Raw genomic sequence first — 241,504 nt, forward strand, 5'->3', positions numbered from 1 at the left:
TTAAGCACAAGATATTTCACATGTATTATAGTGAATATATTTTCTTATATGTTGTTTGGCTATAGTCCCCCCCCCCACTTGATTGAATGTCCTCCAAACACAGTGACTGTACCATTCACTCGTGGACCCCAAATTCCTATGGACAGCAGAGACACTCCATAAATATCCGTGGAATGAACTGAGTAAATGAGAAAGTGATACAATATCCAAGAAGTATCTGGAATATATTGGATTATGACATTATAATGATTTTTTTCCTTACAGCATATATGCACGTTGGTTTTTATATTCATTTTCTATGACTGTTATCACCAATTACCAGAAACATAGTGGCTTAAAACAACAGGAATTTTTTCTCTTGTAGTTCTAGAGACCAGAAGTCTAAAATCAAGTAGGGCTGAGTTCTTCCTGAGATAATGAGTGGAGAATCCATTCGCTTGCCTTTTTCTGCTTCTAGAGGCCTTGGCTCAGGGTCTTGCTTGCATCACTGCAACTCTTGCTTTTGTTGTTACATCTCTTTCTGCTCAGTTTGATCCTACTATCGCCTTATAAAGACCCTTGGGATTATATCGGGCCCACCTGGATAATCCAGGATACTCTCCCCATCTCAAACAGCTTTAATTTAATCACGCCTGCAAAATCCCTCTTACCATGTCAGGTAACATATTCACAAGTTCCAGGGATACAGACATTTTTGGAGGGCCATTATTTAGCCTACCAAAGCTTTATTCCCTCTGATTTTCAATTACGAATAGTTAAGGAGGAATTGCAAATTAGTTTGCTCTAAAAGGGGAACTATCTGGACACCTGGGTGGCTCAGTCAGTTAAGCATCCGCCTTTGGCTCAGGTCATGATCTCAGGGTCCTGGGGATCAAGCCTGCTCAGCAGGGAGTCTGCCTCCTCCCTCTCCCTCTGCTCCCCACACATGTGCTCTTTTGCTCTCGCTCCCTCAAATAAATAAATAAACTCTTTAAAAAAATAAAAAGGGAACTGTCCATAGAGTTCCGGAAGAACCTCTGTCTTGAATTCTAAAGCAGAAAACATGATCTTAGATACCAGCTTCACCACTCCCTAGCTATGTGACCTTGGGTGTGTCACTTGACAACTCTGTGCATCAATTTCTTCAACCATGAAATAAGGATCACAACAGTGGTGATAAAGAAATAAAGAAAGCAAACCAACCCAGGAAGGAATACTGGGGCCATAGCAGCACAGAGAAGGGGCACCTAATCCAGCCTCCATCAGGGAAGGCTTCCTGGAGGAGGTGAGCCTGGAGCCTGAGTGGGAGCATTCACATGTTAATAAACTGTGTCTCCAGCACACTCACAAAGCATTTTGCATGACACCTAGCAGACAGCAAATAACTCAGTAAAGTGTTGTTTTTAATAGTTGAAGGTAGCTTTCACTTCTCCTTTCCCCTCCCCACCCCTCTTAGGGCCAAGGCTGAGTCAGGCCCACAGGCCATTTGCACAAGAGGGTAGAGTGATCAGAATTTGAAATCAAGATTCAGTATCGAAGCAGGACAGGATCAATAACTGTCTTCCTGTGCTTTATTGGAGTCTGGAGGCAAAAGGAAAAATCAGTAAATACAGTACTGATGCTGTCTTTATTTAAAATGTTGATACTTTGTTCATCATGGATTTTGGCATTAAGTTTGACTCCCTAAAATATTGCATGAAAATATTTCTCAGGTTACTTACTGAGGTGGGGTCTTTTGGTTTGGCTTTTTTGTGGGTTTTGTTTTTGTTTTTGTTTTTTTTGTTTTGTGCTCCCTTAAATTTTGTGCCCTCACCCTGGTCCCAGCCCTGCCCCTGAGATTTTTCTTAGGGACCATGTGACAAGACAGAGATACTTATGACAATGCCCAAAGACACTCACTGTGTCTTCGGGATCAGAATGGGGATTATGGGATCCTGGAAAGGACCCTGAACCCAGACAGGGGGTTTTTTGGAGGAAGTATCCGGCAAGAGTTAGCTGTGGAAGGGAAGAGGGCCTCTCAGCTTGAGGAGGAAGTGAGAAAGGGTAGAGGTGGTCTCGGGGAAAGTGGGGGTGGGTTTAGTGCCTTCCAGGCCACAGGACAGGGTCTTGGTACAGATTTTTTGATAAGGGGTGGAAGAGAATAGAGAGAAGAGCAGAGAGATGACTTGGCATTTATGTAGACAGTGGTTAGATAGTGGTTCTCAAACTAGTCCCCAGACCAGGATCTTCAGCTTCCTCAGGGATTGTTAAAAATGCAAAATTTCCAGCCTTACATGAAAACAGTGCCTCAGAAACTCTAAAGGGTGGGGCCCAGAGGTCTGTGTTTTCTCCAGGGGATTTTCAAACACTTGAATTTGAGAAACGCTGGCCTAAGGTTCTCAACCCTAAAACCCCACATCGCTTTTACAAATAGTTTGTAATGATTACTAATTGGGAAGAAATTTGCAGATAATAAAGGCCACCTACACATGTGGTCTAAAACCCCCAAATCTGTTGGTGCCTGGGTGGATCAGTCGGTTAAGCATCTGCCTTCGGCTCAGGTCATGATCCCAGGGTCCTGGGATAGAGTCCGGCGTCAGGCTCCCTGCTCAGGAGGGAGTCTGCTTCTCCCTCTCCCTCTGCCCGGCTTGTGCTCTGTCCCTCTCACAAATAAATAAAATCTTTTAAAAAAATAAATAAATAAAATAAAAATTAAAAAATAAAAACCCCAAATCTATAATGCACCGACTGTAATGTAGACATAAAAGAAAAATAAATCATAGCAAAACACACATTTCAGTATATAAATACTTGGGCACAACTTCCCAGGAGGACACAGGAAAGTCTCAGAAGCTTGTGTCTGTTTTTAATGAATATGTTTGGATTTGAGAGTAAGATATTCATCAATCAACCGAATTTTGTCCCCAATTTTGTCTTATATTTGGTATTTTAAAATAAGCCCTGGGGCGCCTGGGTGGCTCAGTCGTTGAGCGTCTGCCTTCGGCTCAGGTTATGATCCCAGGGTCCTGGGATCGAGTCCCGCATCGGCTCCCTGCTCAGTGGGGAGCCTGCTTCTCCCTCTCCCACTCCCCCTGCTTGTGTTCCTGCTCTCGCTGTCTCTGTCAAATAAATAAATAAAATCTTAAAAAAAAAAAATCTTTTAAAATAAGCCCTGGGCGCCTGGGTGGCTCAGTTGGTTAAGCAACTGCCTTCGGCTCAGGTCATGATCCTGGAGTCGCGGGATCGAGTCCCGCATCGGGCTCCCTGCTCAGCAGGGGGTCTGCTTCTCCCTCTGACCCTCTTCCCTCTTGTGCTGTCTCTCATTCTCTCTCTCAAATAAATAAAATCTTTAAAAAAAAAAAAAAAAGAAAAGAAAAATAAAATAAGCCCTAAATAAGTGTGACTGTCGGTCAGCCAAGATCACAGCGACAAATGTAAATGTGCTGGGTCAATTACTCTAATATTAGGAGTGGTGCTGGCATCCATAAATTTTTCCCAAATGGTGAACAACTCTGGACAGAGCTCTCCAAGGATACTTTTCCCCTCTACTTAAACGTAGTTGCCTTTCTGAAAATTCAGTGAAAGAGACTTTGTGTTGATATCTAAAACAGAGTTAGGTTCTAGTTTCAGAGGATTATGCATGGGTTTCTCACCTACACAAGTGTCAACGGGAATGCAGCAATTCTTTGGGTGGACTCTCCAGTGCATTGCAGGACATTTGGTATTCCTGGCTCCTGCCCTCTAAATGTCAGTGGCCCTCCAGTCCCCATCAGCAAGACAACCAAAAATATTCCTACGATTAAAAAAAAAAAAAAAGCTTCATAGGGGCTGAAATGCCCCCACTGAGAACCACCTTTAATATGAATGGTGCTGAGAGCCAGATCCCAGGAAAAAGCAGGAAGTCCTCACCCCTGGATCTGTGGGAGGGATCCAGGAGGCTGCCTGGGTTTCTGGTTGGGCAATGAGCTGGCGGGTAGAGCCCTTTGCAAAAATGCAGCATTGGACCATGCCATCTGTGGGTGCTTGTGCAGTGTGCACGCAGAGGCAGAAGAGAAGGAGGGCTTTTTGGAAATCAGAGAGAAGCTTCCTACCACTGAATCGAGCCAGTACCACCTGATTGGTATGGTACTCCACCTCTCCATCCCCATACTGGTCACATCTTCCCAAAAGGGCAGCAGCAGCCCCTACCTCGGTCTCCCTTAAACCCTCTGCCACACAGTCCATTCTCTACCCAGCAGCCTTAGAGCTTTCCAGAGCGCACCTCGATGCGCCACTATTTTCTTGCTTCTTCCCACTAGGCCCCAGCCTCTGATGGACAAACAACCTCCTTCCAGTTTCCCGGCCTTTCTGCCGGCCGTGTTCCCCCTCAAGCCCCAGGACTGCCTGCCCCTCTTCACCCGTTAATCCTGCTCTTCGGGCAGGCCTCAGGGCAAATGTCCCTTTCCCAGAGAAGCCTTCCCCGACTTCCCAAGGAGTTGGCTGGGTTTATGGACACATAGGATTCATATAAAAAGAGTAGCAAAATAACTTTTAAAACGTGCCTAGCAATTTGATTCACTCCTGGAAAATCCCTGAGGATAGGCCCGCTCTATCTGGCGCACTATCGACTCTTCCGTGCCTGACACATAGTAGGTGCTCAATATTTCACAAATGAATGAATGAATGAATTTCGGCAGACTGCCGGTCCGGGTTTCCATTCCCTGGCCCCTGCGCCGCCCTGCCTGCGCGGTCTCCGGGCGCCGGTTTCCCCGCCTGCGCCTCGGGCAAGCCTCCCGGGGCCGCCGTGCCCGCGGTAGCGCGCGGCCCCGGTCCCCAGGCCCGAGGGGCCGGGCGCGCGGGCGGGGGCGTGCGTGCTGGGCGCGCGGGGGACGTGCCGGGCCGGCCGGGGCCTCCAGCCGCCGCTCCGGGCTCCCGCGCCGCGCACGCGCACGCGCACGCGCGCCGCCCCGCGCCCCGCCCCCCCAGGGCTCCGGGCCCGGCGCGCGCCGGCGCGGGAGGCGGGGGGCGGGGGCGGCGGACGCCGAGGGGGAGGGGCGGGCCCGGCCCGGCTCGGCCCGGCCGCCCGCGCGCGGCTGCTGGAGCGCCCCGGGCCCGGCCCGGGCGGCGGCGGCGGCGGCGGCAGCGGAGGCTCTAGCCTGAGGCCTCGACGGCGCCGTCGCGCCGCGCCGCAGCCATGGCCCTGGTGACCCTGCAGCGCTCGCCCACGCCCAGCGCCGCCTCCTCCTCGGCCAGCAACAGCGAGGTGAGCCCCGGGCCCGCGGCCCCGGCCCGGCCGAGCAGCCGCCGCTCCAGGCCTGGGCCGCGGGTGCGGGGCGGAGGGCGCCGGGCCTGCAGGGGAGGGGCCCCGCCGTGCCACCGTGCCTGGGGTTACCGTGCGGGAGACCGCGAGTGTCACCCCGCAGCTGTGACCTCTGTGTGGGAGTGACTTTCAGCGAGACTGTATTGCGGCCGTGACCTCCGGCTGGGGGTGGCTGTGCATGAACTGTGTTTGTGAATGATCCCCGTCCGGGGGTGACAGTGTGGGAGACTGGATGCACCGCGGGGACTCCTAATTGGTGACTGTAGGAGGTGCTGGTTCTGAGATCTGTGGCCCTCGGGCTGGTCCAGGCCCTTTCCCCGTGTGCCTGGCTGTGTATGTGAGTCTGTGCGTGACTGTGGGGCCTGTCTCCTGGGAATTGTGCCCGCCTGATGCTGTGACAGAGACACCCCCCCCCCCCCTCCGCTCGCGCTCGCGGTGCCCTTGTGAATGTTTGAGATTGTTTCCGGGACTGCATGCCCCTGGAGGTCTGCCCCTTGGTGTGAGTGGCTGTCCTGTGGGGTGCCGTTTCACTGTGTGACAGTGACTGAGTGAGCTCAGGGCGCTCTGTGACAGGGTGTCTTGTCTTTGTGTGAGTCTGGATGTTTTCTTTTTGTAATATCCTTCGGGACTGCATGTTTGTGTTTATCTGGCTGTGTGGCCGGGGCTGATTCTGGGGTTTCTGTGGTTGCATGGGTACATTCTGGGGGTTAAAGCACATCGCTGCACCCTGCGGGTTTCTGTGTGTGGCACCCTGCGGGTTTCTGTGTGTGTGCGTGCCATCAGGCCTGTGTTGGCCGGCTCCTTCTTGCTCTGGGGTAGACTGGGGAATGGGTCCTCTGAGTCTGCAGTTGGCCTGGGCTGCACTAGGCTGGGGCCTCAGGCAGCTGCAGGGCTGACCCTCTCGTCCCCCACTCTCCCACCTTCTCTTGGAGAACCGTTTATGGCCTCTGGTCTCCACTGCTCTCCATGGCCAGGCTGAGAGTTGGCCTGAAGACAGAGCGGCTGGAGGAGGAGATTGGGAACTGTTTAGAGAAGGGAGAGGAGGCTGGAGGAGGGGCCATGCAGGCCCAGGAAGTGGCCTCCGCAGCATCTAAGCGATTCTAGCCCCTTCTCTGTGGGGGAAGTCGACTGAAAGCGCTGAAAGGTTTGTGTGAGAGAAGAGGAACTGGTTTTGGTGTAGCAGCCCTGTTCGTCCTGCGGGCCCCTGGCCTGTTTCACAAGGAGCAGCTGAAACTTTCAGAGTGGCTGTCAGGGTGAACCCCCACAGCCCCCTCCTCTCCTGGAGAGGCCCTTAATGAGTTACCTTGTCTGAGGACAGGATTCTCCTCGTCCTTCCTCTGCAAGTCGAGTGCAGGGAAAAGAACCCTGGTGGCCAGTTGCCTGCAGCTGAGACTTGAGGCTGCAGTGGCTTCTTTCCTCCCCACCCAGACATCTGTTCTCCTCCATCATTGTGATTACCGCCGTCTTGCAGTCTACAGAGTGCTTCCTTGCACTGCATCTCATACTCCCTTCTCAAAAACCGTGAAGTGGGGGCGCCTGGGTGGCTCAGTCGTCAAGCGTCTGCCTTCGGCTCAGGTCATGACCCCAGGGTCCTGGGATCGAGCCCTGCATCGGTCTCCCTGCTCTGCGGGAAGCCTGCTTCTCCCTCTCCCACTCCCCCTGCTTGTGTTCCCTCTCTCGCTCGCTCGCTCACTGTCAAATAAATAAAATCTTTAAAAAAAAAAAACCAAAACTGTGAAGTGGGGGAAGGGTTTGACTTCGGTAAGGGCTTATACAGAGGGGCTCTCAGCCTCGGTGTCGGATTCTAAACCCCATGTTCCCTGCATAGCTTACATCTGATCTTTTCCTTCTGAGACACATTTTTAAAATTTTATGTTATCTTTTAGCTGAGATATAATCCACATATCATCCGCTCACCATTTCATAGTGTATGATTCAGCGACTTTTGGTATATTCACACGGTTGCGCAACCATCCCCACGATCTGGTGCCAGAAATCTTCATCACTCCGAAAAAGAAACTGCATGCCTCTTAGCCACCACCTGCAGCCCCCCTCTCCGCACCCCCACCCTGCTCTCACCAAACTCTAGGTTCCCACTGATCTGCTTGCTGTCCCCATGGATTTTCCCGTACTGGACATTTCATATGACCAGAATCCTACAATATGTGACTTTTTGTGTCTGGTTTCTGCCACTTAGCATGATGTCTACAGGGTTCATCCATGTCGTAGCACAGATCAGTACTTCATTCCTTTTTTTTTTTTTTTTAAGATTTTATTTATTTATTTGACAGAGAGAGACACAGCAAGAGAGGGAACACAAGCAGGGGGAGTGGGAGAGGGAGAAGCAGGCTTCCCACTGAGCAGAGAGCCTGATGCAGGACTCCATACAGGACCCTGGGATCATGACCTGAGCCGAAGGCAGACGCTTAACGACAGCCGCCCAGGTGCCCCATTACTTCATTCTTTTTTATTGCCAAATAATATTCTATTGTATGGGTGTATCACATGTTGTTGGACATTTGGGTCGTCTCTATGAGACACATTTCAAATTATTATATAGAGCATTACTTTTACCAAGTGCCAGTGACCCAGTAAACATGAGAAAAAAACTCAAGCCACCTTTTTTTCCCCAAAGATTTTATTTATTTGAAAGAGAGCACAAGCAGGGGGAGCAGGAGAAGCAGACTCCCCACTGAGCAGAGACCAACATGGGGCTCGATCCCAGGACCCCGGGATCATGACCCGAGCCGAAGGGAAACGCTTCACCAACTGAGCCACCCAGGCGCCCCTAAGCCCCCTTTTTTTTGGCCGTTAGTCGATCAGCAGCATTAATTGCCCAGTGAACTAGCCGAGGTTGGGACCTTCCTTGGAAGGCAGGGCTTCCTTCCAGGTGCGGTGAGGCAGGAAGAAGCAAGACCGTATGGAGAGAGCAGGCACGTGCATGTGAACTCAGGAGACGTGGGTCTGGGCGGCTGTGCCTCTGGTCTGACCTTCCTCGGGCCTCAGGTCATGCGAAGGGGCTGGCTTCCCTCCCACGTGTGTTCTTGGGCATGTATAGCTTTCTTCCCCGGAATAACTGACGGCACGTTGCCTCCATTTCATTCCTGGGAATCCCGGAGAATGACCAGGAATTAAATGTCTTTGAGGTCCGTATCCCTAAATCACTTCCTCACGCCTCGAAATGCACCTCTTCTGAGTCAGAGACTCAGCAGAGCTGTTTCCTGACTCAGCCCGTTCAGCGTGGGAACAGAGGGAGATGAGCCTGACCAGCAAAGCAGCTCTCCTCTCTTAATTTTTTTCCCCTGCCCTCACGCCCATCTTTAATTATCTCATTTATGTCACTTTACTGTTCATCTTATCTCATTCCTTTGTGACAACAAGCAGAAGGCCCCACAGCAGATAAATCAATAACTTTCAGGAATGGATTGGAACGTTGTTCTTTTTGACAAACATTCAAGGTGACTCATTTTTATGGGCAGATCTCCAGTCTCTCTGTTTGGGGTAGGGGGGCGTGGTGGGTTGGGGTTGGATCAGGGTTTCTCAGCCTTGTCACTGCCAGTATTGGGGTCAGAAAATTCGCAGCCGTGTGGGGTTGTCTTGTGCATTGTGGCGTATTTAGAGTCATCTGGTGGTCCTCCACCCACTAGATGCCAGTAGCATCCTCTCAAAAGAGGCTCCCCCTATTGAGAAAAATCATCCCCAGTTGAGGACCACCGTGTTAGACCGAGCATTCTCCTCGAAGTGTGTGTGGTTGTGTGAGTTGTTTATGCTTCGCTCTGGGACGGAAGCTCATGGTCCCGTGGTCAGCGCAGCCTCGCCTGATGTGTTCCGTGTCTCCTTTGCCCGTGGGGCAGAGAGCGTGAGAAAACTAAATGACCGGCCACCAGTGTCCGGCTCTGCACGATACTGTACAGAGAGTATCTTCATGCTGTTTAGGGGCCCCGGGGCTCTCTGGCGTACCCCTCCTTCCTAGTTGGAACTGCCCCCTTTTCCCATCACCGCTGGCTCCTGCCTGGTCTCTGTCCTCATTCAGCCTTGCATCTCTCCCAGGGATCACTGCTTTCCAGGTTTCTCTTTCCTCTTCAATGGGCTCCTCTGTGGAACATAAAAAACATGCCAGGTCCCAGTGGTGCAGAGTTGTTTGGGCCCCGGGGGGGTGGGAGGGGGATGTTTTCTTATTTCAGGTTTCTCACTGAAAGCAAAAGAAAAATTTTGCAGTCGGAATTTAAGTCCCAGTTACTTTTAGATTCTAATCCTCTTGGCCTTTAAACTTTTAGAAAATATTAAATGTCAGTTTCTTTCGCTTATATAAATAAACCAATAGCCTAGAAAGTTTTATATTAAACATTTAAGCCTTTTTGAGAACCACCAAGAGCTTTTGAGACCCACAGACAGACTGGCTGCTCCTGACCCCCTTCCATTGTGAAAGATTTGCCTGGAATGGTTTTTCTTTTTTCTTTTCCTTTTTCTTCTTCTTTTTTTTTTTTTGTTAAACCCATGTGCTGGGTCTGAAAATGGTGTTGATCACTCAGCTATCGCCTGGCTTGAAGGAGGAAATCGATTCCTCTTAGAACGTTGTGCCCCCCCCACTCCCCTTAAAAAACAGGGTGAGATCCAAAACAACCCTGGAAAGTTGAGAAGAGCACGTTGAGGAGCAGTGCCAGGAAGGAGTGTCCAGTCAACAGGAATCAATGCACGACACTGTGAAAGGAATGTGAATAAATGCTGGGAAATCTGAAAAGTCCCTCCATGGAAATTTCTCGGAGGGACAGCGGAGCAGGGTTGCCGAGGAAAGGGTGCGACCGTGTGGACGCAGCCAGGTTTCCTGGACATCTGTATCTTTTTCAGACATCAGAGCAGAAAACGTGAGACATGTGTCTGAGGCTCATTGCTGGTGGCGTCTGGTGTGACATTCTCTTTCTTTCTCTGTAGTTGGAGGCTGGCAGCGATGAAGAGCGGAAGGTAAACCTCAGGTAAGCAGACTCCGTTTTCATTCCCAAGTCTTTCTTCCAAGCGGGTTGCCATACTCTTGTTCCTTTCCAGAAGGGAGAACCCACGGAAGAGAATACACCAGTGTGTTCAGTTAGAGCTGTGAAAATTATGCTGCAAGCACATCCGGAGATGGTGCTTTCACATTTGTGACTGTGTTTAACCATAAAGAGCTTTCATAACGTTGTATAACATTTTGAAAAGGAGGAAGATCGTTGCCAGAATTCCACCACCCTCCTTGCTTTGCCACTCTGAAGATCGTTAGGTACTTCCTTCCAGATTTTACCTTTTGTAAAAAAAAAAAAAAAATGCTCTTTGTCGTATGCTCTCGCTTTTCCATCCTGCTTTTGGTAAGGTGTTCCTTCTGAGATGAGCACGTTGCTGATGTGAAACAGACATCCCACCCCCTGAGTTTAATTCAAGGTGGGTTTTTTGGTGCTTGTGAGAAATCTCTTGGGACGCTCTGTTAAAAAAAATTCCTCAGACTATAGTCCTCAGCTGTCGTATTCACTAGTAGACCCCAAAGGCATTTTTATTTTTCTTTGCCAAAAATAAAGGCCTTCTTTTGGGTATTTTGTTTGCAGATTTAGCACTCCCTTATATAATGTATTCTTATTACATAACGTATTGTACCCTAAGGCGCCAGTCTTAAACTCAGACTCTTAGAATCTAAAAAAGTAAATAGAGTTTCAAGGATATTGTTCTTTGGGGGAAAAAAAAATCTGTTTCATCTTGTGAGGAAGAGGAACACCAACTGGGAAAGAGAATGTGTGTTCAGAAACTGGGGCCCACCATTCATTACCCAGAGCAGGATGTTCTCTGGTTAAACTCACGTGTATTTGAAGGTTCTGTATCTTTGAGCGAAAGGAGGGAAGATACTCCCTTTTATTGTGGCATACATTATTTCTAAAGATTATACGTGTAGGGAAATAATAGCCTGCGGAAATCAGAGGTCTTATTTCAGTGGCTGGGTCCTCATTTTAACGTTACCTTTGGGAACGATGATGGATTTACCCTGTCACCTGGGGTGTTGGGTTGCCCGGGGTCTGGGTCAGGGCTCGAAGGCTGGTATCAGCCCGACTCCCAAGTGGGGGCAGTCATGGGCCGTGTTGTAGAGCAGACTCTTCCGTGCTTGGCTCTCTGGGTGGAGGCAAGAAGGGGACGAAGTGGAAGTCTGCTCTTTGGAGGAAATGCTGACAGAACGGTTTGCTGACCGCAGTGGAGGCCCTGAGAGGAGGCTTCCCTTAGGGACGGGGCCTTAATTCTCTGCCTGTGTCTGCAGGTGCATCTCCTCCCTGGAGTGGGAGTTTCTTCCATCCCTGAGCTCTCCCCTCGCAGGGCTCGTGCCCAGGAGATAGTATTTAGCTCTCTCACTGAGGTTGTCTTTGGGGCAAAGAACTATTTTTTTTTTTTCAAATTGCCCTTAATTAACTGACAGCATAGTGTTTGGAATTATTTCAATTAATAACTCACAAATAGCAGTGATGTGAAAATGTGAGTGCCCTGGCGGCCAATAAAAGGCCCCTTTCCCTGCACAATTGGGAGCTGGAGAGGACCTCACAAAGGGAAGGGAAGTCAGTTCTGTGTATTGCCATATTTACTCCTCTCAACCGCGCTAGGAGGGGGTCTCTCCCAGTTCACAGAGGGGGAACCTGAGGCCCAAGGTTGCACGTGGCAGGTACTAAATTTGAAGCGAGGCCTCTGTTGCCTCCAGCACCTGAGTTTGTCATGGGACCCCCACCATTCTGGAGACCGGTGCCAGGAGCAGGACCGAGAAGCCCCGCTGACTTGGGGTGGTGCCCCCTGGATGTGTGTTGACCACGGGAATCCCTCGTCACTGCGCCCAGCAGGGGCCCCCCCCTCCCCCATGCCCTCGTGAGCACTGGGAGACCCTGCCTGCAGCCAGGGACCTGGGCTCTGAGCTTGTCCTCTTGGGTTCCCTTCTCAGTCCCTCTTCCCCCCACCTTGACATTGACCCCCCATTTTTAGGCAGATGACACCGTCTGCTTTCCAACCCTCGTAGCCACACAGGAGAAATTCTGGTGTTCTGGTTTAAGCTTTGACTGCAGCTCATTCGTGTCCATGTGTTGATTTGCATTTTCAAGCCTTTGCTGTCCCGGCTTCCAGAAGAAGTAGTGATGGAATAGCCCAGTTGTGTTTGTTTGCCTGGGGGAGAGGGGATTTCTCTGGGCTAGCAGGATATTGCTCTCGCCTCCTCTCTGTCTACCCTTCATCGAAAGCTTTCATCTTTCGGGAGTTCTCTTTGACTCAGCCATGGCCAGGAAATGGCTGAATCACATGGGCGGGTCTTCTGGGTCTCCACTGCTCCTCTTCCCCACTTTCCCCTGGTGGCACCATCGTTCATGTCCTTCTCCCTCCCCTGTCCTGTGTCAGGCTGTCGTCATCCCATCCACCCCTCGCCCCCCACTCAGATTTCCGTCCCCACCGTGAGATGGACACAGTCTCGAAGTGCCCCTGTGCCTCTTGCTCTGGTCCCGTCTTGCCTGCTCTCCACCTCCCCCCCCCCCGCCCACTCTTGCACGTGCTGTTTCAGTCCCACTCCCTGGCCAGGCTCTTTCTTGAAGCCAGTTCCATTTCCTGCTGGGCCAGCTCAGTGGTCCCGCCCTCAGACATCTGTGATTTCCCTCTCTTTGGCAGGTAGCTCCTAGCTCGTCTCTGTGGGCCAGGTACCACACCTGCCCTGCGTGGCAGGTGCACGTGCTTTTGTCTCATCCCTCACCGTTGGGGGTGCTTCCCTTAGGGACGGGGCCTCAGTTCTCTGCCTGTGCATGACATTTCAACGGTTGAAATATGTTCACTTCGTTCTGGCCCTGCGGTATATTGCTTACCCGTATGACAAAGAGCAAGGTGCAGAGGAGACAGTGTGGGGTTTGGAGCCCGGCAGACCTAGATTCAGAATCTGGCTCCTGCACTGGTGGCTGAGCTCCTTTGCCTCTGTGCCTTTCTGCGGGACTCTGTCGTTCCATCTGTAGAACAGGAACAGCTAGGACCTTTCAGGGTCGTGGAGTAGCTGGGGTGGGGCTCCTCACACGGAGCCAGGCTCATGACAGGCTGGAAGAACCATCGCGACGTTTGGTCCTGATAAGATGTTCGTATTAGTGTCAGTTCACAGCCCAGACTTAGAGAGCTGGACTTCCTGCGGGTGCGGTGTCCACTCTATCATGCTGGGCCCCTGGGAGGGCCACCACCATGGATGCTCTGTGACCTGGAGCAGCCCCGTCCTTTTCCCGGCTGCATCTCTGTGACATGCAAATAGGAAGGCACACACTGCCGAGTCAGGGTTGTGATTCAGACAGTTTCTCAGAAGCCCTTAGCATGATCACCTCATGCCCAGAACGAAGCTGACTGATGCAGAGCCATGGAGATCTCGTTCTCTGTGTCCCGTCCCCTGCCCTTCGTGTGTGCAGACTGCCGCCAGGCTCCAGCAGTCCCCTTCTGGAAGCTGTGCTGCTCAGACTGTGGGAATTGGTGAGCAGATGGCTTTGCTGGCGGTGGCTCCTGGCTCCCTCGCCATCCTGGGAGCTGCCCCAGTCTGGCATGAGACATTAGCGCGTGTGTGCCAGGCAGGGCCCCGGGGAGAGAATCTGGTTGTGTTGTTTCCAGAGGGTGGATCGGGAGTGAATGTTTTTTGTTGTTGTTGTTTCCATCCAGAGTTTCCAAGTCAAGCGTATGAAAATGTTCATTAGAGTTCTTTTAATTTTTTTTCGTGCCTACCCAAGCAAACATTGGGGCCAAGGCAGCAGGACTTTGTCTTCTGTTTTATGTGGTGTCCCTGGTAAACGATGACCTCCCTTGCACCTCTGCCTTTCCCTCCATGCTCCCTCCCCCTTTGGATCTTGACCTAGAATTCCCCATAGGCCCCCACTCTCCTGATAACCATCTGGAGTGTGGTTGTGCCTTCCCTCCCTCCCTCACAGCAGCAGGTTGGACTGGGGGGCGGGCATGTCCTTGCTCCCCATGTCCTCGCTTCCCTGTCTCCAGCACCCTGTCTTTTATGCCTGTCCACCCTTGGGGTTCCTCTCTGCCTTTCTCAATGGTTTCTTAGCCTGGACTTTCTTGTCCTTGTGGATACTCCGTCCGGTGAAGTCCTGCCAAGGGGCATCAAGCATCCTGTGCATCCCAGTTCTGCAGCAGGTCACTGTATCCGTTAGCAGTCGCTGTGTAACAAGTTAGTCCAGACCTGGCAGTCCAAAACAGTTCCTGGTCATCACCTCACAGTTGGGAATCTGGACATGGTCTAGTTGGGTCCTCTGCTTGGGTTCTCACGTGGGTGTAGTCAAGGTTTCGGCCAGGGCTGGGGTCGCATCTGAGCTTCAGGTTCTCATCCAAGCTTACGTGGTTCTTGGCAGAATTCCTTTTCTTGTAGCTGTGGAGGTCATGGTGGCTTGCTTCTTCAAGGCCAACGGGAGGATCTGCTGCTGTAGAATCTTGTAAGGGAATGCCATCACAGGAGTGACCATCCCATCACCTTTACCATACAGTGTCACCTAAAGGGGGCAACTGTCCCATCCCGTTAGCTGGTTCCACCACATTCAGGATAGAGGCTCACCCAGGGCACCTGTAACAGGGGCTGGGATCTTGGGCCTTCTCTGAATTCTGCCCACTGGTCTCAGCCTGTGGGTACATTATGTAAAGGTGATGCCGACTGAGAGGTGTTCTCAGGGTCCTCAAGGGAAGAGGTCAGGAGCACCAGTGAGCCCGCAGGCTTTGACCCTCATGCCAGTGAATGTCACATTCTTTCCGCTCAGCGCCCACACGCTTGTTCCCACTTTCAGGCTTGGCATCTCTTGGATTCACCCCCACTTTGAATATTTTGTCCTCTGAAATACCACCTGCATTGACCCTTGCATCTCCCTCCGTGAGCTTTGGCTTTAGGGAACAGGCCTGGGTTTGGCTCCCACCTCTGTCATCTGTCACCTCATTAGGCAGTGGGCCAGACCTTATACAGCTTGTGGGGTTGTTGTCAGAATTAAATACCATAACGCCACGAATCTTTTCACTGTAGTAAACACTGAACAAATGCCCTTTGCCTGTACCTCCTTCAGGGGCCAGCTTCTGTAGTGATTCATGGCTCTTCCTTTTCCTTCCCACGTGCACTTTTCTCTCCTTCGTATTTCCTTGGGACTCGCTTTGTTGTATATTTACTTACGTACGTAAACGTTCCCCTATTAGCAGAGCTGGCTGCCTAATTTGTGGAGCCCAGTACAGAATGGAAGTTGTGGAGGCCTTTTTAAAAAAAATGATTAAGAATTTCAAGGTGGCGATAGCAGAGCTAACCAAGCTTGAGGCCCTCCTGAGCCCGGGGCCTGAGCGACAGGACAGGGCCTTCCTGGCTTCAGCCGTCACAGCACCTGCCACGCACTGGAGGGGCCCCTCTGAGGTGTCATAAAGTGACTTGACTGTTCTTTTTCACGTGGAGGAACTCGAGGTGCTCTTGGATGACATACAGGATGCTAAGGACAGAGAATCTTCCTGCCATTTCCTCCTGCAGTTTGGCAACATGGGCGCTGTTAGAGCATTCGCGGCACCCCTCTGTCCTAACCTGTCTGCATATGAGCCATTCATTCAGCAGATACTTACTGGGCACCTACTCTGTGCCAACCACTGTTCTGTGAGCTGGGAATCTAACAGTGAACAAGACAAATCTCTGGCCTCATGGCCAACATTCTGTTGGGGGAGACGAGGCAGTAAGGAAGATAAACAAGAACGTTAATAGCGTGTTACTAAGTGCTAAGGAGAGAAAGTGAAGCAGGGACAGAGGATCGGGAAGGGAGCCTCCAAACATGCTCCACTCTGTGAGTTGCCAAATGTGAGTTATTTCATTTAACCTACGTAGACTTCCTATGAGGAAGGCGCCGTTTTGTTCTGTGGATTGGAAGAGTGAGTCTTGGAGACGTTAGCCGGCCTGACTTCATGCAGTATAAAGTGATAGAGGCAAGACCCTCAGGCTCCATGTCTCTCTGCCTTCAAAACCTGTCCTCACCCTACAAATTCAAGAGCCGTCTCTACTAGCCCTCCTGCCAGTGGTTCAGAGCTCTCACCAGGAGGCAGAGAGGAAGAAGTCCACCCGGAAGAACCGCCATCTTTGCAGCCATTCTTCCTGCTTGGAGCCTAGCAGTCCCCCCGTGAGCTGTGTGCTTTAGCAGGACCCCCCTTTAGCGGGACCCCCGGCGCCCCCAAGCCCTGCTGAGAGTGAGAATTGTCATGTGTCCCCCTTCCCGGGCAGTCACCGGGCAGAGCCCCGGGGGAATGACAGTACCAGCTCCTGTTTACTGCAAGTGCAGGCACTGGCTTTGGAACCTTGCTCACAGGACCTTGTGTCATCACCATGAGCCTCCAGGGTGACTGCTAGCCCCAGCGTAGGAAACTGCAGTTTGAAAAGGCCCAGAGGCCAGGGCCAGGTTTTGAGTGCAGGTCGCGGTGGCTCGGAAACCCGTGTCCCCTCCTCTCTGCTCCGTCCAGTCCCTCACAGGAGACATGCAATTTTGCGTTTAGCGCATCCTTTCCTGACCCCATCCCCCCAGCTTTAAAGGCAGTAGCTTCCCACTGGCCCTCAGTTTTCAACATTGGGGTACACAGACTTCTAAAATTCTGGGACCATTGTGCTGTCCTGCTGGTCCGTTCAGTGTAACTCAGGTGTTATTCCTGGTGTGTTGGGACATTTGATTTTCAAATCAGAATTTGCCTTCAGGGCAGGTTAAGTGCTTTGTTGTTGTTAGAAAAACTCCTAGAGGGCGCCTGGGTGGCTCAGTTGGTTAAGCAACTGCCTTCAGCTCAGGTCATGATCCTGGAGTCCTGGGATCGAGTCCCACGTCGGGCTCCCTGCTCAACGGGGGGTCTGCTTCTCCCTCTGACCCTCTTCTCTCTCATGCTCTCTGTCTCTCATTCTCTCTCTATCAAATAAATAAATAAAATCTTTATAAAAAAAAAAACTCCTAGAGTGGGGACAAATGAGGACAGAGGAAAAGAGTTAATTTGATTCTGTTGGAACTTAATTAAACTTCTTATTAATGTTAACTTGAAATGAGTTTTGCTCAGAGTCTAGTAGGTTTCATTAAGCTTTCGAAATACCAGTACTTAGACTTCAAAAGAATGCCACGGGGCCCTGGTCTGCTTCTTCCCAGGCACTGAGTGCACCAGGGGAGCTCGTCGGTACACAGGCGGTGCTCAGGCCAGGTCTTGCCTCATGGGTGACGCTCGTACCAGCAATCGCCCTTATGGTAAGTGGAACAAGCCTGTGAGAGGGAGTCAGTAAAGCTAGGTTCTGTCCTGAGAGGCGTTGTCTGCTGCGCAACCTTAGGCAGGTCACTAGACATATCTGGGCCTCCGCCTACTCCTTTGTAAAGAGACTAGATTAGATTATGGCCCCCAGATCCGAGATTGAGAGTCCTCAGACCCACCTGTCTTGTCCTGTGTTGCACTGAACTTGTCATCGTTCGCTGCAGATTTGTAACAGACGGCCCAGACTTTCTCCTTCGTTCCAGCACCGAGGTCAAGGTCATACATTTGTGGGGAGTCTAGCCAAGTCAGGGTTGTGGTCTGACCCTGACACGGAGAACACTAGCGTGGCCTCTGAGAGGAAGTGGACGCTTTGCTTGGACCCACCCTCTCCTCAGCAGAACTCTGGGCCAGCCACCCTTCGCTCTCAGGAGAGGGCTGGAAAGAAAGGAGTCCGGCCTTCAGAACTCGCCTTTGGCGCACCTTGTGCTGTGGTCAGAGCTCTGGATTTGGACCGCTTATTAGAAAATTCCTCAGACTAGGAGAACATCCAAAACAAGTTGTTCTGCTTCAAGGAAGGCTGCAGTAAGAAAACAGGATTAATCAAAATAGGATTAATCAGAGTCCGGAGGAGCCATTTTCAAGGCATGCGAGTGATTGGGCTGGGGTGGGGGTGTGATCCCGAGGCCCACTTTGGGGTGGGGTCAGTACTGTGACACGTGGGAGGTGGCGCGCCAATAGGGAAGCCAGCTGGCCGGCCCGCTGTGCCCCCCGGAAGCTGGGAGATGGCCGGCTGCCACGTAAATTACAGAGGTCCCGCAGGCAGGCCTGTGCCTGGCCTCCGGGTCAGGGTACGGGCCCTGCCACCCAGCTGACTGCCCTCCCTGAAACCGAGGAAAAGTTCTTCTCCCTCTCGGAGCCTTTGGGAGGCTTAGGGAGAGTTTCACTGCATGGGCCCAGAGTCCTTGCTGATACTACTAGGCACATGGTAGCTGTTTGGTTGGGGTTTTTTCAGCTGTTATTTTCATTGATGGTAGTGACTGCCAGCCCTCCAGCTGCCCATCCCGACCTTCTTCCCTCCATAGATTCCCAGTTTCACCACAAAAGACCAGAGGTCAACCCAGTGGAATCTGAGAGGAGAAACAGCCAACGCGTGACCTATTTCCCTCCCAAGTTCTGCTGAACCTTGTACCAGACCTTTATCCGGGAAGCATCATGTCTTGCGGGACTTTATTTTTACAGAATTTTTTTTTTAATTGCTACTTTTGAAGTTATTTTTAAGAAGACTTTGTTTGAAAGAAAGCGGTTGTTGTTCAGTGTTAGGAAACGTCTGATGCTCTCGCTGCTGGGGGCCACCCTGCAACGGTGGAAGTAACACCCGGTCAGGTCTTGGCACGTGGCTTGGCAAGAGTTCTCAAGGTGTGTTTCCCCAAATGTGGGCCCAGTTGAAATTCCCACAAGGGAGGGATGTGGTCTTGAGAGAGCCAGGCGGCTGCCACCTCTGGATATCACTTGTCATTTCCCACATGTCCGGGCCAGCCTGCTCTGTGTCTGGTCGGTAGCAGGCGGAGGTTTGGGAGTGGCTCCTTAGGTCTGGGGCTGAGGCCACTGAACCATGCAGCAAGAGGGCTCCCCAAGGGGCCTGTTCTCTGGGCCCTGGGCACCCCTGTGCTGACCCCACCATGTGGGGTGGGAGGCAGAAGTGTCTCTTGTGAGGCAGCCTGGTGATGGAGGCAGTTTTTGAGTTATTTGCTTTATTTATCAATTCAACCAATATATATTTAGTGCGTATATATTGGGCTCTATGCTGAATGCTGGGGGTTCTTTGTTAAATAAAAAAAAAGAGTCCTTACCCACCACAGGGAATGTGGGTATGCTCTGTCTACCATAGCTTTGTCCAGAGGGGATCTGAAACACCGTATAGAATTCAGAGAAAACAATATAGTTTAAAATTAATGAGAAAAGCGGGGCATAGGGAAAGTAGGGGAAAATAAGATGAAGCCAGGAGAAGATTTGTATGTGGAATGCACAGCATAACATTGGTACAGTTACCAGAGTGTGGCTACAGATCTGACTTTGAGCTTCCTAGTAGGCAAAGCAAAGAGAGAAACAAGATCAGTTGCTTGATTCATGATATTCCTTAAAATACCACCAGGTTCGGTTCATTCCTCTGAAGAACCCTTCCTGATGGACACCTGTGGGTGTTCCCAAGATGGCCCAGTGTGGTGGGCGGGTAAACAGGTTGTTTTAGGTTTAGCCCTGAGGCCCACAGAGGGAGCTGATGTTACGGCCAGTCCCACCAATTAACCTGGGTATTTGTGGTCTGGAGAGGTGAGGTCAGCGGCAGGACTTGGTGCCAAAGCAGCTGACCGCCCCAAACACTGAAAACAGGATGCTGAGTCACACATCCTGTGGGCCTGTAGCGTCCTGACTTCATGTGCCCTTCACAATGGGAGGCTCGCACAGGCAGGTTGGCCTCCCGCCGTTTCAGAAGTGTGGTCTCAAGCAGGAAAATGCTAAAATTAGGTTTTACGTGGGTCAGGGCTTTGTGTGCATGAGGGCCCCAAATTCTGGATGCACAAAGACCAGGAGGAACTGGGAGAGCAGAGTTTCCCATCATTCTCTGCTGCCTCACACGAAGCAAGACTGCCTCCATCCTGGAAAATGGGAAAAGGGTCCCGAGGCAGGTAGAGATCTCCATTGGTGAGGGTATAAAAGTCTTCAAAAGATGGAAGAGAAAGGCCGTGAAGTATGCCAGTGGCAATGACCAATAAAGTAGTCTTTTTTTTTTTTTTTTGCCTTTTTTTACCATTAAAGTAGTCTTAAAAGCTTTTATCACCTGTCAGTAAAGAAAAATTACAAGTAGTGTTTTCCCCACATCCAATTAAGTGGAAATTTTCCAAATAGTTTTTTAAATTTGGAAACAATATAAAACTTACAGGAAAGTTCTACACAAAGACCTTTTTTCTGAACCGTTTGAGATTAAAGTTGCCAGCCTGGTGCCCATCACCCTTTGCATATAGGCAACGGCCTCCTCCTACAAAGCAGACCTTGGATCCTCGACCCTGACACATTACCACCATCTCACCCTCAGAGCCCAATCAAGGTCTGCCCTTTGACTCATTAACCTCCTCTGTAACGGAAGGGTCCAGTTCAGGAGTCCATGTGGCTTGTAGGTGTCTTGCCTGAGTCTCCTTCATTCTAGCACATGGCCTCCGTCTTTCTTTAACTCTTGTGAATGGGACACTTTTGCAGGGAATAGGCCTGTCCTATGCAGGGGATAGACTTTCCCTGGGTTTAGGTTCATGTGGTGGTCCCTGGAGATTAGATTTAGGTGGGGGTCTCCCTGGCAGGCATAGCCCAGGAACCTTACTATGCACTTTGCCTCGCATCCCGCCAGGGGGCACGCGATTTCGGTTTGTCCCATTCCTGGTGCTGTTCACTTTGGGTACTCAGGTGAGTTTTGTGTGGCTCCTTTACTATATGGTTCTTCTTTTCCCCTTTATCATTAAAAAGTATTTCGTGGGGGCGATACTTGGAAATTATGTTAATCCCATCCCTTGTCAACTTGTCTGTTTATTTATATCTGTACAGACTCCTGTTTGTCTGTTTTATCCCATGGTTTATAACCCACTGGTTGTATTATTGACTTCAAAGTCCCCGACTTGGCCACTGGGGTCACGTTCAAGCTGGCTTCTGTGACCCTTGACCTGTCTCTGCCATCCTTCAGTACTGCCTTGCTTTCTGATGCCAGGTGTTCCAGGCCTCATCTTGTACTTTCTCTGCCCCATATCTGGAATCAGTCATTTGTCCAAGGTGCCCTGCTTCTGTTTAGTGGAGAATGGAATTTACAAGGTGTGTTTATTACTAAGAGGGTGTTTCCCTCCCTGGGCCCTCTCAGGGGGCAGAATTAGGGAATGTGTGTATTTATGTGCGCATGCACACACACACACACACACCCGCATCTCTAGTTATCTATTTAAATAGTTTTGGGAACCGTGAGTTCAGACTGATACCTTCCTCTCTGATCCAACATCTCACAGTTCATTCTCGTTTTCTCTCTCCGTATTTGTGACTCCCTCCCTGACCATCCGAAACCTGGCTCCAAATTGTCCCTAAAACATTTGCTCGTTTGATCGGTCTCCCTGGCTGTCACCAGCCTCCCATCTCTGCAGCCACCTCTCCTCTGCATAGGCGCCTTCCCAGCCCTGCTCACCGCACCCCTCCCCGACTCAGATGCCTGCCTGGCTCGATCCGCCAGATGGTCTTGGGCCTGAATGTTGGAGAAGTCAGCATTATCGGTGCTGTTTTCCTGAGGTGTCCATTCAGCAGAGATCCAGTGCATCAGAGTCCTCCTCCTGGTTGCCTGGTCTGGCTCTTCCACTTCTTGGCCCTGTGAACACAGGCAAGCAGCTCAGCCTCTCTGAGCCTCAGTTTCCCTCAAAGATAGACACTGAGGATTAGGTTAGTTAATATGTATAAATTGCTTAGCATGCCATTCAACAAGGATGTTCATTATTAGCATTACATTCATTGAGTGCACACCGCCTTTTGGGCCCTCGGGGATCCAGAGATGGAGAAGTCATAGGCCTGGCTGTCGAGACGCTCAAGGTGACGTGGAAAACTTAGTGGTTGTGTTGTTCGATGCCCTTGGCTGCCAAGAGGGCCTGCCCACCAGGTGACTGTTTGTCCACTTAGAGCCTTTATGTGCTGAGTCTTAGGTGTCCAGTGCGTCCTGTGGGTGGTGAGCACCCCATGTTCCAGGTGCTTAGAGATTCCCATGGTGAGTTAGTCATGCAGTGCTTTGAAACTGAAGAGGAGGCCAGCCCAGTGAGTTTGTCGGTGAGTATTAGAGTCTACTGAATGCCGGGTAAGGAAGGAAGGAGCTTTAGAAAATTACGTGTGTCCTGGCCGTCGAGTCCCACTGTGAAGTTCAGATACACTGGCGTGAGGATAACTTCACCATAAGTTTTAGTAAGTATGTCTGAGAACACAGCTTGGGAACCAGGGGCCTTAGGTTCCTATCACTTCCTAAGTATCTGACCTTGGACAAGTGACTTAACCTCTAAGTCTCAGCTTCCTTAACTTGCAAGAAGAGAGAAGGTGCTAAGAGATGTTGAAAGGGCGAGCCACGGCTGGCTGCTGGGGTGGCGAGGGAGGGCTTCCCGGAGAAGGCGTGAACACTGGCAGGTGGGCACGCGGTGGGGAGGCAGACAGGAGAGAGAGAAGGCAGCGAACCGAGGCCAGGGTAGAAGAGTCGATGAGGACGGCCGCACAGAGAATACAGAGACCTTGTGGAGAATGGGAGGAACCATGTACAAGGTCATACGAGGAAGGTTTTTATTATAAATCACTTTTTCTGATTGTTTTATGAGCTCCTTTAGGTCAGAGAGGGTCAGATGAGTGAAATTGAGGTCAGCAACATATAACGGCTAATTGTAGCTACCATAGAAAGCTAGCAGAAGCAGGTTGGATTCTACAGATAATGTGGCATCCTTGAAAGTTCTGGAGCCAAGAAAGGTGTAACAAGAGCTGTGGTTAGGATCTGTGCAGTGGATTGGAGGCAAGAGGTCCGTGCCCTGGTTCTCCATAGACAGAGAGCTCTTGAAGCTGAGCCGCCTTTCACCGTAGCTGCTAGCCACATGCGGCTCATTCAACTTGAATTTAATTAGAATTAATAAAATGACAAATTCAGTTGATCGGTCACATTTACCACACTGTCAGTGTTCGGGAGGTACCTGTGGCTAGTGGCTCCCCGTTTGGACAGTGCAGGTAGAGAGCATGTCCACTGTCTTGCAGGAACATTCTGAGTGCCCAGCATAGGGCCAGATGCGCAGCGGGGCCCAGGGGATGATGTGGCATGGCTCATCACGGGGACAAGGGGGCCAGAACTGGATGGTGACTGAGGAACTGGGGAGGAAAGGATCTCGGGAAAGGTTAGGACTCAGTGGCCAATGAATGTGGATGGGGCTGCATACCAAAAAGAAAGGGCGAAGGACCTGGGACGGTTGAGATCATCTGTCCTTGGAATTTTTGCGTTGTTTCAAAAACATTTCCTCCGTGCGCCTGTTATTTCTGGCTGGCGACGTTGTCTTTGCTGCCACTGCGTTTCCAGCACAGTGCAGCCTTTGTGTCATCTGCCCTCCTCAGGGGGCTTACAGATGTACGGAGGAAGATAGCACTAGCTCAAGCTTCCACAGGCAGGGGGCCTGAGGGCTCTTGCCGGGGTGGTGCATGAAGGAACCATCCGAAGGTTTGGAGAGCTAACTCCAGGCCCATCATTTGCAGTCTTTTCCTCTACAGGGTGGGGGGAAATCCTGCTGCTGTGAACTTGCTGGCATATTCCTGGTAGGAGCTGCTCGCTCCTACCCGTTGATATGAAGGAGAATGTCTCTTACTGTCTGAAATACTTTCGGACATTCCTTCTCTCTGAGAAAAGCCTACGCCTCCTAGCCAAACAATACATGCCCCAGCAGCAGAGACATTTGTACTGAGCCCTGCCAGCATTTCTTGCCTGTGACCCCGTTCCCGCAGTAGAACGCCTGCAGAGCTGGAATTTCCCTCTCCTCAGCATTCTGTGTGTAGGGGAGCACCGGGGGGAGCTCTCGCTGGGAGGTGTATCAGGTGAGTTACTTGTATTCTTAATGCTCTGAAGGATGGTGTTTGGGACGAGGCCCTGCCGAGCTGTGAAGCACAAAGCAAAAAAGAACAGGGCCTTGGCACAACTCTGGGGTCTTGGTGACTCTTGACCAGGAGTTCAAAGTGAGGGAAGGACGTGAGGGAGAGCCAATAGTTAAGTCTCCGATCTTTCCGCCTTCGCAAACTTCACTTTGCCAGGAATGGGGTCTGTATCCGTCCAGCTTTGCCCGCCACCCTGAAGCCACGGGGTAGGCCATCGTGCCCTCTGACCCAGGCGTCCTGCCGCAGGACGCCGAACGTGGAGCTTCTCAGTGCAGCTCTGTCGCTTCGTAGACACGTGGCCGCAAACAAGTCATCCCTCTTCTCTATGTCTTGACCCCTTCGTCAGAAGCATGAAATTGTAAGAATTAAGTGAAAAAACAGAGGGGCAAGCTCTCCAAAAACTCTAGGGCACCATTCAGGAGGAAGGTATCATTAACATGTATTTATTTAAAACAACACTCATTGAGTGCCATTGGTGGACTAAGCATTCAGGGGCTGAGACCTGACGTTGACAGGTTGATGGCTCAACTTGAGGCCCAAGGTTTGGTTCTTAACTTTGCGCATTCCGAAACTTCAGTTTATTAGCACACCAGGGGATGGTCAAGTTCTGAGAAACCAACTTATGCTAACCAAACTTACAAGGAACTGACTTGTAAACCAGAATAGACATTTATGAATTCACAGTGGAGCCTTTTACAGCAGAGACCAGGTCTTCCTCTGTTTGTCATGGGGTATTTGTCTAACGTGATCTTCCTACTCTCCTGCTCCCTACTCCCCTCCTCTGCTTTCACTGATCCTCTGAGGCCCAGCTTGGTGGCGTTTCTTCCAGGAAGACCTCCTTGGACCCCCAGGTTGTGCTGGGCGCCCCTCCCGTGTATATGCACATGTCCATATGTGCATGCATCTGCAGCAGCCTGTAGATCCCTCTAGTGCGGAACCTGCCCTGCGTCCATCCGACCCCCTGGAATGTAATCTCGCTCCAAGGCAGGAGGCATGTCTGGCTTATTTCTGCATTCCCAGGACTTAGCACTGACCAGGCACAACAAATACTTGTTCATCTAAATGAAATTAACGGAAACTCCTCTTGGGAGCCTTCACCGGCACCCACCTTTTCTGTGGTGACAACTTTACATTCATTCCTTTTTTTTTTTTTCCCTAGAATTGTCATCGCGCCTGCTAGACAAACCACAGTCCCCTCAGCCATCACTGTGCAGAGCCAAGGGACTCGAGGGTTGATCTCCATGTAGAAGTAGTTCAGTTCGTTTCGGCCAGTCCCCATCAGTTTGGGATTCTTTTCAGAGCCTATGCCTGGGGCTCCGATTCTCTGATTTTGGGTGAGATGTAGCATCAGAAATACTAAAACCATACCATTTAGTAACTTTCTGTTTTCTCTTTTTTTTTTTTTTAAAAGATTTTTATTTATTTGAGAGCGAGAGAGAGAGAATGAGAGAGAGAACACGAGAAGGGGTAGGGTCAGAGGGAGAAGCAGACTCCCTGCTGAGCAGGGAGCCCGATACGGGACTCGATCCCGGGACTCCAGGATCATGACCTGAGCCAAAGGCAGTCGCTTAACCAACTGAGCCACCCAGGCACCCCCAGTAACTTCCTGTTTTCTCATCTGTAAGATGGCTTGGCCTGCCGGGAAGTTTCATGAAGATCAAGTGCCTGACATTAGCCAGAATGCTCTGTCCACAGCAGAGCCCATCCCAGGGCCGATGTGTCCGTTTTGTTACTGTCATTTCATATCCTCATGCGGGGCTGCCTTTCAAAGGCCAGGACCCTGTGACCAAGAGTGTTTGGTAGAAGATGGGCAGGTGCATTTATAGGCTAACCTCTTTGGCTGCTTCCAAGAGTAGAGTAGAACATAAATTAGAACCCAGAAATATGGGTTCCCAGACCACTGCATTTTATTTGCTTAAAGCCCAGTGTGCCCCAGAACCCCCATGGGAGTTGGTTAAAAGACGGGGTGGTTCCTGGAGGCTGCAGGAGTTTGACTGGCTTTCTTCATGTGTCATTTGGACAAAACGCCGCCTGGCCTGCAGAGCTGTGGGAGCTGACGCCACGGTGTAGCCTCGCACCTGGCCATGGTCTCTGCCACGCGGCAGGCGCTCAGCAAATGACAGCAAATGACAGTGCTGTTGATGAGAAGCCTGCCCTGAAGGCAGCTTCTCCACCCGCCGGGCCCGTGCTGCCCACAGAACTCTGCCTCTGGAATCCACAGGGACTGGACGGCCATCTCCCACCTCACAACCGTGGTGGAGCCTGTGGGCGGGGTGATGGCGGTGGTCCCCCTGGGCCTCCTGCTTGCCCCCAGGGCTGGTAGGGGAGCTCTGACAGGGAGTCCTGTTTCCCTGACTCATGCCTGCTCTCCCTTCTCGCGATGCCTTCACCTGCTGGGAGGAAGGGCTGCCGAGCGACGGTATTCTGACTTCCCAGTGACATGTGCTTTAGCAAAGCCAAAGCGGCCGCCCTGCAGTTAGCCGCCAGGGCAGGCAGGGGCAGAGGTGACGTCAGGGTAACCTCGGGCTGGTAGGGACGTGGGGCACTCCCGGCCTTATGAAGATGGGCATGGGGCAGAGGGATTTGGGTCCCGTCCCAACTTGTAAAGATGTTATTATGTTCCTGGGCAAGCTGTAGTTCCCTCCACTGCAGAATCTTGGTAGTATGTGCCCCCACTTAATCCTCTTGTGAGGATTAATTTATCCTTCGGAAGCTGGGGGAAGCTTCCAAAAACCACCAGTTAGATGCTCCCCTCTCCCCTCTTCCGAACACCAGCAGGGCCCCTTTCTTTGGGTGCTTATCCCAGTCTACCCTGCAGGGTGGCTGGTCGTGTCCTTGATTGGTTTCACCGGCCCAAGGAAGTGCTGCAGGCAGCACCTGCTGGCTCCTGCTAGGCGGGGTTTCAGGGTCTCATGCCAGGCCCTTGGGGACCTGGGCCCGCTTTCCGGAAACTTTGCAGCCTGCCCTGCCCTTCGTGCCTGTTGCTCTCGAAGCTCCTCCTGTGTGTACACACGCGGGTCCCTCTACCTGGCTTCTCCCCCTCATGCCCCCCCCTTGCCTCCTCAGGCAGCTATTAGCATGACCAAAGAATGTTCAGAAAGCAAAATGCTTTGACAACATGGGCTAACTGCGGCAGCTGCCGACTGTCACTGGTGGGTGAATGGGTGGCAATTTGACGGAAATAGGAGTCCTTCAGGCTGTCGATTTCAACCAGAATGGGGTCCTCATTGCTCGGGATCTGTTCCTTGGTGGCCAGCTGTTTTCCCTCACAATGTCATGCTCACCCTGGTGCTTGTTCCCCAGGCCCACAGAAACCCGTAGGAGTGAAGTGATTAGAGGAACTTCAGCTGTTTTGGTCTCTCTGAATGGCCCTCTTTCATCTGGATACGCAGGGACAAGGGCCTTTTTAAACCCAAACATCAGGGGAAGACCAGAGTCCCACAAGAGCCACTCGTGCTCTGGGTGGGACCATCATCCGGACACGGGGACTCCGGCCCCTTCCTTCCCTTTCTCCGGAGGGAGTGCAGGGCAGGCGCTCAGGGGCAGTTAAAGATGCGAAGCCGGTTGTCATGAACGTGTTTTATTTCACGGACTTCTGCGTCTCCCTTCAGCCAGCTCACAGCTTCCGCTCTTCGGAGGTTTCCAGCCCAAATTAGTACGTATCACCACCCGACCTCTCTGTTCCTGCCACGAATCGGTTTCTGGAGGACCCTGGCCGTTTATGCTCTGAGCGCTGGGGTTTTTCGTCTGTCCTCAGTGCCTTGTAGAAAACTCTTAATGCTTGTGTCATCTCCTGAAACGGACGGTGACCAGTGTCTGAGAACATATTTGTACCGCAGAGATAAAAGCGTTGGGGTGGGGGTGATGGGGGGCGGGGGGAGGTGGCGCAGGGAGGGCTGGGCTGAACTCGTTTTTTACTCTCCCATCAAGGTTTTTCTTAAAGCGATGGAGGAAAACAGTTGTTTTATTGGTCTGGGTCTGACCTTTCTGGAACTTCAGTCACAGACTTTTTAGGACAGCATTTTGGGGGAGAAGGCTGGTTTTTCTGTAGCTGGGATGCGTGGTTTGTAGGTCTGTACTTCCTTGCTCCGAGAACCTAGTAAAGTGGGTGTGCCATCCCCAAAATGGATTCTTTTTTTTTTTAGGATTTTATTTATTTGGGAGAAAGAGAGAATGAGCAGGGCAGGGGAGGAGGGGCAGAGGGAGAGGGAGAAACAGACTTCCCGCTGAGCAGGGAGCCCACCGCAGGACTCTAGCCCAGGACCCTGGGATCATGACCTGAGTCGAAGGCAGACGCTTAACCCACTGAGCCACCCAGGCTTTCCGCCAAAATGGATTTCTCACAAATCGGGGTACCACGCTTCCCTGTATTAGGAGCCTGGCACAGAGAACCCCATGGAGCCCTGGCAGCGGGAAACGGTGTTCTCATCAGCCACCCAGAGGATGCGTGAGGCTCAGGGCCTGGAGTGAGCTCAGAGCAGAAGACAGGAAACGGGGTCACAAGGAATATCTGCATTTTGTTTCTGTAAATGCTGTGACCGCCCGTGCTCTACAGCCTCTTGGCCCCAAGAGTCATCGTATGTGGTCACGCTCGGGCTGCATCTGCTTACTGTCTCTCCAGATGCAGGGCGGTCTCACAGGCCTGGGACAGAGAATGTGCTTTGTGGGCTTCCCAGCAGCTTTAAATCTTGCTCTTTACAGTAAACACTGGTGCCTCATTGCCAGGAGGGCAGCCGCAGTGTTCCAGGGCCCCCATCCACGCGGCCCCTGACTTCATATGTAGATGGGGGCTCTGATTCTTTAGCAGTCACAGGAACACTGAGAAACAACTGGCCTTGTAAGCCATCACGGGATAAAACCAGCCTATTCTTTTGCATTGTTCCCCTTTTTTTTTTCCCAAAGGAAATGTAAGGGAAACCAAGGGGAATTTTTGCTCATGATTTCCAAGGCAAAGGTCACCGTTAATGGCTGACTGTTTCCAGAGTGTTCGGGCTTCTGGTCAGTATGGATTTTTTTTTCCTTTTTCCTTTTTCTTTTTTTGTGGGGGCGGGGAGAGAGGGAGAGAGAGAATCTTAAGCAGGCTCCATGTCCATTACGGAGCCAACACGGGGCTCGATCTCATGACCCTGAGATCATGACCTGAGCTGAAATCAAGAGTCAGACGTTTAACCGACTGAGCCACCCCAGGCGCCCCTCCGTATTTTTTTTTTTTTTAAGATTTTATTTTTAAGTAATCTCTATACCCAGCGTGGGGTTTGAACTCACAACCCTGAGATCAAGAGTCCCAGGCCCACAGTTGGGGATACTAAATGAGGAAAAGCTAAAAGCTGTATGGATGTTAAAGGATTGGTAAGTGAAATCTACAAAACCGTCAATAATTCAAAGGCCCAAGAGAGGCAGCCCTGAGCCTTATCATTGGGCATTTGAGCAGAGTCACTATTTTTGGCGTGAGAACTCAACCAGCAGAAGGCACAGATTTTATTGTAGACTTCATATGATACAAGATCACTGTTTTTCTGATTCCAGGAGCCGCTGAGTTCAATGTGGTGAGTTTTCTAGAATTGTGTATTAGACTTAGCTGAGGTTTTTATTCCAGGATTTAGAACATTTAACTACTAACGTTAGACTTCTGGGGAGAAGGTGATCTTGCTTTTTTTATATTTACAGAAAATGTCCCTGTATTTGTCAGGAATCGATTTGCTTCCTGTTAAAACAAATGCACACAAAAAGTGCTGCTTTTTCTTGGAGATTTTCCCTTCAAATCATGTGTATGTTAATTGGTTGCTCAAGACAGAATTAATGATTTTTACAGTTCCCTTTGTTGTGAACTATGATCTTTCACAAAATTGATAGAAATAAAATGCTTTTCCATTATAACATACAGTATATGTCTTCCCTTATTCTGAAAATCAAATAAAAAATAATCATTTTTAAAAAGTTAATATTTGCTCGGTATAGAAAATTTGGAAGATACACCAAGAAGCAGAAAGAAGATAATCGTAGGTGGTCCAATCCTCCCCCCGCCCCCCAAAAAAATCAGTGTTAATAATTTTAGTGCAATTTATGGGTAATTTGCAGCATTAACAGTGTTTTTGAGTAATTGGTAGTAACTAGTAGCTAATACAGTCAGTTTATAGTCTTAATTTCTGTGTAAGCTAAAGACTTTTTTTTGATAGCCAAATCATGAAATGTTTAAAATTTAAATCGTACGTTCTCAAGTTGTATGTCAAATGTCAATGTTATTACTGGTTTAAAATAACAAAAACCAAAGGTTCCTTTTGCTGAGAAATTCATTGTGGCAACTGGAGATTCTTTACCACAGCAGTGACACTGTAACCTTGACGAAGCTAAATCACGGGGTCAGTAACCACCGGCTTTTGTTAAGATGCAAATCAGTGAAAGTATAACTTCCTCTTCTTCGTATTCCAATCAAGGGAAGGCACCAAGATCAGTGAAGTTGTCATAGTCAGGGAGTCACAAAGATTCCACAGTGAGAGTGCGAAAAATTCACAAAATTCAGAGAGTTGCTCTCTGTATCTTTAGGAGACGTGATGCAGGGAGATCCTTTTAGAGTATCTTGCAGGAGGAAGGGCTGTCAGCCTTGCAAGAGCCCCAAGGACTCGGGTGTTCTAGCCGAAGCCTGAGTTCATCACACAGACTCCATCAGCAGGCTTGTAGCGAAGGTGAGGGAAGAGTGCAGCGCAAAACTATCAGAATAGCCCTTTCGTCCCGTGTGCATCGTATGTGACATTTGCCTGCACCAAAGCTTATCCTCTGCTGCGTGTCTTTGCCCATGTTCCTCTCTGAATTCCAGCCTGACTGTGCTCTGGTTTTATCCTTCCCAGCTTAAGTGAGAGCTTTTTCATGGTGAAAGGAGCAGCACTCTTCTTACAGCAGGGAAACAACCCTCAGAGCCAACGAAGCCTTCAGCATCCCCACAAGCATGCAGGTAAATTGAGGTTCTTCCCTGGAAATTTATTTTCTGTGCAATGGGGGAGGCTTCCATTGCTGGTGGTGAGCAAGTTGCTGGTTTTCAAGGCCAGAGGAATAGCGGAACACAGGCTCAGCACGTGTCCAGTGCAAAGCAGAAGCTCTTTTCTTGAGCAGGTAAGCCATGCGCCTTTTCCAGGGAGCACCGAGAGCTAGCGCCCCACAGACTGTGCATGTCCACGCAAGAAATAAGGCAGTCGGCAGCGTTCTGTTTGGATGTGAGGATTTCCCACCACAGTTTATCAGTTAACTGCAGATTTTAAGTTGCAGTATGATTTTTTTTTTTTTTAACTAATGCACCAGAACCTGTGATAGCCAGACGTTGTCCCCTTGAAAATAACCACCTTGGGATGCCCTATACCTCCTCTGAGGACTTTCGTCATTTCTCTGAGCATCTGGAAAGCTCTCATTTGGGGAATTTCTTTACGAGTCTTCAGCAGGCATTGGGGTGGGAAATCTTTATGATTTATCAGTGGATTTGGTTTCTGGAAGTAGACTGAAGTGATAAAGTGGGGATCAAACCCAATATTCATTTAGGTCCAATAGCACATGAGTAAGAAATGCCTATATGGTAACAGAGACTGGTTTTCTTAGGTGACTGGACTCTGATACCGAAGGCAGTTTGAAGAGAGGAACCAGAAAACATTGTGTACAAGGGAATCTTTGTAATAGGCCCGTAGCCTCTGCGGGCACTTCTGGGACGGGCTGCGCATTTCTTGGTGCGACCTACAAAGGCCTCTGACCCTCAGAACAACAAGCAGGTGAAAGCAGCCAGCAGTCGGGGCTAGTTTTCTTGTCCCTGTGATCGTTTTGTCTCTCACCTCAAGTCCTCTCGCCTCATTTTGGACCTGAGTGCCTAGGTTAGAATTTCGTGTCTTACACTTTACAGCAAACACCAGGGGTCAGTTGGGATTTTCGCATGCTGATACTTGGAATCAAGATTTAGCTCTGTTTGAAGCTCGGAGAACAGTTGTCCTGCACAAGGAGGCAGTGTGGTTTGGGGCAAGAATGTGTGTTTTAGAGCCAGACAGACCTGGCTTCTGATCACAGTCCTACAACTTACTGAGCAGTCACCTCTGAGCCTCAGTTGCCCGATCTTTACAATGGGCATCAAATACCGGTACCTCAGGCAGGATGGAATTTAAAATGTATGCATGTAGGGGCGCCTGGGTGGCTCAGTTGGTTCAGCATCCGACTCTTGATCTCGGCTCAGGTCTTGATATCAGGGTCATGAATTTAAGCCCCCTCAGCGTGGAACCTACTTAAAAAAAAACTGTATGCATGTAACCTGTTTACCATCTCATGGGCGCTCTGTGTATGGTAGTTCTGATTATTACTACAATGACTTCAAGTACCGTAATACTATAAACAGAACCTTCTCTCTTGAATCTGCTAATGGTTCTGCCCTGTCAGGAATTTAACCAGTGTTCGTTGGTTAAATACATACAGCAAAGCGAATGCTCCAGCTTTGTTCACCCGTAGTATACAGTGTCTCCATCCTCTGATTCTAACAGTGTTTTCATACTCTCTGGAGCTTGGGGAAGCAAGCACAAAGCCATGTAAAAACCATAAGTCAGGCTGGTTCGTGTATCTCTGGAACGTACAGGAAAGTAAGAAGAAAGCTTCAGACTTGGTGGCTTTTCTGCCCCTGAGGTCTAGAATGGCCAATGAGCTCAGCAAAGCAAGAGGGACCGTGACTGTCCCAGGACTCTCAGGAAATGTCCCTGGGGCAGGCACAGACTGGCCTTTCCATCAGTTCCTATTTTTCTGGAATCACTGTCGAGTGCCCTGGACGGCCCCCAGTCCCATCCACAATCACGCAGAGCTGAGAAAGAGTGAGGCTTCATTCTGCCCATGCAAGACTCAGGTCATTGCAGCCAGTCCCCGGTTCGAGACTCTGGCGAGGGCCTCTACCTCAGGCTTACAGTCTCTGATCTTTCTGCAAGTGCTGAATGAACACTTCAACATATAGAGGCGCTGTGTGGACGCCAGGCTGCAGCCGGGAGTTCTGTCGGTCAGCAATTCCACGTCTCCACAAGCATCCCGCTGAAAGGAGCCTAGCTGTGTGGAAAATGTCCCTTTCATTTGGGCACTCACCAGACAAAGGGGCTTGTTTTTGCTTTCCTCTGTGTGCTTCTGTGACTTGGAGCAGACGGTGGTGGCGTGCAGGCGAGCCCAGGACCAGCCGAGGCGGGTGTGTGCCCCTGGGGCCGTGGGGTCACCGCAGGCGAGGGTGCTGTTGGGTAGAGGAGGGGGGACAAGGAGCTCCGCATGCTCCTTAAATGTGAACCGTTGCCTGCCAGTCATTCCTTATGGAAAGCAGCACCAATGTGGAGTGTCTCACACCGTGCCGTCCTGTCACAGAACAGACGAGAGAGGCCGGCTTCCAGCAACCCGAGTCCTCTCTGAGGCAAGAAGTACAATTTGGACGTCCTCTGTCAGCCTGACCTGAAATTCAAAAGATGCCTTTGCAAAAGGAACGAATCCAGTGTACTGATCCTTCTGGGATTCTGGTTGTGATCTATAGGATAATGTTTTGTTTTGTTTTGTTTTGTAAAGATAATTCTGAGGGCGCCTGGGTGGCTTAGTCATTAAGCATCTGCTCAGGTCATGGTCCCAGCGTCCTGGGATCGAGCCCCGCATCGGGCTCCCTGCTTCACGGGAGGCCTGCTTCTCCCTCTGCCACTCGCCCTGCTTGTGTTCCCTCTCTCGCTGTGTCTCTCTCTGTCGAGTAAGTAAATAAAATCTTTAAAAAAAATAATAATAGGGGCGCCTGGGTGGCTCAGTTCGTTGGGTGTCTGCCTTCGCCTCAGGTCGTGATGCCAGGTCCTGCTCGGCAGGAGCCTCCTTCTCCCTCTCCTCCCTGCTTGTGATCTCTCCTGCTATCTCTGTCGCTATCTCTCTCAAATAAATAAAATAAATTAATAAAATCTTTTAAAAAATAATAATAGTAATAAAAGTAAAGATAATTCTGTTCCTTCTTGGCATGGCACAAACCAGCATTAATGTAGATCTTCTAGGAGTTACTCCTACTTTCTTGTAGACCAGCGTCTTTGCAGATGAACTTTCCTTCAGAAAGAAACCATGAAATGTGTAAGGTGGGGAAAAAGCCGTGTTAGAGTCCCACTTGCTATTCACTGATTATGAACCTTGGGTAGGGCCTCCCCAGCCTGGAACACACAGCCTATTTTCAGCTGTGTTGATCCTCCATGTCTGTGGAGACTCACTAGCTCTGAGAAGCTCTCCTCCCTACACCCCAGCTCGGAGGCACCTCCTGGGCTCTGGGATTGCTCAGAGAAGCTAGAAGCTCTGCATTACTGCCTTTATAAAGTAATCATGCTTTATAATGCTTTATTGAATTCAGTTCTAGACTGATGTGTATATAAACTGCCGTGAAAAGGGGTGCGAGCCTCAGGCCATGAGCAGCTGCTAGTAGCCTTCATAACATTTTATGACCTCTGAAATTGCTTGAATAATCATCAGTGAGCCAGTGGGTGAAAATAATGATGGCCATAATGATCGAAGGAGGCCCAAGACCAGAGCCCAGATGTGCAAGCACTTGGTGGTAGAGGTGTAGGCCCGGGCCCCAGTCACCGCACCTGCTACCCTCCAGTCCCTAGACTGTAGTAGTAGGCAAATGCTACAAAGCCCCGGCAGCACAAGGACCAGACGGGGTGGTCAGGCACGGAGGTCTCACCGTGGATGTTGATCATGGCGGTTGTCACGGGGGCCAAGCTCTGGGACGCACAAGCGGGGGATGGGGCAGAGGGAGAGGAAAGAATCTCAAGCAGACTCCGTGCTGAGCATGGAGCCCCACACGGGGCTTGATCCCACGACCCTGAGATCATGACCCGAGCCGAAATCAAGAGTCGGACTCTCAACCAGCTGAGCCACCCAGGCGCCCCAGATTTCAGAATATAAAAGCAATTTCTAAATACGTGGCCATCATCAGCTAGATCTCCCCATCCTCATCAGGCAACATTCAGGAGTGGAGTAAGAGAAATTGAGCCTCCTAGTCTTTGTGACACTTCTCTTGGGGTGGAGGTGGGGGGCATTTTGATTTCGCAGTCTTCATCCAGACCCTTAACATCAGCCTCTTGCAGGTTTCTGCCTAGAAGCTGGGTGGGTGACCTTTTAAAACTTTCTTCATTGGTCCAACAGGTGACTTGCCCCAGCATCTTCAAGTAATGATCAACCTTCTGCGTTGTGAAGATCGGATCAAGCTGGTAAGAAGAGACAAAGAGCGGCAAGTTTTAATTTTTAATTGTGCGATTTGGTAGGGAATTATTCACGAGCAGTGGGAGGTGGGGAGTTCCTGTGTTCCAGCAGATTCTCCCAAATTGTTCACAAAAGCCAGAGCCAGGTTTGCTCTCCACCACCCACAAGGTCCAGAGAAAGGATATGTTAGATGTCCGTGTCGATCTGAGGGTGGAGATCTTCATTCTCTGGATTGTACCTGTTCACCCATGTGACCAACTTTGGGGGAATCTCCCCAGAGCCAAGCACTGTCCGTCGTGCATGGATATAAACAGACGCGGCTCCTGCTCTTAAGAATCTCATCTTAATTCCTGAGCTCATGGGGGGGGAGGTAGACAACAAAAGCCCTCGGTGTTGATTTGGTCACGGAAGAGGCCACCACCTTGAAAGGCAGGCCAGTGAGACCGTCTTTGCCTGTCTAGGCCGTGCGCTTGGAGAGCGCCTGGGCGGAGCGGGTCCGGTACATGGTGGTGGTGGACAGCAGTGGGCGCCAGGACACGGAGGAGAGTATCTTGCTGGGAGTCGACTTTTCCAGTAAGGAAAGGTGAGTCTGGTGGGGCGGTGGGGACCTGGGTTGCCGTGGTCCCGTGTCCGTGGGAGATGATGACGAGATGTGTGGTGGTCAGCGGCACGGTGACCAGGCATGCAGAACAGTAGAACGCACCGTTGCAGCTCGTGCGTGCCTGGCGCTGTGCTAGATTCAGCCTCTGCTCTCAGCTCCGACTGAGAGGATAGAAGAGTCACACTGAGCTTCAAGGTTTACCACTGGGTTGCTATCGGGGGTGCCATGGAAGAGAGCACCTGAGCCGGGGGGGCTTCCTGAAAGAGGTGACGGCTGTGGTGAACACCCAGGAACAAGCAGGAGGGAGCCACGTGAAGCGGGGACGGGCCCGTATAGAAGTATGTGACTGATGGGCATCGTATCAAGCGCTTCCCCTATATTACCATCCCAAGTGGATTCCCAAGTATTTGTTGACAGGTCCTTGGTCAGAGGCTTAAAGGGAGGTTTGGAATTTTCCAATAACTGGAGGGCAAGTTAGTTGTATCATAGACCCTATTATGTGTGTGAAATGAGGGCGAATGGCTCTTCTTACATCTAGGATACGTGAATGTGCGTGAGATCATTGCAGACCCTGGCTTTGTGAAACCTGGATTAAGATAGGCTCCCTGTATTCGTGATCTTTAACCTACTCATCCGCCAAGGCAAGTGTGTACGTTCTCCTGTGTATGAGGCAATGGGCCAGGTACACAAAGAAGCAGCCGAAGCTGTGGTCCACCTCTGAGAGCCTATAAACTCAGGGAGGAAGGAGCCATGACCAGATGGCAGGGCAACGGGCTCGGTGATGGAGGGGTGCTCGGGGGGTTGTGGAAGCACGAGACGGGTGGGCTCAGAGGGGGCAAGCAAGAGGCCTTCTGCAGCGTGTGATGGCTCACTGAGTCTTAAAGGGCAAGTGGGCAGTAGGGACGGGGCAGTGGGGGCTGCATTCGAAGGCATCTTGGGCAGAATCGATGGCAGGACAGAAAAAGCCACAGACGCAGTGAATGGTGTGGCGGCTATGTGGTCTCGTCTTGTTCCCGCAAGAGAGCTGCTGTTAGGAGGGACCAAAACTTTGTTCCTGGCCAACAAGCTCACAGAAGAAAGAGGGAGGACATTTCTTTTATGACCTTCTTCTCGGTACAGGATAGCATCCTAAGAAAGTTTTGTGCGGCACACATAGGGAGAGACGTGTGAGCCGGCATCTGTAGCCTTGGGCTAGTTGGGAAGTCTGGATCTGGAAGACTGTGGAGCCTGGCAGGTCTTAGGAGGCAAGCTGTGAAGAGCGCCCCGGAAGGCAAGAGGGCCCAGCACCTCGTGTCAGGGCACCCCCAGGCCGGCGCTCTGGGACACGGGCGGAGCTCGGTGTTTTGTGCAGCACAGAGGTATTTAGTGCGAAACAGCGATGCAGTTACATTTGCTCTTGGATGATCAGCCAGCCTTTCGGAGTTCCTTCCGGGGCAGGGGCGTTCCTCGCCACATGTGGTCCGTCCTTGTAACACCCTCCGGCCCAGAGCAGGAACCTGCCTCTCCATGGGATGTGCCCACCGTGGCGGTCTGCCCCTCCTGCTAGCCATCTCTGTCACTTCTGTGGGAAGAACCCAGGGTGGTTGCCACAGCGTGTCCTCAGCATCTCATTGAACCCTTAAACCACCCCATGGAGCAGGTAGCTCTGATTTGTGTGTAACAGATGAGAAATGCAGCTCGAGAGGTCGGGGTGGGTACCCCCAAGGCCCTCCTACTAGCAGAGCTGGGCATCAGAAGCCGGGCTTTTGTGGCGGCCCTGCGGTGTAGACCCTGCACATCGGTACGCTGCACTCTCTTCTGCACCCCGTTGTTTGTGAATTCATTCCTCCGCGACCGTCTGTACCGTTAGCACTTCCTGCATGCCCGGCCTCTGCTCTCCGACCTCAGAGTCTGGAGGTCGTGACCGTAGCATTAGATGCGTACGCATGCCCTCCACGTTGTCCTTCACGGCTGGAGTGGACAGGCCCGCGTGCAGGCGTCAACCCCGAGGCTGTTGCCACGTCTTGTGGTTGGGGAGGTGGGGCAAGGGGCTGCCGAGGGTGAGTAGGTGGTCAGAGGGGAATAGGACCTAAGCGGCCTTCCTGTTGTCGAGCCTGAGTGGCAGCCCTGCAGGCCCAGGCATGTGGAGGTGGGGGCCGGGGGCCTGGGCCCTGGGCCCTCTCCTGCGGCCCCACACTGGGAAGCCCCAGGCACCAAAGCCCTGGTCCTTACAGAAGCTTTTGGCCTGCTGAAAGCATGATAATGCTTGTTTTTCTCAATTCCTGACATGAGATTTTGCTTCCTTATTCCAAAAAAAAAAAAAAAGGGAGCGAGGAGTGCTGCCCATAGCGGGTACGTACCCTGCGGGAGTTCCGGCAGGAGGATAGGCAGGGGCCGTTTCAGACGGAACGATGCAGGAGCAGAGACGGGCCCCACGGGCTCACGGGTTCTCTTTCAGAGCCGCCCATCTGCTCATGCGTCGCCCCAGAAGACAGGAGCGGCCACCCCCAGGTTCCATCTTGCATTTGGGAGGCGAGAGCACCGTGAGTGCCGTGAGCACACACAGCTGCCCTGTGCTTGCTGGCACCGTGCGGTCTGCGAAGGGCTTCCACGGCACCCCCCTGTGCCAGGCCTGGCTCCCGCGTGGCCCTCGAGTCCCCACGCCGGCCCCACTGGGCAATCTGCTCCTGCTGTTTCAGTTTCCTCTGAAGCTTTTCTTCTCCCCCAGCTGCCCCACCCATGTCATCCCTTGAGGTCATTCCTCCTGGAAGACCCCATTTCCCTGACCGGGTGCCCCTGCTCCCCCTGTACGCCAGCACGCAGGCCCTCCTTCCCTGTAGACATTTGGCTGTCCGTCACTGCAGGACTACTGGAAACTCACACAACAACAGATAAGGGGACGTTAGGGAATTTGCAGAGTTGTTTCAGTCGTGCCATGGTCCCCGCCTGTGCTCTTGACTGCAGGTAGAGACCCTGCGTGGGAGTCCTCCGTGGACTTAGCCCCATGCGCGCAGTGCTCTCTCCAGGCTCTTCCCCATCTCCGCAGGTAGGGGAGGCCAGTTTAGATGCTGCCCTTGTTTCATATGGACTGTTTCATCTCGGCCTGCCCTGGAAGGCCCCCTCCTGCCCTAGGCCTGGGCCTGGGCCTTACGCCCCCCCCTCCCCGCACCGAGTCCAGTTCAATGCTCCTTGTAGCTCTGTCTTCTCTCCTCATTACCAGTCCCTGGCGTGGGTCGTCAGTGCTGAAAGGGGGTGAGTCTTCCAGGCCTGGCAACGTGTTCCCAGGTGCCCTCTGCCCTGGGCTCTCAGCATGTCGGTTTGGGCTACGAGGAGGCCCCCTGCTCAGCCTCCCAAGCACTGACACAGCAAGCAGCTCTGGAGCTCTGCGGGTCTCAGCATACGTTTTATTTTGCAGCTCTACAAAGGAAGTAGAATTAGCCCATCAAGAGTAGGTAGGAATGCAGGGGTGGGGGGTCAGGTAATTTGCCTAACACAAAAGGCTTCGTCTGATTTGACCTGAAGGGCTTGCAGATTCCTTCCCCACAGACGGAAGCAGAGGGTAGAAGAGTCCCGCTTGGTCACCAGCACTCCAGGGGAAGAGGGGGGGTCTGTGAGCTCAGAGCTCCCTGTCATAGGCATCACGTTACTCCCTGGGCTGTGGCTAAGAGGGAGTAGAGGTGTATGTCCAAGATCCCTGGAGGCTCTCGGAGTTGGCCTTGGCCGTTACCGTGGTCTCTCATGAGCAGACTCTTTCTTTTAAATGCCTGAAGAATTTTCCTAACGATCCGAGTAACCCTCTGATAAAGTCCTTTCTGTCCCTCTGTGTTTCTCAGTGGCACCTGTCTCCAGAGTCACTAAGCATCATTTCACTGTTAGGGTGAGCAAACCAAAAGCAGATTAAGCTCGTTTTGAAACTGCAGCTGTGCAGAAGGTACAGAAACAGAGACCCAGAAATGAACTGCAGCCATGGTGTTGGCACTGTCCCCATCCCCGCCACCTAGGACAAGAGGCCCGGTTGGCTGCCACGGCTCGCCTGTGTCCCCTGGAGTGCGTGTGGCCTCGTGCCAGGAGTGCGCCAGCCATCAGCGGCTTCACCCCTGCTGCAGCGTGGGCGTGTGGTCAGCCGCTCGCTCCCTGCCCCCGAGAGCCACAGCCGGGGCCTGGCGTTTCCAGAGCTCCATCCGCACCTCGGTGGGGTCACAGTCCCCTGGGACTGTCTCCAAGTAGAGGTCACTGGGGACCCCCTCTGATGGGACCATCCCAGACTCACGTCTTCTAGAATTCAGTGGCAAGTGGTCCCTATGCAGACAGCCTGAGAGCTTCTCCCTGATACGCACCCAGCAGCCAGGCCCAGGTCGGGTGGTGGTTCCTTTCTGAGAGCTGGACAGGCTGGGCGAAGGCAGGGAAGAGGGTGCATGAGCGGGCGGACCCTGACTCTGGGCATCTTCTCTTTTCTCCTGAGCAGTAAAAGCTGCACCATCGGGATGGTTCTCCGGCTGTGGAGTGACACGAAAATCCACCTTGATGGAGACGGGTAAGGAGATCTCTTTAAAAGATTCTTCCAGGGGCGCCTGGGTGGCTCGGTCAGTGAAGCGTCTGCCTTCGGCTCAGGTCCTGAGCCCCAGAGGCCTGGGACCGAGCCCCGTGTCGGGCTCCCCCATCAGCGGGGGGCCTGCTTCTTCATCTATCTCCTGCTCCCCCTGCTTGTGCTTTCTCTCTCTCTGACAAATAAATTAATAAAATCTTTAAAAAAAAAAAAACACTAAGCGATTCTTCCACTTTGGGCATCCTGGATAATCATTAGGAGCAGACCCACCTGTGTGACGTGCTCACACAAGGACCGGGGATATTTGGGACATTATATAAGAGAGTTTGGGTCTCGAAGTATCAACAGAAGAGTGTTTACAGGGGATGTGCTGCTGTGTGAAGTTCCAGCGCATCAGGGAGCTGACATCCATCCCTTCCCCTTGATGCGTTAAGTGAATACTCGGTACGTGCCCCCCACACGGAGCCGGTCACTGTAGGTTCACGGTTGGAAAGGACGCGGCCAGAGCACACAGCCGTGGGGGTGCGGGGGGAGGCAAGCAGCTAGCGGGCACAGCAGCGTGTCAGGTGCGTCTCTGGGGGCTGCAGAGGAGGAAGCCTTCCGTGTGGCTGGGGCGAGGTAGACAAGAGAGCCATCCGGGTTCCACGTACATTTGCTTCCAGGGGAAATACGCGGGTTCTGCCAGGAGTGGGGGGGAAGGAGCTGAATACAAGTTGCCCCTTCACCAGGATTCCAACGGTAAAAGTTAAATTGCCTCATAGAACCGGGGAAGAAAAATTAAAATGTGATTTTTTTTTTTTTTTGAAGAGGCAAGATTACAATGGTTATATTTTTTTTCCTTTGTCAGATTTTGCCATCTGTGAATATATTTCGCATGCAATTACAAAAACAGTGGGTGGGATGTGTGGGGCAGGAAGTAGCAGGGGGCTGGGACAGTGGCAGGAACGTGAACGAGATGGTGTGTCAGATGGTGGTGTTACCTCTGCCAGGGTTTGTGTTTTTGATAGACCTCGCGTAGCCGGGTTAAAAGCAAGTCTTACAGATTTGAGAACACTTTTTTTTTTTTCCCCACTTTTTTCCCCGCTCTTGCCCTTGTTCCATGCAGGGGGCTTGTATTCCCTGCTCAGAAAGCGTGAGCCACCCTCGTCATCTGGTGTGGCCTCAGGGTCTAACTTCTCACCGTGCTTCCTTTCTTTTTTTGTTTTTCATCCTCAGGGGATTCAGCGTCAGCACTGCGGGACGGATGCACGTCTTTAAGCCCGTATCCGTCCAGGCCATGTGGTAAGTGCTTTTAGGGACTTTTATCACCTTAGGAATATTTTTTTTAGCTGCCAGCACGAATAGGAAAACCCCCTTCGACTTTAAAGCTCATTTTGGTGCGTTTATTTTTGTGTGTATGGCAAAATGCACGTAACGTGAAGTGTACCGCGTTTACCATTTTTTAAGTGTGCGGTTCAGTGTACATCCATGATGTGCAGACGTCACTATCCATTTCTCGAACTTTCTCATCATCCCATTAAACACTAAGTCCCTCTCCCCCGCCCAGGCCCCGGTTAACCTCTGTCCTACATTCTGTCTCTAGGAGTTTGCCTACTCCAGGTCCCTCCAATAGGGGGGAATCCTCCCCGATTTCTCCCTTTGCGTCTGGCTTCTGTTGCATATCTTGATGTTTTCGAGGTCTGTCCGTCTTGTCGCACGTGTCAGAATCCTTTCTAAGGCTGAATGTTACTCTAGGATGTGGTCATAGACTATTTTTTGTGTAGCCCTATCATCCGTCAGTGGACATTTGGGTTATTTCCACCTTCTGGCTGTTGTGCTTGGAGCTGCTATGAACACGGGTGGGCAAAGTCTCTGTTGCAGCCCCTGCTTTCAGTTCTTTTGAGGATGTACCTAGAAGTGGAATTTCTAGAGCACGCGGTTAACTCTGTGTTTCACCCTCTGGGGAACCAAAACCGTTTTCCGCAAACTGGACTCTTGGTCCCATTTCACATTCCCACCAGCCGTGCACGAGGGTTCTGGTTTCTCCACGTCCTCACCAGCTCCTGCGAGTTAGTTACTGAGTTTTCATCATCGCTCTCTTAATGGGTGTGAAGTGGTATCTCGCTATGGTGTTGATTTGTATTTCCCCACTTGATGAATACCGAGCATATCTCTTTATGTGCTTATTGGCCATTTGTACAGCTTTTTTGGAGAAAAGTCTATTCAGGTCCTTCAGCCAGTTTTTCATTGGGTGGTTTTTTTGTTGTCGAAGGTACTTTATTCTTACGTTATCTACAGTTCCTGCTGCCCAAATGCCATTCCAGCGCAAATTTGCATATTCTTTATACCTGGCGCATGCTCGGTTTGTGCCCTGAAGGGAATGGCACCCTGCCAGGCGCTGGGCATCTGGGAAGGCATACGACGGACATAATTCCTGTCCTCGTGGGGTTTAAAGTCATGGAGGGGAGGTGGCCATAACCCGCGCAGAGTCATGTGTTGGGAGCGTGTTCTCACAGGGTGCCCCGCTACAGGATGCGGGGTGCAGGGCCCGCGTCGGGGGGAGTGCCTCCCACACACTCTGCTTTGGGGATGAGGTAGCCGCGGGTGAAGGCTGCACTGGGTGAAACAGGTCAGGCCGGTGCTTCTTCAAACCCGCACACATACCTCCGAGCCTCCCTCATCCTTGGAGGGTCGCATAAACCACCCCTGCAACGAACTCAACACAACCGTCTCTCTTTCCAGCAGTCTGGAAAAGGCTCAGGAGAAAGCTGGTGGCATCTGATGAGAAGGGTTCTGCCCAGTGTTTCCCAGTCATTACTTTGTTTCCTGGGACGCTGAGAGTTAGGCCGAATTCTCCTATGGGCCACCAGTCAACATGGTGCTTCATTTTTACCTCGTCCATTACTCTACACTGCCCTCAATTCAGGCTCCTTCTGGGGAAAATCACGAAATCATAATCCCCTTGATATCCCAGATGTTTCTTGCGTCCCTGGATCACTTCTTACCTCTTTCTCTACAGGCAAGTAAAAAACAGGCCCACATGTTTTTCCAAAATTTCGGGAGCAAAACTAAATTTAGTAAATATGCGGCTCAAGCCTATTCCCTGAAGCAGCCTAGAGATAGGACAGACATGCCTGAGTGGGACGCGTGCAGCACATAGCGGGGGTGAGCCCTTCCCCGAGCACTCTCGCTCCCTTCGGGGCTTCCCCTCTCCCACCCTTCGTCGATGCCTGGTTCACCCCCTTCACTGAGAGAGTTTCAGCCTAGATTTTTGTTTAAAAAAAAAAAAGATGACTAAGCTGAGCATTACCATACACATTCTCCACGTAGTTCCTTCTGCCCCACTCTTCCTTCCCGAACCTCTTCTTCATTTCATCCCTGTATTAATGTGAGTTTCTAGTACTCCCTTCCCTAAGAGAGCTAAGCATCGAAGCTATTATAACAATGACGGGCAAAGGTTAAAAAGCAAGTTATTCAGAACGCAGTAAAATGTGTCTGCTGCATGTGAAAGACTTTCCTTCCACCTGCCAGGCTTTGTGGCGGTGTCCCTCCCACCCCCCGCCTCCGAAGTAAATCTGAGTTCTTGGGTGTTAACTGGCCGAGTGGGAGATGATCCGTGAGCCAGCCTGGGTGGGAGAGTTACGAAGTTTGCACTCTTTCCTTGCTGGGCACAGTGAAGGATGGCTCGTCTGCTCTTGGGTTCCGTTACCCGGCAGCCAGAAGGTTTCGGGCTGCCTTGCGTCCCGCACGTAACCTTGTGCATATGGCGATGCTCGGAGTGAGTCCTTGAGGGGTCGCCCTGCCCCGCCCCGTTCTCAACCCCCCCCCCCCCCCGTGTGGAGGGAAGAGCCCAGCACTCCCTGTGCCTCCCCAGGCCTGACCCTGTCCCCCCTCCTCACCCCAGGTCTGCCCTGCAGGTCCTTCACAAGGCCTGCGAAGTGGCACGAAGACACAACTACTTCCCTGGTGGCGTGGCGCTCATCTGGGCCACCTACTACGAGAGCTGCATCAGCTCGGACCAGAGCTGCATCAACGAGTGGAACGCCATGCAGGACCTGGAGTCCGCACGGCCCGACTCCCCGGCCCTGTTTGTGGACAAGTAAGTGCGGCGCTGCCTCGCCCACGCCGGGCCCGACCCTGAGTCCGCACAGGGTCACACCACCCTGGTAGTCCCGGGATTGGGAGCCCCCTCTCCCAGGACCAGCATTCCAAGCAGGGGTGCCTCACCTGCTGCCCATGGGTAGTCTGTGGCTAGGGAAGGCTCTGGGACCACCACCCCACTTCTGAAATTAGAGACGGATTTGGGTGTGAATGCGAACCGTAGCTCCCATCAGCCTACATGCGTCACCGGCTCTTGGGCCATGTTCTGTGGTCCGGCCTTTCCCTCTGTTCTGAGGAGTATTATATATCCATCGTCCCAGGATCCCAAAACACCACTGCACCACCACTGGCTGGGGCGGCCTGCCTTAGAGGCCACAGCAGTGAATCCGGGGCCTCTGTCACGTGGCCACCAGCAGAGCTCACGTGGCCTGAGGCTGCACTCAGGGGAAGTCTGGGTCCAGAGGAAGGAAATGGCTCCCCCCTCCTGTCTTGGTTGGGACCCTCCTCCCCCAGAGTCGTGTGTCCCTCTGGGACTGCATTATGAGGGCCACGGACACAGAGGTCAGCCTGAATGAGGAGAGGACCGGAAGCCATGTTCTTTGAGGCCCCAAGTGATGAGCGGGTTGGGGAGAATGACAGTTGCCTTTGAATATAAAAAAGGGCATTCTGTGGAAGAATTACCCTGGTCTGTGTAGAAGCAGGGCTGATGGGTAGAAGTTACAGGGAAGCACATAGATTCTCCATGTAAGAAGGAGATGAGGAGAGCCGGACCCAGTGATGTCCTCCCACCCAGACATGTTCAAGCGCAGACAGAAGGATGTGGTTGGTGGGCGGACGTTCCGCGGGTGCTTCCACATCTCGTCGTGAGAGCCTGATTCTCTGCAGACCTGAACGAGGACTATGCTTTCCAGCCATTGTTTGTGCTCCCCATCCGCTCACCACTCTGTGGACGCCCACAGGAGTTCTAGACACAGAGCCGGACTTCTCTGTCCCTTTCCTCTCCTCCCAAAAACATGCACACCAAAAAGGTAGCTGTCTGGGCGCCTGGATGGCTCAGATGGTTAAGTGTCTGCTTTCGGCTCAGGTTATGATCCCAGGGTCCTGGGATCGAGTCCTGCATCGGGCTCCCTGCTCCTTGGGAGCCTGCTTCTCCCTCTGCTGTCTCTCTCTCTCTGTCTCTCATGAATAAATAAATTAAAAAAAAATCTTTAAAAAAAACAGGTAGCTGTCTGCGTGCCGGCCATGTTCTTTTTAGCCCAAGAGTATCTGGCGTTCCTGTAAACGCTGACCTCAGGCTCCCTGTCATTCTCCATCTTACTGAATGTCCCTTCTTTCTAGGCCAACTGAAGGGGAAAGGACTGAGCGCCTCATCAAAGCGAAGCTCCGGAGCATCATGATGAGCCAGGATCTAGAAAACGTGACCTCGAAAGAAGTAAGAGAGCTCTTCCCTTACCAGGCCAGAGGTCACAAGCTGTCCATCTGTCCTGTTGCCCAAAGCACAGCAGAGGCAGGTCTGCCACTTGGCCTTTTTACCGATCAGCTCACCGACTCTCAGAGGCTTTTTCCCCGCAGGACTTAGCAGAGAGAGCGCAGGCCTTAGATTCCCACTCTAGTTTGGATCCAGCCGTGCTGCACAGCAGCTCTGGGGCCTTGCAAATTTCCTGAGCTCTCTGAACCTGTAAGACCTTTGGTGTTAATTCCACGAGACCCACGCATTATCCCGAGATACATCTGCCTATTAGCGCCCTCTTCTCTGCCTTGTGTTTTATTGAGATACAGCAAACTCTTATTTCTTATTTCAGGATTATCACTTACTAGCAAGTTACTAACCCTGGACTGCCTTCTGTGTGCCTTCGAATTTTTTTCTGGATCACTTTTTTCTTGTCTCAGTTGCTTTTTGTTCTAAAGAATGCAATGAATTATAATAAGCGCTTAAACTAGGTAGATATAAGGGCTTAAAAGGGCCATTTGAAAAAGCCATATATCACCCTTTGTATTAATTAATATACATAAAAAGTCATATTGTGGGGCAACCAACCCTCTTGGGTTCCCTCCCTCTTTGGGAGCTTTGTACTGTCGCTCAATAAACTTTGCTGCCCACCAAAAAAACAACAAAAAACTATCCTGTTGTGATGCCTTCCAAAGAAAGATGAAGCTGATTTTATGTGTTCACTGTGAGATATTTGATATTTAATTGTAAAAATAGAAGTGCCTTAAACTCCGTAGAAGAGATGCCCTACGAATCAGCTTCTTGGTATAAAATGATGAACTTTGCCCAGTCCGACTTCCCGTGAGGCTGTGTAGCCTCATTCCCACCACCTACGTACGGGCTGTGTGCGTCTCGGTGCGTTGTGCGCTTTCTTTGGGGTAAAAAAAACAAAAAAACCGCCAAAACAACAAGACACCTTTTTGGAAAACAACCACAGTATAAGTTGTGACTTGACTTCTTTGGAGGTGGATGGCTCTTGTTCTGTTTTGTAACGAATAGCTTTTTGTACTCTTCTCCGCTCCACAGATCCGTAATGAATTAGAGACGCAGATGAACTGTAACCTGAAAGAATTCAAGGAATTCATAGACAACGAGATGCTCCTTATCTTGGGACAGATGGACAAGCCCTCCCTTATCTTCGACCACCTCTATCTCGTAAGAAGCGCCGCACAGGGCAGGGTCTGGTTCGGGGAACATCCGTCTACAGACCTTGATTGTTTGGAGCTTGCAGCAGAGTCAGAGAGGGGGAGAGAACTGGAGTCGCTGGGACCTCGATCCTGGCTGTTCTGGGAACTCCTGTCTTCGACCCCCTTCCTCTGGCCTACGCTGGTTTGCCCTGGGGCCAGATGTATGAGATGGGGCTCCCAGCTGAGCTGGGCAGAGTTGTTTGAAGGCTCTCTGGCACAGTCCACTGGCAGCAATTTTCAGAACCTCTCCATCCTTGGTCTTCAGTTGCTAACACAGAGGCCGCATCCAGTTACCTCCCCACGGTTTGCGGGCTCAGAACCCCCAGGTACGAAAGGGCGCATGCTCGCCAAACCCCAGAATTACACCTGGGCATCACCGAGACGTGAGAAACAGTAGGCAAAACAAACCGAACCCCCGAAACCCAGCTTCTTCCCCTCTCTCTGTCCGGGCAGCTACCCTGTGCCCTGCTCCCAGGCCCGCCGAAGGGACAGGCCCTGGAAGCACCACCGGGGGGCCGGGTTGTGCAGGTTCTCCCCACCTCCATCTCTTGCTCAGATGCTCTTAATGCTGTAAATCTCCATAGAAGGCAACTGGCAAGTTCACAGAGTCCCTCAGAGAGACTATAGGGGAGAGAATGTTACTAAAATTAGAGAAGTGGTACAGTGTGATGGAAGTCAGACCTGCCAGGGCCAAGTTCCCACTCCCCAGCCGAAGCAGCTGTGTGAGGGGAGCGAGCCTCTTTGCCTTTTCTCCATTCTGTACCATGTGGGATGATTGTGAGGATTAAGTAAAAGACATTCTTAAAGCACCAAGTGTAGTTTCTGTAGGTACTAATAAGTGGCAATCATTGTTACAGCAAAAATGACTTTCTGGGAAAGTGGAGGAAGTGTATTTGCTGCTGAAGCCATGAACATCTTGTTTTCTGCCCACAAGAATTAATTAATGGTTCTCCAAACGCATGTGTCGTGATATATACTTTGTATATTAAATATATATATATCGCAAATATATATATTTAATGTATTTGTGTATATCAATTCGTATTTGTGAATATGTGTGTCTGTGTGTATATATATGCACATATATGTTTAACGTTTGTATTAAAACATATATGAATGTGTGGATTTGAAGCCTATATCTTGAAAGCCATCAGGCAGCACTGGGCTCTAATTTCCCCAGGAAGTTGGTGGTTTTTCCTAGTGGAAACAACAGAAGGCAGGCCGTCTCTCCACTAGGTGGTGATCACAACAAGAGGATGCTCACAGATGTAGTGAGCTTTCATTATTTTTTTCAGTGTGGTTTGGTGGTCTATGTCACTTTTTCCATGAGAGATACTAAAGGAATTTTTATATTTGAGCCTCTCCCTCCAGCATGAAAAATCCAGCTAACACCCGCACATTACCAGCCCCACTTGGCCCCCTGGGGCCCCTGCGTCCTGAGGGGTCTGCCCTCCTGGGAAGGGAAGTTTCTAGGGAGACTTGGTGGGGGGGGTCTCTTGTTCTTCACAACTCTGTGTCATTTGCATTGCCGAAGAGCGAAGTGATAGCTTTTTCTTTGTTTTTTCCCCTTCTGTGTTCCTGGGAAGCTTAGAAATGGAGGGTTCGTTTTATAATATGCTTTAAAAGGCATTAAATTAAAACACGTTATAGAAGGTTCAGAAACACCAGTAACTCCAAAGAAGAAAGTAAAAAGCATTCCCAATTTCGCAAATCTAGACATAGTCACCATTAACGTTTTAGTATATTTTTTTTCCCATCTTCTGGGTTTTTTCTTTTTATGTCTATATAGCTTCTTTAAAAAAAAAAGAAAGGAAAGGAAAGAATCATAATGTTTATATAGTTTTGTATCCTGTTTTTCTTTTTTTAAGTTGTTTTCATTATGCGGCATTTCCCTGTGTCGTTAAATAGCCACCCAAAGTACAATTTCATTTTTAATTGCCCCATCGTGTGGCTTCATCATCATCATCATTTATTTTACTAGTTTCTTCTTGTCGGACCTCTAAGTTGTTCTCATTGTTTGTCCTCGCAAATAACCATAAATATCCTCGTGCATAAATCTACGTGCGAATTCTGGATGTTTCCTCAGGGCAGCTGTTTGTATGTGGAACCACTGGGTCAGAGGGGGGGAACTTTTAAAAATACTTGCCCGAAAAGGTAGACAGATTCCTGCTTTAAATTAGTGGTGTGTGAAAGTGCCCTCTCCTGAGCGGGAAGCTGGAGGTCACTGCCTCTGGTGACAGGACCGTGCCGGAGCTTTAGGAAAGGACGTGGTGGGGGCGGGGGTGGTACAGGTTTTGCCGTTCCCTGAAGGCCAGGGGACAGCCAGGGCTTTCCACGCAGGCTGACAACGCCGGGAATGCCTCTGGAACCTGCTTGGCTAGCGGCCTTTTCTAGTTCTGTCTGCCCATCTAAGGCCAAGGGCCCATGAAATAGCCCTCCCCCACCTAGGGCTGGCCCACCCCATGCATCCCCTAAGCAGCTCTGAGGCGGACATGTGACACTCACGGGGGTTTGTGTGATCTGTCCCCCAGGGCTCTGAATGGAATGCATCCAATCTGGAGGAACTGCAGGGCTCAGGGTGAGTCTGCTCCCCTCGTCCCCCCTTGTCCTTCCAGGCAGCTTAGAAACCCCCAAGGTTGAGCCCTTGTAACGCCTGCACCCTGTCTCCCATCTCCAAGGGCTGGGCTGATTTCCAAAACGCCACCTCCTGAATAATTCATGCGTTTTAGATCTTAACGGGGTCCTGTGGGATGGTGTGTGTCACCAAGAACGATTCTCAGTCACACTCCAGTGGCAGAGGACAGCCTGGATGCTGGTAGGGCCACGAGGCCCCTCCTGGCCCCACTGCCCTCCCCCCCGGCCCCAGCACAGGGGCCGGCAGTCCTAGCGTGGACACACACACATCTGTGGGGCCAGTCGGCAGCTCTGGTCCCAGGACCACTCCTGGTTCTCCCTGAGGTTAGACTTTGGGGCCTGGTGGGAATCTGGCGGCTAAATACTCAGTGTTGGTCAGAAACATATGCCCATCTCAGTCTGAGAAATGCCCAGCAGCAGGAATTTTTTTAAAAAAAGGTTAAATCTAGACCTTCAAGAACAGATGTCTGGACATTTTTTTTTTAACAACACAGCCCCAAAATCACCATTCTGTGGGTCTGACATGATGGCATTCTTCAATTACTACATTTAAAAATCAAGACTAAACAAATCTTAAAATATATCTTTAGAACTACTGGTTAAGATGTGTTCTTTCAACAGAAAAGTTTTCTTAAAATGTAGAGTGATACCATCTATGCTTTCTCTGGCTGGGAATAAAGAAATGATTTTGAAAGGTATTTTGTAAAGCATTTATAAGTATTCTCTTACAAACCCTATTTGAGGTATTTTCTAACTCCTGAAATTATTTTGGTCTTCCGGGAGTATAAGTATCAAGTTTAGAGAACATGCGTTCGAAGACCCTCCCCGCTGTTTATGTATTTATTTGTAGTCTGCCTTGTTTCAAGAGCATTTAAGGCAATTCTCAAGGACATAAATAATGGATGGATATCTTCTACTCTCTTAGCTATTTAAAAGTAGAGACTTTGTTTTTCGTTTTTAAGCCTCTGTATATTAATAAATAACCATTACGAAGTTTGAAACTTTGAGTGTGTCTGAAAATGTTTTTAAGTAATACATATGTCTCGTTTCCAGAATTCACATTGCTCAGCAATGCTTTGAACTTTTTTTTGTAAGTTTTTTTTTTACAAAGAAATTTGTTGTTTATTATAAGTGTAATACATTCTCATCGTATAGAGGACATTTGGAAAATACAAAAAAAAAAAAAAAATTACTCCTTAAGGAAAAACCAAAGTCCCACCGTAAACATATACGCTTTATGAGTGTGTATTTAATTTTTTTCCTTGCTCAGTTTTCTGTTACTTTGTCTTTTTGTAGTTCCTCATTCTGATTCTCCAAAGTTGTTGTTCTTTTTTTTTTTTTCTCCTTACAGTGTGGACTACATTTTAAATGTCACCAGAGAAATAGATAATTTTTTTCCTGGCTTATTTGCATATCATAACATTCGCGTCTATGACGAAGAGACAACAGACCTTCTTGCCCACTGGAACGAAGCGTACCATTTCATAAACAAAGCAAAGTAAGTGGATGGAGAAGACAAAGAGGCTGGCCTGAGGAAGTAAGGGGCAGATGCCGGCTGGGCAGAAACTAATGGCAGTCCCAGACTCAGACATCTCTGGTTTGTGGAGCCTTTGATGTCTGGTGGACCTCTGGTTACCACAGGACCCCCTAGCACCAAAAGGCACAGTCACTGATCTTCTCAGGGTGGGGGCCCCAATGAGCCTGTTTCTCCTGTCATCGACTGTGACACTGGATCCCACTTTTGTCATCATCACTGCTTCCAGGCAAGGATCTGATATCTCGTGGACATTCTTTGGAGCTCTGTCTACAGGGAGTCGCTGAGCCAAAGGAGGGAGGAGGGTGGGCCAGGTCTTGCATGGACTGTGAACACCTTTGGGGCTGCTTCCCCAGAGAAAGCTGCTCAGGCAGAGGCCGCGAGAGCTGGCCCGCCTTCTGCACCTGAGTTACTGCAGTTTTCTTGTTCACGGAATGGGGCAGACCGTCAGAGGTCCTCGTCGCCCTGAGCCTGTTCCTGGCATCACCCTGTCTTCTGTCCTCCCCTTATTCTCCTGTGGGACAACTCTGCCTCACTGAAGTCCAGAATAGAGAGAAAGAACCTTTTGCAATGCTATCGAAAGAAACCCCGTCTTCTGCTTCATACCTCTTGAGGTCAAAGCTCTGTAACATGTCCTTACCGAATCTTAGTTTGTTTGCATTCCTGGGGGATAGATTCCAGGCCAGCAGTCAAACAAAAAAACAAAAACAGAACAAAATGCACTGACAAATGGGGATGAATTTGAAGCCTGGGGTCTAGGAAAGGAGCCCAGACCCACCTGACGGGCCAGCTGGTTCCAGTGTAAACAGGCAGGCTGGTGGGTCTGCCTCCTGTACAAATAAAGCTTCCCAGGTGCGGCCCCTTCCAGCAGCGTGTACCCTCCCATTCTCGAGCCTCCGAAGTCTCGAGAAACACGGCCTTGCCGTTCCTGTGACATCAGCCCCGCCCAGGCCACTACCGCCTCCTTACAAATGACCGATCCACCTGCCTTCTTCCCCTCGTCCAAGTCGAGGGTGCTGCCGTCCTTGTCCTAGCTCCTCGACCCTCCCTGTCTGGCGAGCATTTGCCCTCCCGAGGGCCTTGCAGCCTTCCATTTGCTGACCCCGTTTTCTCTGCAGTCACCCGTTGCCCATCTTCATCTGCTGGGGCAGCTGTGTAGCTTTTGCAGATTACCCTTTCGCTGCCCCCTTTGCTTCCTGCAAGAGTTTCTGGTCTCCTGGCCCATCCCAGCGGTCCCGCTTTGTCCCTGAGGGCGGCCTGATTTGGGAGCCCTCCCTGCACCACTCGGCAAGGCAAGGACAGATTTATCTCGATTTCCCATTGTGTGCTAATTGATTTTGCAGTGAAGGTATTTCCTTTCGAGGGTGTGTGGCCATCTGCTGCATAAATATCAGGACGTGGGGGGGGTGCGGTGGGGTCTGGGCACTGAGATAACTTCAGGGTTTAAAGAAAAACAAAATGCATTGGGTAAAACCTAAGAGAATGAAATTATGGAAGTTTCTGGACTCTGTCTCCCACCTCTGCAGGAGGAACCATTCCAAGTGCCTGGTACATTGCAAAATGGGTGTTAGCCGATCGGCTTCCACGGTCATAGCCTATGCAATGAAGGAATTTGGCTGGCCTCTGGAAAAAGCGTACAACTACGTGAAGCAGAAGCGCAGCATTACACGGCCCAACGCGGGCTTTATGAGGCAGCTGTCTGAGTATGAAGGCATCTTGGACGCGAGGTGGGTGAGCGTCTGCGGGGAAGGGTTGGCAGAACCAAGCGGGCTCCCGTCCGGCCTGGCAGCAGTCTCTGCAGCTAAAATCCCGCCTTTGGGGGGGTTGGTGGGGAGCCAGACTGAGAAAAACAGCTATTGTTTGGGGTTTGATTAGTGGTTTCCAGGAGGGATCTGTTTGATTTTGTTGGCACACATAGAAAGCTGTTTTGCTGCTGGAGGGAACGGTGCGCGGTTCCTCGTCCAAGGCATGACGTCATGGGTGGCGCAGGCACGTGGCCGTCCCCGTTTCCTGAGCATCTGCTTTGTGCCGAGCCGTGGGCCAGGCTTCGCCACAGGGCAGTTCCGATGCCTCAGGGCCGACTGGCTTCCGGCACCGACGAGCCGGGCCGTGTAGGGCAAGCTCGCCCATCTCCCCCGGCCCTGGTTTCCTCTTCTGAGTTTGCAGTCCAAGCCCACCTGGTAGGGCTGTTGTGAGATTTACCTGAGGACTGTGCAGGTTTACCTCTGCAGATGCCGGGCTAGACCTGGCTCGTGGTGAATAAAACGGAGCTTTTGAAATCTCTAACCCCCACCCAGAAAAGGTCTGCCCCGGACAGGGTATCCCCGGCGTATGGGGGGAATGAGCTGACGCTGGAGGTTAGGGTGTCCCACGTCATACAGCCAGTGGGCAGCACAGGGGAGAGAGCACACCCGGGTCTGCCCGCCCCCAAGGCTCCAGTGTGGGGAGGCCCCGTGGAGGCAGATCCCCACTGCACCTGGGACTCCCTTTCTCCCTGGATTATTTCTGACTCGTATTATGAGGAGGCCACAGGCTCAGTCCACAGGCTTCTTGGCCGAGTGTGAGCAAGCAGGAGTGCCCTGGCAGGGTGGAACGGGGTCTGAGAACAGCTCTGGACATCTCTGGAGTCCCTTTACTGTCACCCAGGGAGCAGCTGGACAGATCCCCAGGCAGGGCCCCGGGACGACGAGGAGGGGGCGGAGGCATGGGCATCCTGCCTCCTTTCCCTTAGCCCTTCAGACACTTGCTGCCATCAGGGGCTTGCAGCCTCCACAGCCTCACCAGGGGTCTTCAGGCTGAGGTCACAGCCACAAGGCAGTGACCTTGACTTGCAGCCCCGTCTGGGGGCCCTCTTGGCCTTGCCTGGAACGGGCACACAGAGCCGTCTCGAACGGTCGTGGTGCTCCCGTGCGTTGCAAACAACAGCAGGCCCTTAATTCACACTGCCCTGTCCCCATCTCCTCTCGTCGTAGCCCGCACCCCTGCAGGGTGTTGGTACGGGTGCCCCAAGGGTCATGGAGGTGCCTTACCTGATTTCACATTAAAATTTTCTCTTCTTTTCTTTTTTTTTTTTTTGACCTTTACATTAAAAATGGGTTATAACCATACTACCACGATATCATAAGACCTATTTTTAAAAGTGACCTGTCATCTTTCTGACAAAAAAAAAAAAATCTTGTGGTTTTCTCCAGTTGTCCCAACTTGACGTGCATTATGTTTACCCATAAATCTCCATGTGCTCTCTGCTTCGGTCCCCGCTGTCTCCCTGCAGGATAGGGAGGAGAGGATTATTAGTCTACTGACAGATGGAGGGCCTCAGAGGTGGGACGGGCGGTGGCGTGGCTAAGTTCACAGAACGAGGCGGCACGGCGAGACCCTGATGGTACCCAAGGTCGAGACCGCCGTCACGGGTCTGCCACCTGGTCACTGCATGGCACAGTCACTGAGGGCTGCTGCCGGGAGCCCCGGGGGCTGAGCGTCCTAGCGCGCCATCTGTCAGCCGTGGGCTGTGTCTTGCTGTCCCTCCCGGGACCCTCAGGGCACTGGCCCCCATGACCTTCCTCTGCCCTTCCTCCCCCGCAGCAAACAACGGCACAACAAGCTGTGGCGTCAACAGAGCAACACCTGCGTCCAGCAGCCTGCGGACGACCCTGCAGGGTCGGGGGACTTCTTGCCGGAGGCGCTGGATGGCACCCCGGAGGCCCGGCTGCCCTGCCTGGACGATGCTGCCCAGCCCGCGTTCCCAGACAGCGGGGCCCCGGGAGGCCCCACTCTCCCCTGCTGCTTCCGGCGGCTCTCAGACCCCCTCCTGCCTTCCCCCAACGACGAACCTGGCAGCTTGGTCCACCTGGAGGATCTGGAGAGGGACGCTCTGTTGGAGGAAGCGGCCGAGCCGACTGAGGCACACATGCCAGCCAGACATCCCCAGGAAGCTTCTGGACCCTGCGAGAAGGAAGTGAGGAAGAAGCTGGAGTCCGGGAGCCCCAAGGCCCAGAGGGGCTCCTCGCAGCAGGTGGAAGAGATGGAAGGGGAGGAGGCCCTAGGGGCAGGGCGGTGGGGGCGGCCCCCACCCCAGCCCAGTAAAGGCCTGCTCAACCGGGAGAACCTTAACAACAACAACAGCAAGAGGAGCTGTCCCGACGACTTCGAGGTGGGCAAGGGGGGCCGGCGCGGAGGGTGAGGGCAGCGGCCGCTCCCCGAGCGCAGCTGCAGGGCGCCTGGGAGTGCGGGCGTACCGTGGGTCGGGGGTGTGCAGGGCCTGGCACTCATCCCTGCAGGCCCCCCACAATGCGCCTCATTCACAGCTGGTCAGAGCTTCCAGCTCGGTCTCTTTCTTACGTAGAATGTAAAACAAAACTTACCACCCAGCTTCAACATTTATCAACACAAGGCTATTCCTATTTCATCCCCGCCCCACTCGGTTTCCCCACACTCTGAATCATCTAACCAAACCCCAGCTGGGTCGCTTCATTCACAGATGCTTCCGTCTGTAACATAACCACAATAACACCTTGAAGAAATGGGTAGCAATTGCTCAGTATCATCAACTATCTGGTCTTCCAGCTCCTACTGTAATGCTCGACTCCATTAATCCCACGTGGCTATCCTATTTAAATGGTGGGTTTCGGCAACATGGTCTTAGCAAGCTGGCCCTTGCTCAGAAAATTATTAAATCCGCCAGGCTGTCCCCTCCTCCGGGGGGCCCAGGAGCCGAGGCTGGTGTCATGAGCGGTGTGCTGTGTCGCCCGCTCCCGGGTCCCACCCTCGCTCTGTACCAGCTCTTGCCACGGCCCGGGCCAAGGAGCTTCGCTTCCCCAGGCCTCCCCGCCCATCTTCCGAGACAGCCGGGATTCACAGGTGAGAGCACTCGGCAATGCATTCCCACATCCAGAGGGTTTGTCTTTCCCATGTTCTCATACAAACGAAATGGGAAGTACCAGATGTTAGTTCCTGGTGAATTTCTCCCACCACTCACCCTTCCCTCAAAGAGCAAATACCTATAAAGACAGATGATACAAAACGCCTGTCCAGGACTGTCCATCAGTCTGAAACGGCACCGGGTGGGTCGTGGATGAACAGGGGCAGCATGGGTAAGGAGAGACATGAAGGACGGCTTGCCTTTCCTGGCCAGAATTGGATTGAATGGGTGAGGTTCTCTAGGGAATAGGACCAGGAGACAAGCACTCATTCACTTGTTCAACTCTCCTTTCCTGACTACGGTGCCAGGTTGGAGAGGGGTTGAGCTGCAAGGTGACTGTGCCTTCTCTGCTCCCCTCTGCCTGCTCAGCACCTGCTGGTCCCAAAGGTCTCAGCGGAGGTTCGGCACCTCAGGGAAGCCTTCCCTCTGCAGAAGACTTTGAGCTCACCTTTCTCCATCCTGTCACTTGTCACTCAGTTTTCTGGTCCACACTAGACCCTCTGAGGGCAGGGACCATGTCTTGTTTGCAGCCCCTGTGCCTGACGCCAGTCCTGACGTGTGACAGGCGCTCCCTAAATGTGAGTTGGATGCGTGAATTTGCTCCCAGCCTATTGCTCCTTGGGCTCCGAAAGGTAGTCCTAAATCTCCGACCGTGAGACATTCTAACCACATTTTAGAACATCAGGTCCTAAAGGTTTTAGGAGAAAACTTCAGTCAGAGCTTCAGAAAAATTTCTGGGTCAAGAGTTCGGGGGTGGTCAGGTCTCACTGGTTGACCCAGGAATCCTGACTAGGTTAGGAGATCCGGCCTCCCGCCTCCCCCACCACACGCTCTCTGTATGCTCCCCTGCAGCCTCTAGGAATCATGGCTGGGTTTCCTTACGATTCCTCCAGTATTGGACCACCCCATGACTTCTTCTCTTGGGGGACCTACATCTGTGACACAGGATAGGATTAGGCCCTGATGGTTAGGGCCGTGGGCAGGGGGCAGGGAGAAACATGGACCAGCAGCCCTTTGCCAGGGGGCCATTGTTTTAGGCCAGCTTGAGAATCTCGCAGCTAAACCACTGTCCACCTCAGCCCATAGGAGCAGCCCTGTTGTCTGTCGATGGGCGTGTGAGGGAGGTGAGCAGTTGCCCTGCCCGTCGGAAGGGCCCGATGTGGAGGCACATGGCACATTCGCCTAGAGGCAGGTGGCTTTCCTCAGAAAACAATGCAAACATGTTCCCCATTGGTCTATAAAACCCACCTCAGCCTGGTTCCCTCATGCGGGACTGTGAGCACCCGTGTTTGGGTCTGTACTGGAGTCTTTCCAAAGCCATTTTTGCCTTTGACCACCTCCACTGTGAAGACCACAGCCAATGGCTACATGGTGATTCTCTGGAGCTAGCTGTGTTCATGCTAGCAGGGAAGAGTCCCGTTTTCAGGCTGCGTACTCCCCAAGCACAGATTCTTTCTGAAAGGGAAAGAAAGGGAGAGGCGCCCGCGTGAGATGGTGAAGGCAGGGTTGAGCAGGCTATGCTCCTGACCGTGCTGGCCGTGTGGCCGGAGGTTTGCCCAGGATCGTAGTCATGTAGCTTCTGGACAGTTGGGTTCAGCATCTGCATCCACCACTCACTGTTCATGGCTGCGCGGGTTCCGAGAGACCTGTGTTCCTGCACTAGCTGGAGGGGGATGGGGGAGCACTGCCTTTCCAGTGCCTACCCAGGCCCACACACCCTGCTCGTGTGTTGCGGCCTCTGGCTCGCTGTTGTATACTCACGATGTTCTTGTCCCCTTTCAGCACGATGCTATATTCGGGATCCTTAACAAGGTGAAGCCTTCCTACAAATCCTGTGCCGACTGCGTGTACCCTGTAACCAGTGGGGCTCCTGAGGCCTTCAGGGAGCGGGGCGAGAACCCTGGAGCTCCCGCCATCTGTACCCAGCCAACCTTCCTGCCCCACCTCACTTCCTCCCCTGTGGCCCACACGTCCAGCAGATCCCGAGCTTTAGAGAAACTGGCGTCTGGCCCAAGCGAGAGTCCCCCATTGGTACCACCAGCAGGCTCGAGGAGGTCAGACGTCGGTGGCTCCGGGGCCGCGGCTGCCCCAGAACTACCAGCTAGCCTTTTGGAATCTTCCAGAGAAACCCAAAAAGTCCTGCCAAAGTCCCTCCTTTTGAAGAATTCTCACTGTGATAAGAATCCTCCAAGCATGGACGTAGCGAAGGATGAATCGCCGCCCAAGAAAGATCTGAAACCGGCCAAGGACCTGCGGCTTCTGTTCAGTAAAGAAGCCGAGAAGCCGACAACCAACAGCTACCTGATGCAGCACCAGGAATCCATCATTCAGCTGCAGAAGGCGGGCTTGGTCCGAAAGCACACCAAAGAACTGGAGAGGCTGAAGGGCACGCCCGCAGACCCAGCGTCTCCCTGCAGGGACGGCCCCGCCGGCAGGCTGGAGGCCAGCGTCCCCGAGGAGAATCCTGATCTGGCTCCTGTCCACCCGCCAGGGCCCCCGGCCCTGCCCAGTCTCGCTGGGAGCGATGACAAGTCAGAGGCCATCCCGCCTCCGTTCGAAGGCGCCTCACTCAAGAGCCCCACTCCCTTCCTCTGCCGCCTGGATCACACCAGTCACTTCTCAAAAGACTTCCTGAAGACCATCTGCTACACCCCCACGTCCTCCTCCATGAGCTCCAACCTGACGCGGAGCTCTAGCAGTGACAGCATCCACAGCGTCCGAGGCAAGCCAGGCCTGGTGAAGCAGCGGACGCAGGAGATCGAGACCCGGCTCCGGCTGGCGGGCCTCACCGTCTCGTCCCCACTGAAACGCTCACACTCTCTGGCCAAGCTTGGAAGTCTCAACTTCTCGACAGAGGACCTGTCCAGTGAGGCAGATGCGTCCGCCCTCACCGACTCCCGGGACGCCAAGTCGAGCGAGTCTTCCTTCTTGCGTGAGCCCCAGGCGACCCCAAGGAACCCAGCCACGACCTCTCAACCATCAGGGAAATCTGCTTCAGAACACTTGAGAAGCCCCTCGTGGATGAGCAAAAGCTGACCCGCCTCTTGCTGTATTCGGACATGTTTTCACGTGGTCCCTCCCTCTGTTTCACTGTGGGTTTTGGCCGTGATGTCTCTTAAATGATTGACATTCTAACTCTCCCCACTCTCGCCGCAGAGAGGAGGAGAGAAAACAAGAATAACCCAGCACAAGAAGAAAGGGGGGGTGATGCCAGTGGGGTGGCCCAGGAGAGCCAGAAGCCGTCGGCCAGTAGATACAAAACTCCGATCCCCAAGTCCTGTGTTTTCAGGAAGAATCCTGTTCTTAAAAAGAGCATATACAGATATGCACACACATCCCGAATACTCCATTTGCACCGTGCAAAAGGGTGGCAGTGGTGACATTTCTGTCGCCACGGCGCACGTTCCTAGCTCATTCAGGCCCTTGCGGGGAAACCCTTGGATGGCAATATAAGTCCTACCTCTGTTCTTGCTGTGCTTTTTATTTTTAAAATACAGTAGTGACCAAGGCTCCTTCCAGGGAATAATGCTGTGTCAGAAAAGGTTTTTCCAAAAGAGAATTTTTTTTTTAATTTTTATTTGGTGGGGACCCCCAAAAAGTGTTAAAAGACTTTTTAAGTCGACTGCACCCACCACCGCTAGGTAAAGTTAGACAAGGCCGTGGAATGCTGTTGTTGAACCAACTCTGTGGTGCGTGGAGATCATCTGTGCAGTTGGATTCCTTGTCCTGGTGTGTTGTCCCAGCGGAGCGGCGTGTGTCTGGCCGGCCCTGGGGTGAAGAGGGGGGATGTGTATATGGGACGTCCTCAGTCATTGCTAATGCTGACGTGTAAGTTGCCCCTGGTCTGGGGAGAAGGACCCAAAAAGCATCACCGCGCCTCATCTGCTGCTAAACCCGATGTGGTTGCGTTGAGGCTTTGAAAGCGCTTGAGCGTCTGGCAGGGGCGGTGGGTCCGAGACGTGGATCGGCCTGCCAGGAGCCCGGGCCCTTGGGCTCATGAGGTCACCGGAGCATGTTCGGGGAGGAAAGGGGGCTTTAAGCGGTCATGAGCAGCTCTGCCAGTCGCTCTCCAGGAACAGCCCTGCAGCTTCTCGGAGAAACAAGACCATTGAAAAGCTTCACAGATGTTTACAGTCGCCCCTTCCTTCCATGAGGCTACTGTTCCCTATCTCTCTTTGGCCCTTCCTAGCGGTGAGGACAGAGTAGAGGAGGGGTAGGGGTCTGTAGTCCTGGCCTGGGCTGGGGGGTGGGATGGGGGGGCCTTCAGAATCAGGTGAGCTGAGCCTGTGACACTCACTGGCCCGGGCCCCGGGCCTGGGCGGAGGGAGTCCGCTGGTGTCGGTCGGCAGGACGGGCTGTTTAAAGTATTTTGAAGAGAGAGAGAGCAGGGAAAAGGGCTTGGTAGTAAGGCAGAAGGGTTTCATCCAGGGAGTCCGCAGCGCTGTTATACAGACCCGTGAGCTAAGGATGGCTTTTATATTTGTAAGGGGTTATTAAAAACAACAACCTAATCTGCAACAGGGACCGTGTAGCCTGCACAGCCCAAGATCCTCACGATCGAGCCCTTTCTAGAAAAGGTTTGCTGACCCTTGGTTTCATTTGACAACACAGGGCTGCCCGGGGCCCTCCAGGAAGAAACTGGCAGATCTGAAGCCCTCCTCCCCTGCCTCTTGGACACCTCAGGCCCAACCCTTGCCTTCTCCTGACCCAGACCTTGCCCACCCACCCCTGCGTGCTCTCCTGCAGGGTGGGGGTAGCTGCGTAGGTATGGGGCGCTGCCGGCTGAAGCTTTCTTTTGCACTCAGCTGTCAGCCAGATGTATTCAGTGGAACTAGAAGCCTTCCGGCGCCAGCCAAGCTCAGAAAGTGGCCGAAGGAACTGCCATCTTGTATCTTAACAGTGGTCGGACCTGGGTCCCCGAGAGCAGCCAGAGAGCACCCCAGGCAGGGTCTTCAGGAACAAGGGTGGACAAGGGTGGTCCACATTTCAACTGGTGGGTGGAGTTTGTGCCGAAACACTCTCTCCAGGAACTTTTCCTCCCCAGTGTTGTTTTTTTTTTTTTGTTTTTAACATAATGTTATTTTATAGGAATTTGTTTTCCCACCCCTGTCAATTGAAATCACCTTAAAAGGTGATTATCTACTTCTTCCTGGAAACCCTATTGGGGTTCCCCTCCCCTGCCCCCCGCCAAAAGAAACATCATTCTCCAAAAACATAATTGAGTTCAATATGTTTTGCCAAATTAAATTTCGCGAGGTGGCTCCATTTTTGTGTCAGATGATCCTTTAGATTTGATGCTGATGGGCTTATGTTGCTCTTTTAACCACACGTCTGGTGTGTGAGAACAATATATTTTTGCAAACTTTAATTTTGAAAGCGTAGGAGGAGGATTACAAATTGGAGTGAGTCTTCGGCCTTTGGTGACCCTTTCGTTTTCACAAGCACGGCTTGTAGGTCAGCATCTACACAGACCAGGGCCCGGGTCCCCATTATCAAAGCAAAATGGTGGCGTTCTTGATTGGGTGGATAACACCGTGGCCTGGAGGAAAGTATACGAACTTTTTTCCATGACTCACTGGCCTCTGAAAAGAAAGTCTGTGCCATAAGATAGGCCGCATCTTGACCAATGCTCTGTCTGGAATCTTTGCTGATGGCAAACGTGCTGAACGTGGGGGGCACAAGTGGGAGGCGGGGGTTTCTGCTGGTGAAAGCCATTGATCCTGGTGACCACCATCTTCAGGGAATGTCCTTATTGAAATGGAGAGCGGGATTTTTCTAGATCAGCTGGATAATCTCCCTGAGTCTTGAACTGCCTTTCATGTCCCACCTCGCCTCTGTCTCTTCTACTGTAATTCAGGCGGCGTGCCGCAAGTTAGACTGACCTTCCCTCCATCTTCATCTTGCATTGATCCGGGGTGGGGTAGAGGGTCTTCTTGTCAAGCTTTGTTAAGTACGAGGGGGAAACCGGATCCGGAGAGAGGAGGAACCACGCTGCCCTCTGATCTTGATTCCATAATGCCAATTTCAGTTTCTCTGCCTTCATGCTACTTTAGGGTGTTGAAGCGATGGTCACCGCTGAAGAACCTCAGCACAAGGCTTCTTGCTCTTGGCATTCCCCGTTTCTTTGATCTCTTCGCGGGGACCCATGCCGACCTCTGGGTGCCCAACAGCACGCTCCTGGGTGGTGACACCGTTTGCATGCGTGAGATCACTCACCAGCTGCTCCCAGGTGGCCGCACTGTCCAGCCTTCCCTTCCGTTCCACCCCACCCCTCTAGCCAAAAACCATTCCAGCCCATTCTTAAAGCCTTTTCCCCCCTGGATAAGCCCAGAGGATGCCACAGGGTGGAGCCAAAGTTGCAAGAGCATTAGCATCTTCAGGACAGCCCTGTACTTCGGCACTCTTGTCTCTCCACCCTGGCCCGATCCCAGAAGGTTCATGACTCCCCCGGCCCCCCTGGGGCCTTTCCTCCCCAGTGAGAAGAATTGATGCGTCATTTAGGCACGGTCATATACGTGACCTAACCCAAAATCTCTGTTGACCAGAAAGGCTTTGTTCCAGAATACATTCCGCCCAACCCTCCTCTGGCTGGCCACCTAGCAGAGCTTCCCCCGGACCCGGTGAGGACAGCCACGTGACCTCCGGCAGGAGAGCTAGGCAGGCTAAGGAACTGGCGACACTTAGCACAGCGAAGGTGCCCCCACTCCGCTGCCATCCCACAGGTTCTTGCCAATGCTGCATGCCAAACAAAGGGAGTTGATTGAGCCCCCCATGCTCAGCTACTTGGTCTTTTTATTGTGTACTCTGCAACTGCATACTTATGTATATGAGCTCACTCTGCATACATACATATATATATATGCATATATATATATGCAACTTGAATCAAATCATCTTGTGGGTCACTTCTCTCCCATCCACATACATGCTGTGTCACCCTAGTACAAAGCGGATCACCTTGACCGATGTGGAATGGGGCCGTGTGCAGCGCTACTCCTTGGAGACCCGGACATTGACACCCCCCCTTTTTGTCTAGCGGTAGGTGCCACGGCCCGGCTTCGGTCAGTCTCTGCAACAGGAGTCTTTACAACCAGCCCCCCCTCAGCCCCTCTGCTGTCCTTTGTGTTGGCCATGCCACACAAGAAGGTGGCTGCTTCCTCCCCCTTTTCCGACACTGTAATTATTGTTTTACAATTGAGTGCCTTAATAATAGTTTACAAATACTGTGTATTTATGGGAAACTGGTAAGCTCTCACCTTCTGTGATTGGACCTTTGCCTTGTCAGTGGTGGTTAGCGTGAGGGCTGGAGCTCGCCCTACCCCGTGCTTGTGCTCATCTGCTGTGCGATCGTATGCGGGGGTGGGGGGGTGCCCCCCGCAACTGTCCAAGGAGCTTTGGTGGTTCCTGCAGGCGAGGCAGGCACTGGCTTACAATGTGTCCCACGGTAGCAAGGAAAGCACAGAACTTGGTTTGCTAGCCAGCCGGGGGTGCACTGCCCCCTCCCCCCATCACACAGTTGTACTCTTGTTTAATAGAGCTGTGTTACCACCCAGGCCTCCCTGTTTTCTCCTCCGTTGGTGTCCTGAGCTCGCTGCAACCAAATGCGGGGACAGACACCAGCCCCTGCAAAATCAGGAGCTCTCTAAGATAAGTTCTTTGGTTCTCAGAAGCTGCCAGTGGGTTCCAGCGTGTTGCGTTAAGAGATCAATGATTTTTTTTTATTCTATTGTTTTTCTTCGTGTTTTTTTATATTATATATTTAAAAGGCAGTATCTTTTGTACTGTGAATTTGCAGTAGAAGATGCATAATGCACTTTTTTTTTTTTACTTCTGTTGGTGTGTACTGTAATAGTCTGTGTGCTTGTGATGAAAATAAACTTTTTCTTTATAAACGTTTGACGACCTGTGAACTCATGCAAAAGGAAGCTGCTTCTTCAGTCCTTGCCAAGACAGTCAGCATATCTGCATCATCCTGACAGCCAGTCTTTACTGAGCACCTACTTTGTGCTAAGCCCCATGCTATAGAAACCCGGACACATTAGACGGAAGAAAGAACAAGGGAACAGATGTTAGCTCCTCTAGGAATTGTCTTGTTTCTCCTCCCGATTTTATTAGTAAGGAAGAGCGGGCCCGCATGTGGGTGGTCATTTGTACACCCAAAAAAACCTGTCCCTGCCAAGGTGGGACTTGGACTCTGGGAGGTGTCTCTTCTTGCTCGAGTGTGTTCAGCACCACCACCTAAGCTAGCCCAGCCGCACGTCATGGGAGAGGAGACTGTGGAGGCTGATTACTGCTGGTGGCCAAGGCAAGAGTCCCAGGGAACCTCAGTTGTGCATACAACAAAGGCTGATCTTCTGCCCAGGTCCCAATCCACTGCAGGTCAGGACCCTTTTGGTGGCTCTCCTCCCTTGGTGACTCACGAAGCTGAGCTGCTTGTGTTTTAAACCCTGCTATCTTGGTGTCCTTTGCTCTGGCTGCGCAGTCAGGGGAAAGAGCATGGGGACTCACATTCACTCCAAGAAACACTATGTTTCGTTCACCTCGCCTTGCTGTGTCTGTCGCCTGGGCTCATAGGAGACTGATGGGTAAAGCAGAATGCAAGCGGATTACTTGAGAGCAAGAATTAATAGCTGTCAAGCAGGTCCGAGTACTCTCACTTGTCAATGAGCACACGGAGTCCTCTAGACAAATCTACATTTGAAGCCAAATTAGGGTTAGGAATTGTTTATGGAGTAGGAAATCAAAGCAAAAGGTTAAGGTGGGGTGGGGTGGGGGGTGATTCCTGTGGTTAGTGCCAGCACGCTTCAGGGCAGTCCTTTCTGTAAGATGTTCGTGAAACCAAACCACTGAGGGTCCTGGTTCAGGACAGGCTTCGTCGTTGGCAAGGCTGGAGACACCTCCTAAATTCTCTTCAGGCTCCAAACATGAATCAGAGCCTGGGGAACGGGCCCAGCACTCTGTACGCTCCTGATGGATTCCCTGGGAATTCTAATGGCCAAGCACAGAAACCATCAAAGTAAGAGTGTGATGCAATGGGGCAGGTTTCCACTTCACTAGCCACGATCACATTCCACACAGCTTCCTAGAGACAACACCCACATCCCCCTAACAGAACCCGGATGATCCCCAAACTCGTCAGATATTCCATTTACCCAGGGCCCTAGGAGACCGTTCCTATCATCGGCTGATTTTTACCCTGATTTCATCCTCAGAGTAATGATCCTGAGGTTGGAGTGTGATCCCAGGTTACGCCACCAGCGGGGGTAGTTTGTAGAGGAGGACAACCCCCTCCAGCCCCCCATCCTCCCCCCTCCCACTTGCTGTTTGTGTTCACGCTTGGAGAAGCCCCTCTTGGCCAGATGCTTGGAGGAGGCTCCAGAAGGCGGGGCTTGGGGAATGACTGGTCTTTCAGAAGGATTCACCTCACGGTGGGGAAGCCCTTTCTAAAGATGTCCACCAACAGCGTCCAAAGTGAGCCCTGCTCAGAAAACCCAGCTATGCATCCTGTACCCTAGCAGGAGGGAGCAGATTCTACCCGCCCTTCTGTATACCTGGCACTTTACGTAAGGAATCCCGGAGTCCTCGAAACAGCCCTGTTGATGTGATCCGCAGCTCACACATGAAGAGACAGGCCTGCAGAGGGCAAGTGGTTTGCCCACGGTTACATCTGGGAAGTGGTGAAGCCAGTAGGTACTGCTTATTCCCCGCCTGAAACCTTACCCAGAGCTGTCCCCACCCCAGAAGTAGAAAAAGCAACCTGAAGATGCATCTTGGTCTCCCTATAGGTATCAGCAAGAAAACACAGGAGTCAGGAATGAAGCCTCCAGCCCCTGCAAAATCTGACCCACGTCGTGCTCCAAAGGCTATTTGGACGACAAAAAGGTGTGTGTGTCTCTTTCCCAAGTCCTGTCCACCATTTTTTGCCTTTAAAGGGAAACCGCTCTTGCATCCTGAAGTATAGTTGTAAAGGGTCCCATTCCAGCTCAAAAGTCCTCTTGTTGTAAACTGTTCCAGCAAATAAAATGTTGGTGTTGGCAGGAACAGCCTCCCAGCGTAGGAAAGGATGCATAAGACCCTGATGCGAAGAGACAGATTCTCCTGCAGGTGGTATGTTGGAGGTGGTGAGCTGTCTAGTTTGGAAGTCGGATATCAAAATGGGTTAAGGACAATGCTACCTACCTCGTGGAGCCAAGAATTTGAGAATTAGCTGATAATGTATGCAACCCCCTTTGGCCTGGCCCACCACCCATGTTGTATCATGGTGGCTGTTCTTGTTGGGACTGGTGGGAGGGAAGGGGGGACGGAAGCGGGAAGGAAGTAGCCTACACTGAGCATCTACTGCTTGCAAGTTTAACATATATCACTGGGTTGGTCCTCACAACAGATTTGACCCCCTTTTACAAACAAAAAAGTGGAAGCTCAGAGAGGTTAGGGAATGTGGGTCAGAGCCACACAGCCAGAAAGGGACGAAAGTCCAGGATGCTTGACTCCAGATTCATATACCTTCTACCCCACCATCCTCTCCCCAAAGAAAATAGTCCATAGTGTACTTAGTGCAATGCTGAGCACATAGTAGGTGCTTAATAAATATTTGATGATTGTGAATGAGCATTCATTTGATGATTGTGAATGAAATGTGCTCTGAAAGCGAGTCCTCATTTCATTCACCAAGGCCTGGAAAGTTTGGGGACACCCATGATTGCCTAAACCAAGTCCCTCTGGGGCAGGGTCGGTACCTGACACCTTCTGGACCCCAACAAGGGCTTGGCATATTGGACCAAACCTTAAGTCAGCACCAGGCATTAGCTATGAATCTAAGAATCCTGAGTTTTTTGGAGTCCAGAGCATCTGAAAGGTCATCCAAGCCAGGTCCCTTTATAACATCCATCCCTTCTGGCATTCTCCCTCCTCCCCCCGCCCAATTTGCGGCTCCCCTGCCATGTGCCAGGCGCTGGGGACAAAGAGGAGGCCATCTGTTTCATCCCTGGGGGTCCTGACAGAAAGCCCTTCTGTAAACGACAGGAAGAAAATACACCACCTGCTAACAGAAATGGAGTCAGACAGGTAGGAGTCAAGGTTTATGTTTTTTCCTCTTTTTCCCTATTTTCCCGCATCTCTGCAACAGGGTTCTGTTACTTTTATAATGAAAAAGAGAAACGTAAAGATTTAATAAAAGGATGCTTTTGTATTGAGCTAAAATTTGCACTGTAAACTCCCAGGCTCTTGGCTCTGGGGGACTCAGCACAGCATTTTGCGGGAGAAGGTCTTTGCTCCCCTCTGATGAGCTGGCACAGCCCTGGGAACAGACAGAGTGTTCCCAGATTGCAGTGGCTCAGTACCCTGCTCTGTGAGCTTCTCCAGGCTACTCAGGCCCACCCTCTGAGCGTCTGGGGGGTGGTGGTGTAGCATCCAGGGTAGGCTTCACGGGCAGCTGCACAGGACTCTGCACTTACCAGGGCACTGCGATTGGTCTGAGGCTCTGCTTGTCACTCTTGAAATCCTTAATAATTCTTTTTTTTAAGATTTTATTTATTTATTAGAGAGCATGCACACATGGGTGGGAGAGAGAGGGGGGAGGGGGAGAGGAAGAAGCAGGCTTCCCGCTGAGCAGGGAGCTGGACATGGGGCTCGATCCCAGGACCCTAGGATCATGACCCGAGCGGAAGGCAGATGCCTAACCGACAGCCACCCAGGCGCCCTGAAATCCCTAATAATTCCTTAACAAAGACCAGGCCTTTTCATTTTGCAACAGGGTCCTGCAAATTACGTAGCCGGCCCTGGCAGTGTCACCTGTCCAATCAAGGGCTTCGGAGGAAGACAGGCCTGGACCCCAATCCCAGCTCCCTGACTCACCTGCTCTGTGCCCTGGAGCAAGTGACTTAACCTCCCCGTGACTCAGTTTCCCAAGGTGAAGAACAAAAATAACCTCATAATGCTGTGCTAGAGATCGGCACTGGGTAGTTAGCACCAAGTACACCCGCCTGAATTTTAGTGTTATGTGTTACATGAAGTACTTAGTACAGGTCCTGGCCAAAGTAATCCTTCGGTGAGTCGTTGCTGGAACAGTGGGGAAGACTGGGTAGACACGCGCAGATCAGACCCTGCTGATGGGCAGCTCTCCTCCCCACCCGGCTTCCTTAGCAGGGCTCTGAAGGGCAGAGGGAGGCAAGGGGGAGGGGGACTCCGCTGGGGTGTGCACACACATCCTCCCCACCCCCGGCCACTGAACCCTCCGAGGACGCTGGCTCTGCGTCTCTCCGGATACAAACACCGCCCGTCCCCGACCTGGCCCCGCGTGGTTCTTTGCAATAAAGCCTTTGGGAGAGGGAACGGCGTGGGCGGCCTGGGAGCGTGGGCCTGTCCCTGCTGCGATCCAGCGGCACATCCTGTTCTGGCGTTGCCATGGCACAGCCAAACATCTGCCACAACAGACGGCCGTGGCCGGCGGCTGGCAGCGGGGCCGTGGCCAGCCACGGGAGGCCGGGGTGGAAAGGACGCAAGACGCAGCAAGACTGGAGCTGAACCCGGACCTGGGAAACCTCCTCGAAACCAATCCCACCCCCCTCCCACCCCACCCCACCCCACCCCACCCCAGCCTCCGCCGCAGATGCATGCACATGCACGCGCACAGGCACGCGCACCCGCACCTGCACCCGCACAGAGCCGAACGCAGGCGCGCACGTGCACACGGTGTCTGGAAGGCCTCCGGGACCCGCGCGTCTCCCCTAGGGAACAGTGCCTGATTCCCGAGGTTCTTCCTGGAGGTCCCGGGAGAAGATCCCAAGTGCCCAGCCCTAGCAGGACGGTCCCCCCACCCCCGCCACCCCGAATTCTCATCCTGGCCTAGCTCACAGCCAGGCTCCCAGAGCTGCCCTTAGGCGGCCCCATCCTGCTCCCAAAATGGAATTTGCTCTCCTGGTTGTTATTGTTTTTCCTGATTCGAAAGTAAAACACAGTCATTGTATCAAAATCACGTGATGTCTAGAGTGCCAGTAGCTGCCCCGGGAGGGTGTATGAGCGGGCGCTTGCTGCGCGGCACACTTGCATGCATAAAGCGCTTAGAATGGCACCGGGCCCAGGTAGGTGCTATACATGCCCTTGTCAAATAAAACAGTTGCTAATATCTGATTCCATACATCAAGCTGGCAACGCAGGTGTGAACACATTTCCTACAGGAAGAAACAGAGGCTCAGATAAGTGACATCACCTGCCTAAGGTCCCTAAGGAGTGTCTGACCCCGATTTGAATCCGGGTGACACCAACACTAGAGCTTTAAGCCCAGAATCTTCCACCACCAACAACCCCTTTTGCAGCTTCTCTTAGTCCTTGAACACCTCCTCTCTTTAGGCCACACGTCCCCAGCCCTGACCTCATTCCTGCTGGAAGCCTCAGGGGTCCAGCTGAGGTCACAGTTCTGGACTCTAGACTCACGGAGGCCACACCCTGTCTGGGGCCTTTGCGCTCTCCTCACCCATTAGCCTGAGTTCCTGACTTCCAAGGGTTTCCGCACTCTCTGCCTGTTGCCTCCCAGAGCCTAGACCTCAGTGACATCACGCCTCTTCCCTCCACCCACTTTCTCTGCCCGGCAGTGGAGGCTCGGTTGGGATCCTAATGTTAGTTGTAACAAGTGACACCCCTTGAGCTACCAGACAAGCTGGCTTTGTTTTCACCATTGTTCAGATGAAGAGACTCAGAAGTTAAATGGCTTACCCAGGTCGCCCAGCCAGAAAGTAGACAGAATTCCAGATCCACCTCTTCCAGAAAGCCATCGCTAAAAGCACACCCCCAAGTCTGCAAGAGAGGGCTATTTAGTCTGAGCACTCCATGTGCGCATACAAGACTGTGAGCCCCTTAGGTTGGGGGCTGGGTCAGCTTTATTGTGGCCCACCCTATGCCTGACATAATAGGCACTCAATAAATATTTGTTCAATAAATGGTTAAATAAATAAATTGATGAATGATGGAGCGGATCTCTTTTCCCCTTTGGGGCCATGAGAGGTTTGCGGGAGTCAGGCAGACCCGGTTGAATCTTTCCTCTGCCACTTCCTGGCTGCGTGACCTTGGCCCAGTTACCTAACCTCTCTGAGCCTCCACTTCCCTCTCTGTAAAATAGGGTTACAGTCTGTGGGGAGGGGTGAAGATGACTTACAATGGCTGTACATAGTAGGTGTTCAGTCAACAGCACCGTAGAGAGATAATTCAGGCCCGGAATCAGGCTGTGAGGGTTCCCAATCTGAGCTCCAACACCCACTAACTGTGTGGCCTCAGACAAATCACTTTCCTTCTCTGGACCTCATTTTTCAGATCTGTCACTTGGGGATCATGACAGCACTGATCACTCGAGGTGGTGAGGATTAAAGGAGAGTCCACCTAGTAAGTCCCCCATAAACATGGGCTTCTGTGATTTGGGGTGAGTCCTCCCACTTCTTCTACCCCAGGGCCTTGCTTCCTGCTAGGCACAGGATAGGTGCTCAGATTGCTGAAGGAACCGAATCTCCTTTCTGTGGCTGTTTGGCTATGGGCCCAGAGGACTGAAGCAGCTCCCAGAACACCCTCCCCACCGGGCCGGCCCTGGGGTGTTTTTCCATCAGACCTCCTGACTAGGTGGAGACGGAGCTTCGGCCCTGTCACTACCTTTGTGCTGAGTTCAGTGGAGCTGGGATGGCAGCTTCTCCTCCAGGAGAGCACCTCCCCACAGAGGCTGGAAGGAGGTGGGGAGGGTTGGAGCGGGAATGGAAGCCACCCCAAAGTTAGCCTCGCACCCCAAGGGGAGGAAGCTACTTGTACAGGAGGGCGGGACTCAAGCTGAGCACCACTACTCCTAGCTGTGTGCCTGGGGACATGTCCCCCCACCTCTCTGAGCCTCGCTGGCTGGACAATGGGCTGTCGATGACACGCGTGCCCCTAGAATTGTTGAGAAGCAGGTGAAGGGTGGAGCATACAGTAAGCGCTCCATAAATGTACCAGGCACTGCTGTCTCAGCTTTTACTGTACAGCTCCTGACTTCCACAGATGGGGAAACTGAGGCCCAGAGAGGGCCAGTGACTTGTCCAAGGTCACAGAGCCTGTATCTTGCTGGTTCCAGCCGTGGCCTTAGCCATTCTCCCTGCTCAGCCCCAAAACAACCAGCAGGGCTGGGCTTCTGGGCAGACCAGGCAGGGGTCTCCCTAGAGCAGAGGGGGTGGTGGAGAGCAATTGTAACAGCCCCCTTTACCCAGGGCCTTGTTTTCTCGTTAAATCCTAAAAACTCTATGAAAGTGCTATTGTCATCCCCATTTTAAAGATGAGGGAACAGAGGCTCAGAGAGGTGACTGTCCCTTGCCCAAGCATACAGTGGAAAAGGGAGGCTCTTGGCCCCAGCCCCAGATCTGTTTGTTGAATGAAGGAAGTGACAGTGGCCGGTCCAGGGACACACAGTGAGTTGTGTGGTTTCAGGAGCTCAGTCGGCGTCCCATACCCGGGAAAGGGAGGTGAGGGGGACACACAAGGTCTGCAGCCTCTGGGCTTGGCGTGTTATTAGAAGCTCCCAAAGGGCAGGTGAGAAGGGGCCCTATCACCCATACGCCGTCCTCCCCCTGTGGGTCCAGAAGCCTCTCGGGGGTGGCAAAAGGGTGTCGGGATGGCTTCTGCAGCCCCAGGGGGCAGGGAGGGGTTGCACTGGGCCAGATGGGTGGACTCTAAGCACTGCCTTCTACCTGCCGGTCCACAGGATGCTCCCCTGTCCCTGGCTCCACTCCTCACAGGACCGCTGGCCTCCTCGCAGGGACCCCAGGGACCATGCCCCTCCTCCTCCTGCCGGGCCCATGGTACACAGTCTGGAGGAGAGTGGGAATGGCCCGCACCTCCTGAGCCCTCCGGCCTCCAGTCCAAGGGTCCCAGCTGCAGGCCCTGCGTGCCCACCAGCCTCCAGGGGCACCATCTCCGGCAGGGTGGGGGGGGGGGCATGACTGAAGGCCAAGGCCAAGAGCAGGTGCACTTAATACAGTTAGGTCCAATAGGCAGGGTTTGAAACCTGCTCGACAGTCTACACCAGATCCACCAGCTGATCTCAGCGTCCCAGAGGCATGGGTATGTCTTGTGTAGCCCCACTTGAGAGATGAGAAATCTGAGGTCTTAGTGGTTCAGCTTCTCCTAATTTCACAAAGGCTCCGTCTAGGCCAGCAGGTATCGGCTCTTGCAGCCAGTCTTGTGAATCTGCAATAGTATGATCCTGACAACCATTTATTATGCTCTTATTGCATGCCCTATACTTTGCTAAGCGTTTAAATGTGAGCTCGTTAAACCTCACAGCAACCATGAGAGGTAGGCCCCATTAGTCTCTCCTTTTCTTTTTTCTTTTTTGTTTTTGTTTTTGTTTTAAGATTTATTTACATGGGTGCCTGGGTGGCTCAGTCTTAAGCGTCTGCCCTCGGCTCAGGTCATGATCCCGGGGTCCTGGGATCGAGCCCCACATCGGGCTCCCTGCTCTGCGGGAAGCCTGCTTCTCCCTCTCCCACTCCCCCTGCTTGTGTTCCTGCTCTTGCTATGTCTCTCTCTGTCAAAAAAATAAATAAAATCTTTAAAAAAAAAAAAAAGATTTATTTACTTATTTGAGAGAGAGAGCACAAGCGGGGGTGAGGAGCAGAGGGAGAGGGAGAAGCAGACTCCCCAAAGAGCAGGGAGCCCGATGTGGGACTCGATCCCAGGACCCCGGGATCATGACCTGAGCCGAAGGCAGACGCTTCATGGACTGAGCCATCCAGGCGCCCCTAGTCTCTCCTTTTAAAGGTGAAGAATCAGAGGCACAGAGAGGCAGAGTGACTTGCCGAAGGCCACACAGCATTCTTTGGCAGAGGTGGAAATCAAAACGGGGTCCACTCATTTGCCAAAGCCTGTGCTCATCGGCCAAGCAGCTCCAACTGCTAAAATGATAGCACAAAGCCTTGCTCTTTTTCTCTGTCACCTCTGGCTTGCCGACCGAGGTGGAGAAAGAGCTAGCCTCCTCCAGTTCTCACACCATCAGCCCCTTCCCCCTGAGGGATGACACCGCCCCAGGCCCTGGGAAAGGCCTCGGTTCCAGCGGCAGGGAGGCTGCAGCAAGCTGGCTGCAAGGAAACTGTATTTGCATCTTTTAAAAGCTGTTTGAGTCCTGGGAGTCCCGGGGAAATAGGGACAGACGGGGCCATAGATTTCTTCCAGAAATGGTCTCCTTTTCTTTGCACTCCCTGGATAATTAATGTGTTGAGGGTCAAGAAAAATGACTGGTCATTTCTCACTGAGCTGGTGGAGGGGTTCAGGGGAGGGGACAAACGTCTGTTTCTTTTTTTTTTTTTTTTAAAGATTTTATTTATTTATTTGAGACAGAGAGAATGAGAGAGAGAGCACATGAGAGGGGGGAGGGTCAGAGGGAGAAGCAGACTCCCTGCCGAGCAGGGAGCCCGATGTGGGACTCGATCCCAGGACTCCGGGATCATGACCTGAGCCAAAGGCAGTCGCTTAACCAACTGAGCCACCCAGGCGCCCCACAAACGTCTGTTTCTAATTAACAGGACAAGGTAATATCTCTGTGGCCCTTGGTTGCCCTGGGTGCTCCAGAAGCCTCCCAGTGCCCTAAGCCGTGTAGGGGACAGAGAGGATGGGGGAGGTGAATGAGGAGCAATCCCTGACACCTCGCTGGACCAGCTGCTACTTGGAATCACACCCTAGGGGTAGGTAGCTGCTAAAGCTCTGGTTTGAAGCTAGCCTGGTTAAAGGGGTGTTTCAGAGACCAAAATGCTCAGCTTCAATTTTCTGGGAGTGTTGAGGAGAGAGCAGCCCAGCAGGATGAAGTTATAAATGAAGAGCCAGCTTCCTTCCCTCAGCGGTCCCACATTTGGGCGCCCTGAGCCTCAGCTACCCACACCACTCAGGCACACGCCCGCCCACAGGAATAACCAGGGCCAAAGCGTGATGCTGTCTTGACGATGTCTTCCCAGCTCTTTGTCTGGGCAATAGGCACGCAGATAATCGTTATTCCATTGTGTGGCTTCTCATATAGGAGGATGCATGCAGGGCGCCTGGGTGGCTCAGTGGGCTAAGCGTCTGCCTTCGGCTCGGGTCATGATCCTGGGGTCCTGGGATCGAGTCCCACATCGGGTTCTCTGTTCTTTGGGGAGCCTGTTTCTCCCTCTCCCTCTGCCCCTCCCCCTGCTCGTGCTCGCTCTATCTCTTTCTCTCAAATAAATACAAAAAATCCTTAAAAAAAAAAAAAGGACACATACATAGGCTGTTTCCAATTTCTTACTATTGTAAACAACGCTGCAGTGAACGCCTTCATGCCTAACACCATCTGTAGCGCCTGTCACCCTCCCTTAGACCCGATTCTCAGAAATGGTAGCCTCCTTCCAACGGGGGCTCCACGCTACCTCATATTCACGCCTTTAGGAAGTCGCCTGCCATGTGGAATCAGGGCTGGCCTGCGTGGACAGAAATGACAGTGTGTGACTTTCAAAGCTAAGTCATAAACAGCATCGCAGTCTCTGTCTTGGGCTCTTGAATGTCACTGTCTGGGGAAGTCAGCTGCCATGTCATGAGGACACGCCAACAGCCAGAGGAGATACCCACCTGACGGGAAACTGAGGCGTCCCACCAGCAGCCACACCAGCTTGCTAGCCGTGTGGGGGAAGCACCTTAGAAGGGGAGTGGGGTCTCAGTCAAGCCTTCCACAGACTGCAGTCCCACTTTCACCAGACGGCAACCTTCTTTTTTTAAGATTTATTTATTTGAGAGGGAGAGTGGGCAGGGGCAGGGGCAGAGGAAGAGAATCTCAAGCAGACTCCCCATAGAGCACGGAGCCCAACATAGGGCTCGATCTCACAACCCTGACATCATGACCTGAGTCAAAACCCAGAGTTGGACGCTTAACCGACTGAGCCAACCAGGCGCCCCTGCCCCTGACCTTCTAAGAAGCCCTGACCCAGAACCACACAGCTAGGCAGCTCCCAAATTCTCAACCTGCAAGAGATGATAAATGAGTTTGTTTTAAGCCAATATGTTTTGGGTGATTTGTTTTTCAGCCAGGGGTAACTAATAGACATGGCCAAAGACCAGAGCATTTTTAAGATTCATGATAGAGAATGCCATTTCTTCTTTCCTCTTCATTCTGCCAGATTATCAGTTGACTCTAACATGGAACCGGTCTGATGATCTAGAGTGACCTCCCCATACGAGTTCCTATCAGCTCTGGGGATGCAGAGTATGTTTGGAAAGCCCCATATGTGACCAACAGCCGTCTCCACGCTGTCCCCCCATGAAGACTGATTTTTGATTTGTGGCTGTGGGCATTTCCAGGGAGAGATGTTCACAGCTTGTTTCTGTGCTCAGCTGATGCATCGAATAGCCCAAGCTGGGCAGCAGAGAAAGTCCAGCCTGTTGTCAGTTAAATGGCCCCTTTCTTTCTCTGGATTCTCAGAAACTTTTTAAGGAGTGTCAGCAAAATCGTCTGGCTCACCAAAGAATATTTCATCAGAGGCCATGCAACAAGAATGAGGGTTATGGTGAGGAATTCGGCTTTCATTTCTCTAGCTCACATGCTCAAAAGCTCTCCCACATGATGCACAGACCCAGGGAACCTGCATGGGTACTTGGAGAAACATTGAAGTTTCCATTCATTTAATCACTAGTATGTTTGGTAAATATTTATTTAGCATCCCAGACACTCAACAACACTATGTTGAGAACATTCAAAGGCATGTATGTCATGGTCTTTGTGCCTGATGTTGTTCACAGAGGCAGCGAATGGAGTAAATAGTCCATAGATGTTGTTGTTTCTACTAGGTTCAAGTCCCCGCTATAACCACCTACAAGCTGTGTGACCCTGGTCAGGTTTCTATACCTCTCTGAGCCTCCATTTCCTCTTCTAAAAGGAGAAGATAATAACTATCTATTTGCAATGTTTTGAGGATTAAAGGAGATATGCATGTGAAATGATTAGTATGGGCCCTAGAGCTTGGCATGGGTTTAACCACTGTGGAGTGTGTAATTGTTAAAAGTAAAAGGTCCCACAGCGCCATGGATAAGCCCACATCACAAATAAGACAGACCCCGGGGCACCTGGGTGGCTCAGTTGGTTAAGTGTCCGACTTTCGATTTCAGCTCAGGTTGTGATCTCAGGGTCCTGAGATCGAGCCCTGCGTTGGGCTCCATGATCAGCGGGGAGTCTGCTTGAGACTCTCTCTCTCCCTCTCCCTCTGCCCTTCCTTCCACATGCACTTGTACTCTCTCTCTCTCTCTCTAAGAAATACATAAATCTTAAAACAAAAACAAAAACAAAACAGACCCATATTTGAATCCCGAGTGTGTGCCATGGATCAAATGCCTTCACCACTCTGAGCCTTGGTTTCTTGATCTATAGAAAAGGTCTAATCAATGCACCTTGCTGGGCTGTTGTGCAGATTAAGGCAATGTGTGCATCTAGATGTTCAGCACACAGGAGACCCACAATATATGACAGCTATTTCTATTAGCAGGGAAGATGATCAGAAAAGCAAATCATTGCAATACAGTGTGATAAACGCTATAGAAAAGGTCTTTACATGGGTTCTTGAGGCGTGGGTGCGGATTTCTGAGGAACCAGCCAGCAATCCGTTTGGGTAATAGGACCTTAAAGAGCAAGCCTTCCTGGGCGCCTGGGTGGCTCAGATGGTTAAGCGTCTGCTTTTGGCTCAGGTCATGATCCCAGAGTCCTGGGATCAAGTCCCGCACCGGGCTCCCTGTTCCTTGGGAGCCTGCTTCTCCCTCTGCCTCTCTCTCTGTCTCTCTCTCTCTCTGTCTCTCATGAATAAATAAATAAGATCTTTAAAAAAAAAAAAAAGAGCAAGCCTTCCTTTGACTTTGGGGCAGGAACTCTAGCTGCAGGGGCAGGACCCTGTATGGTGAGCAGGTGATCCTGGAACCCCCAGGAAAAATGGGGTTGTTATTAAGAGTCTGTCAGATCGGGGCACCTGGGTGGCTCAGTCAGTTGGACGTCTGCCTTCAGCTCTGATCATGATCTCGGGGTCCCAGGATCGAGCCCCATGTCGGGCTCCCTGCTCAGGCGGGAGTCTGCTTCTCCCTCTTCTTCTGCCCCTCCCTGCTCCTGGCTCATTCTCTCTCTCTCTCTCTCTCACTCAAATAATAATAATAATAAAAGTCTGTCAGACCAGGGGAGCCTGGGTGGTACAGTCGATTAAGCATCCAACTCTTGGTTTCCACTCAGGTCATGATCTCAGGTGAGATCGAGCCCCACGTCAAGCCCTGCATAAGGCTCAGCACCTGCTGAGAGTCTTTCTCTCCCTCTGCCAGTCCCCCTGCTTGCACCCTCTCAAATAAATAATCTTAAAAAAAAAAAAAAGAGTCGGGCGCCTGGGTGGCTCAGTGGGTTAAGCGACTGCCTTCGGCTCAGGTCATGATCCTGGAGTCTCCGGATCGAGTCCCGCATTGGGCTCCCTGCTCGGCAGGGAGTCTGCTTCTCCCTCTGACCCTCCCCCCTCTCATATGCTCTCTCTCTCTCATTCTCTCTCTCATTCTCTCTCTCATAAATAAATAAAATCTTTAAAAAAAAAAAAAAGTCTGCCAGACCAAGGTCCAAAATTCAGCTCCACCATTGACTTAGCCAAGTGAAATTAATCAATGCAGTTAACCCATTTGTGCTTCAGTGTCTTCATCTGTACAATGCTGTCGATGATGGCTGTGGTATGAGCTGAGCGCCCCTGTGTCGGACCTGGTTTTAAGTACTTTACATTCATTAATGCACCGAGTCTTCATGACAGCACCATGAAGTAGGTGCTGTTATCATATCCCCATTTTACAGATGGGCAAGTTGTGGCACAGGGAAGTTAAGTCACTTACTAGTAAGTGGCTAAGACGGGTTTTAAACCAGGTAGTCAGGGTCTTTGGCCAGTGCTCTGAACTTTTTAACTCTGCAGCTTTATATCCACGTGATGTGGTTTGGGAGAGGATAAAATCAGATGACACCCATGTAAAGTGCTAAACCCAGAGTCTACAATATATGTGTGGTGTTCCCTCACCTGGAAAGTGAGGATTATTCCCTTGGAAAGGGAGCTCCTGGCATTTTTGGCCATTTTTTTCAAGTTGGTCTTGTCCAAGGAAGGTGTTTTCTCATTCCCACATATTTTAGAAAGGTCATACATACCCTCTTCCCTTACTGGCTATCAGGCATACAGAACAGGACGCAGAGAGGATGGGTGAACATTTGGGGCTCCCCCATCCAATAAGTCATGGGTTCTCAAAGAGCCTGTGTTCTCTAGCTTGGTGTGTGGGTCTTCCCGCCATGCTCCAGGGTGGACATATTTCCACAGAGCTTCCAAGCAGTCGATTATATGTCCACCAAGCTAATGAGGCTGAGGGCATGGCCAGGGTCCCCCAGCAAGCCACTGAACGGAGGCAGTGAATACAGTCCTTGCCTCATCTGCTGTCTTATTAACAATTGGTCCTGCTTTAGGGACTAGAGATGTCAGAGGGGGGCCTCACTGCATGGTGTAGGAGAAAGAGACTGAGCCTTGGCAAGCTTCTCCAAGTTTCCATTTCCTTGTCTGTAAAGTGGGAGGATAAGGGCTATGTATCAGTTACCTACTGCTATGTAAAAAACCACCCGAAAGTGTTAGCGGCTTAAAGCAACATATACTATTTAGCTTGGTTGTGGGTTTGCTCTTGCATCTGTGGTCAGCTGGAAGGTTGATCATGGCTGGATGGTCTAGGGTGTCCTCACTCAAATGTCTGATGATTGGTGGCTGCTGGGTGGGGGTGACAGGATGTGTCTGGGTCAAAGGACTGTCATCATCCAACAGGCTAGCTTTTCTTCCTGGGCTTTTTCACATGGTGGCTGGGGTCCAAGTACAGCAAGAGAAGGTAAGCTCCACACACAAACAGCTTGCAAGTCTTTGCATGTGTCATGTTTGCTCATGTCCCATTAGCCAAAGCAGTCCCATGGTAGAGGGCTGAGTCAGAGTGGAGAGCAACTGCACGGGGCGTGGCTAGATGGAAGAGAATAAATTGTAGCCATTTTTGCAATCTTACCTCAGTGTCCCTGCCAGGAATATTGGGAAGGACAAATGAAAAAGGACATGGTTCTCAGTAGTAACTAAGTTAAGAGAAATTACTTATTGGCATATAGTAGGGGCTCAAAACATGTTGAATGAATAATCCTCACTTTCCAGGTGAGGGAACTGTTGTTCACAAAAGTTGATCATTTAACCAGGGTCACACAGTTAATCCTTGAAACAACTGGACTCAGAACCCGGGGCTGTCTGATTCCAAAGCTCATGGTCATAGCCATCCCTGCGGCTGTTTTCCCCAGCACAGGTAATTCAGTTCGAACATTAATGGAGCTAAGAGAAGCCTCTATCTGGGTTACAAACCTGGTTTCTCCTGTCTGACCATGAAGGTCTGGCCTCATTTGAAAGAAGCCAGCTGACTCCTGCTTGCTGTCTCTAGTCCAAAACTAGAGTGCAGTTGAGCCTGGCGCAAAGCAGAAACCAAAGAACATTTGTTTGAATCAAAGATATTGCCACCCTGGTGTATGCATGCAGACACAGAGTGGGAGATGTTTTGGATCCCACTGGGCAAATAATGCCTTCCTGCCACTGACAGTTCTGGTGGCAGGAGTCTCTCTGTTTCAGAGGGCTGTTCCCCCTTTTCAGCTTTCCTTTGGGAGAAATCATTTTCTCACACCTCTCAGAAAAGGAGGTGGCACTTCCTTGGGGAGAAAACAGATGATCTTCTACCTCGCTCTTCTGCTGGGAAAGCCATCAGCTGATGGGGGCTATGATCAGAACCTGTAAAGGAAAAGGGAACATATTCCAAACCACCTGAGAGAGGAGCTCCTGTGTCCCCCACCCTACCTCCACCCCAAGGGCTCCAAGCCTGGTGTGATTTACCCTGATGTGTTCAGGGATGCTTGATTCTGCAGGAGAGCATCCCCATCCTGGAGGTCCCAAGTGTAGCTCTGAGGCTGGAGAGTAGGAACACGTGGGCTCGCTCAACTGGTTTCTTTGCTTTTGTTTCTATCTGGAAGTTTCCATAATTAAAAAAAAAAAAACCAGCAATTTTTTTGTGTTTGGAATTTGGAAGCAGAGACTGCGGAGGGGAGAAGACAGGCCCTGAAGTCAGAAACATGCAAGATAGAGGTGTATAGTCTCAAGTTCCTTCCCCTCCTAAAGCCTCAGTTTCCTCTTCTATAAAACAGGCACACTTACAGTCCCTATCTCCCAGCATTGCTGTGAGGATCACATGATTTTTCCTGTAAAACCCTGAGCCCAGTAAGACTTAGTAAATCTCCCCATGTCTGAGACAGGGTTTCTCAACCTCGCTACTGTTGGCATCTGGGGCCTAATACTTCTTCGTTGTGCGGTGGGATGGAGGCTGTCCTGTACATTGCATGATATTTAGCAGCATCCCTGGCCTCTACTCCCTAGATGCCAGTAACATTCTCATAGTTGTGACCACCAAAAATGTCTCCAGACATTGTCTGATGTACCTTGGGGACAGAGGTGGGAAGTGTAACTGCCCCCAGGTGAGAACCATTGGTCTAAGCCTTTATCATTGCTGTTGATTAACAGTAACCCCCTTATCACGTGAGGCAGAGGCATCTGATTGGTGAGGGGAGGAACACAGGACAAGTTAGACTTTGGAAGCTGTAGCTCACGCTTCCATAGATGATACAGGCAGTTGTAAGGTTTATTGCCTCGACAACAGGATTTACGTGGGTGAGTGTTTTTCTGTACCCAGATTTGTATTTGAATTTTGAAAAATCTTCAAGGAGCTTGGGGGTCTTGACAGAACACCTTGAATATACAGAATTCCTTCACCCTCTTCGGAAAGGTGACATTTTAAAATTTCAAGCCATTGAATGCCCTTTGCAGAAACATGAGAAAATAGAGAACAGGAAATAGAAAAAGGAAACTCACTCATAACTTGAATCCTGTCACTCAGAGATAATTTCTATTACTCTGTGTGTGTGTGTGTGTGTGTGTGTGTGTATAGAAATGGGACATAACTGATTTTGGACCTGCCTTTTTCACTTAACAGCACATCTGGGACAGCCTTACATATCATTAAGCAACCAATCGTCTTCCACAAAATTCTTTTCTATTTCCTGCTTAACAACCTGTGGCTCCCCGTGGACTTAGGAATAGTCAGGCTTCACAAGGGGAAAAGGTTGAGGCCATATTCCATGGTTTGCGACAAACCAGTCCTTTACAGATGTTACCTGGGCATGTGGGGGCTAGGGACCACGGACCTCCTGCAGGAGGAAGGCAGAGGTTGGATTCTGGGAAGTCCTATTTGCCTCTAGGATGAGGTACAAACATTTTTGGCTGCTGTTCATTCTTTCCAGTGCCTGATCTCAGCCCATCTTTCTGTTCATATCCCTCATTTATTGCATTCCGTCCAATTACTGTACTGGAATGTATTTACCTAACTGTTCTTGTTTCCAACCAGGGTTGTTTCCAGAGCAAACAGCAAGAAACGTCCTTACACATATATGGTCAATCCTCATTATCTGTGGACTCCATATTTGCAAATTCAGCTACCTATTTAAAATTTATTTGCAGCCCCAAAAGCCACACTTGAAGTGCTTTTGTAGTCATTCGTGGGCACGCGTGTGCACAGAGTGGAGAAAATGTTAATCATCCAGCATACACACTGCTGGCTGAGGTCGAACTAGGCAACGTGCTGCCTTCTCGTTTCAGCTCTTGTAATGTAAGCAAGTGTCCTTTCATGGTATACTTGGTATTTGTGTGCATTTTTAGCATTTGTGTGCATTTAGGGCACGATCTGCTATTTAAAATGGGCCCCAAGTGTAGGGCTCAAGTGCAGTCTGGGATTCCTAAGTGGCGAGGAGGCTGCGATGTGCCTTAGGGAGAAAATGCTTGTGTTAGATAAGCTTCGTTCAGACATGAGTTATAGGGTAAGTTTAATGTTAATGAATCAACTATATATATATATTTGTAATATATACAATGTATATATTATACATTATATACAATATACAATATATTATTATATATAATATACAATATATTTTTATATATAATAATATATAATATAATACATACAATAAATAATATATTATAATATATTTATAATATATATAATGTATATGTTAAATAAGGTGCCTTCAAACAGAAACACACATAAAATGAAGTTAAATATTGATTGGTTGATGAAAATGCTGTGACCAGTGGCCTGTAGGAATCTAGCCTGTATTTCCTCTAGGTGCAGGGACTCGGTATTCACTAATGAAGTGTTTGTGGTGACTTTATTATAGGTACAACAATAGTAAATAATGAAAATTGACTGTATCTTTGCATGCAACCATGATTATGGCCTTAGGATAAATTTCTGAGAATGGCATTACTGAGCTTAAGTAGAATAGCCCTCCTGAGGTCTTTTGAGTTTGTCTCAGTTAGCTCTTATTGTGCAACAACAAACTTCAGTTTCCCCTGTAAAATGGAGATTAAAAAAAAACCATATTAGTTTTCATCAGCTTAGGATGAATATTCCTTGAGCTAGTGCCTGGCCAGTTGGTAACACTGGGCCTGGTGAGCAGTAAGTAAGTGCTTAATAAGTACCAGTTCCATTATAGTATTTATTTGTATTAACGATCTGTGGCAGGTGCTCTCACAAACATAATCTCAGGTTAGCATCATTTTTTTATCCCAGTGAAGAGATAAGGAAACGGAGGGCCCAAGAGGTGATGTGATTCACCCAAGATCACAGGGCGAGGAGGACTGGTAGCAGGGCCAGTCATTACCCCAGGGCTTCAACCATCAGCTCAGTCCATCATAGCAATCGTGCATGGACCCAGCCCCTAGGATGGGCTGGGCCCTGAGCCAAGAGTGCACACCATTTTATCATGGATGCTCCCACATAATGAGGTGGTGTCAGAGGGGGCTGAGTAGGGAGTGGGGATATTCATCCCCACTGGGTGGTCATGAGGTTGTCACCCCATTGGTGTCAGTGGAGACTACAGGAGGAGTCTGGATTTCCACCCCCACCTGGTGAAATGATGTGCTTGTCTCTCTCCTCTAGGGTGACATCAGAGAAGGCATAATAAAGAGGCAGGACTTTTGCCACCATCTGATAGAGTCCTAATTGTATGTAGAGAAAATCTTTAAGATAATTATATTACAAACAAAGGGGGCATAAAGGGAAATAAGTTTGCTATGCTTTACTTGAACTGGTGAAATGACACCAGCAGACTGTGAACGTATCTATAGATACATAGATATAGATATATAGATATAGATACATAGATATTGATACGTAGATATAGATACATAGATGATATAGATACATAGATGATATAGATACATAGATATAGATACATAGATATAGATACATAGATATAGGCTCATCCTATGTATCATGTAATACTTAGAACAACCACTAAAAAATGCTATACACAGAGATACACTCAAAAATACTAGGGATAAATCAAAATGGAATTCTAAAAAAAAAGTTCAAGTAATCCACAAGAAAGCAGGAAAAAGAAAATAAGACAAATGAAAAGTAGAACAAGCACAAAGCACAAAACAAAATATCAGATTAAACTTTAACGTATCAATAATTGCCTTAAATGTAAATGGTCTAAATACACTAATTAAAAGACAGAGATTGGATTAAAAAAACATGAATCAACAATATGCACTCTATAAGAAACTCACTTCAAATATATAAGTATAGACAGGTTGAAAGTAAAAGGATGGAAAAAAGATATACTATGGAAACATTAATCAAAAGAATTCAGGAGTGGCCATGTTAATATTAGATAAAGTACATTTCAGAGCAAAGAAAACTACCAGGCAGAGAGGGACACTCTGTAATGATAAAAGGGCAATCCACCAAGAAGACCTAACAATCCTAAATGTGTATACACCAAACAACAGAACTGCAGCATATGTGAAGCAAGAACTGATAGAAGAAAGGAGAAAGGAGAAACAGACAAATCCATCCTTATAGTTTAAGATTTCAACACTCCTCTCTCAACAATTGAAAAAACAACTTGACAAAAAAAAATCGTCAAGGACACTACCAACTGACAGGATCTGATCATCATTTGTAGAACACTCTGTTGAATCACAACAGAACACAACATAGGCTATATTCTGGACCATAAAAAAGAAACTTCAGGAGATGCCAAGCGAAGTGTGTGCATTTTTGATAACTATGTACAGCTGGTGACTGTGCAGTTTGAAATACTATTTTTTTTTCAAGTTTTATAAAAATGCAAAAACAAAAACAAAACTTTGGGGCACCTGCCTGGCTCAGTCGGTAAAAGCATGTGACTCTTGATGTCAGGGTCATGAATTCAAGTCCCACGTTGGGCGTGACGTCTACTTAATTAAGATGAAAATTATAAAAAAAAAAAACTTCAACAAATTTAAAAGAATTAAATAAACCATACTGTGTGTTCTCTGATCATGATGAAATCAAATTAGAAATCAATACCAGAAAGATAAGAGGATAATCTCCAAACACCTCAAAGCTAAATAACAAATTTATAAATAACTCATGAGTCAAAGAGGAAGTCTTCAGGGAAATTTAAAAATACATTGAACTGAATGAAAATGACAATACAAATATCAAAATGTGTGGCACACGGCTAAAGCGGTACTGAGAAGGAATTCTTTGGTACTAAATGCATATATTACAAATGAAGGACTAAATACATAGATAAAGTCTCATATCAATAATCTAAGCTCATACTTCAAAAACCTAGAACAAAAAGAGCAAAATAAACCCAAAGCAAGCATAAGGAAGGAAATAATAAAGAGCACAAATCAATGAGATGGAAAATAGAAAAACAATAGAGAAAATCAATGAAATGAAGAGCAGTTCTTTGGAAGGATCAGCAAAATGGACAAATCTCTAAGACTAACCAAGAAAACAAGAAAAAAAGACACAATTTACAAATATCAGGAATGAAACAGGAACTATTACTACAGAACCTGCAAACATCAAAAGATAATAAGAACACTCTACAAACAACTCTACACACATAAATTTGACAACTTAAGTACAATGGGCCAATATGGAATAGATAATTTGATACCAATATAACTATTAAGGACATTGAATTTGTAATTTAACAGCTCCCCCCCGCCAAAAAAAAGCCTAGAGCCATATGGTTTCACTGGAAAAACCTACCAAACATTTAAAGAATTAACAGCAATCTACAAAATCTCTTCCAGAAAATAGAAGAGAAGAAAACACGTCCACCTCATTTTATTAAGGCAGTGTTACTCTGCCTTATCAAAACCAGGCGAGGAGTACAAAAAAGGGAAACTATAGACGAATATCCCTCATTAGTTTAAAAACAAACATGCCTAAAAACACATTAGCAAATAGAATTCAGCTACATGTAAAAAGAATTATACACCATGACCAAGTGGAATTTATTCCAGGGATACAAGGCCAGGTCAATATTCAAAAATCAATCAGTGTAACCCACCATAGTAATAGGCTAGAACAGAAAAACCATATGATCATTTCATTTGATGTAAAGAAAATATTTGACAATATTCAACACCTATTCATGATAAAAACTCTTTTAAAAATAAGAACAAAGGGGGAACTTTTACAACTTGGTAAAGAGTATCTACAAAGAAAATCTATAGCTAATGTCACAGTTAAAGATGAAAGACTGAATGCTTCCTCCCTGAAGTCAGGAATAAGGCAAGGATGTTTGCTCTCACTATTTAGTCAACATAGTACTGGAGGTTGTAGCCGGTGCAATAAGGCAAGAAAGGGGAATAAAGGCATACAGGTCAGAAAGGAAAAAATAAAACTATCCCTATTTATAGATGACATGATTGTCTACATAGAAAATCCCAAGGAATCTGCAAAACACTTCCTGGAACTAATAAGTGAGTTCAAAAAGGTTGCAGGATACAAGCTAAACATACAAAAAAATAAATTGCATTTCAATACCCTACCAAGGAACTCATAGACACTGAAATTTAAAAATACAATGCTATTTATAATCGTAAAAAAATAACTTAGGTGTAAATCTCACAAAACATGTACAGGACTTATATACTAAAACCACATAACACAATGAAAGAAATCAAAGAAGATCTAAGCAGACATACGATGTTATGGATTGGAAAATAGCATAGTAAAGCTTCTGTCACTTCTCCCCAAATTGATATACAGGTTTAACAATTCCTATAAAATCTCAGAGAGATTTTTTTGCAGATATAAACAACATTATTCTAAAATTTATATGGAAAGGCAGTGAAGTTAGAATAACTAAAACATTTCTTAAAAAGGGTAAGGTGGGCAGAAACAGTATACCCAATTTCAAGATTTATTATTTAACTACAGTAATCATGACTGTGTGTTAATGGCAGAGGATAGATAAATAGATCAATGCAACAAAGTAGAGAATCCATAAATAGACCCACATAAATATGCCCAATTGATTTTTGACAAAAGTACAAAATTTAAATTCCATGGAGGGAAGAAAGCATTTTCAACAAATGATACTGGAATGATTGTACGACTGCTGGAAAAAAAAAGTTAACCTCAACCCAAGTCTCAAACTTTATACGAAAATTAATTCAAGGGGCGCCTGGGTGGCTCAGCTGGTTCAGCGTCTGCCTGCAGCTTGGGTCATGATCCCAGCATCCTAGGATATAGCCCTGCGTCGGGCTCCCTGCTCAGCAGGAAGCCTGCTTCTCCCTCTCCCTCTGCTGCTCCCCTTGCTGTGCTCTCTCTCTCTCTGTCAAGTAAATAAATAAAATCTTAAAAAAAAAAAACCCACCAAAAATTAATTCAACAAAGGTACACTTGGCTGGCTCAGTCAGAAGAGCATGTGACTCTTGATCTCTGGGTGGTGAGTTTGAGCCCTGCATTGGGTATAAAGATCACTAAAAAACAACAACAACAACAACTTAAAAAAATGATAATTCGACATGGATCATGGACTTCTTAGATTTAATATCAAAAGTGTGATCCAAAAAAGGAAAATTGACAAATTGAATATCAAAATTAAAAATATTTTCTTCATGAAAGACTACATTAAGGGGATGAAAAAAATACTACATACTGGGAGAAAATTTTGGAAACCACATATTCAAAAGAGGACTAGTATGTAGAACATATAAAGAACTCTAAAACTCAACAGTCAAAATACAGAAGGTTCAATAAAAAAATGGGCAAAAGACATGAAGACACAAACAGATAGTAAATAAGCATATGAAAAGATTTCAGGAGTGCCTGGGTGGCTCAGTAAGCTAAGCATCCAACTCTTGATTTTGGCTCACTTCATGTTCTCAGGGTAGTGAGATTAAACCCCACATCTGGCTCCATGTTCGGCAGGGAGTATGCTTCTCTCCCTATTCTCCTCATCCCCCTCCCCTGCACTTGCTCTTTCTCTCTCTCTCAAAATAAATAAATAAAAAAAAAAATTTTTTTTTTAAGAAAAGATTTCAACATCGTTAGTCATGGGAGAAATGCAAATTAAAACCACAATGAGATACCACTACATACCTATCAGAATGGCTAAAATAAATAATAATGACAACCCCAAATGCTGGTGAAGATGAGAGAAACTGGATCACGTATGGATTTCTGTTTGATAGGGGTATAAAAGGGTATAGCCACTCTGGGGAATAGTTTGGCAGTTTCTTACAGTACTAAACATACAATTACCATATGACCCAGCCATTGTACTATGCGGCAATTTTTTTTCACAGAGAAATAAAAATTTATGTTTACACAAGAGCCTCAACATGAATGTTTATCATGTTTATAGCAGCTTTTTTGGTAATAATCTGCTCCGAACTGAAAACAACCCAGGTGTCTTTCAAGGGACGAATGGTTAGACTGTGATATATCCATACCATGGACTACCACTCAGCAGTAATAAAGAACAAACTACTCATACATGCAACAACCTAGGTACATCTCCAGAAATTTATACTGAGTGAAAAAAAACAATCCCCAAAGGCTGCATACTATATCATTTCATTTGTCATTCTTGAAATGACAGAATTAGAGAAATGGAGAACAGATGAGTGGTTGCCAGGAGTTAAGGAGGCGGCGGGCCAGAAGGAAGTGGGTGTGGCTATGAAACGGGGCCGAGATTTTGTGGTTTTGGTAATGTTCTGTATCTCGACTGTATCAAATGTCAACATCTGGGTTATATTGTACTATCATTTTATAAGATGTTACCACGGGGGGAAACTGGGTAAAGGGTACATAGGATCTCTTTGTATTATTTCTTACACTTACATGTGAATCTGCAATTATCTCAAAATAAAAAATTTAGGGGCGCCTGGGTGGCTCAGTTGGTTAAGCGACTGCCTTCGGCTCAGGTCATGATCCTGGAGTCCCGGGATCGAGTCCTGCATCGGGCTCCCTGCTCGGCGGGGGGTCTGCTTCTCCCTCTGACCCTCCTCCCTCTCATGTGCTTGCTCTCTCTCATTCTCTCTCTCTCAAATAAATAAATAAAATCTTTGAAAAAAATAAAATAAAAAAAATAAAAAATTTAGTTTAAAAAAGGCAATCCAGGGACGCCTGGGTGGTTCAGTCCACTGAGCGTCTGCCTTCAGCTCTGGTAGTGATCCCAGGGTTCTGGGATCGAGCCCCCGCCAGGCTCCTTGCTCAGCAGGGAGCCCGCTTCTCCCTCTCCCTCTGCTGCTACCCCTGCTTGTGCTCTCTCTCGCTCTGTGTCAAATAAATAAAATCTTTTTAAAAATTTTAAAAAATAAAATAAAATAAAAAAGGCAATCCATCTGTAGCCACTCATTTCCAGCTCCTAGTTTGCAGAAAGAGGGACTCAGAGCAGTGAGAACCGAGATTTATCGATGTAGCGTGAATTTTAATATTCTCTGAGCTTTGTCCTCTTCTGTCACTCAATTAGGGGTCTTGCCTGCTGAGATTACTCTAGGAGTTTCCAGTCTCTCATGTATTTAATATTATTATTTGTTAATGCTTCCACAGGGCTAATTCACTCAGCTTCCAGGTTGCCCGGGCAACCCAAGACTCATGTCCCCATTTGGTACAAAGAGAAACCAGAAACACGATGTGCTGAGGAGCTCCAACTGCAGGCTTCATAATCCTTTCTTCTGCATACATGAGCTGGTGCACCGTAGTGTGTAGTATTTGGAATCCCTCTTATTTTTCCTGATCATTCAGTTCCTCTTCATCTAGCACACGTCTTAGGTCGCTTCAGAAACCACTGGCAAAAGATTCTAAAATCCAGCATCTCACCTAGACCGGAGTCCTTTCATTTAAGAGCCAGCTTGGGCAGAACTTGGGTAACTTCATTACCTTCAGGCTCACAAAGGCATTGCTGTGGATTCAAGAACAGGGAGATGTGGGGTTTTCTCCCAGCAAAGGGTTACACAATCTTCCTGCTATTTCTGGGAGTAGCAGCTCTAAGCTGACCACATTCAGGGCAGGTGTGGGGTGGGGTGGTGAGGTGGCCTTGTTTCTTGTGCAAGAATCACCACTCCCAACCCAGGAATTGAAACAGGCACCTGGAAGGCAGAGGCCTTGGGAACTTTCTTTCTCAGTGTATTCCGTGGTTGCTCTCTGGTGGTGTCATCTGGGGGAAATTGGTGTCATGGAAAATTTTGCTTCTAATTTCATCATTGAAAAAACTGGGGTAAGTGAATCAACAAGTTTTTCTTTTCTTTTTTTTTTAAAGATTTTATTTATTCATTTGACAGAGAGGGACACAGCGAGAGAGGGAACACAAGCAGGGGGAGTGGGAGAGGGAGAAGCAGGCTTCCCGCTGAGCAGGGAGCCCAACGCGGGGCTCGATCCCAGGACCCTGGGATCCTGACCTGAGCTGAAGGCAGACACTTAACGACTGAGCCACCCAGGCGCCCTGTGAATCAACAAGTTTTAAACATCTGCTGTGTGACAGACACTGGGCCGGATGCTTTGCTGTGCCTTAATTCATTGAATCTTAGACCCTTGAATCTTTAAAATCTACCCCGAAGTAAGCATTTGGATGAACCCCACTGTATAGATAAAGAGAGTAAGCCCAGAGAGGAGAAAATGACTTGCCCAAGGTCACACGGTGGGAGCTTGAAGAGGAGCTTGAAGGTAAGGCCAAGGCCACCAGGATCCATAGAGGCCGTTTAATGGAATGACTAATTGGCAGAAGGTGCAGATTCTGCCATTAGAGGGATGTGGGTTCTACCTTTAGCTCTGCCTGGCTCAAGTTGTGTGACCTTGAGCAATTAAATTAACTTCTTATTTTCTTCACCTTTATAGATGGGGATTAAGAATCATTTTTGTAGGGGCGCCTGGGTGGCTTGGTCAGTTAAGAATCTGCCTTTGGCTCAGGTCATGATTTTGGGGTCCTGGGATCGAGCCCCGAGTCATCTGTCCACCTGCTCAGTGGGGAGTCTGCTTCTCCCTCTGCCCCTCCCCTCAGCTCCTGCTCTCTCTCGTAAGAAAAAAGAATTGTTTTTGTAGCCACAGGATTGTTGGAGGAATTTCAGGAGATTTTGTGTTCAAAGCACTCAGTGCCTGACATACATAAGCGATGTTAAATGTTAACAATAATCTGTTCCCAAAGAGTAAGCCGGTTTGGTTCCCGGTTCCTTTGCAAAGCACTTGCATCAAACTTCATTTCCCCCAAACCACTCAGAACTCTGCTGCTAACAATGCCCTTGCTTCACTAAAAATAGGAATCATGATAACAGCCAATGGTTTTTGTGCATGGCCAAATGCCTGCCACTGCATCAGGTGCTTCACCAACTTCATCTCTCATTTAAACGACGTTAATAGCCAAGTCTTTCTGTGGAAGGGGTGCTCCTGTTAGTGGCTGCTTGAAGGCAAAACGAAACTCACCTCTCCACTTTGTTGAGGCCCAGCAGTAGCAGGATCAGGTACCACAGGTTGAGGGCTCATCACAAGTTAGTCACCCTGCCAAGTGCATTACTAAGCTCACGGAATCCTTCCAGGAGTGGCTGTTACAGTCCCTATTTTACTGATAAAGAAACTGAGGCCTAGAGATGATAGGTAAGTTGCTGTTAGAGCTCTTTTGGTTCAGGTGGGCCATAATTTACATAACACAGATTTCTGAGGCTAAGGCTTAAAATGAAAAATCACCCCCCCACCCCACCCCGTGAACAGCAAAGATGCCTTGCTTTGGGAAGTAACCAGCCCTAGGCGGGCCTGCTTTGTTCATTCAAATCCTCAGGTCCAGTTTCCTCAAATCTTGGTATTTCAGAACTTGGTATTTTCGAAAGGGGCTCGGGCTGGTAACAGGACAACTTCACGCTAAAGATCAGGAACGTCGGGCCCGAAGAGGTGAAGGGAACTGACCCAGGACACACAGTCTGACAGCAGCAAAGCTGGGACTCCGCTGCTCTTTGGCCTGGGCTGCCCGGCTTTGGAGCAAACGGGTGAGGGACTTTGGCCAGCACAAGGAGGGGAAGAACCCTCTTCCTCACCTGCGAAACGGGGTCAAGACGGGACCTCCCTGTGGAGTGCGTGTCCCACCCAGGGGCAGCCACCCGGTGCTAGGAATGCGACAATGGAAAGTGGAGGGAGGGCTGGAGCGCTAGCTGTCCCCGGAGGTGGTGGTGGGAGGGTGTGATGGGGAGCAGGGGCGGAACTTCGGATGGCAAAGGCGGGAGTTCGAGAATTCGGGAGATTTAAGGATTTAGATAGGCAGTGGGCGGGGCTTGTGATGCCGAGAATCGGGTTGGGGTCCGCGGGTGGGGCTTCTAGCAGCGGGGCGGGGTTTCGTGGCGCCGTTGGGCCAGTTCGGAAGCAATGGGAGGGGAGGCGGGCTTAGGGGGCCAGGAGGCCGGCTAAGGGTTTGGATGGGGCAGTGGGCGGGCTCAGAGGAGCTGATGTGCCGGTTTTGAGGGGCTCTGGAAGAATCTTTGAGGAGCGGGGCGATGTGGCCCTGCAGAGCCAAGCGGGTCAGTGGGCGGAGCTCTAAGAATGCCGCTCCCGGTTCTGAGGAGCAGCGGGCGTGGCTCCGGAGCGCCCGTGGGCGTGGCTCTCCGGCTAGTTGACTAGTGGGCGGTGCGTGTGCTTGGGTACCGCCTTCCTCCGTAGCCAACCGGCATCCCTCGGCGCGACCAGAGGGGGCGCTAACGAGAGCGGGGCACGGAACCAGGGGTGGGAAGCGGGCTTCCCCTCCAGGAAGTGGGCGTGGCGGGCCGCAGCCCGAGGGGCCCTTTGGTTGGGCGCGGTGCGGCGCGGGGGCGGGGCCTGCGTGCGGCGGCGGCGGCGGCGGCGGCTGCCCGCGCCCCTCCCCCGCGCGGCGCTCAGTGCCAGGCGGGAGGCGGCAGCGGTTAGAGGCTTCGCCGGGCTTTGCAGCGGGGACTTCGGCGGCGGCGGCGGCGCCTCAAGCACCTCGGCCCTGGTGAGCAGCGCGCGCCTGGCGGGACCGCTCGTGAGCGAGCCGGCGGGCCGACCGATCCTCTCGGCATGTGCCGGCGCCGGCTGACAGGAGCCGGCGGGGTGTGGAGCAGGGCCCGGTGAAGGGGAGTGGGCTGTGGTGGGCGCGCGCGGCGCGGACCCTTGGTCCGGGGTCCCCCTCCCCCGGCCGGTGTGCCGCGGGTTGGAGCAGGGGCTGCTGTCGGAGGTTCGGGACGGAACCGCTTGGCCTGGGGAGGGTGAACCGTGGTCCCTGTGGGGAGGAGGCTGCCCAGGGGAGGCTTTCGGGGGTTCAGACGCCTCTCGGCGGGGTGAGGAACCGCGGGTCGGGTGGGGCGGAGCTGCCCGAGGAAGGGTTTTAGGGGTTGGGGACCCGCCTGGCTGGGTGGGGTCTGGGGTGGGGAGGGGCTGTTCGGGGCTAGGGCGCCGAGCCCCCGGGCGCTGGGCCTGGGGGCGGGGTTTGGGCCGCCCCAGGGAGCCAGTGGGTCGGGGGTGGGGGGTGGGCAGGGGCCGGGCTCACGTGGGGCCAGGGCGAGCTGGGGCCCTGCGTGGGAGGGGCGAGGGCGGCGGTCCAGCCTGAGGGTGGCTGGCGGTGGGTGCGAGGCCAGCTCCGGGCCCTGAAGATCTAGCTCGGGGGTCGGGAAGGGCGGGGCGCGGCTAGAACTGGAGTAATGTGGGCGGGGGCGGCTTGGGAAGAGGGATGAGCCGGGCGGTGGGAGCGGCGGGCTGGGAGGGCCGGGACTGGAAGGGGGTTGGGAGAGGAAGAACGGAGCCGGAGCGCTGCAGGGTCCGGGGCCTGGAGCATCGGAGTGAACCCGGTGATTCCGAGGTGTGCTCCCCTGATAGCGGAGCAGCTGGCGAGGGACGCAGTCAAAAGGAGCGAGGTGCAGGTGGGGCTCCGCTGCGCCTAAATGACTGGGGGTGAGGTCGGCTGTAGAGGGTGAAATGCAGGAACCCAGCTCTGCCGCCTGTCCACACAGGCGCGCACACACCAACCCTCGGTCTCTCAAATGATTTGAATGTGTTGGGGGAAGTGGCAGGCTGCAAGGGAGAGCCGAGAAGAAAGGGGCTTCCTCTTGGAGGGAGGCGCTGGCCCTGCCGTCCTTTTTTGGGAGTATTCAAAGGGTTTTGATCGCTGGAAAAGGAAACGTAGGCTTTACTGCATCGTGGTTTAGAATCACATCCTATATTTGGCCTTAATGTTGGCTGCCCTTGTTTTGTGGTGTCTGAAGTACTTGCTCTACATGTTGGAAACGTGGGATTCAGTGTGGGAAGCAAATTGCAAGTTGTTCATCTCCCCCAGGATAGGAAGATACAAAGGCCCTTCTTTCCTGTAAGACATTTAAATAGAATTGAATGTAGTGCGTGTTTTTAAATTGGTACTGGGTGGCCAATGCCTTTACTTTTGGTCATAGTTATCACAAAATATTAGGCCCTTTTACCGCAGCCGTCCTGCCTGGGATTGCATTCTAAAACAGTACTGGTAGGGCTCTTAGTCACTCTATATAATAATGCATTTCATTGTCCTTATCTGGCAGAACTCTCTCCTGACACCAGGGCCTGGTAGAATAGACAAAAACATGATTAAGTATAAGCAGTTGCTTTGTACCGTCTGTTCATTTGTGAAGGCAAATAGATATGTTTATATAACTTCACTTTCTGCATTCCTGGTGAAACTGAAGAAATGGGAAAAAAATCTGTTTTGGACTTGATTTTGTATATAAAACTAACTTGAAGGTAATTTTTATTTTTTTATTTTTATTTTTTTGAGTGGAGTACATTTGAGTACATTTCAGAGACACTGTTAGGATGTGAAGTTTAGTAGTAACCCTTGGGTCTGAGAGGTTGCATAACTACTTGGGGGGGGGGATTAAAAAAAAAAAAGGGAATTATGTTGAATGTTAGGCGTCCATGATGTGCAATGTTTTGTGGTAGGGATAGTCATGTGTACTCAGGATTGAACAAAGATTGGTATAAAAGTAGGGTACACACCTTTTTGACAAATGCAGAATGTGCCTTGTCCATATTTGTTTTTGATTATTTGTGGAAGGTACATTGAAGCCTGATGAATTTTAATGGACACATAGCAGTGAACTATCACACTGCACGCAGTATTGAATTTTTCATGTTCATTTGTTACTTTGCCTGCAGATTGTGCTAATCAGCATTTATGGCTATTACTTTATGTAGTTCAGGATTAGATTCAGGGTGGCACATGGTACTTTTTAAACACTGTTGGATTTTTTGATTTACATTTTATGTTTAATGCACCTGTCACTTTTGGGATCCACTCCAGCCATGAGGAAGAGAGTCACTCCAATGTCTGTGAAATGGAATGTTCAAAAGGATAGATTATCAGTTCTCAGTTATGTAACTGGGAATGGCAGATTATTTCTTAATTCTTTGATTTGTCACAAATTGGTGCTTTAGAAACAGATTTTTTTTTTTAAGATTGTATTTACTTATTTGTCAGAGAGAGAGCCCAAGAAGGGGAACAGCAGGCCGAGGGAGAAGCAGGCTCCCCACCGAGCAGGAAGCTGGACTCAGGGTTCGATCCCTGGACCCCGGGATCATGACCTGAGCCGAAGGCAGGCGCTCAACTGACTGAGCCACCCAGGTGCCCCTAGAAACAGATATTATTAACTGGGCTGTTTTACCTTTGACTTTTTCAGAGGTGGAACAGTAATAAATTTGGGTGCCTCTTTCATATGCAGGGTGCAAATCCATGTTTGTTTTCCATTTGGTGACTTCCCTGTGTTATCCTATTTCTGAGTTATAAAAACTCTTTTTTGACACTTCTCTGTCTTTTTCAACTTAAGATGTCTTTCCTGTATTAAAACATGGAAATCTTCATGAATATTTCAGTATGACCTAGTACCTAGAATCAAGTAATAGAATCTCTCTGGGTTTTCTTTGCCCTAGTTTGGATTCTTTAGAATGAGTGAATAAGGCCCTATAATCCTTTTTGAGAGCTTATTTGTATTTCAGTAATGCATAATGGAATTTTTGTTTGTTTTATAACTGCTTTTTGAGATATAATTCACATACTATACAATTCATCCATGTAAAGTGTACAATTCAGCGGTTTTTATTATATTCACAGAATTGTGCAGTCATCACCGCAGTTTTAGAGCATGTTCATCAGTCCAAAAAGAAACCCCATACCCATTAGTGGTCCTCCAACCCCCTTATTCTCCTCCCTCCCCTGCCCTAGGCAGCCACTAATCTATTTTCTGTCTCTGTGGATTTGCCTGTTTTGGACTTTTCGTATAAATGGGATCATTCAATATGTGGTCTTTTGTGTCTGTTATTAAGTATAAGGGTTTTCAAGGTTTATTTATGTTGTAGAGCGTATCAGCACTATATTCTTCTTTAATGGTCGAATAATACTCCATTGTATGGATATACTGTGTTTTGTTTATCCATTCATCAGTTGATGGACATTTGGGTGTTTTCCCCTTTTGGCTGTTATACATAATGCTGCTATGAACATTCCTGTAAAAGTTTCTATGTGAACTTGTTTTCATTTCTCTTGGGACTTGCTGGGTCATATTGGTCACTCTGTTTTTAACTGTTAGAGGAACTGTCAGACTGTTTTCCAAAACAGCTGCATCATTTTACAGTTCCACCGGCATTGTATAAAGGTTTCAATTTCTCCACATCCTTGTCAACAGTGTTATTCTCTTACTTTGTGACTCTAGCCATCCTAGTGGGTGTGAATCAGTATCTCATTGTGGTTTTGATTTGCATTTCCCTGATGGCAAATGATGTCCAGCATCTTCTGAAGTAATTAGCAGACAGTTGTATATTTTCTCTGGAGAAATCTATTCAGATGCTTTTCTTATTTTTAAATTGGATTATCCATTTATTGTTATGAGTTATTTATACATTTTAGATTATATAGTATCTTTTTTTTTTTTTAAGATTTTTTTTATTTATTTGCGAGAGAGAGAATGAGAGATAGAGAGCATGAGAGGGAGGAGGGTCAGAGGGAGAAGCAGACTCCCTGCCGAGCAGGGAGCCTGATGCGGGACTCGATCCCGGGACTCCAGGATCATGACCTGAGCCGAAGGCAGTCGCTTAACCAACTGAGCCACCCAGGTGCCCTAGATTATATAGTATCTTATTAGGTGTATGATTTGTGAAATTTTTCTCCAATTCTGTGAGTTGCCTTTTCACTTTCTTGATGATGTCCTTTGAAGCACAAAAGTTTTTAATTTTGGTGAAGTCCAATTTATGAATAATGGAGTCAGTTGATAATGGAGTTAGAAGTTATTTAGACCTTGGGCACCTGGGTGGCTCAGTTGGTTAAGCGTCTGCCTTTGGCTCAGGTCATGGTCTCAGGGTCCTAGGATTGAGCCCCTCATCAGGCTCCCTGCTTAGCAGGGAGCCTGCTTCTCCCCGCCCCTATCCCTCTCTCTGCTTGTGCTCTCTTGCTCTCTCTCTCTCAAATAAATATCTTTAAAAAAAAAAAAGTTACTTAGACCTTAAATCACATCCTCATCAATATTTTGGTTCTATAAATTAAAAGCCAACTGTGAAAGGGTTAGGAAAAGATTTAAAATAGTTCTAGATCACAAAGGATTCATCAGGAACATGTCATTCCCCTGTTTAAATCCTCTGGTGGCTTTTCACCTCTTGTCTGTGGTTAAACTTCAGGCTTCTTCATGTGGTTGTGGATCAAGGTGTCTCTGATTTCAGCCAGCCTCATCTCTCACTACTCTCCTTGCTATGTTTTCATCTCTGTTGCCACTTCCTGAAACTTCCAGCCTTCAGATCTTGTGATGAATTTACTAATACCCGCCCCCCCCCCCATCTGCTGAATCCCACTTGTCCTTTGGGATCCTTCATGAAACCTTCCTCATCCCTGCAGGCAGACATTGTCCTTGTCATCACACATCAGACATTCATCACTATTGTCTGCTACGGGGAAATGGACCTGAACTTGAGCTTACTGTCTGAAAGGCGCCTTCCAAATAGAAGGCAGAATGTGAGAGAGAAGTTCTTATGGAAGGCAGACCAAGATTCCCTTGCTCACAGCTTGGTCTCAAGTGTCTTTTGGGTTATTTGCTGAATGAAGGATTATTGAAGTTAATTGGAAAGATCTTGAGGTCAGTGGGTTTCTCTGATGATTATTTACCTCTTTGTTGCCTGTGTTAAAGTAACATGAAATACAGGGGTGATTCCCCATCTGTTTTTCTGGTACCCAAGTCCAGCTCATGCCAAAAAATTGCTCAGATGTAAAACTGAGCGTTTGAAACATTTTCCTAAGGGCAGAACCTTCTCTTCCAGGTTCTTTCCCCCTAATGAACAGTGATGACTGGTGCACAGCCTTCTAAGTAGAACAGATGGCCAGGGAACATTTTTAGTTTGGTATGATTTAGCCACACCAAAGGCAGCAGGCCAGTCCTGATGGTACTGAGTCGGTCAGTCCTGGAACCACCCCTGTGTACACCTGATGACGGGTGTAAACTGGGTTTTCAGGGCACACACCTTCTTGCCTTTCATTCTTTGGTTCATGCTCTCTTGTTTCTCTCAGAGCGTCTGACTCTAGTAGTCTTTAGTTATGTTTTGTGCTCCTATGTTCACTCTTAATAGTTTCATTGAAAATACTCCAGTTAGCATTTTTTTTTTTTTTTTAAGATTTATTTATTTTAGAGAGAGAGAGAGTGCCAGACTGGGAGGGAGAGAGAGAACTTCAAGCAGACTCCATGCTGAGCATGGATCCTGATGTGGGGCTTGATCTCACGACCCCAAGATCATGACCTGAGCTGAAATCAAGAATTGGACACTCAACTGACTGAGCCACCCAAGCTCCCCCGGTTAGTATCTTGAGAATTAGGAGAGACCAGTTGGCCATTTGGGAACATTTCTTTTTTTGTGTGTTCATTGAAGTGGTTGGATTCTGATAAGGTAGTAAAGAAAAGAAAAATAAATTTCAAATTTCTTCATCCCTTTAGGCTCAATGAGCCATCCTACTTTATGCAGGTTCTTGCTCTAAGAGAGTCTTATATTTAGAGAAACTGAGGCAATAAAAGGCGCAGGCCTTTAGAGCTAGACTGAGCTGGGTTTCACTCTTGGCTCCACTTCTTAATAGCTGTGACTGCCAGTTATCCCACCTCCCTGAGCCTGCCTTCTCTTCTATAGTGTAGGGGTGCTAATGGTGCCTTGCTGGGCTATCGAGTAGACCATGAATAAATTTGTGTTCCCTCTGTCATCACTCTTAATGTCTGTTAATGAATGGAACTGGGGAAAATCAAAGGGACTAAGTTTAATACATTTTATTTCTGAAATTAGGCTATTAATGTATGGATTCTTACTCCCACCTCAGCATTTTAGACTTCAAATCAAAGTTGAATTACTGAAGAGGGGAAAAATGTCTAATTTTAGGTTAGGAGGATAACATTAAAGATGAGGCAGGGTTTTGTTTTGTTTTTGCCTTCTATCTGAATTAGAAATGTCTATTTAGGGCGCCTGGGTGGCTCAGTTGGTTAAACAACTGCCTTCGGCTCAAGTCATGATCCTGGAGTCCCGGGATCTAGGCCCGCATCGGGCTGCCTGCTCAGCAGGGAGTCTGCTTCTCCCTCTCCGGCTCCCCCCTCTTGTGCTCTCTCACTCTCTCTCTCAAATAAATCTTTAAAAAAAGAAAAAAGAAATGTCTATTTAGACAAGCTTCTCTTATTCAGGCCTCCGTTGTATTCAATCTATTTTAAGGAAAAATGTTTAGTTCCTGGACAAGATTGATACCTTTTAGGGTTTGGAAAGAGATTGCACTGCAGTGCTTGAGACCCTCATCTGGTTATAATGTGAATGGCAGTGTTGTGATAAACTAACATTCCGTGTGGGAAAGAGCCTTAGTAGCTACATGGGATGTTAAATTGGGCCTATTATTTAAAGTTCACATTAATAACAAAAATGGTTCCTCCTCTTTGCCACAGTAAAGAGAAATTAAGTCAAATTAATGCAGAGGTCAGTGAGAGAAAGTGGAATACAGATGGGTATAGGGAGGCTTATATTTTGTATGACTGAAGGCAATAATTTCACAATACATATCCTCCTCCTCTGGTCATGAAATTGCCTACATTAATTTTTTAAAAAATTATGAAAATGGATCATATATAGCACCAGTATCTTACTACTTTTTTAAGAATATATCATTTTAGGGTGTTCGGGAGATTATTTCTCAATTCCAGAGGTCCTCATTCTTTTTTTTTTTTTTAAGATTTTATTTATTTATTTGTCAGAGAGCGAGAGAGCAGAAGCAGGGGAAGCATCAGACAGAGGGAGAGGGAGAAGCAGGCTTCCCGCTGAGCAGAGAGCCCGATTCGCGTGGCTCGATCCCAGGAACCCGGGATCGTGACCTGAACCAAAGGCCAATGCTTAACTGACTGAGCCACCCGGGCGCCCCCAGAGGTCCTCATTCTTGACTATCCATGAGGATCAGCTGTAGACCTTTATAAATACATCTGCCTGGGCTTGTGCTCCCTGGTGATTCTGAATCAAGCCAGAGCGGAAAGTACCTTGTTGGTCTATTCCTCCTCTTAACGGTTGAAGAGACTACTGTCATAGGAACATGAGAGACTTGCCCAAGATCAGGAACTTAACTGTTCCATCCCTCTTCCCCCAACTGCCTTCCACCTCCTTCCATGTGTCTTGCGAAATTCATTTTTAGAGTTGGTTATGTTGATTTATAGTGTCTTGTGAATTTTTTTTTTTTTAAACAGTGTGAACCTGATGTACTTTCTTTTTTTAATCCTTGACCGAATGCACCAGTTCCCTCTTAACCTTCCACCACAGTCTTTCACCAGATTACTCACAGAGTTTGCCTCTTCAGTTTATCGCCGCTATCAGTAATTTGTACCAATGTTTGTGTCTTTTCTCAACATCTTTAGATTGTGCATGTATTTTATTTACACTATGAAGGTTGGTCCAGATTTTCAGGTTTTTTTAGGTGCATTTTTGGGGAACTTAAAAATACACTGAATCTCTTGGATAAGCCTTTGGTAGATTTGATTTCTTAGTTTTAACATAAAAAATCCCTTTTTATTTCCTCAATCTTATAATCTGACCATTAGTAAACGTGGTTGTAGGTGTTTATCTCAAAAGTTTCAAAGACCAATTAATATTGCAAAGGTGCCTTTGCATTGTGTCTTGCCAGAATAATCGGCACCATCAGGCCATATGCATATGAAAACGCTAATTTTGACAGGAGCAGCATGCTGCGTACTGGAACTACACAGATTGTAACAGGCGTAGTGAAAACTCTTTAGGATTAGCAGAAGTTGTTCACAGCTTCACAGTATGGTCATTCTGGCTCCAGGGGACCAAGACAGACTGGGAATCTGGGCACAGGGCAGTTTGGTGCAAGAGCCTTCTTTGCCCCATTATGGAGTCAGATGCGTGTCCCCATATTCTGGGAACTGCTGAGGTATTCATCCTGAATGAACAGAGATGTAGTTTTTCAGTTTTGTGAAAGGCCATAAACACATGTGGGAAAGGAAGTGTTGGGAGAGTGCAGCCTTTGAGGGGGTATTTTCCACTCTTTATATTATAGGGCTTCTTGACAGAATTCACAAAGCACCTCCTCCTTAGGACAAATGTTTAATCACCATTGTTTGCTTACTTCATATGAAAGATACTTAAATTCCTTTCCATAATGGTCAAGCATTCTTTTCTAGTTAAAGATTCTAATTCCTTTCATTCTTAGGAACTTAAAGAATTGAGTCTGACTTACAAATATAAAAACTCAGATGCTGTGTGCGTGTGACCGAGAAACACATGTAAACTTGGGCTGTCCTCTCCCTTAAGCGGAAGGATTTATGGGGAGACCCGTCACTTTAGAAGCTAGGTGGTGAATTAATTTTGTGGTTAGCAGTGTCTTTAGCTTGACATTGTCATCCTAGTTTTTCTTGGCAAGCAAGAGAGGGGTCTCAGCCAACGAGTGCCGGCCGTAGCTCTTTCGGGTGGTATTTAATGCGATGCATGTTGTCTGTTTTAGAAATAGAGTAATCTTAGGCTTTCTCTCTTATCCGAGCCATTGCTGCTTCACAGTGCTGCTGTAGGAAAAGATAAGTTAGAAGTTTTTGGTTCTTTTAGTACTCTGAGAGTGTCATTTTGTTCTTACACTGCATAGAGATACCTGGCATGCAACTGGGCTGAAATTGTCAAGTGAAACAAATAATATGTGTCACCTGCAAGGGATGGTTGTGAAGCATGTGGTTTTCTAAGACTGAATGGTTGAGAGCCCAGATACGGTTTCTGTTTTGCAGGCACTGTGTACATTCAGTCCTCAACCCAGAGTTGTGTTCCAAAGGGGAACTCCGATGGCATTTATGGTCTAGATTCAGTATTATAGGTGGTGGGTAAGTTCCCAGCCGAGACTGAAGAAATCTGTTTAATTCGCAGCACAGGTTTTTCACCTTTTAATGGTGATAGTGGAGTCCTGTGAAACAGAGGAAAGGAACCATGTTCTACCCCCACCAGCCTATGCTGGCATCTGGTGGCCTCCTGCCCCGGCAGCCCTCCACAGGCTTCATCCTCCTTTCTTCATTTGAAGCCTCGACTCCCCCTGGTTAAGCTGATCTCCTTCAAAACAGTAAAGCAAATGGTTCAAATTCATTTCTACTAATGTGTTCCTGGATGGCCACAGTCACTACTAGGCTACCACTGTTAATCAATGTTAGGTTGACTATGGGCTTTAATTATATTATTTTCCTCACATCCCTTTACCCTTTCAGAGGTACAATATTAATATTTTTATTGTTATTGTTAATTTTTTTTTTTTTTTTAAAGAGAGTGTGGAGCGGGGAGAGAGAGAATCTTAAGCATGTTCCACACTGAGCGCAGAGCCAGACTCGGGGCTTGATCTCACGACCCTGAGATCATGACCTGAGCTGAAATGAAGAGTCAGACACTTAACCAACTGAACCACGCAGGCACCCCAATATTAATACTTTTAAAAAGGAATATTCCTATTAATAGATCATCTCTCTGAAATTTTGGCATTCAGTCAGTGCAACAAGGTTTCAAGGGGAAAGTTGGACTAAGGCATGTGGGATCAGGGAGAGCCCATATAGAGAGGCTAGCTCTGATACCTGGAATCAGGAAGAAGCTTTGCCTGCTTTTGAAAGGTTCTTCCTGTTACCTCTAAAACACTTAATCTGCTAAGTTTTTTTTTTTTTTTTCCTGAAATATTCATGATCCCTTTTTCTTTCTCTTTCCTTTTGGAAACCACTCTTGAAAGGGTATTAAGTTTTAGCAATGACTTGGTTTTTCTGACCTTTGAGAAGTGGATCAGGGCAGGGTAATGTCTGTAAATTGGGTCGGCTTGTACTGGCCAGAGCTAGGCACTGGTCTCTATATTTCTAGTCCCTTATAAACTCTTACCAAAAAGCCCCTTCAAACAGTGAGAAATAATTGACCTCTCTTTTTTGTTGTTGCCCCTTTGAAGGGTTTGGATTGTCCAGTTTCCAAGAACTCATTCAAACATTTTTATGTATTAAGTATTTTATTTGCTTTTAAAATGTGTAATAGTTTAAAAAATGTTACAAGCTTCCTGTAGCCCTCAAGTGTATAACTCCTTTTTTTTTTTTAAGTAGTATCTACGCCTAATGTGGGGCTCAAACTTATAACCCTGAGATCAAGAGTCGTGTCTCTGCCAACAGAGCCGTCCAGGTGCCCCTCACGTGTATAATTCTCGATACTGAATTCCATGTGGGGACTGAGCTCTGTGGGAGTTGAGAGGACAAGGTGTTGGAGAGTCAGTATTTATGGGACATGGGGTTGAGGCCCTAAGGGTGTATAAAATAGCACTAGGCTGATTTGGAACAGGTGTAATAGAGGAGGAGGAGTGTAAGATGGATAGAGGAAATGGCCAGATTGTGGGAAGTCATGGTAATAGAATATATATCCTATGTATGTAAAATATAAATATAGTTTAGATATGGAGTTACAAAGGTAAATGAAAATGTAATTTGTGGGTGTCACTAGTGCTAATGATTTCTCTGCTAATATGAATTATATTTTGGGTTAAATGAATAGAAATTTAAAAATAAATATCTGTATGGAATTATTTTTCAGTTTGTGAAAGTAAACACTAATACCACTATCTTTCACATTCCTTAAAGGCAGAGAATAGCCTACATTTTCTGTGCCTCCATTCCCAGCATGCTGCCTGGCACACAGTAGGTGTCCAGTAAATGTTAGTTGAATAATTGAATTTCAGTTTTACGTGATACACTTGTGATAGAGATGGTCAGTCTTCCCATTTTACTAGAAGATGAAAGTAATGAAGGGGATGTTTTCTGTGGTGTGGAAGGTTTACTAATTGTAAACATTTGCTTATTAAATTATTTAATGGTAATCCAACCCCATAATTTTCATTATAAATACTGTAAGCAAAGTGTGTGTGTTTATGTACATGTTTATTGAAACATGTTTTATTTGCAAAGCACGTTTTGGAGCTCTGGTTATTTAGAGCATGAATTCTGATGAAAAACGGTGACATTACATATTGGTACTTCATTGCAAATTTACTTAACTGACTTCTTGAATAAGTTGAAAATATTGGTAGCTTGGGGGTTTTAGGTCTTTGTTTTGTAATTTGGTTAGCAGCTTTGATGAAGCAATTGAAGTAACATCCCAGTGGAAGCATGCTTTCATCTTGTGAGTTTTTGATGAGATATGAGAAGAACCATAATTTGTATCAAGATGAGGATTTGAAGTTAAGGGAGACATGGAAAAAATTGAGCTTCCCTTTCCTGTCTTTCTCCTCTCAAGTTTCTTATCCTTTAAGGCACTGACTGCCTGTTAAGTGGATCCTGAGGGGCCTTCAGGCCAGCCCCAGGGGAATCACAGAACAGCTATCAGCCCTTTTCAGGGGCTCCTGGGCTCCAGGGTTTTAATGTGTTTGCCTTCATTTGACTTGAGAAATTGACAAGAACTGGGTAAATTAAGATAGGGCAAATCGTGTACTATTCCAACTGTTGAATCATTTGGGGGTTCATTTGTTCATTTTTTTGAAAAAGATTGTTATTTATTTGAACAGAGAGAGAGCACACAAGCAGGGGGAGCGGCAGAGGGAGAGGGAGAAGCAGGCTTCCCGCTGAGCAGGGAGCCCGACGCAGGACTCGATCCCAGGACCCTGGGATCATGACCCAGGCCAAAGGCAGACACGTAACTGAGGCACCCAGGTGCCCTCATTTGTGCATTATTAAAATTTGAAAAACCATAGGCTTTGGTTTATATTGTATTAGTGATGCGTGATCACAAAAAAATTTGTTTTGTAATTGTGATATGTGATCACAAAGAATTGTTTTGTAGTTGTGATAAGTGATCATATCGTAAGAACTGTTCTGTAGGGGCGCCTGGATGGCTCAGTTGGTAGAGCATATGACTCTCTCTCTTTTTTTTTTTTTTTTAATAGAGCGAGGGTGAGAGAGGGCGTGCCCACACAGGGAGGTGGGGAGGAAGGGGGGAGAGAGAATCTTAGGCAGCAACACACCCAGCAGGAAGCCTGCTGTGGCTCAGTCTCACAACTCTCAGATCATGACCTGAGCAGGAATCGAGTCAGACGCTTAACTGATTGAGCCACCTAGGCGTCCAGAGCAGTTGACTCTTGTTCTCATAGTCATGAGTTCAAACAGCACATTGAGCACTGAGCCTACCTTTAAAAAAAAAAGTTTTGTGATTGCATGTGTGTGTGTGTGTGTGTGTATTTCTGGCAGGTTTTAGAGATTACTACTAACTATAAATGTAGGTTTTTTTGCTTGTCTCTTATAAATGCAGTCTTTTAAAAGAGTATTAGGGATGGGAAGCCCCCTGATCTTTATGCTAGTTTTCTACCCAAAATGCTTTAAAGAGGATTCTTCTTACTTTCTTTTGAGGATTCCTCCTACTTTCTTTTGAGGCATATGGCATTTCTCTTCTAGTTCTATTATGCAGTCCAGTTAATTTAACATAAAGAATTGACTGTGATTTTCTTTTCAAATCTTCATACAGTTTGGAAGGAAAATAGATTTGGGGGTTGTGTTATAGTTTTGCCAGCTAAGGCTACTCAACGCTTCTTGTAATAGAATATTCACTCCCAAAATACTTAGCCCAACTGTTTCCTCCTCAAAGAGGGCTTTATTTGTTTGTCTCACTTCCCTGGAGGTATTTTCATTTTATTGGTGAAATGGGATGTATAATGTTTTTTCCTCAAGAACTGAGGTCTTTGGAAGGTAGTGGGTGGTGGGAAAGTATTTATTTGCTAGTAACTGCATTTTCCTCAGTGAAGTTACACCTTCCTGTTTCTTGTACTTTGTTGTAGATATTGATATTCTGTGGGGTTTTTGTCCCCTACTCCTTTTGAAGAGAGGTGTGCAGATAAGGAAATAGTTTGTATTTTTACCAAAAAGGATCAGACAAAATGATTTGCCCTAAGGTGGTAAGATTTTAAGAGTTATACTTTCCTATTTCTATAGAATGTCTGAAAATTCTGGAGACATAGATTTATATTTAAATAGTGTTAATTTCATTTTGAAATTGCATGCTCAATATGTTTACCTTCAAGCTCTGGGTATGTTTGTGGGCAGAGTACCTTAATTTTAAAGCCATGACTCCAGTTATTAATCTGAAAAGGGACAATAAGTAATTTGAATTTTTTCCCTATTTTTTTCTCTGTTCAAACACCCTACTTGTAGAGAGAAGGCTTTTTTTTTTTTTTTTTTTTTAAGGTTTTATTTATCTGTCAGAACAAGCAGGGGGAGAAACAGGCAGAGGGAGAAGCAGGCTCCCCGCTGAGCAAGGAGGCTGGTGCGGGACTCGATCCCAGGACCTTGGGATCATGACTTGAGCCGAAGGCAGATTCTTAACCAACTGAGCCACCTAGGCATCCCGAGAGAAGGCTCTTTGAAGCTACTACTAAGAGGTGGTTCTTTGCCCTGGCTCTTGACTCCTCTGTGTGCACTTCTGCATCCCAGCATTTGTCACAGCAGCACTTTAATGTTAGTGTGAATATTTGATTATGATGTGTGTCTTCCAGCAGATCGTAAGCTGCATGAGAGCTAGGGCTGGGTCTCCTTGCTCAGCATTGTGTCTGCCATGTCTAGCATGATGCCAAGCACATGATCAAAGCTCAATAAATATTTGAATAAATGAATGATGAATGACAAGGATTAAAGATCTACTCAGCATTCACAGTTGAGTGTATGTGTTGTATGTATAACCCTGTGAGTGCTAGTAACTGAGTTCTCAGTGAATTGTGTGTCTTTTATTAGAGGGTTGTGGACTGGATCCCAATGAAATAAGCATTTCGTATCGATTTGTAGGCTTCAGATTACAATAGGATCCCTAGAATAATAACATGGTAGTTGCCCATTTTGTAGATGAAGAAACCAACAGCCGTAAGACAAAAATGATTTAGTGGTTAAGTAACTGTCAGGATAAACTTGTGTCTTGCATCTAAGCCAGAGTTTTCCCACTCTATCTCACTGTTCCCTTGAAACATTGTTAGGAGTATATGTTTAGTCACTGCCCAGGGTACAGGGTATTAAAAAGGGAAGACAGATTCTTCAGTGAAAGGTGATTACTTTGTTTTTTGACATTGCTAGCTTTGCCTATGACTACCCTTATGAAGGTCTTCATAAAAATGTCTTTTAAAAACCCTCAAAAGATCCGGGAATCCAGTAATTTCATTTCCTGGTACAAGTTTAGTGGCAAAGAATTATTAAAATTTTATTACAGGAGTAACTCCGTTTGACTTAGTGGGAGAAACAGACTTAGCAAGTTTGAACAGTCATACAGTGTGCTTTTTACCAGTTGTTGATAAGAGAAGTAGGTCATAGGTATAGAGAGTATTTCAAAACACATACATCATTAATTTTTAAGTGAGCTTGCTGGGTCAGTCATGTCTGTAAAAGTTCTGTAGTTGCTTTGAGAACTCTTGGGGTTAATTGGGCTCTTTGATGAGAAGAGTTTCAGCTTCTGAGACTAGTCTCCTGTGGTACCCTTGAGGGAGATGGTGCAGCCTCTGAATCCGATCCACAGTGTTCTCCGGGCAGGTAGTGCCTGCCTCTCCGGCTCTGTGAGGGAGGTTTCTTACGCAATTCTTTTTCAAAGCTCCAGGGCTGGGGAGAGGTGATTGTGTTTATGAAGATGCTGGTGATAAGCAGCAAATTGGGAGAATATGAGGGATAGTAAACACATCATCCTTGCACATGATCATAGGAAAAAAATCTCTTATTTTGATAGTGCAGTAACAAAAATATATTTCTGTCATTGAAGAGCCAGAGAGGACCCCTAAAACCTTATGACTCATGTTTTAGCACCTGTAAAATTTCTGTAATGTCATTATTATTTATTATAAGTAAGTTACAGGCCCTGTTAGGGCATCTTTTAGTTGATAAAGGGTCTCTAATTCAAGTGTGAGAGTTAATTTGAAGATTTTTATTTTTTGCATTTAGGATCTTTTTTTTTTTTTTTTAAAGATTTTATTTATTTATTTGAGACAAAGAATGAGAGAGAGAGAGCACAGGAGAGGGGATAGGGTCAGAGGGAGAAGCAGACTCCCTGCCGAGCAGGGAGCCCTACGTGGGACTCGATCCCAGGACTCCAGGATCACGACCCGAGCCGAAAGCAGTCGCTTAACCAACTGAGCCACCCAGGCGCCCTGCATTTAGGATCTTTATATGTTGCTATTTTGCTGCTCATATGCTGATTTCATTTTTAAAATTTTGGCTTTATTGAGCTATAGTTGACATGAAATTGTGAGATGTTTGAAGTGTACCTTGTGATTTGATTTATGTTTTATAGCTCATTTCATTTCTCATCAGACTTCATTTTTAGCATTTTCATAGCTTCGCATTCTACTCCAAATCATCAGTGTTTATGTCACCATCAGGAATCTCTAGCTTCTCTCTGTAACAGGTTCGTAAAATGACTACAAAATTGCAAAAGGTAAAAAGTAAGAGTTCTTTTCTTAGAAAGCTTTAAAAAGTATAAACCTGTTAGAAATTGTCCTTGATATATGGATTTCTAGCTTTTTATTCATGTCCTTTTGTGCTGTTCTCTTAGACCAGAGAGTGCATAGCCGTCTGGCATTAAGCCTAAGGATTTTCGATCAGAAGTAAAGATTTGCTTCCTTTGGCATGTTTAATGCTGTTTGTCTCTCTGTTTTGAGTGTTTACAACCAGTTTCTATATTTTATAAAATGTGAGCAAAATGCAATTTCATATTTAAAAATTGCACAAACAGGCCAAGTGGAACTGTGAACTGTCGAGGCAGCACCCCCACAAAAGAGCTCTGAGTGGCATATTGGCTGACGTGGGAAAGCCAAATTGTATGTATGATGGGGAGTTTATCATTGAAAAAGTATGAAAGTTCAGGGGGTGGAAAGTTGAACTGCCCTGTACTTTGTGGTTCAAGGTCGTTGTCTCTCTTTAGAAGTCTTTTATCTTTGGGCAAGTCACATAATGTTTCTGTGCCGAAAATGAAGGGCCTGGAATTGATGAGCTTTGGAACCTTTTCCACTCCAGGCTTCTGTGAGGACTGAGCCTGGATGCTTCTTGGTGGATCTTACTTGTGTTTTCTTTTTTTTCATTCCTGGAAAGATTTAAAAACTAAAATGATAATGGGTCATTGAATCGAAACAAAGTACATTTATAATTGATGCCTCCTTCTTGGTATCTTGCCTGTTACTTGGATGAATAATGGTAATGGGATGAAACTACTTGGAAGGCAGGAATGAGGGTGAACTCCCTCCCCTCTTTGTTCTTACCATTCTCGATGTCATAATAAATTGAATCAGTATCAAGACTGTTCCATACTTGCAGTCAGTTGTCTTAAGTGGTCAGCTATTTTTCTAGGAAAAAAAAAAACCATTTTTTTCCCAGCACCTACATGTCATTAGTGGAGTCCACATCTCTTTCAGCCATAGCTGCTGTGTATGAGGTCTTTGGTGTATCTGACTTTCTGTTGTGCTTTATAAGAAATGTTGCATGTGGTCTTTTTTCTTCATTTTTAAAACAACTTCTATTAAAGTAGGTAAATTAGGCATATTTTTTCTTGGAATGTGTCACATATGAATCTGTTAATTAAGGAATTGGCTGCAGTTAAAATGATTTGTTAGATGAATTGGAGTGTCACTGGTAGATTTTATTTAAGAGAATTCAAAACAGCTCAGCCATCTCATATCCAGAAATGATGAATGTTGAATTTTTGTATTTAATCATAGCACCTCCCGTATTTGCTTTGGGTGTCGGCTCTCTTGTGAATGTGTATTCTTCATAGGCTTAACATATTCCATTTTCAGCTTCCTAAAAGCAATCTTAACTGTTCGTATTGCCATTTAAATAGCTGGTTTTAGGACATTTGTTTCCTCATCCACAATCTTACCTGTCATTTTCTTTCAAATAATGCATCCGATCTCTCCCACATTGAAAAGTGCCTGCCATTAAAGCAACAACTTAGAGGGAACATGTTCTTTCCCTGTTGGGACATTCTGGAGTCTTCCTGCAGTTGCTGCTGGCAAGGGAACACTCTGTGAGCACTGGAGTAATTGATGCTCTGGAATAGTCTCAGCAAATGTGCTGGGCAGGATTTTGCTACCAGTAGGGGTTTTCCTGTATGTGTTCCTAGCAGGATGTGTTTCCTTTCATATGAACTATAGAAATACATCTGCTGGAATCTTTAAACAGGTAACTTCTCAATAAACAGGAAAATGTCAAAATTGTGGTCATTTTTTATGAGATTGATGGAAGTAGACAGAGAAGAGAGAAAATGTAGTAACATTTACTCAGGTGTTTTGAGTGTATTTTATTTGGTACCATTACAGTATAAACACCCTGTCTTGTCTACGTTTTTTCGTCCTAACACATTTCTTGTATGACCTATGAAATAAATTTTCTAGGTATAACTTGGCAGTACCTTAAGACTTTACACTCTCCTAGAGGTTGAGGATTATTAACTGACTGTAATATGCGAGTTGTATTCTGAGTATGATTTTTTACAGACTTTCCTCTGACACTTGTAAGTTTGGGGCACCTGGCTGGCTCAGTCGGTAGAGGATGCAACTCTTGATCTCAGGGTTGTGAGTTCAAGTCCCATGTTGGGTATGGAGATTACTTTTAAAAATAAAATCTTTAAAAGAAAATAAGTCCCTAAACCATAGAGATAGACCTTATTTTTTTTTTAAGAATTTTTATTTATTTATCTTGACAGAGAGACAGGGGACACAAGCCGGGGGAGTGGGAGAGGGAGAAGCAGGCTTCCCGCCGAGCAGGGAGCCCGATGTGGGGCTCGATCCCAGGACCCTGGGATCATGACCTGAGCCAAAGGCAGACGCTTAATGACTGAGCCACCCAGGCGCGCCGAGATAGACTGACTGACTTTCTTTCTTTCTTTCTTTCTTTCTTTCTTTCTTTCTTTCTTTCTTTCTTTCTCTCTCTCTCTCTCTCTTTCCTTTCTTTCTTTCTTCCTTTCTTTCTTTCTTTCTTTCTTTCTTTCTTTCTTTCTTTCTTTCTTTCTTTCATTTTATTTTATTTATTTGGCAGAGAGAGAGAGACAGCTAGAGAGGGAACACAAGCAGGGGGAGTGAGAGAGGGAGAAGCAGGCTTCCCGCCGAGCAGGGAGCCCGATGTGGGGCTCGATCCCAGGACCCTGGGACCATGACCTGAGCCGAAGGCAGACGCTTAATGACTGAGCCACCCAGGCGCGCCGAGATAGACTGACTTTCTTTCTTTCTTTCTTTCTTTCTTTCTTTCTTTCTTTCTTTCTTTCTTTCTTTCTTTCTTTCTTTCTTTCTTTCTTTCTTTCTTTTCTTTCTTTCTTTTCTTTCTTTCTTTCATTTCATTTCATTTTATTTTATTTATTTGGCAGAGAGAGAGAGACAGCTAGAGAGGGAACACAAGCAGGGGGAGTGAGAGAGGGAGAAGCAGGCTTCCCGCCGAGCGGGGAGCCCGATGCGGGGCTCGATCCCAGGACCCTGGGATCATGACCTGAGCCGAAGGCAGACGCTTAACGACTGAGCCACCCAGGCGCCCCGAGATAGACTTTATTTTTAACAGCTTGTTCTTATATAGATGATCACTTAACATGTAAAGAAAATTTTTTTTTGTTTCCTTAGATGAGCTGTTAAGTATTGTGAATGTCAATAGTCAGCTTTTAGGTTTTATTTGAAGCAAAAACAGGAGTATATTATCAACTCATTAGAAATCTTTGTGGAAATGTACATTTGTGCAGCCATTATGGAGGGTCCTCAAAAGATTAAAATTACCTTATGATCCAGCAGTTCCACTTCTGGGTGTTTATCCAAAGGAAATGAAATCACTAACTTGAAAAGGCCTATGTACCCTCATGTTCATTATAGCATTATTTACAATAGCAAGAATTGGAAACAACCTGTGTCCTTCAACAGATGAATTGATAAAGATGTTGTGGTATGTGTATATGTATATATGTGTGTGTGTATGTGTGTGTATATATATATACACACATACCACATCTTTTCAATTCATCTGTTGAATATATATATGTATATAATGTATGTATGCATATAAATATGTATGTGTATGCATATATGATAGAATATTGTTCAGTCATAAAAAGAAATTCTGCCATCTGTGACAACACGGATGGATCTTGAGGGTATTATGCTAAGTGAAATGAGTCAGACAGAGAAATACTGTATGATATCACTTACATGTTTTTTTTTTTTTAAGATTTATTTATTTTAGAGAGTGTGTGCACACGGGGGGGCGGGGGGGGGAGAATCTTAAGCAGACTCCCCGCTGAGCACAGAGCCTAACATGGGGCTTGATCTCACGACCCTGAGATCTTGACCTAAGCTGAGATCAAGAAGCGGACGCCTAACTGAGATGGGAGCCACCCAGATGCCCCACTTTTAACAACAACAACAAAAACAAACGAACAAACAAAAAAAACCCAGAACAGAACTTAGAAACAGAACAGTGATTGCCAGAAGTTGGGGGACTGGGGTGGATGAAATGGGTGAAGGTGATCAAAAAGTACAGACTTGCAATTATAAGATAAGTAAGTCTTGGGGATATAAAGTGCAGCCTGGCAACCACAGGAAAGATTTAAAAAATTAAAAAAAAAATGTATTATGATAGTCACTGGACAGTCAAAACCTAACCCTAACTCTTTCCTGTCCTTCAGTATTACTTGGGGACTTGGGCAGTAGAGATGACTGCCCATGTTTCTAAAGTAGGGGTTTCAGGGGCACCTGAGTGGCTCAGTCACTTAAGCGTCTGCCTTCAGCCCAGGTCATGATCCTGGGGTGCTGGGATCGAGTCCTGTGTTGGGCTCCCTGCTCAGCAGGGAGTCTCCTTCTCCGTCTGCCCTTCCCCCCGTTCGTGATCTCTCTCTCACGCGCTCTCTCTCAAATAAATAAATAAATCTTTAAAAATAAAATAAAGTAGGTGTTTCAACTAAATCCCAGAGAGAGCATTTCATAGTTGAGCTTCTGCTCTCAATGTGTTCTCACATTGTCTTTCAAAGACATCACTTTTTATTACAATGAAAACCATTTTGGGAAGTCCCAGTCTTGTTAGATTTGTGGGTAGAATGATAACTTTCATATTATAAGGCCTTAAGTAAGGTTTGTAATTCCTACATTTTGTGGAAATTAAAAACCACGTTGCATTTTCTCACATCTAAAGTCAATTTATTTTGAAATTTGTAAACATTTCTTTCTTTGATTTGCTTAATGAATGACTTACTGCTACATCTTCTCCCTCTACTGATGCTGCTGATCCTACAATTGCAAAGAAAAGGCCATACGCATTTTTAAGAGTTTGTACTTGAAAGACCTAATGAGCAGGCAACTTCTCCAAGGTTGGACTCTGACAAGAAATTTAAAATTATACCTAGTATTTCCTTGGACTTTGTGTCTGTTGTATTAGTTTAAGATTTTTTCATTTATTCTTTTTAATTTAATTGAAAATTAGATTTCTTTATAAAGTGTTTTAGTTTTGGGGGATACTTTAGTTGTATAATTTAGGATAAGATTATTTAACAAAAGAATTCCTAAGGTTGGATGATATGACATCTTAATTTGGAAATTCATAGCTGAGCAGTTAAAAAAACAGTGAAACACTAATGCCATTTGATAATGCAGGGGAGTTGAGAAGTTGAGATAGATCTTATTTTTTTCCTTTGGGGGGAAATAGAAATGTAGTAAATACTGTGCTAAGGTAGGAGAACATAAAATTTTGTAAAGGGTCCATGATAACTGATGCTAGTTATCTTGCGTGAAGTTATACTCTTGGCCCATAATCAGTAGGGAATTGATTAGCTCTCTTCCCCTCAGGTAGAGAAACCTATTAGGGGACTCTTCAATAATAATGGCTAACATTTATTGGACAGTGCTTACTATGCTTCAGAGTCTATGCTAGGTACTTTGCAGATATTTTTAAAAACAGCTTTGTTGAGATACACAGTTGATCCTTGAACAACATGGAGGTTAGGGGCACTGACTCCTTGTGCAGTCAAAAATCTGTATATAACTTTTGACTCCCCAAAAACTTAGTATTAACAGCCTACTGTTGACTAGAAGCCTTACCGATAATATAAACAGTCAATTAACACATATTTTATATGTTAAATGTTATATTCTGTATTCTTACAGTAGATAAGCTAGAGAAAAGAAAGTGTTACTGAGAAAATTATAAGGAAGAGGAAGTACATTTACAGTCCTGTACTGTATTTATTGAAAAAAATCTGCAAGTGCACCCATGCAGTTGAAACCCATGTTGTTCAAGGGTCAGTTATAATTCACATACCGTACAGTTCACCCATTTAAAACATACAGTTCAGTGGTTTTTAGTATACGTAGTCACAGGTATGTACAGCTATTACCACAGTTGATTTCAGAACATTTTCATCACTTCAAAAAAGAAACCCTGCACTTACTTGTTAGCTGTAACTTTTTATTCCCCTGTTGTCATCTTCCTTCCCCACTCCCTGCCAAACAACCACTGATTTACTTTCTTTATCTGTCAGTTTGCCTATTCTGGACTTTATATGAATGGAATCATAATATGTAGACTTTTGTGGTTGGGGATTTTGTGATTTATTCAGCATAATATTTTCAAAGTTCCTCCAAGTTGTAGTGTGTATTACCACTTCATTCCTTTTTATTGCTAAATAATATTTCACTGTATGGGTATACCACATTTTGTTTTCCCATTCATCTAATGAGGCTCCAACCTATGGGTTGTTTCTTCCCTTTGGCTTACTGTGAATATGCTGCCAAGAACATTCACATATAAATATTTGTTTGAGTATCAATTCTTTGGGGTGTATTTCTAGGAGTGGATTTCTGGGTCATATGGTAACTGTTGAATCATTTCAAAAGCTGCGAGACTGCTTTCCAGAACAGCTCTACCATTTTATATTCCGCTAGTAGGGTATGAGGATTGTGATTTCTCTGTATCCTCATAACACCTGTTAACTCTCTGACTTTTTGATTCTAGCCATCTTAGGGGGCATGAAGTGGTATTTCTTTGTGGTTGTGATTTAAATTTCCTTAACGACTAATGATGTGCAGTATCTTTTCATGTGCTTATTGGACATTTGTATATCTGATTTGGAAAAATATCTATTCAAGTTCTTTGCTCCCCTTTAAATTGGATTATTTGTCTCTTATTGAATTGTAGGAATTCTTTTTCTTTTTTAGGATTTTATTTGTATATTTGACAGAGAGAGAGAGAGCACAAGTTTGGGGAGTGGCAGGCAGAGGGAGAGGGAGAAGCAGGCTCCCCGCAGAGCAGGGGAGCCCGACCAGGGACTCGATCCCAGGCCCCCGGGATCATGACCTGAGCTGAAGGCAGTCGCTCAACCAACTGAGCCACCCAGGCACCCAAATTGTAGGAATTCTTCTATATTCTAGATACAGGTGCCTTATCAGATATATGGTTTGCAAAAAATTTCTTCCATTCTGGTGGATTGTCTTTTCACTTTCTTGATGGTATCTTTTGAAGCACAAAGGTTTTTAACTTTGATAAAATCCAGTGTGTCTTTTTATTTTGTTGCTTGTGCTTTGGGTGGTGTCATATCGAAGAATCCTTTGTCAGATCCAAGGTCATGAAGATTTACTTCTGTGTTTTCTTCCAAGAGTTTCATAGTTTTAATTCTTTTACAGTTATGTCTTTGATCCATTTTGAATTATTTTGTATGGTGTAGGTTAGGGTCCAGCTTCTTTTGTAGTGGCTGTCCAGTGGTCCCAGCACCTTCTGTTGAAGACTTGTCTTTCCTCATTGAATGGTTTTCGCACCCTTGTTGAAAATCACTTGACCGAAGATGTATGAATTTATTTCTGGACTTTGAATTTCATTCCATTGGTCTATTTATCTGTCCTTCTTGTCCGTCACTGTCTTGATTTTCATTGCTTTGTAGTAAGTTTTGCAATCAGAAAGTATGGAGCTTCCTAATTTGTTCTTCTTCAAGGTTGTTTTGGCTATTTTGGGTTCCCTTGCAATTCCATATGAATTTTAGAATCTGTTAATTTCTATGAAGTCAGCTGAGATTCTGATAGGGTTTGCATTAAATCTGTAGATCAATTTGGGGAGTACTGCTTTTTTTTTTTTTTTTTTTTTTTTTTTTTTTTAAGTAGGCTCCATGCCCACCGTTGGGGGCTTGAGCTCACAACCCTGAGATCAGGTGTCCTATGCTCTACCAACTGAGCCAGCCAGGCTTCCTGGAGTATTGTTATGTTAATGTTAAGTCTTCTGATCCATCAGCACTAGATGTCTTTCCATTTAATTGTGGTCTTCAATTTCTTTCAACAGTGTTTTGTATTTTTCAGTGTACAAGTCTTTCACCTTCTTGGTTAGGTTTATTCCTAAGTATTTTATTCTTTCTGATACTGCTGTGAATGGAATTGTTTTCTTAATTTCATTTTCAGATTGTTAAGAGTGTATAGAAATACAATTGATTCTTGAGTATTGATCTCTTATCCTTCAACCTTGCTGAACTTCTTCTAATAGTTTTTTAGTAGATTCCTTAGGATTTCTATATGTAAGATCATGTTATCTATGTTCAGAGATAGTTTCACTTCTTCCTTTCCAATCTGAATGCCTTTTATTTCTTTTTCTTGTCTAATTACCCTGGCTAGAACCTTTAGCACATTGCTGAATAGAAATGGCAAGAGTAGACATCCTTGTCTGGTTCTTGATCTTGGAGAAAAAGCATCTTTCATCATTGAATATTGTGTTAGCTGTGGGGTTTTTGTTTTAATCAGTTTGAGGAAGTTTCCTTGTATTCCTGCTTTGTTGAGTGTTTTTATCATGAAAGTGTTGGATTTTATCAAATGCTTTATCTGTGTGAGATGATCATACGATGTTTGTTTTTATTTGATTGATATGTTACATTATTTGATGTTCAGATGTTGACCCTACCTTGCATTTCTAGGACAAGTCCCACTTGGTCATGGTGTATAATCCTTTTTATAGGTTGCTAGATTTGCTCTGCTAGTATTTTGTTGAGCATTTCTGCATCTGTATTCCTAAGACAAATTGGTGTAGTTTTCTTGTGATATCTTTCTTTGATTTTGGTATTAGAGTAATACTGGCCTCATAAAATTAGTTTGGAGGTATTCTCTCCTCTTCTGTTCTTTGGAAGAATTTGTGAAGAATTTGTATTCTTTAAATATTTGGTAGGCTTCGGTGGCAGTGGGGAAACCATCTGGACCTGGGCTTTGTCAGATGATTTTTTAAATTATTATAGGTATCAATCCCTTCATTTTATAGAAGAGGAAACTGAAGCTCAGAAAGGTTAAGTAATTCTCTAATAAGTGGCAAAACTGATCTTAATCTGAATGACTTTATGTCAGGTTCTAGGATGGTAACAATAGCTGACATTTACCACGTAGTTATGTATCTCTAACCATACAAGGTGCTCTGACATATTAATCTCCTGCTACAATCCCCACACCAAGTGCTCATTTAATAATAGCTTCAACTTCATATGTATCATACCCGTTTTCAGATAGACAGTCTGACACTGACTTGCCCTATTGAACCTTGGCCAGGAAGTAAATGATACAGCTGTACTTCTCACTCACAAGGCTGTCTGACTCTGGAGCCTGCCCTCTAAATTGCTTTTCTCTATTGTGTACAGCAAAAGCAGCTGTGCCACATGTGGACAGCTGAGCCCAGGTCAGGTTTGACCTTGATTGTAAATGGGCTCACACTGTCCTTCAAGCTGCACTTGGACATACCTGGCTTCAGTCAGCATATAGTGCTCTAGAAGTACTTTTTCTCACTTACTCTGCTATGTAGCTAACACTCTTCTCCATGGTTGTAGCAAAAGAACCTGTATATCATTCTGACTCCATGTGGTTAGGATGAAAGTAAGTTGTCACCATGCGCAATATAGAAATGACTTTTAAAGGTATTTTAGTATGGACGTCAGCCAGCAGATTTGCATAATGTCTTTCAGTGAGGACATTCAGAACACTTTACATGTTTATATGTATTTTCATGTTTTTGGTGAGGTTAGATGGTATCTAGCCTATTTGAGTAAAGAGGGAAAATTCTATTTTTTAAGTTAAAGGCCCTCCTCAAATGTCCATTCACATTTCAAAGGAGGCACAAAAAGCTGACCTGTTGCCTTGTGTGAGTGGAGGGGCTGGTTGAGTGGCGGAGCTCACAGAGGGAGGTTAGGTCTTCTGCACAGTGGGGTGGGTGGTATCTAGGCTAGGCAGCTGGTGTTCTGGGAGCCCCAGGAACAAGGGCTCGAGGCTCCACTGTACAGAACCAGGTTGTCAGTGGTACCTGCTCATATCTGTGCTCATCTGTGCTTGGTGTTGTCTTATCCCGGGCCTGCAGCCTGGCTTCTGCTGAGGCTGGCGTGGGGCAGTCCCCTCATTGTGCAGCCCTGGAGGGAGCGTATCTGAGTGTCTAGCTGCTCTTAATTCAGGCTTTCCGTCAGTTTTCTCTGCAGCCTGTTTTCCACATCCCTGTCTTTAGAGATAGACAGCTTTTCTTCTCAGTGCTCTGGGGTTTCACAGTGGGCCTTGGCAGGCATCCTTTTGTGAGCCTCTCCTCCTGAGGCACTCAGCTGAGTGGAGAACATTCACACCTCAGTCAGTTACATGTGCATGTTCGCTGTCTTCCCAGATTTTCTTGTCACGTTTACTCTTTTTTTAAAGATTTTTTTTTAAGTAATCTGTACACCCAATATGAGGCTTGAACTTTTACAACCCTGAGATTAAGAGTCGCACTCTCCACCCACTGAGCCAGCCAGGCACCCCCACACTTGCTCTTTTGTAGGCTTCTTTCCAGTGTTCGTTCTTTTGTCCTTTGGTGTTACCTACTTTTATTCCTTTATTGGCATTTTATTAGGATTTCAGGAAGGAGTGGAGATAAATGTCATTTGTATTTCTTGTAAATTACCTCTTCATGTCCTTTGTATAACTTTCTATTGGGATTTTTATGTTTTAAATCTGTAAAAACTTCATATATGAACAATAACTCTTTGACATATGGTGCAATCCTTCCTTTCCTCTCTGTTAACTTACTTTTGAAACACTTGCTGGAAGATACCGGTGGGGATTCCAGCTTTTGCTAACTTGTACAGATGGTTGTATATAGGGAAATGGATCCTGAGACCAGCTGGCTGTACATTAACTTTTTTTTTTTTAAAGGTTTATTTATTTATTTGAGAGAGAGAGAATGAGAGAGAGCACATGAGAGGGGGGAGGGTCAGAGGGAGAAGCACACTCCCTGCCGAGCAGGGAGCCCGATGTGGGACTCGATCCAGGGACTCCAGGATCATGACCTGAGCCGAAGGCAGTCGCTTAACCAACTGAGCCACCCAGGCGCCCTGTACATTAACTTTTATATGGATGTGATTTTCTTTTGGTTTTCACCACCTCATGCAAGCTGTCTTATCTATGCATACTTGAGAAATACTCATGCTGTTTTACAAATGACAGACTCTGGCCAAGTGGAAGCGAATCATTTGCCATCTCCTCTACCAGATACTCTAAATATATGGTCCTGGTAGTCAGCTGGAAAGGTCTGGCAACAGCTGGGCTGAGGAACACGGGTGCTCAGATGCCTGCCAAACGTTTGTTGCCTCAGCCCAGCCACATGCCCCAGGCTTGGAAAGAGGCCACTTTTGCACATGCCTTGGAAGGGTAGAAGGAGGCTCTGGCAAGTATAAATGATCTCCCTCTGCATTTAGCGGTGGGCCCAGAGCCATGAGGAAGAGAATCAGAGGGAAGGAATTAGCAACAGCCCCACCCTCTGTCCCATTTGGCATGAGTAGACAGGTATTAACCTTCCTCCATGCATGGTGATCAGGAGTACTGGTTTTCAGCTGAGTTGTCAGGTTTGACCATGTTCCATTTCCTCTTACGTTTTCTCCAGGCCCCTTCTATCCTAGCCAATATGAACAGGATGTACTGCATATTAGCAGACAGGAAAATTATATTGGTTGCAGTTTAGGAAACCTGGATCAGGTGAGGCCTGGTGATCCCAAAGCATGAAGCTTTCAGTGCACATGTCTCTGGGATACCTAGTGGAATTTGGAGTCTGAAGTGACCCATGAGGAAGCCCAGGAACACCCGGCTTGGTGTCACTTCCCCTTTCCTAAGTCCCCTGATTACTTGGGAAGTGGCTATGGTGAACGATCAGTTCTGACATGAAAACCAGCCCTCGTTTCGTTTCCCCTCCCTTTTTCCTTTCCTCTGTCTGACTGCTACTGCTATAATCATTCTGGAACTTTCTTAGGCTGGTTTATTGCCACAGTTCAGCCAGCACCTTGCTTATAGCTTCTTCCCATCTAATATGTCCAGTATGCTACTGTTAGACCTCTTGTCATCCTAAATAGCACTTCTATCACATTGCTTTCTATTTAAATCTTTGCTATTCTTTTCTAAGACCTGGCTTTTGACCTGTCTGCTGCCTTAGTCAGACTCCTGCTAACACTTAGCACCAGAAGTCTTGTTCTAAGTTGCTCTGATATTATTCCTATGTTGGAAGGCTTTTGAAGACAAGGATGGTTGCTTATGTCTCTTGAATTTGCCACTACACATAACCGATTTGATGGAAACACTCTTGTAAGCAGGCACAGTCCTCATCAAGGAGCCAATGTCTGGGGAAAATGCTTAAAAACTGAAAAATTACCTTGGCAGACTGAGGAAAAAGCCACAGTATCATAACTTTTGGGGGGATTTGCTTTAGCTTCAAATTTACCAGTTAACTTCTCTTTGGAGTTTCTTTATCTATGAAAGGAGAAGGTTGGAGTGAATTATCTTTCAATTCCCACCCAACCCTGAAAGGCTAATTTTCCTTCATTTTTTGCTTTGATCTTTCTCTTGAAATTAAAACTGATGAGCTGTTTCTGGATCTTGAATTTGGAGCTTTTAATTTCTTTGTAATTCTTCCCCTGACGCATTTTGTTTTCTCTGGGTATGTGCTGCTAAAGGAAATTTGGGTTTGCCATTTGGCTACTTTTTAGGAGAGCAGACAAAATGCAATATCTGATTTTTTTTTTTCCTGCTTGGATTTTAATGTACTTTTTGCTCTTCCACAGACACAATGAGGCGAGTGGTACGACAGAGCAAGTTTCGGCATGTATTTGGACAAGCGGTGAAAAATGACCAGTGTTATGATGACATCCGGGTTTCTCGAGTGACCTGGGATAGTTCCTTTTGCGCTGTCAATCCCAGATTTGTTGCCATTATCATAGAAGCGAGTGGGGGAGGAGCGTTCCTTGTGCTCCCTTTGCACAAGGTAAGTAATCTGACTTTTCTATTCTTAGATACCCTCTGGTAATCTTGATTTATTTCATAATAGATTGACTTTGAAGATTGATAGTTCACTAAGAGTTGTGATTGTGGAGACCATTAGACTCTGATGTAACTGAGGTTTATTCCACACACTTCACTAACCACATCAGTTTTTCTCTTAACAGAATCATTAAACAAAATGGTCAACTCTGTTCTGGGTGTGCCTTACCTGGATGAAGAGATTATTATAATGATGCTGTGAGTATGGGCAGGCACAGGCATTTTATGATTTGGTTAGTAATCATCCACTTTTCACAGACGTTTTTCAAAAAGTGCAGTTTTTAAAAGGAGCAGAAAATTTTTTTTAAAAGATTTTATTTGAGGGCGCCTGGGTGGCTCAGTTGGTTAAGCGACTGCCTTCGGCTCAGGTCATGATCCCAGGGTTCTGGGATCAAGTCCCACATCAGGCTCCCGGCTCAGTGGGGAGCCTGCTTCTCCCTCTGACCCTCTCCTCTCTCATGCTGTTTCTCTCTCGCTTGCTCTCCAATAAATAAATAAATAAAATCTTTAAAAAAAAAAAAAAGATTTTATTTAGAAAGAGCATGTGTGCAAGCAGGGGGAAGAGCAGAGGGAGGGGGGGGAGAGAGAATCTCAAGCAGACTCCATGCCCAGCGCAGAGCTCATCATAGGGCTCCATCTCACAACCCTGAGATCATAACCCTAGCCAAAGTCAAGAATCTGACGCTCAACTGACTGAGCCACCCAGGTGCCCCTGGGCAGAAATTTTTAAGTTCATCATCTTCTTCTTCTTCTTCTCCTCCTCCTTTCTTTTCCTTCTCCTCCTTCACCTGTGAAGTCATGAGGACTGAGACTTTTTGGTTTTTTGAATGGTAAATGGGATGAAACCTTAAGAAAATGTCCCCAAACAACACAGGTTTTAAATCTGGACAAGACTAAGTTTCAGCATAGAATCTAAGCAGTGCAAATAAGTGGTACAAATAAAGGATCTTTACTGAAAGTTGTTACGTGTGACCTTCAACCTTACTGGGCTTCCCAGTCTCCTGACTTTATCTTTCCAGGGAGCTGTCTCCAGTATGGGGGAGAAGATAGGAGATTTGTGAATTTCTGACTGTTCTTGAGTATTGTAGATGAAACTCAGCACTTGCTTTAACAGGAAATCCCAGGATTGCAGATAAGTGGGTGGTGTGAAGAGAGAGCAAGGCTGGAAAGAGTCCTTTTCTAGTTAGCTTCTAAGAGGAAAATAAGTTTGATGAGTCCTGAACTCTAATGATAAGGGCTTAGTGCCAGTGAGGATGCAGGTGTTGGGTCACATTACAGCTGTTTCCATTCTGCTAACATTGGGTCTCCGTGAGTCTGAGCCATGTATATTAGGGGTACATCTCATCATAACGGACTGTGTGTTTCTGAACATGGTTACAGTAAAGTGAATTTCTGTCAAAGTATTGTTTTCCATTATATTTTGATGTTTTTTTCCTTGGGAAAATTCTCACTGGGAAAACTTCCAATTCCCCTGTACTTTACTTTCTCTCAGATACTCATGACTGACTTATTTTAACGTCTGATTTTTACTTCAGTGGCCAGATTGATGTGATATTATGCAATAGGACCATCACACTACAGAAATAGTAGATGGATACCCTTAGGGAACAAATTTGATAAGTGTTGCCAAACGTAGTTTCTTACTTAAGGCAGAGTTGTTGATTATATTTTAAAGGAGACTCTTTTCCTTCTTACTCCTTCATTGAAATTTAATTTTCTACTCAGATACTTTTATTTATGTGGAGAAAATTGCTCTTTAGTGGCAAATAATACATTACAGTATTACAAGTGCTTACCTGATTCTAGAGTGGGAGTTTGAATTTAATGTCAGTTGCATGTGGTAGGTTTTACGGTGGCCTTCTGAGAGGAACACCGCAGCTTGTCAACCGACATCAGGCACCAGAGCACCATGATGTGTTTTGGAGTTTGAGTTTTTATTCTCCCTTCTGTAGACTGAGATACATTTAAGACTGACTTATTTATTTACTTTTTAGCTCCAAAGAAATGGAACAAGCCAATTAAGCCCCAAAATAAACTTTTGAATGGTTAATCTTCCTCTGAGTTCCTAGATAGTTCTCTTCAAGTTCCACATCCACAAAAGGCTCTGTGAATCCATCTTTGCTTTTACAAACCACAGGAAGCTTTGAGTTTCATTTATATCATGTAAGGGAGGCCTGTGTGCAGTTCCTAAGCCAACTGGATCTTATAATTTGGTTTTCGCTTGCGCTGGTATTTCGTTCTTTTACCAGTTGTATAGGAATTAAGGTAGAATAACTTGCTTTAAAAATTGCCATGTTTGGAAGAAGTGTTAGTTTTTGGAGGAGCCTCAAGGGTCATTTTCCCAGACTATAATATGGTCTATGTGGCTTTGCTCCTTAAATATTAATTTGTTTTGGAGGAGGTGACATTGGCATAAACTAAAAGCCCAGCTATTGGAAATAAGGCCAGTACTTGGTGTTTAATGACTTTTATAATTGATGGGTTCACATGTACTATGTGGGATTTTGTGTATTAAAGTGTCTGTATTTTAGCCCTTAGAGTCAGTGTGGCATAGAGAAAGAACACAGGTCTGGGAATTGGGGAGCTGGGGGTCGTTCAGTCCTGCCTCAGCCACAGACTTGTAGTAGGACATGGATATGTCTATCCTTCCTACAACTTCAGTCTCTTGACAGCTTTGAAATAGTTTTATAATGAGGTGCTGCTTTTGTTTAAAGCTAAGGAAAACCAAATTCTTAAATATAATAGGAAGTGATGCTTGAAATTAAGATTGCAAGAAATGATTAGCACACGTGTGTACTGGACTCCAGTGTGTGTTAGCAGTCTGGGATTCCTCTAAACATGAATTGTAGGAGATGGGCATGGTTTTTAATAGCCATCTCAGAGATTTCTATTAATGCCCCCTATCGCTTTTTTTTTCTGGTTATAAACAGGTGAGTTTTGGTGATGCTTTTGGGGCTCTCTGTACATATTAATACTGAATATGCATGTATTGATCTTTTTTTTTTTTTTTTTTAAAGATTTTATTTATTTATTTGACAGAGAGAGAGATAGCGAGAGCAGGAACACAAGCAGGGGGAGTGGGAGAAGGAGAAGCAGGCTTTCCGCCGAGCAGGGAGCCCGATGTGGGGCTCGATCCCAGGACCCTGGGATCATGACCTGAGCCGAAGGCAGACGCTTAACGACTGAACCACCCAGGCGCCCTGCATGTATTGATCTTAAGATGTATTGTGACTCTTCCACAAAGCTTCCTGTTTAAAAACATGGCCTTCCATGAATTTATCTTCAAAGCTAGTTAGTGTCAGCAGTAAATAGGGCTTATTATTGCTACTTCATGAGGTTTGTGGTTAGATTCTGGGAAAGTCATATCTCTGTGGACTTAAAAAAAATTGGAAAGAGTAGTAGGGACAAATACATTAAAATACATACATAGCAAGAGGCAAGCTTAGGAATGAATTGTATATTTATTTTAAGTGTGTGGTTTATGAGGTTTTCGTTAAGAAGGTTTTATTAGGGAAAGTGGGATTGTAGGAAGTCACTCTAGAGGACTACAGAAGGTACTCAGTCCTGACGTGGGGTGATTTAGATTAGCACACGTGGTTCAGGATCTCTTTTGTAATGCTCCCATCAAGCTGTGGCATGCCATGCTGTCATGACTTTCAAGGTGTGGCTTAATACATTTTCTTATTATTTGGTCTTTCAGAGGATGAATAACAGCAGTCTTGCAGAACAGAAGTTGGCCTTGTGGTTTTGGCTGTAGGGATTCCCCCCACACCAACAATTACACAGGCTGCCTTGTATCAAGAACATACAGGTTTTAGCTGTCAGTGCACTCACTATACCATGTGGGCAAGAACAAGCCTCTCCTGTGTGGAGTAGCCACACTGGTGATGGCGGATGAGGCATTCCCATCTCTGTCGTGAAGCATGGTGGCTTATACACACCAGTGTTTGTGGGAAGGTGCATGTATGTGCATGCACATACACACTAAAGCTTCAGATCACAGTGAATCTGTAAATCCTAACTTAAAACAAGGGTGGGGGGAGTTGGTTAGAATTCTCTGCTCTTGATCTCTTAACATTCACTTAGGTGGGGGCACCTGGGTAGCAACTGCCTTCGGCTCAGGTCATGATCCTGGAGTACCAGGATCAAGTCCCGCATCGGGGCTTCCTGCTTAGCAGGGAGTCTGCTTCTCCCTGTGACCTCTCCCCTCTCGTGTTCTCTTTCTCTCAAATAAATAAATAAAATCTTCTAAAAAAAATTAACTTAGGTGGAGGATGCAAATTGCTTTCTCCCTTCCTCCCTTGACTATTCTTACTTTGGGTTATTGGAGTGACGGCTGATTTCATCCTCCCAGTAATTGCCTCTGAGGCAGCTCTGCTCTGGGCCAGGGTGGGCTGGGTGTGGCCAGGCCTCTGTTACCCTTTTGGGTAACTATCCTCTCTCCTTCTAGCTTCTCTGGTATAGCTGTGTAGTACCTTCTTGCACACAGTTATGTTTCTCCCATTTGTTTTAGAAACTGTATGTAGACATACTTGTGACATGGCTTTATTTATGTCTGTGAACTATCTTTTCAACTCATCTGATGGTCTTTCTCAACTAGAGTTTTGTGAAAGAATTCAGTCCTACAGAAAATTATTTCAGTAAATATTTTCTTAGTTCTCTCAAGGATGGGACATGCTATGCCTTCCAGATGCATAGGAGAGAAATTAATTCATTACATGTATCTGCTGCCTTAGAGCATTAGGACTTATTTTTCTTATAGAACCTGGGTTGACAAGGGCTGCTTTAGAGTGTTATTCTGTCCTATTTATTGAGGAATAAATCTTGACTCATTTCACTCAGAATTCTAAGTACCTCTTCTTACTGTTCAGTATCCAACTCAGATGTTACCTCTGATTCACTGAGTCAGTGAAAATCATCTTTTGGGTTCCCTTAGCTGCTTGTCCATGCTGCTGGTACCACATCCGGCATCATCACATTGTACTATAATTCTTTTCGTAGTCACTTAACAGATTAGGGGAGGATGATTACAGTTATATTCTCTTGATCTCCTGACAACAAACAAGATGGCTGTTTGTGTGGTAGATTTCCAGGATGGCCTCCAGTGATTGTCACCTCCTTATATTCATGCTGTAGTGTGGTTTCCTCCCACATTAAATAGGGTTGAACTCTGTAAACACTGGGATATGGTGGACTTGATGGCATGTGACTTCTGACACTAGGTTCTGAAAGCATGTTGGCTTCCACTTTATCTCTTTGAGAAGCACCATGTTTTGAGGAGACTCAAGCAGTTCTGTGGAGAGGTCCACAGGATCTCCCGCTGATAGTCTGCATCACCTGACCAATCCTGTTAGTGAGCTGTCTTGAAAGTGGATCCTGCTGCCCCAGCTGACACATGACTCATAAGAACCGTGAGCTAGAACCACCCAGATAAGGTGCTTTTGAACTCCTGACCCTCAAACTATGAGACAATAAATGTTTACTGTCTTAAGCAGCTAAGTTTTAGGGTAACTTATTAAGCAGCAATTGATAACTGATTCATGTATTCTCAGAATACAGCGCTGGGCTCATCATGTTAGGTCACGCAATGCATAAATAAATGAGTTACTTACAGTGACCTAAAAGCCCTTCTGGGAGTTTTAGGCACTCTTTCCACATATCTCTTAAACTATCTATACAGATGTATAAATATATACAGATATATAACATTCTTAAATAAATCTTAAATGAATAATTGAGGGGTTCTGTACAGTAGCAAGAGAAAGTTATATGGCAAGATTTGGTTATCCTATGTTCCGTGTTATTATCATATAACCTAAAAAATGTGTTATGAGGTCATAGTCACTGTTGTATGTATAACTTCAAATTATGTTATTGGTTTGTGGGAAAAAGTCTGGAATGTTAACATTGATTAAAGGTTATTGATAAAGGTGATTTTTATTTTCTACTTTATAATTACCTGTACTTTTTTCAAAATGTTTTACAATGAATTTATTGCATGTAAAGGTTATTTTTAAAAAGTATTATCATCCATAATATTATCGGAGCATGTATAAAGAGCTAATTGTTCCTTTAAGCTTTAGTGAAGTCTAGAACAGTCCTTTAAAAAAATCATTTTCATTCATTCACATACTCATTCCTTAGACATTTGAGTGTTTGCTCTGTGTCAGGACCTGTGTTGGGTTCTTGCTCTTAAAAAGCTTTGGTAACAGTTGACCTTGATCCCTCTGATGGGGAGCTTTGTGTGTACCTAAAGTTCTCTGACACAGTGATGAGAGATGAGTTCCAACTGCGGCTCATAAGTCAAGGAAGACCTCACAGAAAAGGTTCTGTTGGAATTCAGGTTTCTCCTGTGTGTAGGAGCTAGAAATGAAACAGAAGAGGAGCCCAGCCAGTTCACTAAACTAATGAGTTTGAAGAGGTGCTCAGTTCCCAGCAGGACAGAGAATGAGGTGGGAACCACATTCCCCCCTCAGATTCCAGGATCTCTGGGTGTGGAGGTGGGCATTCGGTGAAACTGGTGAAATAGGATGTTCGATTGGAGGGATTAAGAGGAGGTGAAGGATAGCTTTTTGGTAGAAAAACCATTTTCTTTTGTCCTTTTTGTCCCATCACTTCCAGTGTAAATAGTGCAAAATTAGTGTTTTCCTTGATCGTTATATGGAGAAGAACCAGAAAATAAGCATCACTGTTCTATATTTTAGGATTATTGTCGTAACTGGATCCACATAGCATCTTTCCTATGTGTTCTTCAGGAAAAAGCAATGCCTTCATGTCATCTTCATAACAGTGCAACTCCAAAATGACCTCAGAATGTGCTTGGGAGTCCCCTTCATAGATGATCTTAGTTGTTGCCCGGGTAGGGTTGCTGTCCTACCTGTGTTCTGCAGGTGCGGGAATTGAAGCTCATACTGAGTGATGGGCCAGAGCTATGGGGTCTTTCATGGATTAGAACCTGGGCCTCTGAGTCTTTATTTGATTTGTACATGTATATTTTTGAATAACATTTTCCCCCCACTGAGTGTGAAAAGATTTTTTTGGTGGGAGGCGTATAGAAACTGTGGTCTAATTGATACTTAATCCTTTGCATTCTTTCTTTCTCTGGCATTAGAAGGCTTAATAACAAAAACACTAGCTTGCCAGGGCTTTGGTTCTGTCAGCTCAGAGAATTGTCTTAAGGTTTGGAAAGTACCCTGGTCTATACCCTGCCTCGAGGAGCCAGCCACAGCGTTGAAATCACAGCACTTCACATTATGGAGGGCTTCCTTTAATCGCCAGGCACCGTGCTGATAAGTGCCTTCTTTCATGGACTGGTTCAAAAGGAATGGCAGTCTCCCGATGGCGCTTTTCTCTTCTCTGTGCCCCCCCCACCCCCCCGCCCATCACTGCCGGCACCTGCTGGCTTTGCATTGGCTGCATGTCCCCCTTACTCTACTCTGCTGACAGGCAGTTTTCATTCCCACAAATAGCATTGCTCCAGTTTGGACAAGGGTAGCAATGCCAGTAGCCCTTTGTACAGTTGTGGGCGTTTGGCACATGGTCGCTTTGGTGTGACGAGCAGGGAGTTTTATTCAGTGCCAGTGTCCTGATGTGTCACGGGATGCCCATTCACTGCCTCCTGAAACAGATGCTGTCTGATGCGCTGAGCACCTTAAACCGTCAATTGTGTGGGCGGTGAAAGGCTGCGAGGCGGGGGTGGGGGCGGTGCGGGATGCAGGGGGACGGCACCAGGTGCAGCACAATGACTTCAAATTATGTCACGAGCTGCCAGCCGCACGAGCACTGCACGGCCTCATTACCACATGAAGTGCCACAGAAGGGCCCTTTCATTTTCTCCCAGTGACTGTTTTCCACAGTCCTGCTATGGGGGCTTTTTGGGGGGGATACCCTGCTCACCCCCAGTTAACAATGGAGCTTAGAGTCCTGGCAGAAGGAGCCTCACAACGTACCCTGGGGCTATTTTGGATTACAGTGAGTGGCTGTGACTCAGAGTGTGCCCTGGCAGAGGACGGCTTCCCCCCTCCCCTCCCCGTCCTCCACCCCTGGAGATGAGCAGGCAGCCTGTCCTTTGTACATTTCCTTGGCCGGCTTCTCCTGCCGCTGCAGTTCACTGATACGTCCACAGCAGCCGGCCTGTAGGCCTGACAGGGCTCTGACCGTGGTTTTTACCATATATGGCCATCAGAGCGCTGGGGCTGTCAGCTGGCCAGGATAATTTCCTTCCTTTGCTTTGATTGGCTGCTTGGTGGCTCAGAGAATGGTGGGATCTGGGAGTGTGTGGTGGAGGGAAGCCACTGAGTCAAGTGCAAAGAACGTTTAACTCTTTGCTGGTTTTCTGGAGCGTGGGTCTGTGCTGAGCACACTGGCAAGTGCTGCTAGCGGAAGAAGCCTCACTGTGTAAACATTATAACCTAAGTCTGGGAAAGCACCGAAGAAAAGGTTTCCGAACACACATTACTCTGAAATAGACCCAAGGTTTAATGGACAAATATCTAGTCCTGATTTGTCCAGAAGCCTCCTTTATAACCATATGTAACAAATTTTCTGCTGCCAAGTTGAGTATCTGTACTTGTTAGGGTCGGACCTGAGTTGAGTCCGGGGAGGCTGAGCTGGGAGGGTGAGTGATGGAGCACGTGTTGGCTTTCTTAGAGGAACAGTGACTTGGGTTTCTTTTCTGGCTGAGCTTTAAGTCATGAGTAAATGATACAGTCTACTGAACTGGGTCTATCCTCCCATCCTCCTGCTTGTTTATAACTGCTGCAAGATGGGAACTGCCTCTGCCACAGAGCCCAAGGCATTCACCTTTAAAAAAAGTTCCCGTGTTTTTCTGGTTTTCAGCTCTACTTCAGGGAGGGTGGATTTTTCTTCTGAAGCTTGTGTGTAACCCACTGCAGAGCTTGGACTGAAAGGGGTAGCCCTGGGAACCCCTGGACAGTGATTCACAGAGGGTCCTCGGGGAGAAATCCCGTGTCACTCGCTGAGTACAGGGGGTTAGGCAACTGATTACTCTCCTTTCTGATTTGAAATTGATTTGTTTTAATTTCCTATATTTGCACTTATGTCAGCAGTTATTTTGCTTTTCAGCTTTTGCTTTCGAGCTGAATTTTATTTTGACTAGGTTCTACCTCATCTTGGATTCCTAGTTTTTGTTTATTCTCAGACCAGAAATTATGGAGTTACTTGTCTGTAGTGATGAAGTTTTCACTTTATAAATTGTTAAGTTAGGAAATACAGTGTCTCCGTGCACTGTTGCGTATTCAGGCGTGGTTGAGCAAGGAACCGTTAACTTCCACTGCTTTGCTTTCTGATCGTGAAATCCATAGTTTTACAGTAACTTCCCTCATATTCTTAACGGACTTTTAAAATGGCCTATGTGGTATTAGACCCAGGTTTTATTAAATTTTTTTTTTTTTTAAGATTTTATTTATTTATTTGACAGAGAGAGAGATGGCGAGAGAGGGAACACAAGCAGGGGGAGTGGGAAAGAGAGAAGCAGGCTTCCCGACGAGCAGGGAGCCCGATGTGGGGCTCGATCCCAGGACCCTGAGATCATGACCTGAGCCGAAGGCAGTCGCTTAACCAACTGAGCCACCCAGGCGCCCCTAGACCCAGGTTTTAAAGACGACCCGTGATGCCAAGTAATTTGCTTGGCATTTTTTCTTGTGCCCTTAAAGCCTGTTGTTCTTTGCTCGCAGGCAGGTGAGCTCTCCACAGAGCCACACTGCCTCTCTCTGGCGGCTCTAGAATCTCACTTACTTGACAGCACTGGGTAACCCAACCTGTGTGCTTGATTCCAGGGCGCCTCCACTTACCCTCAAGGTTGGTGTTTTTGGTTCCCTTAAAGTAAAACCTCCTCAGAATGTATTAGTCCCAGGTCAGGAGCTGTCACTCTCGGTAGCCAGCTTGTCAACAAGACATCTATCGTGTGCCTCAGTCTCTCCAGTCTGCTCTAGAAGTCCCTGTCAACGTTCCCTGTGCCACTCTACCCTGTCCCACTATCACTGACTGTGTAGCTTCTTCGTGTGGAGCAATAGGGCCTGAAGAGATTTCAACAGAACATGTATCCACATAAATAATACTGATACAAGAAAAAGGAAGTTGAAAAAAAACTTCAATAGACATCCTTTTTGGACTCCTTTGAACTCTGCACAGTGTGAATGGAGCCCTTATGCCTGGGCTGAAAACTTTTCCTTTGCTTCCGAGCACATGTTTGACTTACCATTCTCCTTGCCGAGAGTTCAGGAATTCTCAGTGTACTACTCGGAGGCCAGTAAGGAGTCATTATCAGTGCCTTACAGAAGATCTTTTAAAGTATGGACAGAATGACAAAGTTATTGAACTTTGGGCATATAAAGTGATTTTGATCGGCATTTTTTCCCTAAAATATATAAATATAAAATAAGGATGGACAGTTTGGAAAATCTTTGTCTCCTGTTCCTTGAGTCAGGATAGGGAGGGGCTTTTTAGGCATTTATATCCAAGGGTGGTGAAGTCAGTCTGGATAATCACACAGATTATAAAGCAGCTGGATGAGATGACTGCAGGTCAGAAGTTGGAAAGGCGCTGGGAAGCTGCCATGCAAGACTAGATGAAGGGGACGGTGTGGATTGCTGTCAGAAGCCCACACGCACCCTGGAACAGCCGGGGTCTGCATGACTGAACTCCAGGATGTCAGCTAGAAAGACCTCGTACGTGGGATACGTGGAGCATCTTAAAGGGGAATACTTGATTTGACTGATAAAAATTAACACGTGTCACTTTTTAACACCGTGGAAGTTTATTAACTTTTTTGGAGACCTAGGTTATTGTGAGAAAGAGTGAGTCTGCTGGTTAAAGTGCTGTGTGACTTTAATTAACAAAATGGTATATTTTGAAGGACCCGCTAGATGTTCATGTAGCCCCAGTTTGGTAGTATCTTCAGCCTGATATTGAGCAAGCTAATGTGTGGATTGAAAACAGTTATCATGTTAGAGGTTGCGGTTACATTAAGAAACAGTCATTCTGGGGCGCCGGGGTGGCTCAGTCGTTGAGCGTCTGCCTTCGGCTCGGGTCATGATCCCAGGGTCCTGGGATCGAGCCCCGCATCGGGCTCCCTGCTCCGCGGGAGGCCTGCTTCTCCCTCTCCCACTCCCGCTGCTTGTGTTCCCTCTCTCGCTGTCAAATAAATAAAATCTTTAAAAAAAAGAAACAAGTCATTCTGAATGATCTTTTATATAATGCAGAGGTCATATGGGCAAGCTTCCCAATGTTGAATTTTGAGAGTTTGGGAGGGTGAAAATGTGTGCAGGTTCCTCTGTGATATACCATCAGCTCCTTTAAAACACATTGCAGGGTGGAGCTCCTTTATAGAAACAGATCTGTGAGAAGACTTCTGTACACTTTTGTTCATGCGTATTGCACGAACATTGCGTGGTACAGCCTTTGGTGTGTAGGATGAGCGCACATCCTAAGTATGGATTCCTTTTTGACGTGAGGTGTGAGAAATAAATAAATAAGATACACTGTGAGATGTAAGTGAGAGAAGTTACGGTTTCCTATCGAAATTGATGGGAAATGTCTTTAGCAACTAGAAATACCGTAAGAGTTACACTGAATTTTATATGCCTCAGGAGGAATGTGTTTGCAAGGTTATTTAAAATCACAAACATTCCTTCTTAGAACAGTCAGATAATGTATTTACTGGTGCTTAAATTTTGATTACTTTCCCCTCCCCAAAAATGCCTCTTGGAGGAAAGCGTTGCCTAACTCTGGTTTTAGTTGAAGCGTCAGTTTCCAGGAGCTCTGTTGAGTTTTGTGGCTGCTTTGAAATTTTTGAGAACTTTCCCCAAACCCAAAGTAAATGATAGTGCTAGTGTCTAGGTGGTTTTCTGCCACCATGAGGGTTGCTGGCTGGAACATGGCAAAGCCGTCAGCCTCCGCTCGGGCCAGCCACATGGGAACTGCTGTCGCCCCCTCCCCTGTGCCAGCCGTGCACACGCTTTGGAGGCTGAATTTTCCCTGGGGCTCATGGTGCTGGGCCCTGGGCAGACCGCTGGATCTTTTAGATAAGGACAGTCCCTAAGCCGGCGCCCTGACCTATTTCACTGATACGCCACAAGTTTCTGAACGAGGCGCGGGGCCGGTGCTGTTGGTAACTTTGGTCATTTTGCTACTTGAGTTGACTTGCTGGCCATCCCCAGCACTTGGAGTTTTAGCTAGAGAGGTACAATAAGAGCTTTCTTGTGACAAGGGGCAGGGACTAGTGAGTAATTGATAAGTCTTTAAACATTATTTAAAGCAGGGAGTCTAAGTGGTGGCAGACTGTTCTCAGCTAAACCTTCAGTTCCATGCTAGAAAAGGAGTGATATTCTAGATGATGAAGCTGAGGTGTGACACATCCTTAATGAGACAGTGACCTGATTAGTTAGTAAATGAAATTACTCTATGTGTAAGCCTTGGAAAACTGATTGGTAGTACTTAAAATAAGTCACCATTTAGTTTAAAAAAAAAAAAAAAGGCTGGCATTAAATTCTTGTAACTCTTTTTTCCAGCCTCAGCATTCACTTACATTTGCTGCTTAGAGGTGCAGGTGAGCTGTGGTGTCACCGTGACTCGCAGTGGATGTCTCTTCTGAGTGGTCCTTCACAAGCCAGCAATTAGACATGGATTCCTCGGCCTATTCACTGCATGATGAATGAGGATGTGTCATGGGTATGAACGAGAAATGCATTTTCATTAGATCCTCGTGCAAAATGTTTCTCAGAAACGATGCGTCCACATCTTTACCATATAAGGCCAGTATTGTATGGTTTCCTCCAGTTTCCATGTACTCGCACGCTCAGCAGTTTATAATTGCCCAGCTCTGCCCTTTTAATAACGTATACTCATTGGGTAAAATACGTTATGCTTCTCTTTTGATTGATTTTGTTATGGGTAAGAAGATATTCAGGGGTATAAGCCCTTGAAATCCAGATAGCTGACCCTGGATTGTGTGTGGTGAGCATCCTGTATGTAAAACAGTCAGTGCGCATTTAAAATGCCAGTTCTTCTTGCACTTCTCCCCTTTTTGTTCCTCTATCACTGTCAGACATTTAGTCGATTCCCTTTTTGTTCTGCTGCAACATGATGCTACTTTCCCTGTTTTATTTGTTGTAAGGATTTGTGATGATGTTACAACCAGAGGAAACAGCTGTTGGCAGGATACATTTTTTATTAACTCTGTTTCTGATGACCAGCTGCCAATAATTTTAACATTACTTTCATGCCTTTTTCACAACCCATGGCCTAGTGGGAATTTCCTTTCCCTATGGAAATCTAGTATGGCTGGATGGTCAGTGATGTTTTAGATCTCTGCTTTTTCACTCCATTTCTTTATTTAGAAGATGGGGATAATAAAGTTGCTATGTCATAAAGCAGCTTTGTGACATTGAAGATCTAAAAGGTCTTCATACAGTTCCTAGCATGAAATATAATTTTTGAAAGTGGTAGCTACTTTTTAAAAAAAATTAATTTATTTGCTTATTTATTTTAGAGAGAGAGCACACACGCAGCAGGGAGTGGGGAGGTTGGAGCCGAGGGAGAGGGACAAGCAGACTCCACACTGAGCACAGAGCCTGACTCAGGGCTTGATCTCACGACACTGAGATCATGACCTGAGCTGAAGCGAAGGGTCGGACGCTTACCCAACTGTGCCACCCAGGCACCCCAAGTGTTAGCTGTTTTTACTATTACTTGTTTTTGATAGAAAAATGGGCAATTGGTGGCAGTTGCTCTTTAAATGACATTCAAGTTCCTATGAAAACATTAGGCTCTTTAGTGCTTTGATGCTATGGACTTGTCAGCACGAAGCTGAGAACGCAGCTAAGCTTACTCCTATTCTTAAATGTCTGACTTGACTGAACAATACTGGCCAATATCTTTATGCCAATATGTATAATACCTTAAAAAGGAAGTTATTTAGTAAACTTCTCAGTAGAATTAAGAACAACTTGTATTAGTACTTCCAAATTGCCCTCAAAATTTTTGTATATCTCAGCAAAAGCTCTTCTTAACCCAGATTGGAAAAAATTATTTTGTGTCCTTGGAAATTCAGAGTTTAGTGACTATACTTTGCCATCAAAGATGCCAGACGTGGTTTGCTGGGGAGAGTGTAAGGATGCAAAGACTCTGAGATAAAACAGTTCAGATAGAAAAACATTTTTTCCTTGGGAGTAAAGATCTCTTAATGTAAAGTTAATAACAGTACATTGGTGGTGGTGGTGGTGGGGAATAACAATACATTGGTGTGTTTCTCAACTTTATTATATTTTAATTATTTTTTTAAAAATAGGAAAAATAATAGAACACTCACGTACTTACCCACAAGATTAAACAGATATTATTTTGCCCTGTTCATTTCATATCTCCTGTTTTTAAAAAACAAAGCGTAACAGATGTAGCTAAAATTCCATTCCTCTTTCCTCCTCTTCTCCTTCACCAGAGGTATCCATTTCCTCAAAGTTGGGATGTGTACTTTTATTACATGTGTATCTATCTATATATAGGTTATTATTTTATATATGTTAAACTTTTACATAAGTGATATTTATTTCCATACCAAGGACAGTTAAATTGCTTCTGCTTTTTTTCACTATTCCCAATGATGCTGTCCTTAATATCCTTTCTGTGTCAAACATGGGAACCTTTCTCTCCCACAGACCACCCAGTGTCATGTAGTATTGCTCAGGGGTGGGCATCTTCACTTCCACTTGTTTCCAGATTGCTCTCAAAAAGTACTGTAGCAGGAAAATCTCCTGTGACAGGTGTTTTTGAGTTCCTCTTTCCTGACATCCTTGGCAACACTTGTATTTAGACTTCTAAATTGTTGCCAATTTTAATAGGTGTAAAATGTTACCTTATTTTAATCTGTAGCTCCCTGATTACCAGGGAGAGCAGTATCTTTTCTTACATCTATATGTTGTCCAGGTTTCCTTCCCTGGGAATTCTGTGCTCAGTACCATTTGCCATTATTCTGTTAGGTTGTTTGTTGACTTTGTCTGGTATGGATGTTGCATATATATTTTCTCTGTCTGCAACTTGTCTTTCCACTCTTGCTCATGTTTTTTGAGAACACCTGCTGAGTTTGGTTTAGTTGTTGTTGTTGTTGTTTTGAGGGGAGTTTGCATCAGTATTTGTCATATGGGCTTCAATTTCTCTTTCTTACACCGTCCTTTGTGTCAGGGTGGTACATTTCCTTATGTAATGAGTTCAGTGGTGCTCCTCTTTTCTGTTCTCTGGGAAGTTTTGTCTGAGATGATCTCTTCCTTGAGTGTTTTGTAAAGCTCTCCAGTAAAACCATCTGGGCCTAGTGGCTTTTGGTGTTACATGATTGATGGGGAGGTGGATACTATGTGGACTTCTGTTGCTGGTTCTTTTATGGTTATGGGTCTGTTCAGGTTTTTTATTTATTGAAAAAGTTTTGATACAATTTTTTTTTTTCCCTAGGAGATTGCCTATCTCGTGTTTTCAACATGTTTTCAGATGTTATTCGTAGTATTTTCATGTCATGTAAATTTACCCCATATTTGTAAGTTATGCCCCTTTTCAAATTCCTGGTATTTGTGCTCTCTTTTCCTAATCTATCCTATTGTGTCAATCTGGCTTATTATTTATTTTATTCCTTGTTAATTTCTTCTCATAATTTTACATTTTTGGGTGTGCTCTGTGTATGTTCTAACTTCTCATTATGTGCTTACCTCCTTAATTTTCAGACTTTTTGTATATATGCATTTAAGGCTACTGATTTTCCATTAAGGAGATCTGTTTTAGCTCTGTCCCATGAATTGTGAAATGTCATGTGTTTATTGATCAGTTTTAACCTTTTTCTATTGGCCATTATAATTTTGTGTGTGAAGAATTTAGTAAATTTAAAATTTTTTCAGGGGCGCCTGGGTGGCTTAGTTGTTGGGTGTCTGCCTTTGGCTTGGGTCATGATCCTGGGGTCCTGGGATTGAGCCCCGTGTTGGGCTCCCTGCTTGGCTGGAGGCCTGCTTCTCCCTCTCCCACTCCTCCTGCTTGTGTTCCCTCTCTCGCTGTCTCTCTCTCTGTCAAAAAATAAATTAAATAAAATTTTTTTCTGATGCCTTGGGGATTTTGGGTTTATATATTTTTCTATTAATTTTTTTTAAAGATTTTATTTATTTATTTGAGAGAGAGAGAATGAGAGAGAGCACATGAGAGGGGGGAGAGTCAGAGGGAGAAGCAGACTCCCTGCCGAGCAGGGAGCCCGACGCGGGACTCCATCCAGGGACTCCAGGACCATGACCTGAGCCCAAGGCAGTCGCTTAACCAACTGAGCCACCCAGGCGCCCTTTCTATTAATTTTTAATTGAATTGCATTATACTCTGAAAATGGGCCGCAGGATATTGATTCCTTGGTATTTTGTGAGATTTGCTTTGTGGTATCCTAACTGGTCATTTTAAAGAGATAAAGTTTAATGTGTGCTTGAAAAATAAAAAGTTTATTTTAAAATATTGGCTCCAAGGCCAGATACGTCCATTAGATCAAGCTTGTTACTTGCTAGAGTCTTCTGTATTCATGCTAATTTTTGTCTGTTTGCTTGAGAGTAAGTCATTGTTAACATCTTCTAAGATTATGGCTTTGTCATTTTCTCTTCCTGGTTCTGTCAGCTTTTGCTATAATTAGTTTGAATCTATGTAGTTAGATGAGTTAAAGTTCATAGTGACTGTAGCATCCCAGTGAATTGTTTAAATATTACGTAGTGACATTAATCTTGAATAATGCATCGCACCTTAAAGTCAGCTTGTTCTAGCATAGCTGGCTGGTCCATATTTTTATACCCTTCCCCTCCTTTAGTGACCTTTTTAGTTTTTAATTTAGTTGTTGTATTATTTTTTAAACATGTCTCGTAGCTGGTTTTAATCTAATCTGAGACACGCTGTCTTTTAGCTGGTGGATTTAATGTAGTGTCCATGTTAAAATTTCGTATTCTGTATATCATAATAAAACGGACCCCTGTGAGTTCCGTTACCACCTGCTTTAGCAGTAGAATGTCAGGGGGTGGCCGGCAGTAGCTTCAGGGCTGGGTTACTCACATGGTTTTCGGTGAGGATGTAGGGAGGGGGATAGGGAAAACCACCTGGCTAAGGTGTTTAGTAGCAGTTGCTTCTTTAAGGAAAGACACGATCAGGGATATGATAGAGTGGATTCCAGCAATTCAGTTTGGGGTAACATTTATTGAGCCCTTCAGGTGCTGGGAAAGTAGTACCAAGTCCTTTACTTTGTCTCCAGTTAATCCTCACATCAGCTCTTACAGAAGGAGTTGTAACATTCTTGTTCTACGGATGAGGAAATGAGGTTGGAAGATGAAGTCGTTTGGCCAGGGCCGCAGAGCCTGGGAAAGGATGGAGCCACGCTGCCAACCCAGGCAGTCTGGTTCCCAGCCCCTTGTGCTGGGCTGCCTGTAAATGACCCATAGGGCCTCTCCTTATAACAAACACCCACATGCTATATAACGTGTTCGTTGGCATTTTCTTCTAGGATTCCTTTTTTGGTTATGCAGTTCTGGAGATCAAAACGGGGTTGAATCCGATTTGCAAGGGGAAATGAGCATGTGAAAAACCCAGGCTTCAGGTCTGTGGACAGGGCCATCTCCACACCTCAGTTGAGAATTCTTCTTTCTCAGCAGAAAACCTGTGACCCCCACAGGCCTGGTTGAATGTCCCCCTCTGTGTCCCTGCCACGCGTGCCTGTCCTGGTGGAGCATGTCTCATGCTGCGCTGGAATTGATGGTTTAATTGGACTCCACGTTCAGCCAGGATGGAGCTGCCCTGTTTACTTTTGTATCTCTGGTACTCAACACAGTGTCTGGCCCCTGAAAGTTCATAAAGGACACATATTTGTAGTTCTTAATGGTGGAGTAAATTAATATATATAGAGAGAGAGAGAGCGAGAACTAATAATAGGTGACAGTGGTTTTTTATTTAGTATTTACTATATTCCAAGCACTATCCGGGCTTACCTCATTTACTGCACTTCTCACGTACTGTGTGTTTTATGTTTTTTTGGTTTTTTTACAAACTGCAGGTCTGGCAATCCTGTGTGGAGCAAGTCTGTCGATGCCATTTTCCCAATAGCATTTGCTCACTTCATGTCTCTTTGTCACATTTTGGTTATTCTTGGGATACTTCAGACTTTTTCATAACTATTTGTTATACGGTTTGATGATGGTTAGCAGTGGTTAGCGTTCTTTAGCAATAAGGTACTTTTTAATTAAGGTCTATACATTGTATATTTTTTTCTAGACCTAATGCTATCACACGCTTCATAGGTTACAGTATGGTGTAAATATAACTTTTATGTGCCCTGGGAAATCAAAAACTTCATTTGACTTGCTTTAATTGCAGTGATATGGACCAGAACCTGCAATATCTCTGAGGTACAACTGAAATTAGATTTCTTACATACCTTACACAGATAATTGTAATACTAAGTTAGCCTTGCCAAAAAACTTTATTTCCTCTAATCCTAACAGTAATCCTGGGAGATAAGTATTCTTGTTACTCATTTCACAGGTGATGAGATGAAGCTCAGATTATATGACCTGCCTAAGGTCATCTGCTGTTGAAACAATAGAGCCTGGATTTGAACCCAATCTGTCTGACTGGGTACTGTGGTCTTTGCATGTAGCATACTGCTTCTCTGGAGATTTCCAGGTTGAGTCAAAGTGGAGAAATCATAGAATTTCTTGATCTTGAGAAATTTCCGAGAAGCCTTGCCTCAGTGTTGTGATGACTTGCCATAACAGGAGAAAAACAACAACAAAAAATAGGTTCCGTTTTACTTGGCAGTGATTCCTTTTTGTATGCCTGCTTTTAGAGCATATAGGACCTCAGCGTGGACTGGCGTTAACCTGTTTAAAAAAGGAAATAGCTTTTATATACTTGTTGTTAACAGTAGCATTTGTCTTGGTTAACAAAATTGGCTTGATAAGCCAGATTGACTGGTTAGATTCAAATGTATAACATGAGCATATTATGATGGCTACTTAACCAATATTGAAAATTGTGTTCTTAATGAGATGTGGACCAGATAATGGGTGAGATCCAAGCTGGTGTTAATTAGATGATCTGGCTGGCTCTTCTGTTGATTGAAGATAGTGAAGAGACTAAGACATTAAAATAAAATATGTCCTTTAGCCTGTGAGCAATAGCTAAAGCATTTCTTTTTATTATCCTAATTTAGTGTGCTCACAATGCCATTCATCTCCAGAACTGGTAATTTGTTATATTCAAGGGTGTTAGTTAATTATATTAAAAGTTATATTTAACATTTAAAATAATACCAAGGTTGGGGCGCCTGGGTGGCTCAGTCGTTAAGCGTCTGCCTTCGGCTCAGGTCATGATCCTGGGTTCCTGGGATCGAGCCCCACATCAGGCTCCCTGCTCCGCGGGAAGCCTGCTTCTCCCTCTCCCACTCCTGCTGCTTGTGTTCCCTCTCTCGCTGTATCTCTCTCTGTCAAATAAATAAAATCTTAAAAAAAAAAATTAATAAAATAAGATAATACCAAGGTTTTTTTTTTTAATAGTAAAAACACACTTATAATTTACAAATTGTATTTTGGTGAAAAGATTTTGTATTTTCTTTTTTTTTTTTTTAAAGATTTTATTTATTTATTCATGAGAGACAGAGAGAGAGAGAGAGAGAGAGAGAGAGAGAAGCAGAGGGAGAAGCAGGCTCCCAAGGAGCAGAGAGCCCAATGCGGGACTCGATCCCAGGACCCTAGGATCATGACCTGAGCCGAAGGCAGACGCTTAACTGTCTGAGCCACCCAGGCGCCCAAGATTTTGTATTTTCGTTTGCTGTGTCTATTAATGCAGTTGATTAAATAATACCTTTGTGGTTCTAGAAATCTGGATCCTTATAATTTGGCGGAGTGTCCTTGGCAGTAGCTATTTCTAGAAATGCAAGTTGACAGTTCCTACTAGTTGACACTGACCGATGTGAATGTCATCATATGTAGACACTGGAGAGTTTGGGGTGGAGGTAACAAAAGAAAAATGGGTTTGAGAAAACACACAAACTCTGTGGTGTTGGTGTTACTTACAGGAGATTTGTTTCTCTCTTCTTTCAGACTGGTCGGATCGACAAATCCTACCCCACAGTATGTGGCCACACAGGACCAGTGCTTGACATAGACTGGTGCCCACATAACGATCAAGTCATTGCCAGTGGCTCAGAGGACTGCACGGTTATGGTAAGCTCCCAGGGTGTGGCATGCACACAGGCCAGTGAGACCCACCTACTGCTCCCAAAGAGAGTGTGTGTGTAGGGGCTTGAAAAGCAGAAAGTCAGAGCAGCTTCGATTGTCCATTGGATTATACACTGATTGAGTGACATGAAAGTGTACCTATAGATAAGCCTCTTGTAAGCCTTTATATCAGAGACCTTGTACTGTATTGTCTTCTTCTTTTGTATGGGTGTGCATGTGTGCGTGCTTATTGACAGTTGTCACATCTGCTCTGTGGCATTCTGTGAATGCCATTGATCCACAAGTCCTCTCCCTCCCTCAAAAGGAGAGAAAAAACTGCTAGCATGAATGGCATATTAGAGTGGAAGGTTATACATAGAAAATGCCAAAGGTTATACATAAAAAATGGGATATGTAACAGATATTGGGAAATAGTAAAGTTTTGCGATAAGTAAAGTGCTTATTTCCAAGCCAAGGTCAGAAGGTATGTTCTGTCTAGTCGGACCCTCTTAAGAAAGTCTTTTTTATGTAGCTACACAAACAACATGAAAGATATTTAAGTTCTTTACATTCCCTCATTTAGATTCCAAAAGTAGATTAGGTGTGAAACCAGGCTTTGGGATACTTTTTAATGTATATTAAATACTTCTTATTCTTGATTATGTTCTTCTTAGCCTTAAAATGTAATTACTAGTTTGGATCAGTTCTTAATCCTGGCCCAAAATATGTTGAAAGACTACCGTAAGTACAGATGGGGAGTAATGCACTGAGAGCAGAAAGAAGTGAAGGTGCTCCCTCGGTCAGTTGCAGGCAGTCTTGTGCATGTCAGGTGCAGAGCTTGGAGACCCACACTACCCTCCTTATTTTCTGTGGACTGAGCCAGACTTAGAGACATTGGAAAGTTTTATTAATTAAAATTATTTTACATAAACACAAATTAATTCCTAACTGTGTCAGTTAAACATTTACCCATTTTTCCTCATGGACTTTTGGCTGAGGATAACTCCTCCTGTGATCTCATAATTTTGGCAGCCAAGTCAGATTATAATGAAATACGCTGCTTTGTTAAAAGGAATTGTTCCGCTTAGTGTGCCTGGCTAAATTGATCATTTTCATGGCGGCAGACACATTTTACTAAGGGAAAGGAACATTATTTAGTCCACTGATGCCAAAATCTTAAACTGAGACTTAACTTTTCCTGAAGAAGTAGGTTTGAGTCATCTAAAAACACCCTTTTTTAAATTATAAAACATGCTAAACAGGGAAGGAAGTTCAGTGAAGGGAATACCCTCTAACCACCACCCAGGTCAGGAAACAGAACTTAGCCAGCCTTCCCAGACTCTTCCATGTGCTGCATCCCCTGCTAACCCCTCCCTCCCTCCTAAAGTAACCACTACTCCCACTCTTCGAATACTTCCTTCCTTGCTGTTCTTCATGGTTTTAATCACCCCAGCATGCATTTCTAGACACTATAGCTTAGTCTTGCTAGCTTAAAGAACTTAATATGTCTTGTAAGTCTTTTGTAATCTGTAGGTTCCTCCTCCATTGTTTTCTTGTCCTTAACAATGAATCTGATGAAGAAGCCTGATCTTTGACCTGCATCTAGTTTTTGGTGATTGCATGCTAATGGTGCAATTCAACATGCTCCTCTGTCCTCTGAACTCCCCGCAAACTGGCAGCTGGATCCTGAAGTGTGATCAGATTCAGGTTCAATCCTTTCAGCAAGACTATAGCTAGTGTTATGTTCTTACATCAAGAGGCCCATGATACCGAGATGTCTGGTCTTTGTTCTTTTTTGATTTGTGCAGCTATCGATGCTCACCGCTCAGATCCCACAAATCCTTAGGGGTCACAAAATGGTAATATGAAATTCTGTTATTTTGTTTTCAGTTTTTAGCTGGTAAAAATTGTAAGTTGATGCCCTCTCTTATCTACTATTTGGTTGCCCAGTAGTACTGTTCATATAGGAAAGTAGGATAGATGATTGATTCTTAACTTTTATTTACCCAGTTTTCAAGATAATGAATTGGTTCATTCTCAGAAGATGACCAGTTAACTGGTTCTCCCCACCCACACCCCTCCACCCCCATTTTCATTTCATTTTGAGCTCATGGATTTGAACATATTTCATGGGTTTTGGTTCATTACAATTCTTATCTCAAAGCTTAGGTCATCCAGTCTTTGTTAATGGGAACTTCTTCGAGTTTCCTGAGTTCTTTTGACAAACCGTCATTTTTGGTAGCTTCCCTGCTAGTTGGTATGTTAAGGTGTTCCAGGCTCATCTTGGACATCTCTTCACCCACACTTCATATCGGCCATTTCTGCCAGAAGCTCTGGCTTCTTTTAATGGAAAATGGAATTTCTAGATCAGTTTGGATGCTAGGAATGCTCATTGTTACCATGGTGATGATCATTTGTTTTTAAAGATCTTGTTTATTTGAGAGAGAGAGCGAGAGAAAGCACGAGTAGGGGGAGGGGCAGAGGGAGAGGGAGAAGCAGGCTCTCCGCTGAGCAGGGACCCCGATGTGGGACTTGATCCCAGGACTCTGGAATCATGACCTGAGCTGAAGGCAGACCCTTAATCGACTGAGCCACCCAGGCACCCCTTTGATGATCTTTTTTTTTTTTTTTTTTAAGACTTTGCAGTAAATGGGGCTAGAATATACATATATATTTAAGAATAAAATACCTTGTGACTTCATCTTAATATTCCTTGTTCAAATTCTGGACTATCTAGTTTTAACCTAAGCTCTTGAATTTGCAACTTTATCTGTCTTCTTCCACACTGAGAATCCGGGTTCTCAAGGACTCAGAGGGTGAATTAGAGAGCCCTGATCTCACATGCTTTATCATATTATAGATACGACAGACTCAGAGCAAAAATACTGTTATGAGTACTGGTTGATGATTACCAAAAAATAGTTTTAAAAAGCCACAACTTTTTAATCTATGGTATCTCTCTTCTCCCTCTTTAAAAATGATATACTCTGTAATTCCAAGATGACATAGCCATTACATTTAACAGCCTCTCCTTCTTAGTTCTGTAAGTCACTATATTTAGTGCTCTCCGTAGGTCCTTACATCCACCCCTGCCTAGTCATTTGGATCCTCTAAAGCTCCTTCCCTAGTAGATTCTAGACCCCAGTATGCTAGAACCCAACCAGAGAGTGCTTCCTTCTGGGACAGGCCCCGCATTGAGGAGAGATTGCAAAGAATGGAATCAAATAGAAAAGGCTCAGGGGAACAGTACTTTTTAAGTCCTTCTATATAGATAGTAGCTCGTCTGTGACCTTTATAGGTTTGAAGGTGAGTTTTTCTGAATATAAAATCCTTGGTCACAGTTTTTCCTCAGGTATCTAAATATATTATTCCATTTTCTTTTGGCATAAAGTGTTGCTGTCAAAAAAAAAAAAATCCAGATAATTTAGTTCTCTCTCCTTTATAAACCATATGTTCTTTTCGCCTAGATGTTCATAAGATTTTTTTTTTTCCTTAGAATACAGTAATCTTGCTAGAATATTGTTGGTTATTCTGACTTGGAATTCCTAGGCTGGTGGTATGTTCTTTCAGTATAGGGTTTCAGGACTTTTTTCTCCCTCCCAGGAATGTTTTCTCAGTTATATTCCTTAGTATTTGTTCTATGTTTTTGCTTTGGTTTTCTTCTTCAGGGACTCCTCCTGTTAATCCATATGCTTTGTCTTCTTTACCTGTCTTCAATATTGGTCAGTTTCTCTCCCAACTTTTTGTTGTTGTTGTTCATTTATTTTTATTTTTTAATTAAAAAATTTTTTTAGGATGTTACTTTTTATTTATTTGAGAGAGAGAGAGCAGAGAAGGAGAGTGACAGAGAGAAGCAGACACCCTGCTGAGCAGGGAGGCCAATGTGGGGCTCGATCCCAGGACCCTGAGACCATGACCTGAGCTGGAGGCAGACACTCAAAACCGACTGAGCCACCCAGGCTCCCCTAAAAAAAATTGATTGAAGTATAGTTGACACATAGTGTTTGTTACATTAGCTTTAGAACTTTAATCTTTTTTCTGCCTTTTACCTTTTATTTCTTTGGGGGCATTATTATGTTTTTGATAATGTGTTCTTTTTTGGTTAGTCTTCACTTCTAAAGTGATTTTTCTTTTGTTTCTAATTTCAAAAAATTTTTGCTACCTTTTGAGTTTTTCAAATTCTGATTTTATTTTGTTTTGAAATAGTGATTGTTTTTCTAGTTGAGCACACCTTCTTACCATTCTTTTGTTGTCTATAGGACACTATTCTGTGCCTGTTCTCTTTGTTTCTTATAGTAATTTGGGGGGCCTTGGCTTTTTTTTCTTATTTTTTATTTTTTATTTTTTTAAAGATTTTATTTATTTATTTGACAGAGAGAGAAATAGCGAGAGCAGGAACACAAGCAGGAGGAATGGGAGAGGGAGAAGCAGGCTTCTTGCCGAGCAGGGAGCCCGATGTGGGACTCGATCCCAGGACCCTGGGATCATGACCTGAGCCGAAGGCAGACACTTAACGACTGAGCCACCCAGGCGCCCTTTTTTTTCTTATTTTTATATGCGTTGTTCCAAAGGTGGCTCAGTTCCTATAGCCAACCTAACTTCACAGAGCTCCCCCTTCTTTCCTTTTCAGGTAGTGTTTAGAAACGTGGTGGCTTGCTTTCTGAGATTTCCTGGCCTGCTTTTATTTGGCCTTTCTCATTCCTTTGTCCCTCTTATTTCTGTCCTTCTCAGATTTGATTCCAGTCCTTGGAATTTCTCTTTATTATGGGTCCTGTCTCAGAAAGGAGCCCTTTCTGGTTCACTTCTAGAGTATGGGGTCTAGACTGAGGTCTAGACTGCTCCAGCCCCTTCAGACCTTTGTATTTCTGGTCCCTGTCCCTGCCTGCTGTTGGAGGGGGCAAAACCCTTCCCAGTTTCCACTGCTTCTTTCTCACTTCTCTCATGCTTGGCTTCCTTAGCATTTAAAAAATAGGGCCTTTGTGAGGAATAGCCCTTTTTATGGCTGTAACTCTCTTCATGCTTCCACTGTTACTCTCAGGTTTGTGAAGCACCCCATTGCTGCCCCATGATTTTTCCACACAAGAGACCCATAATACATAGGTCATATGGCTATTGGTGGTTTTCCTCCTCCCACTTGCATTTGGGGGTTATCACCTAGTTCTGGGTTTTTGTTTTGTTATCTGTTTGCTCTGTGTTTTTACAGAGAGACTTGAGAAGATCCCAAAACTGTGCTTGCCACTGACGCCACCATCCTTCCAGAATCTTCTATTCCCTTTTATTGGTGTTGCTAGAGTGAACATTTTGTAAATTAAATAATGCTTTGAGATAAATCCTCCTCCTAGTTTGTTTTTTTTTAAGCCCTTAAGTATGGCACTGATATTTTAATTGTTTAATATCCTCCAAATCATTTGTTATTGTTACTGGAGCAATTACAAGAAGCTTTTATAGCTTAGCAGTTGAAATGAAATTTTAAAGAAATAGTTGATTTTTCCTACCCTACCTTCTCAATACCTCATTTTCCTCTTTGCTCTCCTGAAGGTAAAAGTACACTGTATGATAGACCTATCCGTTTCAAACACAACACCATTTTAAAAAATTTTTACGTTATTATTATGATGATGATGATTTTTTAAGTAATCTCCACGCCCGCTGTGGGGCTTGATTCATGACCCTGAGATCAGGGGCCACCCACTTTATTGATGGATCCAGCCAGGTGCCCCAATACCCTTTTGTTTTTAAAGCAAAATGCTTTCAGTAGTTTCCCAAGCCTAGGCTATTGGTAGTAACCCAGGAGCTACAAATAGTAGGTAGTGTAACAAGGCCTCATTCTAGTAGGAGAAGAATCCCGAGAAAAGCCCAAGATGGGGATTTAGAGCATGTGTAGGCTTACATGCCCTCAGACTCAGTTGCCTTAAAGGTAAAATAATAATAATAACAATAACAACAGGAAGGAAGCTATAAATATAAAACGAGTTAGTATTTTTTACAGTGTACCTATAGTGATTTCATAGCAGTAAGAGTATCTTTAGCAAATACTCAGTTAAAAAAAAAATACAATAAAACCACTTTGTCAAATGAACTGTAAAAGAATTAAAGATTTTTTTTTTTAGAAAGAGCAAATGCATGCTGCGGGGCGGGGGTGGGGGTGGGGGTTGTGTAGCAAGGAGGGGCAGAGGAACAGGATCTTAAGTAGGCTCCATGCCCAGCTCGGAGCCTGTCGCAAGGGCTCCATCACACAACCCTGAGCCGAAATCAAGTCGGACACTCAACAACAACCCAGGCGCCCCTGAATTTATTTTTATTTTTTATTTTTATTATTTATTTATTTGACAGGGAGAGACACACACAGCAAGAGTGGGAACACAAGCAGGGGAAATGGAAGAGGGAGAAGCATGCTTCCCCACTGAGCAGGGAGCCCGATGTGGGGCTCGATCCCAGGACCCTGAGATCATGACCTGAGCCGAAGGCAGATGCTTAATGACTGAGCCACCCAGGCGCTACCCCTAAATTTATTTTTAAAACTTGTTGTATTTATAGTTCTAATTCCATTAAGTCCTAAGCATTTAAGCATTGATTTGTTAATTTTGCAAGCATTGATTCAGTGACAGGATGTCCTTTTGATTGTAGGTTCAGGCTAACGGTACATTCCTGCATCTTTTACAGATGACTTTATATTTTTTTTAATTTGTGGGAAAAAGATTAGCTGTATTTCTTGTTATAAGAACAGCAGACAGCACTATACAGTAGACTAAGATTTTCTAAGTAAATTAATTTTTTTTATTAACATATAATGTATTATTTGTTTCAGGGATACAGGTCTGTGATTCATCAGTCTTACACAATTCACAGCGCTCACCATAGCACGTACCCTCCCCAATGTCCATCATGCAGCCACCCCATCCCACCCACCCCCCACCCCTCCAGCAACCCTCAGTTTGTTTCCTAAGATTAAGAGTCGCTTATGGTTTGTCTCCCTCTCTGGTTTTGTCTTGTTTCATTTTTTCCTCTTTTCCCCTGTGATCCTCTGCCTTTTTCTCACATTCCACATATCAGCGAGATCATACGATAATTCTTTTTCTGATTGACTTATTTTGCTTAGCATAATACCCTCCAGTTCCATCCACGTCGTTGCAAATGGCAAGATTTCATTTCTTGAAGACTGCATTATATTCCTGTGTGTGTGTGTGTGTGTGTGTGTATCACATCTTCCTTATCATTCATACAGATGACTTTTTTAAGCAGTCTGAAAGTAAATTACATTGGTGTAGCTGACCTTTAATGTATTACTTTTTGAGGCAGTGTCTTATACTGGCAGAAAGCAATTCTATAAATCCTCCTCTCAGAAATTATACTCTGTTTCTAGGTTTTCCAGACTTTTCATGCTGTGAGTTCTTTTCTCCAACAATATCTTCTCGTAGAGAGTTTTAAAGATTGTGGCTACTAAGTATTTGACTTGGGAAAAGTTTAGCCCCAAGAAAATATTACTGTTTTAAATAATACAAAGAGCAGCCAAGTTAAGTTTAGTGAATGATGTTGACTCACTGTTGTTTGTTCCTTATCTGCAGGGAGTAAACAAACACAAATGTAAGAAATGGCCGGTTCAAACAGTGGGTTGCAGTCATTGCTTCTTCCAGAATCTGGGAGAGGGAAAGATCTTGGAAACAGTATTTGTCTTACTCGTCTCTGGCTAGATGTTCTGAGCGGTCCCAAATGAAGTTCAAATGGACATTTTTCCCTGCTCCCAGATCGGTCTTACACTAGAAGTCAACAGAAGTAAACCCCCTATTTTGCACATCATTGCTTCTGTGACAGATTTTCCTAATACAGTGTTTGCCTGGAAATAAAAATGGAAGTGCTGCTGTAGTTGGTGATAAGAGTGAATTCCTCAGTCATTCTGCAGGTCTTCATGTTATTTCCATTTTGTGCATATTACATCCGGGCCGCTTGCCAGTGGTTATTATAACCTGGGCACATCAGAAATGAGCTCTCAGTTCCTGATTTTCCCAAAACTAATGTTGTTTTCCACGGCCTGGTTCATTTAGGCAGTTTCTGTAGGGGATTCTGCTGTTCTGCAGCTGCTACAGAGTCTATAAGCCTCTGCCTGTCTCTTCAGATCATCTCTTTTCTTCATTTTCCCTTTGGAATTGGTCTCCTTAGCATTTAAGAAATAGGGCCTTTGGGGGGAATAGCCCTTTTTATGGCTGTAACTCTAGTGTCTAGACCAGTAGCAGGTTCAAGAGGGGTGATTGAAGTTGGGAGGCAGTGTCTGGAAACGCTTGGTGTGTGCTTTAAATTTGCACTGTGTTTGAGAAACAAAACCATCAATGAATTGCACTTCAAAATTGCTCTGCGAGAGAAACCCAAGTTTCTTAATTTTCGTCACTTTTTTCTTTTAAAGATCTTATTTTTAAGTAATCTCTACACCCAGTGTGGGGCTGGAACTCCCAACCCTGAGAGCAAGAGTCGCATGCTCTGCCGGCTGAGCCAGCCAGGCGCCCTGTTCATCACTTTTTTCTCATTGGAACTGTTCTCTCGAGCTGTCCTTTTCCATTTTCAGAACTTCACGTGTTGGGAAGGATTCCAGTGACACGTTAGTTCCTGAACATTTGCTTCAAGTTATGTGTTTTCCGGAACCATGATGGGTTTTTACTGACTGATTCGCTTTTTCATCTGGAAGCCCTTGGGACTGATTACGTGGGTTTTTTGTTTTGATTTGAACACAACATTGCCATAGCAATGTCTAGTCCAGATAGAAAATTTCAGGAATACACAGTATTACTTAAAAAACATAAAGCAAAACATCAAGTGGAGGAGAGAGCGAGCTTGCTATCCCTGCCGTGCGGAGATGCGCAGTCTGGGCACAGCAGAGGATGGTTGATGCCTGTTTTCCTCTCTCCTCACTGACTTTTTTTCAAAAACAGCTGTTTGGTTTAGAGTAGTGGCTTTAGCGGCTGAACATGGAACCGAGAAAAGCTAATAGACCTGCATAGAAATCAGAGCTGTTCTCATTTGTGCTGATGGGTCTAGGCATGTACTAGCGCTTTCACACATCCTGTCTTGCATGTGAATTAAATAGTTGGGTACAGTGCTGAATTAATTTGAAGACAAGACTCAAAGAAATCCTGGTGTTCGCACCTAAAAATATACGCAGGGTCATAGTAAACAGCAAGAAAAATAATCGTGAACACAGTAAGCATTTTTTTTTGGCCAAGCTGTGTTTTCTAAGCCCTTTATGTACATGATTACATTTAATCATTATAACAGCACAGTAAGGCCAAGAATGTGTCCCATTTTGCAGCTTAGAACACCAGCCCAGGCAATAACCGGTTTGTCCAAAGGTCACCCTGTTTGCAGTATCTCACATCAGGGAAGTGCTTCAGGTATGCAGAATGTTTCAGCTCTTTTGATGTGTCCTTAATGCCTGTATGCAGAGCTGATGCTGGCCCCATATCAAACAAGGAAACTGAAGCTCCCAGAAGTGAAGTCCCTTCTTAATGTTAACACAGCCAGTTAGTGTCCTAGCTCTGTTAGGAACCCGTGTGTTCTGGCATCCAGGCCAGCATCCTTTCTGCCACACCAGGCTGTGTCCCAGATTATGCACAAGAAGACTAAACCTGTACCGACTGGGGGTTCTGCTTTGTTGTCCCTGCGCTTCAGGAGGCAAGACCTCTTCAGTCCAAACAGGAAGGCCATTGCCTGGAAGCCTCAGACAACCCTACAAAGGGCAGAGAGCCACATAACAACAGGCCTGTGTGTAGGGCCAGTGGGCACCAGCCAAGCGGCGTGCATGCTTTATATGGAAAAGTTGACAGGTCTTCCAGCCCTTTCCCACAGTCCGCAGTGCAGAACACCACCACCTTTATTTACCAGCAAAGGCAAGAGTTCCATCATCTTTTCATTTAGTTTCACAGACTTTTCCAGTCACTGGCACCTCCCACTGTAAATCCTCGGGTCTGTGTTACTCCTTCCTTCTTTCCTCTTCTTCCTGTCACCTAACTCCCGTTCATTGTTAAGGGTCATCTGCCCAGAGTCTTCCTGGATGCACCAGACTGTATAGCAAGAAGGTAACTTCATGGGGCGCCTGGGTGGCTCAGTCGTTAAACGTCTGCCTTCGGCTCAGGTCATGGTCCCAGGGTCCTGGGATCGAGCCCCACATCGGGCTCCCGGCTTGACGGGAAACCTGCTTCTCCCTCTCCCACTCCCCCTGCTTGTGTTCCCTCTCTCGCTGTGTCTCTCTCTGTCAAATAAATAAAATCTTAAAAAAAAAAAAAAAAAAAAAGACGGTAACTTCATGACACTTGCATTTTCGTGTAGCCCTTGCCTTATAGCAGCGTAGCTTTGGTTGCATGCGCTGTGTGGGTTCCGGGCACATTACACAGGCAGTAGCAAGAGCTAACACTTGGGAAGAGCCTGCCTTGTGACAGGCGTTATGCTAAATACTTTAGACTCTTATTACCACATTGCTTCTCAAATGAATCTGCCTAATGAAAGCAGATTCGTTACTCTTCCCGTTTTATAGAGGAGGAAATCTTAAGGCTCAGAAAGTTTAGGTCACTGTCTCCAAGGTTATGCAGCTGATATGGGGCAGAATCAGGAATTGGGCAGTCTGTTCTAGTTCTGGAGCCCATGTTCCTAACCACGGTACTGTTCTGTCTCTGCATCTGGGGGGGCACTGACTGAATGCCAGGCACTGTTCTAGGACTTACAAACTCATGTAATCCCCACAGCAGCCCTGGAAAGTGTAAGTACTCATGTTTCCTCTGTGCCCAGTGATGTCGAGTTGTTTGCCCAGGACCATCGCTGTAAGTGTCCCAGTCAGGATTTGAACCCTGCGGGGTCTGTTTGGCTCTGGAGCCCATGCCCGAAGCCTCTACATCATACCACTTGTCTTCGAGTTTTGGTCTCTTAGAAGTCTCTGCTTTCTGTTAGACTGTAAACCGCTTGACAGCAGACTGTGTGTAGTCACCCTTTCCCCTCTTGCCTGGTAATGGGCCTGCCTTAAGTAGAGGCTACTCGAGAGAGGTGTTGTGTGAAGGAGTGACCAAGGTGGTAAAATGGGTTAGGAACCATTGAATCTGCTAAGATGAGATAAAAAAGGAAGAGAGTTTCCTCATTTTAAAAATTATGTAATAAATTTTGCTCCATCATTGAAGTTTCCTTGCAATCCAAGGAAAACATGGATGGAGGGAGAAGCTAGAGACAGGAAAAGGTGAAGTCCCGTTATGGGCTCTGCTTCACCCTCATGTTTAAGATTGGAAATGCTGGCTGTAAACAAAGCCTTCCATCACTCCACGCCTCATCAGGGATTTAGAAAACACAGTATTTAATTGTGGTTAGAGTCCTTGCAAGAGAAGCCAGCAACCCGTGGTCGTGGTGCCATCTGGAGATGGCAGGTGGCATTACTGCTTCTCCACTTTGAGGCCCGGGTCAGAATTCAGCTTGGAAAATGCATTTCCTGTTGAGTCACTGAAGTCCCATTTCATAATTGTTTCTCAGTGACTTTGGGCTTTGATCCAATTAGTTTTCCGTTCCTTCTGTTAAAAAAAAAACAACCCAGCCCTGCTCTACATTCAGATAGTTAAGTTCAATTTGGAGCTGTTTGACTAATCAGAAACCCTTCACTAAAAATAGTGTGTATCCGGATGAAAGCAAACCAGTAACGGTGGGGGTGGTAAGCAGATAGCCACACCCCCAGGGAAGAGAGGCACGGGTCAGAGTCTGTTTGGTGAAGAGAGGCAAGGTAGGTTTTCTTGTGCCGTCTATGCTTGTTCACGACTGCATTGTTTAAAATGTGCTCAGTGATGAGGGTTCAGGGGAAATCAGGTGACATCCTAAGCTTGGGCCCTTAGAAGTCACGTTTGTTTGGCCATGATTGGCGTAAGGGGTTATAATTAGCCTGGGCAGAATTTAGTAAGAGGTTATAGGGTTATATATACTATAACCAGGGTTAAAGTTAGCCTGTGCAGAATGAATGATCACTGAATTCTTGACTTTTTCCCATTCTTCAGGATGGCAAACTTTTTCTTCTAATTTTTTGCAGGACAACAGAACTGAGCTGAACCTTAAACACTCATCTAATCCAGATCTCTGCCTTCCACTAAGCAGTTGAAAACAGACAGTTGTTTGTCTTCTCCTTAAAAATCCCCAACAAAGGAAAATTCTGTTTCTCACTTGTTCCACTGTTGAGCATGATTTTTCACTGGCAAGTTCTAAATTTTTCATGAACTAGTTCCTTAAAATCTTTTTTGGTGGTAAATTTACTTATTTTAATATATTAATACATTTGAATTGTTTAATATATTTTAAATATTTGTGTATTTAAAATATATTAACTCATTTAATGTGTTTTAATCTCCATATGTAAGAAGATAATTATTTTAAACTTGAGCGTTTTCACAAACTGAAATAGTACTTAATGTCTGGTTTTCTACAGGGTTTTCATGCTACTCAGCTTAGTGGGGACTCGGTTCTTTCTTCTTAGAGGGTGTCTCTTAATCTGTTAAAACTCAGGTCTTCCACTGTCAAAGTCTCTTGTCCCTTCCGTCTAATGCTTTTCCCATCCCCATCCCCCTCTGCCACCCAGGTATGTCCCCAGTTAAGATATGATGAATCTTCTGTGTGTATTCACCAGTCAAGAGGACTTTTTAAAACCGCTTCATTGAGCTGTAATTCACATGCAGTTCACCCATTTAAAGTGTACAATTTAATGGTCTTAATTTATTCACAGATAGGTAAAACTACCACCAGAGACAATTTTAGCTCATTTCATCAACCCCAAAAAGAAACCATGTATTCATTAGCTGTCACTGCCCCCGAGTCCCTAGCACTAAGCAACCGCTAATCTACTTTCTGTCTCTATGTATTTTTCTATTCTGGACATTTCATATACACAGAATCCTGCAATATGTGGTCTTTTGGAACTAGCTTTTTTTACTTAGCATAATATTTCAAGCTTCATCCATGTTTTAGCATGAATCAGTACTTAATTTCTTTTTGTGGACAAATATTCCCTTGTACACATATATCACATTTTGTTTATCCGTTTCTCAGTTGCTGGACATTTGGGTTGTTTCCACATTTTGGCGTTTATCAATAATGCTGCTATGAACATTCATGTACAAGTTTTTGTGTGGACATATATTTTCATTTCTCTTGGGTTACCTTCGGAGTGATGTTGCTGGGCCATATAGTAACTCTGTGTTAAATCATTTGAGAACTGCCAGACTTTTCCAAAGTGGCTGCACCATTTTACATTCCCACCGGTGGTGTAGGGGGCTCTGATTGCCCCCCCATCTTCACCAGCACTCACTATCTGTCTTTTGATTATAGCCTCCCAGTGGGTATGAACTGATGTTTTATTGTGGTTTAGATTTGCGTTTCCCTAATGACTAATAATATTGAGCATGTTTTCATGTGCCTTTGAAAACTATATATCTTTCTTGAAGAAGTGTTCTACTTAAATTCCTTGCCCACTTTTAAAATTGGGTTATTTTCCTTTTATTATTGATTTGTTAGGAGTTCTTTACATACTCTTTTTCACCATCTTGATTGTGTTCTTTGAAAGGCAAAGTTTTTAATTTTGATGAGGCCTGATTTATCTTTTTTTTCTTTTTAAGATTTTTCTATGCTAGATGTTACAGACCTATTATGTATATTTTTATTTTCCAAATGTAAAATCACAGAAAACATGATGTTTTAAAAATGGCACCATCCCGCAGGAGCCCTGGTGTGTGGCGTTTGCTCTCCCCTCCAGAACCCTGGGCTCAGCTGGGGCCTGTCACCCCAGTGCTGCGTCTCATGGGTGTTTCAGGTGTTTCCTATTCTTTGATTTTTTTTTTTTTTTTTTTTGTGGCACACTTCTAACTGGAGATTTTGAACTTAACAGGGAATTTTAAAATAAAATCTCAACTATTAAGTAAAAGTGGAGAGGCAACATTTTATAGTCCTGATGGATGTTCTGATCTTTAATAGCCTACTCCATTTTTAAAAAACCTGCTTAGAGTCATACAATATTCTGCCTTTCATCCAAAAGCCAGTGTGTGTTCTGTTTATACAGAGCAAGTCAGCAAACTGGATGGTCACAGGAAATGTGACAATGAAAGGTCACCCCTCATTTGGTCCCTCTTGCTTCCTTTCCCAACAGGTGTGGCAGATCCCAGAAAATGGACTTACCCTCTCCCTGACCGAACCGGTGGTGATTTTAGAAGGCCACTCAAAGAGAGTCGGCATCGTGGTCTGGCATCCGACTACCCGCAATGTACTTCTTAGCGCAGGTGGGAGCTCAGCACTGGGGGAGGGCACGGTAGCCAGTGTGTTTCCATGTGTGCAGGGCGCATCTGAAGCAGCTCACCGGGAACTGACAGTGAGGGGCCGGGATACGGTGGCTCCCCAGCCCCCGTGCCCACAGGCACATGGCTATGTGTGAAGGCCACTTTGGCAGTCTGACTCAAGACTTGTTGCCTAGAGAAAGGAACAGATACGTTCTTACCTAGAATCCCAACAGACTCATGGCTCCTGCTGGGGCCCTTCCTGGACCACAGTTTCAGTTATTCCTAAGATAGCAGGAGGATCCCTGGTAGGAGCCCTGGGTGCCCGCTCTGAATGTTGTTGCCAGCTTTGGGGTGATCCTGTTAGGCAAATCTCCTTCCTTGAAAAAGATACTTTGATTTTTCTCCTTATATAAGTAGTACATGTATGTTATAGAAAATATATAAACAAAAGGGGAAAATAAAATCATTTGTAATCCTACCACCTACTCAGAAGGAATATCATCATTGATGTTTCTTTCCGGAAGAACTTTTGTGCACATACATAAATGATTTTACTCACAAAGATAGGTTCAGAAACTTTACATGTGACCTGCTTTCTGCTTTCTGTGCTTAGTGGTGCACTATGGTCCTGTTCGTGTGCCATTGAATGTTATTCCTATTATTTTTTTTTTTTAAGATTTTATTTATTTGAGAGAGAGTGAGAGAGCACGAGAGCAGGGTGAGGGGCAGAGGAAGAAACAGACTCCCCACTGAGCAGGGAGTCTGATGCGGGGCTCGACCCTGGAACCCCGGCATCATGACCTGAGCTGAAGGCAGATGCTTAACCTACTGAGCCACCCAGGTGCCCCATTCCTGTGATATTTTTAACACCACCATTAATAGTCCACTGTCTGGATACCTTCATTTATTTAATCAGGCCCCTATTTCAGGACATTGAGGTTTCCTGGGGTGTTTTTTTTTTACACTGTTGAACAGCACTGCAGTGAACCCTCAAGCCAAGATTTAGTGTTCTTCTTGGTTTGCCACTTGAGTGGTTTCTAAGTGTTATCCTACAGAAATCTTGTCCTCTGCCTACAGCTTGAGATTTTATCTTTTATAGAAGCAATACAGAGGTTACAAGGGAGCCTTTCATGGGGTGGTGGAAATGTTTTATATCTTGATTGTGATGATGGCTACATGAATATATACATTTGTCAAAATTTAGCAAATGTATACTTAAAATAGGTGCATTGGATTGTATGTAAATTATACCGTAATAAAATTGATTTATAAAAAAAGGAATACTAAACTTAGTAGTAGAATTTTAAAGATCTTTCTCCTCACCAGTAAAAAGGAAGGGGGCAGTTGAGTTTTTAATGAGGAATAGAGGGTGTTTATTATGTAATAAGGTAAATTTAAAAACTTAACACCAGGTACCTATTGAAACCAAGGACTACTTTTCAAAAAAGATGCTATATAAAATTCTCTCTTTTAGTTAAGATCACAAGTGACTAAACCTGGGAACCCTTCTGATGTTCTACTCAGTCTGATAAGGAGAGAAAACAGTTCCAGAGGTGGAATTCCATCATGGCAATTTTCCTGCTGCCCCTTGTCATCGAGGTCCAGCATAGGGCATCATCAGCCGACTGATCCCCATTCTGCCTTTTACAAACAAGGAGAATGGTTGATGGCAGTGTTGTGCGTATTTTCAGACTACGTGATCCATCCATGGTGGCTGAAGTTACCTGTTTGCTTGTGGTGCACAAGGCCGAGGGAGGGTCAGGTCTCACCCCAGGATTCAGGTGCAGCTTTACTGTTGTGCAGGCTTTTTCCCCAGTCTCCTGTTTCCATCCCATAGACAACCTAGGTGTCTGGATATCAGTGGCTAAGTTTTTTTGAAGTGCTTGCAAAATTGGCTTATTGGCAAGAATTTATCTTCAGGGTCTCCATCCCTTATTTTGCTTCATCCTTGAACTAATGTCCTGGAAGCAACAAATGGCACCTGCTTTTTAAAGTAGTCTTGGGCGGGGCGCCTGGGTGGCTCAGTCAGTTGAGCGTCTGCCTTAGGCTCAGGTCATGATCTCAGGGTCCTGGGACTGAGTTCCTCGTCGGGCTCCATGCTCAGCAGGGAGCCTGCTTGAGATTCTCTCTCCCCCTCTGCCCTTCCCCGCCCCCTCTCTAAAATAAATAAATCTTTAAAAAAATAAAATAAAATAAGGGGGCCTTGGGCCTCATGCTTGAAGGAAGTTGGAGTCAATGAGCAGAGGGGTGTGGCTCCATCAGCATTGTGGCCTCTTCTGGGATCAGCTTCTGAATCCACATGCCTACTTGATTACAGTTTGGGCTTCTCAGATCAGCCCAGTCTTGACCTGTTTTTCTCCCCTTTTAAAGATAAAGATCTGCTCTGAGCACACATGCATTTCCCTTCCGCTTACTTGATTTACCATGCTTTAATGTAAGACCATGTTTTACAGCATTTTTGATTTGAATAACCTGCTGTCCCACATTTTTGTTGAGTGTTCTAAACAGTTATTTAAACTTTATTTTTAGTTCTGCTGGAGAAGACATAAACTGTTCATTCTGATGTTGGTTTTACTAGAAAAGGGAAGATTAAGATCACATGGGGTCCACCAGTCCCAGTTAATTCTCAAAAAAATAGATTTTATTTTCTTAAGAGTTCTTTGGTCATTGCTTTTTGTTTGTTTCATATGAACCCAAACTTAGCAAGCCATATTTTCCCTTTAACACATTTCTTTTATACAGATGTCTTTTTCCTTTGTCACTTGAGTTTTTAACTCCCAGCAAGTAAATAGAGCCACTTACAATCAGCGTCTTTCTTTCTGTGCATATGTCTCCTCACTGTATTTGTAGCTTTCAAGCGTTGCTGTGCAGGTGTTTCTCATCTCTGAGGGGCGTGGCTTTGCTTGCTTTCAGGCTGTGATAATGCCATCATCATTTGGAATGTGGGGACCGGGGAAGCCCTTATAAACTTGGATGATATGCATTCAGACATGATTTACAACGTAAGCTGGAACCGGAATGGCAGTCTGATCTGTACAGCTTCCAAAGACAAGAAAGTGAGAGTAATCGATCCTAGGAAACAAGAGATTGTTGCTGTAAGTATGCTTAGGACAAAATGCCCCATCTTGGTAGCACTTCAGTGAACTTTGCTTGTTAAAAGGCAGGCTGTAGAGGCCTTACCCCTGGTCAGTGGAGCCTCGTGTGCAGACGCCAGACGCTGAACCGTGAATCCGAAGAGCCTTGTACAGGCTTCTGCCTCCCAGCCACTCTTCAGAGTTGTGCATTCCAGCATTTACACGAGTCTTATCTCTCACTTGGGGACCATTTTTCACAAAGAAATGAAGTTTTCATCAGTTCACTAGAGTCCTTGAGAATTTGCAAGTCTAGATCAGCTAACCTAAACTATTAACTGCATTCCTGGGTTAGTGCTGAGGATTGATCCCTGCCCCTTCCTGCAGCCATCATCAGAGAACCTCCAGAGATGCCACAGGTTGTCTCTTCAGTTCCATGTCTTAGTTCCTGCCACTCAGAGTAGGCCTCACCAGGTCACCCATTGTGACAGAAGATGGGCATTTGGGACTTGAGCTGGGGTTGAAACGGCAGGTGCTGGATCCCAGAGTGTCTTGCATCAGCCCCGGTCTCTGGTCCTGCATTTGCGTCTCTCTGGGGTGTGCTGGTTTTTCGGCAGTTTTACTTCTTAAGAGTTGGGTGGCGGTCATGACTAGTGCTTATTGAGCACTGGGGACTTGCCCGGCCCTGCGCAAAGGGCTTTCTCCACTAGAACCTTCAGGGCTCACAACTAGTGCACTCTCAGTGAACAAATGAGATTAAGGAAGGGGTTAACTGAACTAGACTTCCTTCTGTCCAATGAATTTGGTAGAAACCGTAGGGTATATCCAACTTCAGGTTATATCCTCTTGAGAAACAGACATCTGGCAGAGTCCTTTCATGTTTTTTATTTTTACAGAGCATGGACTTGGGTTGGCAGCAGGGCATGGTGGAAGGAGTGAGGGTTTTGAGTCAACTCCTGGCATCCCCCCCTGAGGGACCTTGGCCAAATTACATAGTCTCTTTGTTTTCTCATTTTGGGAGGACACACACACACACACACACACACACGTGCACGCCTGGTAATCTGAATGGCATGGGGGGCATGGATTGGATCCAGGTATGAGCCCCCACTCTCCCACCCCGCCCCACCTTTACCGCAGTTTGAATATAATATGCCTATGATTCTTGGTCCCCCAGGAGAAGGAGAAAGCACATGAAGGAGCAAGACCTATGAGAGCCATCTTTCTGGCTGACGGGAATGTCTTTACCACTGGTTTCAGCCGCATGAGTGAGCGGCAGCTGGCTCTCTGGAATCCGGTACGCCCCTTCCCAGCCTTTCCACTGGCTTACATTTAAGCTTTCTCTTTTCTGAGCAGGTCTTTGGGTGGGTAAATGGATTATAGGATTCTTAGTGTAGTTTTCTGAACTCCTGCTGGTCTTAAATTGGATGTTACGTTCTTACCCTCACTGGAGACTTATTGCTTAAATGTATTACAAAAATGCATTCCTGATACTCTCAAGTAGTCTGTGTTGACTACGTTTTTTAAAAAGAATGCACAAAGAAGCCAGTGTTTAGAACTTGGGAAACAAGTTCTGAACTTTATTTTTATATGATCAAATGTTTGAATCAAAATAGTCATGCTTAGGAAAATGTCGAGAATAGAATAAGTGAAAAAAATAACAAAACTGAATATATGGTATGATCTCAATCTGTGTGTGTGTGTGTGTGTGTGTATGTTGGAAGGAAGGAAGTAGACAAAAGCGGTCATTGTTTTTGCCACCCACTGGACTGTGGGATTATGGAATATGGGATGATTTTTATAGTCTTTCTGTAACTTTAAAGAATGTATATTTACAATAAGAAACATTTCTTTTGAAAAAGGAAATAGGGTGCCTGCCTGGCTCAGTAGAGTGTGTGACTCCTGATCTCAGGGTCATGAGTTCAAACCGTGCGTTGGGCGTGGAGCCTACTTTAAATAAATAAATTTTTTAAAAAAAGAAAAAAAAATCACAAAGGGGAAGGGCTGTCTGTCTCATCTTTGTCTGTCTTGGAATCACAGTGATGTGTACCTTGATGAGGTTGTCAAATTGACAGTTTTCATTGGTTTGGAAAATTGGTATTTATGTGTATGAATTGGTATTTACATGTATGAATATTATGTGTGCATTGTTCAACCTTTCATTACTCTAGGAAATTGCTCGCATAATTAGGGATAAAAGAATGATTCACCTTGTAAAAATGTGTGTGTATACAAATATATATATATTTGTATTTTTTTCCCAGAAAAATATGCAGGAACCAATCGCTCTTCATGAAATGGACACTAGCAATGGGGTGTTGCTGCCCTTCTATGACCCCGACACCAGTATCATTTACTTATGTGGAAAGGTAAACAGTCATTTTAATGTTTCATATTAAATTTAATCTTGTAAGAGGAAAAGTATCCTTCAGAGATATAGTAGATGGGCAATGCATTACATCATTTTAATATTTTGATTTATCTTATTGTGTGTATGTCTTAAGCTTAAATAAGGACCAATGATTTTAATGTGTTTTCGGTCTGGAGACTGGACCCTTTGAGTTTGTCATTTGTATGGTAATAACATTCTGTGTTCAGGACTTCTGACTGCAGCAGGGATGGGGATCTGATGTTGGGGCAAATGCTGACAGGGATATCTTTGCTCAGGCACTCTAATGAAAAAAAGAGGACACACTGATGTTCCTTTCACCTCTGGTGCCATGTGATCCAGGATTTTAGATTGCTCTGTAATGGTATGACGAGTGAGTAACGAGGTAGCCACATCTAATGCTGAAATCCACCGGGTAGCCCTATATTGGCATGTAGGTACTTATCACCACATGCCATGAGCTTTGTGGATAGGAGCTTTTGAAGGCCTCAGAGATTCTCCAGGGTGTTTTTCTTGTTCCTGGAGTTCCAGCATTAGGGCCCTGGGCTTGAAAGTACGTGGTCTGCCTAGTTTCAGGAGGTGACAGTTGTTACAGGAAGACCCCACACTAAAATCAGAAAGCCTACCTTCCTGCCTTATGATCTCTCTAATTACAGGGTTACCAGCTTGAGGAGGAGGAGGAGGAGGAGGACTTCATTTTAGTGGACAGTAACCTTAATGTTCCATATTCTTTTGTAGGTTCTGTTTTCCTTAGAATTTTTGTAGTTGAAATAAATGAATTAATGCAGCTGGAGCTGTTGATATATTTCCCCCAAACCTGTTAGGTAGCCCCTTGCTAGGTAAAGCCAGAGATGTTTCACTTCTCATAGTTGTCATAGATCAGTTGCTTAGAAACTGGGATCTTGTCTGTTTCCTTGAAAGTCATTTTACTTCAGATGTTCACAACTGCCATAGAGTACATCAAAACAAATAACAGGAGTGGTTACCCAGATATTATTAACCCGAGGTGGAAAGTTAGAGTATGCAGGAAACAGATAGTCTGTGTTTAGCTTTTTTACCATTGCTTTAGATATTTACACCATTGAAACGAGTGGAAACCATGCAAAATGAGAGACTTGTAAACAAGGCATAATACTGCCTGGTTATTTATATCTTACACACACACACACACACACACACACATTGCTTCTAGCAGGCAGCCTTGCCTTCGTTGTTCAGGTTGGTATAACTGTGTGACAGTTATACTTGGAGAGACTAGCATATGCTTCAGATCTCCAAAAACATCTGACTTTCTAAGCAAAATTATCATAGAATTTGACACACTGCTGCGAGATAGCACTACCTTCTAAAGTTAAAGGATACTCATGTTTTAGTAAGTATCTTAATTATGAATTAAGAATTACTATGAGTTAAGAATAATGAATTACTAATGATTAAGAACATTTATTCTAAATGTTTCTTAATTATAAAAATCTTACTTTTATTATCATCTGATTGTCCAGTGTTAGTGCCCTCGGGTCTGTGAACACCACCATTCCGTTGCCAGTGAGAATCAGCCATTGCCTTCTCTGCAGTCCCACTAGACTTTTGTTTGTTTTTTGAAGTTGAACTGCAATTGCAGTTGCTTGGCCAGAAGTGTTAACATTTTTGCCCTGACTCCGACTTGGTGTCTAGGCTCAGTGGAATAAAATTTGAGCCTTCAGTAGGAGGCAGAGGAGACCGTTTAAAGGACAGGCTAGCATCTGATAAGTGAGGGCTGGCTTTGCCAGGAAGAGAAACCATCGTATCCTCTTCCTCTGAAGAGAAAGCAAAGGTTGGCCACTGAGGCGGAGTCCCGGTTAATGCTGGGCTTAGAGGGGAGAGAGACCCCACTTCAGCCAGATGCTTCAGGTAACATCCAACGCAAACTTGTCTCTGATTTCTTGTAGGGTGACAGCAGTATTCGCTATTTTGAGATCACAGATGAATCCCCGTACGTCCACTACCTCAACACATTCAGCAGCAAGGAGCCTCAGAGAGGGATGGGCTACATGCCCAAGAGGGGACTTGATGTTAACAAATGTGAGATTGCCAGGTAAAGAATGGGTCTGGTGAAGTCTTCACATTGTTTGTGCCCTGCACACCACACAAGAACAGTACATCTACCAGTCATGCCGTAGAGCCAGTCTCTGCCCTTTGTTGTGGTGTAGAATTGGTGTCTCCTTTCCTGCCCACACTTAGGAACATGGAGTTTTATTTACTTTTTAAAAAGATTTTATTTATTCATTTGAGAGAGAGACGAGAAAGCACAAGCAGTGGGGAGCGGCAGAGGGAAAAGGAGAAGCAGACTCCCAGCTGAGCTGGGAGCCCGATATGGGGCTCGACCCCAGGACCCGGAGATCATGAGCTGAGCCAAAGGCAGACTACTCAGGTGCCCCGGGACATGGAGTTTTAGAGCAGTGAAGAACCTTTCAAAATCATTTAATTGAACTGTGTCCCTCCCTATTCTTCACACTACATAACCTGCAGTGCACTGGGTTAGCCGAGGCGTATTGCACACTTAACTTATATAGCAAAGCCTTCATCTCTTGTCTTCAGGCTGAGACTGTGGCCAGTGTTCCCTGGGAGGCAAGCAGGGAGGGCCTGCCCTTGGGATGGAAAGAAGAGATGGTTTTTCTGCCCTGTGGGGGGACAAATACGTTCCAAACTGGATTGTAGACCTCATGGATCCTAAGTTAGAGAAGCCAAAGACCAATAGCTGGGTGTTGGGTTAGCTTGATTTAGGAGGTTCAGCTGTGTTATATAATTCCTGCCTCTCTATACTACTGTGGATTTAAAATTCTATATTGCATAATGCTAGTGGTCTTCCTAAAAGGTAGGCTTTTTTGTCCTCCTGGTTAACAAATGATAGTTCATGAGACTCACGAATGACTGACCATTTCTTTTTTTTTTTTTTAAACAGTTTGGTCATGTATTTTTTTTGTTTGTTTTAAAGATTTTATTTATTTACTTGACAGAGACACACTGAGAGAGGGAACACAAGCAGGGGAGTGGGAGAGGGAGAAGCAGGCTTCCCGCTGAGCAGGGAGCCCGATGGTGGGGCTCAGTCCCAGAACCCTGGGTTCATGACCTGAGCCAAAGGCAGATGCTTAACGACTGAGCCACCCAGGCACCCCAATGACTGACCATTTTAAACAACAGAATGACTAGCACTATCAGGCCTAGTCATACTGCACATTTGTATAGCACTACATTTCTTTCTTCTTCTTTTTTTTAATTTTTAAAAATTTATTTTGTTTATTTTAGAGAGCGCACGTGCAGGGGGAGGGGCAGAGAGAGAGGGAAAGACAGAGCTCTCAAGCTGACTCCCTGCTGAGCGCAGAGCCCGACGTGGAGCTTGATCTCAGGATCCTGAGATCATGATCTGAGCCAAAATCAAGAGTCAGGCACTTGGCCAACTGAGCCACCCAGGCGCCCCACAACACTACATTTCTATGGACATCTGCCTAACTATGCTGTCCTGGTCACACAAGTAATGAACACATCTTTAAAAATAAAAATAATTTTTTAGAAGCCCCTTTTTACGTTAATTATTGTAAGTTTCTTTTTAAAATACATTCAGTTCTCTATAACTGGAGCAGTGAAGGAAAGAAAGCTGTCACAGATAATTCAAAATTATGGTGTAAACCAATCTCATCAAAATGTGGTTCAAAATAGACTGAATCCAAACTTAAAGATTGCCTCCAGTATTTGGGAAAGCCTTTATTTTACTGTCATCTAAAAGTTTAAGAGACTTACAAGCATAATCCTTCAGGATCCTCCTACGTATGAAGTGTTTCTTGAGCATTCGTTAGACACTGGGCACTGTGCTAAACAGGCCGCCACACGCAGTCCTTGAGCTGGCTGTCAGTCCCGGTGCAGTCTGTTTTACCGCCAAGCTGGCTGCAGAGGTTCCCACTCTTGCCACGTTTTGGATAATTTCAAATTTTTCTTGAGTGTTAGACATGATGTGGTTTGCTTGGATGCCAACATTTTAATCTTAAGATTGTTTTCTTTTCCTTTTTAAAAATCCTATTTATGCTGACAAACGTTCAACTACCTCTAGTTGGCAGAAGGCCTGGCATCCAAGTCATAGAAGCTATTAATATTAGGTGTTTGTTCTCTCTTGCCTGCTGACTTGGTCACTTTTCCAGAAGTGAATCATCATCGGTGGTGGTGTTTCCACCATGGCTGGTCAGCCCCCAGATGACTGGAGTTGGACCATCCTCAGAAGTATGAACTTCTGCTCCTGGTTCTTGTTTCTAGTCCACCATTTCCTAGCATGGTTACTCTTGACTTCTCTTTTCTCACCTGGAAAATGGGAACACAAATTGTACCTGCTCCCCAGGGTAGATCAGCTAAGGTTATAGGCAAAGCATTTTGTGTTCATACAGCAATGTAGAAGACTAGTGGTCAGTCATGAAGCCTGTTACCTGGCCTCCTGTTTTCACTTAATACAACTTTGCCTTTATTTCCCCCTTGAAGATTCTTCAAACTTCATGAGAGAAAGTGTGAGCCTATTATCATGACTGTTCCCAGGAAGGTAAGTGCCCAGTTTCCTAGGCAATCCATGTTTAAAAATATTTTTTAAATTCCAGGTCTGTCTTCTTTAACTAAGGATTTTCCCAAAATGTCTCTTGTAGTCCGACCTTTTCCAAGATGACCTGTATCCTGACACAGCGGGGCCTGAAGCAGCGCTGGAGGCAGAGGAGTGGTTTGAGGGGAGGAATGCAGAGCCAGTCCTCATCTCCTTAAAGCATGGATACATTCCCGGCAAAAACAGGGATCTCAAGGTGGTCAAGAAGAACATTCTGGATAGCAAGCCCACTGCAAATAAGAAGTGTGACCTGATCAATGTCCCTAAGAAAACCCCAGACATGGCCAGTGTGGTAAGGCCTGCAGGAGGTGGAGGGTGTGCTTGGCTGGCTCGGGGCTTTGATTTACCTTTTTTTTTTTAAGATTTTTTTTTTTTAATGAGAGAGAGAACACGGGCAGGGGCAGAGAAAGAAGCAGACTCCCCACTGAGCTGGGAGCCCGATGTGGGGCTCGATTTCAGGACCCTGGGATCATGACCTGAGCTGAAGGCAGCTGCTTAACTGACTGAGCCACCCAGGCACCCTGGGCTCAGGGCTTTTAGTGAATGAGAACATGTACTATTTGTAAGGACCTTCTTGGTCACATGACATTTGTGAGCTTGTGGCCACTTTTGTCTCCTTTAGCTGTGTTTTTTTGTAAGGACCGGGGTAGAAGTCAATCTATTATCATCTCTGAGAGAAAGAGTGAGCGAAAGAGAGAGCGCACAAGCCAGGGGCAGAGGGAGAGGGAGAAGCAGACTCCTTGCTGAGCAAGGAGCCCGATGCGGGGCTCGATCCCAGGATTCTGGGATCATGACCTGAGCCAAAGGCAGACGCTTAACCGACTGAGCCACCAGGCGCCCCTGCTTCAGTATTTTCTTAACTGTTTCTCCCCAGTGTTTACAGTCATGTCTCACTGGGGTAGAAATGAAACATGAGAGTGTGGGGCCACAGGTGCTGGAAAGAGAGGGTCCCAGGAAGGGGAAAGAGTGATAAGAGGGTTCAGGTGTTGCTGAGTGTTCCAGAGACAAGCATCTGGTGGTGAGTGAGACAGCAGCAAAGATGATCTTGGGCCTCTTGGCAAGAACTGTTTCAGTGGAGTGGTGGGAACCAAAGCCTGATGTTGGACACCTGCATGGCCCCCGGGGGTGCTGCTGCTGAGAGAGCAGGGTCTAACTAGGGAGGACAGGGCATGGGAGAAGGTGAGTGGAAGGAAGAGCCAAGGTACCTGCAGGAGCTGGTGCTTTGGCCGTCATTGAGGAAGCCACGTGAGGCGCCGTGGCCTGTAGGGTTTCCAAATGAATTGCCTCCACCTGGGACAGACTAAGGCCTCTTTGGAAGAGTTAGCAAGCAGGGCAGGCGGGGTTAGCTTCTAAGAAGGATCCTCCCTGGGAGATGGTGGGAGCTCTGTAGCCTCTGGAAGTTCACCCCTGACCCAGGTCACATAGAAGCTACTCCTGATGGCATTGCGTGGGGTGGCTGGGCTGTGAGGCAGGCCTGAAAGAATCGGTCCTGTCCCACAGTTTGACTGTGTCCTGAGTCAGTCCAGGTGAGTGCACAGGCACGGGGAATGGGAGTAGCGCTGCGGAACCCTGGTTCTGCTGTGGGCGGCAGGTGGACTGACCAGCAGGCAGTACTTTTCTCGGAAGGCCCAATTTGGTGGCTGTGGCTTGCCACTTCCAAAGTAGAAAATTAGATTATACTGTGGTAAGCTTCGTTTATTGTGTTTTAGTAACCTCTTCCCTCTCCACTCCCCCCTTTCTGGTTTCCTTAGCACAACGAAGCCAAGTTGGATGAGATTTTAAAAGAGATCAAATCTATAAAAGACACAATCTGCAATCAAGATGAGCGCATTTCCAAGTTAGAACAGCAGATGGCGAAGATCGCAGCCTGAAGGTCCACCCCCCCCACCCCCAAAATGGGAGCAGGAACTTGTGCTTGGTAGCTGGTTGTTGGCGTGGTCCCAGGGAGGGCGAAAGGGAGGCACTGCCATTCGGAGACATTCTGTGTCACATTTGTCAACCAGCGATAGGCCACATTCCAGTAAGAACTCAATTCGTCTCTCAAATTTGCAGAAACAAAATGTGATTTAAAATAGCTGAGCTTTTTATCAGAAAGCTTTTTTGATGTTTTAAGTGTTATGTGACTTGTCGAACTTTTAAAAGACAAAAGTGCTACTTTTAAAATCCCAGATATTCTGAATTTTAGAAAACCAACCAATTCTGATTCAGTGTCATGCCCAAGTACCTTTTTTTTATCAATAGGGACCAATGCCACATTGCTTTTTATATTTCTTTTTTTTTAATGTTGCCAAAACCAAAAGTAGCTTCCCCCCCCTTGTATTTTACTACTTTGCAGTATTTGTGTGTGTGTGTGTGTTTTTTTTCCTTAATTTGAAAGGGACAGCACTGTGTATGTTTATAAACTAAATGAAGATAAGATATTATTTTGTATACACGTTCATCTGAGAACAATCAGAGCAGTAGCCACATGGTGCTGGCTCGTTTGCAGCACAAACCTGGTCATCCTCATGACTGTACAGAAGGAAGACTTGAAAAATCACGTGGGTTCGCATCACCACCCTCTCCTTTCATGGAGTCTCCTGATCAAAAAAGCTCCTATTGTATTGTTTCCTTTCTTCCCTTTCTCTTTTCTAGAAACTGGGTGGTTGTACCAGAATGGAATTTCACTTCTTGGTTATCCTGTGCTTCAGATGATTATAATCTAACCTAAACTAGCATGTGTTTCTGCAGTTTTGTTATACACATAGAATCTATTGCATTGATCACTTTAAACATCATGTTTCAGGTTTCGGTCAATACTTGACAAGGGTTCCCGGGACAAGAAGCCACAGAAACCACTGTGGAGTGCTCCTTCTTGCCCATTTCAGCAGCTTGCCTAGCTCTTGAGTATAGTAGGGGACGAAGACCTGGGGAACCTGGAGGGGAGTGCGTGCCCCCACGTGATCCTCTGCTCTCGCGCACATCCCATGCCGTTCCTGTGTTGTGCTGGAGGCAGGGGTGGTTCTCCCTGCGCCCCTGGAGCCCCTGTCCTTCCCGCGGTCTCATGGATGCAGCCGCCTCTCTCAGGGCTCCCCCAGCCAGTCCTTCTGTCCTCCCTGCCTTTGAGCTCTCCCCACATTCAGCTAAGAGGAGGCCAGAGAGTGCTATTGAATATTGAGGGTGAGGAGAATGGTCTAGCATGATGCCAGACCAGGAGCGCAGGCCTCTGCTGTAGCTTTAATGTGTACTAACTCGTCCCTTTGTGCTTGCCACACAAACCAGCCTGCCGTGCCCCTCCAGCTCACACAGAGGCTCCCCAGACGCAGGGGCCAGCGACTGAGCTCTGAATACCTGTTCCATTCCTAGGTTAGCTTGAACTTCTCTCCCATTTCCATGTTCTCATTTTGCATGCTTGAGGAGCAAGATTTGAGCAATCTCTGGGAAGGGCTGAGTGAGTGTCTGTGTTTGAACATGAAACGTCTAGTGCCAGTGGGCCCACCCAGGGGCTCGCGTGCCTGTTCCTGCCTGTGTGGGACAGGACTGGCGGGGAGCATCTGCAACAGGGAGCCCGGATGGAGGTGGAGGGTGGCGGCAGTGGGTTGGAGTGCACAGCCGAGCTGGGGCTAATGTCCGCATAGGAAAGGTACCATGTTTTTACCCAGTATTGGGATTACTGTCTACACAACTTCCAGGCATCTGAATGTTTGATGTGGTTTTGTGTGTGTGTGTGTGTGTGTGTGTTGGGAGTGGATAGTGAGATGTAAGGAAAACAATCACAGTGACTTATATTCAAACCTGTACATGTTTCTTTATCAACGTAATCTGCTGAGGATCTTCATTTTTAAGATTGAGAAATGTTTTAAGGTTCTGAAATCAAATTAAGTAAACAAAACTGTTGATGGTGGTGGAACACCGTAGGGAATGTGGTTCAAAGAGAAGACAGAGCAAGGAGAAATTACCCTGATCTTAGTGTGTAGCTTATGACTTATTTAATGAATGGATGCCCAGCCAGGCTCAAAGTCGGCGCCTGAAGCTTTGTGGATTATTCTTCCTGTTGTGTCGTTTTTTGTTTTGTTTTGTTTTTCTTCTTTTTCTTTTTAAAGCCGTGCTATCCCAGAGGAAAACCAGTGAATTACTCCTAGATCGGCTCTTATAGAGCGGCCATAGTCTTCTGTCAAAACACTTGCTTCCATTTTCAAAGATAAAAAATCATTGATTACAAAACGGTGTCCGTGTTTATTTCACACCTCAGCTGTCTCTGAGGCAGCCCACAGCCTCTCTGACTCAGTGGAACCCACCAGGCGGCTGTTGCTCTCTGAGGGTGAGTGCAGGGGAGGTGGGGGTGGGCCGCTGCGCTCCAGCACGGGGGAGGTCTGGCGGGGTATAGCGGAGGGAGGGCTACGTGCCGGGTTCCAGCGGGCCTCCAGCCTTTACCAGGGGTGGGATCTGGGGCAGATCTCCTCATCTTGAGGCATCCCTTTCCCTGCTTTGAAGGAGGGATGCAAATCCCATGTCGTTGGGAAGAGGGATACCCGCACCTGGCCACACAGAGAGCTCTTGCTACTGTGCGTGGCTGACAGTGTGACCAGCTGAGTCCCTGACCGTGCCTTTGAAAGCATTGTTTTCTTCAGTACAAGCGCAGCCCTCTCGGCTTAGCTGTGATTTTTATTCCAACAGAGGGTTTTCAGGGTCATTTGAACTTCATGGTCTTTTTAGCTTCCCTTTTTACACCAAAATAGCATCTCATGACATTTCAGTGATTGTAGCAAACAATCCCCCACCATTTGGTTTTTCCGAAGGTTTGTAAACATAATGAATAACTGGCACAAAGCTCCCCCTCCTCAAGGACATTCTCCTAAAGTTGCTGTAGTCCGTGAGGAGGACGGCAGCTGGGTTTGTGGTCAGCCTGTGCGTGGCTGCAGGAAGTAGGGTGGGCAGATGCTGTCTGTGCCCCTCCAGGATGCCCACGGTCAGGGGGCAGGCGCCTGTGGGAGGTGCTGACGACCGGCTTTCTCTCACTCCGGCGGCCTGCCTTCTAGGCCAGAAAACCTAAAGGTCACCATGTCAGCCCCAGACGGCCAGCCAGGCCCCATTGAGGGAGGACTTCCGTTTTTTTTTTTTTAAAGGCTACTTCCCTTGTCGTTCTTGGTGTTCTGTGTCCAGAAAAACTTTTTGTTGGCTCTTAAAAATCTGTTAACTCTAAGTGGCCCTTCTCTTTCTGCTAGCACGTTAGAATGTCCTGAAGCCAGCAGGGGGCTCGAACGTGAGCCATGGCCAAGGACACACACCTTTTCCTCCTTCAGACAGGCAGTGCTGGACAGTGCCCTTTGTTAAAGTCCTTTCCTGCAAGGCTGGAGGGGGTGTATGCTTATTGGCACAGCTTTTCCGGAGGGCAGTGGGACAAGATACATCTGAAGTCTTCAGCGTTCCTACCTTTTGGCCCAGGGTTTTCACCTCTGGGAATTTTGCCCCAAAGAAACCAGCGGGAGATCTATTCAGGAATTAGCAGAGGAAAAATTAGTTTAGCAGGGTTAATTAACCAGCCCAGGACAGATTGCTTATGACAAGCCCTCTTAAGGATATGAATACATACAGTATATATTCACTCGTTGAATGCAAGTTTTGTTGTTGCTATGTGGAGGTACCGGCTGTGGGTAATTTTTATCTAATAGATTTTACTGAATTTTCTATTTCCCATAAATGTCCTTATTCCCAGAGAGAAGTTATTAAAATTAATGTTTGAATGATGAATTAATGATACATTGAAACAAGCATCCTAAATCAGTGGGGGAAGGAAGTGGTGCAGTGACATTAAGTAGCTCTGGGGGGCAGGGACTCCTTAGAGCCGCCCAGCGGGACACCAGTGTATGTTCCTGATGGAGTTAGTAGTTGAAAGAAATTTTATTTTCAAGTTTAGAAGAAAAAGTCCTTTTCTATCTAGACTTTAGTTTGGGGGGAACTTTTTAAATCACAAAGGAAGGGCGCCTGGGTGGCTCAGATGGTTAAGCGTCTGCCTTCGGCTCAGGTCATGATCTCAGGGTCCTGGGATCGAGTCCCGCATCGGCCTCCCTGCTCCTTGGGAGCCTGCTTCTCCCTCTGCCTCTCTCTCTCTGTCTCTAATGAATAAATAAATAAAATCTTAAAAAAAAAAAAAAAAAAAAAAAAAAAAATAAATCACAAAGGAAAAGCTAGATTGGCTCCATAAAAATCAAATTACCTAAGACTTTAAAATGTCAAAGTGAAGGTCATGGAAGCTGGGAAAGAGATTTTCAACCAATATGATATAAAGCAATATACTTTAATATGCTTAATCTCAGTCCCAGCTGCGAGCTGTATTTGAAGTGGAGGTGATCTCACCTCCCTGGTGGGCTGTGTCCAGCTGTGAGGCCGAGAGGGCTGATGTGCCCCTATCGGCCTTCCTTCCTGGCCCCCAGGAGTTCAGTCTATCACAGAGGTGGAAGGAGATTGCTAGGCGACACTAGTCAGAATGAGCTTTTGTTCCCCGATGGCAAGTTTCTGGAAAAGGTACAAGGGAGATACTGCTCCAGATTCAGAAGTACTCAAGGGTAAGGTGGCTGCTAAGTTTGTTAGGTTGGCTGAAATGTGGAGAAAGGGGAGTTTGGAGAAGCTGCTAGAATCTGCAGTTCAGTGTAGCTTTACTGTATGTACGGAAATGCAGCCAGGCAAAACATGTTAAGGGCCCGAGTTAGTGTGGGGTGGGGGGCGTGTTTGGGTGAAGGGCACAGCTCGGGTGACCGGGTGACCAGAAAGCTCTGCCCATCCCCTGCCCAGGGAGCCTGGGGTTGGGAGGCAAGTGAATCACTGCAGTATGCTCGACTCAGGAGGACGGAAAACCAGGTCTTTTCTGTTACCAAAACCACGGGGTGCTTAGTTTTTTGTTTTTTAAGTGGAGAAGCTTTCTCACACTGGTCTTAATATTTTTGGAAAGGATGACAGCGGTGGGTTTGCAGCCCCGCTGGAGAGAGATGATTCAGACAAAGGCCTAGCAGGCAGGTGGTGGGGTGTGGGGAAAGCTTTGGGTTGAATGAGACCAGCAGTCACCAGTGTTGCAAAGGGAAAGAGAAGGAGCTCATCTGGTGCCAGGTGCTGCGTGCGCTAGGACTTCAGATACAAATAAAGTACCTTTGCTGCCAACTGGTCTGGGCGATGCAAATAGATTACAATGTAAAGAGGTCACACAGTGCCTGGGGGCCCTGAGGGGCTGTAGGAGCTGAGGGGGTGGGTTGCCAGATGAGTCGAGCCTCACCTCCACTGGGTGCCTCTCTGGTCCCAAACGGCGGCCCTGCCTTCATTATAGTCCTGCTGTCTTCTCATTACTTCTCTCCACCCCCACCCCCACCCCCACCCCCTCCACACACATTAGTCATGATTCTGTCATCTTGGCATTCAGTGGGTAAATACTTATTTTTTCAGTGAGGGTATGAAAGTCCTGGAGAAAATTGTAGTTGAGCAAATGACCAAGTGGTCCAGCTGTGTTCGGTGTTAAGACTGAAGCTGTGTGCCCTGATCGAGAAATCAACCATCAGTATTTTAAGCGACAAAATCCAAGCTTGGGGGCTGCACTGAGAGATCTGAGAACTGGGAAGTTGCCCCATAAATAACAGGAAGTTGTTGCAGGTTCATTTCCGTGCCAAAATGATACTTGGGTTGTAGAAGGTAGAAAAGGCACCTCACGGTTAACAAACTGCAGGACTGCATACGGCCACCCTCAACTACGGTTCCCCAAGACAGTAAAATGAGTGCCCACCGTGGCCAGTTTCTGCTAAGGGCTGTGGATGGAAATGCCACAAAAGATGGCAAGGAAGAGAATCCCATATAGCTGTCTGGGCACCTGCCAGAAACTTCCCCTCGTAGAGAGAACAGACCATTGTCTGAACAGCCTTGTAACTGGTTCCTCTACCACCACCCACCTGTTCCCTTTTTTGCTTCCAGAGTAATGGTTTCTAGAACAGAATCTGTCAAGATCTCTGAGGGGGACAGAAGTGGGTCCCCTTGTCTCCAGGATAAAGTCCATGCTTTTCAGCCTCCTTTATGAGAGCCCCCTTGACTTGCTCCCTGCCTCCCACCCCACCTGATTCCCATCTCTTTTCTCATACCCCACCATGAGCTGTCAGCTACTCATGTTGGTTGTAGCTTCAGAATATGCACATATTCCAAATGCTGCTCACACTGCCACTGTTAACCCACTAGTCCATGTCCCTGTCATCTCTGATGTGGACTGAGCTTCTGTGTTAGGGTTTTCCAGAGAGACAGAACCAATAGGATGTGTACGTATATAGAAAGATTCATTATAAGGAACTGACTCACAGTTATGGGGACTCACAAGTCCCAAGGTCTCCTGTCAGCAAACTGGAGACCCGATGTTTCCATTTGAGTCCAAAAGCAGTGAAAGAAAACAATGATCAGGGATAGTCAGGCAAGGAGTTCCCTTTTAACTCCCTTTTTTTTGTTGTTCTTTTCTGGCCCTCACCTGATTGGGTGAGGCCCACCCACACTGTGGAGGGCTATCTGCTTTCCTCAGTCTAGGGATTCAAATGTTAATATCTGGAAACACCCTTACAGACACACCCAGAATATTTGCCCAAATAATCTAGGTACCCCATGGCTGAATAAAATTGACATAAAATGTACTATCACATCTTCCAGACCAAGCTTCCTGCTCCCTGCTTTAATCTGTTCTCAACACAATGGCCAGAGTGACCACGTAAGGTATTAAGGCAGATGTAGGCAAACTGAGGCCTACAGGCCAAATCCACCCTGCTGGAAGTGTCTGTAGAGCCCACAAATTAAGGATGGTTTTTCACATTTTTAAATGGTTGGGGGAGAAAAAACTTAAAAAAAAGAATAGTGACAAGTAAAAAGTATGTGAAATACAAGTTTTAGTGAGCATAAAGTATTGGAACAAAGTCATTCCTATTTGTTTACGCAACATCAATGACTGCCCGTTACACCTTCAGAGTTGAGTTGCAACAGAGACTATGACCACAGACCCTAAAATATTTACAATTTGGCCCATTAAGAAAAAGCTTGCTGACCCCCATATTTAGAGTCAAAACCCCTTATGGTTTCTCCTCCCACTCAGAATAAAAGCTGGCCTCCCCATGTTTGGCTGGCCTCACTGCCTCCCTGACCTCCTCTCCTTTTGTCCCCTTGTTTTTGGGAGGCTTCCTACCTCTGATATTTCCATGCACAGCTCTCTCCAGACCACCCATCCTCCCTCCTACCCCCAGAATCTGCGAGGCTCACCACTTCGCTCTCCCTCCCCTGCCATCTTCCCCATATCACCTTATTTCCACCAGATCTAGCAACTTCAATTGAGATTTTGACTGTCTCCCCCAAATTGAATATAAACTCCACAAGGACAGGATCTCATTTCATGCACTGTTATCCCCAGGATCTGGCAGGTTGTTTTTAAAAATATTTGCTAGAGTGAAACTTCTTGCAAGACACGTCTCTAAAGGCAAGGGAAACAAAAGCAAAAATGAACAACTGGGACTTCATCAAGATGAAAAGCTGCACAGCAAAGGAAGCAGTCAACAAAACTAAAAGGCAACCCACAGAATGGGAGATGATATTTGCAAATGACACTACAGATAAAGGGCTGGTATCCAAGACCTATAAAGAACTTACCAAACTGAACACCCAAAAATCAAATAATCCGATTAGTCAAGAAATGGGCAGGAGACATGAGCAGACATTTCTCCAAAGAAGACGGACAAATGGCCAACAGACACATGAAAAATTACTTGACATCACTTGGCATCAGAGAAATACAAATTAAAACCACAATAAGATACCACCTCACACCAGTCAGAATGGCTAAAATTAACAAGTCAGGAAACAAATGTTGGCGAGGTTGTGGAGAAAGGGGAACCCTCCTACACTGTTGGTGGGAATGCAAGCTGGTGCAGCCACTCTGGACAACAGTATGGAGGTTCCTCAAGAAGTTATAAATAAAGCTACCCTATGACCCAGCAATTGCACTACTGGGTATTTACCCCAAAGACACAGATGTAGTGAAAAGAAGGGCCATATGCACCCCAATGTTCATAGTAGCAATGTCCGCAATAGCCAAACTGTGGAAAGAGCTGAGATGCCCTTCAACAGATGAATGGATAAAGAAGATGTAGTGTATAAGTACACAATGGAATATTACTCAGCCATCAGAAAGGATGAATACCCACCATTTGCATCTACATGGATGGAACTGGCGGGGATTATGCTAAGTGAAGTAAGTCAATCAGAGAAAGACAATTATCATACAGTTTCACTCATGTGGAATGTAAGAAATTGCGTAGAGGATCATAGGGGAAGGGAGGGAAAACTTAATGGGAAGAAATCAGAGAGGGAGACAAACCATGAGAGACTCTTGACTCTGGGAAACAAACAGGGCTGCAGAAGGGGAGGTGGGTGGGGGGATGGGGTAACTGGGTGACAGGCATTAAGGGGGACACGTGATGTGATGAGCACTGGGTGTTATACGCAACTGATGAATCATTGAACCCTACATGTGAAACTAAGGATGTACTGCATGTTGGCTAGTTGAATTTAAATTAAAAAAAATAAAAATATTTGCTAGGGGGGCGCCTGGGTGGCTCAGTCGGTGAAGCGTCTGCCTTCGACTCAGGTCATGATCCCAGGGTCCTGGGATTGAGCCCCACATCGGGCTCCCTGCTCAGCGGGGGGTCTGCTTCCCCCTCTGCCCTCTTCCCTCTCGTGCTCTCTGTCTCTCATTCTCTCTCTCTCAAATAAATAAATAAAATCTTGAGAAAAAAAAATAATACTCTATTGCATATCTGAAAGTTGCTAAAAGAGTGGGTCTTAAAAGTTCTCACAAGAAAAAAAAAATTTGTGTGGCAATGGATGTTAATTACTTATTGTGATTATTTCACAATATACACAAACAGTATAATTATTATGTTGTATACCTGAAACTAATGTTATATTGTCAATTATACCTCAATTAAAAAAAAAACAACTTTTTGGGGCACCTGGGTGGCTCAGTCGTTAGGCGTCTGCCTTCGGCTCAGGTCATGGTCCCAGGGTCCTGGGATCGAGCCCCGCATCGGGCTCCCTGCTCAGCAGGAAGCCTGCTTCTCCCTCTCCCACTCCCCCCGCTTGTGTTCCTCTCTCTTTGTCAAATAAAAAAAAAAAAAAAAAAAAATCTTAAAAAAAAAAGTAAAAACTAGAAACATTCGCTAAGTAGATGAATGAAAACAGACATTTTGGGGACAGGGACACCTACTGGCTTGTCTGCATGGCAGTCCTTTGCTTCCAGAATGTGACCCTCCCCTGGCTGGGCCAAGGCACCGTTTGGAGCAATCTTCCGGGGTGTCAACTGTGGGTTTCCCTTTACAGAGGCCCGGGAGTTGGGGACACTGGGGAGCAAGCAGGCAGAGCAGGTGTGCAGTGGTGGAGAAAAGGCTTCTGGGTCCCTTTAGTTCCCTGAATCCATGCATGAGATCCAGCTACGTTTCTTTTTTTTTTTTTAAGATTTTATTTATTTATTCATGAGAGATAGAGAGAGAGAGAGGCAGAGGCAGAGGGAGAAGCAGGCTCCCCGCGGAGCAGGGAGCCCGATGCAAGACTCGATCCCAGGACCCTGGGATCATGACCTGAGCCGAAGGCAGACGCTTAACCGACTGAGCCACCCAGGCGTCCCTCCAGCTACGTTTCTAACCTCAAATTCCATGAGCTACCTCAGGAATCCTATTGCCACTTAAGCCAGTTTGAGATGAGTTTGCACCCAAGGCTCCTTCCTCATGCCGGTATTCCTCCTTCATCAGAGCCCCTCGAGGTCTGAGATCCAGAGTTCTCCATCTCTGTACCATCAGGCCCAGTGGCCGTCAGAGGCATTGATCCTTCAACTGCCACTATCGGAAAAACCACTGAGTCGGGAGCACATTTCTCTATTTGATTACCCTCTGGCCTTCCAGGTCTGGGACCAGCCCCTACGCTGGCCACTCTCCAGCACCCACACTGACGCAGTGAGCCCCGGGGAGCCCCTGTTCTCCTTTACGCTGGAGGAGCAGCTTCACTCTGCAGGCCTTCATCCCAGAAGCTGCTCCCGGGGCTGCCCAGAGTGACAGCCAGAATCCAGGGCTCCCCGAGGTTCTGTTTCCATCTGAGAAGGGGAATTGCGTCCCAGCTGCGGTGGGCCCCATAGTGGCCATTTCCCCTTTAGATGGTTCAAATTGGCAAATCACAGCCTGTGAGCCCTCCCTTCAATCAAAGAGGATGTGTGTTTTGGGGAAGGGGGGAGGGCAGGCCCTTGGGTATGACCCCTCCCCCACCACCTCCCTTTCATTAAAGCAGCTCTGTCCTCCATGAGATCTTTGCTTTCGTTTGAACAAAGGACACCCACGGTGGATAGTTTTCCAGCTGGACACCTATTTGGTAGGAAGCTGTAGGTTTTGTGGTCTGGTCTGGCCAACCTGGACTCAAGTCCACCTGGGCCCTTCCCTGAGCCTCAGCTTCCCAGGAGGCAGAGTGGCCACTTTCGAGGGCAGGCATGATTCTAGGAGATGTGACCCAGTTTTTCCTACAGTTTTCCCCATTTTCAGGGAAATGGGCATCCTGGGTGCGGGGGGAGGTGCGGGCAGGGGCCACAGTGAGTTCCCAGCAAATTACAAATAGATGTTCAGATCTCAGCTATACCTGGCCTGTCAGGTGGAATGCACGGTTGACCAGCTTACGCCTGGTAAATACCAGGTCAAAGTTAAGCGTTGCTGGCTTTCCTCTGTCTCTACATGGCAGCGGTACTGGTCACTGGTGTGAACAGTTCCCTACTCCACTCCCCACGCAGAAGCAACAGAGGAGTGAAATGCAAGCAGACAGGCCCCCCGCCCAGCTGGGGTGAACACCCTCACATGGCAGCTACAAGCATTTTCACCCATCGGCTAAGGTAAGCAAAACTGCATTTAGTGTACGGACGACCATTTAGTAGTGTCCAGGTATAGGAGGTGGCAGATTGCTCAGATATCAGATCTTTGGTTGTCCAAGTGGGGGGCCCAGTGAGCTTTAAAATGGGGCTGCTCCAGCAGCAATGAGTTAGTGAACCCCCTCGGAGCCCATGTTTGCCAAAAGGCACCGGGGTCCATATGGAGAGGAAGCTACCCCTCACCGGCTTTGCTGATGGCCGTTCCAGCTCCACACCTCCACAGCGGTTCACATCCTGTTGGAGAGTGGTGGGGAGCATTGCATCCCCTTGGACCAATCGTAACGGGCAGTGTCTGCCAGGACGGTTTGTATATTTATTCAGCAAACATCTACTGTGATTCAGTTTAGGTTCCATAATCAGAGAGCCTGGGTTTAAACCCTGGCTCTCCCACTTACTAGCTGTGTGACTTCAGGCAAGTTACTCAACCTCTCTGGGTCTTGTTTTTTTTTTCCATCCCAAAATAGGAATACTATTAATACCTCATGAGGCAACTGTGACAAATTAAATTACCAATTTGTTTAATTGTGACAAACAAATGTGTCAAGAGCCTAGGACAGTGCCTGGCATGAAGAAACACCTGGTAAATGTTAGCCATTGTTATTCATATATGCCAGGCACAAAACAGACATGGGTTTCTTCTGGAGCTTCCAGGGAGAGAGATAAGTATCAAGGAATGACATGCATGTTGGAGAGGGGTGCAGTGTTCTGAGATCTCAGAGTAGGGTCAGGCGTCAGGAAAGGCTTTTCCCGAGGAGATGGCACGTGAACTGGATCTAAATTGTGAGCAGGAGTTACTCAGGTGATGAGCAGTAAGGAATGCTCCAGGCAGAAGGAATGTACATGCAAAGGTCCTGTGTCAGGAGGAAACATAAGAGGAGCTAAAAGAAGGCACTGGAGCAGAGAACAATGGGGCATGTGAGTGAGATGAAGGTGGAGGGGAAGAGGGGTCAAGGCATTGGCCGCCATGTCAGGGATTTGAGTCTTTATTCTAAAAGCCATGGGTTGGGGCGCCTGGATGGCTCAGTTGGTTGAGCATCTATCATGGGCTCAGGTCGTGATCTCTGGGTCCTGGGATCGGGGCCCCACGTTGAACTTCCTGCTCAGCAGGGAGTCTGCTTCTCTCTCTCTCTCTCGCTCTCTCTCTTTCCTCCCCTCTGCCCCTCCCCACTGCTCGTTCTCTCTTTCTCTCTCAAATAAATAAATAAAATCTTTAAAAAATAAAATAAAAGCAATGGGGAACCATTGAATCCTACGTAGGGAGAGAGTTCCTGCACTTGGAGCAAGGATTATACATTGAGGGCTAGGGTTTTGCTCTCAAGTTTTAGGATAGATGGACTCAGGGAGTCAGAGGTGAGGCGATTGGGCTCTGCCTACATCTGTAGCCCAATCTACTGTTAGACTTTTATTATTCCTTGCATTGTTTTGCACTAAGCATTTGTGGCTCCATTTTCCAGATGAGACAATCTCAGAGAGGTCAAGTGAATTCACTAAAGCCACACAGCAGGCAAGGACTCAATTCTCCTCATTCTCAGAACCCTGCTTTTCCACCTGGCTACATTCAGTGGCCCAGGATGGTGGCTTTTGACTGGGCCACTAATCTGGAGGCTCCCAGAGGGCAAGGACTGTATGTGTCTTGTGTGCGGCTCATCCCAGTGCCTGGCACACAGGGCTCAATAAATGTGTCCTGCCCTAAGAAAGCCAGCGACATAGTTTTAAGGGGACCCGTGTTTCATTCTGCCCATTCGCGGGGACCCATTCACTTCTTCTTCCAGTTTGGTTCTCCCATAGCCAATGTCTCTCATTTTCCTAGGTCAGGAGCCAGTAAACTGCAGCCTATAGGACAAATCTGGCCCTCTGCCTATTTTTTGCAAAGAAAATGTTATTAGCTCACAGCCACACCCATTTATTACATATGGACTATGGCTGTTTCCATGTTACCACCACGGAGCTGGATATTTGGGACAGATCCACAAAGCTGAAAAGATGCGGTCTCTGGCCCTTAACAGAAAAAGCTCCTTGATCCTGTTCTAGGGAAGGAGTCGCCCTCCGGGGGGTTAGTCTATGATGTCTGAGTAGGTTCCTAAACCCCTCCAGAGAATCCTCCAGAGTCAGGCTGAGGAACATTTGAGGAAGTGACATGACTGGCCCCTTCGCTATGGCCAAAGGGCCTTGGTAAACCACAGCTGGAAGCCCCGGGAAACACAGGGCTGGGGCGTGGGAGGGACCGTCCCCCAAACACCCCAGGAGGGTGGAGACAGACAGAGGGGGTAAATGTCAAGTCATCCTGAAATCTAGGGTGTCTATCAAGGCCTTGCGCTGCTTAAAATCTCTGTTTCCTGATAGTAGAGCTGACATTCATGTCGTTACTTACATTTTTCTATCTAAAAATACAGGGCAGGAAGATGTATGGGAAAGAGAAGGGCCGCCCATCCTTGGGCCACCCAGAGATGAGCGCTGTGAGCATTTCCTTCGGTACCTCCTCCGAGCACCCACCCACAGCTGAAAGTGCCGTTCACACATCCTTATACCTGCTTTTCCACTGATGAGGTGTGAGCGCTCTGGACGCGTTCAGCGTGCATGCGACTTTCACGCCCGGATCACGCTCTGAGGGGCAGGTTTCCAATAGGACGGGACTTGTATGTTTTTTCCGGGGTTTCTGAAGGCATCCTGGGAGCCCTTTTTTGGGCTCCGTCTATAGAAGTGGAAACCCGCTCGCTTTGAATGCTTGACTCTCATAGGTGGTAGGGGTCATGAGATGCGGTTTTTCTGGTCTTCGAACAGACGACACGAGCTGGAATCCTCGTAGTGATATTTGCTGCTCAAGTCTTACCTTGAAATCACCCACCTGCCCCTGAGTTCTTCCCTTCCCTTTCACAGACAGCTGGCTGGTGTGCAGGGAAGACTCACTGCGGGCAGGTACTGAGCCAGCACCATCGCAGGCCAGGGGGTGAGACAGGGGGCTTCTTTTCCGGCTGCCTGGGCCTGGCTCTGCCCCCTACTCTGTGTGTGACCTTGAGCAAGGCACAGCCTCGCTTTGAGCCTCAGTTTCCCCAAAAGACTGCTCTGAGCGTTATATGAGCTGATAATGCACAGCGTCTGGCATGTGGCAGAGGCCAAGGAAACGTTAAGCATTGTATTACGGGAGGAAGCCGAGGCTCGAGAGAAGAGACTTTTCCAAGGTCATGCAGCTCCTAGGAGGCCAGTTATCAGCCCCCTGGCCTTGAGTGTTGTCCCCTGTAGGGCCCTGCTCCTGGATGGTTTTCAAAGCTCACAGATGGCATAAAGGACCAGGGGCGGGTCTGTGGTATGGTTTCCTTTTCCCCAGGTTGTGCCCGACCCTCCTGAGAAGCAGCTTTGTGGCTGCATCTGGGACAGGGAGGAAGGGATGCATCTGGGGGATGTGGGACTCTGCGTCTGCTTGCTCCGGAACCGCCCCCGCAATTCTCCCACCTCAGTGCTGCAGGTGGGGTAACAGCCTCCGACGCCGCCCCATTCAGAATTTAGCAAATGACCAGCTCCCCCTGGCCCCATGGCCTGGAAGGGGCTGGGCCCCACTCTAGGGTGACCAAGTCATTTTGGTTTGCCAGGGACTTACCCAGTTTTAAGCCTGACCCAGAGCCCCTTCAGTCCCAGGCAGACTGGGAAGGTAGGTCACCCTCCCATGTCCTCTGTATCTTTAGGACCTCGCCGTTGGTTTCAGAACTGTGGATCTGGTGATGGGCTTTGGTTCAGGATGAGCTGGATTGGAGGGTGAGGGGTGGGGGCCCAAGGCAGTCCCCAGCAGAGGGACTGTCCTGTCTCCAATGTACTTGTGGACTCAGGATAAACCATCTATCTGGAATGCCTATCACCTGAGAGTGGCCTCCAGCCCCGGCAGGGGTCTGTTCAGTTTCTCAATCCCTGCTCCTGAGGGCTGGCTATTTCCAAACCTGCTGGGGGAGAGTGGGAAGTTCTAACATTCTCACCCTTTTGGGGTCTCAGTGTTCCTGTCTCTATATAGACCGGGGGAGTTTTGGGCCGCTTCTAGAACAGAAGTTCTTTTTTTTTTTTCTCTAGGATTGTATTCATCCATTTATTTGAGAGAGGGAGAGAGAGAAAGCACAAGGTGGGTGGAGGGGCAGAGGGAGAGGGAAAGGGAGAGGCAGACTCTCCACCGAGCAGGGATCCCGACGCGGGGCTCGACCCTGGGATCATGACCTGAGCTGAAGGCAGATGCTTAACCAACTGAGCCACCCAGGCGACCCTGGAATGGAGGTTCTGTCGTGGTGAACACCCACTGGGCCTCCTGTTATCATTTTAAAACAACCTGTATGTAAGGCAGTGTGTGAACCCCTGTCTGCCTATGTCCCGCACCCCACCTTGTACAGAGCCACAGGCCAGACCCTGGGAGATGATGCTTTCCTTCACTGTCTTGAGTGTTCTGGGCTTTCTTATGTCTCCGGGCCTTTGGCCATGCTGTGCCCTCTGCCTGGGATGCCTTTACTTTTCTCCTGGGCTGCTCACCCAGCCCACCCTTGTCATCCTCTGTGCCACTTCTTGGAAGATTCTCCTGACAAACCCCTCTCCTGCCCAGGAAGGGGTAGGGGCCCCTCCCTAGCTCACCACAGGGTGACATCCCTGTGTGTAATGGTCTGTTCACTTTTTCACCTGCTGGCTTCCCCACCAGATGAAGAGCTACGGGAGGACCTGAGCCTGGAATTGCTTGCCTTTTGGATCTCAGAGCCCCCAGCCTGGGGTGCCAGGGTTGGCAAAACGAACGAGTCAGCATGGGGAAATAAAATAAGCAGGTCTTGCCCCGGTGGAATTTGCCATGCAGCTCCTCAGAGCACTTACTGCTTGTGGCTAAAAGGATCACCTGTGCACCTAGAGATGGATCCTGAAAGAATGGCTGCATCATATTTGCAAACCTCAGGAAAGTCTGTGTTCCGTGGCTTCTCCCACCCTGATTCCCAACTTGGACAAGGATCTAGAACCATCCTTATTTGCATCTGGTCCCTCCCTTCCTTCCAGGGTGGGCTCCCCCTCACCCCTACTTCCCATCACCGTGGGGTCATGCCTCTCAACCAGCCCTTCCCAGAAAGCTTGCATGTGGTTTTTGGCATGCACGTGGTTACCAGAACCCAAGAGGCTCAGCAGGTCCCAGGCTCCCACTACCCACCCCGTCTCAATCCACACTGCCACCAAAGCTGTCACAAACAAGGGGGTGTGGGCCGTCACGTGGCCGCGTCTGAATAACCACATTCTCGCTTCCTTCTTTCACACAGGCTGTTGAGGGTTGGCGGGGTCCGGGGTCCACAGCAGTGCTCTGGCAGCGTGGGCCCCATCCCGGTCGCTAAGGGAGAGAAGCCACTTCTCCTGGGCCCACGAGGCAGCTGTTGCCTGCTCTGCTGAGCACGGTAAGTGCCCGCTTGCCAAACCACGGGGAGTGGCTGGGAGGCCTCTGGGACCAGCAGGCCCGCCTGACAGCAGAGGGCCGGCCCGGCGCAGGACCTGAGCTCCGAACCAGAGCCCCGGGGGCTGGGGATCGAGGTCGTGGCCTTATTGGGCAGTCTCTTCTGGATCCTGCTCCCTCAGCTTCTTCCATCCTACCCTCCCCATCAGGCTGGCCACTGGGCTGCTGGCTTGAAGAAGGGGGAGGGGCTCTAACTTTGAAAAAAATCAGAGAAACCAGGAACATGTCCCTAAAAATCATGCTGCCTCTCTTTTCGCGCGAGGCACAGGGAGGTGAAGGGACTTGCTCAGAGCAGAGCTGGGGTTAGATCTGGGTGATCCCAGAAAGGGAGAGCGGGTGCAGGATGTGTCTTGAAGCGCTTAGGCTAGGGATCCATAACAATATTGTCTCCAAAGTGATGTTCTTCATGCTTTTCATAAAGTTGAGAAAATGACGCTGGTCTGTAGCAAATTATGTAAATACTAGAATTAGGATACTAACTAATATTGCTAGCCAAAGAGAAAATAATCATCATAATTAGAATACTCTTAGTAATTTGTATTTGGGGTGGTTTAGGGGCATAAAGGGGAATGAGAATGGCGGGCGGGGGATGGTACCTAAAGCAGTGACCTCCGACGCTCACACGCGCGCACACACGCACACACAAACACCCATGAACAATGATCAGGACTCCGGTCGCCTGGAATTCTCTTCCTCCTTCCTGGACCCTCTTGTTTTCTTCTTTTCCCATCTGTGTCTTCGAGCCCCCTGAGACCAGTCCTCTGGGTGGGCAGGGAGCCCAGGGGGTCACTCTCCTGGCCCCAGGCCCCTCAGCGGCTTCCTCTGGGGCTGGCCTGGCCACACCCGAAATGGTAGATGCCTCCGTCACCAGGCTTGGCCAGAGGCCAGGGGAGACTGAAGCCCGGATGGCGGAAGGGGCCGGGCTGCCAGGCTGAGCGCCTCCTGGGAAGCTCGGCCAGGCAGGAGCAGGGCCTTCTGAGGGGCTGGGGAATCACCCAGGAATGCTGTGCTTCCCTTGTGCAGATGAGAAAATCGAGGCTCAGAGGGGAGAAGCAGCTGCCCATCGTGGCCCGGCTGGGAGGTGGCTGGCGTTGGACTTGCTTCCCTGGCCCTCATCTGGCTGCAGGAAACTCGTGGAGCCCAGGGTGACCCCAGCCATGGTCTCTCGGTCTCCTTTGCTAAGCTTGAGCAAGAGGATGGTGGGGGGACACGGGGCCCAGGCTAGAAGGAGATAGGATGGCTGTCTGTGCATCTGTGTGCTGGTCCATCTGCCTGTCTACACAGACAACTCTTCAGACAATCCTCAGTTGTTAAACTAAAACCAGGTGTAGGTCTCTTTAAATTCATTTGTGCAAAATGACTTGCCTCCTCTGTACCAGGCTAGCAAATTCGGGGTCCAGAAGGTGAAAGTTGTTTTGGTTTGTTGTTTTTGTTTGTTTGTTTGTTTGTTTTTGGTGGGGGCAGGGGGCAGAGAAAATCAGCCATCACTGGGGCTTCTGTTCCTGCAAAGGCTATGGAACAGTAAACAGGTGTATCTGCGGTATCGCGGTTTATAGGGATGGGTGGTAATTAGGTAAAGGGTTCCTTGAGGGGGGTCGGGGGCGATGATGAGAAAAGGTCGGGAAGGGCAGGACGGCAAGCCCAGAGCAAGAACCCGCGTGCTGGTTGCTTCTGTCCCATTCATCAGTACCCTCCTGCAACGGGCCTTTCAGAAGCCCCTGGGAGGCAGGCCTGTCGGGGCTGGGGACCCAGTGGAGACTGCCCTGCAAAAGCTTGCAGCCTGGTGGAGATGCTGGTGGGGCAGCCACCGTGCCCGCGCCCCACTGGGCCAATGTCACAGCGCCAGCTAAGTGCCTGCCTGTCCGCTAAGCCCTGGGTAAGGGGTGTGAGCAACAAGACATCTGTGGTTCCTGTCCTTTTGAAGTGCGTGGGCCAATGGGAATGGAGTTTTAGACAGTAAACAACATTTTAAACGGTTTAAACAATGGGAACGACTAATCATGCCTGAGCAATCCAGGATGGCTTCTTGGAGGAGGCACCATTTGCTAAGCTCCGGAGAATGGATGATAGGAGGCTGTGACTGTGAGTTGGATCTGGAGCGAGAACACCCAGGGGCAAGTTGCTGAGCCCTCTCTTACTGGGTATGTGACTCTAGGTGCCAAGTGGGTCTCGGTTTCCCCATCTTTCACATGCGGTTAGTAGAGGAGGTGCTAGGGCCTGAGTGAGCTAGTGATTCATGTATAGCTCTTAGATCAGTCCCTGGAAGATGGTCTACACTTGATACCTGTGATTTGCAAGCTAGGGCTGTCCTGGGGCTTGCCATGGGGACAGTTTTCTAGGGCTCTCTCTCCCGGCCCTCTCTGACTCAGAGGTACGTCAAAGCTGTTCTGGGGTTGGGGATTTTTCTGGGATATGGCCCTGAATGCAGAATGACAGAGACAACAGCTGGCCATTATTGAGCACTTACTGTGTGCTAAACACTCAACCTGAACCAGCTCCCTTCAACCCACAACAACCCCATGAAGTGTACGTGCTATCATTGTCCTTTTATTCCAGATGTGGGACCTGTGGCTCAGAGAGGTGAGTTCAGGTGCCCAAGGTCACACAGCTTATGCGTGCCAGAGCTGGGCCTCGATCTGGTTTGATGCTGGACCTGATCCCGAGTAGGGCCAGGGCCTGTCCTGGCCGCCAGGACTGAGAACAGCCCTGGGGCCTGGGGGAGGAAACCTGGGCCTTGGTTTGACCTACTGTTGATTTAGAGCCTCCCCTTCTCTTGACCGGCTGCTCAACCCACACCCTGAGATGCTCAGTCTTTCTGGTCCTAAGCTTTCAAACTCTTGAGTGCTGGGATTCCCAGGATCCAGGATTCTGACTGTCAAGTCCCAAGCTTCTTGGAGTTGCCACAGTGCCTTTCCCAAGCAGGGTGGCCGCACGCAGCCGAGCCTGGAGCAGGGTATGGGCCCCCGCCAGGGGCCTGCCCCTCCACAGCCTGGGTGGGGCCCCGGCGGAGCAACCAGGTTTTAGGGTAAAAGACAGGAAACGGGCCGTATCTGACCTACTCCGTTAGGCGAGCAGGAAGACAGATAGGACGTGGCAGCTCTCTGGCCCTCTCTCAGAGCCCCTCTCCTGTGGTAAGTGACCGTTTTCCTGCCTCTGGGGGGAGAAAGGTGTAAGGGGGGGACTTCACAGCTCTGAGGAATTGCCTTCACTCTTCTGAGCCTTGCTGTCCTCATCCGTATAATGGGAGTTGTAGTAGCTGGTGCTGGTGTGGAATGGTCCAGCCGCAGTGGTGGCCTTCTGATACGCCATGCTCATTGCATTACAATACATTTCTCTTAGCAAATAGTAAAGTCCATATCCCACCTGCCAGCCACAGCGCTTACATTCCAGCCCTGTCCTTGCCACCTGCACGGCCCCCTCAGATCAACAGAACGCCCGGGAGCCGGATTTTCCTCCTGCCAAGCAGCCTGGCTCGTGGCTGGGGTCTCCGTGGTCCTTCTCCCTTGAAGCCCGTGGGGTGGCAGGCACCAGGCTGGGGTGACCAGCCAGCCCAGCTTGTCTGGGACTGAGGCAACAGGACAACGGATGAGGGGATGATTTTCAGCACTAAAAGTGGGAACACCCTGGACGAGGTGGTCGCCCTAAATAGACCTGGGCTGGGAGATGGGGCTTTCCCGATGTGCCCTGTCTTATCTCCACACACACGGGGGTCTCTGCTCTCAGGCAGGACCCCACAGCGTCCCTCACTGCCCCTGGGGGAGGTAGGGAGGCTGTCGCGTCCATACCTTCCCTGACTCTGAGCTTTCTCTATCCTCTGCATCTCTGTCCACAGCCCTGAAGAGGCTCCCCCAGTAAAACATCCCTGCTGATGCCAGATATCAGGGACCTTCCCTGCAGCACGCTATTTGATTCTCAGCTCCATTCTCTGAAGCAAGGTTGCCCATTTTAACAGATAGGGAAACTGCGGCAACCCACTCAGGTTACATAGCTGCTGAGTGGTCTCTCCTCCAAGCTGCCTGCGCATGCAGGGGGCAGTGGGGATGGGCACAGGGAGAGGGCAGCCGCCCCTTCCATGCCTTCCTCCCTGCCTCTGGGCTGCAGAAAGTCAGGTCCTGACTCATCAAGGTGCCTCCTCCACCCAGGAACCGGCGGGTGGGGCCTTTTCTTGCCCCCACCCTCTCTGCTTCCAGGAAGTGGCTGAGGGCTCTGCCTTCCAGGAACTGAGAACTGCCCAAGTGGGGGGTGGGGAGTGGGTACAAGTCTTTGTAATTTTGAAATACGGATCCTAAAGTCCACCCCGCCCCACCCACCCCGGGAAAGCAAGGCCAAGATCACCCCCAAGCAGGAACTTCCCCCCTGTACAAAGACGCTCTGCCTCCTAAAGGCAGGTTGGGAGGCAAAGGATGTGCATACGCACATGTGTGTGTGTGTGTGATACGTTTATTGAGCACCTACTGCGAGCCTGGAATTTTTGAGTTCATCATCTTGTTGCATTCCCTTAACAGCTCAATGAGATAGATGCAGATTGGTATCCCCATTTTACAGATGAGAAAACTGAGGCTCAGAAATTCAAGGTCATACAGCTTATAAGGGACAGAGCTGGGACCTGAACATCTTTTTGTCTGACCCCATAGTCTGTGTTCTCAATCCTGTGCCCTGAATAGCACCTGGTACATATGGGTATGGGGGCTGACCTTTCTGGATGAGATGGCCTTCAAGGTCCTTCTTTTTTTTTTTTTAAGATTAATTTGTTTATTGAGGTGGGAGGGGCAGAGAGAGGGGGGGAGAGAGAATCTCAAGCAGACTCCATGCTGAGCACTGAGCTGACGGAGAGCTCAATCCCATGACCCTGAGATCATGACCTGAGCTGAAATCAAGAGTCAGACGCTTAACTGACTGAGCTACCCAGGCGCCCCAAGGTCCTTCTTATTCTTATTCTGCCTTCCTTCTCTCAACTGGGTCCCCAACCCCTGCCACAGAAGCAGCAAGCTAAGGTCTCTTCTGAGTCTTTGCTCCTTCTGCCCCCTTAGCTAGGTCAGGTTTCTCCCCAAAGCCTTCCTGAATCTTCACTGGGCTACAATCTGATCTCTGCCACTTGCCAGGTGTGTGCCTTTGGGCAAGTTGCTTTACCTGTCAGAGCCTTACCCCTCCTCCCTCCTTAGTAAAATGAAGACAGTTGTGAAGGCCTGATGTGTCTGATGCAAATATCATAAAGTTTGGTTTAAGAAATTATTTTAAGACAGAATCAGACCGGCATTTTAGAAACCAACATGAGTGAACAGGTGAAGGAGGTCAGGTTGAGCCTAGAAGCTAAGGGGCTTATGAGTAAGTTACAGTCACTCAAGGAAGGATGAGCAACTGGTCTCTGCTCAAAATTATGCGAAGTATGAGGATAAGTTTTGGAAATGACCCAGGCTCTGCCCCAGACACAGTGCTTGGGATTGCACCCTGCTGAGGGTATTATGTCCGAGAAAACCAGGAATACCTGAATCCTGGCCCAGAACACAGCTGTTACTCCCCACAGGATCCTCAGGTGCACTATTCTGAATCCCGCAAACAACCCACCAGTGGCAGGGGGGGCGTGAGGGGAGGGAGATCTGTCAAGAAAACATGGATGTCCACCATGCCAGGAAGAAAGACCAAGGAGAGGAACTGCCCTTTCTGGCTGCTGGTCAGGGGGGGCCGAAGGGTCACAGGAGAATGGGCCCCCAAGCAAATGAGATGCCTGTTAGCTCCCCGAGGGCAGGACCGTTCTGAAGAGATGGGAGTTTTCAGATAGTACAGAGTACAGTTGATGGCTCTGGGCCCTTGAGGACTTACAGGAGAGGCTTACTGATGGAGCCCAAGCAGCCACCCTTTGCTGGAGCTGGTGATGGGGACAAAGTGCTAAGGGCTTCTAGGCTTTGCTTGTATCAACCTCACAATAAGCTATGAGGTAGGTACTGTCATCCCAGTTGTGGAAGTGAGGACAAAACCAAGCCGGGACACCGAGAGAGGATGGGGAAAACTGAGAACCTGAGGGACAGGCCAGCACTGTCCTGTGTATGGTGGGAGCCAAGGCGAAGGAAAGTAGGAGAGAGGGACATGGAGAGACGGGTCAGGAACAGACTCCAAAAGGCCCCAAAGGCCCAAACAAGCAGCTTTATCCTGTCGACCTGTGGTCTACAGACTCTTTGGTTCATGGACGCCATCAGCAGACAATATATGTACATTGATCTATCTATGAATTGTAAGCAGGTACTCCAGGGCTCATGATAGATTATAAATGTGTGCAAAACTAGAAATCACAAAAGGGTGACATAACAGTCTAACTAGAAGCTCTAATAGTTTCTTTCTATACCCCAGTGGACTGTCTTGCCCACAATTTTGAAGTTTTAATCACAAAGGGTAGGGAGGCAAATACAATTTCTTTGCAACATATAAGGAGAGTTGTGGGGCCCTCTGGATGAATCTATTGATGTTGATAAATAATAATAGTTGCAATTTGCTGGGCAGCTCCCGTGTACCAGGCACGTGCTGCGTCATGAGGATGCTTAAACGCTAAGTGCCTGGGCCCCTGGCTGTCGCTGTCCACATGATTGCAGTAGAGGGCGCTTGGCAGGCCCAGTGGTGAAGCTATCCTCGAGTCCCTCTGTCTGTGTCTCCCGCCAGGTGCCATGCCTCTGCAAGTCCTCCTGCTTCTGATTTTGCTGGGTCCTGGCAGCAGCCTCCAGCTGTGGGAGCTAGAGAAGGATGGAGCCCAGGAGGCCCCAGACGCCCCGCTTGCCCGGGGCCGGAGACAAGTGGATGAGGACCATGAAGTGGACTCATATGACTATGTCACAGAAGGCACAGAGCCTCCAGAAATGCTTACACATGAACCTAGGTCTTTGGCCCTGACCCCTAACATTCTGGCTGAGTTGGCAACATTGGGGCATGGAACTCCTGAGCCAGCTACTCTGGAGGCAGCCACACGGGACTCTGCTGGCCTGGACACAGGAGGGGTGGCCCTAGGGAATCTGAGCATGGAAGTGGTCACACAGGTGATTCCTGTCACAACGGACACACTGACCAAAGAACCAGCCACTACATTACCTCCCATCACAGAAGCTCAATCCACAGAGGGGGCTCCATCCACAGAGCTGGCCACCACTGAGGCCCCGTCCACAGAGCCAGCAGCCACAGAGGCACCGACCACACAACCTGTGGCCACAGAGGCCCCGTCCATGGAGTCTACTGTCATGGAGACCCTGTCTACGGGGCCAGAAGCCACAGACGCCCTGTCCACGGAGCCCACTGCCACAGAGGCCCTGCCCATGGAGTCTACTGTCATGGAGATTCTGTCCACGGAGCCAGAAGCCACGGATGCCCTGTCCACGGAGCCCACTGCCACAGAGGCCCTGTCCACAGATCCAGCCACCACAAAGGTCCCATCCACAGGACCTGCCACCATAGGGCGCCTAACCACGGTCCTTCTTGTGACCTCTGATCCTCAAAACAGCACCACTGTGGCAGGAGGCAATTTGCTTGATGTCCTCACCAAACGATGGGAAAATCGGCAGCATCTCTCCCCACAGAGCTCTGTGGCCCCCATCCCCACAGGGGCCCTGGACCGCATCCCCGTGAAGCAGTGCTTGCTGGCCATCCTCATCCTGGCCTTCATAGCCACGACTTTTCTCGTGTGCACAGTGGTGCTGGCCGTCCGCCTCTCCCGCAAGAATCACATGTACCCAGTGCGCAATTATTCCCCCACCGAGATGGTCTGCATCTCATCCCTGCTGCCTGAGGGGGGCGAAGTGCCCACGGCCACGGCCAATGGGGGCCTGCCCAATGCCAAGAGCCAGGGCCTAAAGGCAGAGCCTGCGGAGGGCCGAGATGGGGACGACCTCACCTTGCAGAGCTTCCTCCCTTAACTCCTCCGTTCGTCCATGAGAGCAGGACCCGGGCCTCCTGGCTCCCTCCAAGGCCCGCCGGGCCACAACCAAGCACCCAGGCTCTGTTCCAGGTCTGGGTTTCCTTGGGGCCCCCTGGGGATGGGGACCTTTAGAACAGGGCCCCTGGTTGGCCCACAGGACCGAAAGCGGCTGAATTCTTGCAGCCAAAGCAGGATTGGTGAGCCAGACGCCTTGTCCTCCCCCTCCAGAGGAGGCCAGAGAGATCCCTCCACCTCCCTGTCTCCCACCTGTCTGGGCTCCCTCTAATGCTCCCACTGCTGAGGTCTCATCCCCATGCACCCAGGGAAGACCCAGAGGCTTCTGGTTGCTGTCACTCTACAGGAAGGGGGCATTTGGGGGAGGAGTGCTGGGTTCCTGAGGCCATTCCTGGTTACCCCCCCGCCTTGGGGGCAGCTTGGGTTTTCTTGGGCGTTTCCCCAGGGAGCCCAGGGTGAGATCCTGGCCTGTGAGGTCTGGGGTATACTTGGAGAGCCCAGGGCTATACCCTTCTTTGGGGCTGTGTGGACCAACGAGCTTCTTCCTGGGGACAGAGTAACCCCTATCCTGCCCTCTCTCGTCTGCGCCTGTGCCTACATTTTAGGGAGGGCTCTGTCTTGTTCACTGAATATCCCACCCCCCAGCCCAGGGCCTGGTACAGCACAGGCCTTTAATAAATATTTGATAAACAAATGATGGCTGAATGTTTCAGGGTATTAGGGTGCCTCCTTCTGGTGGGGAGTTGGTCCTTTGCTGTTCACCCCCAGCCCCTTCCCGGAAGCTCCCTGTATAGGCCTAAAGTTGACTTCAGTGTTGTCTCTTGGACACTGGGAACATCTTGGTACATCTTTGGGCAGCTGGGGATGGTTTTAGGCTTTTGGGGTGAGAGGGAGGCTGGTCCCCGAATCCACTTTATTCAACATCCCCCATGACCCAGTTCTAACCTACAGAATTTGGCGCCCTCCCCCACCAAATCTCAGACAAATATGCCCTCTCAACGTCAGGGCCATCCTCCCTGGAAACCCACCCTGACCTCTGCCTTCTACAGGGGGCCTGTCTCCCATTAAACACCCACTCCTCACAGGGCTGAGCACAGCTGCAGCCTACGAGGCTTTTGTACCAAGTTTGGGGCCAGCAAACCTTTTCTTAAATGGCCAGACCAAAAATATTTTATGTTTTGCAGACCACGTGGTCTCAGCTGCAACTTCTCAACCCCGTTCTCGATCCTCGTAGATCTGATGTGGTGACGGACACTGTGTCACAAATGAATGGGGTTGGCTGGGTTCTAATAAAACTTTATTTACAGACAGACGGCAGGCTCTCTGTTTGCTGACCCCTGATTTAAGCATTGGGTGAGCAGATGGCCCGGTTTGCGTGGGACTCTGTGATTTTAGCACTAGGAGCCCCATTTGGGGGCAACTCCGCAGGCCCAGCAAGTCGGGATGGTTGGCTGCCCTATTCATGCAACGCTCACCATGTCCCTGCATTACCGCATTCGGACCCACGCTGACCCTGTGCCAAAGCTTCGACGGTGGCTGAGCCCGGATTCAGACCTGGGATCTTCTGCCTCCTGAAGCTTTTCTGTCCCTTGGGTACCGGGAGAAGGAGCTGTTGCTACAAGCGCTCTGTTCTACCTTTTGGGACAGGAATACGCCTCATCTTGGTGGGCTTTTTCTCTTCTAGAAAAATACCTCCCGCGGCCTCTATGGGAGCCACGGATCCCTTCACTTCAGGGTGTGGCCTGCAGACAAAGTTCAAAGACAGGGTTGAGTCCCGGTAGGTATTGGCTGCAGCTGGAGAAGTGGGGGGAGACAGGGGACAGGCAGGAGGGAACGTGGCAGGCCATGGGGGCAGAGTCAGTGAGAAGTGGAAGAATGTCGGCCCCCGGCCCCCTGACTCTCTGGAACCAGCGTGACGCACAAGGAAGGCGTTCGGGGCGCTTTGGTGGGAGAGGGGTGTCCACCCTGGGCTGGGGCAGCTGACCCTGGAAAAGGCGGGATCGTGCATTAGGAGAAACGTGCGTTTCCTCGCCCTTTGGAAGTGATGAAAAAAATCACACTGGGGACTTGACATCCTGGAGCTGGGGACCCAGAGGCTGAAGGACTTGGGGGACATCTGAGCAGTCTCCGTGGGGCCTTGTCACCCCATCCTTCTGGGCAGGGAACAGGTCCCCGGGTTCTCCCCCTCCGCTGGAGGACACTGCAGCCCCAGGGGGCTCCCCTTTGGCGGCTTTTTCCAAGGCCTGGACCTAAGTGGGCGTCAGGGATGACAGGTGCTTGATGCGGCCACCAGAGGGCGCCCGCCACCAGCTCTTGGAGCCGTTGAGAGGCCGGCCCTTCCCAGTTTTTGAGGCGCAGGGATTGCTGAGCCAGGGACCGGCTGCAGACCCAGAACAACGGGCTCCTTGGGTACATTTGTACCCAGGCGGTGATCTGTGGTGCTTGCCAATGTCCTTGTGGTAAATACTCCCAGGGCTGATGCTGAGCCACCAACTATGGATAAAATAAATGATACAACAAATAAAAATCTTCTCAAGAACATAGATAAAAGCAGAATGTAGTAAAATAATTAGGAAGTGATGAGTGTTGAGTATTGGAGGTTTTTTATAACTTAACTTTGACACAAGTGGCTTACAGATTCTGAAAATCTAACAGTGGGCCCTGGGAGACGGCTATAGGCTGACTCCTCTTGCCCCCACCTCCCCTCGACCTTGAACATCACCGCCTGCATCACCCATTCACCCATTCGGCACATATATTCTGAGCACGAACATCTGCAACATCTCCCACGAGTCCCCTCAAACAGCCTGGGAAGGAGGACTCGTATTCTCCTCATTTTACAGGAGCAACTGAGGCCAAATCACCTGTCTCAGGTCACACATAGGATCTGGGACTGGAACCCAGGCCTGAATCAGAAAACCCCGTTCCTACCACAGTGTTGTGCGGTCCTTGAGGTCCCAGCAGGGTTCCAGGGGGAATGCCGTGCCCCAAACTCTCCCTGCTGCTGACCTGTCCTGGCGTCTGGAAGTCCCCAGCAGTCACGCTTGCAGCTCCTGGTGGCTGAGGGAAGGCGCTGGTACTGGGGAAGGTGACAGGGTCGAAGCCAGCTCCCTCCTTGCAGAGAGCAGGATGCAGTAAAGCTGCGGTCCAGGACACAGAGAGATGGCGGGGGGCGGGGGGCCCTGGGCATTTAGCGCACGTCTAGCCCCGTGCCGAACGCTTCAGCTGCAGGATCTACTCGGGCCTCACAACCACCTGGGACGTGAGTATAATTATTATCCCATTTTACTGCTGGGGAAACTGAGGTTCAGGAGGCTAATTCACTTGCACCAGCAGGGTGCATTGCTAAGAAAGCAGATTCTGCTGACTTCAGCTCTGGCGGCAGCGAAGGAAGGACGGTAGACAGGAAATCAGGAAATGGAGGGGACGCATACTAAGTTTACTCTAGGTCTCTTGTGTCTTCCGGGCTGGGGTTGCCAGCCCTGCAATGGTTCATCCGGCAGCTGATCTGGGCAGAGCCTCCTCAAGCTTGCCTTCTCTATCCCGCCCCATCTGCCACTCAGGCCATATAACTCGAATGTCATGGTGTGTCCAGCCTGTGCCAGGCACCATGCTAGGTCCCGGGGATGCCATGTGGGGCTCCTGGCCTGGAGGGAGAGCGATTCATCAAATGATCACCTAGAGAAATAGGAGATCGTGGCTGGGCCCGGAGCCCCAAAGGAGGGGTGCTGGGGCTCAGAGCATGTGCAATGTGGCCGGACCTTGGGGGTGAGGTGGGGAAGGGGTCAGGACAATGTTTGAGGCTGGACAGGTGCAGAGTTATTTAGGGTGGGTGTAGAGAGGAGAATGTTCCAGGCACTGAGGACAGTATATAGAACGGGGTGGGGGCGTTGGGAGAATGGAAGAGTCTAGGGTGGCGGGAAGGAGCCAGCGTGGCTGCAGGGGGGCGGGCACGGCTGTTTGAGGATAAGGGGGCCTGAGCCAGCGTGGTGGGTGCACGAGGTGAGGAATCGAGAGATAACTGGGAAGCAGGAAGTGTAGGAGTTGGTGATGCATGGGCAGGGTGATGAAGAGAGGGGAGGAAATGGAAACCTCAAGTTTCCTACATGGGTGTGTCATCAGTGGAAGGAGCAGGTTGGGTGGTGGGATGGGCTTTGGCCCTGGAGAGTCTCCAGGGTCTGGTGAATCTCCAGGCCAAGTGTCAGAAGGCTGCTGGAAAAGACCCTCCACATCATTAGCCATCAGGGGAATGCAAATGACAGCCACCGTGAGATGTCACCTCACGCCACCAGAAGGACTACCATTCAAGACCCACAGTGCCACGTGCCGATGAGGATGCGGAGAAGCTAGAACACTCGCATGTTGCTGCTGGGAATGCAACAGGGCGCTGCCACTTTGGAAGCCAGCGTGGCGCTTTCTTACGAAGTTAGACATGTATTCAGCATACTGCATATTTGCACCAAGTTGCACATCCGGGCAACTTCAAAATCCCTTTCGTAGGTGTTTCTGCGAAAGAATGAAGATGTGTGTCCATGCAAAGACCTGTATGCAATGTTTATGGCAGCTTTATTCATAGTAGCCAAAAAGTGGGAAACAATCCAAAGATCCATCATCTGGTGAATGGATAAATGAACAACGGGACGCTACTCGGAATAAAAAGGAGCAAATGGTTGGTACATGTACCAACGTGGACGAATCTCAAACACATGCTGAGTTAAAGAGGCCAGACACAAAGGGCTATGTGTATACAATGATAAAAAGTCCAAGAACAGGCAAAGCCAATCCAGAGTGGTAGAAATCAGCCCAGTGGTTACCCTTTTGGGGGATGACGTAGGAGGGGCTGGAAGGAGGCTTCTGGGGTGATGGGGACATCGTGCTCCATCTTGGTCTGGGTGGTGGTCACATGGGATCGTCCTTTACTGAAGCTCACTCGACTCTTCTCGTCCAACTGGTGCATTTTACTGTGTGGGAATTGTGCCCCAGTGCAAGCAGATGAACAAGCAGGCGGGCGGTGGGTTCCTGAGCCTGGGCCTGCCTGTGGGTCTGCTCAGGTAAAGGAGCATGCCTGAGCGTGAAGGGCTTGGACATCCCCAGAGAGAGGAAGAGGCCACAGCTCCTGGGGCCACCCCCCACCCCAGCTCCTCCTTTCCTTCAGTGGCTCTACTGTGTTCGGACACCTTCAGTGACTCCCTGGTGACCGAGGAGAAAAGAAGTTTCCAATCTTGTCATTTGCTGGCCATTGACCTAAATGTTTCATGGTCCAGACAGACTGACCTCGTCACTCGTCACTCCTCCTCACACATGCTTCCTGGCTCTGATCCATCACCCCTTCCACTGCCTCTCCCTGGGGCTCAGCTCCCCCAGGCCCCGAGCACTTTCTGAGCTCAAGGTTGATCCAGCCATGCCTCTGGACTCCCTGTTTGCTTGTCTCTCGTCTTCCCGGTTCTTTGCCCTGAGCTCTGGGCACAGAGATCAGTCTGGCTGGCCAAAGGTAACTCTAGGTTGTTCTCCTCCTTTCCGGGCCTCCATCTCTCCATCTGTGAAATGGGTATCGGCGTGTCTGCTCATGCCACTGAGTGGCCACTGTTTGCTCACCTGTTCCTCCCACTCAGGGGAGGGTCTTGTGGGTCTTTCATGCCCTAGAAGGCTCAGCAAGGGACAGAATTCAAGATGATGCTCAGTCCGGGCCTGGCCTTGTAGTCTCTCTGAGCCTCCGAGTCCTCATCTAACACAGGCACGGTCAAGTGCCCCTGGACCGTGAACGGTCGGGGTACCGGTAACCTTCACAATGGCGGGAGAAGTAACAGCCGCAGCTCCCTCCCAGGTGCCAACCGTGAGTTTACTCTGTGCTGGATTTGTTGTCTGTGTTTCCTCATTTCATCCTCAGCTTGTGAGGTAGGTCCTATCTGTAATCCCGTTTTACAGAGGAACAAACTGAGGTTCAGAGAGGTTCGATGACTTGCCTGAGGCCACACAGCTTGAAAAATCACAGATCCGGGATTAAACTCTTAGACTTGCTCGGGGGGCACCTTGAGGAAGGGCTGGGAATTCCCTGAAATCTCCAGAGCTCAAAACCACACCCTTGACCTGATCGCCCCTTGGCCACAGAGCGGAGTCCACCCCAGAGGCCAGCCCACAGAGGAGGGCGGGAGGTGCTGGGAAGCGGCCACTGGGCTCTGCCCATCCTTGGTGCCATGCTGTGCTCGGCAGCTGCAAAGGAGCGTGGGACCCGAAGCTATGGGCAGGAATGGGATTGCCCGGAAGAGAGTGTGGTCCTTTTCCTTTTTTAAAAAAGATTTTATTTATTTATTCATGAGAGATAGAGAGAGAGAGAGGCAGAGGCAGAGGGAGAAGCAGGCTCCCCGCGGAGCAGGGAGCCCGATGCGGGACTCGATCCCAGGACCCTGGGATCATGACCTGAGCCGAAGGCAGACGCTCAACCGACTGAGCCGCCCAGGCGTCCCGAGTGTGGTCCTTTTTCAACACGGCACCGCTTAGTAATGGCCAGGATGCTCTCGGTCCCCACAGAGCGGGCAGAAAACAGAACGACAAACAGCTCCTGTGGGGACCACCCTTTCCTGTGCCTCTCCCTGTGGGCAGCTCATAAAAGCTGAAACCACTGTGTGCAAGGCGGTGTGTGGATTCAGGGTCCCAACGGGGCCGGCCTTGAGGACAGGCCCCCCCCCCCCCCCGCAGCTGTCAGCCTCGGCCTCTGGCCCCCACGCTCACTCCTGGGAGGCGGCGCACTCGCAGGCAGGGACATGGACTCAGCCTCTAGCATGACCCCGGCACAAAGCAGGTGACTGGACAACCTGGTGGGATAGGCATGAAAGTGTTTTTGAAGGACAGCAGGGAAAAACGCCCATGATGGAACATCATGTGGACTCTGAACCTCGGTCTCCTCCTCTGGCAAATGGGATAAGAACAGTATCGCCCCACCGGGGGTGTCGGGAGGCTGAATGAAATGAGGCTGGAAGCTCAGTAGATCATAGCTGTTAGGATTATCGAGAGTGGAAGGAAGACCAGAAGGCAGTTCACCAAATTGTTGAGAGGCTAGCCACCCGGTGTGCAATGATAGCTGAGCTTTCTTTGCTTCTTTCAGATTTTTTCTGTTTTCTTCGTATTTCTCAACAAATAGAATAAAACCATAAGTGCTGGGAACTCTGGGGGTCCCAGCCTCCCCGGCTGGTGAGTAAACCATCGACTTACTGCTGCCCACACAGGAAGGCTTTGAGCCCGCGGTCCTCACCTGGGGGCGACTTTGCCCTCCCCGGGGGACATTGGACCTATCTGTGGATACTTTGGTCGTGCTCCTGGCATCGAACACGTGGTCAGGGCTGCAGCTAACCACCCCCTCCTTGCAGTGCCCAGGACAGCCCCCCACAGCAAAGAAGTGTCTGGTCCAAAAGGCTGGTAGCACTTAGGGGGACACACACTGCTATCCCTACTCGGCAGTGAGAGACGCCCAGAAGGCCCCTTCCCAGAGGTTTCTGGAGACGCAGAGGGGTTTCTGTGTGCCAGCCACCTTGATTAGCCTCCTGGAGGCTGGGAGGCTGGGGCTGGGGCTGCCCTCACTCTTGCCACCCAGGAGCTTGCAGAGCTGCACCCCCATGCCCGAGGTCAGCGGGCAGCGGGATGGGCTCAGGGCTGCCTGTCCCAAGAAAGGAGAGAGAAATGGGCCTCCGGACAGGAGACCGGGGTGCCGAAGTGGTACAGACACAGGGCCCTTTGCGAGGCACATGAACCCTGCCAGGGCAGCCACGTGCCCGTGAACCACCCTCCCCTCCAGCCTCAGCACTGGTTCGGGCTGCCCCCATGCTCCCTGGGGGTGGTTCGTTCCTGAGACCCTGTTGTCCAGCCCCTGGGCCGCTCCGGAGGGAGAGGCTTCATGTGATTTCCTGCAGAGTTTCAGCAAATCACTGGGTTCAAATGAACACGTAGGACAATAGTCTCCCTCTCACTGCGCTCTGGCCCCATGAGCCTTCTTGCTCTTTCTTCTTCACATGCTCCTGCCTCAGGACCTTTGCACTTGCTGTTTCCTCTACCTAATGTTCTCTTCCCAGATGTTCACATGGCTGGCATTGTCCCATCCTTTTGGTCTCAGCTTGGTGTCCCCTCTTCAGAGAGGCCTTCTCTGCAGCCCTGCCCATAGGTCTTCATTCCCACAACCCCCTTTTCCCTTCAAGGCGCTGATGACTGCCTGTAGTAATGTTGAGATACCGATTTTTGCTGTGCAAGCTCGGGGGCCCCTGTCCCTCACGTTCACTCTCCCCTCATCACTGCCCAGTGCCTGGCAGTAGAGGTTCAGGGGACATTCACTGAATGAACACACAAGCAAGGGAGGTTTGCGAGGGCGTGGGGAGGGAGGCAAAATGATGGGACTGACAAAAATGTAAGCACCGGGGGCGGAGACCAAGGGAGCGTCCGGTGTAGGGCTTGGAGTCAGGCAGTCCTGGTTCGAATCCCAGCTCCACTGCGTACCGGTTGCAGGACGGTGGGCAACTCTCTAACCTCTGGGGGCCTCAGCTTCCACACCCGTGAAATGGGGAGATGAGTCGGTGCTAACCCTAAGGCCGAGGGAGGTGACCACACATGTGGCCGGCACACAGTCGGTACCCAGTTACGGCCCATCGGGGGGGAGATGGTCCCTGGCTTCGGGGCAGACCTGGACCCCCTGAGCTGCACCATGGCGGCCTCCCTGGCCCCCTCAACCTTGAAGCCCATCCCTGTGGTTTGGGGAGCAAACCCCCGCCCTGCTCAGCTCTCTGTCTTTTGGCCTAAAATTAGCTCACAAATTCCTTGGCTGCCTGGCCAGGGCTTTCAACCGACAATTCAAACCAGATGTTTCCAGCTGTCGGGGCCCATCCCCCCTGGCCAGCGCCCGCTTGTGTCCCGGCTCAGGGAGGTCTGGCTTAACCCCGGGGGAGAGCAGCCCGCTGCCCGCACCCAGGAGCCCCAGCTTTGTGGTGGGTGCAGGGGTGTGGAGGGGAGCCCCGGGCCTGCATGCACACCCCTCCAAGGATGAGGGCACCCCCTGCCAAACTGACCTGCTGGCGGATGGGGGTGGGGGGGCGGGGCCAATTGCTCTGCCCTTTCCATCCAGTAGCCTTATGGAGCGCCTACTGTATGCCAGGCTTCTGTGTTTGCTGCGGTCCAGATGGTGTGATTCCCATTCTCTGTCCCTTGTGTCACTTGGTTGCTGTTATTATTAGTAGTAGCATATTTATTTAGTGCCTGGTGCCAAGGCTCATTGATTCCTCATAATAATCCCGGGGATGTGGGTTTTTTTTTTTTTTTTTAAGATTTTATTTATTTATTTTTTAGAGAGCGAGTGAGAGAGAAACAGCATGAGAGGGGAGAGGGTCAGAGGGAGAAGCAGGCTCCCCGCTGAGCTGGGAGCCCGATGTGGGACTCGATCCCAGGACCCCGGGATCACGACCTGAGCCGAAGGCAGACACCTAACCATCTGAGCCACCCAGGCGCCCCGTGGGGTTTTTAAATAATTATTTTTATTTTATGTATTTATTTGTTATTATAACTGCCATTTTACAGATGAGGAAACTGAGGCCCAGAGGGGTTGAGTAACCTAGCCCCAGGTCGCGCAGCTTCAAAGCAGCGATCCCAGAGGTCCCTGAAGGGCAGGTGGTCTTGGGTTTTACCTCCTTGCCATCCCCCCCACATGGCCCTTTCCCCCATGGCGGGCGGATCTGGGTGTTGTGGAAGGGCTCTCTCTGTGAGGATGCCCTCGGGCCCGGCTGCCGAAGATGAACCCAGGGAAGCTGCTGGGAGCAGGTGGCTCAGCAGGGGCCCCCACCAGCCAAGTTTCCCATCCCAGCTGAGTCAGAAGCAGGTGGTCAGGGCGGAAGGAGCCACGGGGAGGGCTGGGGATCTGTGTGGCTTTCGTGGGGGCCTCATATGGAGCTCCTTCTCCTCCCCAGAGATGAGACCTCGAACCATCTCTTAGTGTCCTTGAGTGTGTGTTGGGGTGGGTAAAGAGGAGAAGAGCTTGATGCAAGGAAAGGAGAGAAGTGGTGGAGGGTTTTGCACACACAGGGACCCATGGTTGGCCGTCCTCATCTCCAATATTAGCCCAAACCCCTGTCAATGCCCGCAGAGGCCCTGTGATCTGGCCCTGGTGCCCTCTGACCTCACTTCCTCCCACTGTCCCCTCACTCACTCTGTTCTGGCCACACCAGACACTTTTCTTTTCCACTCCTTGAAAATGCCAGGCACCCCCCACCTCAGGACCTTTGCACTTGCTCTTCCTGCTGCCTGGAATGCTCTTCCTCTGATCGTCTCTGACTCAGTCTCTCTCACCTTCAGGGCTTTGCTGGGACGTCACCCTGTCCCTGACTTTTCTCCCGGCCAGACCACATAGATATTACTAAGTTACCGCTTTAACTGTCTTCCTTGTCCCACTGGAATGTCAGCTCCAGGAGGACAGGGATTTTCATCTGTGTTGTTCTCTGCCATAGCCCTAGGGCTTGGGAAGCGTCTGGCATGTAGTATGTGCTCAGTAAGTATTGAGAGAGAGAGAGAGAGAGAAAGGAAGGAAGGAGGGAGGGATGGAGGGAGGGAAAGAGGAAAGAAGGGAGAGAAGGAAGATGGGACAGAAGGTCCTAGTGTACAGCGAGGGGGCAGAAAGGAAGCAGGAGAAATGTGGGGTGATGTACTGATGTTTGGGTGACTTAGGACCCCCTGAAGTTCAATCCCAAACCTCCCCACTTCTCCCTCTCAGCCAGCATCCTTCTGCTCAAAGTTGGGCAGGGCCCCCCATTTCCAACAGTGCTGCAAAGGAATTCAGAAGCATCTTCTCAATTCCTTCCCGCGATGGCGATGGCATAGCAGGTGGGGCAGGGCAGCGGGGACTCCTGGGGAGCGACCTGCCCAAGGGCACCCAGTGGGCAGTCTGCGGAGGGGGAGAGCGAGACCTGGTGCTCGCAGCCCGTGTTTACATTCCTGCCCTCCTGGATGGCTTCCCTGCGGGGCTGACACCACGTGGGGAAATGTAAATGTTTACAAGGCAGCCCACAGCTGGCCCGGCCACCGAGGCCCCAGGAAGCCAGAGATCCGACAGGCTCCCCCTGCCCCCCTCAAAAAAAGAGGGATCCAGAGGTCTCTCTCTCTTTTTTTTTTTTTAAGAAAACTTTTAATTGAGTCACAACTTAAGTAAAACACACAAAGCTGAAGCGTGCACCTTGATTTTTCCATACGCATACACCCACGTAACCACCACCCAGGTCTAGATATCGGACATTTCCTTCTAGCCCCAGGAGGTCCCTTTGTGCCTCTTTCCAGCCCACAGCCCCCCAAGGATAACCGCTCCTCTGACTTCTATTCTCTAGCTGAGTTTTGCGTTTGTTCCAGAAGGTCAGGTGAATGGCATCACCCAGAGTGTGTTCTTTGGGGTCCAGGTCTTTCGCTCGGCGTGTTTATGGGACTTCTCCAAGCTGTATGTGTCCCGCCTCTTCCCTTCATTGCTGAGAAGCACTCCCCTGTATGGACGTCCCACAGTCTGCGCATCCGTTTTTCTCCTGGTGGACACTGGGGTTGTTTCCAGATTTTTTGCTCTTATGGATTAAAGCAATTACGGACACTTTTGTCTTTGTTTAGGTGTGTGTTTTTATTTCTCTTGGGTAGATAGACCTATGAAAGAGATTGCTGGACCATCCGAGAAGTGGACGGCTAACTTTGTAAAAACTGCCAGACTGTTTTCCAAAGAGGTTGTGCTGTTCTTCTCTCCCATCCATGGTGGGTGAGGGTCCGGTTGTTTGCTGGGTGGGGGTGGACAAACAAGGGGAAACAAGTGGAAATTTTACTGAGAATCACTGAATGACAGAGCTTGATGACCCATCCTGATGCAGGAAGGGAAACTGAGGCTCTGGTCACACAGTGTGTGAGGAGCAGAGCCAGGAGCTAACGCAGGTCCCCCCGTTTCCAAGCTCTAACTACTGCCGGGTCTTATCAGATCAACACCCAGTCTTGTTTTCTTGGAAGAGGCCTCATGCCAAGCCCTTTCCCACCACAGGGCCTTTGCGCTTGCTGTTCCCTTGGCCCGGGAAACTCTTCCTCCTATTCCTTGAGTGCCTAGTTTCTCTTATCCTGCAGGCCTCAGTTCAGAAACCTCTTCAGAGAGGCTGTCCCTGACCACAGTTGCTAAAATAGCTGCCCAGGCACCTGCCCCCACCTGCTTCTAAGCTACTCCATCTTTCTATCTCCTCGGTAGCATTCCTCAGTGTGGGGTTATCTTCCTGATCTGCCAGTTGACCTGTGTCTCATCTGTCCCCCCTGCTAGGAGTTCCCTGAGGCAGGGGCCTGGTCTGTCTTGTTCCTATGCAGGAGCTGGTGCAGAGCAAAATAATGTCCGTGTCTCCCCTCCCAGGCCCTCAGTCTCCCCATCTGTGAAGTCATTCAGCCAGTACGGGGCGTTTTTTGAGCACCTGCTGTGTCCAGGCACTGGTACTGGGGATAGCTTAACAGAAAAGGCCCTGATTCTGGACCCAAGAAGCTGACTGTCTAGAGTCCTATGTCAATAGTCCACGACGGCCCAGTGTGCTCAGCGCTCCGAGTGGGGAGCCTTGTGGTGCAGGAGCGTGGAGGAGGCTGCTGATCTCCTTCTCCAGAGGATGGGGTCAGGGAGGGCTTCTTGGAGGTAGTGACGATTGGGCTACAAGACACACAGAGGTGTGGCCAGCAAGGGGGGCGTGGAGGACAATGCGTTACGGCTCTCTGTGCCCAGTACACATCCTGGCATGTGTAGGTGCTCAGAAAATAGCTGCGGAGTGAGCAAACCTCTCTAGTTCACAGGTGGGGAAACTGAGGCCCAGGGAGGTTTCACAGCATACCTAGGGCTCTGGCCTGCCCAGACGAGGCGCATTCTGCCTCTTTGGAGTCCCCCACCAGAGGCCACGCCATGGGTGTTCCTCTGAAGGCCAGGACTCTGCTGTGATGGGGCCACAGCCCAGGCCTCTCCAGCCGCATGAAAGGCTTGGGATATTTTTGCCGGGAGGCCAGGCCCCAGTGGCCTGAGGGCTGGGTAACCAGAGGTGGCTCTGAGCCCACCAGAGGCTAGAGCTAGGGGCTGCGGTGGGCCAGCCTGCCCCGGGCTCCGCTGGGGAGGACCTTGGCAGAGCCTTGAGATGTGGGGGGTTCTCTCCCCTTCTCTGCCTCCTCGGCCATGGCTGTCCAGCAGGGCGGGGGCATAGCTCTTAATTGTACGGCGGGCACAGGGTGGAGTCTCTGAATGGCTTCCAGGCTGGAATTAGAGGTGGCAAACGAGCGGCCTGGCCTGTTCCGCGCCACGGACCTGCCCGCGCCCCTTGGAGCCGTGGCGGCGTGGGCCATGGGGATCATCTGGGCTGGGATCATCTGGGCTGGGCCCCACAGCAGGTCTTGGGGCTGGAGAACGTAGAATGTGAGGCCCTCGGACAGACAAAGAACGGCAGGAGCATGAGGTTGTCAAAACCTGGGAATGCAAGAGGGGAGCTCATAGTGGTCATGCACACATCAATAAGCATTTACTGAGCACCTACTGTGTGCCAGCACTGTCCTAGATGCTGGCATTTGGCAATGCACAAAACAGACCCCGCAGACCTGGCTCACCTACTCCCAATTGATAATAACCTTCAGGAACTGTTCTGAAGGTACTGGGTGCCATCTACCTCAGGGCCTTTGCACGTGCTCTCCTCGCTGCTGGGAATTCTCTTGCACCTTTGCCTTCCTGAATACCTCCTCCTCATCTTCATGAGCAGCTCTACCATTACCTCCTCACGGAGGCTCCCATGAGTTCTGGGACCAGATTAGCCTCCTACAGCGCCAGAACTGCCCCATCCCAGCTCTTAGCGCAACGTGCAGTTAGATATTCATTTGTTTGTTTACTTGTTTATTGCAGGTCTCCCTTCTACTCTGTAAGCTCTCGGCCTGTGTTTGCTCGTCACTGTCTCCCAGAGCCTGGCATTGGCTGGGGATAAAATAAATGTCAAGAGAAATTTGTAGAATGAATGTTAGAGCATTGGAACCTCAGTGTCGGCAGGCTTGCGGCAGACGTCTAGTCCAACCCATTCAGTTGTGGCCCAGAGAGGGCCAGGGATTTGCCCACCCCCCACAGTTGATGCATGAGCTGGGGCTGGAACTCAGGGATCCTTTTTTCTCCCGGCGGGACTGACATTTTTGCTGTGCTCACACTGTGGGTTGGGATGTCTGGCTTCAGGAGAGCGTGCATGTCTTTGTGTGCATGCGTGTGGGCCGCTGACCCACTGGAGTCCTCAGGTCAGCCAGAGATCCCAGTTTCAGGGGCTACTACTGGCTTGCCCCAGTTTCCTGCTTGAGCCACTTGACTACACCCTGCCTCACTTTGCCCACCTGTGAAATGGGCCCCCCCTTCCCCGCCGACTCCTGCTCTAGCTACTCCATTTGGGGTACCGGGTCAGGCCACGGATGTTCGAGTGTCAGAGCCAGAGTGAGCATTGACATGGTTTGATAGGACTTGCACGGGGCAGATGGAGGCCGTACAGGGGCCCTACTGTGGGGGACGGGCCCCTTGGTGGTGGGAGGTCACTGGCCTGGCAGTTTCATTTCCAGATAAGACACAGTGGTTGGTGAAGAAGAAAGGGCTCTGGATCCCCAGATGCTGTTGAATCCCAGCGAGGTCACACTGCTGTGAACCTCAGTTTGCACATCTGTCCAATGGGCTTTGCTTCTTTCTCTGCCTCTCCCCAAGCACTCATGGAGCCTGCTGGGCCTGAGGCTCTATGGAGGAGAGGAAAACTCTGCGCTTTGGAGGGTGGATGACTCCAGCTCTGCAGGAAACAAGTAATAATATTCAATCTCAGTGCGGGAGACAGAATATGACCCTTTTGCTGGAGATGTCCCCACCCCCATCCCTGGAACCTGCTGATCTGAATATGTCACCCGGAATGGCAAAAGGGCTTTGTGGATGGGATTAAGTTAAGGATAGTAGATGGGGAGATCATCCTGGGCTACCTGGGTGGGCTCAATATCATCCCAAGGGTCCCTGAAATTGGGAGAGAGGTTGGGAGAGAGCCAGAGAGACGGTAGCATGAGGACTCCGGCTGCCGCCGCCCAAGGAAGAGCCTAAAAGCCGAGGAATGCAAGTGGTTTCTAGACTCCCTCCGCCCCGAAGACTCGGGGATGCACGGAGCCCTGCCAATACCGTGCTTTCAGCCAAGTGAGACCCATTTCTAATGTCTGACTGCCAGAACTGTAAGATAATAAATGTGTGTTGATTTAAGCCGCTGAGTTTGTGGTCATTTGTTACAGCGACTGTAGGAAACTCATACACTTGGCATCCAGGCAATTTCCTGCCTTCCAGCCCCTCTGACTTTTCCCCGCAGCCTTGTGAGCAGTAGAGATTCTCTGTCCTCGGTTTACAGATGACAATACAGAGGCTCTGTGGGAGGCAGGACTCGGTGGAGGCAGGATTTGAACCCATGTCTGTCTGCCTGCCGCCAAAGGAGGAGCACAGAACAGGACCCTGACTCAGGCGGGGAGCATCTGGGCCATCCCAACTGGGGGCAGGCTCTGTCTGGGAGGGCTGCGGCCCCTGCCTCTTGATTTCTCAGGGTCAGAGTCCCTGTAGCCCTCAGACGTGGCCGAGGGGCTCCTCCCCCCCCGGAGCCCCGGGTTGGCCCCTGGCCATCTCGAAAGCAATACAGCTGCTTCGACATGTGTGCGGGCGGCATCTGGCACCTGGGGGCTTGTGTGTGTCCATCGGTGGGCGGTCGTCTGTTCCCTTGAGGATGCAGGGTTTGGGGGTGATCCCGAGAGAAAATGGGAACTTCTCTGGTTTTATTTTCCAAACAAACAACTGTCCCCTCCCCCTTTTTGGAGGTGAGTAGGGGTTGCTGGGACCACTGGAAGGAATGACAGCAAACTGGAGTCCTGGTTCCTAAAGGGTGGGCCGGAACTGTGGATTCACGCACTGCCCCCTGCCCTGTACCTTCCGTGGTTCCCTACTGCCTTGTGGAAGAGTGACGTTCTGACACTTTAGCCTGGCTCTTGCTGACTGCCACCCTCATTACCTGCTCCTCCCTCTTGTCCACCTCATGCTCCAGCCTCAGATAATTACAGTATGGCATTCCGGCCCCTCTGCCTTTATTACACCCGGGATGCCTCTCCCGAGTCTCTTGTTCAGACTCTGCTCGCTCACAGCCATGTCCTCCAGGAGAACTTCCCGGCCTCTTCCTCTCGGGACCTCTGCCTGCTCTGGGGTTCCCTGAGCCCTTGGCCTGACTGCTCTCCTGCTATGGACCGCTTTCTGCGTGAGAGCTGCTCGGGGGCTGGGTTGTGTCTGATTTGCCTCTGTAAACCTGACTGGCACGGTGCCTGGCACACTACAGATGTTCATTAAGCATGTGCTGAATGAACGAATGAAGGGGCGTGTGAATGAATGAATGCAAAGGGCCGCTGACCCACTGGAGTCCTCAGGTCAGCCAGAGATCCCAGTTTCAGGGGCTACTACTGGCTTGCCCCAGTTTCCTGCTTGAGCCACTTGACTACGCCCTGCCTCACTTTGCCCACCTGTGAAATGGGCCCCCCCTTCCCCGCCGACTCCTGCTCTAGCTACTCCATTTGGGGTCCCGGGTCAGGCCACGGACGTTCGAGTGTCAGAGCCAGAGGGAGCCCAGAAAGCTTCCTGCCCACCCTGGCAAATGAGCTGAGGCCCAGACAAGGGAAGAGCCCGATCGGGGCGGGACAGGGCCCCAGAGCTCCGCTCCCGGCTGCAGGCCCTGACCCTCGGGCCGCCGCTGCTCATGCTCTCCCTGAAACACACTCCGCTCTCACCCTGCACCCCAGCCTCTGGAAAACCTGAGTCACAGCTGGAACCGGGGCGGGGGGGGGGGGGGCTGTTCCTGCTCACGTCCAGGCACCCCCTCCCCACCCCCTCCACCAACCTCCCTGACCTCGGCCCCTGCGGAAGGGAGGCAGGCCCCCAGCTCGCTGTTCTGGGGGGGAGGTGGGCGCTGCAGGACAGCCCCGTCTGTCTGTCCGCAGGGGCCAGCGCTGGGGACCCCGCGTCGGGGAGGAAGTGCCCCATCTGGCGTTCCGCAGAGCTGGAGGGGCGCCTGCGGGAGTGGGAGCTGGGGGCAGGGGGGATCGTGTGTGTGGCCGAGCGCAGCCCCGCCCCTCCCCTGTCCCCACCCCAAACTCTCTTAATGGAAGCAAGCTGGCCCCGCGGCAGCCCGGGGGCGGGAGGCGGGGGGCGGGTCCGGCGGGGGTGGGGGCGCCGGCCGAGCAGCGGCGACTGGCACTCCGGTCGCTTCACCTGGCGGGAGCGCCCAGGCCCTGCGCGCGGCCAGACGGACGGACTGGTGAGTCCCGGCCGCCCCTCGGCCCGGGGAGCCTGGGGGCGCTTGGGCTTTGGGGACTGGGGGCCTGCCGCAAGCCCTTTGGGGGCGTCTCTAAGTTCTGTGCCTTCTGAGCGTGTGGCGGGTGCTGTGGGATCCGCGCTTGGGATCCGCGCTGAGGGTTCGGGCGGCGGAATGCGTGTGCACCTTCCCTGCGCCCGGCGTGCGGGTCCGGCCCGCGCGTGTGCGTGTGTGTGAGTGTGAGTGCGCGTGCAGCTGTGGCCTGACGGGAGGGGATGTGTTCTCGCAAAGTGGGCACCAGGGTGGTTGTCCCGGGGTCAGCGCGGAGGGTCGCGTGGCCCGGGGTGTTCCCCCCGCCCCGTCTGTGGTCTGTGGGGGACCGGGTGTGTGTCAGGGGGTTGTGTCTGTGGGCCCGCGTGGCCAGAGATTCAGCCCGTTGTGGGTCTGTTGTGCGCCCTCTGTGTGTCCGTGCTGCTGGGCTGTGCAGACTTTCTGGGGTGTCTGGGCCTCGTGGGTCCCTGTTGCTGTGTGTGTGTGTGTTGGGAGACAGGTTAGTGTGTCTGTGTTGTGTGTCCGTATATTGTGTGTCCATGCTGCTGCTGTTTTGTGTGGATGTGTATTTTGAGCCTCAGGACTCCCCTGCCCTCTCCGGGCCTCCCTTCCAAGGGGCCCGAGTCCCTGTCCTTGGCTGCCCTGGGGCCGGGGGGGGGGGGGGGGGGGGGGGGGGGGGAGCGCTTCAGCCAGACCCTCCTCCCCCAAAGCCACTAATTAAAGCCAGGTTTTCGTGGGCTGCCCCTCCCCCTCGGGCCACCAGTCTCCGGGTGGGGGTGGGGCAGTGGCTCTGGCCCCTCAGCCTCCGTCCGAGACCCTAGGGGTAGATTTGCATCATCTGCATCATCACCTTTAAAACCACAAACCCCGAGTGAGATGGGCTCTAGAGGGAGGCCCAGCTCCAAGCTGCGGGTCCTGCACCATCCTGTGGGGCCCACGAAGTGATACCTCCTCCTCATCTGGCACTGCTGTTTCTTGTCCTAACAGTAGTCCGGGGAGGTGGCCCTTAGCCCCATTGCACAGATATGGAAGCCGAGGCTCACAGAGGTGACGTGCCCGACCCCAGGACACGGAGCTGGGCGCTGATTTCCCCTGGGGTTATTCCAACCTGCTCTCCCCTGGTTGTGGGACCCTGGGCCGGCCATTCCCAGTATCGGGCCTGAGTTTCCTTTTGGCTAAAACGAGAGGGGTTGGCCTGACCCCAGCTCCCAGTGGCCTGTGAGTTTCTGAGCCCTGGAAAACATTAGGGCTCGGGAAGCAAGGCTGATCGTCTCCCGGAAGGTGGCGGGGACAGCTGATGGGCAGACTGATCACTTCGGGGCTGTCCGGGCCAGCGTGCCCACTGTACAGAGGGGAGACTGAGGCCCACAGAGGGCAGGGGCTCCTCATGCAGGTCATGCAGGGCCACACAGCCATTGCCTTTGAGGCCCAGCTGACCCCCGACGCTTTGCCTGCTCCTTTCCTGGGGAGCCAGGCTGAGGGGTGTGGGGGACCTGAGAGTCGGGGTCTCAGCCTCTAAGAGCCAGTGATCCTTTGTGTGGCCTCTTTCCTTACCGTCTGTCCCTGACCCCAAGGGGGTCTTTCCTTACCCTCTGTCCAGCTCATTGTCGTGTGTGTGTCTGTGTGTGTCTGCCTGTGTGTGTGTGCAGACACACACACGTGCCCGTGTCCCGGATTCCTGGGGGGCTAGAGCTGAGCTCTCACTCAGCAGGGTGGAGAGCTTGGTCACTGCCTGGGGGGGGGGGGGCGATGAGCCGGTCTAGACACTGGGTGAAGGTAACCATCCGCCCGCCTGGTGGGAGGACGGGGTTCGTCCCGGGCTCTGCTGGGGTCGAAATGGAGCTGCTCTCGAGCCCCGACCTTTCCTGGGTGCACAGCTACCCTGTGCCGGACGCTTTCTGCATGTCGTCTCCCCCGGGCCGTGTGGCTCTGTGGTCAGTTCCCCGCCGACCCCCCAACTTACAGACGGGGACAGTGAGGCCCAGAGGGAGCCGCCCGCGGAGCGGGACCCAGCTGGAGCCCCCGGGGCCGCTCATAGTCGCCCTCTGTGGGGAGAAGCCTCGGCTACCACCACCAAGTCTCTCTCAGGCTTGACTTGCAGGAGGGCAGGGAGGTGACCGGCGGACGAAGACCCTGAAGATCAAAGCCGTCTGCAGGGACGTTCGATGTGAGGTGCCGGGAAGGCCCCTCCCTTCCAGCCGACGCGTGGTGTCATCCAGGGGTGCCAGCTCATTTGGGGGCCGGCCCCGGGGCACATGAGAGCGCGTGTGCACGGTGTGTGTGTGTGTCTGTGTGTGTGTGTATGTGTGGTGTGTGAGTGTGTGTACATTTGTATGTACGTGTGTGTGGTGTGAGCGTGTGGACTCTCAGACTCACCCAGACAAAGGTTCAAATCCCAGCTCCGACAGGTACATCTGTGTGTCCTTGGGCAAGTCACTGTCCGTCTGGGGACCTCCAGCCCCTCAACAGCGTTGGACTCTAGGGTGGAGCTCTAGGGCTGCTCTAGGGTTGAGCCCGGCAAAGGGGGTGGGGGCTTCCCCCGCGATGAAAGCACAGGATCGTCAGCTCCCCCCATTTAAACCGAAACTCTGAGTAGTTTTGCCTCTTTTTATGTCCTGGAACTACCTTTGGGTTCTCCTGGTCATCTGAGCCAGTTTGTCCCAACTGACGTCAGTACAATTAATTTCAATTAGTGCTACTTAATTGGGAGGCCTCAGGTCAGTTGGAAGAAGCCGCTCAATGTCCTGACATCATAACTACCTCACTCCCCAAATCCCCACGGTGACCCCTGAGGCCAGGACTGCCAGCCCTTTTAGGAAGCAGGCCTTGAGGACTGGGCACCCAAGGGGACACACAGCCCAGGTGTTGGGAACCTGACCTCCGCCTCCAGCCCAGGACCTCGCTCTGTGGCCTTGGGCCTGCCCCTCACCTCCGGGCCCCTGTCCCCCATCTCGGTCCCCTGAGAGAGGGTGTCAGACAGGGGATCCCAAGGCTTTTCTGTCCTGGCGCTTCAAGCCCCTCCCGGGTCAGGAGGGGTTTCTCAGGGACAGACAGCCCACGAGGGTGCAGAGAAAGGGGCTCCTGGGTTTGTCTGAGGGCCCAGCCTCCCTCGGGCTGGCGGGGAGAGCCCGTGTTTTAGGAGCTGGCCTCCTCCGCAAACCTGGACCATGCGGAATGTATTAGTCAGCCTGGCTGTCTGGGCCAGATGGGGTCTGGGGGTTCATGTCGGGAGCAGCCTTCCAGCGGGGGGAGGGAGAGAGGGGTGGGGTTCATCTGGTTCCCATTTAGTGGTGGCCGTAGGACTCGGGCTCCAGCTTTGTCTCAGGCACGCGGGTTCTCCCCACCCCTTCCTGGGCCTCCAGGCCCTGCTTTGCGCCTTGAGGTGAGGGTGAGCCACGGCTCCTGGCATCCAGGCCCTCTCCTGAGCTCAGGGAGTCTGAAAGCTTCAAAACCTATGAGTCTCCCAGAGAAGGGGACCAGGACCAAGGAAGGGCCGGGAGATGCTGGGGAGGGTTCCCTGGAAGAGGAGGGGTCAGCTCCCTCCGTTGCTCCATTTCTTACTTTCTCCCGGCCCGACCCAACCATTTCTCCCTCCGTGCCTAGCTCCAAACCCCCACTCTTGCCTGACTTCACTCCTCTGAGCCTCAGTTTCCATACCTGGAACCTGGGGATAATAATAGTGCCTCCCCCATTGGGTGGTTCTCAGGATTCAATGACATTCTACGTAAGAAACTCAGAATAGTACCTGGCCCGTGGTAAGCGATGAAAGGGTAAGTTATTATTAATTCAGCCAAGTCAGTCAAGATGCATTTATGGAGCACTTACGGTATACCAGACATGGTATGAAGCCCTGAGAGTGCCGAGGTAAATGAGAATCAGTCCCTGCCCTCTAGGACTTCAGGGTGAAGTGGGGTTCCTCGTGGGGGGGTCCCTCCAGGGGCTCAGGATGAAGTGGAGGGGCAGACAAGAACCCCACGTGTGAACGAACGGGGTCCACTATATGGTGGGCAAGGGAAGAGGCCCGCTAGAATACGCTCTGTGTCCCCCGGGGCCCCGGAGTTCCACCCCGACCTCTCTCCTGCCTCGCTGCCCCACAGGTCTGGGACAAGATGGTGTCCATGGTGGTGCCGAGGCTGGTGGTATCTCTGATGCTGCTCCTCAGGGTCCTGCCCGCGGTGGCCTACTCCGTGCCCCTGCACGCTGCCTTCCTGGAGGACACAGGGGGCAGCGGGGAGGCCGAGGGCTCATCGGCCTCCTCCCCAAGCCTCCCGCCGCCCCGGACCCCGGCCCTCAGTCCCACATCGGTGGGGCCCCAGCCCACGCCCCTGGCAGGCCCCAAGCCCCCCACCAACTTCCTGGACGGGATCGTGGACTTCTTCCGCCAGTACGTGATGCTCATCGCCGTGGTGGGCTCCCTGGTGTTCCTGCTGATGTTCATCGTCTGCGCCGCGCTCATCACCCGCCAGAAGCACAAGGCCTCGGCCTACTACCCCTCGTCTTTCCCCAAGAAGAAGTACGTGGACCAGAGTGACCGGGCCGGGGGGCCCCGGACCTTCAGCGAGGTCCCCGACCGGGCTCCCGACGGCCGGCCCGAGGAGGCCCTGGATTCCTCCCAGCAGCTCCAGGCTGACATCCTCGCTGCCACCCAGAACCTCAAGTCCCCCGCCAGAGCCGCCCCGGGCAGCGGAGATGGAGCCAGGATGGAGGGCAAGTCAGAGGGAGAGGAGAGCGGCGGCCGGGAGGCGGACCAGGAGGCCCAGGGATGTGGGAGCCCAGCGGGGAAACCAGGGGTGCTGGAGGAGCTGGGCACAGCGGTGGCGGAGGGGGCCCTGGAGGCCGGCCAAGGCCAAGGTGAGCCGGAAGCGGCTCCTTTGTTAGCCCAGGAAGCCAGGGGAGCCGCTGGTCCCCCCGAGAGCCCCTGTGCTTGCAGTGTCGTCCCCAAGGTCTAACAGGCCTCTGGGGCTGCTGGCCCCGACTGTCGGACTCCTCGTGGTCACCTCCATGGGTGTGGAAAGGCCCTTGACCCTTACTGCTCCCCGACACCCCCTCCTTGGCCACCCCCTGCTGCAGGCAGAGATGCTGGTCTCCAGCGTACCCCAGGAATCTCCCCGGGTCCCAGGACCATTTGCCCCTGCGGCCCCAAACACAACGTCTCTGGGGAGGGGGGGATGGGAAGGATCCCCACTATATTCATGATACCATATCCCACGAAATCAGCCCCGTCACTTGGGCAGACATGCCACGGTCCCCCGGGATGGTGCCAACATTGCCGCTTTTCCATGGAAGTAGGGAAGACAAGTCAGAGTAACTAGGAGTTTGGGATGAGGGTGACTGGGACCTGCCGAGGCCCCCCCAGCCCCCCCTCCCCACCCGGGCGGGAGCAGTTAAAGCTACTGCAGAAGTGGGTCTGGGGAGTCAGGAAGCTTCCGAGAGGCCCGTGCACACATCATGACGGATCCCTACGTCAGCATGTCCAAGGCTGGGTTCCCCGAGCTACTCTGTGGAAAAAGGATTTTGGGGGCCAGTGAGTTGAGGAGACACTGCCTCTCCACTCCCTGCAACCCCCCCTTAGAGCACCCCAGGGCTCTGCAAATACTCTAGTAGAAGCCCCTGTGGAATCTGGTTTTGCTTGTTTTTTTTTTTTTTTTTTTTTTTTTTTACAGCTACAGAATAAAATCTTGCAGAGCACACTCTGGAAATTACTGCCCCAAATGTTCCTGAAGGTGCCCCCCAGTTTGTGGTTGCTCTGGGGTTAGGGCTGTGGGGTCCGGGGGCTCAGGCCCGCTCAAGTTCTGCCAAGCATCTCTGCCTGGGGATGAATTTCTCATCCCGTTACTGCTATGGGCATGGGGTGAATGAATCGAACCTTTCTTGTCAGGCCCCCAAAGCTGCCCAGAAGCTGGGGGGGGCAGTGTGTGAAGGGGGTCCCACTCTGGGGGGATTCTGAAGGGGTAGGGGAAGGTTTCTAACACCCAGCCTGGAGCAGGGGGGCCCTAGCCCCCGACCCTTTGCTTACATGCGTGTCTGGTAGCCTGAGCTCACAGAATTCTTTAGCCTTCGACAAGGGAGCCTGAGCTCCGTCCTGATTTGGGGAGGCTCTGGGTGGGGGGCGGTCCTCTTCCTCATCCCTCCGTCTGGGCTTCCCCCAACCTCTGCACAATTTTTTAGGTGCTGAGATATAGCAAACCAGCACAATAAACCTTTATTCTGGCCTGAGCGTCGCTGCTTTTCTGAGGGGGAATGAGTCTGCTTGGGGGGGGGTGGTATTTCTTCTGGGCTGTTCCATGGGGTGGGGCAGCTTTCTGGGGGAGACACATCAGGCAGGCCCGAAAAGCTGAATGAGATGAGGCAGAATGAGATGATTCGTGAAAAGAGGGCAGAACGGGGTCCCCCATGGGAATGTGGCGGGAGCTCTTGCCCCCAAGGCTGAGCTCAGCCCTGGACTTGCGGCCACGGAGACCCGGCTTCCAAGAGCAGTTCTGCTGTGCACTGTGGCTGCAGGAGATCCACCCGCCTCCCTCTCCGGGAAACATGAGCCCAGTCTCCCGTTTCAGCCTCCCGTCTGCTGGCAGCGTGGCCGAGGACTAGAACCGGGCTCACGGACGGTGCCCCGCTCCTGGCACCCTTGGCCTGGGGTTGGAGGCGGCCCTGGCCTTTGTGTCTTCGCCCCGCCAGGCTCTTCCTTGCCTTTGATGGCAAGTTCCTGGGGGCCACTGCTCCCCCTCCTCCCTGGAGCTGCCAGCTGGAATCCAGATGTGGCTGCGTTGGGAGCACGTGCTAGATCCCTGGGTGAGGGGGGCAGGGAGGCCATCCCCCCACCCCCAGCCCCTCCCTCCGCTGACCCCACTTCCCTTCCAAAGGGGGCCGGCTTTGGGTTTCATAACACACAATGGCCTCTGTCTCTCGCAGCGGGGAAGGGCCCTCCCTTTCTCAGCCCAGACCCGCTCCCGCCCAAGAATGTAGGGAAAATCCAATATGGATACCTGAATGCTGTGTGGCTCTGGCCAAACCACTCAACCTCTCTGTGTATGACAAGCTGTCTTCTAGATCCTGAGCTCCTGCAGGGTCCTAGATGATTGGGTGTGGCTGGGGTACGCATTAAGCTTCCCTATAACAGGTTAAACTCAGGTAAGACAGAAGCAGATGTTAGAGATTCCTGGGGAGGAGGCAGGGATGACTTTTGCAATCAGCAGCTCCCTGGTCAATGGCTCCCCATTAATGGGCCTGCCAGAGGACATGAGGTGAGCGGCCTTAGTTATGGCCTGTGTCCCTCGGGACTGATGGGGTTGGGGACTCAGGAGGTAGTTGGAGCCCAGAGCAGGCATCAACCTCCCCCTCACCTTTGAGCTTTAACAGCTACTATTCCCTCTGCCTAGGATGCCCTTCCACACCCCCTCCTTGTCCAGTTAACTCCCCCTCCTCCTTTAGCTTCCAGCCTAGCTGTCACCTGCCCTCCCCAACAGCCCCACCCAGACTCTCTCCCACACTCCCCTGGGCTCAATACTATTAATAATTGCTCGCAGCTAATGAGCACCTGTGACGCACCAGGCACTGCTCTAAGCCCTGAACATCATTTACTCATTGAGACTCCCAACCCGAGCAGAGGGATCCTGCTGTTATTCCCATGTCTCAGAGGGGAAATCAGTTGCCTAGGTCACAGAGCCAGCATCCCCGCCCCATCATCTGATTCTAGAGTGACTTCTCCCTCGGGCTCGACAGCTGCTTGCATGAATGAATGCGTGAATGAAGCCCTTGGGGAGGAGAGAGCAGGGCCCCACTCCTGCTTAGAGCCCCTCTAGGGTGGACACACATCTGGCCAGGCACCAGCGGAGGGTGAGCTTTGGGGGGAGATGGGCTGGGGGTACGTGTGGGCTGGGGCCAGGTGAGGGGGAGACCTGGGCTGGAGGGTGGGGGTGTGGGGGGGTCCGCGGGGTGCTGGAGGGACCTCTTCCGCGTGCCCTTTCTCTGATCAGCCCAAGGGGCTGGGTGTTTGCTGGCTGGGGGTCACATCCAAGGCAGGAGGACGAGGGGCAGAACTCATGTCTCCAGGGAGCTCTGCACTAGGCACATGGTCTTGCACCCTCTTGGGGTGGTTCGGGTAGTTTGGGCCCTGGGGGGAGACTGCCTTTGTCAATGCCCGCTCTACCATTTCGTAGCTGTGTGGCCTTGGGCAAATGTCCTCACTTCTCTGGGCTTTCGTTTCCATGTGCATAAAGAGATGATCCTACCCTACCTGGCAGGGGTCTCAACCTGCACACTGGGATTGTCTGAGAGCTTTGTTATGTCGTACCTCCTGGGCTCCACCCAGACCATTTATTTATTTATTTATTTATTTAAATAATCTCCCCGGGTTCGAACTCACGCCCCCAAGATCAAGAGTCGCATGCTCTACCGACCAAGTTAGCCAGGTGCCCCCCTCCCCCCAAGGCCGATTAAATCAGAGTGTCCAAGGGTACGGCTGGGCAACGGTCACTGCCTGGGGGGCTGTTCACCACTGTCCCCCTGGCACGGGGCACGGTGCCAGGTACTGAGGACGCACCATTGGCACAACAGATCTGAAGCTGTATTTGAGTGGAGGAGACGAAAACGAATCAAAGAATCATCTAGATGCAACCACAGTGATTAATAACAGGAATGGCCGCCATATATAAATGCACTATTATACATGTCTGGTGCTTTACTGATGTTAGTTTTTACGGCTTTATGGAGGTATAATTGGCACACAATAACTACACATATTTAAAACGGCAATTTGATAATTTGGGCATACGAGTATACTCATGAAGCCATCGCCAAAGTCAAGATAATGGACATGTCCGTCACCTCTAACCGTTTCTTCGCACCTCTTTGCAATCTCTGCTGGCTGTTTCCCCCCCACCTCAGTCCCTAGACCACTACTGACCTGCTCTCTGTCCCTACGACTCATTTTTATCTTCTGGAATTTTATATAAATGGAACCATATAGTGTACTCTTTTTATCTGGCTTTTTGCATGCAGCACGAATGTTCTGAGATTTATTCATGTTATTGTACGTATTAACATTTCACTGCTTTTTACTGCTGAGTAGTATTCCCTTGTATGGATGTACTGAAATTTGTTTATCCATTCACCTGCTGATGGACGTTTGGGTGGTTTTCCAGCTTGTGGCTATTATAAATAAAGCTGCTTGGAATTACTGATGTTTGTTTATTTTATCCTTCCAACCTTCTTAATGAGATGGTCATTATTTGTCCCCATTTTACAGATGAAAACAACAGACTCAGAGAGGTCAAGTAACTTGTCTAAGGTCACACAGCCAGGAGTGGGAGCATTGAACCTTAAAGTGGGAATGTTTGAGCTCAGTTACTGTAGGGAACTTGTGAAGCTCAGAGGGTCTCAGAAATCCTGCTCTAGACCAGCCCCCCCCATTTCATATGTGGACATCCAAGGAGCATACTGGGACTGGGGCCCATCCAGAGCTGACCAGGAATCCGGGTCTCTGGTGGGCGGTCTTGTGCTGTGTCTAGCTCTGCTCTGCTTCAGCTCTAGCTCCTCATCTGCTGTTGGGGAAGAAGCAGGCCCATGTGGAGTGGGACAGGGATTTGTCATTTTTTTTTCGGGCGGTTTTAATTTCAGGATTCCTCCGGCTGCTCAGAAATGGCAGGAAGGATTTGGCACTGGCTCCGGGGCCCCACGGGGGTTCCCCCGCAGCTGCTCCTCCTCCCCAAATGGGTCCAGGGTTTACAGCGGCAGCTGCAAAGTATAAAATAGTCCTGCTCGTAAATCCGCTCTTGCCAGGGTCCCTAATGCCAGAGGCCTCTGCAGTGCCCAGCGCGGGCATCCTGCCACCCACTGGGGCCCCACAGGGACACCTGGGGTGCCCTGGAAGGCTGGAGGGTCCAGGTCTGTGGGTGGCCACCTGCAGCCTCTGCCATAGGGTTTGGGGAACCAGACTCAGCGAGGGGGTCTGCAGGGGGGAAGGGGGACTGAGATTGTACAGGGGTGGAGGATTGGGGACAGCAAGGAGAGGGAGAGATAGTGGGACACAGAAATAAGGAACCAGGAGACCCTCCTAGCTGCATGACTTTGGGCAAGTCACTTTGAACTACAGGCTCTTCACGTATAAAGTCCTGGGACCACAGCCCTTGCCCTGTCTGCCCCCACCCCCCAGAATGCTGTGAGTGCACTTTATAATGTGTAGGATGGCGGGGCGTGGTGGTTAGGGGTACAGGCTTCACACGGCCTGGGTTGAAATCTCAACTCGGCCACTACCCGGCTGTGTGAACTTGGGCAAGTCACTTCACCTCTCTGGGCCTGAGTTTCCTTGTCTGTGAAATGGGAATAATGGCTCCTACGTCAGAGAGGCGGTGGAAGGTGAGTTCATTCACTTCCAGTGCTTAGAACAGGCCCCCCCATGGGTGCTCAGTAAATGGGAGCTGCTGTTAGCTACAAACTGTGAAGTGCTGTGCCCGAAGAAAAGGGGGAAATGTCAGTCTCCAAGTGTCTCGCTGTTCTGAGTGTCACCTCTTCTTTCCAGATCATAAGGTCAGTGATTCTTAGACGCTTGAAACTTCAGCGTCATCACATCTTGTCTTGGGGGCGGGGCAGGGCAGAGGGTCCTGGCAATGTTGGCAAAAGCAGAACAAGGCCAGCAGCCAGGGAAGTCCCGTGAACCCCAAGGAAGGGGTGAAGGATGGGGCTAGAGAGAAGAGAGGCTCGCGCTGCCCTTTGGGCAAAGACCAACCCCCAACCCCGCGTGCCCCTCTGTGGGGGTTTGGTGCCTGATGGGGGCCAGGGGTCCCATGGAAGCTGTTCCCTGTCTCCCTCTGAGGTGCAGTGACCCCAGTTAGAACTTAGACATTGTCCGGGCGAGTGTGCATGGAGTGTGCATGGCTGACAACGTGGGTCAGGGAGCCCAGGGACTCAGGCCCATCTGGGGCAGGTGCCAGGGCTATTTCTGGGGAGTGGGAAAGGTTGGGGGGGTACCCAGCTAGATTAGTTGCCAGGTGACCTAGAATATCTCCGCTCCCCTCTCTGTTGGGTTCCCATCTATGAAACAAGCCAAATACTTCTCAGCACTGACTCTGGGCAGGAGACTCCTTCAGGCTCGGGGAAAGGATGTAAGGTATCTGCATTCTAAAAGACTTGGAGTCAAATCTGAGTTCAATTCCACTTCCAAGCTGTGTGACCTTGGGCAGCTTCTGCCCCCCTTTTGGTGCCTCAGCGTCTCACCTGTGAAAGCTCAGGTCCTGCCCTGTTGTGAGACTCAGATGAGAAAACGCTCCTCGAGCTCGGGGCCCCGGGGCCCAGTGTGGAGAAAGGGCTCCCTTTCTGTTAGCCTTTCTGATGATCTTTGTCGCTCCTACTGCCAGGAAGCAGCGAAGAGGATGCTGCCGGCCGTTCTGATCTCTGACATTCTGTGGCTTCCCTGCCCAGCACTGCGGGTCAGAGCCCAGACAGAGCTGGGTACCCAGTAGGTGTTCAATGAATGCTGAGTAAGGAGTGCTGAGTTCCCTTCGAGTCGCTCCTTGATTGGGGAGCAGAGAGGAAGGGTGACACTGGGAGGTAGGACATCTCTGCACCCACCCTGGGGAGGGTTGAGATGAGGCTCTCTGAAAACCCCCCTCAGCCCCCAATCTCCTATTTCTGTCCTTGGTCAATGTTTAAATCCCACTGTCAGGTCCAGTTTCCATCACTTTTTGAGAACCTACTGTGTAGCGGGCACAGCACTAAGCACTCTCTATACACCGGGTCCTCGCAAAGCTGAGGGAGGCACAGATACCCACCTTCTATGGAGGAAGACAGGGACGCTCGGAGAGGTAAAGCGATTTGCCCAAGTTCACACAGCCAGAAAGTGTCTGAGCGGGGCTTTGAACCTCCTGAGGCTTTTGGACCTCATGGCCAATGCTCTGCCTGCAATCCTGTTCCCGAATGAATGAATGAATGAATGGGTGAGTGCATGAATGCAGGAAACGGGGTTGGAGCAGAGGCCCAAGGCCAAGGCGCCCACACTTCCACGTGGCCCTGCAGCTCAGCTGGGGCCGAAGGTGTCAGCACAGTGGCCGGGTGCCGCAGGGGGGCGCCCGTGGTCTGGCGGCGGAAAGGGGGCAAAAGGCCTCGGACCACAGCCCCCAGCCCGCCCCCGGCCCTCCGGGCTCACAGAGGGCGCACGCTCCCGCTCGCTGGCGCTGGCGGAGCTGGTATCTGAGCTCCTGGCAGCCGCACTGGGCAGGCGCCTTTGTTCCCACGGTCCTGAGTGCGCCGTGGGGGGCCGGCCCGAGGTCACATGGCAGGTGAAGAAGCAGACAGACGGCCCTTGGGACCCCGGCGCCCTTGGTCCTGCCCAGGATGCTGCATGTGTGGGGATTCTGAGAGTCCACCGGGTCTGGAGGTCAAGCCCACAGCCCTGGGGCTCTCCGGAGACGTGAACTTGCAGGTGGGAAGCCCTGGGCAGGCACTGGCTCTGGGTCTGGTGCCCCGGGGGTTGGGGGGGTGGGGGTCCAGCTCTACTCCTTCCGGGGCTGTGCTGCCTGGGGCAAGTCGCTTGCCCTCCCTGGGCCACAGCCGAGTCTCTGGCAAAGGGAAGAAGGAGGCTTGCTCTGGATTTCAACCAGCTGGTGGGCTCCCAACGCTGCGATCCTGTGGGAGGCGTTATTGTCAGCACCTGGGGGAAAGCGCTGCAGGATGCCATTTCCCCCAAGTACGAAGAACCACTCAGTTCTTGGACAAGAAGGTCTTGGGAGAACCTGGCTTCCTCCCCCGCCGCCCCCTTTAATCCTTCCCAGGGAGCTCAAACTGCCCTCTCTCCCCATTTTAAGAGACCCCTAGAGGAATTCATTGGGCACCTTGGGTTGCCTCCAGCATCTGCGAACGCCTCCCTACTGAAGTCCTTTCTTCTATCACACCTAAGTTAACAGGCTGGGCCCGAGGGCCAGTTTCCCCCGCTGCCTGGCCTGCAGCAGAGCTCTGGCTGGAAGGATGGGGCCAGCTATTGGGGAGCCAGTTAGAAACACTTTTGAATTCTTTCCCATGACCTCTCCTAAGATAAGAACTTCTTGTCTTTGTCCAGATTTGATCTTCGCACGGTCTGGGTTTCAGCAGACCGGAGTGAAGATGAACGACCCTCTTGGAGGGTCAGATGGCTGCATTGACCAATGTTGTACGTGTCCTTGCCCTTCACGCCAGAAGTTTTTTTCCGGAGCCAGCCTATGCGTGGATCTTTGAGGATGTTCATGCCGGCGTCATTTATAAGTGAAAAAAAAGGGAGGCTGTCTATATACCCAGCAGTGATGCAGTGGTAGATGGTGCTCCTGCCAAGTGAGAGGGTATTCAGAGAGAATTTGCTTTGGGTTGGTGCGGGGGAGGGGGCAAGGGCCTGGAACATGGTGGGGGTGGGTGTCAGTCTTGACATAGTCAATATTTCCCAATTGGCTTTTCACGTAAATGATTTCATTTGAAAAATCGCTATGGAGTCGCTTTGATCAGCTTCCTTTAGCCGATAAGAAAACCATCCCTGCTTGGCGAATTGTTGGTGAAAGTGAGCTGATGGGTCCAAGGTCACACTTGTGGTTTGTGGTCCACCTTACGTGAAGGGAGAGAGCTCTGAGTTCCGGGGAGCAGCCCTGGCGTGATGGACCTACATAAGCAAGTCACTTTTTTGAGGTGTGAGCCCAGATTTCCGCTCACCTGGCCTTTGTGTGTCCCCAGAATGGAGCCAGTTTGGGGCTCCTCCGGGTAGATGTGGGGGCCACAGCAGGCCCTGGGCAAGCTCATGAGGGGCGGTCACAGATGGCAGAGCTGGGTGGCCCTGTGTCCTCACACATTTCCCAGGAGGTCCTGCATGTGCCTGTCTTTGCAGATGCATGGAGCACTCCTGCCGGTAGGTCCTTCCGGTGGGATTGCCGGGTCAGAGGTACATGCATCACCTTTTCACAGGTGCTGCCAAATGACCGGTCCAAAATGCAGCGCCAGTTTCCATTCCCATCTGGGTCTAGGAGTGCCCCCACTTCCCCACATCCTTGACAACACTGCTGGCGTTCAGTGTTTTCCTGATCTGATAGGTGAGAAATGGTATTCCATTGTCCGGTTAGGTACGGCTGTCTGATTGCTGATGAGAAAGGGGCTTCTCCTTACAGAGTTCTGTGCCCATGAATTACCTGGTTCTGTCCTTAGTCCCCGCTTGTATTGACTGTGTATCTGCTGATTTTCAACTCTTTCGAGCCACAGAATCCTTTGTTCTAATAAACTCTCACCAGGAATCTTAACAGAAGTTGAATAAAAGAAGAGCTGCATTTTGGAAGGGGGATGGGCTACCCAGAGGGCACCTGTTTGCCTCCCTTTGCACCCTGCAGGGGCCCCTAGTGCTCAGGGGAGTGTCATTTGCAAACAGTCGGTACAGTCCCACCACTCAAGCTACAAATGGGGAAACTGAGACCCACAGTTAGCCAGAAAGGTAATGGCTGAGGCAGGTCTCCAGCCCAGGTCCCCTGACTGTCATCAATATTGACTGGTAGAGGTGGAGGGGATGGTGACAGAGGTGGTCATGATGGTAGAGGTAGAGGTGGCGATGGTGGCAGAGGTGGTGGAGTGATGGTAGAGGAAGAGATGGATGTGGAGGTGATGGTAGAGGTGGAGATGATGGTGGTAGAGGAAGTGGGGGTGGTGGTGGAGGTGTTGGTAAAGGAGGTGGTGGTTGAGGAGGTGAAGGTGGTGGTGATGATGGTGGAGGTGATGGTTAAGGAGGTGGAGGTGATGGTGGTGATGGTGGAGGCAGTGGTAGACGTGGAGGTGATGATGGAGGTGATGGTGGAGGAGGTAGTGGTTGAGGAGGTAGAGGTGATGGTGATGGTGGATGTGATGGTGGTAGTGGTAATGGTAGAGGAGATGATGGTTGAGGAGTTAGAGGTGATGGTGGTGATGATGGAGGCAGTGGTAGAGGTGGAGGTGATGATGGAGGTGATGGTGATGTGTGGAGGAGGTGATGGTGGAGGAGGTGATGGTTGAGGAGGTAGAGGTGATGGTGGTGATGGTGGAGGCAGTGGTAGAGGTGGAGGTGATGATGATGGAGGTGATGGTGGAGGAGCTGATGGTGAGGAGGTAGAGGTGATGGTGATGATGGTGGATGTGATGGTGGTAGTGGTGATGGTGGAGGAGGTGATGGTTGAGAAGGTAGAGGTGATGGTGGGGATGGTAGAGGCGGTGGTAGAGGTGGTGGCGATGATGGTGGAGGTGATGGTGGAGGAGGTGATGGTTGAGAAGGTAGAGGTGATGGTGGGGATGGTAGAGGCGGTGGTAGAGGTGGTGGTGATGATGGTGGAGGTGATGGTGGAGGAGGTGGTGGTGGTGGACATCCTTGCCTGGTGACTGATCTTAATGATAGTGCTTCCAAAGTTTTCCAGTGGGCAAATGGTTTGCTGTTAGTTTTCTGGTAAATATCCTTTTTCAAGTTAAGGAAATTCCTTTCTATTCTTAGATTGCCAAGATTTTGTGTCGCAAGTGGGTACTGAAGTTTATTAAATGTTTTCCAGTATCAGCTGAGATGAGACAAGTCCTTTTTCTCACTGTGGGGAACTGGAGGCAAACATCACTGGGGCCATCTGAATGGGCTGGGTTTGTCTCGGGCAGGGAGCCTCCCTGCGCCCTGTCCGCCTTCCTGGTCTCTCCTTTCTTCTTCCCTAAAACACAGACGCTTTTCAAGGCCTGAGGAGGGTGAGGCATCAGAATAGAAATGATTTCCCCATGCTGGGTCAGCGCTTTCTGCCTGCCTGACTTCGGCTCCTGTTTCCTGTCCTAATCCCGGCGGGGGGAGCAGTTCCCCCCAGCTTGTTCCAGACATAGCCCGAGACATTCTGAGGTTGCGTTAAAATGTTGGTGGCAGACAGACGGGGGGCATCTTGAAGCCTTGCATTCCTCTCCAGGATACCAGAAGAGGGGTGGGGGGAGGTGGAGTGGGTATGTGGTGGGGGAGGAATTTTTCTTGGGGGGGGTTGATTCAGGGTGTGGGGAGAAGGGCTGGTTGCTAGGCGAAATCGGCAGAGATGAATCATGTTCTGGCATGAGTTGGTTATTGGCTAAAATAGAAGTTGTCCAAGTTTGTGGAATCTTTTTGTTTGAGCTGGAAGGGAATATGGAATCATTGGGCTCAATCTCCTCCTTTTGCAGAGAAACTGCAAATACAGAGCAGGAGAAAGATTTGCCCAGGGATTGAGAATGGGTCTCTTTTGCCTCCCACCTTTTTCAGGACTCGTGGCCAAAACGGGCCTTTGGGAGCACTTCCCGTATTGTACACAGTTACTGTTCTAGGCATCGGAGATTGACTGGTGAGTCCTCAGACATACCTTCCCTGAGCAAGGTGAATCCAGAGTGCTGTGTATGGTGGAGAAAATGGACAGGGTGATGAGCTAGTGAGTAGGCACGGGTTTCTACCTGAGCCAGGGTGGACAGGATGAGAATGGAGGAGGCAGCCTTGGGAAGCTCTGGGGAAGGGGGCTCTGGGCAGAGGGGCCAGCAAGTGCAAAGGCCCTGAGGTGGGAATGAACTTGGTGAGTCTGAGGGATGGCAGGGAGGCCACTGGGGCTGGAATGGGGTGAGTGGGGCAAAAGGTAGGCAGGTAGGCCTCAGGGGCCAGAGAGACGTTCAGTGACAAGCTGTTGCTTGGCATGAATCCTGACATCTCCTGCCCTGTGGTGCTTGCTAAGGGCCTGTCCTGTGGATTTAGTAAGCACCTACTGTGTGCCTGGCTGTCCTGGGCACTTTGATTGTGTGACCCCATTTTGCCCTGTAACAGCCCCTCGAAGGTTTTTTAAATCAGAGGGGCCCACACTTGCTTGTGGCCATGCAGTGTAGGCGGCCCTGACCCAGGCTCTCTCCCTGAGGCCGTCAGCTCCATCAACTTGGCCAGAAAGGGACTTGCCTGCACGAGCAGATCATCCTTTGGTTCAGCTCCCTAGAAAAAAGAGTGGGAAAGGTCAAGAGGAGACAGATTGCGGCGGCCGCCCAAGAAGGCTTGCCAGGAAGCAGGGCCATGGTGTCCTAAGCCTTTGGGGTTAGAATGGATGAGTACCCACTCGAAGGGAGATGGTCTCAGGGGCCCTGCTATTGTGGGAAAGTGAGCAGGATTCTGGGGCTGCAGGGCAACTGGGACAGTGTGAGAAGCTCCCATAAAGCTCCTTTGCCCCCAGATAGTAAACCCAACAGATGCCTGGAATTCCACCATTAATGATTTATTCATTGGTGGTAAGCCCTTGGCTCTTCTTCTTGTAATACACACATCTCCTTTGGAAAATGAGTGGGAAGATGAAGGCTTGAAACCAATATTGTGATAAATTCTAGAGATTGTAAGCGACAAGGGCCCAGATGCAACTCGGAGGGGCTACTCGATTTAGAGCTCCCCGTGGGATGGACAGGCACTTTTGTTGGGGGTACACGGCTGTCCATCTCCTCCCTCAGCCCAATCCTGCTTTCTTACCCCCCTTCCACAGGTGTTGATATCAGGAACACTCCCAAATAAATACCCTTCATGCTAAGTTCCACCTCAGAGTCAGCTTCCTGGGGAATCTGACTTGTAACAATGATGGTGAGGATGATGGGGATGGTGATGATGAGGGGGATGGTGGTGATGATGAGGATGGTGGTGATGATGAGGATGGTGGTGATGATGGGGATGACAAAGATGGTGGTAGCGATGATGGGGATCATGGTGATGATGATGGGGATGGTGGTGATGTTGAAGGGGATGATGGTGATGCTGATGATGACCATGGTGGTGGCGGGGGTGATGGTGAAGGTGATGACAGTTAACATTTATTGAGTGCTTACTCCTTGCCTGGTTCTGTGTTTTTTTAACTTGACCGATGATAATCCATTCAATCCTCACAACAATCCTATGACTTAGGAGCCAGTTTTCTGCTGATTTTTCAGAAAGGGAAATCAAGGCTCAGAGTGGTTCAGTACCTGCTTAAGGTCACATGCAGGGATCATGGCAGAGCTAGGATCAGAACCCAAGTCCCCGGGTCCCCATCCAGGGCTGCTCCCTAAGGCCCTGTTGTCCTGCCAGCGACCCAAGGCTGCGTATGGTGGGGAGGTGTTTGGGCAGAGGGGGGTCCAGCCCAATTTCCCCACTGGGGCTTCCTGCGACCCATTGGCCCGAGGTACTGGGGGCAGGATGGGAGGTCCCTGGACCTTCTTTGGCACCAGCAGCTCTAGGCCAGTAATAGTTGTCCTCACCCTGGGGGCCTTTTGGAGTTATTCTGGGAGCTGGGCTTCTCTGAGGTGAGACCAGGAGCTGGAGTTTTCCCAAGATAACTGGGCGGGGAGGGTGGTGGTGGTATCTGAGGCTGGACCTGGGGGAAAGCCATGCCTGTGGTTGGCCAAGCACGGTGGAGGGAGCTTGCCCAGCAAGCCGTGTATGACAGAAGTCACAGCTGTGTGTGTCCTGCACGGGGGCAGCCAGACGAGGGCTCTGCAGCATTTAGAAGGCCTTACTGTGAGGGCCACTGTGCTGGAAAAGACATCATAGGTTGAAAACTTCAAGGTTCTAGTATTTTAAAATGAGTGACAGTAACAGCAACGTAGAAGTAAGAGTAACTGCAATTACTACGCATAATGGTCATAATAACACCAGTGGTAACAGTAATCAGGGCAGGGGAGAGAATGCAGTAGAGAAGCAGCAAGCAGAGTGCCAGCCTTGGGATCCAACAGCCTTGGGTTCGAATCCCGCCTCTGTCACTTCCGAGCTGTGTGGTCTTGGACATGTCACTTTACCTTTTAGTTTCTTCATCTGTAAAATGGGATAATAATAGCCTTTGAGCCTTCCTGGGAGGAGTCCATGAGCTCCTCTGTATCAACACCGAGCAACTGTGCCTGGCAGGTGGTCAGGGCTGAGCTGTTGTGCGTGATCATAACCGGCACCGCGACAACGAGCTCTGTGTATCACGTGCTTTATTGCATTGTCTCTTTTAATTGTCATGTCAACTTGACTGCGTAGGTACTGTTTTCATTCCCATTTTGCAGATGAATAAGCTGAGGCTCAGGGTGCTTGAAGTCCCTTGTTCAGGGTCACCCAGTGGCAGCTGGTGTTTGAACCAACCTTTCTGATTCCAGTGCTCCCAGTTCACTCTGCTTTGCCCTGCTGGTTGCCTCCCTGTCTGGGGACAGCCTTCTCTGGGGGCCGGGGGGGCTTTTTGAGGGTTGGCTGAGAAAGCCAGCAGATAGGCCAGAAAGAGCCACTGATGAGGAATGTACTCTACATCCATCTTCTGGTTGGGGCTGGAGCTCATCTGCAGGGTCCCCCTCACTCTACCAAGACTCAGTGGGACCTAGAAGTATTCTGTCCTGCCATGAGGATGGACACAGAGCCTGCACTCCTGCCTCAAGTTCAAGGAGCCTCAGTTATCAAGAGGCACCTCTCATTTGTTTGGCATTCATTCATGAGAGAGAGAGCACCGAGCAAGGGGGAGGAGCAGAGGGAGAGGGAGCAGACTCCCCGCTGAGCAGGGAGCTTGATGTGGGGATCGATCCCAGGACCACAAGACCATGGCCTGACCTGAAGGCAGACGCTTAACCGACTGAGCCACCCAGGGGCCCCTCATTTGTTTGGCTTTTAAAGAAGACTCCAGGATAGGGACAGCTAGTTTTAACAGGACATGCTTAATGTGAGGATCTAACACTGTGCATTCTGATGTGGCCCCAAGTGGCCAAAATCTTGGAATAACATCTAGGAAAGGTTAAATTAGAGACATGGTCATAGTTATGGTGTGGTGCTTTGAACAGGGTGGGAGGGGGATAGAGGACCCCAGCAGAGTGCCAACCTACTGCTTCCTAGCTGTGTCATCTGGGGCAAGTCATTTCACCATTCTGAGCCTGTTTCTCCATCCATCCATCCATCCATTCACCTACTGTCCATCTATGTATCCATTCACCCACTAACCCACCCATCCACCCACCCATTCATCTACCCAACCATCCACTCCTGCAGTCTCCATCCATCCACCCATCCACTGATCCACCCATCCATCTATCCACTCACCCATGAATCCATCCATCCACCCACCAATCCACGCATGCATGCATGCATATATCCATCCATCCATCCATCCATCCATCCATCCATCCACTCAATAGGCATTTAGGGAGTCCCCTAATACATTAAGAACTGTACCAGATGCTGGGTCCCCTAATTAAGACATTGCCATGAAAATAATCTACACAATCATCAACAGAAAACTAAATTATGGACCTTCATACATGGAATGTTGTGCAGCTGTTAAGAATGTGGCAGGTCTATGGGAACGGATAGGGACTGGCCTTCAGAAATATGGTCAAAAGGAAAATGAACATGGCAGAAGCATGTATAGTATGTTACCGCCTGTGTAAAAAAGAAGTAAGAGAATGGTCTATTTAAACACATGTATACTCGGATTTGCCTAGAGAATTTCTGGAAGGACACCTAAGAAACGAGTATCAGAGATTGCCTCTGGGGAAGGAGACTGGGGAATTAGGGATGGCAAGGACACTTATATAGCACTCTTCCATTTCAGGTTGTTTGAATTTTTTTCTTGTAGCACGTTACCTATTTAAAACTGAAAGAAAAAAAAAAGACTCAGTGTCTGCATAATGATTTGGAAAGACAACAGAACAGCAAATTACAATGCTGTCCATACACATATGTGATTAAGAATAGGGGACTGTGAAAGCAGAGAGCGGCACCTAGCTCAGCCTGGGACAATCTAGAAGGCTTCCCAGAAGAGGTGATGCCTGAGATGAGGCTCCCAGGCTGAGTGGAGGTTAAGGGAAGACTTTTGGCAAGGGCATTCCTGGCGGAAGGAATAGCAAGGGGAAGGCCTAACGGTAGGGTTCGGCATCCTGGAGCAAATCCATCGATGTGGTAGGAAAAGTTTGGACAACTGGGAGCCATGGACAAGGTCACTTTTGTTTAGGAAGACCCCTCTGGCAGCCACGTGCAAAGTGGATCCCAACAGTGAGACTGGAGGCAGGGAGACTAGTGGGGAAGCCGGGAGAGAAGAGGAAGGTCTAAACTGAGGCAGACGCTGAGGGTCAGAGAGGAAGGGACTCAGGAGCTCTTTTGTAGATGGGAAGTGACACCTCCTCACAGGACCGTGCACAGCCACTGAAATCATTTTAGCGAATTGATTTGCAGAGTGCACCGTGGTCTCACCCATGGGTGCACACTGGAAGCTCCTGGGGAGCTTTAAAAACACCAGTGCCCAGGCCCCACCTCCAGGACATGAGATTTAATGAGGCGCCGGGGTTAAACTGGGCTCCCAGACGACTCTGATGTGCAGCCAGGTCAGGGCCATGATGCTTGGTGGTGAGGTGGTCAAATGAATGGATTGGGGCTCATCCTGTGTTGGTGTATCATCTCCATGTGAAGGCTCAGGGCTCAGGTGAGCCTCCGATGTGTGGCCGGTCAGAATCTTTGGTGTGTTCTCCCAAAAGCAAACCAGGAAGGAGAAGTGTGGGCTTTGGCTTGAGTTGGTTTAAATAATGTCCACCTCAGAGGGTTGTCACAAGAAGGAACAGAATACTAATGTTAAGGGCCTGGCACGGGGCTTGGGTGCGGGATACTCTTGAAACTTCTACATCCATATCTCTCTGCCGAAGTTTGACTCAGAGGTGCTCAGATCTACTTTAAGCTCATTGAAGGGTACACGATGCCCTCGTGTGGTTAAAACTAGATTTGTCTGGGCAAAGCGGGGAGAGGGGGAGATCTTGAATGTAAGTCACAAAAATTCGTTTCTTTTAGCTGCACAACCACGTATTTTGAGCTTTGGACTGTTCTGGTAATGTTGCCTGAGCTGTTTGTGAGCAGCCTGTGATGTGCAGAATTCTGGTTCAACCCTCAAGAGGCAGAGGTCTCATTTTTTAAATTACAAAGAAAAGCAGTGGGGGAATTGCAGTGTTGCCATATATAATGAAGACGGGAAAGAGACCAGCTTAGCCTAGAGGGATTGTGAATTAAATAGTAGAATGTGCCACACAGGACAATTTGACGTGACTCCACCCAGAGGCCCTAATTGGAGATTCTTATGAGGCCGTTCTGTGGCCCTCTCCACAGGCTATTGAGGGAATTGCCTTTGAAGTTCTGGACTCAGGACTTCTCCAGGACTCAGAGAACTTTTTGTTTTTTCTTTCTTTTTTCTTTAACAAAGGAGACATATTTAAGAGAAGAGACAGCCAGCCCATGCCTGGACAAAAAACCACCATCGGAAAACACACATCTTACTTTTGAAGAGTTGGAAGATTTGAGATGGTTAGCTGGTACTTTAAGATCATGTTTTTGCTAGAAAATTGGGCCTCCTTTAGTGGGATTTTGGCTGATGCAGGACTGTGGGTACCTCGCAGAATGATACCCACAACCCTGGGGGACAGATGGGGGTCAGGAGGGACGGTGGGTAGAATGTTAGGCATGCGGGGGCCAGGGATGTTCTTTAAACCTCACGTCACTGTACACGGAGAGACAGTTCAGAGTGAACTACTTGAATAGCACACCTGTGCAGGGCAGGACGGAGAATGGACAAAAGCAGTTTCTTCCCTGTGGCCTGGCTCCCCCACTACCCAGAACCATCCAGGCGGCCATCAGAAGTCACAGGCATTAGAATCACCTGTAGGGACCTAAAGCCAAAAATGATGGGCCTAGAAATCTCCATTTTCAACTCATCCCCTAGGTGTTTTTTTTTTAAATCATACTGTTAACAGCCTTTAATGTATGAAATCTGAATCCTGTCAGTGATATATACATACCTAGATAAACTTCTTGGGTCAAAGTTGTGGCTAAATTCATTCTTAAGTTCAGGGTTCCAAGTGGCTGGGCCAGTTCTCTGAAACCTCAACAGCCTTTCCTCACAATATTCATCACACTGGATTTTCATTACCAGCTTATCACTCTTGCACTAGACTGGGGTCCCCTTGAGAGCTGACGGGCACATTCATTTTGCTGTGAAGTAGGTACCAAATTATTTGATACATGAGTAATGGACATGTTTCTATTCAAAATTATTGAGTATTTGAAAATCCTCACAAAGAAACGGACACCAAGGCTTTTGAGATGTAGCCTGTGCTAAATCATTTTTAAGACTTGGAGCTGAAGCATTTTAGTATAAAAAGCTGGTACCTCTATACTAGTAAGAACTTCAACTTCATCATCTGTTTAGCTTTGCCTTCTAGAAAAATCTTCAGCTTTATCCACTCTGGCTGCTATGTTCGGAGATCTTCCAGTCTGGGTGACTTTGAGAGCATCATTTGCAGGTGAGCAGCTCGGCCTTCTCCTGTAGTGCTGGTAGTAGGCCTTATGCCTGTGTTCGTGTTACTTCCTGTTTTGTCATTTGAGGTCCAGACCCACCCCTGTGGTGGCCACTACCGAAAGCAGATTTTGGTAGACTTTGAAAAGCTTGTTTTGCCAGAGGCTCCACGTGCTTCAGGGTTTGCAAGACGTAAGGTTCTACAAGTTTCCCCATGCCAGAGGGCAGTCTAGCTGCTACCGTGGCCGTGGCCCTGGCTCGGCCTCACTGCCCTGAGAGCGCACTTCATCCCAGCCCAGGGGCCACCAACTCCACCCCTCTACCGGAAGGTGACAAGGCCACCACCACAGACACAGGTGCTCCCCGCCCCCCCCCCCCCCCCCCCCCACGCAGCTGCTCTGTAGCTTTAGGGGATTGGCGGAGCCAGTGTTTCTCAGGTTTTAGCATTTCACAAACCAGTGAAATTACAAAAAGAATCTTCTGGACTCCTGTTGATTTGTCAATCTATTTTGTAAAGTACAACGAAGAGATGGCTCTCTCCTTTCACCTTTGCCCCCATTCCATAAAACATGACACACATCTGGCTGGCTCTGTCCATGGTCTTTACTGTCCAGTTTGCTCAGAAAGGTGCACACATCATCATGGTCCTGTACCTGGGAGCCTCAAGGGGCTATGGGCAGGACCCTGGGGTGAATGAGGGATCCAAGAGACAAAGCTTATCAGAGAAAAACATGGGTCTTACGTTCTTTTATTTTATATATATATGCAATATACTTATATGCAAATCTGTTTTATGTACAATAATTGGTTCTATCAAATAATCATACCGCAGCCTTCTATTGGTAATCTTCCCCAAGGTAGTTTTAGGTGAAATTAGATATTTGTGCACTTCGTGGACTACCGCACTTGAGCCTTCGTGACTAATTTCAGTTTTGAGGCCAAGCATACAAATCAAAATATAAACAGGGTTAAAGCGCTAAGAGTGGGCTGAAAGAAAGCACAGGACTTGGAATGAGTAAACTGTGTATTTTGCTTGCATGGCAGCCCCCAGGTAACCAGCAAGCGCTATGCGTGTCTCAGAGCTCCTTTACTATAGCGTGGGGGGGCTTTTGAACATCTGTAGTGATTGCGCGGCAGGTGGACAGACAGCAGGTCTGACCTGCTGGATGCTTTGCTGAGGGCTCACTGCTTCTCCGCCTCTCCTTTCTTGGGTTCTTGTTTCAGTTTGTAATCCGCTAGGGCAGCCCTGATTGCATCTTCAGCCAGCACTGGAAGGAGCACAAGGAAAGACAGTTTGTAGACTGTACAGAGAGGGTCTTGGGAATCGCATCTTTAAGAGCTGGAGGGCAGTGGTGCTGAGAAGGGCTTACCAGAGCCCCCCAGCCATAGTGCTGGGGGTCAGGAGCAGGCCTGGAAAGCCAGTCAGCTGTTTCCTGAGCCCAATTACTCCTGCCTGTGGCTTAGGAGGCAGACTAGGGTTTAAATACCTGGGATTCTAGGCTAGTCCCTCAGCCTCCTGGAATCCCCTTTCTGTTCTATAAAACTGGGACTTTTTTTTTTTTTTTAAGATTTTATTTATTTATTTGAGAGAGAATGAGAGACAGAGAGCACGAGAGGGACAGGGCAGAGGGGGAAGCAGACCCCCACACTGAGCAGGGAGCCCGATGTGGGACTCGATCCCGGGACTCCAGGATCATGACCTGAGCCGAAGGCAGTCGCTTAACCGACTGAGCCACCCAGGCGCCCAAAACTGGGACATTCTTTCCTTGCTGGGATAGTGTGAGGGCTTAATAAAGTGACATGTCGGAAGGCCACAAGAGTGGTTAGTTAGTTCTCATCTGCTCACACGGAAGTCAGGAATAAATGTAGTGAATGCTATTTGAGCAAGCTGCCATAACGTAGGTCATGCCACTCTGTTGACAGGTGGCATCTGCCACATCCTCCTTAGGGATCCCAAATTCGAAAACTCTTACTTTGGAGTCAATATGAAAATGAGGCTATATGGGAAAATAAAAGTAAGCAAGCGGCAGAGAGCAGTAGCTAAAGGCTGCAGTGCCCCAGAAGGCCAAACGAAAAGGCTGGGGGTTTCTGAAAATGTTGACAAGCTATGGCCTTTATTTCTGGGTACTTGGAATCCCAGCTCAGGTGGAAAGAACTCGGGTCTTAGCAGACTTCCTGACGACTGTGTTAGCACGTCCCTGCCCCTCAGTTCCCCTGTGAGTCTTACTCTGGCAAGAGGCCTGGCTCTCTGCTGATTTTTAACTAATTTGGTCAGTAAGTTAAGGCTACTGTTTCTCATTCCCTCCTTCCCCTAGAAGGTTGAGAGAAGATGGAAAAAGCTTTAGATTTAAGACAGAGACTGAACTGGAACGCCAAGTGTAAGGCCTAAGGCACCTGGGCTTTCTCTTAGGACAGCATACAGGGGACTGTTGCACGACGGGGCTTAGTCACTCCATACGCACGTACACACGCAGGCAGACTGATACACGTAACTGCACCTGGGAAGGGAGTGGTAACACATGCGACAGATAGGATTATGGCAGAAGCTGAACTGTGCGGGAACAGCACAGATTCTGGAATCAAAGATTGGGGCGTAGGGCCTGGCTTTCCCACTTAGAAGCCATGTGACTGGGGTGCTTTAAGCTGAGCCCTGCTTTCCTGGTAAGAGGGAGAGATGATGACACCGTCTGTGGACTAGAGGACAATTCTGAGGCTTAGAAATGATACCACAAAGTGCTCGCCTGATGCCCAGCACACACCACCTCCTGTAAGACCCTCCTGGAGATAGGTTGTGAGACCCAGGGGCTTTAACCATCTGAGGGTTATGGACTCCGCGACCAAACGATTTGCCATTACTCTGCACAAATGCCAGTTGATGCCATTACAAAATTACTCCCAACTGTGCAAGCTCGTTGGCATTTTGGAGCAGAGACTTACTGGAGCAGTGCAGTTTCACGGGGGGAAGACAGAGCTCCTTGGCGATGTCCGTGTTCTTGATGGTCAAGGCTTCCTCCACCTGAGAGGCATATGTGAGAAAACAGTAGTTTTAGTGATGCTCTAGCATGAGGAACAGGCAATAAACAAGGAAGGCCATAGAGGTCCTGAGGACAGGGTGGTGGGGGATGACTTTCCATTTAACAACCCCAAAGGACGCTCACTCGTGCGTCAAGGCTGCAGCTGGGACTGTCCAGTATGGAGTATACACACTCCACCACTTGGCTGGGTAAGCAAGGCCGGCAGAGACACTTCTACAAGCCAGCCAGTGAGACGTCTCTTAGGGGTCTGCTTGAGGCCAGCGACAGGAGTCTCTCTTTAAATTTAAAAGCAGTGGTTTCCTATTCTGGTTTTGTGAGCATCAGCTTCACCGATGTCCTTGTTTAGAATAAATCCCTTCAACTAGAAGTGCTGACTGGTGTCAGGGCGGTCAGAGAGATGGCAAGGAGGCCAGTGGCACTCCAGCACTTGGCAGTGGCACAGACCGGTCTTGGGATCATCCTCTGCCCAAAAGAGAATCTGTCTGGTTGAAACAGACCAAAAAGGATGCCTGAGTTTGCTCGAGTGCCCAAGGGCATGGGAGGCAGACGCACGTGGAGCGGAGCCCTGCTGCTGCCTTAAGGAAAGCCGGGGTTCCCCATCTGTCCCCCAGTTTCTCAATTCTGACTTCAAGGGTAAGGCTTCACGTTCTGTTCCTAGTAACTCAGATGGGAGGACCTCAAGGTCAAAGAAAGGCCCTCTTCCTCCACTTTCTGATCACAACTCAAAGGCCAGATTCTGGGAGCACAGGTACCTTGTCTCACTTCCCCTTTTCCCTGAGGATAGGTCTTAATAGATCACTTCAGAGGCACCTCCTCCAGATCAGGTTAGGTCTGTGCTCGCCGGAGAAGCTCACCAGCCAGAAGGCCCAGAGCCACAGGAAGCAGGGGGCACAAGGCATTGCTGTAGAGCTGCCCAGCTCCCCAAGCACACACCTCTGTGACTCAGCTCCCTGAACTTGGTCCCTTGGGGCTGCAAAGATAAGCAGCCCTGTATTTTCGCTTTTCCAAGAGGTTTTAATGACTGGATTTTAGAAACTCCAGCTCTTCACTGGGTTTGGGACCTTCTACCTCTGCAGCTGCTGGGAAAGAGGCTTTGGCAGAGAACAGAACAGAAAAGATGCTCCAGCTCCTCGCATTTCCACCCTCAGAGGGTCTGCCAATGAGCCACCTAGATCACTGTTCTGATTTATTTGTTCACTTTGCCTCTATCTTTGCGGTTTTTGATTCTTTAATTCCTCTTTTAGCACAGGCTAGTTTGTTATTTCATGAATCCTTACAAGCCACCTGCAATCCTTCCTGAAACATGATGGAAGGAAAAATAAGAACACAAACCACAGTACAACCTCTCCCACCCTTAGACTCCTAAGAAATTTTAATCAGCAAACTTGGAGAAAGCCATAGATTTCTTTATACAGAGGGAGAGGTGAAGATTTTTTTTCTATTTAATTAAAATCAAAACTAAACAGAGGTGCCTGGGTGGTTCAGTTGGTGAAGCATCCAACTCTTGATTTTGGCTCAGTCACCATCTCAAGGTTATGAGATTGAGTCCTGCCTCGGGCTCTGTACTGGGTGTGGAGCCTGCTTCTGACTCTCTCCCTCTGCCCCTCCTCCTCCTCTAAAAACAAAAACAAACAAAAAAACCCTAACAAAACACCACCCAAATCCCCAAACAAAAATGATCGACAAAAACCCCCCAAATAAGAAACACTTAACAAAATTATCCATAATCCCCAATGTGGAGAATTTAATCAAAACCTGAGGAGAAATTTAAAAAATTCTTAGAATATTTTGAAAAAAATCAGCTCCCCATAACTAGACCCTTCTCTTAACTCAGAGGCAGGTTTGTCAGGAATGTGATTTAATTCTGTCAATCTGCAAGCAACCTTACCGTCTTCCCTTTTACCCATTCAGTGGCTAACGAGCTGGAGGCAATAGCAGACCCACAGCCAAACGTCTTAAACCTGGCGTCCACAATCTTCCCCTTTTCATCCACTTGAATCTAGAAAAGAAAGAGGAGTTAAGCAGTGGTTCCTGGCACTGCCCCGTAGAACCTGCATTTATGGGGTTCACTGGGGCTCTCCCCAAGGGCTTTGGTCTTGCTTTCCACACCCTAAGTTTTAACATTACTGAATTTGCTTTGTCACAAAGGGCTCGGTGATGAAGTGTTAAATGTAGGAATGATCATCAGAATGATACAGGCCTACCCGGTAAAGATAAGCTGAAAAATACGCGCCCCCCCCCCCTTTTATTTTGCAACCCTAGTCTGCTTTTTGGCTATGAAGTTCTGCTCCTAGCTGCTCTGTCAATCTGCATCTTTAAATGCTGGGAGAGTCTGCAATAAAGGTCTCTGGTTAGTGCTTTTTAGTTTGGCATGAAATGACATCTAGTGGTTTCCTCCTGCCTTGTTTCTGTTTTCCAAGATAGGCATGAAGACCTCTGGCAAGCTGCCTCCTCACCACAATGAAGTAGATGTGGACAAAGCTACGGTTTACTCAAAGCGCCAGTCACTACCTTTGTGTTGTTTCCAATTTGGGGGAGGCTTGACATGTGGCATTTCCTGTCTCACTGGGGATTCCTAACTAAATGGTTGTGGTTTTCCTTTGATCAGTAAAATTCACAAAACTTTCTACTTAGCTGAAGTTGGAATTTAAGCTGATAGTTGAGTAGAAAAGTGACACCAGAAGGGGCCAGCACAGTGTACAAGAGAACTACTGCCCTAATAATTGTTAACTTCGAACCATGTCATCATCTCACAAGAATCCATACAGAGCCCAAGTGGAAAGCTGTGCGTGCAAATGCTTTGTAAACAACGAAGCACCGTATGAGCAATGGGGTCACTGTCATTACCATCAAAGATAAAAACCAGTGGTACCTGCAATTTCATTACATCACCACATGCTGGAGCCCCCACCAATCCAGTTCCAACATTTTTTGATGTCTTGTCAAGGGACCCCACGTTTCTAGGATTTTCATAATGATCAACAACCTGAAATGAGAAGGTTAAGAGAAATCTATGATCACCCTTTTTTGTTACTGGTCTCCCCAACCTGACGGTAAGCTCCTTGAAGTCAGCAAGCTGAACCTGGCAGGCAGCCACTAAGCATCAAACTTCACCTGGGGAGGAAGGCTTACACTTATGTCAATGGGACTTTATGACCCAATCTTTGTGTACCTCCAACTACCTTCAGAGATTTGAGTTACTGGAGAAAAATCAGCAAAGTCATGTCTTAAATCCATAGTTTTTTTGTTTTTGTTTTAAAGAACTTATTTGAGAGAGAGTGAGCAAGAGAAAAAGCATAAATGGGGGGGCGGGGCAGAGAGAGAGAGAGAGAAGCAGACTCCCCGATGAGCTGGGAGCCCGACTTGGGGCTCTATCCTAGAACCCTGGGATCAGGACCCCGGCTGAAGGCAGACGCTTAACTGACTGGGCCACCCAAGCGCCCCTCCATAGGGTTTTTGATCACAAATAATTACCTGATCTTTACCACCTAAGTCACCAGATTTAGGCTCAAATAACATTTCTGGTATTTCCAAATAAATCCATCCTCAAAGGATGATTAGTATTAAGAATTTTAAAAATAAGTATGGTCCAGTAATCAAAGGATTTCCCGGAAGCCTCAAGGAGAATGTTACACGAGGAACAATGCTATGGAATGTGTCCATTTGTGTATGATAGAACAGTAACTGTCCCATTACTCGATTTCAAGGGCCAAAAATCTCTCTGGTGGAGCAGCGCACCCTGGTGGCTGAAAAGCTGCCAGCCCGCGTTCGTCGAGCGCGTATTGTCAACAAAACACACCCCTACGCGGGGGAGGAGGAAAGTCCCAGGCAGACGCAGAAGCCAGAACAGAATAGCTACCTATTCAAACTGGCACACAGAGGGCTTTACTGTAACCTTGAGACTTGTTTACTAGTTAGTCTAAGTCTCCGATCTTCCAGTTTCTTTTACCCACTTACCCGACCACGGATTTTGACTCCAAGCGAAGGACCTACAAGATAGTACTTCGTCTGGATTTTTTGCCCCATGTTGATTCTTTAGTCGTTTCCGAGTGGGAACTTTATGCCCTCGGAAGGCAAGGGCTGCAAACTATGCACCTATCCCTACTCCCCAAAGCCTTCCCCCGCTCCCCGGCAAAAAAAAAAAAAAAAAAAAAAACAGGACAAAATTAAAACATTATGACTGTTGATTACGTGTCTGATTACATTCGGAGGCTGAGTTCCTACAACAGTAACTGCACCGTAAATGATCTCATGTGCTGGGCACCATGCCGAGAACTCCACTCTCGTGTAGGGAAATGCTAAGAACCCATTCTACAAATGGGGAAAACAGGTTCAGCGCAGAGCAGGGACTTGCCCAAGGTCATTTGGATAGGGCAATGGCCTCGCTGAAGCCGGAGCCCGCGCCAGTGTGCGTCTGTCCCTGGAGTCAGGCTGGCAGGTCATAACAAGGCCCTCCTTCCTGGACTGTTGGGTTTTGAGGCACGAAATCACAGCCAGCGGCGGGGCCCACGCGCAGCGGTTAGTTTTATCTGCGTAGCGAAGGAAACCTAGTCCAGTCAGAGTCGAGTGAGGGTGTGGCCCCTACCCCCTCGTCTCCAGATCGGGCCTCCGCTGACCGCCGGCATACCTGGGTCCTTTCCGCGGTACTCGCCCTCCCGCCCCCTTGCCAGTGAGGGTCCCGCGCATCCCCTCATCTGCCGCTACCTTCTTGTGATAGAGCCGGGCCGGAGCCGACAGCTCCCGGGCAGGCAGGCGGGGGCTCCGCAGCAGCAGGGCCGACGCCGCCCGCCTCAAACGAGCTCCTCCAGCCGCCGCCATCTTCCGGGCTTGCGTCTGCGCAGGCCGAGCGCGAGCCGGAAGGGTGGAACGCGCCCGCGAGTCGGCTCTCGGCTTGGAGCGCGCACCCTTTTACGTCACCGCGACTTCGCGCCTGCGCCCTTCCCCATCGTGCGCGTGTCTGCCTTCGGTCCTGTCTTTACCACGCCCCTCCGGGGTGGGCGGGACGCTGAACTAAAAGACTGAAGTTGGAGGGTTTGTTCGGAGTGCAGGGTTTGGATCCGAGGGGGCCTCGGGCGGGAGTCGGGGCCCAAGTTTGCGTTCACAAAGCCCACCGCCGGAATGCGGCATAGCGGATCAACCAGTCTACTTTTCTCAATCCGATTTTGCAGCTTAGCAAGTTGAGGGTCAGAGAGGTTTAGTAACTTGCCCAAGTCTGTCCCAGACAGACTGATTTGGGATTTAAGCAAGGAAATCCTGAGTTAGAATCCGGATTCTGCTCCTTCCTGGCTGTGTGGCCCTGGGCGAATGACATCATCTCTTTAAGCCTTGATCCTCGCTTTTGTACTAATTCAAGGATAATTCATTCATTGAGCAAGTGTCATGTGTCAAGGCGCTATACTAGGCTTTGGGGGGTCCAACAGAAAGATAAACACTAATTCCTTACATAATTAACCTGGCTAATGAGG

At 48.6% G+C, this 241,504-nt stretch overlaps 6 protein-coding genes across 14 annotated transcripts; 4 read left to right on the forward strand and 2 right to left on the reverse strand.

Moving 5' to 3' along the window:
- Nucleotides 1-5,001: 5,001 nt before the first annotated feature.
- SSH1 (slingshot protein phosphatase 1) lies at nucleotides 5,002-64,234 on the forward strand. 7 transcript variants are annotated; one of them, XM_045887454.3, is made up of 16 exons: nucleotides 5,002-5,200; nucleotides 10,190-10,230; nucleotides 31,012-31,115; nucleotides 35,318-35,382; nucleotides 35,836-35,957; nucleotides 40,420-40,488; nucleotides 41,716-41,781; nucleotides 44,384-44,578; nucleotides 45,919-46,012; nucleotides 47,096-47,224; nucleotides 49,788-49,834; nucleotides 51,242-51,388; nucleotides 52,951-53,151; nucleotides 55,007-55,574; nucleotides 56,106-56,281; nucleotides 58,125-58,302. In XM_045887454.3, the coding sequence occupies exons 1-16, from the start codon at nucleotides 5,132-5,134 to the stop codon at nucleotides 58,156-58,158; spliced, it is 2,127 nt and encodes a 708-aa protein (XP_045743410.1). In that variant the 5' UTR covers nucleotides 5,002-5,131; the 3' UTR covers nucleotides 58,159-58,302. The 7 variants fall into 7 exon arrangements, with proteins under 7 accessions (XP_045743410.1, XP_045743408.1, XP_054366455.1 ...); XM_045887452.3 differs by lacking the exon at nucleotides 56,106-56,281 and having other exon boundaries at nucleotides 5,003-5,200; nucleotides 58,125-64,234; XM_064578546.1 differs by lacking the exons at nucleotides 5,002-5,200; nucleotides 10,190-10,230; nucleotides 56,106-56,281 and adding an exon at nucleotides 23,652-24,109 and having other exon boundaries at nucleotides 58,125-64,234.
- Nucleotides 64,235-92,554: 28,320 nt separating this feature from the next.
- Nucleotides 92,555-170,291, forward strand: CORO1C (coronin 1C). Of its 2 annotated transcripts, none has more exons than XM_045887456.3 (11): nucleotides 92,555-92,706; nucleotides 121,260-121,459; nucleotides 141,627-141,749; nucleotides 155,887-156,016; nucleotides 158,927-159,108; nucleotides 160,262-160,381; nucleotides 161,349-161,453; nucleotides 163,402-163,547; nucleotides 165,977-166,034; nucleotides 166,135-166,380; nucleotides 167,840-170,291. In XM_045887456.3, exons 2-11 carry the CDS (start codon nucleotides 121,265-121,267, stop codon nucleotides 167,957-167,959), a joined length of 1,425 nt encoding a protein of 474 aa, XP_045743412.1. In that variant the 5' UTR covers nucleotides 92,555-92,706; nucleotides 121,260-121,264; the 3' UTR covers nucleotides 167,960-170,291. The 2 variants fall into 2 exon arrangements, with proteins under 2 accessions (XP_045743412.1, XP_054366452.1); XM_054510477.2 differs by lacking the exon at nucleotides 92,555-92,706 and adding an exon at nucleotides 93,467-93,610.
- An 8,569-nt stretch (nucleotides 170,292-178,860) lies between these two features.
- Nucleotides 178,861-196,142, forward strand: SELPLG (selectin P ligand). The gene is made up of 3 exons (XM_045887451.3): nucleotides 178,861-178,992; nucleotides 181,422-184,424; nucleotides 191,132-196,142. The coding sequence occupies exon 3, from the start codon at nucleotides 191,137-191,139 to the stop codon at nucleotides 192,370-192,372; it is 1,236 nt and encodes a 411-aa protein (XP_045743407.1). The 5' UTR covers nucleotides 178,861-178,992; nucleotides 181,422-184,424; nucleotides 191,132-191,136; the 3' UTR covers nucleotides 192,373-196,142.
- A 13,292-nt stretch (nucleotides 196,143-209,434) lies between these two features.
- TMEM119 (transmembrane protein 119) lies at nucleotides 209,435-215,978 on the forward strand. Its single transcript, XM_045887450.2, has 2 exons — nucleotides 209,435-209,719; nucleotides 213,865-215,978. Exons 1-2 carry the CDS (start codon nucleotides 209,564-209,566, stop codon nucleotides 214,714-214,716), a joined length of 1,008 nt encoding a protein of 335 aa, XP_045743406.2. The 5' UTR covers nucleotides 209,435-209,563; the 3' UTR covers nucleotides 214,717-215,978.
- A 2,669-nt stretch (nucleotides 215,979-218,647) lies between these two features.
- Nucleotides 218,648-226,909, reverse strand: LOC135362577 (uncharacterized). The gene is made up of 2 exons (XM_064578547.1): nucleotides 226,659-226,909; nucleotides 218,648-225,420 (listed from the first exon to the last, which is right to left on the reverse strand). The coding sequence occupies exon 2, from the start codon at nucleotides 225,094-225,096 to the stop codon at nucleotides 224,287-224,289; it is 810 nt and encodes a 269-aa protein (XP_064434617.1). The 5' UTR covers nucleotides 225,097-225,420; nucleotides 226,659-226,909; the 3' UTR covers nucleotides 218,648-224,286.
- A 6,827-nt stretch (nucleotides 226,910-233,736) lies between these two features.
- On the reverse strand, nucleotides 233,737-240,922 carry ISCU (iron-sulfur cluster assembly enzyme). 2 transcript variants are annotated; one of them, XM_064578552.1, is made up of 6 exons: nucleotides 240,744-240,922; nucleotides 238,912-239,025; nucleotides 237,928-238,038; nucleotides 235,942-236,020; nucleotides 235,399-235,502; nucleotides 233,737-234,272 (listed from the first exon to the last, which is right to left on the reverse strand). In XM_064578552.1, exons 1-5 carry the CDS (start codon nucleotides 240,855-240,857, stop codon nucleotides 235,411-235,413), a joined length of 510 nt encoding a protein of 169 aa, XP_064434622.1. In that variant the 5' UTR covers nucleotides 240,858-240,922; the 3' UTR covers nucleotides 233,737-234,272; nucleotides 235,399-235,410. The 2 variants fall into 2 exon arrangements, with proteins under 2 accessions (XP_064434622.1, XP_045743405.1); XM_045887449.3 differs by lacking the exon at nucleotides 235,399-235,502 and having other exon boundaries at nucleotides 240,744-240,911.
- Nucleotides 240,923-241,504: the final 582 nt, after the last annotated feature.

Source organism: Mirounga angustirostris, unplaced genomic scaffold (assembly GCF_029215605.1).
Source record: "Mirounga angustirostris isolate CCGP_5_RB_7025 unplaced genomic scaffold, mMirAng1.0.hap1 SCAF_14, whole genome shotgun sequence".
NCBI lineage: Eukaryota > Metazoa > Chordata > Mammalia > Carnivora > Phocidae > Mirounga > Mirounga angustirostris.

What these genes read in the sequence shown, in the direction of transcription:
- SELPLG (XM_045887451.3), top strand. Translation starts at nt 191,137, where the DNA reads ATGCCTCTGCAAGTCCTCCTGCTTCTGATTTTGCTGGGTCCTGGCAGC.
- ISCU (XM_064578552.1), bottom strand. Translation starts at nt 240,857, where the DNA reads ATGGCGGCGGCTGGAGGAGCTCGTTTGAGGCGGGCGGCGTCGGCCCTG. An exon ending in GTGATGTAATGAAATTGCAG is followed by an intron (nt 238,039 to 238,911) that starts GTACCACTGGTT and finishes TTTCTTTTCTAG; the next exon opens with ATTCAAGTGGATGAAAAGGG. An exon ending in AATGGGTAAAAGGGAAGACG is followed by an intron (nt 236,021 to 237,927) that starts GTAAGGTTGCTT and finishes TATGCCTCTCAG; the next exon opens with GTGGAGGAAGCCTTGACCAT.
- CORO1C (XM_045887456.3), top strand. Translation starts at nt 121,265, where the DNA reads ATGAGGCGAGTGGTACGACAGAGCAAGTTTCGGCATGTATTTGGACAA. An exon ending in TTGTGCTCCCTTTGCACAAG is followed by an intron (nt 121,460 to 141,626) that starts GTAAGTAATCTG and finishes CTCTTCTTTCAG; the next exon opens with ACTGGTCGGATCGACAAATC. An exon ending in CAATGTACTTCTTAGCGCAG is followed by an intron (nt 156,017 to 158,926) that starts GTGGGAGCTCAG and finishes GCTTGCTTTCAG; the next exon opens with GCTGTGATAATGCCATCATC.
- LOC135362577 (XM_064578547.1), bottom strand. Translation starts at nt 225,096, where the DNA reads ATGTCCACCACCACCACCTCCTCCACCATCACCTCCACCATCATCACC.
- TMEM119 (XM_045887450.2), top strand. Translation starts at nt 209,564, where the DNA reads ATGGAAGCAAGCTGGCCCCGCGGCAGCCCGGGGGCGGGAGGCGGGGGG. An exon ending in GCGGCCAGACGGACGGACTG is followed by an intron (nt 209,720 to 213,864) that starts GTGAGTCCCGGC and finishes GCTGCCCCACAG; the next exon opens with GTCTGGGACAAGATGGTGTC.
- SSH1 (XM_045887452.3), top strand. Translation starts at nt 5,132, where the DNA reads ATGGCCCTGGTGACCCTGCAGCGCTCGCCCACGCCCAGCGCCGCCTCC. An exon ending in GAGCGGAAGGTAAACCTCAG is followed by an intron (nt 10,231 to 31,011) that starts GTAAGCAGACTC and finishes TATCCTTCCCAG; the next exon opens with CTTAAGTGAGAGCTTTTTCA. An exon ending in GTGAAGATCGGATCAAGCTG is followed by an intron (nt 35,383 to 35,835) that starts GTAAGAAGAGAC and finishes TTGCCTGTCTAG; the next exon opens with GCCGTGCGCTTGGAGAGCGC.